The sequence below is a fragment of the Perognathus longimembris genome, chromosome 21, assembly GCF_023159225.1.
Source record: "Perognathus longimembris pacificus isolate PPM17 chromosome 21, ASM2315922v1, whole genome shotgun sequence".
NCBI lineage: Eukaryota > Metazoa > Chordata > Mammalia > Rodentia > Heteromyidae > Perognathus > Perognathus longimembris.
The window spans coordinates 4446226-4732506 of record NC_063181.1 but is presented as its reverse complement, the minus strand read 5'-3'; the positions used below and the strand labels follow the sequence as shown (position 1 = coordinate 4732506).

Sequence of the window (286281 nt, the reverse complement as noted above, 5' to 3'; positions counted from 1 at the left end):
CTTGTGCCATAGCTCCACTTTGGGCTTTTTGGTGGTTCATTGCAGACAAGGGCTTTCTTGCCTGGCTTCCAACTGCTCTTCTCAGATCTCCGCCTCCTGAGTAGCTAGGATTATAGCCACCAGTGCCCAACTTCCCTTCTATATTTTTCTATTCCAACTGCACAAACCTTGGCTCCATGGTAAATTTGCAGCCTGGGCCATTCTGCTCTTAAACATCTTTGTGTTTAAATGCCCAAGTACATCCACACTTGACAAAGATCAGGATTGAAATCAGACAGTAATTGGGAGCTTCTTCGGAGCTCGACAGTATTCATTTTGCTCTTTGTGTTTAAACTACTGAAGAAATTTAAGACTAGGCAGAGGTCAAAGGCTTGGTCCACCTGATGTGAAAATTACTGCTTTTAATTTTTTTGGGGGGGGAGGGGGAAACGGGGTTACTCGGGTTTGAAATTGGAGCGTCCACTGTTCCAGCCACACGGATAGGGGTGGGGCTTGGTAATTTGCATTTCTAATCAGTTCCAAGACGATGCTGCCGTGGGGACCACAAGACTAAAGAGACTTTCTAGTCCTAATTGGGTCTGAGATCCTGTCACTGTGGGCAGACATCAAGACAAAATACAACTCGGTTACTGCAGTTCTCAACCCTGCAGGGGCCCTTTGGCAGTGTCTGGAGCTGTCCGTGGCCTTTACAACATGGGGAACATGCTACTGGAAGCTGCAGGTGGAGGCCCAGGATGCTCTAGTGCACCAGCACAGGGCAGTCCTGAAACAGAGCCACGTGACTTAAAACAGCAGCGGTGAGGATGCCCCCTAAGAATATGGATTTGTTTTCTCCACCTACGCGTTTAAGGCAAACAGAGTAAGTTTATTTGAGAGTGGAAGGAAAGCCATGAAAGGAGAGTAGTGAGACTCTCCATCAGGAGAGGGCCCCGCGGAGGAGTCCGAAGGAGTCTTCTTGGAGAACGGCTATGACAGTACAGAGCTCCTCCTCTATCTTCCCTCCTGGGCTTTGTGCTGATTGCTGATGGCTTGTGCATTTGCCACCCCAGCTCCTCTTTCATTGGTGAGTGGGCGCCCAGAGCATTATGGGAGGAAGAAGCATCTGAGGAGCCCAAGGAACTATGGGAACAAGAAGCACCATGATGGGCCTCATGTCCTCTGCCATGTGTCATGTCTACACCTTATCTCCACCTAACAGTTCCCCTTTCTTCCCCTCAGTGGCAAGGTTGAGAGGCGATTGGATTCCTAGGCAGTAAAGTTGATGTTGAGTCTTTACTCCTTTTAAGGGAAGTGTCCACAAAAACTACCCAAGGTTCCTTTCCCCAGAATTCAGCAAGTTCAGGACTGTAGTCAAGGCAGGGTGATTTTGACTCCCGGGACGCTCGTGGCTCTCAGATCCCAGGGAGAGACTCTTGATGAAGCACCAGGGCTGGCTCCCAGCAGGACGGAGTCCCAAAGCAGCATCCCGCCAGCCCCCGGCAGGCCCTGCTCTGGATTAGGCAGGCATGGGGTGTTGATTGCATTGTGTTTCTTTTCTCTGCTTCCAAACCATGGGCTAGAAAATGTGGACAGGCTTTGCAGAGTCTGATCAGAAGCTTCATCTGTCAAATGTTCAGAATGTTGTAAGCCAGAAAGAGAGAGAGAGAGAGAGAGAGAGAGAGAAATATGGGGGAGAGAGAGAAAGGGAGAGGGATTGTGCACATGCACTGTGTGTGTGTCTGCGCGCGTGCACACACACACGGGTGCATGTTGAAAACCCTGCATTCAAACCATTCCCCGTTCCTGCACCTCATCCTGCCTGGTGGTGTGAAACTGACAGGCGGCAGCAGTGATGGAGACAGGAGGAGAGTGAGCGAGGGCTTTGTGCACCCACAGCTTTAGAGAGAATGTTCAGTGGGGCGGACAGGCATGTAACTGGCAGGTTTAGGAATCAGTAAAAACCAAGGACTGGAAGTCCTAATTTATGGTCTGTTTCAATACAAGGCTAGACACAGGCTATTTCACATAATGCATTGTTTACAAGATGAGGAGAGTGGAAGTTATTGATGCATTACAAATGCAGACGACTGCATCTCGTAAGCCAAGGGGTCGGGAGTAACAATTGTAGAAGACTAAATTTGACTTTAATCCCTCGAAGAATGGCATGCACACAGCTTAAAATGATAAAAGCTGGAGGGGTGGGGAGAGGAGGGAAGGAGGGAGGGGGGAGGAGGGAAGGGGATGAGGGAGGCGGAAGGAGGCAGAGGGGGGTTGGGGAGGAGACAGAAAGAGATGGAGGGAAATGGGAGCTGCTTTTCTCCCGGGATGATGCGTTTCTTGATTAGGAAATAGAGTGGAACTGGAAAGCCACGTTTTGGTAAACGGCACCATGGCTTGGCAGGGTGTTTTCTGGAGCGGGCCTGGTGTTGTGTGTGGTCAAGCAGCTTGGAGCCGTTCAGAGACCTGCCAATCCCATAGCTGAGCCTGCAGGCAGAAATGGGAGACAAGCTCCTGATTGAAGCTTGCATGTGGTCTGTTTCATGTCCTCCTCCCGGGGGCTTCGGGGACGCGGTCCGGCGAGGGAGTGTCCTCGAGCTGTCCCCGTCACGGAGCCGCTTGGCCTGCGACCTTCTAGAGGCGCAGGTGGCCCACGGACGTTTCAGAGGGAGCATGGCGGACGGACACAGCACTGGGAAGGATCAAGGTAGCCGTCTCATCTCAACCTGGAAAGTGGCTTTAGCGAGAGCAACATACAGTCCGCACAGTCCGCTCGGCGGGCACGCTGCCGCCCTCCTTCACGGCCATGGACAAAGGCGTCCCACACTGGAAATGAAGGTGGTGGGAGTCTCTGTGTTGAGACTGGCCTCGAGGTGACTTTCCCGTCACTGGTTGTGTCCAGCTTAAGAGGAGTTTATTGTATTTGCTTTGGAAGGATCTGGAAACTGAGGCGCAGAGAGGGTTCCCCGACGGTGGCTGGTGGAGGAAGGACTCGCACCCTGGCAGATGGTGCCTGTCAAGTGTGTTTAGCTGCCGAGGCCCCTTGGGCTGGGGTGGAGCGGAGCCCTGTCTCCCTTTCCCCCAGTGTCAGTGGACCCTAGTGATGGGCAGGGCCGGTGTGCGATTTCCATTATCAACACGATTCACATTTGCCTGGTTGAGGGGTGTGTTTGCCGTGTACCATCTGCCTTCTCTGGTGATCCAGTGGCAAACAGGGAGCGAGACGGTTGGCAGAGGGAGAACTTTCCATGGCAGCTCTGCCGCTGTGGAAGCCAAGAGCATCCAGCCCGGGTTCTGCACCAAATCCTTGGTCCTGAATGCGGGCGCCCCAGTCTTTGGACCACTCAGGAGAGGCAAATGAACTGGCTCCGGAGAGCAAACAGCCGTCTTCTTGACCCCAGCTGTTGCTTCAGCTGGCTGAACTCTAACAGAAGCCAGTAGTTTGACTTCTCCAGGCTCACCCCGCCATTGGAGGCCCTCAGTAAACATGTGCCGACGATCCGATCTGACAGCGCTCAGCCTCTTAGCGGGGCTGCCAGCCCTTGTCTTCAGAAGGTTGAGCCGACAGAGAGAAAGCATTTTCCATTTGGAAAAAAATGAACTTGACTGTTTGTCTATGACTTTGGGCTAAGTAGACCTCACCGCCTGAGGTCCTAGTCTCTTGTAATTCCTGTGTACTTTTGTGTTGTGTTTTCTGGGTGTTTGCCCGTGTGGCACGAGGTGGGGGTTATTGCTTGTTCCTAGTTTCTTAGGGGGACCTCTGGGAAGCCTAGGAATGGCAAGTGCTGGTTTTGCTTCCAAAGGAGAAGCAAAACTGGCCCAAACAAAACCAATGGCATGTCCCAAACCAAACAGACCATTTCCTTCTTTCTATGAGAGTCTTTTCTACCAATAGAAACTTGATTTTCTCCATCACACAAGCTTGAGAAACCGGAAGCACCTTGGTTCTCTCTCTTGACTCCCACATCCAGTCTGTCCTAGGCTAGCACCCTGAGGCTGGTGGAGGTTTTTGTCATTTTTGTTTGTGCAACTTCATGGAGTGCCTCACTGTTTTCTTTGTTCCCAGCTGACCATCCACTGTGGTAACCTGCAGACAGGCAATGAAAAAGCATTCCCACACACTGGAGGGGTTTTTTGTTGTTGTTATTTTATTTTATTTATTTATTTTTGGTGCTGGTCCTAGAGGTTGAACTTAGGGTCTAGACACTGTGTTCCTGAGCGTTTGTGCTCAAGGTCAGTGCTCTGCCACTTTGAGCCACAGCTCTACTTCCAGTTTTTGGTAGCTAATTGGAAACTCTCCCGGAGTTTCCCGCTTGGGTTGGCTCTGAACTGTGATCTTCAGATCTCCGCCTCCTGAGTGGCTAGGATTATAGGCACAAGCCACTGGTGCCTGGCTGATGAAATGGTTTTTACACTGGTTCCCCTAAGCCTTCTGTTTTCCCAGACCTGTGTTAAGACTTTGTCAACAAGCAGAGAACAAACTATCTATCTGGAGGAATCCTGTAGTTCCTCATTGCAACTCAACCAGTTCTGATTTATTATTTAAAATACTGGTAGAGATCTGAGATACACAAAAAAAAGTGACTTAAAAAGCCACAGAGAAACAGTTCTGCTGGTAGTCTACCACTTGAGTCACAGAGCTCCACTTCCAGCTTTTGATGGTTAATTGGAGATAGGAGTCTCACAGACTTTCCTGTCTGGGCTGGCTTTGAACTGTGATCCTCAGATCTCAGCCCCCCTGAGTAGCAAGGATTATGGGCATAAGCGACTGGAGCTTAGCCTGTTCTTAATCTTTAATGTTCATATATTGGTTCTACATGAAAAGAAAGGGAAGAATAGTAGAAAATGAGTAGGAGAAGAGCGTCATAGAAGCAAGGAAAAGAAATATCCAGCCATCTCCCGTTTTAGCCAAGAACAAACATTGCTTGTTGACTCATAGGCAACTTTCTTAAGTTTGCACGTAGGATCATCCTACGTTCTTGTAACAAGGCTGTTTTGTATATCCAGGATGCACATCTAGCTATAAACTAAACAAGGAAGGAAATAGTCTGTTGGTGTAGATTTGCTTTACTTCTCCTTAAAAAGGGAAAGGTGCACTAGGGCCAAATATGATTCACATTCTAGGATCATGTGCCCTTGAAACGTTGGTAGTCTTAATTCAGTCTTTGATGCAGTTATACTGTTTTACCAGAGTCGGAGGACAAGAAGGGCGTAGTAGGGTCAAGGGGAAGTTTGACAAGATTGTTCTCCCACAACAGAGGGTGCAAAATGGAAAATGACCAGACCCAGGGCTGTTGTGGGTAGGCATACGTGGCAGAGAGCACCCTGTCCATGTTTCCCCAGTGTGGGCTGGGGAAACAATTTCTATTTGGATTTGTGAATTGGTCTTCCTGTCAAAAAGAGCAAGCTTCTAAGTCCCCGATCCTCTTGTAGAATTCTTGGGCACACAACACAGCAGGCAGAGAAGAGAGAGAAGGGGAGGGGAAGGGGAGGAAGAGAGAAAGGGGAGAAGGCAAAAGAAGAGAATGAAACCAAAGGCCAGAAAAGCAAGTATTCTTCATCATTTACACTATACACAGATTCTTTAAAGTCAGAGACCCAGGACAAATGCATACTGAAATTAATAACAATGACAAAGATATCAGAAAGTAACCATTCTGGCACAGAATAGCGTGGAGCTGGAGCAGCCTAGGATGCAGAGATTGGTGGAGCCAAGATAATATAGAAGATGCCCCTGCACTTCCAGGACCAGATAAGGACTATATTCCATGGTATCTGATTAAGTTCTCAGCAGATCCTAACAAGCAGTTTACTATAACGAGGAAGTTACTATCAGGATCCTGCTATTTCTTTTATTTATTTACTTAGTCAGTTGTGGGGCGTGGGCCTCTATCCCTGGGCTCTTTTGCTCAAGGCGAGTACTTTACCACTTTGAGTCGCAGCTCCATTTCTGGTTTTCTGGTGGTTAACTGGAGATAAGAGCCTCACAGACTTACCTGCCCAGGCTGGCTTTGAAGTGTGATCTTCAGCTTCCTGAGTAGCTGGCTAGGATTATAGGCGTGAGCCAGGAGCGCCTCTAACAACGTCTGTTTACAGATCCTTGTGCAGAGTAGTTGCTTAGTTAAGCCAACATTTGCACAGGGAGTTTGCTTTTCTCCTCACGAACTTAAAAAAAAAAAAGAAAGAGAATGTGGGAAGGGGGAAAGGGAAGAGGAGTGTAAGTAAGCTGGTCTTCCATAGGTCCGAGTTCATTGTGTTTTGTTTTTAGTTCATTGCTCTGGGTCCTGGCTTCAGGGAGCAATATAGTTCATAAAGTTTTGACTCGCCACAGGCTTTTAGGATGACGTAAGAAGGGACCTTTTCTTTAGCTCCGTGTTGACATCTGTGAACTGGAAGATTCCAAGACACTTCCCTGTGTGTACTTCAGGGAGAACTGTGGTTTGGAGGAGTCCCTCAGAAGCCTGTGAGCAGAAGGCTTGGTTCTCAGCCTGGTTCTCAGTACTGTTAGGAAGTGGTGGAACCATTAGGAGATGCGTGGAATAAGTTGGAGGAAGTTCTGCCATTGGGGGCGTGTCCTGGGAAGGGGGGAGTAGAACTCAGCCCCTTCCTCTCTCTGCTTCCTTGCTGCCACGGAGTGAGCAGCTTTGCTCTATCGTGCACATCCTGCTGTGGCGTTCTGCCTCACCAAGGACCAGAAACAACAACGCCGACTGACCCTAGACCAAGCCCTCTGAAACGGAGAGTCAGCAAACCCCCTTTGTCCTTTAAGTTGTCTGCCTTAGGTATTTTGTCACAGTGAAGGAAAGCTGGCTGACTCATACTTCACCAATATAGCTATGCCCTAGAAAGTAAATATTTCTGAGAAAGGTGTCTAGACTCCATTTTCCATGACATTTTCACAGATAGAGAAGTAAGCTTGAGCACCTTGCCAGTTTGGCACTCTGGTATGTAGGATGGAGCTCCATATAGTCCAGAATCGTGTCCCCAATCATGCTCGCTCTTTCTCTGGGCCTTTGTTTAATGCATCTTGTCAAGTCTGAAGGCTTAGACCTTTAGGCTCCTGTGTGTACCACTCAGAAATGATTCTATGCAGATTTGACTATAATTAAACTTGCTTTTCCTGAACAATGTGGTGAGATTGACATTTTAGCAGCATAAGTCCTTTTTTGCCATCCCTGACAGATTTTTCTTTTTACATTCAGATAAAGACTGTGTTGTATTTTGAACACTGGAAGAAAGGAGAATTTCTTTTTTTCCATTTGGAGTTTGAGGCAATTAGAGCCACAAATTAATTTCTTACGTTAAGAGGAATGTTTTGTCTTCTGATCCGCACCTGCTCAGCTCCATTTCCAGTCACTTGGAGGCCGTTGTCCTAATGAGGAAGAGGAATCACTAATGGCTAATCAATAACCATGGTGCACTTCTGAGCTCTGAAGAAACACGGGACAGGGTTGAGAAGAACTGCTTAATTGTGCTTTTACTTACGCGGGGTTTCCGGAAAGGACCAGAACTAATCATTAACCATATCTACCTATGTGTCTTCTAGTCACTTCAAATCCCACATCGCCTCTTTGTGTGAAGCCCCAAACTTGCTTCCACTCTTGTATTCCTAATCATGGGAGCCAGATACATCATGGCTATTCTGGAATCTTCTTCTGTCTTTTCTCAGTTATGGACAAATGCTGTTCTGCTGCCCAATGTCCATCCCTTCCTTCTCCTGCTGTCCCCAGCACCCTGACTTTAGCTTAAGGATGCCAGTCTGTGCTTGGGGCAGGATTTAGTCTGCCCCTTATCCAACTGGCAGGCCCAGATTGGCTGGGGATTTGGGGATTTGGGGATTTGGGATGGAGATTTGGGGTGCGGCTCTGTCTTGGCCCCAAGGTTGGTCCTAACAGAGTCTGGTGGCTGGGGAAGGAAAACCTGCGTGCACTGAACGAAAGGGTCCGGACGTGGGAAGTCGGCACAGGCTGAGGTCATTTTGCTCTGCTGCTGGGCCCTTGATTACATGAGTGAACTGGTTTTTCCTTTATTGTTTATACCACGTGCTAAATGTTCTAGCGATGAGAACTATCCTTTGCTAAGGTCCCTGCCTCCAAGTCACTCACCACCTTCTGTTCAGAATGTGGCGCTAGTGGATCTCCAAGTTCCCTCTGCTCTCTGGGCAGTTCTTAGCTTACTAGATCGTCTTATTTGCTGGGGATTCAGCTTAGGTTCTAAGTGGCGTTTTAGTGCTAGAAAATTTCTAGGAAGACAGGAGGCTAGTAATTCAGAGATGAGGAAGCTGGATGACTTTAGCCATGTTTCATATCCCACAGAACGGTTTTGGATGAATAAGGCCTTCCCCCACTCTGGCTGTCCAAGCTTTGCCCTTCACACTTCTCAGCCACCGCATCACGCTTCTTATGCTTTTGCACCTTCCACACACTCTTTCGTGACTTGGTGCACTCTTAGAGGTCTCTTGGTACGTGCTAGTAATGTCTGTGTTTGGAAAGACGTCCCTCCCTTGCCCACAGGAAAGGCGGCTGCTCAACGGAGGTCTTGCTGAACTGAGGATGCCTCAGTCTGTCATACTGGCACAGATTTGGTCAGGACCAGGGATGAGAAGCATCTGACCCCGGGGTCTTGGGCCCTGTGCAGACGCTGACCCACAGAGGTACACGTGGCGATCTCAGATGCAGAGGCCAAGGGTCAAGGCCATGAGGTCCAGCACAGTCACGAGAGGCTGACCAACAGCGGTCCAGGGAATGACAATGCCTAACGGGAAACCTGAGAGAGAGGACAGATCCCAAACGTGCCACCCTGGGCCCACCCCTCTTCGTGCCGATCAGAAGGAAGCCAGGAGCTAGGAAGAGAATCGTGTCCTTAATTTAGTTCATTCTATTTTCGGTTCTCTCCCAGCCCCGAGTTAAGCTCCAGCTCCTTTTGTTACCATGCTCACTCGGTGTTCTGCTGCAGGAATCATGCGTTGTCTTCTTGTTTCACGGTGCCTGCCTCTCTGCCCTGCCCGAGGGGGACTCTGAGTGCTAGCACTCTGCATTTCCCATCTGTGGAGTGAAAAGCTATACTTGGCACATCATAGACTCAATACTACTTAAGTGTATTGTTTATGGGGAGACATGACTTAGAACGCATGACAAACCTGTAAGGCATTATTATCACTATTTAACACAGCCAAACAAAAGCTCCAAGGTCTCCACATTTTATCCACCCTTGAAGTAAGTGAAATCTGTCTTGATTTTTTTCCCCTCAGACAGAATCAATGGCTACTTTCTTGGAACTGCCTCAGTGTCTGTATTAGGCATTTTTTTCCCCAGGGTGTTTTATGCAAATCAACCAGTCCTGTCCCATGCACCTGTCTCCCTCACTAGACAGAAGACTCTGTTAGGAGAAGAATGGGGTGTATCCTGAGGGCCCCTTCTCGGAATCCATATCAGTGCTTTCAACACTGATAGCTGACTTCCTGCCCTTTACCCTCCCTGGAGCCGCTGTGGTAACCTGTTCCCATTCGCTTTCCCTGCCCGCCTCACGGGAGGCAGCTGTGTCCCTCTGGTCTCTTCTCCTGCACCCTTGCAATGGAAGATACGAGCGTATCCTAACCTCCGGCAGCTCATGTGTCCTTGCAATGGAAGATCGAAGGTCTCGGCTCCTTGAAGAGGGCTTCACACTCAGTTCTCTTAGTAGAAAGGACAAAGAATAACCAGGAACCAGTGCTGGGAGAAGTAGGAGAGCAAAGAGGAGCCAGAGGGGTGAGGGCTTCCTGAGTGCCCAAGGGGTCAAGTGGCTCACGCCTGTAATCCTAGCTACTCAGGAGGCTGACATCTGAGGATGGTGGTTCAAAGCCAATCTGAGCAGAAAAGTCCCCACGAGACTCTTATATCCAACTAACTATTTGGAAACTGTGGCTCAAAGTAGTAGAGTACTAGCCTTGAGCAAAAGAGCTCAGGGACAGCACCCAGGCCCTGAGTTCAAGTCCCCCAGCTGCTCAAAATTGAAAAGCCATAGAGACAGAACGTAGAAAGTAGTTGCCAGGGACTAGGAGGAGGAGAAAATGATAAGTTGTTATTTAATGGGTATAGTTTTCGTGTCAAAAGACAAAATGTGGAGATGGACATGATTATAATATCAAATGTGTATGTATGTATGCATGTATGTATGTATGTATTTGTGCCTGTCCTGGGACTTGAACTCTAGCTTCATAGCTCGGCTGCTATCCCTGAGCTTTTTTGCTCGAGGCTAGCCCTCTACCACTTGAGCCACAGTTCCACTTCTTTTGATGGTTAATCAGAGATAAGAGGCTCATAGCCTTTTCTTTCCAGGTTGCCTTTGAACTGTGGTTCTCAGATCTCAGCCTCCTAAGTAAGTAGGGATTAAAGGCAGGACTACTGGTGCCTGGTTTTAAATACATTTTAAAGCAATGAACTGTGCACGGGAAAAATGGTTAATTTAACGCAGGAAGGTTTTTCCATCTTGAAAGCAATCGAAAAAGAAAACCTCCCCTCATTTGGGGGGGGAGGTGGCGGGGGCAGCTGGTTGCAGCACTGTGGGAGGGGAGGGCTGGGGGTGGACGATCTTCACATTCAATGCACAAGTGCTCACGTGTTTACCACTTCGCACGCGTGTGTATGGACTCACCTGTTGTCTCAGAGAGCAGATACACTCTTTCCGGTCCTGAAGATCAGTTGTTATGTACCTTCCGTCCATCTGCTTTGTATCTTCCAGCCACTTGTTTAGACTTTCTACCTACTGTGCTTCCTCCCTCCATTCTCTTGACCTTTTGAATTCTTTCGGCCCTCTCTGTCATGGGACTTTGAGTGGAGGAAGATCCTCGTGTGTGCTCAGCACACCCCATGAACCGCCCAACTAGCATAGATGTTCATTTTGTGTGTGGAGAAGAGAATTATCTGGATTTTCAATGGATTATGAAAGCAGGGAGCTTTTGAGTTTACTTTAAACTCCTTTAGTTTAGATCAGAAAGGAACTTTAGACCTTAACAAATGAATGGCCATGACTTACTTCAGGGCTGGATAGAAATGTACCCTTCGGTAAGTTACACCTTTCACTTCTGTCATCTTGGCCCAATCAGAGAAGCACCACACACAGCTGTGAGAGGTGATTCAAAAGTCTTTCTGTGTCTTTGTGTTTGATGTCTGGGTTTAGATTCTGTAAGATGAGCCAGGCACAAGGCATGAGTGATTTCCATGAGGACAGACTGAGCCTGTGTTTGTTCTTGTTGCCTTTGACCTGGAAGTACAAGTGCCCCACAGAAGTCTTCATCACAGAGCAAAACACACACTGGTCTAGGACTTGGAGAAGATGAAGTTTGATAGGAAGGAAGGTCAGGCAAAGGCAGTCATGTGACCACAAGCACTGACACTTTGACATAAGAACAATGTGACTACAGCTTTACCTCCACGTTTGCCATCTGGGGACACATTCTCATGGAGCTTACAGGGAAAGGATTTTTAGCAACTAGTTCAGTCTGAGCAAACTGATGCAATACAAAGCTACTGCACTTCCAGAATAGAAACATTAGGCTCAGAGAGATGACATAAATTATGGAAATCTCAATAAGTCTTTTAGTGGCAGAACTTGGACTAGAAGCCAGGATTTTCAATTCAAGTTCTTTTCAAAAGTTTCCTCCTTTAATATAGATATAACATTCTCATTAAAGAAAACATGAACAACATAGTAAGTCAAGGTAAAAGATCATCTACACTTCTATCACTTACATTCAATCAACTTTAATATTTTACGTTTATTTCCTTTCATTCTCTTTTCTACATGTATCCATCTATGTTTCCATGATTATGCTAAATATGCATGCAAATATGTTTTATTTTGCATTAAAATCCTCATCAGCACCAGCTATACTTATTTAATCCTTTGTTAAGAACAGCTTTCTGACTATTAGCCATTTTTTTCTGTATTTCAGTAACACAAATAATAAGTATCCTTATGTATACCTTCTCATTTTATTCATACAATAGAATCTTGAACCTGAACTCAGGGCCTGGGTGCTGAAAATGTCTTTTAAATACTTTTTCAAAAAATCAGATTTTATTTTATTTTTCTTTCAATTGGTACTGCTCTGATCACTCCAGAGGGTGAAAATTTCTGCTGAGTCTGTTTATCATTTATATTTCATTTCAGTGAAGTTTGTTTATCTACTTATCCATTGAGCATGTTAATTTTAAACAATCTTTCACTGTTTTAAATATGCCAACTCCTTGTTATTTTGTTAGTTCTCTATATATGTGTAAATATGGATTAGTTTATTTCCTGAGCCATTCCACATTGAGTCATAGCCATGCCAGAACAATGGGCTTCTGGCAAGGAGAAACAATGGCCATGTGGAGGGCGAGGACAAGCTGACATTTAGAAACATTCTGGTCCAGAGCTCTGGTTGGTGTTTGCTCATTGGGGAAGCTGATGTGAAGCCCAGGTGAGTCATGGGGCTTCCTAGATCACTCCGGAGCCAGTGGGCAAAGCCAGAGGGTCACGGAGAGAAGACAAAGACGCTGGTGAAGGCGCAGGCCTGGGGCTCCTTAGAATCCAGAAAAGAGGCTAAAGGGGGTGTGCTGGGAATGGGGAGAGAAAGTGACCGTGGCCTCTTTGATTTTATAGGCAAGGACTGTCCTCAGACTTCTGGAGATCAGATCTATAAAAGCTCCCGACAGATGGATGCAGTTTCATTCCTTAAAATGAAGAGAGCTGCAGAGAAGCATAATTCTGACATACACATGTAAGAGGATTTGAAAGACTTAAACTGGGAGGAAGTAGGCAAATGTTTCACTTATAGGAAGTGATCCATATGGGGAAATATATTTGGATATGGGTATTATTCCTGAAGAACCGACAAGCTCAGGTCTTGAATTGGAATTTACATGCTGCACACTGTTATCGCTCTCGTGTGCCATGTATCGCCAATGGATTGCAAGCTAGGACATAACTTTATTTGTTCTGGAGAAAGAAGTTGAGGAGGGAGGTTCTGATCAGATTTAGATATGAGGAGAAAACATAGGAAATGAAAAGGGATTTTATTGTGGTGTAGTTGATTATGTAGATTGCCTTTAGTATCAAGGAGCATGAATAAGTAATGCTATCCTCTCTTATTTTCTACTGTCTGTTGGACTGTACCTTTTGGTACAGAGCCCCAAAACAGTGCCTCTGAGTTCCTACCAGTTGTGTTTTCTTCAAAATAGTTTAGATACGAATCTGAATTTGACCTTCAAATTTTGGTGTAGAGAAAAGCAAGATAGGATAGTCTACAGCTTTGAATTTTCAGATGCCTTTTGGTGTTGGTTTATTTGTGTCTTGTTTCATTCCACAAAGAAGTAGAGCTTCCCTGGCCTTGGTAAGCTTCCTTCTCTATTGGGTGTAATTCCCTTTTTAAGAAATCGTTCTCTCCATTTGATGAGCTTCTAGGTGAAGGCCAAGAGCCAACTTGATTATCGCCCATTCTATGAACAGGATAGCCAAGTTCACCGAGGTCACAAAGCTAAATAAAGTCCACTCTTCACTCAATGCCCGTATGCCCATTACATTGGTGGGTAATAGTTTCTATTAGATGGTGGGTACCCTGTTGTCTCACTCACCTCCATAGATAGTCTCAGCATGTAGCTCAGCGCCTACCAGCTGCACATAACGGAGTCACACCATGTCCTCCGTGGGGGTGGGTCTTCCATAAGGAGAGGCTCAGGGTAGCACTTCTGATTTTGGTCTGGTGCTCCTACAGGCCTCCAGAGGGAGGAAGAATCACTCCTTCGATGAGCAACAGCTCCTTTTCAGCCTGTCTCCAGCACGAACCCAATCACTTTGCCTGGGTGAATCAGTCTAACTCTCGGGCCAAGTATCAGGGAGTTCCTGTGCCTCACATCTAGGCCGGCTGTTACCTGCGGGAAATTGGCCTGTTTCACTCTGGCTGGCTTCCGAGTCTCTCCTCTCTCTCAATTGGTTCCTGACTCGAGGATGGAAGAAGTGCATTATCTACTGCTCTCCTGCCAAGCCCCCAACCCCTGACATTTATATAGTGCTGTTCAGTGTACAAAGCACTTCCACATCCGTTATTTCAAGGGCTGTCAATAAGGACACGCAGCACCATGGAGTGTTGGGAGTGAGTGATTAATTTCAGTGGGGCATGCCTCAGGAGGAACTGCCTCCTGGTGAGTCTGGTTTGGCACAAGGACTGGTGGAGGTGCTTTGGATTCCTCCCCTTCTAAGTCCTTAGGGAAGGAACAGAGCCAAAAGAGGATTCTATTTAATTTCTGGCATTTGTTTCATCCACCATCTAGCACAGCTAGCATGTCTTCCCTGGTGTTTGTTGGTTATGCACTGGTAGTGCTAATTCTTGCCCAGGAGGTCCTGGCTTTGTCAACCTGTGTGGCCATGTTAGGGTCACACGACCTGGCATCCTCTAGGGGCAGGATCTGAGTCATTGTCTAGGATCCTTTGCTGCTTTCTCCAGTCTTGCCACTATCAAATCAGTTGGCACAGATGACAGCTGTGAGTTTAATAGTCCATGATCATCGGCCTTCCTAACTTTAGAAAGAACTGAGTCTCCTTACCCAGTTTTAGCAAAGCCCTCAGGACATCAGAGTTATTGTTCGTTATACCTGGGACACAGACAAAGTAACTTTGTAGTCGATGTCAGGCTTCCTAGGATCTGAGTTCACTGAGGCACTAAATTAATGTAGATGGGGGGAAAAGTATTTCTGAACAAATACTTTCCACAAATGTGCCAAATTCTAATTGTTTTTCAAAGTGTTAGAACATACATTGAATTTCAAGGCAGAGGGGGAAAACATTAGAATTGGAAGTAAAGAAAGTGAATTGACAAGCAGAAATGAAACGAGTCAATCTAATTTCAAAGCTTGTCCTGAACCAAGGGTAAAATCACAAACTAGGTTTGTGAGAAAAGGAAATCTAATATTTATAAGGGGCTCAACATCTAAGGAATGATAAATTGCACTCGAGAGGAAATGCTACATTAGATAAATTTTATCTTGACATTGAAACCTTTAAAATATCTGTGGAGCCTGTCTTGTACATCTGTTGTAGCCCACGTACCAGTCTGTCTCTGGTAGTAACTGAAGGGTTATTTTGCTGAGAAAAATCTGTTTGACTTAGAAGCTGGAAGAAAGGAAAGGATAAGCTCAGAGATTGGAATCTAAATGAGTAATAGAAAAATTTCAAATGTCACATGGCAGGGGAAGGAGGAAGTCGAGTCTATGGTAATTGACACTTCTTATATTTAATTCTTCTGTGTGATCTCCAAAAACAATCCTAGTTTACTTTAACGGTATTTGCATCTGTTTGGAATCACAATAGAGAAGGTGACAAAGGAAACAGAATCAGTGAGGTGCATTGTTGGGTGAAATTACCTGTGGAGGCGTGCTTTTTTTTGGGTGGTCCTTCCTTCCTTCCTTCTGTGGACCTGTAGTCTCTGCTTACAGGTAGTGATGGGGTAGGAATAATATTCAAAGTTGCGAGTGTAGACGTTTTGGCAGGTAGGGACTGATGGTTGATTTAGGTGGTTCAATATTTCTGTGTACATCTATGGAGGTGTTTCTGGAATAGATCGGCTTTCGAATATCTAGACTAACTCAGGAAATCCATCCTGGACACCCATTCTATTGAGGGCTTTTAGGGGCGCACAGAGGCAGACAGAAGATGGATTGGCTTACTCCCCTGGAGCCTAGGTTTCCATCTTCTCTGGCTCTGAAACAATAGGTTCTCTTTGGATTCAGACTGGGATGTACTTCCTCAGTGTTCCTGGCTCTCAGCCTTAGGGTTTGGACTGAGATTTTATCACCGGCTTCCAGCATCCAGACAACAGGTGGTGGAAGGACTTGGCCTCCATAATCCTGTGAGCCAATCCCTTGGAACAAATCTCTTTGCATATATCCTACTGGTTTTCGTGTATCTAGAGAAGCCTAGAGAGGAACCAGGGAGTCCAGTACCTAGTGCAATCACAGCTATCCACACAAGTGTGCATGTATTTGTAATACAACGAAGAGAGCAATAAATGAACCAACTATGATTTCTGAGACATTCTGATGGCTTCTAATTCTACATGGCAAGAACTCTGGACTCATCAATTTAGATTTCCAATTTTCTGTAATAGACCCTGTGGTGGTTCATTTCCTCTGTCAGCTTGCCTAGGCTATGGGTGCCTGCATAACTGGTGAAATGTTGTTTCTATGTGTGTCTGTGAAGGTGCTTCCGGCAGAGATGACCTCTGCAATTGGTGGACTGAGTAAAGCATGTTGCCCTATCCAACAAGAGCGACTTCACTTGTTCTGCTGAAGGTCTGAAGAGAGCAAATTTAAATTTCCTCTTGGTTTGACTGCTTGAGCTAGAACACCCGTCTTTTCTTGTATTTGGCACTCTGAGTTCTCAGGCCTGTGGACTTGGCCTGGAATCTATAGCATTTGCTCCCTGGCTCTCAAGACTTCAAACACCACTGGCTTTGCGGAAGCTCCAGCTTACAGATGGCAGAGTTCTCAGCCTCCAAAATCAAGTGAGCCAAAATCATACAATGCCGCTCCACCCCCATCCGCCATTTTGTTAGTTTGATCTCTTTGGAAACGATGAGCAATGCACATTCTCACTCTAATTATTTATTCACTACCCTCTTTCTGGAGGTAGCAAGTTGAAGCTGCAAAAAAACATAAGCTGGTATAGGTGTGAATTTTAGTTTTAACCATTTGTTGTTTGGATGGTTTTTTATCTTTTTGGTGGTGGAGCTTGAACTCAGGGCCTGAGTGCTGTTCTTGAGCTCTTCCATTGAAGACGACTGCATTACAAATTTGAGCTACAGTGCCACTTGCAGTTTTCTGGGAGTTAATTGGAGGTAAGAATCTCCTGGACTTTCCTGCCCTGGCCAGCTTTGAACTGTGATCCTCAGATCTCAGCTTCCTGAATAGCTAGGATTATAGATGTGAACCACTGGAGCCCAGCTTCATAGCCTTTTACAAATTAACTTCTCCTAATACCTTGCAAATAAAATTGTAGTCATTGAATAAACAATTGTGGGATGGATAAATATTCCCAATTATGTGAGTGCATGCACGTGCTGGGCACGCAAGCAGGGCTTTAACAACTCTCCTGGATTCTTTGCCTTCTTTTTTGCTAGAGTCAGGTCATAAGTCTCCTTGGATCATCATTTTCATTCCCATCTCCTTGACTTTGCTTACAAGGCTCCACTCTCCCTCCCTCCCCCATCCTTTCCGTTTTTTACAGCCTACCCCCAAAGCTTGGATACTTGCTAAGATTTAGTTCTAGTTCTTTAGATTCACGAAACCCTCATTAATCCCATTACTCCCTCTACCTTCCACATTGCTACAATAAATGGATCCATCCAAGGCCTAGTAAGGACCGAATGAATGACATCCTAGAATACTAAAATCTGTGCCTCCAAGTACAAACCCTAGAACTAGAAGAGTTCTCACACAAAAGAGAGATGAGCACTAGTAGTTGATGGGTAGTTAACTGCTTTGTGTATGCCCTGTGCTTTACCCCATCATGTTAACTCCTTGACCAAGTTCTGTAGGTGACTTTCTTTAGCTACATTTGAAGATCAGAAACCGGAGGCACAAGGTCACAGAGCTATACCTGTAGAGCTGGCTTTAGAACCCAGGTTTGATTTTTTGTATTTCCTTTTATGTAAATTGCTACCCAAGCTAAAATTTATGCTTAGAAACGTTGCCTTTGACGTGCAGATAGCAGATAACTTTTAGAGGACGTAGAATGGTAGCAGGGCCGGGAACATACAACCTCCCGCTCAACCTACGTTCACATTTGTCCCTCTGCTGTGAGGTGGAGCGGATGAGCCTGCGGTTGACTCTGTGTGATTCAAAATGGCAGCCGTCTGTGCTTCTGAGCAAATCGGGCTGACTAATCGTTCGTTCAAAAACCTTTTACATCAAAGAGCTCAGTATTTCCCCATTTTTCAAGCGTCAGTTGTAGTTATCAGTTCACTACTGACCATGGTTGCTCAACAAATAGGCATTTATGACAAGTGCTTCTGTGTGAAGAGATGCACAAAATGACCACTCAGGACCTCCCTGGCACATTTAATCAGGCTAATCAAACCCCAGTCTGAGAGGAGCACTTACGTCCTGTTCTGAACCATTGTTTTGGGTGTGCACATCCTACTTTCCCATCTGGGAGAGTCTGAAAGGTCAGAGATGTTTAATACTTTTCATTTCGGTTGCCTAACAGCCCTGGGCACAAGGTAAAGCACACAGTAGGGACTCCTATATAAAACAGGGACTCCTAATGGATTGGACAATTCAAGATCTTGTAACTCTAGAATCTTACAATAATACAAGGACCCCTGAGCTCTAACTATGGGTCCCTGAAAGCACCATTGTAAAATGGGTCATGCTGACCTCCCAGGAAAACTCCATAGCCACCTGCCCCTGAAGCCTGCTTTGTTATTTATCGTTGGACTTCAGTGACTGAATAGGTTATTCTCTTTTCTCAAGTCTGAGGCTCAGGCCTCTCAGTGTGTGTGAGTAAAATGCACCTGTATTCATCCTTGATGGAGTTTTCTGGGTTAGAAACACTAATCAGTACCAGAATGGTCTAGGGATATGTGTCCTAGCATCAAAATTCTGATACTGAAATAATGGGAAAGAAATTAGTAAAGAGAGCATAATGAAACTGGATCACAGAATTGCCCTCCCAAAGTGCTAATGACGTGGACAGTATTAAAAATTAAGAATAAAGGCCTGGTGTTGGGGCTCATGCCCAGAACCCTAGCTATTCAGGACACTGAGACCTGACTGAGACCTGAAGAGCAAGGATCTAAGACAACCAGGGCAGACAAATCTGAATGACTTATATCTCTAGTTAACCAGCAAAAAGCTGGAAATAGATCTGTGGCTCAAGTTGTAGAATACCAATCTTGAGAAAAAAAAAAAAAATCAGGTCAAAGCCCTGAGTTCAAGCTAGAAAAAAAACATAAAACAAAAATAACAATGATCATTTAAATAAAAAAGAGCACCACCTGAAGTCACAAATCACAAAACATTGTAGCTAGGGTTTTGAGGTTCTGATGTTGTGCACAGCCCCGTGTTCTTTTTTTTTTTTTTTTTTTTTGCCAGTCCCGGAGCTTGGACTCAGGGTCTGAGCACTGTCCCTGGCTTCTTTTTGCTCAAGGCTAGCACTCTATCTCTTGAGCCACAATGCCATTTTCCGTATATGCGGTGCTGGGGAACTGAATCCAGGGCTTCATGTATTCGAGGCAAGCCCTCTACCACTAGGCCACTTCCCCAACCCAGCTCCGTGTTCTTGAATGCTGTGAACTGAAATAAGGTGGAGGCAATCTAATGGAAAGAATACCGTAGGATTAGGAAATAGGGCTGGAAAGCAGGTAGAGCTGTCTCTGTTGGAAGCGAGACCCTCACGGCTCTTTTATACCAAAGAAGGGACCGAGTTGAAGACTCATCTCTATTAGGCAGAGAAAGGATACACTCAAGGCTCTCTAGCATTGACTATATTTGGAATTTGCTGTGCCTTGCCCATTCATATCTCTCATTCTCAGAGTACAGAGATGTGGGTAAATTATAAATGTATAGCTCCCAGACTGTGGCTGGTAGGGAGAAATAGAAATATATACATACAGGAAGAGATACTTGGAATCAATACCTGTGCTCTGTGGAGAAAGTAGAAGGTTTGGAGATGTCAGTGGTAATCATGAGAAGAATAAGAAGTGGCATGTAGGCCGTGCAACAACCTAGGGAGGGAGAAAATGTCATGTAAGAGAACAGACTTCAGTTGAAACTGTTTTAAGAAGCAGAGAGGAGGGATAAGAAGAGTAACAGACGGGATGAATTTGGCCAGGTTCCATTTAGTGAATATACAGAAATAGCGCAGTGAAACCTCCTGTACAACAAATGTATGCTAATAAAAATATTAATAAATAGCACACTTCAGAAGGATGGATTCAAGCTTAACAAGAAGATTTTTTAAGCACTAATAAAAGTGGAGTAATTTGAAAGTATGTGCACATACAGAAAGAAAATAGAGTTGAGGAAAAGAGAATAAAAAAGCCCAAAGAACAGAAATGAGTTTGTGAAGAATGCTTCACCTTACAGAAGAATTTATGAATGTGGCTCCAGTTAAAGAAAGCTCAAAGTAAGATGAGCGACTAGTTGAAAAGAGGAATTACAGGAATTGAAGAAACAAGTGGAGGATGGATGGATCAGACCTTTTGTCACCATGACAACTACATGACTTAGAAGAGGAGAAGCTGATCTTGCCTCGTGGGTTCAGAGGTTTCAGTCCATTGCTATGGTGAGGAGAGCATTGTGGGTCAAGGGGGTGTGGTCACGGAAACTGCTTACCTCATGTCACCAGGAAGCAGAGTGAGACAGGAAGGGGCCAGGCAAGATATATCCTTCAAAGACATGGCCACCAGAGACCTCATTTCTCCAACCAGACCTCACCTTCCACCATTCCAACACCTTGCAACAGTTTATTCAAATGGTGAAACCATCGATTAGATCAAAGCTCTCATGGTAGAATTATCCCTGAAAACGCTCTTATAGACCCACCACTCACTCTCCTCGGTGTCTCTCAATCCAATCATGTCCTCAACCAAGATTACACATCAGGAAGGCAGAATCACACCAGAACTAACAAAATCAACAAACAGAACAGAGTAGTTGAAGTTAAGATAACTTGGTACAGACAGAAGATAATGTAAGGCAGAAATTGGACACAAATGCTGGGTGCCAGAGGCTCACACCTGTAAAACCTAGCGATTCAGGAGGCTGAGATCTGAGGAATGTGGTTCAAAGCCAGCCTGAGCAGGAAAGTCAGTGAGACTCGTATTTCTAATTAACCACCAGAAAACTAGAAGTGGCCAAGTTTAAGGTACCTTTCAATGGCAGAAAAGTTTGGGTATAAATGAAGAGAAGCAAGAATAATACTTGAGGGTAAAGGAATGAATCAGTGTGTTATGTAACAAATGAAGGAACTACAACATATTGACATGTTGAAAAAGGTAAACGATGATACGGTCGCTTAACTCAGCTGGGCCAAGTCAAAGCTGGCCGAGGTGAAGCTGTGTGTATACTGAGGACATTCCTGCTTTTGGAACCTGGTCAGGTCCCGGGGAAGCCTGCCAATCCAGGTGGTTTGGGTTCACTTTGGGAGAGTTAGCCTAGCCACGCGGTGAGATGGGACTCAGGGTGACTGTGCGTGACGGAATGGGATCCTGGCATCCTTTTTGATGTAGGTGAACTGTTTGGACACGTCGGTGGGTTGTGATGTCATCCTCAAATGTTGAGGATTGTCACATGATCAGGCCTCTGGGTGCTGGTGAGTTGTGGTTGCAGGGCGGGGTCTGATGCCCTTTACGGGATAAAGTCCTAAAGGATGAAGTTCAGGTGAGCTAGTTGACCGTGTGCAGAGTCCAGGAGGGTGGCCTGTGTGGCAAGGAAGTGGGGAAAAAAAAGATTCCTGACCATACACCCAAGGGTTTATTTCTGGACTTAGTGCTCTGTTCCATCGGCCCGTATGCTTGTCTTTGGGCCAAGACAATATTGTTTAATTACTGTAGCTTTGTAATATGCTTGGAATTGGGGAGTATGAGGCCTCTAATTTTGTCCTTTCTTAAGATTCTTCTGGCTGTTTTTGGGGTCGCCTGAGATTCCTTATGTCTTTTAAAATTGACTCGTTTTATTCCTGCAATCCATTGGGATTCTGATAGGAATGTAATGTTCTTTTTAATACCTCCCTCATCTGACAGATGCAAAGTCATGCCAGCCTTCGTAGAATCATTTGGAAACTTTCTCATTCTCAGTAGATATTATTAGTTTGGTTTTACCTCTGGGCTTATCAATGTATTTGCTCTCCTGTAAAAAAAAAAAATCTCCCTCCTTCCCTCCCTCCCTCCCTCCCTCCTAAAATACATGTCTGCTAAGGAAGTGCTCCAACACCAAGTCACATCTCATCCCTAGAAAGATTTTTTTTTTTTCTGGGCATATAGCTTTAAATTGACAGTCATTTTCCTGTACTTTGAAGCTATGAATAGTGTTCAGCTTTGAACCTGACATGGTTCTGATTTTGTCAACAAGCGTGTAGAAATATATTTGAAGAAGAAAACATGGCAGCAACTGTGAACCCAATGCAGAACGCGATTGGAGTGAGCTTCTATGGCTTCTTTCCCCATTGCCTCACGGCCTTAGCAGAGAGACACACCTGCTGGCTCATGTGGTTACCAGGCCCTAACTTCATGAAAAAGTTTTACTACTGTGTATGTTCCTCTGAAATATATATATATATGTGTATATACACATATATACTTCAATATAACATAAAGACCAAAGTGCAGTGTGGTGACTCATGCCTGTAATCACAGGAGAAAGTTCTCGAGACCCCCCCACTGAACCAATAAAAGTTGGATCCAATAAAAGTTGGATCTAGTGGTGTGTGCCTGTCATCCCAGCTGTGTAGGAAGCATAAATAAGAGCATTAGGATGACAGATCATATACCTGTAATGAAAAGAAGAACAAGAGGAGCTGGGGATATGGCCTAGTGGTAGAGTGCTTGCCTCGTATACCTGAAGCCCTAGGTTCGATTCTTCAGCACCGCATATATAGAAAAAGCTACAAGTGGTGCTGTGGCTCACGTGCTAACCTTGAGCAAAAAGAAGCCAGGGACAGTGCTCAGGCCCTGAGTCCAAGCACCAGGACTGGAAAAAGGAGGAGAAGGAGGAAGAGGAAGAAGAGGAGGAGGAGGAGGAGGAGGAGGAGGAGGAGGAGGAGGAGGAGGAGGAGGAGGAGGAGGAGGAGGAGGAGGAGGAGGAGGAGGAGGAGGAGGAGGACATAGCTTACCAAAACAAGAAGGCAAAGGGAAACCTAAGAGCCCTTGTTTCCGTAGCTTTCATTACACTCAGCATTGTTGTCCTCTAAAGTTAAAGTATGAACAGATCTTAAACTGAACAACCTCAACATCACTTTTCCTTAACCTTGGAGATGAAATGCTTTCTCTAGTGGTAAAAAAGATATTTATCTAGACTTCAACCATCTCCTCAGTTTCACTTTATTTCCTGTTCCTTCCATTAAATTAAGGCAAAATTAAGTGTAATACTTTTTAATAAAAAATAGAAGTCATATTATAATCCTATTTTTATAAAAGTATTTCTCTATGTGGTCTCTATCTGTATTTAGAGCTTCCTAGGATGACATGTACTTTAATATTAATAATGACTTTTTTTTCTTATGGTGGTGCTTTCCAGGACACATTTCAACTTTATTTTTTTATTTTCTATATTACCTGGATTCTTTAGTCTGCATATGTTTTGATTAAGGAACCAATCTATTTTTAAAATGCAGTATCAGCATTTATCCTTCCTTTCCATCTGCTCCTGTGGCCTCGGCCATTAGCTTCATGTCTAATCTTCCACTGAAGAAGTTCAGCAATATATATACACAGCTCAAGCAAGCTGTCGAATGTCTGTCTTTTATTTTTCCTTTGGTGCTAGTGATGGAACCCAGGGCCTTTCCAATGCAAGGCTAGTGTTCCACTATGGGGCTACAGTTCCAGCCCTGCCTAGGATATCTGGTCTTTCCTGAGGGACTTATGGACAATTTTTCCTAATGTTTCTGCCAATGGTGGCAATTTCAACCTGCTGCAATAGTTACTCTACATGAATCTGATCACAGATTGATTAATTTTGGGGGATAACTCTTTGTTTGGGAGGGGGCATCCCGGGGCTTGAACTCAGACCCTGGGTTCTGTCCCTGAACTTTGATGCTCAAGGCTAGCTAGCGCTCTACCACTTGAACCACAGCGCCACTTCTGCCTTTTTCTGAGTAGTTGATTGGCGATAAGAGTCTCACGGACCTTCCTGCCTGGGCTGGCTTTGAATCGTGATCCTCAAATCTCAGCCTCCTAAGCAGCGAGGATTACAGGTGTGAGCCACCAGTGCCTGGCTTAGGGATAATTCTTAAAAGTAGGGTCAAATTATATGGCTTTCTTTTGTGTACGTGTGCAGGTACCACGGCTTAAACTTAGAGCCTGGGTGCTCTTTGCTTTTCACTCAAGACTAGTGCTACATTACTTGAGCCACAGCCACACTTCAGGCTTCTTGCTAGTTAATTGTACTTAAGAGTCTCATGGACTTTGCTGACCAGGCTGGCTTTGAACTTCGATCCTTAGATCTCAGCCTCCTGAGTAGCTACCAGTGTAGGAGTGAGCCTAGCTGTGCCTGGCTGGCTTTTCTTTTGTGGGACCTGGAATTCGTTTTTAATAACTAGCATTTTACATGGTCAAATTGGTTTCTCCAAAAGGTACTACTTTGAATTGGTTCTTTCACTAGAGGTGCCTCTTTCCTAACTTTCTTCTCAGTGCTCATCTGGTTTGTTGTTGTTGTTGTTTTTCGCTTGTCTTTGTGTCCAGTTGATAAGCAACAATGATACTCAATGGCTGTTTTAATTAGCATTTTCATGATGAATAAGATTGCATGTTTTTCATATGTGTATTGAGTTTTAAAAACAACAACCCAATGAGTGGAACTTTGTAAGTAGGCAAATGACTGGATCCTATCGATTTAGTAAAGCTGTAACTCAGGTGAGACTGAAGGTGGGCGGCTGGAGAGAGGCGCCTCAGTGAGGGGCGGGAGAAGGCTGTGGCCGCAAGCCGTCTGGGCGATGGGTAAAGAGGGCCTGATCGGGGCCGGGGGCCGGGGGCCTGGGGCCTTGATCTGAGCGCCTTCCGTCAGCAGCTCTGACTGCCTCCCGGCTCCACACATCTCTCTATGCCACTTTGAAAAATTAGCATAGCAGGAACGTGCTACTCCAATTAATTGTGTGGCGTTCCTCATTTATTTAAACTTTGGGACTGTCTTACAATTCTCCTAAGGGGTCAGTTTCTATATTTCTCCTCTAGGGGATCAATAATTCAGGGAAGAATTATGAATTTTGTTCCCTCATGGCTCTTATGTGGGGGGAAGAAGAAATGGATTGAAGGCCCCTGAAGATGTGGAGGAAATGCATTAACTCGCTCCTCGCTTATGCTAGGATTCCTTCCTCTCATGGCTTTTACCTTAAACTCTTTGTATGTCCTATTTTTTTTTTTTAACACAGGAGAAATGAAACATACACAGTCAGGTTTTAGCCAAAGCAAATCCTGATGAAAACAACAACAAAAACAACCAACCCTGTGTAATTCTGGGTGGAATTGTAATTCTTTGTTCTCTGTAGCCTTCAGATAAAAGGATTCATGTGGGATGGTAGATAGGGCGGTTTTAATTTGGATCAACCGGACTTACTGCTGGATTTTTATACCAGCCCTGCTGTGAGGCTGCTTCTTTGTTTTCAGCAATTATCAAACTAAGCCTAATTAAACTTGCTTTGCTTTGATGTACTGTAATGTTTTCCATAATTTTATATTCTCAGCCATTTTCCTAAGCCCTGTTTGAAAATCAAGGATTGACTATAGAGTCATTTCACGTCTGTCAAGCCATGATTTAGTGTGCGTCTAATCAGGCTCCGAGCTGCCTGCTTTCAGTCTATAGAATATAACATCGTCATCATGATTGTTATTATAGTGATTTTATGACTGGAACCTGTGGAACTATTTTTAAATATAATATACTCTAGATGCATGAAAAAAGCTTCAACTCTAAGAATTATATATGGGTCTTAAAGTATAGAAGAAAATATGTTCCATAAAATGCAATTGCTTTTCCTTTTAGTTACCTTTCTCCCCGACCCCTCCCCCCACCTTGGGCCTTGGGCTCAGGGCCTGAGCACTGTCCCTGGCTTCTTTTTGCTCAAGGCTAGCACTCTTGAGCCACAGCGCCGCTTCTGGCTTTTTCTGTTTCTGTGGTGCTGAGGAATCGAACCTAGGGCTTTGTGCATGCTAGACAAGCACTCTACCACTAAGCCACATTCCCAGCCCCACCTTTTTTTTTTTTTTAAGTGACCTTTCCTTATGCGCTCATTTGGCATAATCTACTTGTGTATTTCCCTGGTGAGATGGGTTAAACAAGGTACTTTTTGTTTTCAATACTTGTTCATTCCCTACTGAGGGGTGCAGCTGTTAGCTCTCTCTTGCTTTATGGGTGCCAAGATAGAGATGAGTGGTTTTTACGGAGCATTTTTCTCCACTATCCAATAGGTAGGACTTAAAAACACAGTTCATTTGGCTATCACACCATTTTGAGCTCTTAGACAAATGCCCTTTGGTGCCTTTAAATATGAGCTTAACTATTTTTTGTTATTGTTGTTTTAAGAGCCTTATTCCTGTGGCTTTTGATCCACTTAATTTTATTTGGTTAATTTAATCAAACTTGATTTTTAGGTGCTTGCTCGCTGCCTTTTAATTTCCCATTTGGAATGGGTGCAGGATACTAATACAAATCAGTGATGTTGAGGATTTCCCCCTGAGCTTAGGCAGGAAGGAGGCTTGGTGAGGGAGAATTTGGCAAGCTTTGGAAAGAAGTAATGCCTCTCTTTAACATGGGTCATAAGAAGTAGTATGATCCGTTTCCATAAAAATCAGGAAAACTAGGAGTTCCCATGATCTTCAGTCTTAGAAAGATTTTGTACCTGTGGGTGCACTTGGACAGGGTTTAAGAAAACAGTGAGTATGGCTCAGTGATAGAACACTGGGCTGGCAAACGGAAGGCCCCGAGTTCAAACCACAGTGCCAGCAACGAAACCAAACACACCAGAAACCTGTGTGTGGAATGTCATAGATGTAGAGAGAGAAGCCTCTTTTGAGCTGCTCAGTAAATTTTCACACCATACCTGTTTAAACCGGTACTCAGGTGGACAAAGGCAGAGAAAGAGGAGACAGCCAGCATCCCGGGACCCCGTATGGCATCCTCGTTACTACTCCCGGTCCACCCTCCACTCCCCACTTTCCTGACTCAGCCCTGCAGCTTAGGTCTGCCTGCTTTTGTGCTCTGGGTGCATTATACATGAATTACACAGCAGGCACCCTTTCCTGTCTGGCTTCTTTAGCTCCACATTATGAGAGTGAGATGTATCCATTTTGTTGAGCTATCTGGTAGATTGCTCGTTCGTGTTCTTTCATGCTCTTCTGATGTATGAATATACCACAATTTATTTTTCCACCTCGTTGTTGAAAGCAAGCCTGTGATGGGGAGTAGGGGAAGGTCCCAAGAGCGAGGGAGTTAAATGACTTGACACTTTAAATTCTATATGAGGAGCAGGAATTGTAGACAAGGGAAAGAGATGGGGCCCTACCCTCTAAGGGCTTGGTCAGCCCCCTTGGCTTTATTTATCTTCCCCCTCGGCACGGGCTTGGAGCTTCCTACAAAATCATGCAAACAAATGTTGGTATGATTCAAAATAGCTTTTCCAAACAGAGAAACAATAAAATGCAATTAAGAAGATGCAAGGCAAGAGGCAAGAGAAAAAAAAAAAGCCAGGACCTTTCCATATGAAGAAGAGTCAGCAATAGGGCAGGGAAAGAAAAGGAAGAAAGAACACAAGGCAGTATGCAGTATGAGACAATACTTGTTTATCTGGCTATCATGTACACAAGTCTAATGAAATGGTAGGCTGCTACTAAATCCTCTGCTAAAACATAAAAATAGAACAGTGTTTTGGTTTGCTGCATTTTCCCTTACTTGGTACTTTCCTTCGCCTCCCATCTTTGATCATTTCAAATGTGTTTTGTTCATTTTTCATGGTTTGGTTTCAATACTCAAAGCATCAAATGAACCCAAGAAGCCAAAAAATCGTACAAGGTCAACACTCATTACAGCCATGTAAATGTTTGATATTTCAGCCAGTCTTGCTTTTCTGATTTGCTAGGATTTTTTTTGTTGTTGTTGTTGTTTTGGTATTAGGTCTGCCAGTGTATCCCATATATCCGATTTATTTATCTATCTATTTTTTTTGTGTGTGGAACATTTAACTTCTATTGTTTTCTTTTTTCATTTCTTTTATTGACTTGATTGAAGTTGCTCCACAATCTCAACAATCAGTGTACTAATATATTAATTGTCACGGGGTCCCAGCAAGTGGTAGTAAGATAATTGCAGAGCTAATACCAGTGTAACACATAAATTATTCATTAAAATATATAGTGCCTATTTAAATATGTTGCTCCATCCTGCGAGCAAAACATCTTATGCTTTATTGCAGACTCTGATTTTGATTAAAAGGAAAAAAAAAAACCCAACAACATAAAACAACAAAGAAGCTGCATTCATTTAGGTAGATTCGGAGAGTTAATAATTTGGCTGTTCTAAGAATTGACCTCCAGGGAATGTAGTAAGTAGGAGATGTGAAAATGAGTTAGGGTAGGAATTTCTGTCTCACCCACTCTGCATTTGTTCGCAGGGCCCCTGTCACAAAGTACCACGGATTGACTGGTTTGTTTGTTCGTTTATCTCCGCTTCTGGGGATTGAACCCGGAGCCTCGTGCGTGAGGGGCTGTACTGGCTGGGATGCTGTTTTAAACCATAGAAAGTTGTTTTCTCACAGTTCTGAATGGTGAGAAGTCGGAGAGAAGTAGTTACCAGGGCTTGCTTCTTGTGAGGCCTTTGTGTTTGGCTTATAGATGGCTGTCATGTCCCTGTGTCTTCCCATGGTCTCCATCTGTGTCAGGTCCTAAACCTCTTTTCTTAAAAGGTCGCTAGTGACATTGGATGAGAGGCAAATTGCTTCTTTAAAGGCTGTCTCCCAGTACCGTCATGTTTTGAGGTCTCAGGGTTAGAACTTCAAATGCCAGAATTTTGAGCTTCGTGCATTTTTAGAACGCAAACTCTGTCAAAAGCAGCACTGCAAGTGGTGGTGGAAACCGGGAGCTGGTGGCTCACACTTGTCATCCTAGCTACTCAGGAGGCTGAGATCTGAGGGGGGTGGCGGGGCAGGAAACTCCTTGAGACTCTTATCTCCAATGAACCACCCCTAAACAAGAAGCGGAGCTGTGGCTCAAGGTGGTGGAGTGCTAGCCTGGAGTAGGAATCTCAGGGACAGCGCCGAGGTCCTGACTTCAAGTCCCATGACTGACCAAAAAAAAAGAAAGAAAGAACGAAAGAGAGAGAAAGAAAATGGTGGAGAGCCAGCAGTCACTGGGGCCTGCTGGTGGTGCTGTTTCTGCGTCTTCCCACGCGGGACTTGAATGAAATTCTGTGATGTGGGAGTGTGGTACCCCGCATGTCCAGGGGCCGTCGTTCACAGAGGATGCCACCCTGAGTCTCTAGGTGGCAAACTCTGACCGGAGGGAAAGAAAGATAGAAGAGCTAGGTGGAGAAAATGCCACTCGGGTTTCCTCCCCTGGCCGGCCCCTAGCTGCCGCGTCTCTGCCTTGCCTGATGAGAGACCGGTGGCCCCGGGCGCATCTGCTGAATGGTATTTTTGTGTCTACACAGCTTGCAGGGATGCACTGCCACGGTTGTGGAATGCAGTATGTAGCGAGGCTGCCCACCCCTCCCGGCTTCATTTCCTGTTCTCGCTCCTGCTGCTCTGGGACTATGGTGTCAAGACTCAACCCTTGCCTCAGGCGCCCCTTTCTAGGGAATCCAGGCTACGATGACATCTTACTCATCACGGAGTTTGCACTAATTAGGGAGGTAGCAATGACTTTGAATAACAGCACACAGACAAGTACTATTTTCCAACACATTTTATAGAACATTTAATTACTTCTCTCAAGTTATTACTAGCAAAAGGGAGCAAGAAAGTCATGACACACTGCAGAAAACTTGGACTCTTGACTAGGTTGCATCTCTAGACAGCTAAGATTCAGCAATCTTCATGGCTAAATATATATTCTTTTTTGGCATTGGGGGTTGAACTCAAGGCCTCCTTTATGCTGGGCAATTACCGTGAATGACAACTACCTCCCCTAAATAATCTTTTATTTTACTTTTTATGAGCAAATATGTGTAGAAGTTAAGGTTACTTAGTGAACTATGGCCTTCCTCTATCACAAAGAATATTACTTAGTGAACTATGACCTTCCTCTATCAAAAAGAATGTGTCCTCTTCTAGCAAATTCTGTTTTACATGAGACCATCTCATAGTAAGGAAGGTCTATAAGTAAAACGTGGACTTTTAATAATTACTCATTAGCAAATGTTATCTTTGAAATCTCAGATGTTGACATACAATAGATGTTTTTATAAAATTAGTGAGCAGTATTAATATTGGACCCCTTCAAAGAATTTTCTGCAAATTCTAGTTTCCAGCAAGGAATTTCTCAGTCTCAGTGAATCCTTCAGATATGAATCCTTCAGGTAGGAATAGTGTCTATTCATTTGTCCATATGCAAATGAAGTACATCTGACTAATGGCTTAGACATTAGTGCAAGCTTTCTGATATATTCCATGACCCTAATAAATGGACATGAAAAAACATTTCCAAACTCATTATAGGATTCAAGAATGAGAAATTGGAATTTTGGAGAATCCCTAGGAATTTTCCAAATCATACTTTCTTCTACAATCTTATAATACTTTCAGCACTTAAAATACTGATGATAAGAGTTGGAGAAGTGTATTAAGGGGATGAGGCCCTGAATTCAATCCTTAGTACTACTAAAAAAAGTTATAATGAGTGATCATAAAAATAAGCAGAACACTTGATGGGGCTATTCAATGATTTTCTAGATAGGAAAAATTCTTAACAAGTGTCTCATTTAAGTTAATTGATACATTAGGTAAGGTTATATGTTTCAGTAACATGCAAAAATGGTTTACTTGGTAGAAGGAATCAGTAGCACCAAATAAACATCAAACAATAATCAATTTAAATGTGAAAAATGCTACAAATATTTGATATTTAGAATTCTCAATTGGGAAGTCTAGAGTACACTAACCATTCAGTGCACTGTCTAACAGTTCTTATGTCTGTTTCATGACACATACTTTGGCTGTAGAAGACTTTCTTTTATTTTGTGTTGGCATTGGTGGAATTATTAAGAATGCATACAAAATTATCTTCAAGTTGGATGTGAGGGTTCGCATTGCCCTACTTAAGCTCACTTTAAAAAAATGATAAAAGTTCTTAATTTGCTTTTTCCTACTTAGTTTTGCTATTGAAGTTAATTTTGTTTATGCTGACAATTTCTAATTTGTATTGAAGCATTTTTTTTGTATTGAAGCATTTTGTAACAAAATTTACATCTCATTTCTTCGCACTTTCTTTTTTCTGGGAAGCTATTTATAAGAAACTATATAGTATGTTGAGAATATCCACACAGTGGAAAATGCTAATAATCAGATACTGTTTGGGGCTCTTTTAAGTTTACCAGCACAACCTAAAATCAACTTAATGGCTTGTTTTGTTTCCAAAACTTGTTTCCTTTTGTGCGTATGCTGGTCATGGGGCTTGAACTCAGTGCTTGAGTTCTGTCCCTAAACTTTTGGATCAAAGCTAGGCCACTACCACTTGAACCACAGCTCCATTTCTAGCTTTTTTGGTAGTCAATTGGACACAAGAGTCTCATAGGCTTTCCTTCCTGGGCTAGCTTTGAGTAGGGCTCCTCAGATCTCAGCCTCCTGAGTAGCTAGGATCACAGATGTGGGTCACTGGCACCTAGCTTCAACACTTGTTTCTTAGATCACCACAAGCAGGAGGTTCCGTGGCCTCGGAAGCTCTTCAGCATTGTGTGGCCAGGAGCAGGGAGGAGGCTGGCATTTTCTTTTTTTTTTTTTTTTTTGGCCAGTCCTGGGCCTTGGACTCAGGGCCTGAGCACTGTCCCTGGCTTCTTCCCTCTCAAGGCTAGCACTCTGCCACCTGAGCCACAGCGCCCCTTCTGGCCGTTTTCCATGTATGTGGTGCTGGGGAATCAAACCGAGAGCTTCATGTGTAGGAGGCAAGCACTCTTGCCACTAGGCCATATTCCCAGCCCGGCATTTTCTGAACATTAGAAGAGAGAGCACACGGTTACTTGGGGGGCCTCTTCTCTGGGGTCTCTTTTCAAGGGCTCTGCCCTTCTGACCTAACCCCTTTCTTTCTAGGAGCTGTTTCTCTTAATACCATGACCTTAGGGTCCCAGCTAATGATTTGCGGGGAGGGGGTTGTGGGGGAAGGTCAGTAACATTCATATCATGGAACATTGTAAAGTTTTGTAGAAATGATAGAGGAAGTTTTGAGAGGCATGAGAGATCTTATAATAGAGGGTGAGAGAAAGAGGAAAAAAAATGACTGAATACGATCACTGATCGCCACTAATATAATTAAGCCACTTCGGTCATACATGACTCAGGAGGTGGAAAACGACACACACCAATAACACTTTCCACGAATGGAAGACTTAAGGAACAATTATTCACTTTGGGGGACCATGTCCACACCATCACATGTGCTGGGTATAAAAATGCTGGAAGATTCCATTTATACTTCTGCTGTGGCCTGAGGAAGATTTGATTCTTCTTTCGAACGTTTGAAATAAGATCAGCAGCAGCTTGAGTAATGACAAGTCTCTTTAAAGTCCTTCCATGGGAAGACTGCAAATTCCCTGGGGACCCTTGGGCACCAGAGAGGAAGCAGCTCATCCCCCATGGGCAACGCACGCTCCCGCGGAGGACGGAGGAGGGAGGGGGAAGTTTCATCGTGGGAGCTGGGGAAGAATGGCAGGAAAAGTGACTTCTGTCCCGTGGGGGCCGCTTTCATCTGGCATCCAGAATTAAAGGCCGTTGCTGAAAAGCATCTGCACCGGCTCAGCAGCGGTGTGGCGTGGGGGCTGGGGAGAAGGCTTCGGCCTTGGAAAGGAATTACCCTCCCCTCCCCCCGCCCCCAGCCTTGCCTGCTCGTCTTGATATCGTGAAAAGCCACCGGAGATAGAAGTCAACAGAGCAGGGGCTGGGGATATGGACTTAGTGGCAAGAGTGCTTGCCTCTTATACATGAAGCCCTGGGTTCGATTCCCCAGCACCGCATATATCGAAAACAGCCAGAAGTGGCGCTGTGGCTCAAGTGGTAGAGTGCTAGCCTTGAGCAAAAGGAAGCCAGGGACAGTGCCCAGGCCCTGAGTCCAAGGACTGGCCAAAAAAAGAAAAAAGAAAAAGAAAAAGAAAAATCAACAGAGCACTCAACACGGCTCTTGATTGTGAGCCACACAGCAGATAGAGTGGATTTTGAACCGTTGTAGATGGTGACTGGGTGTCTTTTGAAACCAGAAAGCAAATGAACTGGATGGATGGGTCACTTGGGGAAACCAGGCAGCAACATTAGTGCTCTAGGGAGTGTGGTCATGCTTGCCTGTAGTCCTGGCTACCTACTGAGGTGGAGAGAGGAGGCCTGTGCGGGCACGAAACTCCTTGGACACACAACTGGGGTTGGGAGTTGGGAATAGATAGATTCTGGAGGAAGGAGGAGGCTCTAGCATGCCATCCTGCCTCCGTGAGATTCTTGCAGCCTGCTGGTAGATTCACTGGGGTGTGGTGGATGACCCCCGTGTTTGTCAGCCCTTCCTCCTGGAATGGCTCTCTGTGCCCCCACAGCACTCTGGGAAATCTCCCAGCCTGGCCCTACCACGCTGTCATCTTCTTGCATCGTCTCCTGAGATCAAGGACCTGGTGGGGGTGGTCCTGCTTATTTCTGTGTCTTGTCAGTTTTGGTGTCCTCAATACCCAGGGCCTGTCTCCTAATAGGATTCGTGTGGAAAAGCCAAACCGGAAACAGCCCTGAATATCTTCAAATTTACCTCGGGTTCAAGAGCATCTCTGAATAATTCTTTGTCATCCGTCATCAGCCAGAGCAGCGCCGTGGCTCCAAGTGGTGTTTGTGTCTTCTGTGTTTTATGGCACCAGCTCTCGTAGAGAGGCTGGAAGGCTTGCCCTGCTCATTTCCTCACAGTTTATTACGCGGAAAAGCATAAGCTTTGTGTTTTCCTGGGTTGTTAACTTGGCATCTCATTTTACTTACATATAGAACTTGCATGAAAAGACACTATCTCTGTGAATTAATCAGCCATTTAGGACTCTGAGAGTTCATCTTCTGAGAAGAATGAGATTATAGGCCAGGTGCGCAGAGAGACTTCTGACTTAGGTACCCAACCATTTACCCCCCTTCCCCCCTCCCCCAATAAGCTGACGAAGTTGGTAGGAGTCCCACTTCAAAGATGATGATGACACTCAAAAGGTCAAATGACAAGTCCAAGGTCATACCACTGGCTGGAGGAAAAAAACACAATGTTGAACTCCAAGCAGACTTTCTCCCTAATTCATTCATTCATTCATTCATTTTACTCGCCAAATCATTATACTTACAATTTACAACATGATTTCAAAGCATCTATGAATTGTGGAGTTTCTAAATTAAGCCAATTGACATATGCATTCCCCTCGCATGCTTGTTTTTTGTGTGCGCTGAGAGTACATTCAGAGCTAATGGTTTTTAAAGAACTTCGTTTAGACTCACCAAAGGACTCGGGACTGTAGAAGTGGGGGGTGTTCTTTGCAGCCCGTCCATCCTGTGGGAGGCCAGTCGGCAGTCCTCATGTGACTGGTGGGTCCTCAAAGATGCAGGGCTGTGTGACCTGACTGGGGAGGAAGTGCTCTACGTTCTCTGTCCAGCAGGCTGGGAGACAGACAGGGAGGAGGGGAACTGAGCAAGGTTTTCTAGAAAGACCTTGAAGCGTCTTCTCCAAGCTTGCAGTCGATGGGCACGGATGATTTCCCAGGGCAACTGTAGCAAATTAGCACAGACAGAAAGGGATTCTTGCGTAAGTGCAGAGCCTAGAAGTCCAAAGTCACGGTGTCGGCAGGGCTGCGTTGCCTCTGAGGCTCTGGGAGGCCCTCCTCGCCTCTTCCTTGCACAAGGTGGTGGTGGCAGCGGTCAGCACTGCTTGGCTTCCTGCTGTACCACTCCAGTCCTCCTCCATGGCTGGCTGTCTTTGTTCTTGCGACGTTCTCACGGGGCCGTGTTGGTGAAAAGGTCTACCCCAGGCCAATCGGATGTCATCCTAAGCAATGACATCGGCGACAATTCTGTTCCCAAACAAGGCCACCTCGTGAAGCTCTGGGGCTTAGGATGGCCACATCCGCAACGCACGTCACAATGGCGTGCTTCTTCTCCAGCGGCGTCCTGCATGCGATGGCTCCCATAGGCTGTCTTTGCAGAGCCCCTGCCCGGGAGTTTGCATCCTATAGCTGGAAGAAGTGCTCAGGCTGGTGAATGGGGACCAGAGCCCTGCATTACAAAGGTGCTATGAGGAACAAAAGAGAAAAACCCCTATGTAGAGAGAGAGACCTTCTGGGCCGGAAGTCCATGTTCAACTAATGCTGTTCCTGTTTGAGTGTGTCTTCCATTGCTGAACCACATACCTGAAGCTAGGTAAGATAGTACGAAACGAGGTGTAACTAGCTCACAGTTCTGAAGGCTGGAAGTCTAGACTGGGTGTCCTCATTTGTCCAGTCTCTGGTGAGAGTCTCAGGGCGAGGGCCCCAGAACATCAGCATTTATGAGAGGGATCAGGTGACAGACGGGAAGCCAGGTGAGGTAGAAACCATGATGAATGTTTGAGTAGTAAGTGGTGAACTAAATGTATATCTTTACATGATGAATATCTATCTATCTATCTACAAATTTTACTTCAAGACATCTCAACTAGGAAAAATGAACGATGGCTAACTTCTTGTTGGACTGAAAATTTTTTCCCCCACCAGGGTCGATCGATACTATCCTGTGTGTGGACCTCAATCAGCCCTGTAGCATAGTTCTTACTAGTTCCTTCAAAACAGCATGGAGCTTTTAATGTTAATAGAAGGCTCAGTATCTTTCCATTAGTGCATTCCATATAATACTAAGGATGTTCAGACTGGTTCCAAGAGCAGATGGATACTGAGCGCATTTAAATGACAGAAAAATAACTGTATTATTGATACCCCGAGTAACAGACAGATTAAGTGAATCACCAGAACAGCTTCTGTAAAGCGTCCTTCGTAATTTCTGGCGGCTCATTTTCATATTAACTGGAATGAATCTCTTCTAAAATATAATCAGATGGAAGGTGGAGGGGGTGGGGGCAAGAATGGACTCACGGATGGAAGGGCAGACAATCCTTCTTCCTAAGGAATTAGGTTGCTTTTTAATTTAAAGTTCCAGCAGATGATAATGCTCGGATTTCCCCAGAGTGGCTATGGTTAGGGTTTCTGCAGTCTGAGCGAGCCGGGCAAAAGCAGAGGCACGACTGCCGGAGCTTTCCACCCGTCCCTCCGTCTAGGACTCCATACTCGCACCAAGGGCGCACGGAGATGAGGAGGTGCTCGTCATGCTTCCCTTTAGATTACTCTCAATCTTGCTTCCCAAGGTGATGATCTACCTAAACTGCGGGTGACTATGCCTTACTCTATTTAAACTCTCTCAGGGACCCATTATCAGCATGGTAGAAGTCTTATCCCCTGGACATGCCTTGCACACCCCCCCCTCCCCTTCCCCATTGGCAGCCGCCTCCCAACCTTTCTAGCTGTAACTTTTGCTCCTTTCCATTCACCCAGTCCTTTCTGACCATACTGCATTACCTTCAGGTCTTCAAGTGGGCCCAGCTGTTATATGCTGTGCGCTTTGCACTTGGTCCCCCTTACATGGAATGGCTTTGCTCCTGGTCTATGGAGGGCACTCCTGTTTACCCCCCACCCCGGCCACCTTCAGTTCAAACTTCATAACCCTTTCAGGGCAGATTTTTAAAAAAATTTGTCCATTAGCATGCTTGCCCAAGAGAGTGGTCAGAGTCCAAATGAGCACATGTGCGACCAGAGGAACCTGATTCCCTTTTCTGTCCTGCCTTCTCCAGGATCTGGGTGGGGGAGGCTAAGTCAGAGCTGCACCCAGCACCCAGTTCTGGGCCCCTGGTTCTCCACGGATGGTGTGTCAGTGCTCTTGACTACGAGGTTATTCATGACAGAAAGATAAGAATATTCTCGGCTTTCCCAGAAGGTATGATACCAACCTATGCAGCTCCATCTTCTTGGGAACTTGCTTTTTAAGAAGTGATGTTTGAGTTTCTTTTCAGATAGGGGTCGCCTATCCCAGGAGGAAATAGCAGGTGTTCCGTCTGGAGAAGGAGCGCTGTGACAGGTTTTCCCTTGCTTTGCCTCGGCATGTCTATTTTAACACTCAGCCGGCTGTATTGTCGGTTCACTTGTTTTCTCTTGAGAACACAACTTATCTCCCATTAGTTCTAATAGCATCATCCTCTAGGATGGTCCAAAAGGCTTGCCTTAGATTATGTAAATAAAATCACTTCATGTATTTTCTCTTATCCTACCATCCATAACCAGCTCTTGATAGTAAAGTGCTCTTGACTGCAGAATCATACAAATGTCTCTTGGATTTTTTTAAATAGCTACATATATCACTTAGACATCACTGCATCCTAACACACATTGTGGGAGAAATGGTGAGATCATTGTGCACGTCTGGAGACAATGGGCCGCTAGCGAATGAATGTTGTAGTTGCAAGTGGAAGCCACAAGATGGCTTAAGGAAATGAATTTGTTCTCAAGCGAGATTTGCAGCTTAGAATCTGGGACCAAATTCGGGGGGGGGGGGAAGGGGGGAAACAAGCACGATTGGAGAGGAATCAAAAGCCTGTCTTTAGTGAGCCCCAAAGAGCCAACAGAAGCGGCTTAGTATCGCTTGACTTCAGCCCATGGTTTCTAGAGGTTTCGTGAAAACACAAAACTGTACGTCATCTTTCCACTTGCTGTATCTACATGCTTTAAACACTAATTACTGAAACTCAATTCAATTCCACAAATATTTATTGAGTGCTTAAGTTTCAATTAAATCTTATGAGTGGCTTATCGAAACATATGCCACAGAAAAATCACAGCCTGCTAGCTATGGGGAAATGGATGGTAGACCCCAATGTAAAGATGAGCTTCCTTTTCCTTTGTGTGCATGAACACTAGTCACCATTTCAAGAAGTGCTGGTGGGAAAATGATTGTGACCTAGAAAATTTCTGCACATCATCTGTAGGTAGAATGGGTGAAACAGAGCAAAATAAAGCAAAATCTTGACAGGACTAGGTGATTTATAAATCAAGATGGAGTTTCATGTGGTATTTCCCTATCTAAACCAGAGTTTAAATCATCAGATTAAAAAGTTAATGAGGGGCTGGGGATATGGCCTAGTGGCAAGAGTGCCTGCCTCGGATACACGAGGCCCTAGGTTCGATTCCCCAGCACCACATATACAGAAAACGGCCGGAAGCGGCGCTGTGGCTCAAGCGGCAGAGTGCTAGCCTTGAGCGAGAAGAAGCCAGGGACAGTGCTCAGGCCCTGAATCCAAGGCCCAGGACTGGCACAAAAAAAAAAAAAAAAAAAAAAAAAAAAAGTTAATGAAACAACTTCGCATAAACCTATGGTGGACAAACATAGGAGACACACCACTGACAGAGATGTCCAAGAGATGTTCATTTTGACTTCAAATGATTGGTACCGGGGGCCATTGTTGGAAAGGCTCATGTTTGTTTATTGCTTTAGAATGTCATACACGCCTAGTTAAAGACATTACTATCCATTTAACAACTATGTCAAGGGGGAGGTGTTGGTGAGGGGAGCAAAGCCATGAATTTGAGGTCCTAATTTTCAATTCTATTAACATTGAGATAGTAAACTTTGCTAATCTGCTTAGACAATTAAAAAAATTAGGTCAGCTTTCAGTGACTGCTTTTTAAAATCCATATTAAAGAGACCCTTTGGAAATAGGCAATATCAGATTAATTTAAAATTAATCTGATCAAAAGCTGGAGTATATATAAAGAAAGTCAGAGAAGATTCCTCCATAATACTGGGGACAGAATGCATTTTTAAATTATGACATAGGATTATGCCAGGTAATGAAGATCCTTCTACTTGTGCTGTGTGTTGGAATTAGAGGAATTTGCCACCATACTTGGCTATATAACACATTTTATAACTATTGATTAGTAACTTAAAAAATAATGATGAGAATTTAGACAGGTGCTGGTGGCTCATGCCCATAATCCTATCTACTCAGGAGGCTGCGATCTGAGGATTGTGGTTCAAAGCCATCTGGGCAGGATAGTACGCAAGACTTCAATCTCCAATTAGCCACCAAAAATCCAGAAGTAGTTCTGTGGCTCAAGAGGTAGAGTGCTAGCTTTGAGCAGAAAAACTCAGGGACAGCACCTAGGCCCTGAGTTCAAACCCCAGGACACACACACACACACACACATACACACACACACACACACACCCCAAAATGAAAAAAAAAAGAAATAAAAAGAAGGAGTCAGGTTCTTTTCAAACATAAACAGAAATTAGGCAATTAACTATTAAAGGCATTAATTTCTCCTGAAGGTATGGAAAATTTTTACTTCATAAGGCAGGTATTTTATTCTTATGTTTAGGCTATGTGTTCACTTCGACAGTACATCTACTAGGCTATGAATAAAGTAAAAGAGATTAAAAAAATTAGGTAAACAACAGCATTTTTTATGAGAGTGAAAGATAAACTGAACTGGTGGAGATAGTTTATTTAGTTTGTGTTTTTTTATTAATCAGTAGATTGCTTTCACATGAATTTTTTTTTTTTTGCCAGTCCTGGGGCTTGAACTCAGGGCCTGAGCACTGTCCCTGGCTTCTTTTTGCTCAAGGCTAGCACTCTGCCACTTGAGCCACAGCGCCCCTTCTGGCCATTTTCTATATATGTGGTGCTGGGGTATCGAACCCAGGGCTTCATGTATACGAGGCGAGCACTCTTGCCACTAGGCCACACTCCCAGCCCCCACATGAATTATTTTAAAATTAAAAACATTTACTTCCTGATTAGAAACATGATACTCTTTTGCTTTAGAAAATTTCAAAGCAGAAAATTATAAGGGAAAATAAAAATGACACACAATCCCATTAGAAGCCACAACCTCACTAGCATTTTGCATTCCTTTTCTTTCATTCTTTAGCCAATAAATCTAATATGACATGTTACATAGTTGGATGTTAGAGGAAGCTCCATATCTTTTCTGGAGGTGTCCAGCAAGACCCAGAGCTTTGGGCAGAGAGAATCAAGTATTCCATAATCAAAGGAGTTGGGGTTCAACTGCTCATTCAGGGTGTCAAGAAGCAGCAGTTCCTTGAAAACCTAAAGTTAGAACTACCGAACGATCTTTATAGAGTGCTCTGGGCCATGTATCTGAAGGGACATAAATATGCATACAGATAATCTGCATATCTATATTTATAGAAACATGATTCACAATAGCCATGGTGTGGAATCGGCCTCAGTGGCCCCATGGGTGGTTTCATCTAGCAACAGATGAAGGAAGAAGGAAAATGCGGTCTAGAGACACCATGGAGTATTATTCACCCGTAAAGAAGAATGAGCGTAAGTCGTTTGCAGGAACCATGGATGGAACTACAGATCAAGTTGAGTGAAATGAGTCATGCAAGAAAGACGAAGTTTGCATGCAGGTCTCTCACAGGAGGAAGCTAGACCTCAAAAAACACACAGCAACAAATGGAATGTGGAGAACCTGGGTGGGGGTTGAGAACCAGTTGGAGGAGGGAAGGTGAAAGGAGAGAGTGAAGAGGGTTAGACATGCTTGAAATACTTCATGTCAATGTATGAAGTACAACAATAAAACCCATTAAAATGTTTTTTTTTTCCCAAAGGGAGGATAAAAAAGTAAGAAAGTAATATGTGGGACAAATTTGATCAAAGTTCAGTAGATGGATGGCATTTGTGGAAATAGTACATTGAAACGCGTTTGTACAATATATACTAAGAAAGAAAGAGGTAGAAGACAGACAGACAGACAGAATACTTAGTGTAGAGCAGCAAATGGGGAGGCCCATATAACCTTTTGCTCCCACGCTCTAAGACTTGCCCAGGGCAGAGCAGGTCTTCAAGAACAGGAAATCAGCACTTTGGCTGGGGAGAGGTTTGGCAATACCTGGCGTCTGAGCATGCGCTCTGTGTTCTTCCTAGCCGGGGTAAAGAAAATGGAAGGACATTGGGACAAGGTGGAGAACGGAGCTAGTCACTGCTGGGCGTGGTGAGCCTGTGTGACTGGACTAAGCAATGCTTTGAAGGAAGCTGAGCCGGTTGACTTGACTCTAGGACACTTCGGCTCAGTTCTCCTAGGGTTAGGGCTTCCTAGGAGCCTGAGGAGTCTTCTGGCCTGTGGAGTCTCACAGGAGGGGACCCCTGTCCTAGGGAGATGTGATGGGCAGTTATCCCCAGAGTTCTCGAGTGGCACCTGCCCCACAGAGGACTCCTGTGCCTGGAAAGCCTGCCGAGTAACCCACAGAGAGGCATGTGGTGGTCTAACCATGGAAGGCTTGTTTCGTCTTTGCTCCTCCCCATAGGGAATTCTGTAAGTGCTTGACCCTGGGGGAAGGAGAAGGAAGAAGGAAAAGCTCTTCCTTTTTCTGTGACTTCCAAGAAGCAGGGAGAGAGGAAGGAGTGGTTTCTTTGTAGAGATAAGAGGCGTACTAGATGAGTGACATCTCCACACAAGGACTGGAGTGGCTGTTAGGAGCTGGAGACAGTAGATGCTCACCTTACTCTCCAGGCATCTTCAGGGAGGGAAGGGGATCTGACTTACTGTCCTATTACTCAGCTTATGTTTTCTTTTCTCAACTTCAAAGTTTTTCAATGAATAGTATGGTGTTTATAACTACAAAGTGAGGTAAGTGTAATTGTGCTTATTATCTGTTCTGAGTTCAGACTATTTAATAAATGAGTTATTCAACAGTTCTGTAGTTTTCTGAATTGAAAAAAAAACATATACAGTCACTGTTAAAGAAAGAAGAGAAAGTGGAAATTATCTTTATTTCTGCTAGCTGGAGGTAAGGACCATTAACATCGGGCATATTCTTTTGGGTTTTTTTATACTCTTTCTTTTACATACATATATGCACGCACACACACACAGATATAAAAATAACTGCACCCGTTAAAGTAATACGTTGAATAAGAAAATGTTCACCGGATCAAAAATGTCCCCTAGGAAGACATGATCATTTATTGAGATCTCCTCATACAGGACTCAACTGAATTATCAGAGATAACTATGATAATGAGATAGCTATGATTATGACTAAGCTTGACAATAGTGCAGCTTTAATACCATCCCCGTCAGCATCTAATTCATTCACTGCACCGTTTCCTGAGGACCTACTTTGTGTTTGCAGAGAATGTCCTGTGCCCTGACCACCAGACAGCTGAAATGTCAGATGGATGACTTTGTACTTTGCCATCTTTAGACTCTGGGTGAGCTTGATGAACTACCTGCTAGCCAGCAGATGTGCTGAATGCCTTCCCAGCTGAAAACGTTTGCAAGTCAATGAGTAACAGAACTTGTGACATCTCCCTCAATATGAGGGAGATGGTAAAGAGCTTGTCAAAGGTCATAGGACTAGTTGATCCACGACAAGAATACCATCCAGATTCTCCTGTATGCTTGCCATTTGTTCATCGAATCAACAATTGTTTACGAAGCCCCTGCCATGTATTTAAGTCCCTGCCATGGCCGTGCTCTGGGCTTGTCATGTCTTTATACTAAAGACAATAATAACGGTCACAGCTGTCAGGCATTAGGCAGTCAATTAAGTGCGTTCATTTGGATTATCTTGTTTTGTGGTCCTACAATTTTAGTAAGCAGTTAGAGAAGAAAAAAATGTTGCCAAATTACAGTCTTGGAGAAATGAAAATCTACCTGCATCATTTGAGGTTGATGGATATGATAAGGTGCATGCGAGTCTCTTGCCCCGGCCTCCCGAGCTCTGGAGGAGTCCTGGTTGCATGCATGGAGCCCACTCACCGTCCTAGGGACCCTGCGGCACCCTGGAGACTTAGAGAGGGGTGCGGTTGGTCAGGAGATGCTGCGATTCAGTCAGTGTTGGCTGGGTGCTCACCCTGTGACACTGCAGTGGTGCTCGGGCTGCACCAAAAAGCAACTGGGAACACAGTCCCTGGATGCATGGAGCCTGCTGTGCAGTGGAGAAGACAGATTTCAAGTGATTGTCCAAATAGAGGTCTGCAATAGTAACTAATAGTCATCAAGGGCTTCCCACATGCCCAATGCTTTTCCTACTAACTTACTTCATCTGCAACAACAGAGAAAACAATGGGCTGGGAAGCACGCATGAAGCCCTGGGTTCGATTCTTCAGTACTGCATACACAGAAAAAGCCAGAAGTAGCTCTGTGGCTGAAGTGGTAGAGTGCTAGCCTTGAGCAAAAAGAAGCTCAGGAACAATGTCCAGGCCCTGAGTTCAAGCTTCAGGACTAGCAGAGAGAGAGAGAGAGAGAGAGAGAGAGAGAGAGAGAAATACAAAGAAAGAAACCATAATTTTGGTGCTACTGTTATTCTCCCCAGTTATATTTCCCCAATTGTATTTAAGTGCTACGTAAATAGCTGTTACCCTGGCGTCCTGGAATGTGTGCTCCAAGGAGACGACCATTGAAGGAGACCCATGAGCGCTCCGTTCCTTAGAGCTCAGTTCCTTCTAGGGATGCTTGATTCACTTTTCCTGTGGGAAAAAAACGTGGAATCTTTCCTAGGAAGGACAGGCTCACGGTGATATGAGATCATTTGGGGAGACCTACCTTAGCCTAGGGGGAGAGCAAGTGAGAGTTCCCCTCTAACAAGGAGCAGGAGAGGGTTGCCTAAGCTGCCGTCTTGCAGGCGGGGTGGGTGGTAGGCCGGGACCTGGAGAGCGGTGAGCAGTGCACGCGAGCTACTTCTCCCGTGCCTACGTCAGGGCTGGACAAATGCCGTCCTTGAGTTGTTCTTGGATCTGGTATGAGGACTCTGACCCTGACCCCTCTCAGGGCACCCACAGATCTTGCTACCCATGGAGGGGCTGAATGAAGCCAGGGAAGCCCAGAGCCCCAAGAGGTAGCTGCAAGCATGGGGTCAGCAGTGTGTCAGGTATTTTGACGGTGTTGGGCAACGCATGTGTGTGTGTGTGTGTGTGTGTGTGTGTGTGTGTGTGTGTGTGACACCTGTGGTGGCAGCGGGGGGGGGGGGGGTGAGGGACGGATGGGAATCACCACTGAGACTCGCTCAGGAGTTACCCAGGGGCTGCTGGGGAGAAAGGGCAGAGCGAGCTCTTCCTGAACACTTCTGAAGGGTTTGGGGAAGTGTGTGGCACCCGAGTTCCCCTTCCCACTCTCTTACCACACCTTGCACGTGTCCTGTGTGTCTAAATGTTCAGCTCGTCACCGCTGGTGTTGTTTCCTGAGCATTGCCGCCATTCAACATTTCGAGATTTCCTCTCGGGGGTTTCGCCTCCCCATTTTTCTCCATTCGGCCATGGCCTCCCATGCACAAACCCCTCTGCAGCTTCTGACATGGTTCGGTAATGTGCTGCATGTGGGAAGAGGAGCTTCTGAACATTAGTACTGTCACGTAACACGTACCAGACACATGGAGATCTCAACAGTGACAGCCACAGCTACCTGCTTTTAAAAGCTGCAGTTGTAGTTCCTGAAAAGGGCGGATCATCTAGGCTCTGTCACTGAAGCCTTGAGGGTCCCATAGATTCTGTCTGGGGCGGGCACACGCACACACACACACACCCCTCCAGTCCTCTGGGTCTGTGGGTTCCATATCTGTGGATTCAACCAACCTCATACTGAAAATATTTTTTAAGAAACCCTGATATGTGCTGAATATGAACAGCTTCCTCCCCCCGTCCTTATTCTCAAAGTAATAGGGTCAACCCAGCTTAAGCATGAATTTATTAAAAGTTTGACCAAATGTAGTAAAAAAAAAAAAAAAGAGAGATAAATTTTAGAAAATTAAAAGACATTTCAAAGCCAAGTACTTGAAATCCCCAGCCGGCGCGGCGCAGCTCGGCCTGTGCTCGGGTTCTTGGAGGTGCCCTGTGGGGAGTGGCTGCTTTTAGATCCTGGTGTGACCTGCTGCGTGTTTGCTTGCCCTTCATTTTGTGAACATGTGCCTCCTCCCAAAGCAAATGGTGTCCCCCTCGCTCCTGCCGAACGAGTGAAAAATTCATGTGTCTAAACCGAAAAATCTTAGGTCTGTTGGAAGGTAGCATGTCTTTAGCAGAAGCTGGACGGTTTATGGGGAAAATGAATTAAGCATCTGAAATACAGTACTGAACCCAATGCATCCTGAGTGTTCACAGGCTTCCTTCCACTGAAGTCTTCTTAAAACATATGCCCAGGGGTCCCAAGGGCCCACGGTAGGTAACAACTGTTACACAGTGCTTACAGGAGGCATGAAGTGTAACACTATGCCAGTTTACATAAGGGGCTTGAGCACCTGGGGTGTCTGTGGGGTGGTTCTGGAACCAATCCCCAAGAATAGCGAGGGACAACTACATTGTGTTTCCTAGCTCTAGACGAGGTTTCTGGACATTGCAAATCATTTTATATTCAGCAATGATAGCTGTAGGCAAATTATCCTGGGGTCTTTTTCTCTTTGGATCAGCTATGCAAGTGGGTAAAGCTGCAGTGGGTAAAGTCAGTTGAAGACTCACGGCTTCCGTTCTGGAGACCCCCTTGTCTGCTTACTGTGGGGTGGGATGGGTTCAGGTAGAACAGTTTATAAACAACAGAAATGTATTTCTCATAGTTTGCGAGTGTGGGAAGTCCGGCGTCTGGGTGCTGGACCTCTGATTTTTGTTAAGGGCTCAGCTCCTGCCTCGCGGATGGCCGTCTTCTTGTCCCTTGCATGTGGAGGAATGCGGGAGCTCTCTGGGGCCTCCTTCCAAGGATGCTAATCCAATCATGAGGGTGCCACCTTCACGACCAGGTCACCTCCCAATGGCCATACCTTCTAGTGCCAGTTCACCGAGGGGTAGGGTTTCAACATAATCAACTTTGAGGGGGCAGGGAACACAGATACTCAATCGACAGCCCTCGTATGTTAGAACATGCATAAGCAGCCCGGGAGTGAAATGGCTGCGTCTCCCTTGGAGGCATTTATCAAAGTTTTTTCATCTCTAAAACTGAAAGATCGTCAGAGTGAAGGTACATACATACATAACGTATGTAAAGTGAATAGGTGCTCAACCATGCTAATGATGGCTATTCTCCGTCACCCCACTCCCCATTTTCCTCTTAATATTCTGCAAAATAATCCACACAAGTAATTGTTTTAGACAGCTTTGTATCTTCTACAGATAGGCCATATATAAGGCCACTTGGTTTTAAGTATGCAAATGTAAAGTGTCACTTTAGCTTTGTATTTATTCATTTATAAGGGCATCGAACTACCTAGTAGAGTGTCTTTTTATGGAAAAAGTAAAAAAAAAGCCTCATCTCCATTTGAATGAGCTAAGGTATCCCTGCAGAATTTGTAGTTTAATAAAGAGATAACAGCTAAGTGCCTTTTGCACAGTTGGCTCTTGATGATCTACTCTGCGTTTTTGGCATTTCTCTTCGGCAGCCTTGGAAGCATGACCCTCCATGACCTGACATGTGACCCCCAGGGAAGACTGGGTTTTCTTCCTTCTCTGCTCCACAGGGGCCCTGGTCCAGGCTTCCTTGCGTGCCCCTGCTCAGTGGGCCGGAAGGCCTGCCTCCTCCATGCCCAGGCTTCCCTAGCTGCTCCCCTAGGGCACCAGGCAGTAACTACCTACTCACTAGAGGCTCTCAGCACAATTTATGCTTGGGGCAACACCAAAAGCACACAGTAAAATACTGTTTAATATTTGTGACCCAAATGCAACTACGTTCTCATCAGCTTACTTAAATGTTATATCCTTACTTCACAGAGCAATCCGTTTTCTCATTCCTACTAAATGGAAATGCCAGCATGTGTTGTTTGACTTCAAGTATAATGTTTTTACTTTCCTTTTTTATTTCTTCAGCAGTGGACGCGTAGTTTTATTCAAGAAACAGAAAGCAAGGTCTATGGGGACAAGGCATGACTAAAGGCAAACCTGTTTTAGTCTCTCCTGAAAACATCTCACCTATTTTCCTACTATTCTGGTGAACGCAATAGTTTTGTGACAACTTTGCGATAAATATGGGCATACTGTCTCTTTAAAAATGTAATTATGAAAGTAACCCACCCACTGGTAAACTGTTAACCATGTGCACATACAAGTGTAGAGAACCTTGGCAGTGGAATCCTGCTATGTCCAACAAGAAATTTGCCAGATTTACTTTCATTTTTTGTGTGTGTGTGTGTGTTTTTCCTCAGCGGGCAAGTGGGACTATTATGTGTTCTTCACTGTACCCATACACTAGGTACACATTCATACGGCGCCTTTTTATCTAACATTAAATTAGTAGTTCCCCTTAACACGGCCAATCATCCAGTTCTCAATGGAAGGGTATTTCTAGCATGTCACACTTCAACCACCAGACAATGATAAAGCAAACCATTATGTATTGAAAGGCAATAGTGTAAAAATACAAAATATCTCCTTTGACAGATGAAGATTTTTTTTTTTTTTCATTCTTTGAAACGTTCAACAGTGACCAGGCCTCGAGTCACCCCGGGGTGTGTGTGTGTGTGTGTGTGTGTGTGTGTGTGTGTGAATTTCTAGGAAAAGGCTTGTGGAACCAGTTTGGTATCATCTCACAGCAGAAACAAATCAAAAGAACCGGGCACGATCCGGTTACAATACCTAGACACCCCGACACACAGACAGGCGTGCAGACACACGCGCACACGCACACGCGCGCGCACACGTCTTGCTCCGTCGAGTGCTGTGCTGGGCGGGCGAGGGGCGGGCCTCCTCGCACTGCCGTCCCGCAGGACAAAGCGGTCCCGGGGCCCGGGCGGGGCTGGGCCCGCGCTCCGCTTTCTTTCCGTGGGTGCGGGGTGCAGGCTCCTTCCCGCCCCGGCCCACGCCGTGGCCCCGGGGACCGGTGCACGCGCAGGCCCGCCCGCCCGCCCGCCCGGCAGCCGCGGCCCCGGCTCGGCCCTCCGCGCCCCCCGCGGTGCGGGGCGTCTCCGCGCGGCCCGGGCGGGAAGGTCAAAGGCCGCCGCCGGGGAGCCGGGCGTGCGAGGCCCGCGACCGACCGTCCGCCGGGGGGGGGGGGGGGGCGTCACCCCGAGGCCGCGCCCGCCCGCCCGCCCCGCGCCCCGCCCGCCCGCCCCGTCCGGCCCGTCCGCCCCTCGCCCGCCACCCGCCGCCGCCCGCCCATGCTCTCGGCCACGGCCACCGGGACGGCCCGCCACCTCCTCCGCCGCCTCCTCCCGGCCCCCAGGATGGGCGACTCCGCCTCGAGGGTCGCGCTCGGCCCCCAGGAGGCCTTGCCGGGCCGGAAGCAGCCGACCGCGGTAGCAGGTGAGGAGCGGGCGCATGCGCGGCAGCCCCCTCCCCAGCCCAGAGCCCACCGCCCCCGGCGTCGGGAGGGGCGGCCGGCGCAGGCGCACTGAGGCCCGGGGGGCGGGGCCCGGGGCCCGGGGCCGGGCGGGGCCGGCGGCCTGCGCAGGCGCACTGAGGCGCAGGACCCCGTAGGGGGCCCGGGGGAGCTGGCGGAGTGCGCGGGCGCCCCGTGGCTCAGCCCGGTGCCGCGGGACCGGGTCCCGGCCAAGCTCTTCTCTTTGTGTAGCCTTGGCGCTCCTCAGGCGAGAACCGAGCCCTCGGGAGGAGTGTGGCGCGTGGGTCTGACTCGCCGGAGCAAAGCGCCGGGGCGTTGGGCGGGCACGGGGTGGGGGAGGGGGAGGGGGAGGGGGGAGGGGGCCCTGCCTCGACCTCCGGTCCTGACCGGGAGGCGGCCGAGATCTCGAGGTGCAGACTGCACTCTTGAAGTGCTCACGCCAGTGTTCCGGCTGCCAGGACGGCTCCCCCCTCCCCCTCCCCGCCCCCCCTCCCCCTCCCCGCCCCCCTCCCTCCCCCTCCCCGCCCCCCTCCCCCCCCCTCCCGGGGCGCAGTGTGCTAACCGGTCACCAAGTTTCCAAGAAGCGTTTTCTCGGTTCCCGTGTGTGTGGGGGGGGCGGGGGGTGGGGTGGGGTGGGGACAAAGGACCGGCCCACGGCTAGCCGGCCCCGTGAGTTCACATGCACCGTGACAGACACCAGGCTTGACTCTGACTCCGCCTACCTCTGTGCCAGGAGGATGCGTCCTCCTTGCGTTTCCCCACCTGGCCTCCTCCACCGTGCGTGTGTACACACGCGTGCACACACAGCCCTCTGAGCCTCCTCACCACCCCCGGCCTTCCTTCTTTGCCCCTTCCCCCTCTTGCTAGCCCCCTCCTAGACAGCGGTTCTCCTATATTCAAGCCACGACCAGTGTTTTGAGCAGTACAAGTTGGGGAATCCCTGAATCTGAACTCTGAAAGGCTCCCAAATCCGAGACCTTTGGAGCACGACGTCTTGACGTCAGACCCGACGGCCTACTGTGGGACACGGGCAAGGGGACATTGCATGAGATTACCTACAGGTTGTGTGTGTGTGTGTGTGTGTGTGTGTGGTAGATGAAATAGGGTTGAGTTTCATATTTAGACTTGGGATAATGCGCTCACTGTCTTGGGATATATGTATGGTAATATTCCAAAACCGAGAAACATCTGAAATCCGAAGGACTTCCCGTCCCAGTCATTTCCCCTGAGGATTCTCAGCCTAAATTCCCTTAATGCAGTTCCTGGTAAAGTAGGCTGGCCCCTCACCCCAACATCATCAGCATTAATTGGGGGGCTGCGGCTCATGCCTGGCTACTGAATCAGAGGACACGAGACAATCTGTCCTTGAAACAAGGCCTCCAGACAATTCTGGTGGCTGCTCTAGTTTGTAAACTACTGCCATAGAGTTATTGGAACACAAAGTGGCATTTAATCTTTTACCAATGGCTCCATGCCTAAGAGTCCTTCATTGGAGAATTTATTATTTTTTTTTACTGGAGAATTTCTCAAGAATTCTTCTATCCTTCTTACCTTTAAAGAGTTTTAAGTGTTGTATGTATGTGAAAATGGGCCCAAGGTAACTACAGGGGAAGGGGAGGTAGGGAGAGATGAGCAGAATGATGGAAGGGTAACATTGATTAAGATGCATTGTACTCATAAACTGACATGTTAACCTCTTTGTACCTACAACTGTTTACAGATAAAGAGAAGCGTTGAGTTTTAAAAAGATGCCGTTATGAGGGTTTGAGGTAAGAAAAGGTAGAGGCAGTTTGAAAAGGGTATGACCTTTTTCTTATTCGCAGCTACACATGTAACCGGCACATCAGGTATTTCCTGCAGCAAAGCTAGAGGTGGACTAACAGTATACGTGGCCTCCAAAATTAGTGATTTTTTTTTTAATTGGTTGGTTGTGGGTTTTGTACTCAGGGCCTGGGCTCTCTTCCTGAGCTCTTTTTGCTCAAGGCTAGCACTCTACCAGTTTGAGCCACAGTGTCGCTTCTAGTTTTCTGGTGGTTAATTGGAGGTAAGAGTCTCACGGACTCTCTCATGGCTTTGAACTGTGATCCTCAGATCTCACTCTACTGAGGAGGTAGGGTTACAGGTGTGAGTCACTGACATCTGTCTTCAAACTTTATAATCCCCCGCCCCCAATCAGTCAAAACACAAATAGATTAGCCTTGGTCATTAGTTACCATTTTACATTGAATTGTAGGTGCTAGCCAGTGTCCCCAGACAAGGTAAGACAATTAGAAATGACAAAAGCAGGAGGAAAAAAAAAAGATGAGGAATTCTTAAATACATACAGGAATATACTGAATGGCAAAGGTGATCATCTCAGTGCGGACAAGATGGGATATGAAGTAAATTGTGTTGGGATAATTGCAAAGTCATACGGGGACAAAGGAGTCGAGTCTCTGTATCTTAATTTCTAAACAGACCTTCACTGATAATAATAACTCTCACACATTGAGTGTACGGCATGAGAGACACTGTAATGCCACTTCCTATGTTTAATCTTCAGAGTAACCCAAGGAAGAAGGGACTGTGATGATCCCATGTGTGGATGTGGTCACGGAGGCCTGGGCAGCAGATGACGTAACCCACGCTCCCGTCTCTGCTAGGTAGCGGGGCCGGCTGGGCACCGAGGCGGGTCACCTCGGCTCTCCAGACTTTCACTATGTTCGTTTAGTCACATGTAAAAATTAAACAGCTAAGTGTATGAAAAGGAGAGTTCTTTTGACACACTTCACGTAAGAAAAGCCCTCATGTCAATAACTGGAAAAATTAGACAATGTAAAGGATTGATACATTATGCTGCATCAAAATTAAAGCTTTTTGCTTGTTTTAAAAATCACTTAAGCAAAGTCAAAAGCCAGCTTGGCTCACCCATGTCCACGAAAGGACCGACCTCCCTAATACATAAGAAGTCAGTGAGGACAAAGCCAGTGTCCACCAGAAACACAAGAAGAGGTTTTGCATACAGTTTGCAGAAGAGAGGGAACATTTGACTTATATAAAAAGATTCTCAATTTCCCTTACAATGAGGAGAATGCAAAGGCTCTTTTTCATTTTTTAGGTTGGCAAAAGTCCAGAACTTTGATGGTGCGCTCTTTGTTGGTGAACTCTCAGAGAGTGTCGGCCGGCCCCACTCTTAGGGAAGGCAACTTGGCAGTATCTGTTAAAGATTTAAATGCATACATCTTTGGACTCAGAAATTCAGTTTCTGGGAATTCGCCCTTCAGATGCACTTTGCATGCATGCCAAATGATGACGCTACCAGGTTATTCACTACAGCTCGGTGGGCAATAGCCAATGGCTGGAAATAGCCCAAGTGCCCATCAGCGGGGGCTAGTTAAGTAAGCGGTGATCTATCTTTACAATGGGCTGTGCTGCTGTAAAGAGGACGTGGAGCTGTTCTATATGGAGAGAGTGCCAAGGTAGAGTTTAGGGGACAGGCAAGGTCAGAAGAGCACAGATAGTTTGTGAGCGAGTGTGGGGGGGGCGGTGTAAAAATATGCACGCATCAAGAAACTTTGGAAGGGTAGCTCCGAGGCGAATGGCTGGGCTGGGTGTGTGGGTGTGTGGGGTGAGATTAGGGTGGTTTTACATCACACTTTGTAACTTTTAATTCTTCTAAACTGTCTGTGGTGAATTCAATAACTCCACATTAAAGATAATCTCTTCTGGCTAATTGACCACCTTTAAAAAAAAATCATCTTTTGTCATACTTATTCCGAGTTGTTTTAAAATTTTGCTCTCATTTTTTCTTGTCAAGCACATTTTCTTTTCTGTTCAACTTGCTTTTGTAATCAAAATCTACATTTTGGCGTGATTTAAGAATCTAAATTTAGAAGGTGAAATTGGAATAAGTTAACCCAAGTCATTTTACATTTCATAAATATTCATCTTTATTGAAGCATCAATTGTGGTAGCATCATTTATACAAAGAAAAGGTCTTTGGGGACCAGTTCCTTCCGCTATTATGTAGAAGGCATTGTGTGTGTTTCTTTTATGGTGAGTGATGTACATGGATTTTTTTAAAAAAGAAAATGATAGGAAATAGTTTGCCTTTAAAATGTTTTTTTTTTCCCCAATGTGTGAATTATTTCTAAATTGTAGGACACAAAACCGTTGTTTTTCCTTTTTGCCTCCTGCCCAGAGGTCTTAGATGCTTTTACTCTCTCTTCTAGAGTCTTCTGTTTCCCTGACATCTCTGGGAAGAGGCCCCTCCATGCCTCCAACCATCTGCTCCTCCCCTCCCCTCCAGCCTCATTTCTCCTGGTGCCTGGAGAGCCAGTCCTCTGCAGGGCACACGACTGTGCCCTGTATGGACTGCAGACGCTGATGATTTTACTTGTTCTTTCATTCAGTGTCTACAGGACATGGACTTTCCTGTGCCTTTTCTTTTTTTTTTTTTTAATTTATTTTTATTTATTTATTTAGGCCAGTCCTGGGCCTTGAACTCATGGCCTGAGCACTGTCCTTGGCTTCTTTTTGCTCAAAGCTAGCACTCTGCCACTTGAGCCACAGCGCCACTTCTGGCCATTTTCTGTATATGTGGTTCTGGGGAATCGAACCCAGGGCTTCATGTATATGAGTCAAGCACTCTTGCCACTAGGCCATGTTCCCAGCCCTCCTGTGCCTTTTCTTATCTTACTCGTTCCTCAAAACTTGCCTGGCTCGGGATGGGGATATGGCCTAGTGGCAAGAGAGCTTGCCTCGTATACATGAGGCCCTGGGTTCGATTCCCCAGCACCACATATACAGAAAACAGCCAGAAGTGGCGCTGTGGCTCAAGTGGCAGAGTGCTAGCCTTGAGCAAAAGGAAGCCAGGGACAGTGCTCAGGCCCTGAGTCCAAGGCCCAGGGCTGGCCAAAAAACCAGAAAAAACAAAACAAAAAACTTGCCTGGCTCGAATTCCATTTTCCCCATTGCATCCTTAGACATTATTAGCTAAGTCGAATTTCTGCAGCCTAAGGAAAATGTCCACAATAAGGAATGGATCGTGGTACTCATTCTCCCTTGCTATGATATGATAGTCTGTCTGTCTGCCGCCTCTCCTCTCAAGCCTAAGCCCTCCCTCCCTTCCTTCTCTGCTAGGCAGACTGCGGGCCACTCTTGACTCCTGTATTGCTGTGGCCATCTCTGCTCTAGCGCTGCTGCTTAGATGTCTTCATGTCCGACGGAGCAGCAGCCTGGTTGTGGATCCGCTCTGGCAGCTTGCACTGTCCACTCCTGCTGCCTGACGGGCGTCCTCCCCTCCCCCCTCCTCCCCCCCCTCCCCCCTCCCCCCCACTGGCCCAGCCTGGGATCCACCACCTATGGAACCTCTGGTGAGATCTGAAAGACTGAATTCTTGCAAGAGGAGGTTTCAGGTGGATGGTGAATGGATGACAAATGAAAACCATGAGACTTCTAGGTCCAATTCTTTCATTTTTCTCTTCATCATCGATTCCCAGTCGCTCTGAGGCATCTCCTCAGTCACAGCATAGCACACAGACAGCCCCGGGTCGCAAACTCCTTGAGGGCTGGTCTGTCTTATTTGTGCCTAGAGCACAGTAGGAGCTTGCTGAACGACTGCAGCCTATTTATCACCTTGGAAGGGAGGAGCCCCCACACCAGTGCCGTACCCCAGACGGACATGGGATGCAGATGGCATTAGAGAACGTGGGACCAGCAGGGACCCGGGGACACGGGCTGGCCATTTGCTGCTTCCCACGGTACTGATGTTTCATATCTGAAAACATTAAGTGGAAGTTGTGCAGCCGAGTAGAAATGTCCCTGCCACTCCTCCTGGTTCCCACCACAGCCCATTTGTCGGCCCCCTCTGGTCTTCTCTAGCTCAGAGATTCGCCACATGGGGCAGAGTTCTTGCCATGCCGTCCAGAAGTCTCGAGATCAGACTTCTAGTGAGTCCCTGGGTGGTGTCAACCTGCGTCCGTATCCGTGTTACATTTTTAAGCCACATGAGGGAGAGAGCTTGGGAGGGTGACGGTGGCCTTTTCTTTGTCATTTTGCCCTCTTCCGTGTTTTCCCCTTTCTCCTTCTCTTGCCCTTCATTATTTCTTCACCCTGGCTAGTTCCCTTCACGACTCTAGCGACTCTTGCCTGTGAATGGATCTTGATATCGACGTGTCTCATCTGGCGGAAGTTCTGTTTTCCATTTCCAAACGCCGACAGGAAGTGTAGGTACCGTCCGTCCTGCTGTAACCCTGAACTCAGCTCCAAAACCCAGCCTGCCGTTTCTCCTGCACACAGCCAGGGGCCCGTCTCAGCACCCTGGCCTCCGCGAGCAGAACTCTGCCCGGCCTCTCCCAGGGAGGAGGAGGCACACGTCCTGCCTGTGTAGGAGGCTCAGCGGCTGCCGTGTTTCCCCGTGTAGTGTCCGAGCTCCTAGCCTGGCTGTACCCTTGATTGCCTACCAAAACACCTTTCCCACCTGGTGAACTATTTGGTTACACTGACTCCCGCCAAATGCACCATGCCTGATTTTGGCTGGGCTGGCCCTTTATGAAAGGTGACAGGTTATTGTCTCTTAGGAGGAAAACATGCTTCCTGATCTTTCTGTAGGGCATGTATGTGGGTATATGTGATGGTTTCTGATCTACTGCCTTCTTCAATAAGTTTATTAAATTTGCACGATAAATTTTCATTATTTCCAGAAAAAAGACGGATATGAGTAAAACTGGAGGAAATGCAGTGATAATACATTTTAATGAATATATTCCCATTGCAGGCTAAAGTTTGAAGAATAAAATCTAAGAACATTGAATGTCTTCCCAGAGCATGTATGTAAAATGAATTTTTTTTTTTTTGGTGTTGGTCTTGGGGCTTGAACTGAGGGCCCAATACTGTCTCTGAGCTTTTTTGCTCAAAGCTAGTGCTCTACCACTTGAGCCACAAGCTCCACATTTACCTTTTCTGATTGTTAATTGGAGATTAGTGTCTCATGTACTTTCCTGCCTGGCCTGGCTTCAAACTACAATGCTCAGATCTTAGCCTCTTGAGTAGCAAGGACTACAGGCGTGAGCCACCAGTAGCTGGCTTTACTTTTGATTTAAAAATATTTATGTGCACTCTTTGGTAATTCATAGTTTGATTAGGTGAAAATCTAAGCAGCATTGGTCAGCTGAGGCTATAAATTGCTCTTTGTCTTACTGAAGAATTTGACTTTTGGCAGATTGTACCTTAAGGGAAGAGTCATAGAGAAGAAACACTTTGAGGGGGATTCATGGTTTTCCAGCTGTAGAAAATGAAATCTCAACTAAAGAATCTTGAATATACTGTAGGTAGCAGATGAAGGAAACTCACGTTAGAGTTTACCAAACAGTAGCTAGCTGTTAAATAGGAGCCCTAAACAAACACAGTTTTTTGGCTGCCTTTTATTGGTGCCTGCTTCTGCCTTATAACAGCAGAACTGAACAGCTGTGGTTGAGACCATTTGGCCCCCAAAGACTAGCTACTTATCTGGATCTTTACAAAAACAGTTTTCTGAACCCCTCTATAGCTTCCTAAACTATTTTTTCCCTGCATCCAAGTAGCTTGGATTACAGGTGTGATCCACTTGTACTCTGCTGGCTTAATGTTGTGCTAGTGATTTAACTTTCGCATATACATGTATTTTCTCTGTCATAGCAGCACAAGTTTATTTGGCCTCCTGCATGCCTATGCATGTTGGTGTTATTCAATAACTATTAGTTAAATGAATGAAAGAATAAGCTTATACTCCATGTAACATTATGTTTGGAAGTTGTCTGTTCAATAAAATCCTTTTAGGGTGGTTCAGGTCAATAGATATGAATATTAATGAACCTCAGTAAGTGGACATTATATTCTTAACTTACCTTCTAGTACAAACTGTCTATCTTTAGAAATTTGGTTATGATTGCTGGTGTGTACCCAGTGGCTGACTTTTTGAATAGTTACTAGAGGAGGTCTGAGCTCTTAGCCTCCATACTGCAGTGTGTTTAATATTTATGGAAGGGATGTCTTTCTATAAATATGTAAAAATATTGGTGCGTGGAGGAAAATGGCTCTCCGTTTAATAGAAGAAAAATATCTTAAAGAGAGCTGCAGTTATGTACAGTTCCCCCAAGGTTGTAGTAACATGAAAGAGACATTGTTTTACGACCTGGAATCAAGAGATGGTTTTATGATTTAACAAGTTCCGCAAGAACTTTTGGTAAGGTGATCAGCAGCACCATAACTGCTGTGGAGAGCGCAGAGCAATACTAGCGTCTGGATTTATTGAGTTTGCTGCGCTTCTTCAGTATTTCACTCAAGCTTCGCTCCCGTGGGCCCCACTTTCCTCTCTTGACTTTAATACTGCGATGCGGAAACTCATTTGTGCTGCGCATATGATGCTGGAAACGAGTGCTTGTTTACTATGTCTCTCCGTGGGACTTCTCCTGGCCCCGGGGTGGAGGTTGGCTGGCTCTGCGTTGAGGCGGTGTTCAGACGTGGCTTCTCTGCTGAAGGACTGGTTGGTTTGGTGGGGGCATTGGCATGCCACCCTTGGACCCTGGGTCTCGCGTGCCATCCACCTGCGCGACCTCGGTTGAATTTGTCTCCGTTTCGTCATGCAGCGGGTAGAGACCGTACCACAGTCCTCACATAGGTGTTTCAGGGGACAGGTGAAAAGGTGGGGAAAGCCTGGCGTGGTACCTGATCTTGGCGGGGCCCAGACCTTTCTCTTGCAGCAGGATGTGTCCAGGGCCATTTAGGGGACAGCTTGCTGGTGACTGGGTCCCATCCCCACGCTCACTGAGAGGGCGGTGGGGTGGGCTTGAGAGGCGGCCCAGAGGGACACTGCCCTTGACCGCAGCCTGGGTTCCAGCGTCCCAGCCTTCCTTCTAGAAGGACTAGCGGAGGGACCGGCCTGTGAGGTGACCACGCTCCCCTCTCACTTTTTTGGGAAAAAAAAAATAGTCCCTCCACGTGGCCAGTATGGGGGGGGGGCTTCCCAGAGATGATCTCCTTTCTGGTCACCCCAGAAAGTGAGTGACTTGGAGTTGGGGTGCATTGAGCACAGAGGGAGGAGAGTTCCTCCCGAGGCCCGCGCCCGTCTGTGCAGGCTGGAGGTGCCCGGCCGGCTCCCGCCCTCGGCTTGGTTTTCTCAGACCTGTGCCTTTTCCTGGAGCCTCTCCCTCTGCCCACCACACGCCACCTCCGGGGAAGAGAGAAGGGCTGCGTGCGGGCCGGAGGCCACGGACGGCTCACACCCAGGGGCCGGGAACAGAGGGCACCAGGACATACAGAGAAGGGAGCTAGCAAAGGAAAAGCAGCGCTCGCCACGCCCAGAGAGGAGAGGACCCGGACGAGGGGGCCACCCGGCTGCCGGGGAGGGGGGCAGCAGCGAGCGATCGGCGGAGTCCACGGGACGTTCAGAGGGCTAACCGGGTCTCACCACGTAGCCGGGTCTAGCCCGGAACTCACGATCCTCCTGCCCGCGCCATCCAAGGGCTGGGATTCCAGGTGTGCAGCACCACGCCTGGCTGAGCGCCATTTCTGAGACATGGGAGAGACTTGAATGTGTGTATTCTGAGGAGGAAAAACGGGAGGATGCTGAAGAAAACAAATGCCCTCGTGTTCACCGCTTTTAGTCATCATACGTGGGCTGCCTGACCAGCCCCCCCTTTGGCTACCAGTTCACCACTGTTTTCCTCATTCCTTAGCTCCTTCCCTCTCTGAGATTGCCGACAACTACTTTTTATTTATTTATTTATTTTTAATCTGTGTCCTGGAAATGTCACTGTGGCTCAAAGTGGTCGGGTGCCAGCCTTGAGTGAAAAAGCCCAGGCCCTGAGTTTAAGCCCCACGAGTGACAAAAACAGACTCCCCCCCCCAAAAAAAAATTAAAATCTGCACTGTTTGTGATACCACTGGTATATGTTAATCCTTCTGAATTACTGTAAAATTGATATTCTGTAATTTGTATGCGTCAAGACATACCTTGGGCCATTTTATTCACCTCATGTTGCCATTTTTACACATTTTAGGTTTAATTCTTTATAAGTTTTAGGTTACTAGCCCAAGCAAGTTCTTTCAAGATCAATAGCACAAGAAATGAAACACACAGAACACGGTTTTGACTTAGAGCTGATGTAAAGCAACATTGAGCAAGTTTGGTTACTGTTTTCTGGTAAGAAGCCTGTAATGTCTTTCGTAAGGGTGGGGATGGGTGCCGTGCAACTTCCTCCTTTACGTGCTCTCCCTCTCCTTCCCTCGCCGTTCTCTTCTTTTTCCATCCTCGTCTCGGGTTGGATTGAGAACGAGCTCCTAGCCACACTGGAGAGCAGGGAAGGCGGGCGCTGGAGGGAAGGCGTGAGGCTGGTTCACGCAGCAGCGTCCGCTCTCCGGCAGAGACAGCCCCTCTCCTCCCCGGCTCTCCGCTCCCTGTCCCTCCATCACCCGGAAGCTTGATGCACAGATGGTACCGGGCAAAGCAGGCCCAGGCACCAGCTCAATGCAGATCCAGTGAGAGCTTTTGCGAGGTCCAGGGCAAGGCCTTGGATGAGCATAGAGGCCTTCTTTTGGTGCCCAAGCCACGAGCCGTGGCAGACCCCAGTTCCCGAGGATGGCAATGCGAGGTTATCCATAGGTTGCTGTAGGGTCTGGGGCGCGTGTTCACACGTGACATGTAGGGGTTCTGGCGCTCAAAGACCCTAGGTCTTTTTTTATTTTTTGGTCAGTCATAAGGCTTGAACTCAGGGCCTGAGCACTGTCCCTGGCTTCTTTTTTCTCAAGGCGAGCACTCTGCCACTTGAGCCACAGAGCCACTTCTGGCCATTTTCTATATATGTGGTGCTGGGGAATCGAATCCAGGGCTTCATGTATACAAGTCAAGCACTCTTTCCATTAGGCCACATTCCCAGCCCCCCTCATCTGTCCTCCTACACAGCGGGTGGGCACCTCTTGGCTGGGGAATCTAGTTAATATCTGCGTTTTTTAGGGTTCACCTTCTTCAAAACCCGGCCAGGTTATTTTCTCAGGTGATGGCTGTGGACTCTGAATGGCACATTGATTGTTATCCGTGGAGCAAGGATTCCATTTGGTGATCCTCCCGCTTGAGCCAACGCCTACACAAGGAGCAAGATGGGAGGGGGCAGTGAGCCCCTCTGCCATCCCTCCTCCCCTCCCCCTTCGTGTTGCCATGTTCATACGCCTTATCCCCCCGCCCCCCCATCCTGCCCCACTAGACAGACTGTCTGCTTCACAATCTCATCTGTCCCTGGATGGGCTGTAAGGCGTCCTTGAGCACAGTGGGAATTCAATGACCATTGACTGAACAATAGGTGTACCCAGCACAGTCCAAACGGACGAGACAAAAGTGCCCTCCTCTCTTGGGAGTCTGTAGACTACTCAGAAAGACAGCAATACCACAGGTGAGAACTGTGGCGGGGTCTAGAAGACACACTTGCCGAGAATTTGGACGCACTTAACCATAGTCCCATTCTTTGTTGCCTATTTGGCACTTAAAGGAAAAGGTGCCTCCCGTCAGTCACTCGGATACGTTCTTTCTCGTATGGAAAACAAAACTAGAAAGCTGTATTTTACAGATTTTTACATGCACCAAAGATGATGAATTCTGTCTTAGCAAGAGTGAATCAACAAGGAGTCTTGACCAGTTACTTTGGATTTAGGAAAGTCGACAACTTAGGTTAGTTTTGTTTTCTGGCTGTTGTTCCAATGCAGACACATTTCTGAGGGGGGTATTAAGATAAAATATTGTTTTTGGATATGTGACACATTTTCATGTTTTTTTAAAAAAATCCCATGGGTATTCTAAGGGAAATTTAATCCAGCTGATCTTGATCCAAATATGATTTACAATAATGGAGAAATATTTGATATCCAGAGAAATCTATTCATGCTCTTAAAGATTTTCTCTTGGGAAATAAGAAATCACATTTTTTCCAAGAGTGAATCACACAGTCTAATTTTTCTGCTTGTTTAACAAAGCTGAGTTAAGTCTCAAATTGGGCAGTTCCAGATCAATTATTTTTGTTAGAATTTTTTTTTCTTTTTAACCATGGGTGGAGTTTTGAGAAGCACCCCATCTCTCTTTTCTCTTATTCTGACACCTTTATCTACTATACTTAAAAAAAAAAGAGATCCCAAACAATAATTTTGAAAGATTTCATGCAACAAAACAATTTTGATGTCTGTGGATTAATGGTGCCTGTATTTAAAATGTTTCAGACCTGTCAGAAGCTTGGAAGTAGCATTTAAACATATCAGTTAATTTTAATTTTAAAATACATTCTCTGAGAGTTAGATACCAGTATTTTGAATCTAAAAGACAGGGGTTTAGGCCAAAGTACGGATGAATTTTGTGCTCCCCAGAGACCTGAAACCCATTAACAAATGAAATACAGTTCTTCATGTCGATATCATAGCTTGGAAATGGGATGTGCAAGAACGTGGGCCTTGCGGGGTGCCCTGAGGATTCTGGGTGGCCGTTGGGAAATGGGGAGCAGCCCTGGCTGTCTGAGCTGCTGCTCCTGACCTCCCTCCAGTTCCCTCTGGGCTCACCCTCCTCCTCAGGTGCAGACTTGTGGACGGCCAAGGTGGTGCTCCCAGCTCTTCTTCCCCAGAGCAAAATCTGCATCTCTGCCTCATTCCTTAAGGACCCACCTTCTCTTACCACAAGCTGGCTGGCTGTCTTGAGTAGGGCCCAGCTTTTACCCCACAGTTCACTGCTGCCCTCTGCTGCCCATAGCAAATCACAGTGAACCCTCGACCCAGATGGGATCCCATTCCTGGGTCTGAAGTCTCTCCTGCCTTTACTTAGTGAACTAGTGAACCAGTCTTTTTTTTTTTTTTTTTTTTTTTTAACACTAGAGACTCATCTGTAGTGGTGTGGTACGCACACTGTGTCCCCCACCCGCCCTTATTAGCTCTATGACCTTGGGCAAATTACTTAAACTCTCTCAGTACTTGATTGTTAGCGAGTACAGAAAAGGCTTTTATGAGGTAGGCATTGTTGTTAAGAAACAAATGGAGTAAAAGAAGAGATGTCTGGAAAGGATGGGGAGCAGTACTGAAGAAATACCAGTGATCACTGCGCGTATTGTTCCGTAGCATTTCCCAGATGCTGGGACTCATGACACAAGATGATGTTAGATGGTGCAAGGGACTGACATTAAGTAACACTAGCTCACAGCGAGAAAATGACACACTTTTCAACTATCTTTCAGCTAGTCTGATTGTATCTATCACGGTGAAAATATCTGCCAGGTGCTAGGATGTGTATAAGGTCTCTCCCGCACTTACCAATCTGACTTTGTAACAGAGATTGACCTTGAGCTTAGAGACAGTTCTAGGCTTTGTGAATTTAATAACATCTTTTACAATTGTTATTGTTAAAATACTTTCTGTTGCTGACAAGTGATAGGGTAACATGAAGCTTCCTTTAAAATTAATATAGGTTAAAAAAAAGCAAATTTAAACAATAGTAAGTTGTCAATAAATTATGCTGTGATTTCAAGCACTGCAAACCCGAGCACGGTGTGTATAGGACTAAAGCCAAAGGACACTTTGGGAAAGAGAGGTACGTTGGTCCTGAGCTGCCCTGGGAGGCTTTCTTCTCTCTGTGGGCCTCTGTTATAGCTAGATCACCCCACTGCCAGCCATGTTCCTTTGGATTTTTTTTTTAATCAAATGCTCCCTCTTTGTATTACTTTCTGATTTTCTTTCATACTCAAGACTGCACTTAACACTAACACTGCCCATGCAGCCTGTGGGCCAACCCCAGGCCTTTGTCCTTCCTTTGGACCTTGGCTGCTCATCACGGTTCCGTGTATTGGGCATCACCTCCTGGTGTGTGGTACACAGCCCTTCCTGTGCCTGTCCCGTGTCTGCAGCTGGTGGGAGAGGACTGCAGCTCCTTTTGTGTACCCCTGTGGGGCCTGGTCCCTGCCGTGGAGGAAGTCAATGTTAGAGTCATTTGATCTAAGTTATTGTGTGTTGTCTGCCTTGACCTGTCATTTATACTCCACAAACCTCCCCTGCTCCCAGTGTGGCTTGGTGACTTCCCCTAAATTCCTGCAGCGTTTTGAAAAGCTGCTCGCTGGTGTTCCTCGTATTCCCAGCAGCAATGTGCAAACGTTCCAGTGCCTCCTTATAATCAATCCCTGGTAGTTTGACAGTTTTCCGGCTAGCCTTTCAAGTGGACCACTGGGGGGGCTAGGGAGGACCCTTAGGTATTATCCTTGAGCCGCTGGATATTTGATGCTACCACGAACAGGTGCGTGCTAAGTGCGTGCTCCACCACCAAGCTGCACCTCTGCCCTGCCCCATGAGCGATTTTGGGAGAAATCCAGAGTTGTGACTTGGCCAGGTTGAGTTAGAGATGTTAAATAGGTGGTAGGACCTACGCGGCCGCCTGTGTTCATTCCATCTTCTTATGATTACTACATAAGCACTTACCCCGAGGCCAGTGCTTTGCATTTCTATATTCCAGACATGTGTCTGAGGACGTGGACAAGTTACAGAACTCCCTCTGGTGCTCTTTCCTCATCTGTAAGGCACAACACCACCAGTAAGCCATTCTTCCCTCTGCCCGCCTCTGACAACCACTGAGTCACTTCGCTCTTGTTGGTGGTGGTGGTCCTGGAGTTAGAACTCTGGGCCTTGTGCTTGCTAGACAGGCCCTCTGACTGTTGAGCCGCACCTCCATCCCTTTTTCCCCCGCTGGTTATCTTTGTGGAAGGATCTTGCTTCCTGCCCAGGTATCCTCCTAGGATGACAGGTGAGCCCTACCGCATTCAGCCCTTGAATCATGATCCTCCCAATTTCAGCCTCTCAAATAGATTGGATTATAGTTGTGAGCCACTAATTCCCAGCCTAGCCATTTCCATGTCTGTGGCTGCACAAACCTGTAGATAGAGAAATCTACATTTATGTTTACATAAACTCATGTCAACAGAGTAATAAGATGTAAATTTTGGTATCTGACTTCATTTGTTCACTATCACTTTCAAAGTTTCATATGTGTTATAGCATGTATCAGTGCTTCATTTCTTTTTTTTATTGCTAAGTAATATTCCATTGAGTGCTTATATCACATTTTATTCATCAGTTGATACACACTTGATTATTTTCACTTTGTCTATTATAACCAATACTGCTACAAATATTTGTGTACATATTTTTGTGCTGGCATGTTTTTTTTTTTTTTTTTTGGCCAGTCCTGGGCCTTGGACTCAGGGCCTGAGCACTGTCCCTGGCTTCTTCCCGCTCAAGGCTAGCACTCTGCCACTTGAGCCACAGCGCCGCTTCTGGCCGTTTTCTGTATATGTGGTGCTGGGGAATCGAACCTAGGGCCTCGTGTATCTGAGGCAGGCACTCTTGCCACTAGGCTATATCCCCAGCCCATGTGCTGGCATGTTTTAAATTCTCTTGAGGTTATATATAGGCTTGGAACAGTTGAACCAGAGGTAAATTCATATTTAATTTTTTTGAGGAACAGTCAACAATTTTTCACAACTATGATACCACTTTATATTTCTTCAGCAATAGATGAATTCGTTTTGCTTGCATTTCCTCAATAACTGATGGTATTGATACTTTCTTTCTTGTACTGTGTGTGTGTGTGTGTGTGTGTGCTCTTTTTTTGTGCCAGTAATGGGGCTTGAACTCAGGGCCTGGCCTGGGCACTGTCTCCTTAAGTTTCTTTCTTTTTTTCTGGTCGGTTGTAGACTTGAACTCTGGGCCTCCATGAGCTCCCTGAGCTCTTCAGCTCAAGGCTAGCACGCTGTCACTTTTAGCCACAGTGCAACTTCCAGTTTTCTGTTGGTTAATTGGAAATAAGAGTCTCATGGATTTTCCTGCTCGGGCTGACTTTGAACTGCCATCCTCAGATCTCAGCCTCCTGAGTAGCTAAGATCACAGTCGTGCCCAGCCCTTAAGTTTCTTTTGCTGAAGGCTGGCACTTTACTACTTGAGCTACAGCTCCAAGAGTATGTTCTTTATTTAGAGAAATATCTATTCAAGTCATCTCATTTTACATTAGATTGTCTTCAATGTATGATTTTAAGAGTTCTCGGCCAGGGCCTGGTGGCTTAGGCCTGCGATAACAGCTACACAGGAGGCTGAGACACAGACGCTTGTGCTTTGAAGCCAGCCTGGGCAGAGACGTCTGGAAGACTCCGATCCAATTAACCAGCAAATAGCTGGGCTGGAGATTTGGTTCAAGTGGTAGAGCACCAGCCGTGAGCATGTGTGCTGTGTTTTCCTCAGGATTGACAGTACTTGTTACCGTCTTGGCAATAGCCCTTCTAACAGGTGTTGGTGAAAGAATGCATTCCTCATGTAACGTTTTTGTCTAGTTTTCTTTTCTGTTTTTCGATTCTCTTTCCTACCTATTTCTACTCTATTCCTTGATTATTTCTTCATTGTCTATTTGCTTCCTTCAAAATTCATACTGAAATGCAATCCTCATTGTTAAGGTCATGAAGAATGTACAAACTGAATCTTACTGTAGTATTTTCGAGTGGACTGATGGGAGATAATTAAGGTTAAATGAGGCCTTAAGTGAGGAGGCTTCATGCAGTGGGGTTGTGGCTTTGTCAGAAAATAGACACTTGAACCACCATGTTTCCCCTGGCAGTGCGATGCCCTTCGAGCCTTGGGACTCTGTGTGTGGGGGTTTCTCCTGGCAGGCAGGACATCATTAGATGTATTTCTTGTTCTTACAGCGACATAAAGTGGACTATGATAGTTATTTAGGAGTGTTATTTAATTGCCACATGTTGTGATTTTTCTAACTTTCTTTTGTTGATAATTCCTACTTTAACTCGGCATGTTCTATATGCTAGAACACTTCTCCATTTCTCGAGGCGTGTGTTCTAGCCTGGCACTCTGTGCTGGAGAACGCTTCACATGTGTTGGAGAAGAGTGCGCGTTCTGTGACGTTGAGGGGAAGGGCCGGTAGATGTATGTTGGGACAAGTTGCATTAAGTTGCTGGTCAAGTGTTCTATTTCCTTGTTGGTTTTAAGTCTGGATCTATCCATTATTAATGGTGGAGTGGGTGTTTAGTCTCCTCATGTTATTTTTGAATTATTTGCTCATCTTTTAAAATATTTTTATTTTTTGCTATGTGTGTTGGGGTTCTGTTGTTGTATATATGTGTATATATGTTGTTTGTATATATGTGTGTGTATATATATATATATATATATATACACACACACACACACATTGTATTTTTTTCTTTCAGTAGTGGTTATTGAATCCAGAGCCTTTGCTAGGCAAGTACTCTACAACTTGAGTTATGCTTCCAGCAGGTTCTATCTTCTTGATGAATTGACTGATTTATCATTGTAAAAGTCATCCTTTGGTTCTATTGAATTTTATGTTCAAGTCTATTTTGGCTACTATTAGTTTAAACATTCCAGCTCTTTCTTGTCTACTGCTTTGATGACATATATCTTTTGCATTCTTTTAGGCTTATTTGTATCTTTGACTCTAAAGTAAGTCACTTTTAGATAGCATGTACTGAGATTATGTTTGTTAGTACATTCTGCTAACCTCTGCCTTTCAATTGGAGTGCTTGGTTAACTTCAGTTATGTAATTGCTGATGAGGTAGGACTTAGTTCTACAATTTGGCTATTTTCTCTCTCTTACTGCCTTTTTGTTTTGATTTCTGAGGAACAAACCCAGAGCCTTGCTTTTTCGATGTCCTTCATATATTCCTGCTATGTATTAGGTATAACCACTGAGTTATACCTCTGGTCCCTGTTTTGCATTTTCCATATTTCTGTGTCTTTTATTTTGTTCTTCTATTACTGACTTCTTTGTGGTAAATAAATGTCTTCTGACATCTTAATTCATTTGTCATTTCTCCTGTTACATACATTTGAACTTAGTGACTGCTCTAGGGATCGGTTAACATTTTATTTATAACAAAATTATTCAGATTAATGCCAGCTTAATTCCAACAGTATGAAAAACTTTTGCTTCTGTGCATCTCTCTTCTAATCCTCCTTTACCTTCTTACTGTCACAATTACATCGTTATACATGATGTGACCATCAACATATATTTATAACAACAGCTTTACATTATTATAATTTAAGGCATGCAGAACAATTTATAAACAAAAAGTACATTTATATATCATGGTAGTATTTCCTTCTGTAATGACTTTTCCTTTTAGTTTATGTTTCTTCTGTAAATGTGAGTTGCTCTCTAGTGCCCTTTCTATTTCAGCACAAAGGAAAAGTTTATCCTTTCTTTTTATTAAACTATATATATATATATTAGGTATTATAACTAATTCTAGAGATTATTTGACGTATGTGGCAAGAATGTGTGTAGATTGCATTTAAATACTGTCCCGTTTTTGCTAAGGGACTTGTGTGTTAGTGATTTTGGTATCCACAGGGCTTCTCAGAACCAAACTCCCATGGTTACTGAGGGACAATCATATATCATTTGCAAATGTATTCTTAGTGTTTTCTCCTTTTTTTGTGATAACGCATTTTGATGCACAAAGCTTTAAGTTTTGGTGAATTCTAATTTATCTTCGTATGTTGTTGATGTTGCTCATGCTTTTGGTATCATATCTAATGATCTATTGTAAAAATCTAAGCTCATCTATATTTAACCCAATGTTGCCTCCAAAGAGTTTTAATAATTCATCTCTCATGTTTATTTTTTCTTGATTTGTGTGTGTGTGTGTGTGTGTGTGTGTGTGTGTGTGTGTGCATGTGCCAGTTCTGGAGCTTGAAATTGGGGCCTGGCCACTGTCCTTGACCTTTTGTGCTCAAGGTTAGTGTTCTATCACTTGAGCCACACCTTTACTTCTGGCTTTTTGGTGGTTAACTGGAGATAAGAGTCTAAGGGACTTTCTTGCCCAGGCTGGCTTTGAACTGCAGTCCTTAGTTCTCAGCCTCCTGAGTAGCTAGGATAACAGACATGAGCCACTGGTGCCTGGCTGTTTTTTTTTTTTTAAATTTGTTTGTTTTTTGTATATGGTATGAAGTAGATTTCCAAATTCGTGTGTGTGTGTGTGTGTGTGTGTGTGTGTGTATCCAATTGTCCCAGCACCACTTGTTGAAAAAACTAATCTTTCTCATTGAATAGCCTTAGCCCCTTTGTCAAAATTTAATTATCCGTAGACATGAGGGTTTACTTCTGTATTCTCAACTCACTTCCCTTCTCTATGGGTATATTTTGTGCCAGTACCATGTTGTTTTAACAACTTCAGCTTTGTAGTCAGAAAGTGCAAACATTTTGTTCTTGTGTTGGTAAGTGATGTGAGAAAGGAGTTCTTTTATTTCCATGAGAAAAAGATAGATCTCTATCCAGTTGCTCCATCATTTATTGAAGGACATGTTTTGGAGTTGACATGGTTTTGATTTGGCGCTGCCTTAGTCAGAACCCTTTAGTTCCTTCTAAAGAGAGTTCCTCCTGCACATGCTCATCACAATCCTCGGCCCGCTCTCTCCACTGCCCAGGAGAAGGTGGGCCTGGGACATGAAACACTGGGGAAAATCTCTCTACCATTTCTTACAGGGGAGGAATGCTGGTAATGAGTTCTGTTGTTGGTTTTAAAATTTATCTACGAATATCTTAACTCCTTCTTCATTTTATCAGGACAGTTTTCCTGAAAATGTAGACAGGTAGCTTTTTCCTTTTCTTTTATTTATTTGTCTGGTGTGGGGTTTGAACTCAGGGCCTTGTGCTCTTGCCTCGCTTTCTTGCTTACGGCTGAAGTAATACCATTTGTGTTGTAGCTCCAGCCTGGCATTTTTGCCAGGATTGCAGGTGTGAATCACCAGTGCAAAGCTAGTGGTCAGCGTGATTTCTCCTCAGTACTTTGTTTTACCCCGCTGCTTTCTGGCCTCACAGTTTCTAAACAGTAGTCAGTCACTGGCCTTACCGAGGCCTGGTGTCCATGTGAGCTACTTTTCCCGCTGCTTTTAAGATTTTTCTCTTTGTCTTTGCTGTTAACAATTGGATTATGAATTTAAAATCTACTGAGATCTTGCCATATTTTATCATCCTTATTTGGAAGGGTAGCATGGGACAATTTTCTGAGGACTTTTTAACCTTCATGATGTTCATGATGTATCTGTAGCATTTCCCTAATTTGTGAACTTTATAGTTTAGTAATATGTATAATTTCTTTTCACTATATTTCATACTTTTTAGAACTTCAGAGAGATATTTATATGATCAGTCCCCATAACACATTCACTTCATAGATGTATTGAACACCTGCATGTGAAAGGCTTTGTGTATGGCTTTCGGTTTCCTTAGATAAGTGACACATGGTCTTGTCTGTAGTGACTGTGACTTGTTTGGCAAGTAAGTACTGTGCAGTTAGGATGGAGACTTTGCATATAAACTGAATATTTTGGGACCACACAGGGGAGAAAGTCATTGATTTTACATTTGGGAAGTGAGCAAAGTGATGACTATATCGATTATGCAATTTGAGACCATAAAGTTACCTAAGTTAGAAAGTGACAGACCCAAGCCAGAACTCAACGCTGTGGCTTCTTTCTGTGAAACCAGTGACCCTAGTGTGTGAGACTATTTTCTATTTGGAAGCATCAGTGGTAAACAATGATTTCTTAAACCACGTAAACTTTTGAAACACACTGGCTACTTTGCTTTCAAAGGTGTATGCACTACAAATAAAAATAGTACTTTCTCACTGATATGAATTCAGCAAATGAATGACTATGTTGAAACCTCCCATATCAAAATAGGAGACTATTTTACCAAATCAACCCTGCGGTGTTTCTTTTTCTTTCCATTTTAATTGATATTTCTGTTCTGAAAAGAACTGCTCTCTTCTCTTCATCTCTAGTAAACTTTTCCACAGGTATAGTTTCCTTAAAAATAAGAGTGACTGCTTCATCAGAACTGTGTTCACTCCCCATAGGATAAAGCCTGACTTATTTTTAGGTATATAGTTTTAATTTTAATCTGCATGCTTCCTTTCTATTCTCCCATGATTCTTTGCAGCAGGACAAGGCAAGGCAAATCTTATAAAAAGAAATACAGTATGTGGTGCTTATTAAAGTTGCATACATCTCCTCTCACAGGAGCATTCTGATTTAGTGCAGGTTGTGCATATGTCGCATATGGACATTTCTGGGGAACAGATTTCTTATCGCTGAGCAGTGAATGGCTCCTGGTCCTCCATTATTGCTCCGGGAACACTTTAGTAACGATTATGAAAGGTAGGATACCATGAAATCTGTAAGGTAATTTGGCAGAAGTCAGTGCTGTTGGTGCCAGGATTTGGGTACCGTACCACAGTTTCCTGTTTTCAGATGTATTAATTGATCCGCAAAGGACATCTTTTGCAGACAAGAATTCAGACAGACTGGCAGAGCCTGGACCTCCGCCAAGACTGCTCGGAAGGTTGCCATACTGGGGGCAAAGGAGTGAGAGAGGGAAAGAGGGAGAGAGAGAGAGAGAGAGAGAGAGAGAGAGAGAGAGAGAGAGAGAGGGAGAGAGAGAGAGAGGCAGAGAGAGAGCTGAGGGAAGAAAAAAAGGCAAGCTTGGCACAGCTCAGTCAAATCAGCCTCTTTTGTCTGCTTTCTCGGCTTGAGCTTCAGGAAAGAAAACCGTCCTGGGGTACAGAAAAACTCAGAACTTTTTGGTTTTCAAACTTACAAGGCTTTTTAAGTCTCTGGGGCTATTTGAAAGTGTTGGTACATACAATGACGTTTAGTCACCAGTATTAAGGGAAATAAAAGCCTTTTTCAAAATGAAGCTTCCACAGTGTCTGTGCATTTGGGAAATACTATATTTGATTTTTTTGCATGTATGATTATACTATGAGAGACAGGCAAATTTCTATTTAGAGAGAATTTAAATTTTCTACAAAATAAAGTTTCCTCATCAATACAAACCTGCTTTCAAATCAAATCAGACATCCTTCGGAATGTGTTCAGAACGTAAGTTTTTAGACTTTATTTTATTTTGTTTCCCATCTGTAGATATTAAGTTTTCAAGGAGGCTTTCTAAGATTTTATGCAACCCAGCTAGGAAGTCAGAGTCAAAGTTGCTTCATCCATGTGTTTAAGGAAACGTTTTCTTAAAGCAACAGCTTTTCTGTCTGCTGGCTGCTTCTTACTGTCCTAAACTGCCTCCCCCAGCAATTAGTGACAGCACTGAAGACCAGAAAGGCAAGCCGAAGACACCAGACTTCGCTTGAAGGGCAAACAAGAAATGTGAGCTTGGTCATTATTTGTGTGTGTGTGTGTCTCTTTGCTCGGAACCATTTTTGGGAGGTGGGTGGGGAGGCGGGCTGGTAGGTGTCTGTGTCTAAAGATGTATTCGATTAGTGGATTCTCATTGTGAGAGGAAATGATCAAAGGTAATTTTTATGAGGTTGGCAGAAATGGCCGGGAGTGGTAGAGAATAGAAATTTAAATCTTTTGGAGAGGAAGTTATGAGCTATGTTTGAAATAGTTGGAGAAAAATTTTAATTATTTTGTAGTTGATTAGGTTTTGTAATTCAACGATTACGACAGCCTGGTTCTTTCAAAATGTTTTAAATAAAGGAACACCTAGAAAGTCAATCGATTTTTTAAAAATAATTCTCCCTAGTGTTTTGCTTAGCTCTATACTTTCTATCTAGCATCTTAACAGCAAACCCTTTCTCTTAGGCCTGGCTATGCTTGGATTGCCATAGTCATGATCTTAAAAAACAGCAGTATTGTAGAGAGGTTAACTGTAAGGCACGTATTTTCATGGACCACCCTCATTGTCAGTAAGTCCTCTTTTTCTAAGAGAGAGAGAGTTGTGAGAGCAGATGATGACTGTCACTATGTTCATTTTTACCTTATGTCCTGAGGACGCTGGAAATGGTGTAGATTCACCTCAGGACAAAAGACTGCTTCCGGACCTCTGCTTTTGTTTTGAGTTTATGATTATTGGTTTGTTAATCTTTTGACAAAAACAAATTGCCTATTGCTTTCTATTAATGCGCACCTCAAATGATCAATTGTCTCAGATGGTTTTTTTTTTAAAAAATGAAATTATAGTGACACACCAGCAATCCTGAAAATGGCATTTAGTGGACAAATATGATTTTACATATAGGAAAGCTAAAACAAGCGTTTGACTAGTTAAGCTGAAATATTTTCTCCCACTTTATTACCAATCAACATGTTATTCTTCAGTGAAACGAAATCATTAGGGTTGGCGTAGCTTGCCAAAAGGACAACCTTTGTTTTGTAAGCCCCTTTATCCACGACTACCTCGCTGACTCCTAAAATGGACGCCACGCCACGCCACGCCAAACAGGCTGATAGGCACGGGGAAGGGAAAGGATTACGTCCCCACTGTCGTCCGCGTGGGACGGATCGCAGACCGCCCCACCGACGTAGGAAACAAAGAGAAATTCCAGTAAAGAAGCCACCTTAGAGCTGTTTTCCTACTGACCATCTTGGTATCGTTTACATTTACTTCCTGAGCGTTTCACAGTCACTTTTGTCATTTAGGATGGAAACATCTGTAACTTATTTAGTTAATTTAAGGCCATTTTCCTTCAGACTCAAAGAAATGTCTGCTAGCTTATGTCTTAACTTCTGTGCAGCGAACTTAGTAAGAGCAAACTGGATCCAAATTACTTTATGTTCAGTTGATTTCTAATGGTATAATCAAAAGTAGGCAAATTAAAAAACACCTTAAGAAATACTGAATTTTTCCATACTGGTAAAACTGTATTTTTATAGCGTAATTACCTAAGATTTGATAAATACCAGCTTTTTAAACTAAGTTTCTTACCAATGCACTCTCGCTGGCCTACTTGTTACATATCTTAAACCAGAAAAAGTTGTCTGTTAAGATGAACGCTTTTAATGTCTGTAAGAGACACTTCTGTGTACAACTTGGTTTTTGAAAGATCTAATTAAGAAGTTGTGCTAGCTATATTTTTCAGAAACAACTAGCTTTAACAGGATGTATGCTTCTTTAGACCTTTTATGCTGAAAACATGTTGATGTTTATTATTCACTATTGCTATGGTAATATTACTATTTCAGTTCTTAAAGTACCCAAATACCAGTGCCTTGATTGTAAATGGACCCAGTAAATATGTACTGTAGTTTGACTTGTATAATATTTAAAACTCTTAAATTATCTTTTAGTAGTGGTACAAGGGGTTTCAGTTTAACGTGTCAGTTTATGAATATAATGCATCTTGATCAATGACTTATGTAAAATTTTGAAATAAAATTTAACTGCTACTTGATGCTTGTCTGTCGCTAAGTCCAACTTAGATGTAGGTTCCTGAACATAGACGCGTGTTATTTTATAAACGGGGCTTTTGTCCAGCATTTAATAATTATTTGCTCATTTATTCAACAAATATTTTTTTGAGCACACACTTAAGTATGCTATTTACTGATGAAGTTATTTTGTGTAACAGAGAAGAAAAGAAAGTCACCTATAGGGATGAAGAGAGAATAGATTAAAAATAAAGCGCAAAAAGCCCGGATAGCAGAGAACAGTGCGGTCATGAGGTTTGTTTCAACAGGTTAGAGGCTGTACACTTCTGTTGATGTTCTAGAGTGCATGCAAATCAGGAGTTAGCTGCAGTCCGCACGGCTGTAGAAATGTTGTCTTACCGCTATTTTAGGTTGCCCCATCTCATTGGCCAAAGCTCGTTGGTGGTTCAGCTCTTCTCTGGCAGCCTTATATTCAAATGCCGTGGGGAAGAAATTAAATAAGGAAGGTTGAAGCATTGCGTAATGGTGGAATTTACCATTATTAAAGCAGGTGCCATTGAGTTTTCAAGAAGGCAGCTGTACCATTAGAAAACCATGGCTGTTTATGAGATTTCATTTGTTTCCTTTCTTCTTCTTCTTTCTTTTTTTTTATTGTTAAAGGAAGATGAAGAGGCCAATCAGGCAGAGCCTCTCACAGTGAGCATGCTAGGGGCGTATGGGTGGAAAACCCAATCAGCTCACTGTTCACATTCTCCACGGACCTTCTCCTCCACTTCCGCCCTCCCTCCTTTCCTCCCAGCCTCCGCTTCCTCCTCTTCCTTCCTTTTTCATTTTTATTTTTATGTTGGCAGGGGTGTGCAGAGAGAATTAAACTTAGTAGCCAAAGTTTTTCACTCTCCTGTTTGAGAAACAAACAAACAAACAAAATCACTATGCTTGTGGCGTTTTGTTTTTTTTTTTTAATTGTTCTGCTGCCGACGCTTCAGCTCAGGCCTCTGCCCTTGCTCGGGTTGCTTGCTCATGCCTAGTACCCCACCACCCCGAGTCATGCTGGGTACTTGGCGACAGAAGCTTGTGGATCTTTCTGCCTGGACCGGTTGAACCTTGACCCTCCAGATTTCAGCATCCGAGTAGCTAGGCTTCCAGGCATGAGCCTCCAGCACCCAGTTTACTATGCTTATTTCTTATCTTGCGTTTGTGTGGCTGGTTAGGGGGCCGGAGGGGCGGAGCCCAGGGCCACATGCACCCGGACTCCTTTAGAGTCTCCAGAGGTGACCACTGGATACACAAGGACCCTGGCCGCCCGTCCCCTCTGCAGTTGGCCTCCCTTTGCCCCCCCATCCTCCCTGTCCACAGGGCCCAGCGATCGTCTCTCGGGACTGGGTGGCCCGGCCTAAGTAGGAAGAAGACCAACTGGATCAGCACATGAGTGTGAAGTGTTTGTTGAGAGTGTGCGGGGCTGCATGAGAACCGGGGAGAGGAAGGGGAGCACAGCAGACGGTGCTGCCAGACCCAGCTCGCTCAGGAGCGTCCGCGATGAGGGGCACGTCGAGGTGACCGGGGCCGGTTCCCGCCCATCGCCATCTAATTCCTTTCTTGGTCTTTCTCGGGGCTTCTGTGAGGCCTAGAAGAGGGAGAGGCAGTGTGGGGGCTGCCGAGTGCACCCGGGGGGCACCTGTGAAGTTGGAACTTCCCACCCGAGCCCCTGGCGTGCTCCTGAGAGGACCTCAGGGCCTGGGCGCTGTTGCTGAGCCATTTTGCTCAAGATTAGTGCTCTACCATGTGAGCCACGGCTCCACTTCTGGCTTTTTTTGGTGGTTAATTGGAAATAAAACTCGCCTAGACTTTACTGTCTGCACTGACTTTGAACCTCAGATCTCAGCCTCCTGGGTAGCTAGGATTACAGACGTGAGTCACCAGTACCCGGATGATGTGTGTGTGTGTGTGTGTGTGTGTGTGTGTGCTGGTCCCAGAGCTTGAATTTAGGGCCTAGGTTTAACTTTTTTTTGCTCTAGATTGGCTCTCTATCACTTGAACTTCAGCTCAACTTCAGACTTTTTAGCAGTTAGTTGGAGATAAAAGTCTCAGGGACCTTCCTGCCCAGGCTGTCTCAGAACCATGATCCTCAGATCTGAGCCTCCCAAGTAGCTAGGATTCCAGGTGTGAGCCACTCGTGCCCAGCTGAAATTTTACTTTTAAAAGTAGAGGAAAGCCTATTTGGAGAAGGTTTCAATTCTCACCCTTAACACTATTGATTTTATCAGATATTTATAACTTGTCTTAGAAGAAATCAATGTATTAGAAACACTAGCGGAAGAAATGAATTTGCTTGGGTGCTTTAAAAATCTCAGGGATGAAGTATTCTTTTTTTCTTGTTAACCTGTGATTTCAGGTGCTTCACATGAATCTTCAAGATGATGCATGTGTCTTGGACTCATAAGTTTTCAGGTTTTGTATCTGCCAGTATGGAATCCTAGAACTAGCTCCTTTACTTTCTGAGGGAAGCTCCCAAACTCTGATGATCGACTTTTCCTGTCAGTAAAATGGCTGCCATGATACCCATATCCAAGGGTTGTCAGGAATACCAAGTGAGATACCATGCCTAAAAGCAATTTAGCTGATAGACAGGACTCAAAAAACATGAGCCACAATTATCTAGTCTCGCTACCTCTAGCACATGCTGGTGATGGATGATGTGTCTAATTCTATAGGCCTTTCAGCTCTGCATCGCAATAGACTATGGGTTATACATGTATATATTTTTAAATGCTTACATTTTTCTTAATTCAGAGGACTTTGAAACACAGCGAAGTATTGAGTGAATGAATAATCATTTAACCATTTTCCAGAATTAACATATTGCCTTATGTATTTACCTTGGATCTTTTATATTTAAAAAAAAAAGTAGAGAAAGTGATCAACTTGATCAAGATGCATTGTACTCACAAACAGGTTGAATTGAAACCACTTTGTACAACTACTTAATGACCATTAACAAAACAAGAGGCAACAGAAATGCAACTAAAGCCCTATTTGCTCATCTCCAAAATGGATGAATATTTTGTAGTATTACCAGCTATGTACATTTTCTCGTTTTACATGGTCTCAATGTGGTCTTGAACTAGTGCTATCCTTTCTGTAAACTAGAATAGGTGCGGTTGAGATCTCTGTAGGTCGGTATCGAGGGTCAGGTGTTGTGGAGTGCTTACTTCGTTGTAGTCGCTCTGTGGACGGACATGGAGGTCTCTGTTTCTTGGGAGCGTTGTGGGGTCTCCTGGGGGAGGAAGGCCTGCTTATGATCGAGTCGCTGAAGAAGTCAGTCTTCCTCAGCCTTGCCAAGGCGTTCTGCAGGCATCTGACCAAACGGTTGCCAATCTGATGGGCAGGAAATATATTGTTATTATTTTAGCTGCATACCGATTACTTAGGAAGATAGAACATTTCTTTAAGATGGCAATTTACATTCCCTTCTCCGTATGTTTCCTATTCATTCCTTTTCTGCATCGGAAGGTGTTTTACTCTTCTTAGTTTATAGCATAGTTTATGTCATAATCCTTTATTCTATGAGCCGAACTGAAACGATCTTCTGAATCTCTGGTATTTTATGCCACTTTCCTGTGGTGGCTTTCGTTTTTTTTTTTTTTTTTTCATTTTCCACGACAACTTGGTAATACATACTTGCAGTCCATGCTTTCGATTGTGGCAGGGAGGGCTGCCGGGCCAAACATTTCTTGAAACGCATCAGATTGGTATTCCCTTAATTAATATCTAGGGGATGAGCTTCGGCTTCTCCCTGCAGGCTCTGGGGTGGAGTGATTGAAATGGTGGGCCGATTCTTTGTTCCCAGAAGCCAAGTGCCAGATCAACGACTGTTGTGATTCTGTTTTTTTTTTGCAGCGACTCCTGCAACACACCGATAACATGGGCGTCGTGGCATCAGCAGTATTACCGAATGTTCTTTTGATCTGATTACCATAATTTCTATACAGTGAATGTTCTCGGTGCAATAAGCACTTTCTCCCCTCTCTAACTGGGAGTCTTGCTAACAAAATAACTTAATTGAGAACCGCAAACTGTTGGGGCAAGTGGTACTGAGTTGTGGCTGAGGCTTGGGGCCTATCTTTTGTTGTGCAATCAAGTAGCACTTATTTACCAACGCTGTTGCCATCCTGCCCAAACAAAACCTACCTAATCTCCCAAATCACTGGGCAAAACAAAAGAACACACAGGACACAGACCGGGGGATGGGCTGGGGGCACAGTAACCCCCTCTCCTTTCCCTGTTTGTGACGGCAGTATTTACAGGGGGCTCCAGTCATAATTATGTCTGTTATAAAGTGTGAGTGGACAGGTACTCTTTGTTCTACTGCCAGGCATCTCGGGGTTCGGGCCTCTTAGCACCACAACCAGTCTGGAGATGGCTTGCTGCAGGCAGAAGTTCCAGGTAGAAATGGAAATCCAGGCTGACCAGCCGGATCCTGAAAGGAAGCCTCTCTGACTGAATGACCCCTGCCGCACCCCGGACACACGGACAGACAGCAACATAGGAACCAGCAAAGCGGGCCTCTCACTGGCGGAGCCATTTTCCTTCCTCTATTTGCTGAATTCTTCCTGGGACTCAGAGTCTCTGTACCATCCCTCCACATGGCACAGTGTGATGGGAAATCTCTCTAAAGAACGTGAGAGCAGTACTATGTTTAACTACAAACTGTTTTTCCCCATGTCATCTAACCTCCGGTAACTCTGTGAGACAGACACTACACGCGAGAAAATCGCAGCTCAGAAAACAAAGTGCCTGGCCTTGTTAGAGGACTCAGTCTTTGGCTTCCAAATCCCTTGCTCTTGCCATTCATTGTTTTATCCTTGTTTATTCTGTGAGGAGATCACCAGGAGAATTGTGAGGTGCTACGTTCTTAGCTAGCACTCCTAATGCACATAGGATGTGCATTAAGTAAATCCTAGGTCATCCATCCACCCATCCATCCTTCCTTCCAGCCATCCTTCCATCCCATTCTTTCATCCACCCACCCATTCAGTTCATTTCCCATCCAACTCTCTTAGGGCTAAGTGGCGGGGTACAGACCTGGACAGAACACCCAGCCCCTGACTTCATGCCGCTTAGCGGATTGAAGAGGAACCTCCACGCCTGACAGCCAAGGAGGAAGGGCCTAGGAGCAAGGGCTGCTCTGTCTCCCTTTTCTCCTCTGCACCCAGTGGGAATAAAGTCATGTGATTTAGAGAACATGGACTGTCAAAATGAGACTTTCTTGAATTTTTAGAAAATATACAACACTTTAATAGGGAGTTACAAAAAATAGAGTCTGGTATTTTAGAATCTTGGAGGTCATTTAGTTGGCTTCTTTGTAACAAAGCTAAGGGGCGAGTCTTCTTTCTCAGCCTCAGGGAAGGCAGGCACTGCCCCCCCCCTCCAAGCTCCCCCAGTAAACAATGCCAGGTGCCTCTGACTCACCGCGCTCTCTCTCTCTCCATCTTCCACCCACCTTCTCTTCGTGCTTTAGGGGTAACAGACCAGTGTGGGTGAGCCTAGGCCATTTCTGGAGGGGGAAAAAAAACACTTAAAAGGAACAAGGAGGAGGCGGAGGAACAGGGAAGGGAGAGGAGGGAAGGGGCGGGGAGGAGGAGGAGGGTAGGGAGAGGGGAGGAAGAGGGGAAGGAGGAAGAAAAAAAGACCCCAAATATGCTGTTAAAATAAAGACAAAAATGATCTTTACTTCTAGGAGAGCTTTTGCCATTTTCCTAATGCTGGTTCTCCTTCCGAGAGCTCATTATGGATTGAGTGTGACAGGCGTTTACCGCAGTGAGTGTGCGTGAGTGTATCTTGTCCCGGCCAGGGGATGAATTAGAGCCCCCCGATAAAGGCCAGAGCCCCGGGCAGAGCTGCACCTAAATTACCCCCAGGTGCTTGCTGAGCTAGTCTACTTTTTTTTTTTTTTAAAGACCTCCAGAGAGCACCCCTAATCTCTTCCAGCTTCCCTTTTCAGTGCTTAATGACCTTTGCTGTCAGGAAATTCTTCCTCATATTTAACCCAGTTTTCCCTTGCTGCACTTCAACCCCATTTCTCGTGGTGTCCTTGGCGGCGACCGGATAGTGGGTCATTATCTTCTTGATAATATTCTTAATGTCTTGACGGGGTGGGGTGGGGGGTCGGGCGGGCGGGCGGGGCCTCCCCTTGTGGGTGGCGAGATAAATACACCCCCGGCCTCCCTCCCTCCTTCTCTCCAGGGCCTCCCTGGATCTAATACTATATCAGGCCTGTCTTGAGAGAGCCATTGGTTCTATTTTTACTCAGCAAGCAGATCCTTTTATCCTTTCCCTTGCACTTGACATGTTCAACTTAACTGCACACCTAAGTGTGCGGGCCATTCTGTGAGGCCCACGGGCCACTGTCCTGTGACACCAGGACTGCAACTGCTGGTTCTTCTTTCCCATGGAATTGTTTCTTCCTGATTTACTTGTGCCCAGAGAATGTCTGTCCCTCCTTTCCTTGTGGAGCTATGCTTGCCCAGCATGTGAGAGGCCCCGTAACCTGAAAACAAGCAGAGACAGCCTGAGAGCCGCGTGAGCTCCTCCGTAGTTCATCTTATAGATGCCTCCGGGCGACCTGGCGCGCGTGCTTTGGGGTGGGTGAACCCCTTGTTTTCCCGTCCGATTGCCTGGTTCTCCCAAGGGCTGTGAGTTGGTCTTTGCGTCTCCCCGTCCCTGATCAGAATTGCCTGACTCATCCTCAACTCTGTGTCTGTGCGCTGTCGCGTGAGTCACGGGGAGATGGCTTCCTTTTTAAACATCAGTTTTATTTTATTTGTTATGTCTTCGCTCTCTGTCTCTCCGCTCCTTCTGCCTGAGCATCGAAGCCCGGAGCTTTCGCCTGGCTGGCGGCGTGGGCAGCCCTCCCACCTGGGCCGCCGCGCGCTCCGCAGATGAAATGGAAGTCTATTTATAACCAGTCTCTGATGGGTTTCCTCCCTACCTGTGCTTGGGCCCCAGCAGCAGGTGCTCGGAGCATATGGAGGAGGCTTGGCTTTTTTTTTTTTTTTTATTCCAGTTCAATTAGATCATCTCTTCAGGTTCAGACCAGTGCCTTTCCTTCCTTCCTCGCTTGGTTTCTTCCTCTTGGCATGGAATTCGTTGAGCACAGCAAAACCCAAATTAAGTCCAGGAGATAAAATGCATATAGCCTTTAAAAGAAACACTTTGGCAAGGACCCACACTTGACATCATAGGATAAATCAGTTTTAACCCTTTTCTTCTTTAGAGTAGAATCCGAATGGGATTGAAATGAATATTCAGAGCATTACGGTGCTAAGAACATAAATGCTTCTTTTGTTTCTTGTGATGCACTTTTGGCATTGGAACTTCTGCATTTTGAAACTGTTATATTGTCTTTGGAGAAATAGTTTGTCTGTAGTGGCTCCGTTTAGATGGTGAGGACTTTTTTTTTTTTTTTTTTTTTTTTGCCAGTCCTGGGGCTTGGACTCAGGGCCTGAGCACTGTCCCTGGCTTCTTTTTGCTCAAGGCTAGCACTCTGCCACTTGAGCCACAGCGCCCCTTCTGGCCATTTTCTGTATATGTGGTGCTGGGGAATTGAACCCAGGGCCTCATGTATATGAGGTAAGCACTCTTGCCACTAGGCCATATCCCCAGCCCCGAGGACTTTTTTTTTGTACTGGTCATGGAGCTTTGAACATTTGGGCTTTTGGGTTCCTTCAGCATTGTCAAATGATTGAGTTAATATCTATTTGAAGTTGGGTTTCAACAGGCAACATTTGGCCTATTTTACATATTGATGGTTTGAAATATAATGAGCAGCTTTTTATTTTCCCCCATTTTGCTCATTTCTCAATTGTTTCTGGATTTGTTTATTTGTGCTGGCTCTGGGGCTTGAACTGAAGGCCTGGGTGCCGTCCCTGAGGTTTTTTTGCTTGAGGCTACACTCTACCACTTGAGCCACAGCCCCACTCTGGCTGCTTTGTTGTTGTTGTTTAAGTAGTTTATTAGATCTACGCGTCTCACAAGCTTCCCTGCCAGGACCGGCTGCAAACTTTGGATCTCGGCCTCCTCAGTAACTCGGGTTGCAGGTGGGGACACTGCCCGGCTTCTGGATGGCTGATGTCGATTCGTGGCACGTTCTGCAGCCTCAGTCCGTCAGGACTCACGCAGGACGGTGTCTGAAGTCCGAGGCGTGTCCCGGCAGCCTCTGCTGGTAGAGGGGCGCCCGCCCACTGCCCACCGGGTCTGCCGCATGCTTTCTCTGGAGTGGGATTCTGGGCCTTCTTACACTGGTATTCAGAGGCTGGCTTAAGTGCTGTCTGGGAAGTCACCTCCTCCCTGCCCAGTCCTCCTGTCTCTCTACAACATCTGTGTCAACAGCTCTATCCATCATCTTAGTGAAGGTCGCACTTTGTCACAGGAGCCTGGCCTGGGCTATCTTTGGTGAGCTATTTTACGGAGCTCGGATGCTGTGATCTTGCTTCCTATTACTTTCATCTGCCAGTCTTCTTCTATTTACCTTTTGGGTCATCTGGCACGAAATGTAATTCCCACATGTGACAACCTTTCACATAGTTGAACAATGTCCCTCTGTAGCCAACCATTTCTGTGTGACACGGCCTAGTCCCGTAGCTTTTCCCTAGACCGACTCAGCTTAGCCAGCTTTTTGTTATGGAGAGGGGTGGGGTTTCGTCTCGTGCAGCCCAGCAAGCGCGGGACGCCCCTGCCCCGCTCCACCCGGTACCCCAGTGAGATGGACCACCTTGACCCATGACATCCACTTCAGCGGTTTCCTGGGGCTCTCTCCATGGCCGTGTGGCCGTGGCATGTGTGTGTTCGGAGGACGACGTCCAACGAGATGTCACCCAGAATGCAGATGTGGCCTGTGCACCCCAATCGTTCCCACCAAATAGGCCCCCGCCCCTCCTTCCTTCCCCCCCCCCCCCCATTGCTCCCTGCCGCGGCCACTGCGAGCCTCTCCCCTGGGGCCGCCTCGTCCTACCTCCTCTGTGGAAGTCAGGCAACTCCGTGGTGGGTTCTCCTCCCCATTCCCACGGCCGTCGCGCTGTCACAGGAGGGAGTGTTGGAAGGGCGTTAGAGACCGTCTCACAAAGCATGAACACAGCCCACCTTACCACCCAGAGGAAGGGCCTCCTGGGCGGGGTTGCTCACTCTTTAGAGGAGTGCTGGGCTCATGCCAGCGTCCAGGAGCGGGCTGTTCAAGGCAGAACTGCGTCCGAAGGATTTGTTCCACATTGCGGGCACAATTGTTTCAAAAGCCATCGTGCCGGAGAGTGACAGTTTCCCTTCTTAGAGCCTCCTCGTGGGTCCTCTCTGAACTACCTTGCTGGCTGCCGCTATCAGAGTGTCCTATTCCCGAGCTCTTCGAGTGCTCTCTCTCTCTCTCTCCCCTAGACAAGCAGTTGCCTTACGTAGATCCAATCATAATCATCTTTACCAAAATATTCATTTGATAGGTTTTGTGGGGCCAGGTCCTATGATCATAGCTGGTGATACAGTTGAGATTAAAACTATCCAGACCTCTGTTCTGAATGTGTGTAGAATCATTACAAATTGTAACGTTAGAGCGCACGGTACCATGAGAATGTATTCTTGAGCTACTAGCACGTGCCATGCACTTTGTTAAGTACAAGGATTGGATAGGAAGGATGTCTAGAAGGAAGAGAACTTAGGTGTAGTCCTATTATCAGAGCCCCCAAAAGCGAGGTGCACTGAGCTAGAAATAAACAATGATGGCGTACGGTCACCAATGCAGAGGTTCAGGGTGACGAATCTGACCTGCAAACACACGGACATTTGGACTGAATCGGGGAGGGACGAACAGAATTACGCCAGGTGTAGGAGGAACCTAAAGATGGAGCGGCAGAACCGTAAGCTAGTGGTGAGCTGGCCAGGTGGGGCTGGAACAGAGGCTGAGGCTCAGGGATGCTAGTTGGGTGGGTCAAGACTTGGCTGGAGGAAGGTGAGGCAGCAGGAAGAGACCTGGCGAAGACTCTGTAAACCTTGAGAGCCGGAGGAGCTGGGTGTGCTGGCCCAGGACTGGGCGCCCCTGCGTTGACCGGGCTGGAGAAAGAGACTGGGAAAGGCGTTTGGGAGGTGGGAGGTCAGGCCGCGGACGTTACGAATGAGTATTGTGGTGTGTTCATTTTCACTCTATTGGGTTGTTTTGCTCTTGTGGGCCAGTTAGGAATTTGTTGGGGGGCGGGGGATATCCAAATGTTCCCCCATGTTCAGCCATGAGAGAAGCTCTGACTACTGGGTGGGAGAAAGGCCCTTCGTCCAGGCTTCTTCATTTGAGGTCACACACATGTGCCATTCTGTCTCGACCGGGGGTGGCAGGTAACACCGGAAGCCCGGCACCACTCTGGGAAAGGCTTTGACTCCGTCGGTCGGAGCGGAGCCGAGGAGGCACCACGCCCAAGGTGTCTGCAGGATTGTCGCGAGTTTCTGGTGGATTTAGTTCCACTGGATTTCCACTGTGCCCTTGGGCCCGCCAGTGGCTGGCCAATCTTGGGCACGTGCAGTGCCTTCTCTGGGTCTGCATTCCTGCACTGCAGTGCTCTTGGTGCCCTCTTGCCCAGAGAGCAGCTGGGGGCCCGGTCACCAACCAGTGCGCACGCCTGACTGTGAGGCTTTAGCAGACTAAATGCTTTTGGCTAAGAGGCGGACTCTTTGTACACCCATTCACTTCTGTAATTTGTACACTTACCAGAGTCTATTGTATGTGTTCTCCAACCTTTTTATGTCAGTTGTAACAGTTACTAAATTTGCACAATTTAATTACACATTAGGCAAACCAGTGAGACAATGAAAGGGCACAAAAACTTATTTGCATCAAAATTATGCCCTGCATGTTGGAGAAAGAAAGCTTAATAAAGGGAATTCACTTGAAAATGCCATTGGGATAGGGTTGAGCACAATAGGCTCGAGTTGATAGCGGATGGTTTCTAGATTTTTTTTCTGTGAGACGGGTGTAAGAAATGAGATGAGGAGAAGGGAGCGTGAGGATGGTGAAGAAGGTCTGAGAGTGCTGAGTGCGGCGCTGCAGCCAGCGCGGGCCTGTTGGAGCAAGGACTCCTGGGTGGTACCCGCGTGGGCTGCGGGCTGGTGGCTCTCTGTGGTGTCATCTGATCACACTCACCGGGCTGTGGCGGAGGGGAGGAAGCAAGGCGTCCAGGGATGTGGGCCGGGTGCGGCAAAGCTTTACAGGGCGAGAGACTCACTCGGAGGTTGGGGAACGGTGATTCAGAAGCGACGCAAGCCTTTTGGCTGGAACAGCCATCTGCCCCCTGTAATTCACCAAAATGATAAACACGGAAGCAAGAGAGGCACCTGCTTTACATCCTCTAGGCTTTTAGAGATGTGGAGCTGTGCCTTTGGCCACCACAACCTATGGATTTGCCAGGAGTGTGGTATTGTGGAGACCAATAGGCACAGGCGTCATTCTAAAAGGAGTGCACCCACACGTTGCCATGGCAAAGCCGCAGAGCCAAAGGTTATTACCCAGCATGCCACAGGTGCTGTTAACAAACAAGTTATGGGCAGGATTCTTGCCAGGAAAATTGATGTGTGTATCGAGCAGACTAAGCTCGCCGAGGGCCAAGAAAGCATCCTGAAACTAGAAGAAAACGATGAGAGGAAGGAGGGAGCCAATGGGCAAGGTCCTGGATTCAGTGCAAGCCCCCACCAGATGTGTGAGAGCCCGTGGAAGGGGATAGAGCCACTGAAGCAGAGGTGAAGAACCACCCCCCCCCCGATCATGTGATCTGTCCCTGCCAAGGCCACTGCAGGGGGACCTGGAACGCCATAAACCAGGGACCTTGCATCACAGCAACACGGACATCCATGTCCTCTAACAGCACACGCCAAATAGCCTTTCCCGATCCCCAGAAGCTGGTCCCGTGAACTCATGACATGATAGATGTGGAGCAGAGGAGGGTTGAGCATCGTTGAAAAGGAAGTGCTTTAAATAATGAGCTGAGCTGTGCTTTTTTGTTTGTTCTGATCAGGAATGTGGGCAGGGAACAGAGTGGAAGCTTGATGAGGGCAGGGAGTGGTACTGCGGAAGGAAGGTCGCTGGTGGGGCTGTCGGAGGGTGGTTCACGGGCCTTGGGACTGTAGGGATCTTAGGAGCTTTGGTATGGAGCCCCCCTGGGGTCGTTCCCCCTCACCCCATGGGGTAAACAAAGTAGATGGGGAATTTCAAGACATTGTTGATCAAGATCAACTCGGAGGATGCCAGGATTAGGGACTGACACGTGGGAAACAAGTGGAAATCCACTGATGGATGTGTGGACATTTTCAAGGAGATCGGGGAGGGGAAGAGCTGAGAAGCTGAAGTTGATGGTGTGATATTGACCCCCAAAAGGCTTCTCGCTGAAGAGAGGGAGGAAATGATTTTCCCTTTTCTGATTTCTTTGGGATGATTCAGGTTTGTTTTTCCTCTTAAGTACAAAATGTTTGCCCTTGGTACTTTAGCTGAAGGAGCATCTGCCTGTTCTATGTGGAAATGTTCTGGAAAATCTAAAAGAGGCTTTGGTGCTGTAATTGGAATGAAGACAGCTCCTGTTCTAGTAATCCCACCTTGATATTAAATAAGTTTTCCTTTATGAGACACCAGTCCGTAAATAGAACAGGATGGCTGGTTAAATAGTTAAAATTTTTTGTCATTGTGATTCTAATATGTACTACCATTTCAAACCAAATATCCACTTATCATTCCTGAAATTTTGCAAGAAATCCATTATTCAAAGATACAGACATGTTTTTTTTTCTTTTGGAGGTAGAGTTAAACATTTTTATGGATTAGATATGAATTCAGCAAAATAATTGAATTAAATTGGACGACATGAATAATTCATGACATGTAATTTCCCATCAGTTCTCAGATAAAAGTAAATCTATTGGTTTATGTGCTGGGAAAATGTATTTTATTATTTAGAGAGGTAGTGAACATTTATTGTTTCGGAAGATAATTCACCTATGATTAAATAGAGATATTAAATTGTGAGATTGAAAGCATACAATTCAAACCAAGAGTCTTTGACCCATTCAGCCCTTCTGCTGTGGGCATGTGTCACCGTGTGCTCTTCACGGGTGACTTTAGAGGGGGTTTGGAGTCACCCTCCCCAGCTGGAGGGTAAATCCAGCAATTGTGCCAGGATGTTGTAGGCAGCGTGACGGCGGGCAGGTGCTTCTGGCAGAAGTGGAGAGCAGCTCTCTGCCTGGCTCTGAAGCTCTCCATTACCTGGGAGGTGTTCTCACCTCTGCCTGCTGCTTCCTGGTTGAGGCTGAATGCCACTCCTTTTATGGCTCAGTACTCAAGTCAGAGAGCTGGCCTGCCTTCCCCTCTTCCTGTGCTCCGAATGTGGAATTGGGTGCTTCTTAGCACAGACGGTGAGGAAACCCAATCCCGTGGGGGCTGCCAGTTCTCTTCATATGAGACTCATTAATTCAGTGACATCACTCCTTCTTCCAGAAGCCCGGGCTGCATGCTGACTCTGTGTAGCCCAGGGTATTAGACAGGACTTGGAAAGACCCCCATGAGCGTGTATGGAAGAGTAAACTCCAGGTAGTCAGTCTCGAATCCCAGCCCGGAGGAGGGGACCTGGGCTCTGCAGAGTGGGGCGGGAGTGGCGGGGGGGGGGGGGAAGGGGCCATGGGGGAGCGCGTGGTGAGGTGGGAGACGGGGCCGAGCACATCCGGGGCTCACCACCCCCTTCCTGAAGGCAGCGGGGAGCCGTGTGCAGCATGAAGCGGTAGAAACGTGCGTTCCTCCGTGGTTGTCATCTGGAAGTCCCCGGTGGAAGGTTTTCCTCTTGCACACTTAGGTTGCTCAGGGTATCAGTTGGTCCACAGGGATGATGTCGAAGAGACAACGCAGCGTTTTAGCTGCTGCTGCCATTTCTTGATCACCAGCAGGGCGAGGTTGATGCCAGTGCGTGATGCCAGCGTCACCGCGTCGTCAGTGTGTCGTCTTCGGTTAGGGCACTTGCTCATTTTATAATGAAGCAAAGCCAGCAGCTCCTTCAGGAGGCTTTGCTAAAAGCCAGTCAACATTAGTCACGGGCATGGAGGGTCAGCTTTCTGCAGAACCCAGCCAGATTTGGAGCCCGGCTCCATCTTTATCTATCTCTAACAAGAAACAACAGAAAATCTTGGAAGCCATGCTGCCTCTGTTTTACACCTCGAAGCCTGCAGTGTGTGTAGAGCCACCGAGCATGTGGGAGAGGAGAGACCATGACTAAGGGTTGTGACTGGCATTGCCGAGGCTGACAGACAGCTGGCGGGGTGTAGGGCAGCCCCTCCCTTTCCACGCAGAGAGCCATCCCCACCCCCCACCCCCGTCCAGGGAGAAACAACTGGTGAATTGGGGGCTGCTCAGAATTCTGTGGTCAGAGGTAACGCCCAGTCAGGGGACGTCGTCAGAGGGCCCCTGCCTTGGCTGACGATATTACCTGATGGAGAGACTGACTGGGCCCCCATCCCCACAGTAAATTTTAGATATGTCAACCCCAGCACGCATTAGAATGTTAGGTTTTTTTGAGATCTTAGGACACGGCTCTCGCTGCTCTCTTCCCATTAGCGTGGGTGAAATAAGGGTCGTTGCTGTTTGGATTGTTCTCCTTAGCTATTTCTTTCCCTCCCCACCCCCCTCCCCCCACCCCCCACCGGGATGCTATTAGAGAAAAATTGGCTTGGCTTTGTGGACAAGGCATTTCACCAGCAAAACAATCTTAGTGCCACTCGGCACACACACCGGGATGGCACACACAAAGAAACTTTGGAGGGGGTCTTTTGATATTACACAGGGAAACTGACAGTTCCTGTAATCGCACAAGGCTGGCTCTCGCAGTGCCTTTGAAGACAGAGAAAGCAAATGACAATTCCAGCAGTCGCTAAAATATACGTGTTTTTTTTTTTTCCCCCCCCAGTGGCTGGAAAGAAACCGGCATTCTTAGCAGAGTCCAGCAAATTGTCTTTGAGCCTTTGAAGGCACACAGAAAGCTAATGACACCTCAGAGGAATAGCCTTCTTAGGCTTTAGATGCCACAGATGCCAGCCGATGCTAGAGCCAGGATATAAAACCGATCTTATAGGGCCTTTAAGAATCCTCTGCGTGTGCGTTTATTAGCAGGCTGGGTGTGGGTATAGAAATGTTAATGGTCTGTGGAGCCAGCTCAGCTTGTTTTCACAAACTACAGAGCTATCAAAGCTACCAGAAAGGGCACACATTCTCTCCTCCCTTTGTCCCTTTGTTTCTTGTTTACTTCCTTCTGGTGGAATAACCAGCACCCACATGTGCTGAGTCCTGTGGACACCAGGGGAGCCGCTGTCCTGACGCTTTCCCACAACAGAGGAGAAACGCGTGCAACTCACAGCCAGTGCAAAGTGAAGGCCACGGCCGTTCGGAGGTGACCCAGATGCAATGGAAGTTTAACATGGAAGACATGACTTCTGGCTGATAGGTTCAGAGATCTACTCGGAGGGAGGTCGAGGGATGGTAGCTAACTCTCCAGGCGTGCCTTGCAGGGAGCCCCCCTCCCCCAATCCCAGACACACTTCTGTCCCCCAGGGCTGGAGTGTTGTCAGCACTGCTAGGCAGCCATCCACCCCGCTGCTCTGTGTGTTCCTGAGCTGGGACCAAGTGCTGAGACGCCCGGAACAGAAGGGAAATGGAGATGATTTTTCTAAGAAGTCTAACCCTCTTTTCCTCTTAAGTGACTACAATAACATCTTCCATTTTTATGTAATTTTCTTTTAATGGAAAATCCAGTCATACTAATGAAAGCAATGACTGGTAGAGAGATTTGAATGCTTCTTATAAACCTTTCCTACGATTCCCTCTTGAGGTTTTTTGTGTCTCCTAATTGCTCAATAAAGGGCAAGACAGGGAAGATTGATATATGTTGTCTTCTGTCATGGGTCACAGAGTGAAACAGTTCCTGACTTGACAATAAAATGGTCCAAGTGGATTGCTATTTTCCATCCATTTGAGTATGTTTTCAACCAAGTGCCACTGGTTCTGATGACTCTGGCATTGGGAGGGTGCAGCGGAGGGAGAGGAATCTACCCCTTCACAAGTACGTTTTCTGCTGGTTTCTCTGACATCGGTGGCGCCAGATCCTTCCTTGCTGCTGGCCACTCCCTCATGTGTTTGTGGATGAATCCCCAGTAGCATCATTGGTCCTGATTGGTCTTCTTGTCATTAGGCCCAGCTACAGTGCTTCTTGGTCAGTTTGGGCTCTTGTAGCAGAAGACAATAGAGTGGGAGGCTAATAGACACTTGTTTCGGAAGCATACCAGTTTCCTGAGTGTCACGGCATACCAGATACTAGGTGAGACTCAGAGAGGCTCCGTGATCCACAAGACGGAAAGTGTGATGAGGGAGGACACCTGGATAGGCCCTTGGGCTTTTCATCTGCAGCGTACTCCAGGGGAACAAGGTTTTGGCCACTGGCGTACAGACACTTGGGTAAGAAGTCTGGAAGGCTCTGCAGCAAGCCTGGCCTCCTAGCAATTGTGGTTCACTAACAATGAGTACTGCCCGGGGTCTGCCCTGCAGCGCCCGCTTAGAGCTTTACACAGGACAGGAAAGCCATTGGGCTTGGGTACCCTAGGAAGGGGATGATGGTCCAAACAGTCCCTGGATTCTTATTCTTATTGAGACAGGTCTTGCCATATAGCCTAGGCTGTTCTCTGGACTTTCTCTCTCTCTCTCTCGCACTCTCTCTCTCTCTCCAGTCCCAGGGCTTGAACTCAGCCTGGGCACTGACCCTGAGGTTCATTGTGCTCAAGGCTAGTGCTCTATCACTCGAGCCACAGTGCCACTTCTGGTTTTTCCTGAGTAGTAGTTTATTGGAGATAAGAGTCTCATGGACTTTCCTGCCCCGGCAGACCTGGAACTGTGATCCTCATATCTCAGCCTGCTGAGTCACTAGGATTACAGATAGGATATACCCGTGCCTGGCTTTTCTCTGAACTGTTGATCTCCTACTTCAGCCTCCCAAGTGATGGTATTACAGGCCTGTGCCAGCACACCTGGCTAAGGTGTACATTCTGAGTAGTTTTCCATGAACTATCTCAGAAACAGTGAGGAGGGTTAGAGATAAGTGGCACAGGAATCATTATTGTTGAGTGCTGTACATTCTCTGACCATTCTTTTAATATTCCTATTATTGACGTGAGTTAGAGAGAGGACAGCCCTAAGGGGGCAGCAGGGGTGTGTGTGGGGGGCTGGCTCCTGGGCTCCCTACTAGGCAGGTGCTGAGTCCAGAGCCAGGCCCCGCTCCTGCTTCAGGTCCTGACGAGGACATGCCTGGCTCCTAGACCTTCCCTTCGGGACGCTACTAGGAACAGCTTAGGTTGCGCTGCTCTGGGTTCAAACCTCCGCTCTGCTGCCTGCAGTCCATGACCCAACCAAGAAGCCCGAACTCATCCAAAGCTGAGCGTTTAGCATCTCGAAAGGTGGAAAGGGCACCTGTGTCACAGACGAGTGTTTGGCTTCAGAGTAGATGACAGCGGCAAAGGGCTAGGGAGGCCCAGGGCCTGGCCTCCGGCGAGCACGCGGGAAATGGGGCAGCTTTGAGGCTAAATCTTACCTGGATCCATTTCCTGACTTGCCAGTCCACCCCCGAGTTGGATCCCCGCTTCTGTCAGGGTCGGTGATAAAAGGCCTTTTCTGCACCATCTGGCTTTTCTGCACCCGCTCTTCCCCTTGCTCTGCCTTCGTATTGTTCTGCTGGGGGTCATTTCATGGGACAGGAGAGAAGGAAGAGCGCCACACATCTTGAGGTGGCCAGAGGAAGGGGATGGCACTTGGTTTACACTCTCAGGGTGGAGCTCATAAGCTTCTCGGGCCAACTCGTTGCCGTAGAGTGGGGTTTTGGCGGGGAGGTAGTAGTATGTGTAGGGGTGGCCGGCACCTCAGACTTGTTAGGCAGGCTCTCCATTTGAATCATGCCTTCGGCACTTTACGCTTTAGTTCTTTTTAGGGCAGGGTCTTTCATTTACAGCCAGGACCCAGCCTAGACTTGGATGGTGATTCCTCCGTGTACGCTGTGTGCTAGGGTGACAGGTGTGTTCCATTTTGCTCAGCTTCTCATTGACAGAGCTAAGATCGCGAGAACTTTTTGCTGGGCTGGACTTGAACCACGATCCCTTGGATCTCTTCCCCCTGAGTATCTAGGACGACAGGCAAGAGCCCTTGTAGCTGGCTCGGCGTGGTGATTTTAACTTCCACCGGTCAGTGTCATTCTTGGGCATGATGACAGTGTGTCCCTGTCCCTGTTGTCCGACAGTGAGGACTCTGGAGCCACAAGACTCGCTGTCCCGCATGGCTCCGGTCTCAATCTGTCCACAGGTTCAGGCCGGCGACATTTCCCGGTAGAGACGTGCCGGTGTGTTTGTGCTGCGCTCTGCAGCCTGGCTTGTGTGCCTGACCTGTGTAGAGATGGAAGAACAAGGTGTTCAGGAGGGAAAGTTTTTCCTCTGGCAGAAAATCGCAGCTAAAACAAATGCTTGGTTGAAAACTGTCTGCAATGAACAGACTCAAATTCTTTGTTTAAAAATGTCATTTTGTGTCTGTTTAAATGCTGTGTTCTGACTGTACTGTGGGCTTTCTAAGAAATTCGCCCCAGAGAACTCTTGCCAGAGTCTTCTGTATCCAGGGTAGGCTAAAGAAGGAACTGTTGCCAAGGGAACCAAGGGAGGATCTTCAATGTATAAATCTAGCAAATGCATTTAAATTTTATGGAACATCTGACCTCTGCTTTGCCTTAAGGTGGAGAAGAAAATAGAGTAGAAATTATAGCAGTCGAAGATTAATGAGATGGCACCCCTCCCCCCCCTTTTAGGATTTGATGCTTAACCTTCAGTGTTCGTATTTTACTCTTTCAATGCATGGTCCTCTCTCTTTTCAGTAGCTTTAGTTAAGCTCTACCTGTGCATTACAGGCCATGTCCTCGGTCACAGTAGTGTCCGTACTAGCGGTAGGGCTGTTTGCTTCAGAGAGAGACTGACAAGAGGAAATGATTCTGGATGTTTGTTTTTTTTTTAATTGGTATGGCACCTGGGGCTTGAACTCAGGGCCTGAGCACTATCCCTGAGCTTTTCTTGCTCAAGGCTGGTATTCTACCACTTGAACCACAGCTCTACGTTTGGCTTTTTGAGTAGTTTATTGGCGATAAGAGTTTCATGGATTTTCCTGCCCAGGCTAGCTTTGAACTATGGTCATCAGATCTCAGCTTCCTGAGTTCCTAGGATTATAGGTGTGAGCTGATTCTACATTTTATCAGTGGAATTCCATGTTTCTAAGATGACAAAAGAAATTCCAGTTTACTTGGCTTGACAGTGTTGTCTGTCCAGTTTTACTTAAAATGTATTTTTTCCCTCTCTGTGCTTATTAGGTAGGAAGAATTTCATTGTGCTGTAAAACAATAGAACATTCTATCAATGGGTAGTATTAACGAGTTCAGTTATATTGGGATATGACTAATAATACACTGGGCACTGCGTCAGGTGTTTATATACATTATCACGCTTACATTTATACTCTGGTGAGACAAAGGCATGCTCCGTCACTCCAGCATATGCACACACAGCAGCTCAGTGTAAACTGACAGCAAGAGCCAGTGTGTTTCCATGTCCCTGTGCTAACCTGCTTAGGTGGAGCTATATGAAATGACTCTTTTTTCTTTCATGTCTGTCAAGCAGGCCAGATTCTGATGGTTTCATGTGGTTCAACCCAACACATGTCTGGTCGGTGTAAAGTGGTAGACACCATTCTGGAATTTCACTCCTGACATATTTCACAGGCCGAAAGCCAGGTGAGATTTTTTCATGAAGACATAACTAACCATGCAGAAAGGTAAATCTTCAGGTGTTTTATCTGATAATCGCAGAAGGGAAGAGCCAAGTGGCTTTCCGGGGACTGTGTGGCTGTGCTGTCAGGTTTTACAGAAGCTAGGCCCCGGGAGATAAAGGCTAGGAAGCCAGCACTAACCCTGGCCCCCTGTTGCTTTTAGATTTTAGGCCATCAGAGCAACTTGAACAGCTTCTTGACACTCTTGTGGCTAGACAGACCCTGGGGCCCCAGCAGAGGAAATTCCTGCCACACGGTGACAGTCCTGGTACACTCTACCACTTACGCCATAGTACCTTTTCCAGGTGGTTGTAGTTAATTGGAGATAAGAGTCTCACAGACTTTCCCACCTGGTCGGGCTTTGAGCCGCAATCCTCAGCTCTCAGCCTCTTGAGTAGTTAGGATGACATGCGTGAACCACTGCCGCCCAGCCTGAGAGGCCTATTTTTAAAAAATGAGTTTTTTATGCTGGCGTGGTTACATAAAGGAGTTATTGATAGCTTCGCTTAATTTAGGACCCTGAGGTGCCTGCCTGGTTCATGGCAGGCTTGTGGAAGGCCCTTCTAGCCTGTGGAAAGTGTTTAATTGCCCTTTTTGACAGCAGAAGGGGCTACCTCGTATTTGCACTCAGACTCAGCATTTCCATTGTCTTTTAAGGATCGGGATCTACTGAGGAATGAGAGAAGGCGCTAGAGCAAACCCATTAGACAGATGCAGCCGTGGGCTCAGGAGTAATGAGTTCTATAATGATGGAGCCAGAGCAGCTCGCATCATCGTTTTTAAACTTTTCTAAGGTGGGGGGAACTCAGTGGGAAATTTCAGTGGAAATCTTACCTGAAATTTGTGTCGGTCAACCTTCTGTCACAATAATAACAGAATATCGGTGATAGTTCACGTATTAGGAGAAAAGATTTCTTTGGCTCAAAGTTTGGGGCGTTCCGGTGCAGGACTAGGAGCTTCATTGTTTTTTGATCTCTGGCGGGGGGTGATTGAGGGAAACAGCAGGGAGTGGGTGCAGAAGAGGAAGAAAAAGAGACCAGAGTCCCACAGTCTCCTTCACGGGCATGTTCCCAATGACCAAGGACTTCCCCTTACCTCCAGCTTCCAAAGGCTTGGCCACCTCCCAGCAGCACTGTCAGGAGACCCAGCCTTCCCCAGGGCCTGTGGGAGGCGTTTCCACGTCCGTCTCCCGCTGCTAGTGGAAGCACCGTCTGTGACTGGGGAGACGGAAGGCACCCTGAGCCGGGGGGGGGGGGGGGGGCGCTGCCTGCTCTGCCTTTTCCTTTTTAAAGAGAATTCCGTGCACAGAAATTTGAAACGTTTTCTGTTAGTACATTCACTACGTAGATAAATAATTCCTACATAAATGTCAAGCTTTATGATTTTAGAGCCCTGCATTTATTCATTGGAGGCATGTGGTTTATTTGAACCTGGAACGAGCAAAGATATTATTCTACCCCTCCCCCCCTCGTTTTTGTTGCAATCAATGGAACCAAGGATCGGAGAGATTGGTGACATGTCCAAGGCCGCCCCGCTAACCCGCAAGGCGGCGGGGAGCGCAGCGTGCGCCCGGCTCTCGGCTTGGCGTCGGCTCATGCGGCCACAGGGAGATAGGTAGAGGAAGCGGAAGCCTGCCTCTCGGACTGCCTGACGTTTCTGGAGTGCTTTGCTCAGCGGTGGGTAGAAACGGGAGAGATGCGCGGAGGGGAGCCACTCGTCCACATCCCTGGCGAGGTAAACAGAGGGACGGGATTTGAACACAGAGCTCTCTTTGAGAGTCAGTTCATGGGCGTGAGCCTGGCCTCCACGCTGGGACTGAAGATGATGAAGAAGTGGCCTGAGGTAGGAAGACTTGGGAGTCCGGGACGTTGCGTGGACGTCACGGTGAAGGAAGGAGCGGGGGAAGCCAGCCACGGGACAGGACCTTCCCACAGCACGAGGCGAGTGGTCTGTGGCCCCCCGGGATGCTGGGCCACCCACTCCCCAGTGCGGCCCGTGCCCCTCTTCAGGGTGAGAACTCAGAAGGCTCCTTTCACGTTGCTGCTTCTCCATTGTGTCACTTTTTTCCGGTGACATGCTTTTACTCAATACAGTAGGCAGTTGGAATTGTAGGAATATTATGTATTTTCCCATGGGGCTAAATTATGCTATTTGCATTTTGAATGTAATAAAAGACTCTGAAAACATTTTCCCCCTCCTGGGTCCTCCTTGAAAAAGAGGTTGCTCGCCGCCGATTTATTCCATAACTTTCTCTGGATAAAAGTCCGTTTCCCCCCCCTCCCCCCGCCATCTTAGTTCAGCCGTGCTAGTGGTGTTCAGCCAGGCATAGGGGAAAATCCCCCAGCAGAGCTTTAGGGTGACTTTAGCCAGACACCAGGAGCAGGTCGCCCGGAGTTCCCCCGGGCTCCTGGTGCTCAGACTGTGCGCGCTGAAGCTCGGCATCGCCCGTCCTTTCCACGAGGAATGGAATCCGATGTTGGTGGCCAAGCGTTTGCTTTCATTCTGACCACACGGGAGCAGGCCGCATGATTTCCCTGGAGACACGGTTTCTATCTTAGGAACTTCTCACCATTGGCATTTCTTCAGAAAGAACCTGAGAATGCTACGATGGTAATTGGGCGAGCTTCGCTAGTATGTCTTCAGAACATGTAATCGGTGAACCATAGAACCTTTTTGAACGGTGAAACTATTCTAAGGTGAGGAACCAGAGGAGCCACATTTTGAGAGGTCGAATCTTGGAGTCTTTCCTGGAGCGTTAGCAGTCCTGCTGGCAGCCAGTTGTTACAAAGGCCTGCAGCCCGAACATACACTTAACACTGTTAGGACATGGGCCAGAGAGGAAAGAAAGAACAAAAGCCATACCAACAAACCAATCCAGCTCCAATGGAGAGCTGACTTGGGACGCCATGGTGACCGGAGACGAGCCAGGAGACAGGACACAGGACAGGAACCTGGAGGCGTGTGGCATGGCGTAATGGCGTCTGAGATGGTCTGGGCCTGAATGGGGTCAGGTCAGGGGGCCGGGTCACAGGAAGCTCCCAGGCCCACGCATTGGACTGACAGGTTTGGCATCCTATCAGCCAAGTGCCAAGTGCCCGCCCCTGACTCCAGGGATTCAGGAACACTCATCAATGGGGGGGGGGGGGGCGGAGGAAGGGGCTCCACCTTCCCCCAGGGTGAACACAAGATGCCAGGCCCTACCATTCATCATGTGGCCAAGATGGCGCCAGCCAGACCTGACCCCCCTACTTCCAAACGGCATTCCGCAGACTTCATGGTTTGACTCTGGGAGAGACACAGGCCTTGATGTGTGTGTCCCTTGTATAAACCAGGGCTTCTGCTTTTTTCTTTCCACACGGCCAGGTGTGTCATAGCACGGCTTATGTCCTGGGAAGATGGATTTTCTAGAGCTGTAGCATTTCTAGAAGAGAGAAAAAAAAAAGAGAGAGAGAAGCTCTAATTTTTTTCTTCCCTCTCTACGAAGATGTCTGCAGCATTCCCTCCTTCAGAGGTTAGCTCCTTTTGCCAGCCACCAGGGTTAGACTTTTCTGCTTGTTTCTCGTGTCTCACATCTGCAGGACACAGGGTGTCGAGTCTGATATTTAAATGAAGTCGATTTTGCTAGGCTATTGGTAAGATCTGAGTTAGAAAGGTTCGTCTCCAAAGTTGACCACAATAATGGCTGTAATAGTTTTAAAGTACGACTTTCCAAGGCAGATTCTTTTTTTTTTTTTTTTTTTTGCCAGTCCTGGGCCTTGGACTCAGGGCCTGAGCACTGTCCCTGGCTTCTTCCCACTCAAGGCTAGCACTCTGCCACTTGAGCCACAGCACCGCTTCTGGCCGTTTTCTGTATATGTGGTGCTGGGGAATCGAACCTGGGGCCTTGTGTATCCGAGGCAGGCACTCTTGCCACTAGGCTATATCCCCAGCCCCGCAAGGCAGATTCTTTAATAGCAAAGTTTTAGATGACATTCTGAGCAAATTCTGGAAAACATTATTATTATTATTATTATTTAAACCATGCTCTTATTTTTAAAAAAATCTGAATTCCCAGTGAAACATCTCGGGGAACAAGGCAGCCCCTTGGCGGCCCTTTCCCGACCTGCCTTCTTGCTCTTCTTTCCGGAGAGTCTAGAGAACTTTGCCACATGGAGCAAGAAGAAGGGAACTATTTTGCCAGAAATACTTTGCTCTCTCATGTCGCCAGGCCTAGGAATTTAGCACGGTTCTTTCTAGAACAGTGATAGGAAAGGGAGATCCCTTCTCATAATTTTGTTTTGTCCTCTCTTTCCTGGGCAAAGAGGAGCTGTAATATGCTTACTTGTTTGCCATGTTTCCTTTGTGTATGTGTGTATCTAAGACCCACCGAAGAGGGAATATTTAGGAAAAAGAGGAAGGCTAAAGCCGGTTGCAAGCAAGATCCTTTGCACCTTAATTTGAAGACAACACCAAACCAAATGCTTTCGGCCAAGGGCCCCTTCCTGGAGTAATGGGCCTGGTGTGGCATCCCAGTTTGTTGTATAATTTCAGCCCTGTTACTATGGTAACATGCTTTCGTGTCGCAGTGATTGTTAATCAGGATTTGTCGTTATTCCCCTTTCATCACAAGGCTCTGTATCCTTATGGGTGGAATCACAGTTCTCATTGACAGTGGCATAGATCAAACATTATTGCCACACATAAAACCTGGCCCGCTCCCTCTTATTTCCCCCCTTATAAAAGCAGCCCAAGTCCCACGTTTACAAGGAACCAGAGCTCTGCGCTTCCCCTAATGGCTGCTCACGGCATCAGTGGGACAGAGGGCTACTTTACTAAAAATTTCCCCCACACCTGTCTCTGCCAAGCCCGACTCTGCAGATGCAAATCCAGCTAAGGAATTGTTCTACCGTAACTTGGAGTGTCTTCTTCTGTTCTTTCATCTCTGGCTTAATGCTAGGCATCAGCAGAACCCCGATTCTGTTGAAATGGGCAGCCCACCTTTCCTTCCTTCCCAGTGGATTTTCTGTGCCTTCCTGTCTGCTGCTTTTAGATAGGAAGACTGTCTGGAAGGGAGGCCAGGCTGCTACCCATTAACTAGGCAGTGAGGCTGCCCCCTGGTGAGCCTTGGGGGTGCTGCCCAGTGTGGATGGAAGTTCTAGGCCTGAGAAATCCCCAAGCCTCCCATTTAGTGACTGCATTTCAAGCTGAGCCACAGTGGCTGGCCATGTTTGGGAAGCAGCTGAAAAGAACCCAGGTCTGGAGGAGCTCTACTTCATGGCAGGACTTTAAAGCCCTTATGGCCAGCGTGGTGTCTTTGGCTTGTTCATTGCTTTGTCCGGAAGCAGGGTCCTTTCCGTGTCCGGCTCTGTCCCTTTCTCACTCTGTTTCAGTATGTGCAAGGGAAATTGACGAGAGCACCGCCCCAGTCATGGGATCAGAGGAGTTGGTATTTGTGAAGTGCTGAGCTAGTGGCTGGCACAGTGCACCTGGTGTATAGGAGGTGTTTGTAAATAGATGAGAAAGAAACAACATTGCGCGTCCATAGATTCAAAACAGCCTAGGATCAGATGATGCAGACGGGAGTAAGGTGTGGAGCCGGGCTCCCCTCCCCCCTGCCTCCCCCCTCCCCCGCCCCCTCCCCACTCCCCCACTCCCTGCTCTCTCTTCCTGATCTCTGCAATGTGCCCAACCCCCAAGTATCATTCTGATTGGCTAAATTAATTCTGCAGCATCCTGCTGTGAATAATTATGTTGATCCAGTGTGTATTCTGATGCCTCCCCCCCCCCTTTGCCTAAATTATAATGTGACAATTGCGGCTCACAGCTGGCTCATCAGAGGTGGGCAGTTGGGGAATTGGCGCGTCTGAATGTGCCCCTCTGTTAACTCTCTGTCTTGATTGCTTAAGACAAGACATATGTAAACCCCATGATTATTGCCTTTTTTTTTTTTTTTTTGGACTTTGCAAAGACTCTGCCTTCAACATAAAGCTGCTGGGTTTGCTTTGGGGGAGGGGGACATGTTGGAGTCCCCCTCTGTCTCCTCCCTCTACCCCCCCCCCAACTCTCCCTTTCAGACAATAAATAGCTGTCAGGCTTATGTCAAGGATGAAATTATAGGTGCACATGAGGCCTTGATTACATTGTTTTGGAGAGATTGCTATTAGCATACTGAAATGAAGTCTAATTTTTCACTGACAGAGCGGAGTCAAACTCAAGTGACAGCGGCAGGGCCGACAGCGTGAGCAGAGAGCCGTCCCAGGGCTGCGGGGCACCTGTTCCGCGTGGAGATCAGCTTTTCCATATTTAAAACAAACAATGGGAAGAAAGTAATCCGTGCAAGGAGCAGCTTTGTGCTGGGAAAGATAGAGGAGGGGCTCAGCGCAGGGTTACATAAGGCTCTCCGGGAAAGCGCTGTGTGATTTGCAGGCTTATGTACTCTGTCGGAAGGCAGCTTCTGGATTGCCCCGTGAGCCTGGGCTTTCGCTTGGCTTTTGCTGGCCCCGTCTCCGAGGCAGACGGCGATAACTCCATCCACGGGGCACGGGGCTTCTTGGGCCTCTCCTTGTGTGTTCTGAGGATGTGAACATGACTTTCAAAAGTCCTTCACCCGAAAAACATCCTTTACCCGTGGACTCCCCAGCAAGCCTCAAGGAATGAGGCTTTTCGTAGGGTGGGAGGTGCCATTGCGTTATCATAACTGTCCCTGCCACCATGATAGGAACTTAAAACCGCACACTTACATGACAAATGCACACGTACCACATTAGCGCGGACGCATTTGTGTATGTGTAAAAACATTGCATTTGTGACAGTACTGGGAATTGAACTCTGGGCCACGTGCTTAGCTAGGCAGGGGTGCTCTCACTTGAGTTATGCCTCCAGCCCTGTTTTTGCATAGTTTATTTTTATGGTAGAGTTTTACTTTATGCCCAGGCTTTGTTCCTCTTATTGGTGCATTCCTGTGTCACGGATGGTGACAAATGTGTGCCACTGTACCTAGCTATTAGTTGAGATGGAGTCTCTTGAGCTTTTATGGTCAGGTTCACTTTGATCCAATGTGCCTAGCTTGTAAAATTTTTAGTGTATCTTGAAAGGTTAAATACTGTTGTTTTATTTTTGTTGTGATTATCATCACTAAAGGAAAACATGGGAACTTAATGTAGTTAGGAGAAGAGAGCATTCTCCAATGTGAAATCTCCTACCAGTGGAGAAAATTCGTAGACCATTATTGTATTCGGAATGTTTGTTTTCAGTTTTCAGTTTGTTGCCCAGTCATGGTGAGGCAGAATCGGCTCTCTTGGTTGGGGAGTTTGTGGTTGGGTCTGGGGTAAGCTTGCTCTACAGCCCCAGTTTCCCCCAGCTGTTGGGACGATGGAGGGAGAGGGACAGCACTGTGGCCCTGGGGATACCCTAGGTGTTTAGGCGATGGAAGAGTGAGTTGAAGGAGCAGAGGGCTAGTCTAGGGTTGATGGGGGAGGCGCGTTGGAAGTGTGAGAGAATGGCAGGAAGACTTCCTGGCCCTTGAAACCCAGAAGCGTGGGTGAGGTGGGCCTGGTGGGCTAGAGACTCTCAGACTCAACACCTCGACTCACTGGAGAACCCGTACGGAGGGACTGAAGGCCGAGAGTCCTTAGGGGGTGGTGAACATGCTGTCAGCGGAACATGACACACCTTGTGCCACGCTGGGAATAGTCCCAAACCGTTGGATTACACTCTCTCAATGGGTCCATTATACGGCATGTCGGTTATATCTCAGTAAAGCTGGTATCAAGGAAAAAGAAGTACTGGGACCTATTTCTCACACAACACCCATGAAGTCGGACCGTGTGGGAGCTAGGCGTTTCGCAGCCAGTCCTTAGATGACTGTGCTGAGCCTGGGGCGCCACCCCGCACCCCTGCACTGCAGGGGTAGACACAGGCAAGCCCAAGGCTGGTGGATACATGGCCTGTATCTGAGCCCGGTCTGCTTTTGCTAGGTCCGCGTCTCTGGGCAAAGCCAGCCCCCCCGACAGCTTAAAGCTGGGGCTTGGCGTGTTCCATCCGCTCTTAGAAAAGCTGCTCACAGGGTGAGAAAATACATCCCGGCAGCTGGGTCCTGGTGGAGGCTATTTTGGGTTACCAGAGGGGAGGCCAAGTGGCTCTGCCCTGGCAAAGATAAAAGGTGACAGCAGTCAGTGGAAGGGAGGGGACAGAGGGAAGAGACACTGGAAAAGTGGGGCGCAAGTGTGAGATGGGGGCCTGCGGCTTCGGTCTCCAGCTGTGTGCCTGGGAGGACAGGGAGCCAACGTGTACTGGGACAGGAAGTAGAGAAACGACTTGCTGGGCTTTATGTGTGCTGGATTTCAGGGACCAGCAGTCTATCCAAGCACAAGTGATAGCAATGACACAGCTGTGTTCACGGATGCAGGTCTGACCCCAGGGGTGGGACTGGCCAAGAGAACAGGAGTGTGGAGGGGGTTTGTAGGTGGAACTGTGTCCTCCTAGCCGCGTACCTGGCCCAGCCTTCACCTCGCAGGCCTTGCCCGGGCTGCCCAGGCTCCTCATAGAAGGTTATCCGCTCCCATCGAAGGAAGGACACAAGGTGAGTGAAATTTAGTGGCTTGGTAACCTAGAATGGAAAGCGAGACCTCATCCGTTACGGCCGATGCTGTTGGCCACGCAGTCCAACCCTGATGCCGGACAGGAAGGGACCGCACCGCACAGGAAGTCTAGGCAAGAAGTTTTTGAGACCCCATCTCAAACAACTATAGCTGGGCCTTATGGCGTGCCCATGGCATCTCAGCTGTGTAGGAAGCGTTCGCGGAAGGACCCAGGTGCAGGCCAGCCTGGGCCGAAAGCAAGATCCTGTTCTAAAAAACGAGGCAAAGGGGCTGGGGATATGGCCTAGTGGCAAGAGTGCTTTTGCCTTGTATACATGAGGCCCTGGGTTCGATTCCCCAGCACCACATATACAGAAAACGGCCAGAAGTGGCGCTGTGGCTCAAGTGGCAGAGTGCTAGCCTTGAGCAAAAAGAAGCCAGGGACAGTGCTCAGGCCCTGAGTCCAAGGCCCACGACTGGCAAATAAATAAATAAATAAATAACGAGGCAAAAAAAAGTCTGGAGGGGGTTTTGACTCAGGTGGTAGGTAGGTAGGGCCTTGAGCGCAAACTCCAATACTATTAAAAAAACCCTGCCGTTCTCCCTCAGGACGGGCGTGAAGGCGGAATGCAGGACAGAGCAGCCCTGGATTGGCTGGGGGAGGGGGCACTGCCCCGCCCCCCCCCCCACGTGGCCCTCGCTGGACGCTACACACAGGAGGTGCTGATAGCGTCCAGGCCTCCGCCCGTGTTGGGCAGGCAGGCAGAACTGGAACACCGAAGCTCATAATCCTCGCGATGATTTGAGTCGGGGATATTTTCTGCGGGTTAAAAAGCACCAAGCAAGACAGTGCCCTTCAGTCCTGTCAGGGGAGGAACCCAAAGGTGAAGTGCTTCTGGACGTTTCAAATACTGTTTATCCAGATGGACTCCAGAAAATGGAAACGTGTTTTTTGTTGTGCTGCTGCTGGTGTTTGTTTTTATAATTTTATTTTTTTCTGTCTTTTTTGAGTGGAAGGGAGAGTGCAGAAGTGGAAGGAGAAAGGGTGAACAAATGAAGGAATGGTACGCAGTAGACATTATGTGGAAAGGGAACTATCCAACCGTGGGCGGTGATGGGAGGGGGAATTGGGAAAGGAGGGAGGGGTGACATTGTCCAAAAGGAGATTTACTCATTCCTTGACTTATGAAATGGTAATCCCTCTGTACACTACCTTAAAAATAATGACGTTTTACATAAATATATATATATATATTTAAAGCACTGAGGATTATTGCGCCTACTGAAGGGTGTGTTCAAGTAGTTGTTGCTGGAGCACGCAATGGCTTTCTACTGAATTTATGTCCACGGTGATGGGAGTGTAAGTCCCCGTGGTATGTTGATTACTCTGTGAGGCTGGGGACCTATGAACACTTTAATAAAAAGATTCAGTGGGAAAATGTCTTAGAACCGACAGAAATGTAGACAAGCTCTCCTAAGTCTGTATCTGTGCGGGCAAGTGTGGCGTACCAGGTGTCTTTAATGATGGCCTTGGTCCTAGGCTTCTCAGCCCCTTTCAAATCAAAGGAAATGGATGAGACAGTAATGTCGCTAATCGCATCTGTGAAGCAAGTCAACCAGCGTGTCTGTTCAGAGTAGGACCAAAGCGACTGGAGAAAGCCAGTTCATCTGTCATATTTGTACAAATATGTGCACTTCGATGATAATTACCAGTCATTGTTTACTATCGCTACACTATATTAATTATCTATTCAATGATAATTAAATACATAACTCTAAACAGCATCCCCAAACAAATTACCTTTTATCAATTGAAACAAACCAATTAAAAATTTCAAAATGCAACCATGTAATCAACAGCTTAATACATGATAATTATGACCAAAATTTCAATTAATGTGTTAATATATGACCTCAAATCTCCAGAAAACAAACAGCCACAAAAGCAGCCTCACATAGCAATTATGGCCTGCTTTGACTGACAAATATCTGTGAGTTGGTGTTTCTGTCTGACTTGGGATAATTTGACTTATATCAAAAAAAGCCGGCCCCCTCCATCCTGTTTTGGAGCCTCCACATAAAGAGCCCGTAGGGCTTGAAACGGCAGCCACTTGCTTTGTCCCCTGTTCTTCCTTCTTGACTCCTTGGCAGTGTCAGTGCTTTGTCCCATCTCTTGCTTGTGGGAGAAGAATGGATTCCATAGCTGTTGGAGCCCACCCTGGGGTGTGTGTGTGTGTGTGTATGTGTGTGTGTGTATTTGGAGCTGAAGGTGAGAGGAGCGAGACATGGTGAGAATTCACAGCATACTGGCTGTCCCGACTGCGGTGCTCTCCACAAGGAGGAGCAGGGCAGGGAGGAGTCACGGAGCGGTCACTGGGGGCTTCCTGCTCTAGGTTGGATGTGGAACATTCCAGCAGAGTGTTGGGCCAGGGCAGCAGAGAGTCGCCAAGGAAAAGCACAGGTGAGGTTGTTTAGGCCAGGAAGAAGAACCTGCCACCTTCATTGTCAGCCTGTGTGGGACACTCGCTGACACGACTGTCTCTCAGCCCTTAAGGCAAGGACGAGGTTATTCCAAGCTTTTCAGGTCCTGCCTTTGTTCGCTTTCCCTCCTTTCCCGTTCCCAGGGCTGAGGATCGAGCCCTGGGCCTCTCCGGTGCCAAGCAAGAGTTCTGCTGCCTAAGCGCCATTCCAGGCCTTCTGTTTATATTTTGCTTCTGAGACAGGGTTTCACAGCTTTTGCTTAGGCAGTCATTGGACTTTCCATCCTCCTGCCGACCGCCTGCAGACTAGCTGGGACTAGAGACGTGCGCGTCTGTGCCCGGCCTAAAGTTCCCCTGGTCTTTGAATCTGTCTTAAAATGTGTGGTACGATCTCCAAGCAGGGGTGTCTCATCACCCGAGCTTTATTTCCCTCATTCATGAAAGTCATCTTACTGTGAGATTAGGTTTTATTTGAATGAAAACCGAGGGCATATATAAAGTAGTTCTTTGTTTTAATTTGCACACACCTCTGCTCCGAAATGTGGTTCATTTCACTGTGGCAATTTTACCATGCATAGTTAAGCTATGGGCCTGCTCTCTCTCTCTCTTTCTCTCTCTCGCTCTCGCTCTCTCTCTCTCTCTCTCTCGCTCTTTCTCTCTCTGTGTGTGTTGAAGTGAAAATGCCTTGAAAATCTTGCAAGTTGGACTTAAGCTTGAAAATTATAAACTGTAAACTTAGGGATATGTGTACGTGTAAAACCGTGTACATAAATATGTAGCATGCGTATGAGTATGTAAGGCAAATAAAGACAGAAGTGAATGGAGTCATAGAACTCTCACCTCATCAAGCGAGAGGTCTCTTAGAGGAGGGCTTTGCTTGCATGATTCAGATGGGCTCTATCACAAGGAGGCATTTTAAAGCCTAAGACCATACCTCAAACACTTACTGTTTCTTTGCCACGCTAAGTAAAACATTTGAGCTCTTTTTTGGGCTCTTTTGTATAGAGTACTGCAGAGTTTATTCCTTCTGTCTCGCACTTCTCACCTAAGGAACAGACATGGCTCCCCTTCCCTGTCCCGTCCCCGCCCTGGCCGCCCCTGGCCCTCTCTCCATCTGTGATTCCGCTCTTCTCAGATTCTCCACAGAGCGAGCTCATCAGTGCTGGCCGTCTGTGCCTGGCTTGCTTCCGTAACAACAGCGTCCTCCAGGCCACCCAGATCCTCGCAGGTGACGGGACGTCACGGACCCCGCTGGGTGGATGGAGCACGCGATCAGCAACACGCAGGCGGACCCCCAGCTTTAGCTATATTGTTTACTCTAATGACCCTAACCTCCCCACCCATCTTCCAATCAGTATTTTCTGAGTTCTCCCCCTCCACGTCCTCACCTCGCCCCAGGGAGGTCTCCATGCAGATGCTCCCCCACAACACCTGTTTGTATCTCTGCCCAGGACCTGTGTTGCCTAGGTAACTGGCATACCTGGAGGCAGTTACTGTACCATTCATTCTCTGAGGTCCTGTCCGTCCAGTCCACCAGACCACACCTCCCTAGATAAGGCATGGCCCAGCCAGGGCCCCGTCCTTCTCCCACCATGTTTGATCTCGGCCACAGGCCAGCAGGTCAGGAACAAACTTGTCTTTCCTGCCCGAATACCGCTTGGTGTTCTCCTTCATCGGCTACCTACTTTAACAACTCTTACAACTAACAAGGGCTTTTTGGGCTTTTATTTTTTGCTTGTTTGTTTGTCTTCTGTGGAGTAATGAGGGTAAGGTAGTGTTCATTATAGTTACAGCTTGTAATGGTTGTTGATAATGAGCATTTTAACATGTCTTTTAGTCATTTTGTAACATGAGTATTCAAGTGTCCATTCAAGTGTTTATTTTGTCAGCTGTGGAGCTTGAACCTTGGGGCCCAGGGACGAGCCTTGAGCAAAAGAACCTAGTACACAATTTTTAGCAGGGCATGAACACAGTAGATTTTGTCTTCCTATTTCATGAGTGTAGCAGAGGTGTGGTATTTAGGTAGGCAACCCTCTATTTAGTCTTTTTCTTCTTCAGCGTTAGAGAGGATAGGCAAATAGATTTGATTTTTTTTTCTTTTTAAATAAGTAAATCCAAGAAGTCACTTAAATTTCAAATAAATAAATTTATAAATTCACTTATGTTCTGGAATAAATGGAAGCAATTAGGACTGCATTAGTGCAGCATTAATTAACATTGCTAATTCTCTGTATGCAATTATGCCAAATAATAATAACACTAATAAAATGTAAATATGAGTGAATAAAGAGAGCAGTTCCCCTTCTCTGTTTAAAGCCACCCCATCACCGGTTCAGATGATAACCAGCTTGCCGAGACCCACTTCCTAAACACGGGCTGTGTGAATTCTAATGAGAACATGGACCCCGCCAGGGGCTGCCCAGCAAGCCAATAACTCCACTCCTCAGAGCATTGCTGCGAATATTTATATAATTAAATATCATCTGTTTCCCCATCTAATTCCTGGTGGCTTCCTCCCCCTCCCCCGGATGTTTGTGCTATTTCCTTGGGCAGGAATGGCTCAATAAAGTTGCCGTGGTACTGATGGATCATCTTCATTAGGTACTGGGGTGATGGGTCCCCGAGTAACGCTGAAGTTGATTTACTGCCTTCAAACCCCAAACCTCACACAGCAGCCGTAAGTAGGGCAGGTTTTTATGCAGCTTTAAGCTGGTTTGTTTGAAGAAGAGTGAAAAATGTTACGTTTTTGGGGGGGAAACCATTTTGGGAAACACGTTGTCTTCTTAGGTGAGCGGCCTTCACACCATGCGAGCAAGCTGGCGATGCTGACAATCCTGCTGGGTAAAGAAGAGGTAGAGGAGGAACTCTGCAGACTGTAGCTCTGCGTGTGAGCTACCGCAGGAGTAAGGCAGACATCTCCGGGTCTCGGCTACGAGGGAGCAGGACATGAAGGCTCTCCAGGATGAGCACAGCAGCAGTGTGGCTGGACTTAGGGACGTGCTCTGGAGTAACCTGCCGTCCTTCCTCCAGCTCTGCGCTGTTTTGGAGAGGGCACTGCCGTCTGGGGTGTGCTGCAGGGTTGTGAGTGCGGCCACGGGCATCGGGGGCCTCTGCCCCCATGGAGGGCCCCGGGTGCTGCCCCTTTAGTGCCCGCATGTGTATCTGACTGGGGACTCTCCTGCCGAGCTGACAGTAGGGTGTGGTAGTGGGGGCACTGGAAACACAGTGGCTGGATACCATGGGGGCAGGAGACCTTGGCACACTTTGCCAGATATGTTGGTGCGCCTAAAGAACCAAAGGCATAGTGAAATAGTGCATTAGTGAAGTGCCTTTGCCATAATAAAGTGAGAGCTCAGTGAAGTATCATCTATTGTCATTCCTCCCGATGGTGACCTCCTCTTTTCTTAAAAGTGCTTATATACAGTTCATACCAATATGATGTGATGTGGTATGATATAATACAAAACACGCCTTAAAAGAAAAAGAATCAAGGGCAAACCAAGGCTGAGTGCTGAGTCTCCTTCCCTGGCTCCGGCCCTCTGAGCCTCCCCAGAGGGCTGGGGAGACAAGCTTTGAGTACAGTGGTTCCCAGCCCTGCATCTCTGTCGCACTCCTGGTGCTGTTGCCATTTCAACAAGTCCAAGCGTTCCCAGTCATCCTGTGGTTCTGCCCTTCCCTGCTCAGAGACATCAGGAAAGGGGAATGCAAGGCCACGGCCTGGGGGTGGGATTGAGGTTGGGCAAGACCTTCTGCGGAACAAAAGAACGGAATCTAACAGCCTCCTCCGTCAAGACCACTGGGATTCACTGACAGGAGTACAAGGGGCAGCAAAGGTCTCCAGAGCCTAGGTGAGCAGATGTGTGGGTGCCCCATGTGAACACGGTACACCCATGAGCCAGTGGCAGCCTCCGTGAGGATGGTGTGTGTCCTCCACAGCTCTCTCTGTTTTAGGCATTGTGCTAAGTACTCAATATACATCTCATTTAACTCCTCCTGCTTGCTGTGAGGTTGATACTAATAACCATTTGCCAATGGGGAGACCAAGGCTTGGGGAAATTTAGTGGTTCTTCCAAGGTTTTAGGTAGAGGAACATTCTGGAGTTTCACACTTAGTCACAGAGTTGTATGTAACGGTAGTTTCCTTAATACCATGGTGCTTACTCTGGATTGAATTTCATGCATTGAAATCTTCACCCCGCATGATGATAGCATTTGGTGATGAAGCACCGGGAAGTGATTGAGCCATAAGTATGGAGCCCTCACACATGAGACCAGGAACCTTACAGAAGGGAATCCAGAGGTCTCTCAGTCTCTCTGTGCCACGTGGTGACACAAGATATTGGCCATCTCCAACCTGGGACTGGATTCTCGCCAGAAACTGACCACGTGGACTTGCAGCATCCAGAACGATTAGAAATGAGTTTCAGTTGTTTGTAAGTCACATAGTCGATGGCAGTTTGTGACAATAGCCTGAATGGCCTAAGAGTATCTTAGAATCACAGGCCACATGTAAGAGCCTTGGATAGTACCTTGATTATGTCAACCAGCTTGCCTCTGTTGTCATTTCAGTTTCCCTTCATGAACAGCATGCATCTCACAGAACTGTGTTGAGAACCTGAGGCCAGCTCAGCAAAACTGTAACTGCTAGCTTGATTTCAGATGACTTGAGACCTGTGATTACTGATTTTTCTGTCTTTGACCTTGAAGGGTTGTGGATCATGACTGACTATATCATGGACAATTCCTATTCCAGTGGCATACCATGGAATCTGAAAACAAGGTGAAGGTTTTGAACCTGGAGGATGAATTGTAGTATCACTGTGATATTGGGTAAAGACAGAATTCCATTGCAGGGTAATGACTTTGAGATCCAAGGCAGGTCTATTTATCAATACGAAGGAAGCCTGATATAGGAGCCAAAGGCTCAAGAGAGAAGGCAAGGTCTGGGAGAGCATCTCCGAGGAGCCAGAGACCCTGCCCAAATGGACGCTGCCTGCTTGGGAGGGGTGAAAAGCTGGAAGGAGGACCACGAGGCCAGCTCGGAAGCTTGCACCACCGAATTGGTTAACCTTGGCAGCTGCCCCAGTCTACAGCCCAACACTCTGGGTGTGTAAAGAATTTTTCTTTCCGCCTTCTGTACTTTGAACCCACAATGAAGTCTGTGCTGCCAGTCTACTTCTGGAAATACAAAAAGCAAGCATTCTCTCCGTCTTCTCTTGTACTTGACTCTAGGTCCTTCCCTCAAGTTTTCATTCCTATTCTCTTCTTAAGAAAGCCTATGTTCCTCTCGAAGCCATAGACTCACCAAAGTTAGACTTTCATCACAGAACAGCGCTTTCAGTGGAATGTAAAGTGATGCTAAGGTGTTCTGAACTATTGTTATTCAGAGTTTAATAGGATCCCAGTCGGAGCTCTCTCACTGCTGTTGGTTAGAAAGCTGCTGTTCACGTTCCTGGGAATCCCTGCCAGGGGACTGGCCCCTCCGCAGACAGGAGGCACCCTTTATGTTGGCCCAAGCTCCCTTGCCTTCGTTGTGGGCTGGCTTCCTCTATGCCAGTGCTGTTTAACCACACCAGAGATGTCTAGCATTGGCTGACAAACTTTTTGCAAGTGTGTGTGTGTGTGTGTGTGTGTGTGTGTGTGTGTGTGTGTGTGTCCCTGAGGTTTTTTTTGCTCAAGGCTAGCACGCTACCACCTGATCCATAGCTCCACTTCTGGCTTTTTGAGGGTTAACTAGAGAGGAGTCTCACGGACTTTCCTGCCCAGGCTGGCTTCCAGCAGCATGATCCTCAGATCTGTCTTCCAAGTAGCTAGGATTACAGGTGTGAGCTACCAGTGCCTAACTACTTTTGGAACTTTATTTATAAGGTGCTAGTTTCAACCTCTCCCCCCACTAGACCGTTTAGCAATTCAGTATTTAATCAGCAACACAATACCATGGAAAATGGGAAAGCTCTGAAGATCATAAACTTGTACCCAAATTAATTAAATTGACTGTACAAAGGTGCTTCAATTGGGATAATTACGGCATGTATATAATGTGCTTTGATGAAATTCACCTTGTTTATATTATGATTTCTTTCTTTTTTATTTTTTTGTCTGTCGTGGGACTAGAACTCAGAGCCTGGGCACTGCCCCTGAGTTATTTGCTCGAGGCTGGTGCTTTATCGCTTTGACCCACAGCTCCACTTCTTGTTTTTAGGTAGTTAATTGGTCATAGAGTCTCACTCATGGTCTTTCCTGCCCGGTCTGGCTTCAAACAGTGATCCTCAGATCTCAGTCTCCTGAGCAGCTAGGATTGCAGGCATGAGCCACCGGCGCCCAGTGTTCGCATAAGATGTTAGCGCCTGGCTTCTGGCACACCCAGCCAGGACAGAAGGTTTGGCTAACCCCTACCAAAGGAGTAGGGCCGGGTGGATGGGGTGGGCAGGGAGCTCACATCTGGCCCACAGCAGGTCTTTACTGTCTGAGTCTGTGTTTGAAGCACTAAATTAGGACATAACGGTTGCTTCCTTTTTGTGCTTTGGGTTTGCATTCAAAGGCTTGCATGTGGTAGATAAATACCGTTTGAGCTGCACGTCAGCCCTTTTTGCTTTAGTTTATTTTTAGAAAGGGTTTTGTGCTTTTGCCTGGTAGCAGCTCAGTCGGTGATCGTCCTATCTCTATGTCCAGTGGCTAGGATTATATGTGTATACCACCATGCCCGGTAGGACACACCGTGTTGAAAGTCAGGCAGCGTATATGAGGGAGTTGCATCTGAGCCTCAATTTCCTCATCTGTAAATGGAAGGCAGAGTCCCTGATGGGGCTACAGAAAGGATGAAATTTGGATGGTTTTTAAACCAAATCCTATCCTAAATGGGAAAAAAAGAAGTATGGAAACACTGCAAATAGGTACCGTTGTTGTTTCCCTTCATCCTCAGGAGAAACCAGTGCGCAGAGAAGCTCAGCTGCTTGTCTGAGGCCCCAGGCGGTGCACAGTGTAGCTGGGATTCGATCTGGGCTATGGTCCTGGAGACTGAGGTGGAAACACCTGGCTCTGTGGCCCCGGACACACAGTGGAGCCTGAGAGGGTATGGGCATTGGGTGGAGCCTCGGGAAAGGAGCCAGCCCAAGATGTGTCTACATGGGTCTGCCTCCACGTGGAGGGAGGGGCAGTCACACGGTCACAGAGGTGGGTGGGGTGGTGGATGGCTTCCGGGGTGGTTGTGCACTTCTTTTAGGGCCCCCTGGGAGGTTCGGTTCCCCAACTTGGCACGGGGAATGAACTCAGAATGTTATTCACTAAGTGAACTGTCAAACCTCGAAAGGAACGAGAGGGACATTTTGGCCTCGTGGTGTGTGCCTGTGTTTGGGTGCATTGCATGGTTGTGTGTGTGCGTGTGCGCATGTGTCCGTGTGCCCGACAGCTACATAGCCGTCCACGCTGCCTTGTTTGTAAGCTTGGCGTCCATGGGTTAGAGATCTGCATTTCATCTCTGGCATCTTCTAGGGTCTCTGCCCAGACTCTCACTGGGTCATATTTCCGGGACCTGAAGAATTCTTACCACTCTGCCTCCCAGCTGGGGCCTGCCTGGCTTTCACAGGGCCTCTGGCCTTACCCCAAATCTCAGTCCCGGATGCCTGATGTCCAGGCAACTGCCGCTCTTCCCGGCCCTGTCTCCCATCTCCTGGCTCGAAGGTTCCCAGGACGTAGCGAGCCAGCCTTCGACTGAAGAAAGCAGGCAAGCCAAGTATCTTGTCTCTGGGAGAAGCATGCATTTTCCATTTCCCCCTTTCTTCCTGTCCTCCTCTCCATCTTCTTCCAGCTCCGCCTCCTCCCTCCTCCCAGCCAGGAGTTAAAATGGTTTGTCTGGAAATGAGTCCCTCGGACGGTGTGGCTGGGCTCCGTGGCAGGCGCGTTCAGGGGGTTGTGGACACAGTGTGCGCTTGGACGTGGAGGCTGGTGTGTGAAGGAGGCCAGGCCGCCCCGTCTGTGTCCCTGTGCTGGGCAGCTCTGGAGGAACCAGTCCCGTCACCCCGGGAAGGAAAGGGTCAATGGCCAATGCTATTAACATATAAAAGACGTGTCGGCAAATCACTTTACAGTACGACATGGTCTTGGCGTGGGAGGGAGTAGGGGAACCATTTTGGGGGGCTGTTTATCAGCAGCTCCAAGAGGGAGGCTTATTTCTCCCCTGTAAATCTGGTTGGATACGCACGTGTACGCTGCAGGGGAACGACAGCTACGCCAGCCGGGAGATTAGCCCGGCCTTTGCTCCAGTAATTTCAGCATGCAAATTCACAGCGATGAGGAAACAGGGGGCGGGGTGGGGAGGAGGGGGGGGGCGTATGCAGTGTGGGTGCTGCGGCCTGGTTTGCGTCCCCACAGTGGAACCTTTGTGCTATGACTCAGATGGGCACAGGCACCGCTAAGCAGCGAACCCCTCCCAGAGTTAAGAAGCCCGGGTAGTGGGGGAGAAGAGTGAATACAACTCAACCAGTAATCACAGATTCCACGCAACTGCTCCAAGGGAAAGCACTGCCAGTGCCCCGGAAGCCCCCCCCCCCCCCCCCCACCGCATGTTATCTAATAAGCACCCAGGACATATCAAAGGAAGTCTGTTGGGATGTAGAAATGGCACTTCTTGACCCCGTCTGATTGTCACGAAGCAGTAGAGATTCTGGTAACCAATGATCTGGGTTAGGATCTCATATTTGTTACTTATTAGCTTTGTGACCTTCAGCAAGTTTCTTACGTCTTCCTACCGACAGAAGGGAATAATGGAAGTACCTACCTCTTCACACTATCGTGAACGTAAGCACCTGACGCATGCGAAACGTTTAAAACAGCACCAAGCACGTTGTGTGTGCCACTGCTACTCCGCTGCCATTAGTAATCAAGTTTTTATGTGCGGCATTGTAATCTGGAAGTAATACTAACAAATGCTGATTTCTGGGAGATTCTGGTCCTTCCTCCACTGGGATGATGTTCCCGGTGGTCAGCTCAGCTGTCCCTGCATGGGTGTGGGTTTTCCTTTCCACTCCAGGCACGGTGTTGTAGTATTGTGTGTGTGCAGTTTGAACTCAGAGCCTTGCCCTTGCTGGGCTTGCTTTGCTGCTGTTGGGCTCTACCTCTTGAGCCACATCTTCAGTCTAGCCTTTTGTTGGTTATTTTGGAGATGGAGTCTTATGGGCTTTTCTGCCCAGACTGGCTTTGCACTGCCTCCCCCCAGCAATCACTGTAGAGTAACAGGGATTACGGGCTTGAGCCACCGCCATCTGGTTCACCACGTCATTTTTCTGAGGGTGGGTTGAGAGGTTGCATCTGTGTGTGTACATTCCAGTTTTTGTCCATGTGTCTGTTTCCTGTAGAATTAGAACTTTCATTTGTTACTGTTCACCTATTTTAGAATTACTTGTCTTTCAGTGATACAGAAAGAACTCAGAATGGATCATAAACCTAAATATAAGAACATGAAACCCTCAAATTTTTGAAGAAAATTTTGGAAAAAGTCTTCTTGAGAGACAAATAACTAGCATACAAAGTGAGAAAGGATGAAAAAGTGGATAGAATGGACTTCATAAAAGTAAAAAAAAAATCGTCAAAAATTAGGGAAATGAAAAGATTTTTTTTGATGTCTGTTAGGTCCACCGGGGAGGGCTCCATGCAGATGCCCCCCACCTGTTTAAGTCTGCACCCAGTACCTGTGTTACCTAGGTAACTGGCACACCCCGAGGCAGTTAACTTCTCTAGGTCATATCCATTTCACCTGGCCATACTCCCACCTTTTCCTATATAACGCAAGCTCAACACGGTCCCTGCTCTCTTTCCTTTTCTCTCTTGCTCTTTTTTTCTTTTTCCCTTCTTCCTTCCCCTCTGTCTCCCCACACCCCCATCTTGTGTGGGCTGGCAGTTTGCTTTCCCCGCAATAAACTCCTTTCTGCCTGAACCATGGGGTGGGTTTCCTTTCTGGCGAACCTTACAATGTCATTATAAATCATATCTTATTTTTCCCAATGCCTAACCACTCGTGACTAGCAACAAAGGTCATTTGGTTTTCTTGTATTGATCTCGTATCCTGAGACCTGTTAAACTTATTTATCCTAGTAACTTTTTTTGTTCGTCCTTTGGTATTTTGCAGACTGAATGTTGTTGGTTTTTTCCCTCCCAAATTCATGTGTTAAAAATCCGAGCCTCCGATGTGGTACTAGGGCTGGGATGTAGGGGAGCGCCCTCATGTGAAAGGCCCCAGAGTAATCCCTCCACCCTCCTGCCGCGTCAGGACACGGTTACGGGCAGGGAAGGGGGTCCTCACCTGCTACCAAACTGGGTGGTGCCTAGCCTGGGAACTTACCGTGAAAAACGAGGTTCCGGGGTTGATACGCCGCACAGCCCGTGGCAGTTTGCTACAGTACCGAGGGCCCGTGTTTTTCCTTTGCCGTCCAGATGCGCCCCATTTCCTTCCTGTTGCCGCGTGCTGGCTAGTGCCTCCAGCGTGGTACTTTCCAGGGATCCTAGGGGATAACTCTCAGATGTTCCCCATTAACAAAGATGCTCTCTACAGCTTTTTTGAGAGCTTCGCTGGTGCTGCTATTTTGGCGTGTGGAGGGGAAGAAGGTTAGAGTCTCCAGTGACCGCTCTGCAAGACTCTGGTGAAGGGTAGAGAGGAAAAAGCCAGAAGTCTCTAGACATTGCTGCTGGCGGGGCGTGCATTCCCCTGTGTTCTAGAAGGATTTGGTCTCCAGCTGTGAGCCAGCCCTCCTGCCTGTCCCTCTCCTTCCACCCCTGACCCTGAACAAACTGTGAGTGCCAACATTTTAAGAAAGTTACCCCGATTTAAACATTCTTTTTTGATAACAGAACTTTTAAGAAAAATGGGTAGCCTGCTACACGGCCTTGAATTTATGGTGGGTTTTTCTAACAAAATTTCCCACCTAGTTACTGCGACAGAACACATGGGTCTTCTGTCTTTGTTGATAAGACATCAAATAATGAACAAATTATTGTTAGTAAGTGAAACTGTAAGAAAATCCATTTTAATCTGTCAGCATCCCTCTTCCCCTGGTGGCCAAAGCGCCGCAGCCCCCCAGTACAGAATCACTTAGTTAATTACCCAAGACGATGTGGCTGCAAAAGGCTACATCATCAGCCCAACCACGGAGAACCCCTTGAAAAGCATCTTAAACGTGTCTCAGCAATTTGTTTGGCTGAGAGTGGAGTTTGTGCAAGGTATCAATCATTGCGATGGCCTTGTAGCTCTGTGAACGATTGCTTGAAATCAGAGTGTTCTCCCTATTGTTTCGATTTGCCAAAGCGTTGCTTGTGCTGCGCTAGGCTGTTCGCGTCTCCCTTATCAGATGAGATAAAGCTTATGGAAGTAGGCAGCGCCAGAAGAAGAATTGAGGTTGTAGGACAGGGTTAACTCCACCGGGCCATGTAACTAGATTGGAGGGGCCCTTTGGAAGGGCGTGGCTGCCGGACTTATTCCTGGGGCTGACTCTGGAGACGGGGGCGGGAGCCGAGCTGGGATTAACTGAGGGGATAAAGGCGCAGCACAGAGCAGGCCGCACGGTGACCTGTGGCCTGAGGAGCAGGGGTCAGGGGGTGTGCTCGTGAGGCAGCGGCATGGAGGATGGGCTCTGCGCAGTGCGCAGGGACCGAGGCAATGGCTCCATTTTGTGGTGGGGATGCAAGTTAGAGGGACTTCCTAGAGCCTGGTGAGGGCCCAAAGTCTGCCTCAGAGGAAGAGATGACTCATCAGAGGGGAAGGACACAAAGCTGGCCTCCAGCTTTGCTTGCGACCGGGTGTGGACGGCCCCAATGGGCCCCTCTCCTAGTGGAGACCCTGTTTCTGCACCAGGCCCTTCAGGTTTGCAGCCTGGAGATGTGGGCATGCGCGCTAGCGCGCGCACGTGCACACACACACACACACACACACACACACACACACACGAATGTGCCAGCCAGGCTGAGGTACTGTGCTACAAAGATGAGCCAGTATCCTGAGTGGCTGTGTTGGGCCGGGAACCAACAGAATGATCCCTGATGTGACTCAGCCACAACCAAGACAGGAGGAACGCGAGCCGGCCTTCCAGCTGAGCGGGTCTCTGGAGAATCTGGAAGGAGATGTGGGGAGAAGGGAAGAGTCAAGAAAATCACTTAAAACAGTGCCCTTTGTGGAGAGCTCCTCTTTTTCTTCATTCTTCTCATAGCCATCGCTGTCTCTCCCGGATCCTTTTCTGTTCACAATCTTCCCAGTACATTCAGTTTTATTTTAAATCATAGCAACATGTGGTGTGCAGCTCTTCAGAAAGAAGGCAGTTAAATGCCAGGGGGCCTCTGGGCAGAGCGCGCTCTGTTCTCTCTCTGCCTGGAGTCTTTTTTTCTCTGCCCTGTGTGGAGCTAAGATCTGCACTGGCGGTGTGACAACACCCAGACAAGAGATCACCGTGGTGAAGAGGCCGCGGCCGCGGCCTGGGCATGGCGACGTGGCTCAGGGTCAAGGACAAGTTTACCTCTGAGAAAGGGCCATTTTGAAACCTGGTCAGTTCACTTTGTGTCTCGAGGGGCCTGGACCTTGACAAAGCATCTATATCTCCCTTTGGCTGGCTCCCAAATTGGGGCTACTACCGCTCTCCAAGCATCTTCCTGGCACCCCAAGTATACACTGCATCCTCTTTGGGCCCCGTGCCCAAGAATCTTCCCGCTTGTCTCTTTCCTGGGCTTGCAGCCAGGCTCAACTTTTCACGATGTTGTCTTCCAGATCCCTCCTCGACTCCCTCAATCTGCAGTCCTTGTCACGGTTTTTCTCAGCACTCCTTTGGTTTTGCCTGCAGTCATCTGTGTTCCTGGTCTGTCCCGTTTTAGGCGTTTGCATTTGGAAAATGACTACATTTGCACTGAACTCCCTCCCACAAGGCAGCTTTTGTCTGCGCAGACCTGGGCTGGGCGTGAGGCTGGGCTGGACTGGTCACCCTGGGGCCTCTGGGCTTGGTTTCCAGGGCTCCGTGTGGCAGTTGGGGGCTCCAGCCCAGGCAGGTTTCTGAGAGACTTGGGACAAGACCTCGCAGCCACTTGGCTTTGCCCTCAGGAAAAAGGCACCCCTGTACTTGGCATAGGGTGCGCTGATGAGGGTGGGAAGTATGGCAGGAGACACAGGTGAAAAGAAGAAATGGGTTGAGTGCATGGCCATCCAGGGGTGCAGAGGGGTGGGGAGGGGTGGGCGGGCGGGCTGGGGGACACCCAGCAGAGTGCCCAGAGCTGTCGGTATGTTTGGTGCATGCGCTGTCCTGTTTTCCCCACTCCTTGTTCTCCTCTCACCCCCTAGCTGCCCCTTCTCCAAATTCCTTTCTAGCTCACTGCCTGCTTCCTTCTAGAAGCATCTAGAAGCACCTAACACTCAGAAGACATGCCTGGGGGCCCATCTACTTCCTCTCAAAAGCATTCCCAACCTGTGTGGCCCATTCTTGTCTTGTGTTGACTACACCAGTTAACATGTAACTATTTGTACATTTGTACTTGTGTCCTCTGCTTCAAGTGTATTCATCTTCTCACCCCAACTGGAACATACATTGTTACTAAATCACTATGATGATGATTATTCCCTTCCACAAATATCAAGAAGGCAATATGATGCTAACCGATGTTGGTTGATCAGTAACTGGGATTCTTTTTGTTTTTGTGCTTGCATTGGGACTTGAACTCAGGGGTCTTGCATGCTTGCTTGGCTTTTTTGCTCAAGGCTGGTGTTCTACCACTTGAGCCATACTGCTACATTTTGGTTTTTGCTGGTTAATTGGAGATAAAAGTCTTACAGACTTTTTTGCCCAGGCTGGCTTCAAACCTTGATCCTCAGTTCTCAGCCTCCTGAGTAGCTAGGATCACAAGTGTGAGTCACTGGTGCCTAGATAATAACTGGGATTCTTGATTAAAGAAAAATATTAGTTTAAAGATCTTAAAAGTAGTTCTACTGGGTGAAAAGACTCTCAGTTGGGGTATGTAAAAATGACCACTTTGAATCTCATAGGAAGAGGATAGTGTCTCCTTAACATGGGATTACCAGCACTTAGCAAGGAGCTGGACTTACTGGTTAGTTTGTTGAATGAATACCTGACTAATGTCTTTAAGCTTTTTACTTTGAAAATGTTTGGTACCACTCAGATATAGTACTTTGTATATGGGTATCTTGTATACAGCTAAACATCCTAAGTGATGACTGAAGTTTCTTCAAAATATAAGATGTATTCAAAGGCATTCTGTCTTCTGCTTTTATCTAGACAGCTCCAACTCTGTTTCCTACTTTGAATATTTGCTTTTGGATTTATCAGCCAAGTTGATTTACTTTTGATTCTTTCTTCCCAGTAGTTGGGAGTGGATGGGCCAAGGCAGTGGCATGTTCTTCCATTCCATTTCATCTTTTATCAGCACTTAGTTCTCACGGATGGCTTTTCCTGAGTCATCAGTACTGGGCTAATGGACTGGAACAGCCCAAGTTGAGAGGTAATTATTTACTCTGTTGCTGATAGCCCAGATGAGAATAGGACTTATTAGATCTGTAATAATGGAAATCTGTGTTTAATGCAGATCTCTTAAGCAGTTTGAAATGATCTCAAATTCATCTCTCTTTGCCATATGTTAAAATGTCACATTATGGTTATAAAATTCAGGATGAGAACGGAAGTTTTAGGAGAAGCCTGCTTGTGGAAAAGTTCTCAAATCTGTCCTTTTCAAATCAGAAGCATTTGTTCATCTCAAATCAGGCTTCCTCCCAGCCTGTGCCCGGCGGGCGCAGAGGATGGAGAGGAAACAAAATCTGCCGGTCCCTGGGCGTTGGCAGGAGGCTTTCCAGAGGCACAAGGGTGTTGGCTGCACCCAGCTCAAGACTTCTTTGCCTCAGTCTGCAAGGTGGATTCGAGAGTCAAGTGCTCTTACTCATGTGTCATCAGTCTAGCTCTGGTGTCCGCTGGGGCAGATGTCGGCTTCTCTGCAAATACTGATTTCTAGAAATGTAGCATCAAAGACTCACCGTCCATCCTCTTTCTACTCCGGTGTTGCTCCGTGACTGCGCAAGCTCACGTTGGTTAACGTCAGATCAAGCCAGGATAGAATACAGTTCCCATGCACGTTCAGAAGTGTGTTCCCACGGGGACTTCTGGTCGCACCAAAGCTGTGCTTTCAAGTGATTTTTTCCCTTACTCCACAGTCGGCTTTTTGCCCGGGAAGCGGTTCTAAATATTCTAACTTTGTCTCTCAGACAGAGTAATTGGAGACTTATTTTTTTTGGGGGGGGGGGGTGAAGGGGTAATACCGTGGAAGCACCCTACCAGCGGGCGACACCTTAAGCCCACTGGCGACTTCCTGAGGGTGGAGATCGGTTCTCCTACTTTATCCACGAAGCAATATCACCGTGGAACAGGAGCCCTTGCTTCGTCAAAGGGGCCCAAAGGGGAGAAATAATGCTGCAGACTGGGTCACTGTGCCCGGTGCTGCTTTGCTCTTGGGCTCCACAGCCTAAACCGTGTTTGCAGATGGTGGATTGTTTGTCTTACTCATAGGGTCCTCATTTCCTTGGCAGCAAGGAAATGCACGGTTTGGAAAACTCGTCACAAAATTCAAGACAAATGTCGGTACTGCTGCTGATGGTGGGAAGGGGCTGGTTGGTAGCCCGTAGCTCTGAAGATTCCCCTAGTCAACATGCATCTGGAAAGCCATCATTGGATCCTTTGAACTCGAGATGCTTATTTTATATTTATTGTCAATTGGTTTTTCAAAACTTCTGAGCTTTGATACTTGCATTGGTGTATTTTCACTATTTGTGTAGTGCTGCACAAATACGTTATCATCAATCTGTAGGGAGAAAATGGTGACATTTTAACAGCTGTAGACGAGATAGGGCGCGTTCAGGGCGGTATGGCCGTAGACTTAACGGCTATCGAAAAAGCTGCTCTATGGTCACCCACGTTGGTGTAAATGTTACTGTTAGGTATTTGCCATGTTTCGGTGGCACAATGTCTACCAGTAGGAAAATTTATGATTTTTTTTTGGGGGTGTGGAGCTAACAGTGCTAATTTGCATTTGATATTCGCTGATATTTTATTATTGATAAGCCTTTTTGGTACCGATACTAGAAATTTCTACGAGCAGTCCTGAAATTTCTTAAAAGCAATCTTGGAAAGAAAAGCGGTGAGGACCTTCAGATGCCAAGTTGAAAATTCATGTCACCCACACCGTGCCTGTCTCATTTGACTATAAGTCTATTGGCGGTTGCGGAAGAGCTCTCAGAGGCCCCCAGTTGAGAAAACAAACATAAACAGGGGCAGGTGACCTCTCTGAAATCTCTTAGTGCCGAGTCTCGGCTGAGCCGCTTGTAGGTCTGGACGCCAGGTACTTTGGAGTCTGACGCTGGCTACCCTTAGGTCTACATTCTGGTCGCCTCTAGTTTGCACCCAGCCACCTTGCCTGTAGGCTTTTGTCCTTCCCAGCATGTCACCCAGTTTTTCTGTTTCAGATTCATAAACACATTTTTACATCTGTTCACCTCCTAACAAGTATATCTGTTCTCAAGACTGGCAAACTTTGTGATCCTATCAGAGCAAGAAATCTTATTTATAAAGAAGCTGGCTAATTATCCGAGACATTTTAAATGTCTGTGTTGCCTTGGAGCTAGGGATGTGAAAATCAGAAGACTCAGGGGTATGTATACTTCCTGACAGATTTTTTGTTGTTGTTGTTTAGTTTCACATCCTCTGACAGTAAAAAGCAAATGAATCTTAGCTATTCAACCACAATAACATTCCAACGTAATTTTAAAGCCTGCCAGGTTGCTAATTTTGTATAAGAGAAAATACCACAAAATCCTGAGTGTAGTGATAAAGATATATGATAGACATTCTGTTGGCAAATGAATATTCACTTGAGTGGCTGGAAGCATGCTCTCGCTTTGCATAGGCGCTGAAGAGAGACACAGTCACATTCGTAACCATTGATATGCAGAGCCCCCCAGGTGGACAAGCAGGCTCTGGTGCTCAAAGATGGGAAGTCTGGATTCTTCAAGGTCGGGACCCAGTTGAGATGCTATGGGATCATCACCCAAAGAACCAGGAGAGACCATTGTTTTCTGTGTCTGGGAAGAGCATAAGGAGGCAGTACCTCGAGTTGCTTAGACCAGCTGCCCAGGAGCAGCGTAAATAAAGTGTTGGTTGGTTGGTGTGGCGAGTTTTTGTTTTCACTGGAGGAGCCTGGTTGCTGGTGCTTGAATGTTGTGTTGATTCAGAGGCATCCAATGGGGTGGCCACCCCACAAATCTGCCTTAGCTTTTAATAACGGAATTAGGTTTATCTGTAAAGTAATTTAGTCATAAGTTAGGATCATCTTTTCAAGAAATATAGCAAAGTTCTCCACTTTCTTCAAGGAGCTACAGTATCTGGATGTCTACCACAGATAAGAGGCCTCGATTCTCTCTCTGTAGTTGTGGGACTCTGGGCACTTCAGGAAGGTCAGGCAGTGGACCCCCTGGCATTAGATGGAGGTATCTCCCCCAGCGCATTAATTCTTTGAGACTTTGCCTCTGTGGTTAGCAGCCCTAGTACCTAGACCTTGATGGAGCACTGGTTATCCAGGGGTCTGGACTCAAGTAGCCTTAGGTTTGCTGTATTATCACTTGAGCCATGCATTCATCGTTTTCCTTTTTACTTGGTTTTTAGGTAGGGTCTCTCGCTTTTGCCCAGGCTAGCCTTAGGCTATGATCCTTCTACCTCTGCCTCCAGAGTAGCTGGGATTGCATGTACTGCCATGCTAAGTCCTGGTGTCCTATTTTACATCTAAGTGCTTCCATAACTCGTTCTTTTTAAAACAGGCATGCCATTTTTCAAGATGAAAACCTATTCAGAACAACAATAAGAGATGTTTTAGATTTGCCTAATGCTTGAAGCATATCAAGTCCATTTTTTCCCCCACCCGATCCTCATTCCCTGGCAGACGGGGACAGCAGGAAGCACCTAGTTTGATGGCTGGAGAGATCTCGATTCAGAAAAGTTGGGCAGTATGCCAAAGGACACACAGCTGTCAGCCATGTGACTAACAGTGGATGCTCTCCCCATACCTAGCTCTCCCCATTCCAAATCTAGTGCTCAGATTTGAACAGAAGATAGCCTGGCTTTTATCACCTATTCTGTGAAAGAAGAGGAAACAAGGGTGAGCAAATGGAAAGCAATAAATGGTGTTGAATAAAACATGAGAAGAAATAGTTTGCCACGTCTCCTTCTGATCTTTATTGCAGAACGGAGACCCAGTTCTGAACTGTTCTTTCCTCATGCCTTCTGTTTTGGGAAACATCCCCAACATTGACCACGAAGTCCTCCATCTTGAGGCCAAAGGGCTGCTGCTGTCTTCTGCGGAGCTCCTGCCGAGCCCGCCCCCAGAGTTGGCTGGGCCCATGGCGAGCGTGAGCCCCTCTGTGGACAGTGGGTGATGGAGGAACAGCTGGCCACAGGGGCAGGTCAGCGGGATGCGTCATGGCCCGGGCCTGGAGTCATTAGAATTCATTATAAATACCCCGAGTCCCAGGAAGCTCATTTAGTTCCCACTCAGCAGCTGGAAGCTGCTACCAGCTGCGGATGGAGGGCTCCCCCAAGATGTTACCTAAGCGTAGGGGGCAAAGGGGTCAAATGATCTAATGAGTAGATGGAGGTTGGGCAGAAAAGTCCATCTCTACCTCAGAATAGATACTCTGAAGATGCCATGGGGGAACTCATTAGGGCTGTGGACACAAGTTAAACCCTAATAACTGGCAGGCCAATGAACATTCTTAGACATGTGTCTTTGCAAGACACCAGGAGGAGAGATATAAATAGAAAGGAAAGAAAGAACCAAAGCGAGTATAAAGGAACGGAGAATTGTCTGTTAACGCGAGATGGGGCTCCTGATTCCCTTTCTGCAGGGAGAGAGACATGAATAGAACAGGAGGAGGGAACCAAAAAGAAGTCTAAAGGAACAGGGGATTGTCTGTTGACTCAGGATCTAGCCCCCCGCTTCCCTCTCTGCCGTGGCTACCTTCCCTCGATGTCAGACCATGGGCTGAAAGAGAGGCTTCCCCCAGCAGCCCGTTCTCGTCTTCTTCTCACGCCTGGTCGAGGCCAGGGGCTGGCAAGTCATTTCTACGAAGGTCCAGATGGTAAATATTTTAGACTTTACAGGCCATACGGTCTCTGTCACAGTTCCCCGAGTCTGCCATTGTAGAGAGAAGGCAGCCGTCGACGATATATAAATAAGCAAGTGTGGCTGTGTTCCAATAAAACTTTATTTAATGACATTTGAAGTGGAACCTCAGATTTGCATGTGTCATGGGATGTTTTCCTTCCTCTGATTGTTCTGAACCATTAAACCTTCTCCCCGCCTAACCCCCCCAAAAAAAATCAACCCAGAAAAAACATCTCTCTTAGCTCATGGACTGTGAGAACAGGAGTCAGGCTGGAGTTGGCGGCCTGGGCAGTTCTGCAAGTAATCTTTTTAATCTCTGGGTAAAATCGTTGCTGTGTTTGTTCTTCTGAAAGCCATAGGATTTAAAACTCTAACTGCAGGTGAAAGACTGGTCACCCCCCTAGAGGGATTGTGGGGGGCAGCTGGGGCTGAGGTGGGCGGGGCCGGGCAGGACACCAGGCAGATCTCGGCCACTGTGAGAAATAAGGTCAGTCCTGCGGTGTTGCTATTGTCTCTTCAGGGAAAATGTTAGATTTAAATCCTATATGTCATTTATCTTTGAGTTCTCTATAGAAAGAAAGGTCTTGCTTGGGTTTTAGATCTTTTGTGTGAGCTGTCGTCAGGCTTTCTGAGGGTCGATCCTGGAAATTCATGCTTTATTCGCCTTGGCGAAGGGGGGGGGGGTGGCTTTTGTCTCTGGACCATTTCCTAGGGCATTTCTTTCAGCTGGGACTTATGTCAAGTTTCAACTCCAGCTCTACGTTTCATCTTGACATTTTAAAGACATGGGCATCTGCCATTCTGCTGCTCGCCGTGCTTCAGAGTCCTTCTTGGCACGAGGGTTTCAGCCAAGGGGACGGCCAGCCCCTCGTTTGGCCATGGAGACCCCATGGCTGGGTCCCCTCAGCTTCTAGACTCCCAGTGGCTGGCCTGGGGCCTCGCTGGTGATGGCTGGAGTGTCGACTGGTGAATGCATCCTGGAGGAAAAGCTTCCATAAAATCCCATTCCTAGTGGTGGAATGTTGAAGGTGCAGGTAAGAAAGGAAGTGGAGTCTTGTCAGGAACTTTGTTTTCATGATTTCCCAGGTGGGTTTCTATACCCACAGCCTTGTTCTGGCCTATGCTCAGAACTTCACTAGAAGCTAGGATACTGTGTATAATACTGACCTATACAGACATCCTCTTAAAAAAAAAATTCCACAGCCCAAAGGAACATTGTTTCCTGTCCTTCCAGACAGTAGGGCCTGGTGATCTGAGAAGAAAAGAAAAATAGGCAGATAATCTGTTGTTGCAACAAGTAACAACTTCTTTGTATTTCTTCCTCAGAGGTTTCAGTCATTCTGAGTTTTGGTAGTAAAAGTTGGTGATTGCTATGATTGTTTCCAAATTAAGTGTAGCATGTCCTTTAATGTCATGCTAGGATTTCCACTCTGACTGAAGCAGTTCCATAGAGGCTCTGTTGTGCTACAAGAAAGAGCATGATCATTCGCAATGATTGAATTGCCTTTGGACTACAAACTCAATGTGTGTTAGTGCGGTGAAACTTTGAAAATTCCCCTGCAGGAAAGAAAATCCAATGTACAAGACTTGAAAGGCTTGTAAAAATTCACATTTTAAACAATTTTAGACAGTTGTTTAGTATTTCTCATAAGGTTTTAAAGAATACTTATTTTGAAATAGTAGAATCAGAAGTGATAAAAGTAGGTCAGTGTTCAGGTGTGCCTTTCTAGAAGCAGCCTCCTCCAGTGGTACCATCTTACGCCACCATGTACATAGTCAAAGCAGAAAACTCAGACGGAGCCGGGCACTAGTGGCTCACACCTGTAAATCTAACTACTCAGGGGGCTGAGATCTGAGAATCACTGTTCGAAGCCAGCCTGGGCAAGAAAGTCTGTGAGACTCTTATCTCCACTGAACTACAAAAAAATAAAAATAAAAAAAAATCCAGAAATGGAGCTGTGGCTTGAGTGCTCGTCTTGAGCAAAAATATCCTAAGGACAGTGCCCAGATCCTGAGTTCAAGCCCCAATATAGGCACAAAAAAGAAAAGGAAAGAAAAAAAAAAGAAAAGGGATTTAATATTCTTAGCTTGATTTTGTCAGTTACTGGATGCACTGTATTTTCAGCATATGGTTTGATGAAATTTTACCACATGTGTAGATTTATGTGACACTTGCAGCGTGGCACAGAGCTGTTCACTGTCCCAAGTGACTTGCTCACATGACCCTCTGTCACATGACTCTCATGAGGTACCATTCAGACTGTGTCGTTATGTTGTGAAAATAGCAGTGCAAAAAAAAAAAAAAGTGTCCACAATGGTCCATTTCCAGTTGGTTTTCTTTCTTTTTTCTTCTGTTGGTCATGGGACTTAAACTCAGGGCCTGGGCGCTACCCTTGAGCTCTGTTGCTCAAGGCCAGCGCCCTACCACTTTGAGCCACAGCACCACTTCCAGTTTTCTAGTGGTTAATTGGAGAGAAGAGTCTCATCGATTTTCCCGCCTGGGATGGCTTTCAACTGTGATTCTCAGATCCCAACTTGCTGAGTAGCTAGGATTATAGGTATGAGCTACCAGCACCTGGCTTCCAGTTGATTTTTATAATGCTATGTACCAGGGGAAAAGAGCCAAATCCAGCTTGTGAACATTTTCATATGTACCTCAAGTTCATTGTTTTTGTAAAATGTGAGGTAAGGGTTGACATTTGTTTTATTCAATTGAATATCTGTTGAAAAGACTGTCCTTTCTTGATTGAATTGTTGTAGGTTTGTTACAACTTAATTCAATATTGCTAAAGAATTTTTGTGTTTATGTTTATAAGAGAGATTTGTCCCCAGTTTGTGTCTTTTTCTGGTTTTTATATCAGGACAATGTCAGCCTCATAAGATGTGCTGGGGAAAAAAATTTTATTCTCTCTATTTTGAAGGAGTTTACATACATAGGATTGGTTTTTATCACTGCTTTCGATGAATTTAGAATTTCCCAGAGGGAATATATATCAGGGATTTTCAGTGTTACATTTTTTATTTCTTTTGTTACTTTTGTCACTCTCTCCTCTCATTCTTTATCTCTTACATTCTTTTCTCTGTCTCTTACACACACACACACACACACACTGATACACACATCTGCACCTTCTTGAGTTTTTGAGACAGGGTTTCAATACTTAGCTTCGAACTTGTGATCCTCCAACCTCAGCCTCCCACGGGCTGGGGTTCCAAATATTCACTGCCACACCTGGTCCAGTAAATTGTATCGCTTGAAGTGTAGGAATTATTGACTTGTTTGTGTTCACCTTCCAGTCCAGCCCTCTATGTAAGCTGAGATAAACAAAGGAGTTTCTTGAGCCAATCACGTTTTGTGTGATTCCAGCGTGGAATGTTTCAGTCGCGCGCACGTTGGTGCTGGAGGGTCTGTGCCGTGTCTGATGGAGTCAGGGTGGAGGTGTGAGCGTGAGGACCTCCGGCCTAGCCTTCTCCCGCCATGGACCCTGGGTGCAGTCTCTTGTCTTTACAGCCTCAGCCTGGTGATCGTTTTGTCTTTTTTACAGCCTTCTGGACAGGGGCCCGGAGCCCCTGGGCTGCCCAAGCTTGCGCTGCCGTGCCTGTGGCCAGTGCCCAGAGCCCTTGCAGGCATGTAGTCCTTCTGTCCCAGTCAGGACTGGGACCCCCCCCCCCCCCCGCCTGCATAGCACAGTGACGTCACTGCGGACCCCCTGCATCCTAGTAAGTGTCCTGCTGGCTCGGCATCTCCAGATGCGCGCTTGCTGGGCAGGGCGGGGCCCGCCTCTCCAGTAGGTATGATTCCTCCCAAACCTCTCATTCCACGGGTCCTCCTCTCAGCCCTGGGTGCCCTGGGGGGGGGGGTCCTGTAGATCACGCCGTGACTCCTACCCCTGTTTTGTCAACCTGGAGATGAGACTGGTCTTACTTAGCCCGCTGAGCGCTCTAGCTCCTAAGGGGACTTGGGCTGCTATGTGGGAATTTCTTGCAAGCACTGTTTTGAGGCTTTTGTCACCGGCTGTTTTTGTCCTCACTTTCGAGGTGGTGGATAACACCTCTTGAGTGAGTATTGGGCTGCATTCCCCCCTTTCCTGAGTGTGGGCTGTGGTCTTGGCTGAGAGGAAAGGGAGGAAGGGCAGTGCGTGGTGATGATGATGACGTCTGCAGCCGGCTGGCAGGGACACTGTTCCTAGCACCACTGAAGGGATCAGCTCCAGCGTTAGTCCCCGGGGCTTGTGGCAGTCAGCAGAGATGGTCAGAGTTCCCCGAGATGCAGAGAACCCAGGACATCATGGAATCTCACTACTTTGCTACGTAGGCGAGGGCGCTCTTAATTTCCTTACGGATCAAGTTTGTATCCAGGTCAGCTTACAGTTACAGTTATTATAAGTCTACCCTAATGCCAGCAATCATTAAAAATTTCAGATTTGATTTTTATTTCCACATACAGAGTGAAAACAAGACATAGTTCTTAAAGGTATCACTGTGATTATGAATAACCATAATCCAGCCATCTTTTTACTTTCACCCAATTAAAGAAAAAAACTTTCCAATTTCGACTAAACCACCCGTTAACCAAACAAAGCCCGACTGAAACACAGAAGCTTCTCTCCATTGTAGTTAGGCCTTTGGCATGAATTTAAATTTAGCTTCCCTGGGAATTTTGGAAAAACATTTTTCTTCATTGTTTTTGTAAGCCCTACAAAGCACAGATAAAACTTCCCCAAACAAAACAGCAGGAAAAGCAACTAACAATCCCCTGGATAACGCAAATGAATAAAAATTGCCAGAACTATTGCAAAAGTGCTAAGAGCCCTGCTTTGATATTTTATACGCCATCCCTAGACTTTGGTAGCTCAGAAACGCCAGTTTTCAGCAACGCCAGCACACCAGGGAACAAGTTGTCGAGAAAATAAATCACATGGAGATTGTCTTCAACTTAGAAATGGGTCATGTTGCAGGGGCTGATTTGTAAATCAGTTAGGCTGGAAATATATATATTTTTTCTTATGGAAATTAGCTTTATAAAAGATGATTTGCTTTCTTGGCTTTATGTCATTAGTAGTTCTCTTTGTGAAAAACTTGCATTTTTTTCCCTTTTTTGGAACACATTAGTATATCCATTTTATCCTGCGACATGATTGAGTGTTCTAAAACTTATAGCTTAAAATCACATTCACCTGTATTTCCGCTCGCGGTTTTCTTGGCTTAGGAATTTGGCCGTAGCCTCACTAGGTAATCCGAGTCAAGGGCCCCGGGAGGGGGCGGGAGGGGATCTGCGGTGCCTCATCTTCCGGGGCCTATAGATCTGGCGTGGCAGGCCTTAGCCATGGCACTGAGCCACTTAGGGAAGACCAAGAAACCACCTAAGATGAATGCCACAGACTATAACCTGCTCCCAGAACTGACCTCCGATCTCCCCTTCTGTGTTCTGTCCAGTAGCAGAGCCTCAGTAGGCTCAGCCCACGCCCAGGAGAGAAAGGCCTAAGTGCCACCTCGCGGGGTAGAACATCACTGAAGAGTTTGGGGCTATTGTTTAGACCCGGGGGAACAGGACCATACCGTATCCTGCTATGTGATTGGACCTTTGAGTTGGGCTCCTAATCAAGGGATTACCTCTTTAACTCGGGAGGGAGTATCTCTCCACAAGGTTGAGATTTCTTCTCTGCTCAGGTTAGTACCTGCAAGGCTTGAGAACGTAGGGAACGTTTTCTTCTCCTTTTTGACGGCTGACGGCCGACGCGACTGGGGTGAAGCAGGGTCTTCCTGATGCCGGAGGGGCGGAACGTAGGACGTATTTTCCTCACTTCAGCATGCGTTCACTCCTGGGGCCCAGAACCCCGGGACAGAGCTATGTTTGAGACTCACTGCAGGTGAGTAGACCTTTGGGGCGGCCACCACCATAGATTCCAGCATGTTCCTGTCCCAGATGTCCCTCTCATATACTTGCTTTTGAAACATGGCTAATTTTTAAGGTGAGGACTTTTCTGGCTTACAGCAGGTCCTCTCCGGAACCCCCCCCCCCCACCCCAGTAGTTTATGTTTTGAGCTATCAGGAAATAGGGATCACTATAACTCTTAGTACTAAGAGCCTGGCAGACCTATCAAGACATAACTTTACTCAGGATCGGGGGGGGGGGGGGGCTGCAGGGCGGGTGCTGAAGACCCTTGGCAGCGGAAGCATGACAGGTCACAGTTATCTTCTCCATTTCCAAGACTCTGGGGTCTTAATCAGGTGCTTCCAAAAGCACTTGGTCGGAGTTTGTACAGGAGAAACATTTTGGCCTTAGAACCCCTCCAGCTGTGTCTCTCTGGAAGTGGACGGTCCCCTCCAGAGACAGATACAGTGGTGGCGCCCCAGGGGCGCTGGTGGAAGGCTCTTACCTTTGCCTCTGCCGTGTATGGTATTTTCAGGTGTGGCTCTCATTTCATTCAGCAGTATTCCAGGAAGTCAGTAAGGGATTTGTCCAGGAAGCAGCTCATCACCTGGTGTCCCAGTGTTTGCTCACGCAGATATTTAAGGAAGGGAGCAGCCTCTCCTCCCCTCTGACCCCTTGTGAAGTCAATTGTCTGGAAGCATGTATGAGAGCCACCCTTGTCCACCAACTCCCCACATTTAGGTGCTTTGATCTGCACAGGAAGACAAGTACGAAGAATCCATACATATATTCTGTGTCATTTGTAGAACTGTTGTTGATTTTTCACTCATTACATTTCTTAATATGAGCATACACTGCATTATCCAATTTCCTTTAATTAGCCATCAAACCAATCTGCTATCTCACAAATCCAGCTCTGAAAAGACATTTTCAGGGTGGCTGATTTACATGGTGGTGTCTTGCTACTAAGAGTTGGATTTTGGGCTGGGGATATGGCCTAGTGGCAAGAGTGCTTGCCTCGAATACATGAGGCCCTGGGTTCAATTCCCCAGCACCACATATACAGAAAATGGCCAGAAGTGGCTCTGTGGCTCAAGTGGCAGAGTGCTAGCTTTGAGCAAAAAGAAGCCAGGGACAGTGCTCAGGCCCTGAGTCCAAGCCCCACGACTGGCAAAAACAAAAAAAAAAAAAAAAGAGTTGGATTTACAAAATACATTGACCCATTGGAAATTCAACCAAAGGCTTTATAGCAAAAACTTAATTCTAAGGGAAATATATGAAGTCTAAATTACTAAGGCTAGTAATGTTGAGCATCTAGAACAGATTTTAACATACTCTTATCTTGTGATATAGATGAAACAGAAATAGAAATGATGAGAGAGAAGGAAAAGAGAAATAACACAAATCAGCACCCATTTTCCTTCTTATCTTTTCTAAAATTAAGAAAAGGGGGAAATCTGAAGATCACTTAGTTTTGCTTTTAATAATCTTATAACTCTTTTTTTTTTTTTTTTTTTTGGTCAGTCCTGGGGCTTGGACTCAGGGCCTGAGCACTGTCCCTGGCTTCTTTTTTTTTTGCTCAAGGCTAGCACTCTGCCACTTGAGCCACAGCACCACTTCTGGCCATTTTCTGTATATGTGGTGCTGGGGAATCGAACCCAGGGCCTCATGTATATGAGGCAGGCACTCTTGCCACTAGGCCATATCCCCAGCCCGATCTTATAACTCTTATCTAAAATCTGGAGTGATTGTTTCTCTGGGGTCTCTCCGCTAGAGCCGCAGGCCAGATTTCCAGAGGAAAGCGCCTCTGTTTGAGGTCTCTCGGGATGCTCTGCATCTTCCCACAGTTTAAGTCAGGTTGTCGCTTTGCTGTCTCGTGATCCAGTGAGATCATTCCGGGCTGCTGTCCCGGGGCTGAGTGCGTGGGAGTGTCTGGCTGCTTCTCCCAGCGCGGTGGTTGCTTCTCCCAGCCTCCAGCTGCTCGGGAGTCTCAGTGCCGCCCTCAGCCCGGGACAGGCCTCGTTTGCCCAGTACTCACCAGAATAGCGGAGACTGGGGACATTTAAGATACTTGTCATTTCCATTTCTTCAAAGGCCACACGTCACATGGAACAGAGCTGAAAAGTGACAAGAGTTGTGTTGTGTGTTTGTTTTTTTTTTTTTTAACACACTAAGTGGTAGTATGTTAGACATATTCTGCTTTTTCCCCCAACATAGAATTGCCTCACTCAGTCTAAGGCTGCATGTTGTCCCAGGGCTTCGGTAGAAGCCTCGTACCAACCTTTCTGCACACAATCCTGTGTTGTATCTTTGTACACAAGGAAGAGATGGCGTTTTGTACTATAGAAGCTGCTCTGTGATGAACCCTGTCAAGGTTACATTTTCCAGTCCACATTTTACAATATTTTTCTGTCCTCCTGATGCCAACAGTAGACAGTAACTTAAAGAATTGCAAGCCTGTTTTTATTTTCTTTTTTGAGATATGTCATCCTGAGAAAAGCTAACATCAGGTGCATATCTAGAAAAATTTCCCTTTATTTGGAAAGTCACGCGGTTAGCGGTACTTGCTTCGTTTCTAGTTTCAGAGAGAACGGAGACAAGTTTGCTACGAGGTTTGTAATAACAGATTCCATATTCCAATTTTAATTAGGAGCTTCCATGAAGAAATAAGGCCAGAATCCCTTTCCTTCATTAGCACATAGCAGCTGGAAAGCCAGTGGGGCTGACCCGAGCCCCGAGCAGGCCCGTGGTTAATGCTGACAGGGACAGGGTGGCGTCGGAAGGTGCTGGCCTGGAACGGATTGCCTGGGGAGAACTGGGGCCGTCAGGCTCAGCCAAGCACCGAGCCGGTCATTTATCACTGTCAGAGGGGTGGGGGTGGGGGGGAGCGGGGGCAAGCCCTCTGGACCAGCCCTGTGCAGGTGCTGACTGATAACTGACATCACTGAGCTACGACCTCCAGCGCGGTAGAGGAAAGTTCTGCCGTATGCTGGGATCCTTGCTGAAACCACACGCGGCCTTCCAGTCCTGGATTGTCTGGAGGTGTTCGTAGAAGCCAGGTCAGGGTGTGCACCCCATGGTCAGGCTCCAAGGAGACTGGGAGGAGGAGCAAATGCCAGGGTGGGCCCTGCACCCTAATTACCTTCCTAGGACTTGAGAAGGTAGATAACCTCCCTTTATCTGAGTGTCAGGGTGCAAAGGCAACCCAAGCCAGCAGAGTTACCTCCTCCCTCATTTTTCTCCCGCCTCCCCCCCCCGCAGTTGTACAGTTATTTATAGCATATAGTTTTGTAAGTATTGCTATTGCATTTGCTTGCCTTTTACCCTTTGTCTCTCCATTTTGATGTTCCCCTTCCCTTCCCTACTTCCAATAAACATATATACAATATCCAGGGTACCAAAATCAGTTACAGTGACATCAGGGGCAAGAAAGACACAAGAAAAATGGCATAATTTTACAAGGTATGTTGAACATAACAACAACAATAAACCACTGATTTCCATAACTTGGAGTTCATTTCCCTTAGCATCATCTTATGTGTTCATCTAGCGATTGAGCTGTTGTGATCTTCTGCTAGGACTATCCTAGACTTGTGCTAATTATTACCAATGAGGGAAACCATAGAGTCTATGTTTCTTTGGGTCTGGCACACTTCACTTAGTATGATTGTATGCCTCTATCCGAAAGAATGGCATTGCTCCATCCGCAAGGAAATGGGCCTGTTTTTTCTTTTTTTTAAAGGAACGAAATCAGGAAGCAAGGCATATGTGTAGACCAAAAAATCTTAGTCTGATCAAGTCTTAGTCTGTGATCTGGTTGGTCATTTTCTCAGGTATGTTCCTGCAAGTTGTTTCCAAGGCATGCACTGCTGCCTGAGTGAAGTGATTCTGTTTCTGCTAAGGGAGCAGCCCAGTTCCTGTCATGGAATAATTGTTCGCATGGGATGGGTGGGGGCCTACGTCAGGGAATGATCATTGGTCCTGGAATCTTGAAGTCACCTGAGTTACTCTTATCTTGGCCAGTCTTCAAGTGAGGGAAAAGAGAGGTTAGGCAAGTTTAAGGCTAATCAACCTATCACCAGTCTATAGATAGTCTGTTTAAATAATGTATATATGTACAGAATTAAGCAGGAAATGGACTCACAGTTTAAAGCAGTATGGAGAATTTTTTTTTTAAATGGAGGCAGAGTTGCCAAACTTACATTCTATTTTTAGATGTCTTCAGGCCCAAGTGAAAAGCTGGTACTTTGTAGGAAAGCAAGCCCTAAGTCTTTATTCCAGGCTTGGTCTGATTCAGAGCGCTTCAGTTCTGGGATACGTCTGTGTCCAGTGGCTAGTGGGAACTCCCGACAGCAGCTGCCCTTCCTGAAAGCTTCAGGAGTGTTCCCGTGGCCACCCAGTGCAGAGGAGCTTGGATCTCTAGAAGGAGATCGAGGTCCCCCACGTAGAAGCTGCCCTAACATCTAGAAGACAAAAATTTAATAATCATGGTTTGAGCACCAGACCGGAAGATTATAGCTAGTTTATGCCTAAATCTAAATTATTGCAGGTATATTATTGATTAGTTTTGCTGTAACTTTTTTTTTTTTTCCTATCGGTACTAGGTCTTGTACTCAGGGCCTGGGTACTGTCTCTTAGCTTTTTCACTCAAGACTGGTGCTCTGTCAGTTGAACCACAGCTCCACTCCCAGCTTTCTGGGAGTTAATGGGAGATAAGGGTTTCATGGGCTCTCTCCTGCCTGGGCTGGCTTTGAACCACAATCCTCAGATCTGAGCCTCCTGGGCAGCGAGGATTTCAGGCCATTGGTACCTGGCTACTGTAACTATTTTAAGGAAGGAAAGGGATAAAATTTGAAGCGATTAGGCAATTGCAATATCAGTGTCACCTTCTAAAGCTTTTCAACATACCCCCAAATCCCCTTCAAAATCTCCAGGAAAGTTTACTTTGACCTGGTCTTGCTCTAACTAACCTTTCTGTTGCTCAGGCTCTCGGCTTTCAAGATAGATGTAAATCTATTCTCATATACCCTTGATGGAGGGCAAGTCATCTCTATCAGTCGAGTGACTGTCTCGGAGTGTGTAGATTTGAGCACACCCCACTGAGCAGAGAGCAGGGCCGGGGATGTGTGGGCTTCCCCCCCCTCCCCCCGCCAGATTGGAGGCACTCACCCTGCTGTGACAGGGCCACACATCCCCGCCTGTCAGACCTTCCTGTCTCCATTGCAGACCTTGCTGGTAATCAGTAGTTAGGATCCAATTAGTGAATGGCTATTCTGTTTACTAAGTTGAGTTCGTGTCTGTGACGAAACACGCCACTGATGGTGAAACCAAAATTTGCAAGTTCTGACAATCTTCTGTGTCATGCATTTAAAGGAACTTCATGCTTTGACCCCCTAAATACTTGCCTTAGCACGGTTTCAATGGGTAGTCCCTTAGTCCCTTTAGAAACTTGGCCCTGGTTTCCAGAAATAGACCTACTATTGCTGATTTAAAAGACACACAACAAACTCATCCTGCCTTCATGGTTCCTAGACAGAGCGCACTTGAGTGTTCTACTGCTTGGGGGAGGGGCTTACTGAGAACAAGTTAGCACCGGAAAGCCTACCCTGGTCGCTTTTTATTTCTAAATCAGTCCTCCGAGGGAGGAGCACAGTTGTCAGAGGGGCCCTGGGGGCTGGGGGCATCCATCTGGTCCTTCGATGCTGAGTGTCTTTGGTGCTTGGAAGCAGTGCTTGAATTGCAGAGGAGTGACACGTTCGGCTATTGGTTCTGTAGAAACCAGTCCCAGTGTTACCCTGCTCTTTTCCCTTCTTGCATACTGACTACAGCAGCATGTTTATTTGGGACTTGTCAGAGTTTAGCCTGGAAGGTGGGGCGTCTTTTAGCTCCAAGGGGTGGCCGGCCAGACGTAACGGAAACCCTTTGACCAGGGGCCGACATTCTGGTGCCAACGTTCCACTTGTTCAGGCCTGCAGGCGGGTGGGCCTCAGCATGGCCGCTTACCTGAGCTGGCTGGCGTCGCCATGTCTGTGCTCTTCTGTAATGGCAATCAAAAACCAGATACATGGAACTTTGTTTTGAGGGTGGGCTTCGGTGCATTTCTACCTCCAAACAAGAAGTCGCTCATTGACACATTTAATGACATGTGTTAGTATGTACGTAGAACTTTACACTTAAACTTGCATTTCTTTCTTTCTTTCTCTAGCCAGACATCATGTCAATGGCAACAGAACGGTTGAACCTTTCCCAGAGGGAACACAGATGGCTGTATTTGGTAAGATATCAACTCGGAACGAAAACCCAAATTCTGAACAAAGCTTGCTGCCAACTTTTTTAGCTTTAGCAAGTGTCCTCGGGGCTTCAAAATCTGGGCTCTTCTAGATATTTACAAGTCGTTACAGCCAAGAAAACTCTTGAGTTCTTAGTAATTCCTGGGGCTGGGAACACTTACTCTGTAGAATCTCGTGTACTTTTTTTTTTTTTTTCTCTTCTCACTTTGAGAGCACAAATATCAAACTGTGTATTTGCTATTTCTTTCGTCCACACTGTGAATTAACCTGCTAACTTGGGGGTTGAGGGTATATTTTTTTTATTGGCTAAGAGGAATTTTTTTTCTCTCCCCATGGGGACATATAACTTTATCAAAGGCTGGGATGGGAGTAGTTTGGAGTTGTTATTCCGCAAAAATCAACCTCATCAGATGATCTCTTTTTTCTCCATTAATAGGGCACATTTCTTAGGAGAAAACAGTCATTTAACACATCTCAAGCAGAGTCCAGCTCTTGATTGCATACTTCTAACACAATTACAAGGTTGAGCAGAAGAATTTTTCTTTATCGAAACGCTTTGGTGGAAAAGCCCACGCCATTCTGCATTTCCCACTTCCACAGCAAGTGGCATCTAAACGTCCTTCAGAATGTCTCTGCACCTGGCATGGCCTTTGACTGCCTGCATTCCTCTCTCCTGCCCTGCTCTCTTCCCTTCCTTTCTTCCAGCAGCGTCTCATTTGCCCTTGCCGTGCTTCTTGTCTCCTCTCCTTCTCTTCTACAATGTTCCTGGACTGCCTTAGGCATTACCACCTCTGTCATCCAGAATTCCCACCTCTGCATTCCGGAATTCCGGTTGGAGATAAAACCATCTGGTCTGGTTCATTTCCTTCAGCCTCTTGGCAAGCATGGCGATCTCTCCCTTCCTCCTATTTGCACCTCCAGTTTCCATTTAACTCTGGCCTTGCCGATAATCTGCGGAAGAGCATCCAAGTGCTTTGAGGCCTTGAAGTGGGTTTGACCTGGAGCATCTTGGTCCCTAAATGCATCCACTGGGACAGAACATTCTCTCTATCTGAGAGATGGAGGAAGAGCTAGCAACCCTTGTGAATGGTGGAGCTGGGCTGTCTTCCACTCCGCCATGCCAGTCAGCACTCAAAGGCCCTATCATCGATTAGAAATCGCCAGCGATTTAAATAGAGAGATTTGATTTTGCAGCATCTGTAATGGCTGCATGTGTGATAGAATACCTGAACTGTGAGCCTTCCTGTCCTGGCAGTAGCTGCCACCATGAGACCTTGAGACGTGAGATCACGTCTGCTGACGTACCAAGTTTCTTTTGTGTGTGTGTGTGCGCGCGTGCGTGCGTGTGTGTGTGTGTGTGTGTGTGATTTCTAAAAGTTTCTCGGATCTGACAACTCCATGTTAGAAATGAGGTCCCATGTTGTGATATTTTCCAGCTGGGATGTGCCACGAGAGCTGGTGTGTGGTGGTACTGTCGGTGGTGGTGGAGCCCATGGGAGGTAGGGCCTACTTGGGAGGAAGTGAGGTCACTGGGGCATGTCCTCGAAAGGGATGCTGGGTCTTTGTCCCCTCCTCACTCTCTGCTTTACTGACCGCCATCAGATGATTAGCTTTATCCCTACCATCTGCCCCAGTCACCAGGCTCTGCCTCTCCACAGGCCCCAAGGGACAGGACTTAAGAAAGGGTGGGCTAAAACCTCTGAAATCGTGAGCCCAAATGGGCTGATGACAGGGTTTGACTTCAGATTTGGAAAAGTCAGGGGGTAAAGGTCTGGGCCAGGGCTTTCTCCTTCTTTCTTTTAGGTCTCCAGTACTAAAAATCCTAATCCAGATTGCATGGTTTGACTGTAGCCAGTAATGTCCTGCCTCCTAGCCTCAGGTTTCTGATGCAAGGCTTCCAGTGAGCAATGGGCCTTTTCAACTCTGAGAGGCCCCGGTGACTAGCCAACATAGGTAGTGTAATGAGATGACTCCCGTGCAGAATTCCCACAGTCTAGCCATACATAGAGAACAAAATCACACACATCATAAAGTAGGCTAGTTGGCACCCAAGACTTCTTTCTTTAAAACTATACTTTGGCTCTTCCAGATGCTTCAATCAAGGCACAATTTGGTTAAGTACAAGCTACAGGAAATTCCAGTTCATGTTTCCAAAATGGTTCTCCTTTCAGATCACTGTCCACCTGGCTTACAGGAGGGGGTAGGAGGCTTTGGGGGAGGGTTTGGTCATTCTGGGCTGGTCACCCTGAGACAGCACGGGATACTTGGACATACATGGGGCACTTCATCCTGCCAGCACCTTGCAAGGCTGACAGGCTATGAAACCCTCTTCTCAGGGAGCTCACGGGACGTATCCAGGGCCGCTTGGCTAGGGGAGCTGGAGTTGGAGCCCGAGTTTAAATTGGCCCAGAGTCCACCTTCTTTTTATGTCAGCCCCCTCTCTGGATGGGTGAAGGAGCCCGAGTTGGGGCTGACAGATTCAGAAATGCTATTCAGTCGGATCCACACACAAAAGCATGATTTCCAGACAAGCCAGTTTAGTACATTGACTTGTAGACTCGTGTGCGCTCCTGGAGTGCTCTGAAGGACTCTTGGGGTGCAGCTTTTGCTGGGAAAATGCTGGTGGGGTGACATCTCCCACAAGGACTGTTTCCTCGACGTGGTTCTGTTGGAAGACTGGTGGCACAAGCCGGGCTCCCGTCTACTCAACGGTGAGTTAGCCGGAGCAATGGTGGCTCTTTTTCACTCGTCTGAACTCGTTCTTCAGCCTCAGAGGTCTTTAGTTTAGGCCCAAATAGTATCAGCAAGCACAAATTTCATTACCGCGTTGTTATTCGAATGGGCCTTCTTGAATGCTGTCTACATAGGAACTTTTAAGTTTAATCCACTCAGCAGGTGATCGCTGAGCTCTTAGATTGGTGTGCACAATGTAAGGATGGAAATGTGAAGGGATCAAGGCACAGTCCGGTATGAAAAATGTACCAATGTGCTATTATATCCAGTGATCAGAGAATATACACAGGCTCCTTAAAAACGGCTTTCTGGCATACAATCCTTGCAGATTATTTTTAACTCAAGACACCATTTTTTTTTTCCTTTCTAAGACTGTCTTTTGTAGTCCAGCGTTGAGCTTTTTGTTCCAGCTCTTGTTTTTTCTGCCACCCGAGTTCTTGACTCCTTTGTTGCTTTTCCCATCAGCTGCACTTGGACAATGCTAATGAAGGCAGTGGGCCCTGTCCACCGGGGGGGGGGCCCTCCTGGGTACCCGGGGTGCCCCCTTTCAAGCCAGTGGGAGTCCGCTCCTCACACACTGCCGAAGCAAGACGGAACATTTTGCAATTACTTACTGTCTTTGTTCCTGGTAGCTGAGAGTGCCCCGTGGCCACCATCCCTTTAATCCTTGCTTCCATCAGCCCTGTGAAGTGGGCATTATTATGTTCTTTTATAGGCAGAGAAACTGAGGCACCCAGAGATGAAAGAAATACGGTCAAGTAGAGGGAAGGCAGTCGTGGGCACAAGAACATCTTTCGCCACCACGCTGTGCCTGTCTGTTTTAGGAAGGTCCTCTGCGGCTCTGGATATCTTAATGAAAGTGACATCAATTGGCCATGGGCCACTCCGTCCCGCAGAGAGCCAGGCTTCAGGCTCCCTGCGCAGGGGCCGCGGCGGCCTGGAACTGCTCATTGTGTCAAGGAGAGAGATCGCTTAAAAATAGAGCAGGAATGTAGTGGGAAGGACAGAAAGCGAAGGGCAGGAGATTCCAGGATACGCTGTGGACCTTGTGGGCACCATTTACAAAATAAAATAGTTTGAAACATGTAAAGTAAGAGTTCTTGCATACTTTTGAGAGGGAAAAGCATGGCAAAGGAAAGAAAGTCTTGAAACGCTGGGGTCTAGACTTGGAGGATATCAGGCGGCTGTGAGATAATGTCACCTGCTCGTGAAGGGAATGGGGAAAGATGGCAGCGCGGTTGACCCTGATTACATCAACGCTGGCTTGTGCTGGCTTGGAAGGCTTTACTCGTGAACAGTGCCGGGCTCTTTCAGAAAGACCTCAGACCCGAGGCTAATTCGTATTTATAAAACCTGGCTCGGGGCGCTTCAGGAGAAGAGCGGCGTGGGAGCCGACCGCATGCTTGGACTCTTCACGTGGCGCTGTTCTGTGAGGTCACGGGCTCCCCGGCACCTCAGGTAGTCACGCACCAGTCCGTGTGTGCACCAGTCCGTGTGTGCACCAGTCCGTGTGTGCACCAGTCCGTGTGTAGGTCGCGCTCGCTGGCTCTTGAGATCCTTTACTCCCAGTGAATGAGATTTTACTGTGTTTTGGAATTTTGAGCCTGTCTTCCCTGTGTGTAAGTATGTGTGTGTGAGAGGGAGTGTGTGCGTGTGTGCGCACGTGCATGTGTGTACATGCCAGTACACTGAGGCTTGAAACCAGGACCTTGCACTCTCACTTGGCTTTGTTGATTAAGGTTCTACTGCTCCAGCCACAGCTCCGCTCCCATTACGCCTGTTTTTCTGATGGTGACTTCCGACTGCCCTGCTGGTACGCGGTCACTTGGAGATTCCCTTCCAGGCTGTGTGGCGGGAAGTGAGACGGGAGGGCAGAACGGGGGCCTTGGGGAACGGGGCGGGAGGCACGCGGATGGTCTCACCGTGCGTGGCTGCCCCCCGTGGCCCGGCCGAGCCTCGCGGGGTGGGGCTGGGCGGTGGCCTGCGAGGCCCAGGCACACACCCCGCACGGTGGGTCTCCCTGTCGCCTCCAGGGGGGGGATGAGATCACTGCGCCAGAGGAGCCGGCCACAAGAAGAGTCCCTCCTCGGACTTGAACTGGGGGCGGTTTTTGAAACGCCCCAGTTATCTGTCAGCCGGCCAGGAAAGCAGGCTCAGAAGCAGTAGGAGGCAATATGTCAGACTTCAGAAGAAACGGTGTTGGTGTCGCCTTGGCTGGCAGCCAGCGCGAGGGTAAATGATGGAACCCCAGGGTGGCCTATCTGTCCCTGAACCTTGACTGGAAATCACTGAAGCCCGTCCCGTGAAGCGAGGTGCGGCCGCCGCGCATTCCAGGACAGAGGCCAGCGAGAGTGACTTTGGAATGTGTCTGTAATTAACCGGGCCGTCCACGTTGGCGGCGTGGCGAGATGGCGGGTGCAGGGTTCCTAGCTGAAGAGGCCCCGCGGGCGACAGAACAGGCCTCCGCACCGGGAGGGAGGGAGGTCCCCACCCACACAGGCCCTGGAGAGTGACTGGAGCGCCAGCCCGTCCCACGGAGTCCCGCACTGCTCCTTTCCCCGGGGGCACTGGGGGTGACAGCCCAATTAAGTTGAAAATGAAACAGGACCCGTGTCCCTCTCTTCCCGGCCACCATTATCAGCCAGGTGCTTCCTGGCTGGCACACACACACACACACACACACACACACACACACACACAGTATTCTGCATATCTCACATGTATACAGGTAGCTACTTGTCAGATTTATGAGCCAATACTTTGAGCTGTTTGAATCAGGATCCAAATAGAGTCCACACATTGCAATTAGTCGATGTACATATTTAGTCTCTTTTAATGTATAAGCTCACCTCTTCCTCCCTCTGTGTGTTTCTTGGTCTCTCGTTCCTCACCGTTTATTTGATCAAGGAATTGGACAATCAGTCTGAGTTGAATGCCCATGTCCTCTGTCCTCTGCATTTTCTACGATTGGGAGTTGTAGCCTGAACAGAGCCCGTACATGGCGGTATGCAAGTCGTCGGGGAGGCTTTTCAGGCCACTCTTTCTCTGCTTGTGAGGTTAGCTGTCCCAACAATCACTGCCTAGAGGCTGTAAGATGTGGCCAGCCCTCTGTGTCTGGGTTCCACATCCGTAGATTCAACCAACTGTGGGAAGGAATACTTTTAAAAAATTGCATCTTTATTGAACATGTAGACTTTTGTCTGAACAATACATTATGTCCCTTAGTTGTGTAGTATTTACACAGAGTTGTAGTTTATAAGACCTAGTATTGCACTAGGCATGCACTAGGTATTATGGGTAACCTGGAGTGACACACGCAGGGTTCTATGCAACTGCATGCCATTTTGTGTCCGTGACTTGAGCATCTGTAGGTGTTGAGCAGGCCTGAGATCAATTCCTTATGGGCACGTAGGGGTGACAGTATTCTGCTTGTAGCATTTCCCTTTACTTATGAACCGGAATATTTCTGTTAAAAAATACTTCCATGAACTCTTTGGTTACCACGAGATCCAGGTTGATCAGGACAGTGGAGCGGCTGCTTCGTTTTTCTGTGGCTGCCGTTTTGTTCCATCAGTCTGAACATTGCTTCTACGACTATTCACGAGTCGGGTGCATATATGTGTACGTGGGTGTGTCTGTCTGTCTGTATATGTATATGTGTATGTGTGTATGTGCATATGGAGAGTTGTTTGTGTCAAGAGCGTTTGACAAGTGATCGAAGCCTTTTTAATCTGACTAAATGATCACGTTTCCCTCAGACATGACCCAATTGTTGAGCCTTAGAACCTTCTGATGGACAGGGGAAGCCGGTCACGGCAGGCGGTCCGCCCCGCCCAGCGGGCAGGGCAGAGCGTCGGCGCCACGTCGGTGTCCGAAGCAGTTGCTCAGGTGGCCCTGGGTCCCCCGAACGTCCCTTCAGCTCGTCGCCCTCATCTTCTGCCCCGCAGGAGGCGCCCCGGCCTGCGCCGAGCGTGGGGTTCGGCTTTCCCACGGGCCGGCGATGCGAGCCCGGCTCCGAGCCCGTGGCCTGGCCTTTGGCCCGGGGCTGAGGTGAAGGGCTGCAGTGATACGTGACAGACAGCTGGGCAGTTGCGCCGGCGGAGTGACGGGTGCCTTTCAGTGCCTCTGAATGCTTCCGTGTCTCTATTGAAGTTTATGTCCCCGGGCTTTTCTCCCATGTAGGCCGTTTGTAACCGGCCTGGCAGTGAACAGGCTATAAAGCCCTAACGCAGCCTCCAGCCAGCTGCCCTACTGTGTGTGATATCCACCTTGTAAAGCATCTTCTTGATATAATTTCATCTGTCCTTGCTGTCAACTCTGAGATGCGTGAACTGAGATCAGACAGAGACTCAATGACTGTGTTAGGTTCAGGCATGACGTAATGGAAAAACTAGGCCTAATGCCTATATTATTTATTTGTTCATCAAAATTTTATTTTTTCGGGCTGGGGATATAGCCTAGTGGCAAGAGTGCCTGCCTCGGATACACGAGGCCCTGGGTTCTATTCCCCAGCACCACATATACAGAAAAAATGGCCAGAAGCGGCGCTGTGGCTCAAGTGGCAGAGTGCTAGCCTTGAGCGGGAAGAAGCCAGGGACAGTGCTCAGGCCCTGAGTCCAAGGCCCAGGACTGGCCAAAAAAAAAAAAAAAATTTATTTTTTCCCTCAGCAGACGATTATAAAAAAAACAAACACAAAACCCTCTTCCTTGAGGAGCTTACACGCCACCAGTGTAGGACAGAAATTCAGACAGACGTGTGAAGCACCTGGCATGTCAGATTGTAATAAGTATTGGTTAAAATAAAGCAGGAGAGGAGACTAGGAAATGCCAGGCTACAATCGGGGACAGTTGCGGGGTTGGGGGGGGGGGAGGGTTGCTATTTGGAATTGCATAGTCAGGGAAAGCACCCATGGCCTGGTCATTGAACCGGTCATCTTTAAGCAAAAACCTAAAAGAGATGCGTGGTCGCCCAGGGGGCTGAGGGCAAATATCCTAGGCAGAAAGAAAGGGAGGCAAGGTGTCTGTGGCCGGAGCCGGCCGGGCGGGGGTGCGGGCCGCCAGGGAGCGGGAGGAATGGAGGGAGGCCGAGCGAGGCCGAGCATGGGGGCCGGGCGGTTCATTCTGGGAGCGCTGGCCTTTGTCTCATGCGTTACAGGGATTTTGGCAGAGGAGTGGCTTTCTGCGGTGTATTTTAACAGCGTCGCGGAGTTGCCACGCGGGGACAGGAGGTTCGTGGAGGAGGGAGGAGCCGCGGGAAGAGCTCTTAGGAAGGGGGCTGCCACTCGGCTTTAACTGTATACCTGTGTGTCCTTTGCTTTAAGAGGTCTTTATCCCTCTGTGTTAAGGACTTAAGTGGGCCTGTAAAATAACACACTAGCTTAGCTATTATGAAAAAGTCAGAAGATAACAATTGTTGATGAGAATTCCTACCGTTGGGAGCAACAGGAATTAGCACAGCCATTATGGAAAACAGTATGGAGGTACGTTCCTCAAAAAAGAAAAGAAAAGAAAAGAAAAGTAGACGAACGTTTTACCCAGCAATTCTACTTCTGGGTAATAGCCCAAAGAAATGAAATCACTGTCTCCAAGAGCCCCCCCCTGCATGCCCACGCCCGCGCCCCCTGCGGGACTGCTCAACGCAGCCAGGAGGCAACTCCACCCAGTCACGCATCAGCAGAGGAGAGGTTAATGTGTGCCACGGAATGCTATTTAGCTTAAAACGGAAGGAAGCCCCGCATGCACGGGTCGGAAGCACAGGACGTCCAGTTGGAGAAGCCGGACAATGAAAGCCAAATGCCACCGTGATCTCGCTCACCTGTGGAATCTAAAACGTCGACACGTAGAGAGTAGGCTGGGACTCCTAGGAGCCGGGACCCAGGTGCGAAAGGCGAGGGGGGAGATAGTGGTGAAAGAGACCAAGCTTCAGTCAGGCGGGAGGAGTACATCCTGGTGGTCTACTGCACAGGAGGGTGACTGTCCACCGTATATTGCTTACTTCAGAGTCACCACAGAAAAGACAAGTATGCAAGATGGTGGTCATGTTAGTTAGCTTGACTTGGTCATTCTGCAGTGTAAGTGTTAAACACATTGTCTACCATGAATATATGCATTCAAAGAAACTTCAGTTAAAAATAACTACAGAGGATGAATACAACGTTAGAAAATAAATGCGCCTCTCGTAGAGCATTTGGGAACTGTCAGTGTCCTATGTAGAGATCAGTGTCACTTATACATTTAGACAGAGCGGACCGAGACAAGCTCAAGGTGACTGGCAACTTCAAGGAAGGCTGGGAAGTGAGTTAAAGTAGAAGTCAGTGAGGCAAATGGTCGTGCAGGTACATACATCCTTTCACTCCTCTGCCCACCAAGCCAACGTTCAGCACCTTCACCAGCCCTGTCAGCTCTCTGGCTTGGGCCTTAGTTTCACACCCTTGTATATGGTCTGGTAGCCTTGTGGCTTTCTCTTCACCGCTGGGGAAGTGGGTGACCCAGGCTGAACCTAGTTTTACTCCTGCGATTTTACTGCTTCGAGAGAGAGCTAAGAAGAGGAGCCCATCAGGTGGGCTGATCGCTTTGGGAACCTTTCAGGATAATTCTCCACCTGGGGCCCCTTTCCCTACGCATTGCCTTTCATGGAGGAGTTGGAACTGAAAGCATTCCAGGGCTGGACAACGCCACAGCCGCTGTGTGGAAGCCACTAGACAAGACACAGCTTCCAGAACTCCCAAGAAACGTGGACCTGGATTACACACCAGATCCCAGGTGTTACTCCAGATAGATGCGCGTGATGCCCGGAGGCCTTTGCCCAGCCGGAGCCTGGTCACGCTCCCTCCAGCAGGGGCCACGTGTGTCCCTAGTAAGCATTAAAAGGGAATGAACTACTCTTCTACTTGTAGGTGATGTTTAACCTACAAGGGGAACATTCTGAGTTTTGAAAGTCCATATAGTAGTACCCCTTGGGGAATATGTTCCAAGACCCGCCCCCCCCCCCCCAGTGAATGCCTCAGAAATGGGTAGAATGGAGCGATGTCTGCAGACCTTAGAGTTCCCCTTGGTCATTTCCGGCCTGCCAGCTCACCGCCCTTGGGCTCTATTGCTGCTGTGAAGGGAACTGAGGTTCCCTGAGCACCAGCACTGAGCGCTGCCGTGGGGACTCCGGGAGCTGGGACAGCGCAAAGTGCTCAACGGGAAGGCAGTGAATTCAGGGCCGAGGCGCTGGACGCAGCGACCACTCAGCCCCCTGCCAGAACGGAAGTCACGCGACTCAGAGTGACGGGCAGCTTGAAACTCAAGAATTGCTTGTTTGTGGAATTTTCCAGTTAAGAGTTTCTGACCATGATTTCTTTATTTTTTGAGTGTGTGTGTGTGGGGGGGGGGTGGGGCTTGAACTCGGGGCCTGGGCTCAGTCTCTGACCTCTTTTTGCTCAAGGATAAGCGCTTTACCACTTTGAGGCACGGTGCCATTTCTGGCTTTCTGGTGGTTAACTGGAGGTAAGAGACTCACAGACGTTCCTGCCCGGGTTGGCTTTGAACGATGATCCTCAGATCTCAGCCTCCTGGGAAGCTAGGATGACAGGCTTGAGCTACCAGGGCCGGCTCTGGCCATGGTTTTGATAAGGAACTGCAAGCCCAGCAAGTGCAACTTTAGATGAGTGGCCGAATGTAGAGGGAAGCACATTGTGCGGAGGGCAAGGGCCTGAGTCAGCGGCGGTCGTCTGTCTGAGACTGAGGCAGGGCGGACTGGCTGCCCAAAGAGCCTGCCACGGACTGTTATGCCTAGATTTCCGGTCCCCCAAAGACCACCAAGGAGCTGCTACCGATGCAGACGCACCAGAGTCTTTATCGCAGGCTCAAGCCTGGACTCCCAACGGTCACCGAAGCAGCAGATCTGGATTGAGAGCCCCAACCCTCAGACAGGCAGGGTTTTCATTGTGATGACAACAGGGGCAGGGTATTTCCAACTTGGCAGATACTTGATTGGATGGCATTTAGCAAGCAAGTCTTGTCCTATTTCCATCGGCTGTCTACCCTTTGAGTTATCTATTATGGCTTTGATATGGGGAACTGGCCTCGATATCAGGAATTGACAACAGGTGGTCACGTAGCACTGACGCAGGGGGTTAGTGCCGGGGGTAGAGCAAGTCACAAATGGGTTAAGCAAGCCGTGTACAGAAGCAGAACATTGCGGTCAGGCAGACCTAGTACCAACTTTATTTGAACAATTGCGACCATGTTTTCCCATTACCACTAAGCACGCTTGAACGGGCTAAAACAACCCAGTACTCAATCATAAGCAAACCAACCCAACAGTTACCATGGCATTTCTACTACTAACATGGTTATTTCTATAGTCTATGACGATGATCATTTTTTACTGTCCGTTACCATGGTTGTTACCCAGGTATAGAGGTGAACAAGTGCTCCTTACATTTTTAAATGTCACACTGTAAGAAACTAGTCTCGCGGGTGGGGTTGCAGCCCTCTAGCATGGAGTCATCACCAGGGTTTAGAAGGTGTTATCATTTTAACACTAAAACTTATATTTAGTTACTCCGGTTTTCAGGTCAGCCCTAACAGGACCTTGTGTGTGGCGCCCTCAGAGTGCGGCACTGTAAGTCGTGGTGCACAAAGGAAATGCTTCCTTCCGGGAGCCCCGGAGACTTCTGGGCTTTGGAGGGCTGGGGTGGGCTTCGAGCCTGGCAGGTGCTCAGCTCCCAGCGCCATCCTGGCTGCTCACATCCAGTCTTGCTGCGCTGCCTTTTGATTGTCTTTCCTTCATTCTAAGGGAATGCAACTAAGTAAAATCAACAGCAGATCTGTTTTGTGTTTTTTTTTGCCAGAAATATGGGATACTCCATTTTTATAGATTACTCAATAAATGCATTTATGAGCAACAAGCAATTCACTTCTAAACAGAGAAAATGACATAGCAAGGTTCAACTCAAGTAAGATATATGCTTATGTTGTTTTTGGAATTTTTTTTTCTTTGCTTACAAATGTACATTATTTCTGGTTAAAAGGAATAGGAATCTATTACAGAAATGTTTGCAAAATGAAACAGTATTCTAGCCACTGATACAACTATGCTTAGAACTTTAATGTATTTTCTTCTCATCTATTTTGATGTGAGTATTTCTTTGTAGTTATATTAACCATTGTATGTCTGTATTTTTCCCTTTTAATTTAGTCTTGGATCATTATGATGTAATCACATACATGTTCCAGGTTACCATGTTAACGTAATAGTTGTGCTTGTATTGCACGGATCCCACTTTGCTGTTTGTATTTTTAAATTGTGAACCTGTAAGGTCTACCCCAGGAGGGCTCCATGCAGATGCCCCCCACCTGTTTAAGTTAGCGCCTAGTACCTGCGTTACCTAGGTAACTGGCACACCTGGAGGTACTTACCTCCCCCCTTCCCTGAGGTCACATCCAATCTACCTGGCCACACCTCCCGCCTTTCCCTATATAATTCAGCTCCACACGAGTCCCCATCTCCCCTTTCTCTTTCTCGCTCTTTCCTTTTCTGTCTTACTCCCTCTCACTCCCTTTCTCTCTCTTTCCTTTTCTCTCTCGCTCTCTTTTGCTGTTTTTCTCTTCTTCCTTCTCCTCTGTCTCCCTATGCCCCCATCTTGTGTGGGCTGGCAGTTTGCTCCCCCCCCCCCATAAACTCCTTTCTGCCTGAACCATGTGGCGAGTTTCCTCTCCGACAAACTTTACAGAACCTAGTTTTGGTAAGCATATTTTCCCTTATACTTGATTAAATAGAATTTTCCTGTGTAATGGTTAACTTCATATACATCGTTTTTGGTTGTGGTTATTACTATGAATTTTTGAAGTAGAATAGAAACAAGCATCAAGAATGTCAACAAAGTGAATCTTCATGCAGCTTTGTGATTAAGGGTCAGTACATTTATTGGCCATAGGAAGGAGGAGGCCTAGTTATACGTGGCCTGGTAAAGTCATATAAAACTTGATTGTGGCAGTGATCTTATCTATTGAAATGGCCACAGGATAGCAGGTTTTCCGACAGGCTATGAACTCATCATGGTAGAAGATGGACATCCTTTATTTGGAGACTGAAATGCAACAGACATTTTCAGTGTGTATATGTGTGCTCATGGAAGGTAGGTCTTGATGTTCATCAAATAGTCAAAGGGATCCAGTTACTAGTACACTTAACATGATGTGTCCAAATTCGATGGAATACACTTTTGTAAGTTTTCTGTTATTCCCTGTTTCCCCTTCCTTCCCTCCCTACATGCATTTCATTTATTATATTCAGTATTCAGAAGAACATACTTTAGGGTGGGAAGTGATAGCGATCTAGGTCATTCAGATGCAAAGGACTGAACTAAAACTTTTGAAGCTGAATCTGTATGGGAAATGTCCACTGGAAATACAGCATCAATTTGTATAATTTTGGAAGTCTCTCCATTCAGCTCGGAAAAAGCTTAGAAAGCTTATCATTAGATGCATTTCTCTTCACTGAAGTTATGAATTGAGTGTGAAAATATCCATGAAATTGTGTTACTGGGAAAGCTGGGATTTGTTAGTTCCACTGAAGTCTGGGGCTATCAATGTTTGCGTATAGTGAATACAAAATCCTGGGTAAATGATCTTCAAGTTATTTCTTAATGTGGAAAGCTCTCCTTTTCCAGAAAATAACAGTCACTTGTTATTTCTGTAGGAACACCTCTGATGTCTAGCGAGTGGGGAATGTCAGCGCCACGTCCACTTTGTCTTAGATAACTGGCTTTCCTTTATCTGCAGGAATGGGCTGCTTCTGGGGAGCGGAAAGGAAGTTCTGGACCTTGAAAGGCGTGTATTCAACCCAAGTGGGCTTTGCAGGAGGCTACACCCCCAATCCTACTTACAAAGAAGTCTGCTCAGGTAGGAGGGACCTATTCTGTCCTATCACTGTGGGAAGCAAGGCGTGGCATGTGCTGTTGTTGGGTGACAGGATCTTTAAAACAGAAATACATTCTTCAAGCACATTTCTCTGTCTTCTCTTTGCCATTTCTGAAAATACATGTGTTTGCTTGCTTGCTTATTGATTGATTGATTGTGCCAGTTCTGGTGCTTGAGCTCAGGGACTAGGTGCTGAGGCTTGAACTCCGGACCTGGGCACTTGTCCTTTAGCTTTTTCATTCAAGGCTAGCGTTCTTGAGCTATGGCTCAGGAATGTGGCTCAAGCCCACTTCTGACTTTCTCATGGTTATTTTGAGGTAAGAGTCCCATGGACTTTCCTCCCTGAGCTGGCTTTGAACTGTGATCCTTAGATGTCAGCCTCCAGAGTAGCTACGATTACAAGTGTGAGCCACTGGTGCCCAGCTCTCGCTTTGTATTTTTAGAAATAATGAATATGGATTATATCAGTTAGCTCTTGTTGTGGAACAACCAACCCAAAACTTAGCAGCTTAAAACAGTCTTAATTTTGGCTTCGTTGACAAGGTAGGCGGGGCTTAGCTCGGCGTTCTTCTGCTGGTCCTGCAGAGCCCCGTCGTGTGGCTACGGGCACTCGGTGAAATGCCCAGGGGCCGCCCATCACAGATGTCTCACTTTCCTCCCATGTCTGTTAATTGGTGTTGGGTGGTGGTTAGTGTTCCCTGGCTTCTGGGGATGGGGATAATGGACGTACTGACCTGGGCCAATGGCGGTGCATCCAAGAAGCCAGGAACAGCAAGAAACAGCTTGTGCCATCTTTACTGTTGTCCCATTGGCCAAAACAAGTCACATGGTCTTGCCCGGAGACAGAGTGGGAGCCACCCCTCCCTCCGCAGTGACAAAGAGATATGAAGACCCCGTGGTCCAAGCATCTCATGTTCCGTTAGAGGGGAAAATGACAAGCCGTGCTACGATGCGTATTGGCCAGTGCCCACCCATAGGCCACACCTGTTCTCCTAGCCCTATGAATTAAGTTTTATTGCACTGCAGCTGTGCCCATTTGGTTTTGTTCTTACTCATTGCTTACCAATACCTTCATGCCCCAACAACCAGGCTATGAGCTTGTAACAGAGGCTAAATGGGCCAGAAATACGGCCTATTATAGAAAATTAAGCAGTCTGTTGCTATGGACAGGGGCAAGTCAGAGCTCCCCTGGGGCAAATTCTAGCTCCAATGTCCAGATTCCTGTCTTAGGAATTCTCTCACTTTCCTGCCGCTCAGGCCTATTTAAGACTCATATCCTGGTCTTTCTGTTTTATTTTGGTTTTGGATGGTATGGGGTTTGAACTCAGGACCTTGTACTTGCTAGGCTGGTACTGTTCCGCTTGAGCCATGCCTCCCAGCTCTCCCTTTAATTCTGGAGATGGAGTCTAGCAAACTTGTCTGCTTGAGCTGGCCTTGAACCTCAGTCCTTCGGGTATCAACAACCTTCTGAGTAGCTAGGACTACAGGTGCGATCTGCTAGTGTCTGCCAGGCCTCACTTCTTAATAGAATATTTTGTTTACCATCTTCAGAGGTCTTCAAGACCAGTGAGGGAGGTCTACTGAGACCTTCACCCTACTACATTGACACTAATGTAAATACGTAAACAGTCAATAAAGATTTGAAGGCCGGGCATGGTAGTGTATACCTCTATTTCCTGCACTTGAAGGCTGAAATAGGATTGTGAATTTGAGGCCAGACTGGGCTAAACGGTGAGTTCTAATCCACACTGGGGTACATAGCAAGATCCTATCACAAAATGAAGGAACAAAAAACCAGAACAAAACAAAAATCTCAAAAAGGCACTGGGGAGTGTACAATCGGGGAAGATCCTTTCAGCTCTCCGAGGCCACTGGGAACGCCGGGGTGGGGTGGGGGAGTGACCAGCATTTGCTATCATACGAATTCTGATTTGAAGTAAAGCATCACTGTGGAGCCATGAAAAAAATAGGTGCCCTCTTGCTTTCCTTGTCTCCAGAGAAGAATTGAAACACTCTGATATTGAGAACGAGAAACATGGAATAAATATTTTAGTGATTAATCCATAATTTTTGCTCTGTCTCGTAATTAAACAAATGCCGTGTAGAGCTATAAATAGACTCAGTTGAGCCCTAGAGATTGCCCAGGTGTATGCTCTCCAGTCTTAGGACTAGAAATGAATAGATTGTCTATCTGTAACTGCAGACGTGGCTTAGTGTGGACTACGAGAAAAGGTTTCTAAGAAAACCTCCAGCCTGGGAAGAATTATGAGAAGTGAAGCAAGTCGGGCTCTCAGAGACAAAGGATGCAGGTTTCTTTCTCATATGCGGATCTTAGATCTAAAATTCTACAATGGGTGTAAACATACACAGGACCGAAGTGTGGTATACAAAGAGGAGGATGTGAGTGGAAGAATTCCTTTGAGCAGTTAACTTACAGTTTAACAGAACGAATGCCACGAAGCTGGTACTTGTGTTGTCGGGAGAGGGGTGAGGTCAAGGGTCGGGGCAGACACAGGGAGAGAGGAAGGGGGATGGTGGTGAACGTGGTCATGATATTCAATGGACATCTGTGAGAAATGGAACCGGATAAATTGAGGGGATGGGTGGGGTTGGGGAGAATGGGGGAAGAAATACGAAATTTCTGACGTTGACCAGGATGCATTGTATTCACAATGTGGGGTATTCCCATGGGGAATCGGAATGCCTCTGTGCAACTAATTCACGATAATAATAATAATCCTCCGGCTACAAAAATGCTCCCGACTAAATGTGTTTGCTCAGAATCCTTCCCCTTCATCCTCGCCCTTGCAGGCCGTGTCTTTCCTTCTCCCCCGCCGTCCCGGGAGGCAGTTGAGCTTCTCTCCCATAGGGGCGCGGAGGGCCCCTGGAGTGTAAGTCACTCATCCTGGAATTCGGGTGCAGGCACATTCTGCACAAAGCTGAATCCCTGCGTACCCGCCTCTACGGCCGGCTCTCCTCCCCGTCCATTCCCACTTCCTCACTCTAAGGAAAGAGCAGAGGAATTTTTTTTCCATTGGTCTGATGTCTAGAGGGAAAGAGAACCAAACCATCCAAGATGCAGTTTGTGCAGTGTATGTCAGAGATTTCCAGCAAGGGTCGAACACGGAAACCACAGGGGTTGTTAAGGAACTCTCTGTGGAGTCCCAGCACTCCTGCTATCTCGGTGGTCCTCAGGAAAGCATGGTTGTCATGGAAACTGGTTCCTGATTGGAAAGAGATAGTCACTGCGTCTAATCTGGACTTAGAAAAAGAAGTGATTTCTTTACCTAGGCATTTGTTGTTGTTGTTGTTGTTCTGATTGTAAGAAGGGAAAACAAAGAGGCAGAGGTGCTGGGGTAAGAAGGTCCTCCGTCACAGGAGTGGTAGAGCCCTCAGATACTTGGGAAGAGCAGGGAGGGAACAAACAAGTCCCCTAGCTGGCGTTGTCATGGTAACTGGTCGCTGGTGGACCTCTCCAAAGACTGCCCCCTCCCCCATCCCTCTCCCTTCCCCCCACCTCACACATTGCCACAGAAGGGTCTGACGGGAGAGAAAACCAAAACGAATCATCAAGCTCTGCCAAAAGGAATAGTAAGTGGTTTGGTATGATAGAAATATTAGTCTGTATTTCACTATTTGCATTGATTTTACAATTCCTACATTTGATTTTTTAGCCAACAGGCCAAGAAGCAGTCAGTTTCAAAATTTCTTACTTGTTTGCAGCTAAGTTTAGTAAACTGTGATGACAACCTGTGAGTTTTTGTTTGCTTGTTTGTTTGGTCAGTCCTGGGGCTTGCACCAAGGGCCTGGGTGCTGTCCCTGAGCTCATTTTGCTCAAGGCTAGCTCTCTACCACTTTGAACCACAGCACCACTGTTGGTGGTTAATTGGAGATACGAGTCTCATTCCTGCCTAGGCTGGCTTTGAACTGTGATCCTCAGATTTCAGCTTCCTGAGTAGCTAAGATTACAGGCGTGAGCCACTGGTGCCCAGCTGAGTATTCTGGACAGGTGTTGAAGAAGCTTCTTCTACACGAGGGCCTACATGGTATTCAGAGTCCCCTCACCCCCCTGTAGCAGTGCGCTTGAGCCTAAGGGACTGGTAGATTCTTGGAGCAGAGAACATTCAGATCCAAAACCCTCAGGCTCACCCGTTGCTCACTCCCCGCGGCAGCCCCTCCGCCAGCCCCAGTGCCTCCGTCTGTGCCACAAGCCCAGGAGCCCTCAGCTCCAGTTTATCATGCGGCCCTGTTAGTGGGGACACACAGCCGTGACAAATGTGTGTGTGTGGGGGGGAGTGTGGAAGTAGGGTATATCCAGAGAAGCTGTGTCTATTCATGTCTCATGGTGCTTGGGTGGAGGTTGATGGCCAGTGACTAAAAATCCACACCACCGCCATGTGATCAGACACGTAGGAAAGACGCACAGCCGCTAGCGACAGCGGGGGTTGGGGGGGGGAGGTGACCTTAGCGCTGGGCGTGGCATCCAGGCAGGCCACTCGGGAAAGGGCTCCCTGGTGAGTCTCCGCTGGTCCAGACCGTGCCCGGCCCCCTGCGGGGCTTGGGCCTGGCGACGCGGAGGGAAAGCGTCGGGAGAGAGCGTGAGAAGGGCGCCGGCGCAGGGGCCCACGGGCGCCTGGGAGGGAAGCGGGCCCAGACCCACGGGCCGCAGGGGGCCGGTGCCGAGCGCCAGCTTCCAGAGGACGGAGGAGCGGTCACCGCAGCCGGAGTGCTCAGTCGGAGCGCTCGGGAGCAGGCGGGGTGGGCACGCCGTCGGGTCCGCCCCTGGGCTGGGGGGGGGGGCTCCGTGCAGATGCCCCCCCACCAACCTGGTTAGGTTGAGAATAAACCTCTCTCTCCCGCCTGAGTATCGCGGGGTGCTCCCTCTCTGCTGCAGGAAGCCGCACGTAGGGTGCCTCAGGACGGGCAGAATCCCCTGCTGCTGCTCTTCTCCATTTTTCTGGGAGCGTCCCCAGTCCCGATGGCCCTTCTTCCACCAACTGAACTGCTGCGAGACGCCACGCGAGACTTTTCACCCATGCCACTGCTGGCCCCCACGCCCACACCCACGCCCACACCACTTCTCTACCCTGGGGAGGGGAAACCGCTGCTCAGCGTCTCTGCCGCTTGGTGCCAAGCCAGGGAACTCCCCAGGCCCAGGGCCCCGTCGCCTCCGGGCCCCAGGGCGCCTGGCTCTGGGGGCTTGGCCCTCTCTCTCCTCTCTCTCTCTCTCTCTGCGGAGGGCGCCGGGGAAGTCGCCCGGTCCGCGCCCACTCACTCCGCAGGCCGCCTCCCTCCCGCGCTGTCGTGGGTCCCTGCGTCACAGTCACACCCGAGCTCACTGCCAGTGCCGTGAGGCCTGCTCAAAGTACTCGCACCGATACCGCTTTTGCCACCACGATGGTGAATGGTCAGAAGTTGTTTATATTCAGGCTCTCCTTGCTGGCTCTCTCTCTCTCCCACTTTCTCTGTTCCTCTCTTCTGCACCCTTTCTCTCCCCCCTCTTTCTGCCTGCTTGCTTACTTTATAAAACTCCAAGTCCTGCCACCCTGATAATGTGCTTTGCCAACAAAGCCGCCTCTTTTCACAGGCCTTCCAAACTGAGGCTCGGCCACCAGTGTGCTTTGTCAGCAGAGATATCTAAGTTGCCTATTTTCTCTAGCACTGGCCACGTGGTGGATATTGGGCGTAACAGGCACCGTCACGGCGCCATTATGCCACGCCACGCCTTCTCTGTTGGTGTGTTTGTGTCCTGGCCCCGCCCCCTCCGGTCACCGTGGCATCCCACTTGAGCTGAGTTGGTTTATCAAAGTATGGTTTCTCCATTTTACAATCTGAAAATTTTTGTTTGCTAGGAAGTTTTTGTTTTTCAGACTCACCATGTGGTTCCAAAATATTGGGCAAAATGGCATTTACTGCTGGCATTCCAAAAGGGTCTAGGCCAAAATTCACTTTTGCGTGCTGTAAAACCTATGTGCACAATGTATATGTGTCTGTGTGAACGTCATTTGTTAGTGAAGAAACCCTTGGAAAGGGGAATTGAAGAGACAGAGGGTAGGGAGAAGATAGTATGAGTATTTCTTAAATTCTTACAAGATAAAGCTTATTAAATTGGTATGTAATTAAGTTAGCTGTGATTTAAACACTGATGTAAAACCAGCATGTCATTCTTTATATGTCCATGTAGCTATAAATCTGTGCTAAAACTCATCACAGCTACTGAGTTTTGTCATTGCAAAAATTCTGACATGTATTTGCTGGTCAATTCTTGACAAAGTGCAGGTAAGCTCTCATCCTCTTGGTCTCCTGGTTGCTTTAATTGGGAATAAAAAAGGGCTTTTGTGGCAAAGACTCCTTTGATTGCAGTTCAAAGCCAGCCCGGGCAGAAAAAAATCCCTCTAATAAAACTCCCATCTCTCAACTAACGAGCCAAGAGCCAGGCTGGAAGCATGGCTCAAGAGACATATCTCTAATTAACCAGCCAAACGCTGGACGTGGTACCGTGGCTCAAGTGGTAGATCGCTAGCCTCAAGCAGAAGTGCTCAGGGACAGAGCCCAGGCCTTGAGTTCAAACCCCCGTGAATGCCAACTGGGGCGAGCCATCCCAGCAACAAGCACCTAGACCCCTGGGACTCAGCCAGCTCAGGGAACAAGGATCATGGAGAGAAGAGAATGATGTCACACCCTAAATGGAGTCACTTTGTCTCGCCCTTTCAAAATAATCAGAGCCGGGGGATCAAGAGATAGTAGCTTGTCCATCTAATGTCCATGCCTGAGTATAAACTAGCTGAACTAGCCAAGTCATCCAATTTTTAATTTTCTGCCCTACATCCTTGCTTTTGCCTTAATTTTTTTTTGTCCAGCCCCTGCCTCAGGAGACTTCTTCCAGGCTTCATTCAAGGACTGATCTCTACCACCACGGGACCCTCTCGCCTTCTCCCGGTGGGGCCGCATTTCTGCCTTTACCCCTAATGTCAACCCCCCTTGCCAGCAGGAAGCAGCCAGGTGTCTTCCTCCTTTAAAAGGCTGGAATGTAAGGTCAACCCCCAGGGAGCTCCATGCTGATGCCCCCACCTGGTTAAGTCTCCAACCAGCAGACCTGGAGGCAGTTACCTCCCCCTTCCCTGAGGTCACATCCTAGTCCACCTGGCCACTCCCCACCTCCTCCCCCCTCCCCCCCCCCCCCCCCCCCGCCCTAGATAAGCCAGGGCTGGGCCATGCATCACCTTGGCCACAGGTCAGCAGTTCAGGAATAAACTTTTCTCTCCTGCTTGAATGCCGCGTGGCATTCTCCTGTAATGGCTACCTACTTTAATAACCCTTACACATACTGCACCCCATACCATGACAGATTAACATATCACAACCTGTTCCAATCCATATTCTGTGGAACCTTCTTTTGTCCTCCTGTGGAGAGTGTGTACTAGGAGAGAATGCAGTGAGACTTGTCTGTTGGGCGGGCAGTCATAATTCTCACTCAAACCCAATAAAATGCTACTGGAGATGTATATCTCAGTCTATTGTGAGTTTAGTCTGCCTGGGTCATCCTCTCCAAATTGGATTAACCTGGGATAGAATTAAATGACGGAAATGGAGTTTGGGCCTTCAGACCTGGCTGCCAGAAGCCAGACCTTCTCTGTGATTTTCCAAAGATGGTGATTGTCTCTGTGCATTCCCTGGAGGTTCCTGTCACTCACATTCCCCATCCCTAGCCATAATTTCATTTAAACCCAATTATCTATCTCCTTAACTGCAAACCTGTGTTAAAAATGACGCTCTTCAGCTGTGTTCTGGTGGCTCATACCTGTAATCCTAGTGACTCAGAACTTTGAGATCTGAGGATGGCCATTTGAAGTCAGGCTGGGCAGGAAAGTCCATGAGACTCTTCAGTTAGTCAACAAAACGCCAATAGAGTTCAAGTGGTAAAACACTAGCCTTGAGCACAAAAGCCCAGAGACAGAACTCAGGCCCTGAGTTTAAGCCTCAGGAACTGGCACACAAGGAAGGAAGGGGAGAAGGAAGGAAGGAACAAAGAGAGAGGAAGGAAGGAAGGAAGGAAGGAAGGAAGGAAGGAAGGAAGGAAGGAAGGAAGGGAACAAAGAAACAAACAAAGAAAGAAAGGTTCGCTGGAATGGAAACCCCCCACACGGTCCAGGCAGAAATGAGTTTATTGAGGGGAGAGCAAACTGCTGGCCCACACGTACAGGATGGAGGTGTGGGGAGACAGAGGGGAAGGAAGAAGAGAGAAAGAGAGCAAGAGAGAGAGAAAAGGAAAGAGAGAAAGGAAATAGAAAGAGCAGGAGAGAGTAAGAGAAAAGGAAAGAGAGCAGGGACCGTGTTGAGCCGGATTCTATAGGAAAAGGCGGGAGATCTGGCCAGGCGGTTTGGATGTGACCTCAGAGAAGGAGGAGGTAGCTGCTTCCAGATGTGCCAGTTACACAGGTAACTCAGGGTGCAGACTTAAACAGATGGGGGCGGGGCATCTGCATGGAGCCCTCCCAGGGGTGGGCCTTACAGAAAGAGAGAGAGAGAGAGAGAGAGAAGAAAGGAGGGAGGGAGGGAGGGAAAGAAGAGAAGGAAGGAAACAAGGAAGGAAGGAAGGGAAGAAGGAAGACAGACAGACTGCCTTCAGCCATGTGCTGTTGGCTCGTGCCTGTAATCCTAGGAGATCCCAGGAGTCTGAGACCTGAGGATTGAAGTTCAAAGTCAGACCAAGCAGCCAGGCAGTTAAACCTGAGAGACTCTTACCTCCAATTAGAAAAAAGCTGGAAGTGGAAGTATGGCTCCATGAAAAAGCACTAGCTTTGAGTGACAAAACCAAGCAAGCGTGTGAAGCCCTGACTTCAGCCTCCAGTATTGGCACGTGTGTGCAAACACACACACACACACACACCCCTATCTTGCAGTAGCAGGCACTTTGGCTTCCTTTCCTCAGGCCCACCAAGCACAGACTATGCCGTGCACAGGCTCCGGAGTTCGCGTTCTCATGGGCGGCTCGGGCCTGGATCCTGACCCTTATGAAAGTCGCTCACGCCCTCCCCTGCGCCAGGCGGGGCTTGGGGCGGGCGTTGAGCGGCATTGCTCATCCAGCAGACTTCCGCTGGGTGCTGCGGGCGTCGGGTTCTGGTCTGCCTTTAACAAGTGCAGGGAAGTCATCGAGTCCCAACGGCCACTGCCCTGTTCCTAAACCCACCAATTAGCTGGTGCATGTTCCCGTGGGGGCAGCACCTGCCTGGGCCCGGAGACCCCAGCCTCGCAGCGGGCTGGCTGTGAGGACCCTAGCTCCACGCAGCACTCGCCAACCAATGACACGGGCCCCTCGCTGGCAGTGACCCACATACGAGACATGGCACGCGGTACCAGGAGAACGCAGTCCTTCCAGAATTCTTCCTCTATAGTCAATGAAAGCCTGGTTTCTCACATTGGTTTTATGGAACTGGGGTGGCCCTTGTTTTCTCTTTATATATCTTGGTACACACACATACACTCACACATATACATGCACACGCACACACACACTCCCTCAAACCGTTATGCAAACCAACTGATTAACTGGCATGCTATTGCTTTACTATAGCGATTCGAGAAGTAATTGAGCTATTCAGATTCCTGAATGCCCTGATAGGGACTTATTCTTACACTTTATAATAATGACTGCACAGATGAAAATATGAAAAGACATTCTGCAGTGGAAAAGCAGTCTGGGTTAATTTCAGTGCATTAGCCTAATGTACAAATACCCCATTGCTGGCGGGAACACCCAGGATGTTCATTCACTGGGTAATATCTTTCCATATTTTTTTTTTTTGCTTACAGATGTTCAGAACAATTTCGTTTATTATTCTATTCAGAATCTTTTAGAAATCTGCACAGCCAAGTGGCATCAAAGCCAGAAGTGTGAAAGGGACCACCCAACTTTTCCCCCTTGCGACACTCCCGTAGTCAGCCAGACGACGTGACACCCCCTTTCTTCGTTGGCAGAGCGCAGCGGTCCCCCCTCTGAGCACGAGAGTCCTGGTGTGACCTCCCTACTACGGAGAGGCCCAAGACCTTCCCTGAGTGTCGCGTCAGGTTCCTTGCCTAGAAAACAGGAAGCCAGCGATAGTTGTGGCTGGATTCTTACTTGAAAACAAAACCATTTCAGACTGGGAGCGTTCTAGAGAATCTGGGACGTGCATGATGTCCACCACTCCTTGGGGAACGTGGAAGGCCAGACGGACAGTGATGGTGGTGGGTTGTCAGGCCAGGGGGAGCCCCGGACTCTGCGTGGTGTGACGCCCGGGGGCCCCATTCTTCCTTCTGTCTTCTTCTGGGTTCTGCCCAGGTTATTCCCACCCCTTCCCCAAGTTCATGTTGTTTCTTCCCTGGTGTGTAAGTGCTCCAACTAAACATGGAATAACCTCTCCCCGGCGGCGGGCGGCGGCGTGGCGGGCCTTTTTGGCTGGTGTGATGGGTGAAGTGTTTGGGTGAAGAGCGTGTGTGCGCGTGCGTCTTCTGTGAGGTTAATGCTTGCATTTGTCTTCAGAGGAGGGATGTGCTCTGCCATTAGCGGATTTTATCAAGCTGCGGAGAACTTCTCAATTCCTTGCAGACTGCATTACCTCTCCTTTCAGTGCACAGCCAGTCTTACTGTACGCATTTCAATATCAGTCAAGGCAAATTACCGAGTTATTGACATATTCGCCACAATGCAAAAATCCTCGTGTTCAGTTCTTGCTACAAGCAACTTGATCACTTTTTGTTCTTCTTATGCAAGACATAAAAGTTGAGCCTTGAACTTGTAGCAGACAGAATAAGAACGATTATCTCTCCTAATCCAATAGGCAGGAAGCAGACTCTGAGGCCAGAGGCCCTCAACTCATTGTTACGAACGCAGCTCCCCAAGTCCTCCCTCCATACTGCACAACTATCCAGACGTGTTAGTTCCGGGAGTGGAGGCCAAGCATAGTAATGGGAAAGCTCCTTGGCTGCTTTTGTTTTTGTTTCCTGTAGCAAGTTAACCCCAACTACAAGGCTGGGCTTTTGGCTATGAAAAGAGGGGTTCAGAGTCCCCAACGTTAAAATGAAATGAACCCATTTGACCTGCACACTTTTCCGGAGAATATCTAGAGTTTGCACACTTATTGAGAGAGATACAGCTTAGATATCAGAAAGAGAAAATATTTTTCCTATAGCTTCAAAGAATTGGAGGCCGCCAAGCAGCAAACACCAAGTAGCAGGCCACCCCTTCCTCCGACGGCATCAGTGTCTTTCCCTCTTGGCCGGGCCCAGCAGCCAATTATGCCCGTGTCTGGTCTTTGTCAGTTAAGGATTAGGGATTCTCTGCTGTTCTCCATATGACCTTGATATTTTAAAATTATTTAGTTTATGTGACTGGCCAACCTGCCTCTCTCTCCTGGAGCAACTTAAATCACTGGGGGACAGGTGCAGTGGTCAAAGGTCAAGAGACTGACAGACTCTAAGGAGTTAACTATGTCAGTATTTCACTGTCTCTGAAGGTAAAATTCAAATAGGCCATTTCAATGGGAAGCAAACCAAAGGGAAAGAAACAGTCAAAGCATCCTTTATACCCTTCCAATGCCAGAAATAGGTTATGCTTTTATTGTCTCAGGATTATATTTTCAAAGTCTTAGAAGGGAGATTAAGAGGAATTTGCTATGGCGAGCAGTTCTCACACCATAATTGCGAGAGCAGTTGATGGATGTGCCTACACTGATGTTTCCACATCACATATAATGGAACCATAATGTAATACAAGAATAAAAAAGCCTTGTGGGGGAGGGGAGGGTGAGCTTCTCCAGGAATTTTATATGATACGCTGGGTCTTAATTACTTCCTAATGACTAACAATTTTTACAGCTCTAGATTAGGCTCTCTCCCCCCCCCCCCCCCCGCCAACCCCACCAAAGTTACATTAAAAAATAAATATCTGGGTCAATGACTATCCCATCTGCCACGTGAAAACCACAAGAGGGACTTAGGCAAATGCCGGCCGCACACCGTGTAAGCGAGGCAGCCAGGCAGGAGGCGCGGCCTGCCCTGCGCGGGCTGCAGCCATTGATCAGGGCTGGCCCGGGGTCCCGCAGACCAGCCCCGGCCCTCAGCCCCCAGAGAAGCCCGCCTGGGACGTGCCCGCCTCCGGTCATGAGGCCGTTTACTTATTTTAAGAATAAAGTGCTCTGTCACACATGGTGACTTGGTCTGGGAGCAAGTCGGGTGAGCACGGTCCCCAGGCGGGGGATTTCTTGTTCCTGGCTTGGGTGGGCCTTCGCGCCGGTGTGTCTGGGTGAGATTTCAAACTCTCACTGAGCGTTTGCTGGGGAAGAAAATTCACATCGAAGTCTCGTCAGAAGTTCCCAGGGTGCTCCATGTCCTTATTGTGTGACTTCAAGGTGCCTCACGGGGACCCCGAGGGAGCCCAGGGGAGTCGCTGGGACCCAGGGACTCGTGCGCACCCGGGGTGACGTCCTCACGCTGCAATGCCCAGTGGAAGCCGCTCAGCAGACCCTGTCGGACACCCAGAGGACCCATGCAGGGAGCAAGCGCTGGGAGAAGGTCTTCCGCGAGCGACGCCCGGTCACGAGCGACATCCCGGAGGGGGGCCGTTCTACACGAGCTCCTGGTGCTCGTGGCGCGTGCCCCAGGCCTGCAGATCGCCAGCGACGTGTGTGTGCCCTGCCCGGGTTTCGCCTCATCCCTGAACCTTGAACCATCTGCCCGCTTTTGAGATAGGATATGAAAATGGCAAAGCCACAAAATGGAGGTGAGGTTGTAGGGTGGAGGAACATTAGAGTCTTGGTTTCCTTCCCTCCCTTCCCCCCAATAATTTAACATTTTAACCTGAGTACAATGGCTTATACCTGTAATCCTAACTAGTCAGGAGGCAGAGATCAGAAGGATTGTGGTCTGAGGCTGGCCCTGGTTATTAAGTGTGAGACCGCTAAGTCCCTGCATGAGAAATAACTAAACAAAAGGCTGAGGACTCGGCTAAAGATGTAGAGTACCTGCCTAGCAAGTGTGAGATACTTAGTTTAAACCCCAGTACTTCCAACAAATAAAGATTTATTTATTTATTTATTTATTTATTTTATTTTATTTTTTTTTGCCAGTCCTGGGCCTTGGACTCAGGGCCTGAGCACTGTCCCTGGCTTCTTCCCGCTCAAGGCTAGCACTCTGCCACCTGAGCCACAGCGCCCCTGCTGGCCATTTTCCATATATGTGGTGCTGGGGAATCGAACCGAGAGCTTCATGTGTAGGAGGCAAGCGCTCTTGCCACTAGGCCATATTCCCAGCCCGCCCTTAATTGGAGTTTTTTTTTTTTTATTTTTTTTTTGGCCAGTCCTGGGCCTTGGACTCAGGGCCTGAGCACTGTCCCTGGCTTCTTTTTGCTCAAGGCTAGCACTCTGCCACTTGGGCCACAGCGCCACTTCTGGCCATTTTCTGTATATGTGGTGCTGGGGAATCGAACCCAGGGCTTCATGTATACGAGGCAAGCTCTCTTGCTACTAGGCCACATCCCCAGCCCCCATTTTTAACTAATATTTAAAAAAATTTTAGAGCACTTGTAGGTTCACAGCAAGATGACACACAATACGAGTTTCTGTGTACACCCTACCCATACAACTACAAGCACCCATTCTCCACGTTACCATGGATACCTCTAGCTGACATCGGGCTCAGTCTTGGTGCTGTGTATTCTGCCGCTCTGGGTGGATGTGTAGCAGCCTGTTTCTGCTAGTGTGCATTGCCAAGTGGTGTCACTGCCCTGAGGTCTCTGCTCTGCCTCTTCACTTTCCTCCCCCAACCCTTGGCAACTACCAGGCGTGTCACGGTGCCATGATTTTTTTTTCCTTTTCCAAATGTCATATAGTTGGAATCCTATAGCCTTTTCAGATTGACACTTCAACTTGCTCGTGTCTCCTTATGGCTTGAGATGATTTCTTTTTAGTCCTGAATAGTATTCCAATGTTTGTTTCTCCGTCCCTCTACTGAAGGGCATCTTGGCCGCAGCTATGAATTAAAACCACTATAAACATAGGAAGCTGGTTTTCACGAGAGAGATGAACGCAGGAACTAACTTGGGGTTGGGGGGGGGGGGCCTCTACAGCAGCCTGGTCAAAGCAAAGTTCTTCCAGAGAGAATTCCATTTGACTAATTGCTTGGAGGCTTAATATCAAACACACTTTATATTAAACTCTCCAGTTGAGTGTTTTGGGGGTTGAATCACACAGTTAACAAGAACATAGAGAGCATGTCTGTGCAGGGTCCAGTGGTGAGGAATTCTGGGAATGATCCCGTTCTCTCTCTCCACAGAGCAGTAGATGGCACCTGCGGGGTGACAGGGACTTGAAGGGTCCTTGGGCAGCCTGGAGGGGAGGAGATGACAGTGGCTCGGCCCTGTGTAGAACGATATGATTAAGTATGGAGTGCTATTTCCTAGGAATTCATCACCACTGCACACTGCAACAGACATGCTATCTGTGTTCTTGTTAACTGTGCACAAGGAGACTCAGGGACAGGGCAAAGCCCTGAGTTCGAGTCTCAGAACCATCAAAAACAGCAACAACAACAACAAGTGGCATAAAACTCAGACAAAAGCCATTCTCTGTGTCCAGGTCACTGTGCTCCTGCGTCTGTGGTACCGAGGGCCTTTTAATTTTATGGCAAAATGGATAAATTGTCAAGCCTTTACGTTTGCTACTTCTTTAACATTTTATGCATAGTTCTATCCTCATATTAGGCATCCTCTTTTTTTCCCTTTATTGTTAAAGTGAAGCAAGGCGGTGAGTACATTTCTTGTTCATACGCATCCTCTTTTTTAAAAATTATTCACTTAATATTTGAAAATCACAGTTAAGAGCCGGCTGTGGTGCTGGGTGCACCGCCTTGTTTCTGCCTTCCAGAGGTGTCCTCTATAGAGCACTGTCCAGAGGCTTCCTCCTGCAGGGCCATGCCAAGAGCTTCGCCCTGTGCTTAGAAACCCCGTGTGCCCCTCATCGCTCAAGTAAGGAAGAATTCACCACATCTTCCTTTATATAAAAGATATTCCGTCACACACTTTAGGTATGTGTCGTTGCTTGCCATAGATAGTGTGCCAGACTTTAATGATGTGTCGCAACAGATCAGGGTTTGTTACAATAGATGAAACAAAACCCTCCGCCTTCGTCCTGGGGGATACCTTCAAAGATTTGACCCCAGAGCCGCTCTTTGAAGGCTACTCTTTTGGGACCCAGCAGTGAATCTGAGATCACCTTCTCCACCTATGCCTGTGAAGCATCAGGCAGCTGCTAAAACTGTCTGCTTTCCAGCTGTTAGCACGCAGCTCTGCCCTCACACGCCGCGAGGCCACGTCCTTGCCTGTCCATGGCGTTCTTGGCGAGAGGAAGGCAGGTCGAGTCTCCCTTCCCCGGTGCTTGGTCACGCGACACACACGATGAGATATTTGAGCAGTGTGACCCAGGTCTAAACACAGAACTCAATTATGTTTCTTATGTACCTCTACACATAGCCTACAGCTACTTTTATGTAACATTTTACATCATCGTGTGCATGAAACAAAGATTCAGGATGTGGCATTTTCCACTGGTGATGTCATGTGAGGTTTCCAAAAGCTTCAAGTTTGGATCACTGAGTTAGGAATGTGTTCACAATGATGCATTTACAGTTTAAAATAATTGCAAGACATATTTGATCCGGCATACATTCCAACATTTTTTCTTCTGCCTTCTTTTCCAGACGGGTTTCCACCTGTTTGTTAGAACCGTGACGGGCTGGGCTGGCTTGGCTCCTGAGGGGAGATGGGGTGGGTAGAGTGGCGTCTGCTTTCCAGCGCACACCAGTGCTAGGGTTAGGTGAGCAGGTAGTGAGAAACCTTCCGTCTTGATGGGTGGGCTGGAGACATGGCTCTGCATATCAAGTTCAAGGAAGTAGCTTGGGCGTAAACTGAGAGGTCCATGTTAGGGCCCTGCGGAGTCCCTTACCTCGATGGGCAGGCTGTCTCCACAGCGCTTGGTGGAGCAAGGATCTGTGTGTCCCGCACAGGAGCGGAAGGTTGTGTGGTTTTTTTGTTTTGTCTTGTTTTTGCCAGTCCTGGGGCTTGGACTCAGGGCCTGAGCACTGTCCCTGGCTTCCTTTTTGCTCAAGGCTGGCACTCTGCCACTTGGAGCCACAGCGCCACTTCTGGCCGTTTTCTGTATATGTGGTGCTGAGGCATTGAACCCAGGGCTTCATGTATATGAGGCGAGCGCTCTTGCCACTAGGCCATATCCCCAGCCCCACGTCAGCGCTTCTTATAGGCCTTGTAATCCCTCGTCACCTGCCAGCTCCGGAGCCAGGCAACCTCTGACCTGCTCTCTGTCGCTATCGATAAACTTGGATGTTGTGGACTCATACAGTGTGTTTCTTACACACACACACACACACACACACACACACACACACACACACACACGACTGGCTTCTCTCATTCAACTTGTTTTGAGGATTAACTGTATTCTTATATGTATTAATACCCATCCATTCATCCACCAATGGGCATTTGGGTTATTTTCAGTTTCCAGCTACTGCAAGTAATGCTCTCTTAAACACCCATGTGTTTGGGTGAACATGTGCTTTCATTTTAGTTCGAAATACAGTGACTGTTGGATCGTCTGAGAGGTGTATGTTTAACCTCTTAAAAAAACCGTTCAGTTACATGCGAAAGGGCGGTGCCATTCTGCATCCCCATCAGCACTGCCAGTGCTCCAGGCCCCAGGCTGTCCACACCCTCTCCAGCACTGGTGTGTTCTGCCCTTTTAGCTTTACCCAGTCTACTGGGCGTTCAGTGACGTCACACGGGTTTCACTTGTGTTTTTCCCTGTTTTTAATGGATTGATTTAAAAAAAAAAAAGAATTTACAGAGTATATATTCTGGATGCAAGTCTTATATCAGATACTGATTTGCAAAAATATTCCTTAACTCTTTACATCCTTTTACCAGTGATTTTTGAAGAAGAGAACTCATAGGTTTTTATGAAGCCCAATTTAACCATTTATTCTTTTGTGGACCATACTTTGTGTCATATTTAACCCTTAACCCTTTTTCTTGTGCATTTTATAGTTTAAGATACACACGTATACCTGTGCACTATTTGGAACTACTTTTTGAATGTGGTACAAGTCTTTTGCTATGTGTAATGTAATAAAAGGCCTGTGTTTTCCTTATCCACAGACGGGGCAGGGAGTCTTCTAAAAACACCAGCATCTTTAAATACAAAGATCAGACATACATTGTATATGTATACCACTTAGAAAACCACAAAATGCACTGCCCAGTTTTCATAATACATGTAATGAAAGCATAATAAGGTCATTAAGGGCAATCAGGGTTTTGTTACATTCTTGATTATATTCTTGATTGTAGTTTGTTCTATTTCTTTATATGAACCTGAAATAAGAAATGTATCTCTTCCCTCCTTAATGGAGACCAACCCAGTCCTGGACTGCAGCATGAAGCCCTGTCAACAGCCGTGATTGTACATTGTTTACCCCCACCCCCTCCCGGGTGGGGTAATTATGGCACTTTAGATTTCCTGGAGAGGACGCAGAGTTTAATCATGTAATTATGTCTGTGGACGGCCATCCCAAACAATGTGGAGTGCTCTCTCTGCCATTCATGAGACCAACCAAAAGAGAAGTTTCTTTGGGTTTTTATTGTGCAGACCCAGTGGGGAGGCAGGCAGGCTGTAGTGCCCTGAGGACACAGCTCATGGACAGGGAAGGAGTCCATTTTGGGGAGATACAATGGAGTTGTGTAGGCATACCTATTTTCTTCCTTCCTTGGGGCTTGTCCTTGCAGTGATAAGAGCAGGAGGAATTCTGGGTACCGCCACATTGACTGTCGTATATAACGCAGGATCCAGGAAGCACCCACCTGGGGTTGGCGCTAGTCCACCATGCCTTTCTGGCAATTCCTGATGGGTCTTGGCTCCCGAGCCACCGCCATGCTTCCGGCCCCAGGTCTGTGCTTGCTTTCTGTGACCGCAGTAGAGATGTGTGGAACCTGAGGTGAACCTGGCAGATTCGATGGGCATCTCCCATCACGGTTTCCTTACCTTCCACGTGAGGAGAGAAGGGTGGCCTCAGGAGAGTGTGCCGCATTCACGACTCACGTACAGTGCTCCCATGACGGACCCTGGGCATGCCTTTTCTCATCCTTCCATAGAGAAGAACGAGCTCACACATACTCTGCCGCACCAAGGGCGCTGGGCTGCTCCTCTGCAGGGACATTCCCAACTCCGAGGCTGAGGACGCCTCTCCTCCCTGTCTCTTGCCCCTGGCACATCTCCCTGGTGGCTCTTTCCCTCCCTGGTGGAATAGAAGTTTCCTCCATCTTTGTAATCCTGGTCCCTTTTAATAACATGTGATGAGTAAACAGCGTCGCCGTGAAGATGAGTGCCAGCCCTCGTGTCAAGAGAGTTCCGAGGCTGGGAGTGACTGTGTAGTTGCAGCCTAGGGTGCAGTTGTAACAAGCATTTCATGTACTCATTTTTAAAAAGAACGATAGCACACTGTTCTCACATAGTAAGGTTGCTTCTATATTGATATTCCGTATTTGGGGGTAGAAGGTATATTGCTGGAAAAATGACTGGTGACATGCGCAGAAGTGATCGGAGCCACTTCATTGCTTCACTGGGTCACAACCATCTCTAAGTCCTCGCTGCCCAGTCGCCCCACCCTCCGCTCTCTGAACTAGGAACACGACTCGTTACACACGCCCATGGCACCGGCCTTCTCTTTTCTGATGTGAATTGTTGGTTGGACGTCTGTCTCTTCCTTCCCCATCCCGGCGGAGGCAGGTTAGGAAGGGCTCAGCAACCCGCTGCTGGACGGTAAATTGATGCGCAAACAAGTCTGACATAAGCAGAATTCCAAAGCCATAACCCCATTTCCAAACTGTCAAAGTGACAAGTCCTTTCTCTATTATGGGGTCCTATGGCTCTATGGTCCAGTATTTCATTTTTTCCTCCTTGCATCAGTACTGGGCTTACACTCAGAGTCTAGGAGCTGCCTCTTAGCTTTTTCAATCAAGGCTGGTTCTCTGTTACTTGAGCCACAGCACCACTTCTGGGTTTTTCCTTTTTAATCGGGGATTATGAACGTTCCTGCCTGAGCTAGCCTTTAACTGTGATCCTCAGATCTCAGCCTCTTGAGTATCTAAGGTTATAGACACGAGTCTCTGGTACCAGCTCGGTATTCCTATTGAGGAAGACTACAGGCTAATTTTCTTAATAGGCCACATAGACCTGTACATCCAGCTGAGCTAACAAATAGAAAAGAATCGTGTCACGTTCGCCCCTTAGAATTCACGTATAATGTAACTTCTTGCCATTGAAACATAGCTTGATAACAGGAAGCTTCCTTCACCCCCCCTGGGAACCTTGGTTTTAGTTTTCTGGAAAAGACTCAGATGGGAACATAATGGCTACACACAGACCATCCCACAAACTCATGCGCAGGTGCTCTCTCCATCCCCTCGCTCCGTCATTTGTCTCCAGGTCTGAATGTGTCTCCAGTGCCCGTATTGGCAGTTGAAAACAGAGTTCTAGCCAGTGTAGATGCATTGTTAGCACCGAATGCAATTGGCTGCTGCTCGTTGTGTTCAGATAATGGGCAAGAGGAGAATTCATCCCAACAATTGTGTTCAAACAATAGATCTTGAAGAGACACCACCGCAGAGCCATGCTCAGGTTCTGAGTCATTTGAATGGCTTCCTTGTGAGATATCCCTTTTGTCACTTAGTCTTCAGTGGGAAAAGAAAGGCTTAAAGGAATTTCTTAAAGAAACAGAACCAAGAACTAACTCTGTCATGATGTATAGACCTGTATTTAAAAAAAAAATGTTACCACTGATTACTGGTTCACTTTTGTAGGGCTGGAAGAGCACTTTAATTTTCTGGTTTGTAAGGTGTGTGTGCATATACGTCTATGTATGCATATGTATATACATGTATATATGTGTGCATGTTTATGTATGTATTTGGAAATTGGTATCTTGCCCCGTTTTTCTTTATGTTTTATTGGTGTTGTAATTGTATGAAGGGGTTTTTTTTTTTTTTGGCCAGTCCTGGGCCTTGGACTCAGGGCCTGAGCACTGTCCCTGGCTTCTTCCCGCTCAAGGCTAGCACTCTGCCACTTGAGCCACAGCACCGCTTCTGGCCGTTTTCTGTATATGTGGTGCTGGGGAATCGAACCTAGGGCCTCGTGTATCCGAGGCAGGCACTCTTGCCACTAGGCTATATCCCCAGCCCCGTATGAAGGGGTTTTAATGCAACATAGTTTACTGGTGCGGACAGCAGGGGCATGCCACCCATGGGGAGCCAGCAGGGCAGTGATGGGCAGGACAATTTGAAGGCAGAGAAGTTGTATCTTGCTGCCACCACCTGCTCTATGTGTAAGAGGGTGGAATGATCTCGTCACCTATCTCGTGACTTTGCCGCAAGTGTCCGAGAGCTTGATGTAGACAGAGTGTTTACACAGAAACGGAAAAAGATTCAGTTCTTACAGAATGAGTTCATTCTTGTATGAACTGAAGGTTGTACATTGGTCTTTGGTCTTAGCCATATTCTTGGCATTTTTTGTTCTGTGTCTGAAAGTTTTACTTCCATACTGGAATCTATTACAAGTAATCAAACCGTTCTGACTATGAATTGCTATTTTTGCTATTTTGCTTTAAGAATGGCAGCGTTCTCTGTGAAGATGGTATCCATTAGTAGGATACCATCTTTTCTATGTATGTAGGCTACCACAGTTCTATTCATTTTCCATGGAAATTAGGTCTTCTTTTGAAGGAAGAAACAGAAAAATGAATCCAAGTTTAATTATAGAAAGAAATAAAAAGATATTTGTAGATTGGCAGCTTAATCCTGATCACATGTGCGGTTGTCATATGAACTGCTAGGGGAGGAGGGGTGGCCACATTTATGTCCGAGCAGCTGTAGCCATACCTTTGTCTGGGTTGCCAGAGAAGGGGTTGACATAGCCTATGGACAAGCACATCTGGCGTCTGAGCATGTTTGTGAAGTGTGGATATCAGTGTATGTGTCATTCACACCTATGTAGCTCATTCATAGATGAAGAAGTGGGCGGTGGGTTGATGCCAGGATCTTTGGGGTTTTCTTCAAAAGGCTGAAGGGTGCAATGTGGGAATCTGTGCAGCAGGCCCCGGGCATCGAGTGCAGGGAGGAGCCTGGCGTGTTCCCACCGCCGGGCCGTGCCGCACACAAGTACGGCGTTGGCAGGGATCTCACTCCTTTCTTTCAAACCCCCAGCTGCCTGGAACACATTTTTGTTCTGGCAGGGAATCATTTTAAGCTCAATTATGAGTTCTCACTCTCAAATATTCCATAGAAGAATAACAGTTTTTATGAAGAACTTTCAAAAGTTCATAAGGAAACAAATAACTTTTTGTTTTAAGTAGGCAAAAGGTTTGGATAGACAGGTCACCAAAGAAGATACCCAAGTGGCATAGATGGACTTTGAAATGTTCAGCATCATTCGCACCATAGGAACGCAAATCAAAACCACATGGACAGACCACTGCAACCTGTTAGAGTGGCCGAGTTAGAAATGCCGTCAGTGTCAAATGCTAATGAGAATACAGCCACTGGGGCTCTAATGCAGCCGGCACAGAATGGCATGGCCGCTTGAGAGAACCACTTGGGAAGTTCTTGTCAAGTGTAATATATGTTTCACATGACCTACTCCTGGGCGTTTGTCAGAGAGATGAAAGCTTATGCTAATATAAAAACCCGTACGGGAATAATGACAGCCGCTTGCTTCATCATAGCAGCCCCAAACTAGCAACAACCTAAATGCCCACCAAGAGATGAATATGTGAATAAATTGTGGTATATCCATTCAGTGGAACGCTGCTTGGTAAGAGAAAGAAAATATAAGGAATAAGCCATAGGTACAATCAAATGGATGAACATCAAAATAATGGCGTTCAAAGCAATGTTTATGTAGAAAGAAGACAAAACACCTGCTGTATGACTCAATTGATACAACCCCCCGCCAAACACACAAAATGCAAAGTAATAGAGAACGATAGCTATTTTTGCAAGGGTATGGGTATAGGAGCAAGGAAAGGATTGCGAAGGAAAACCTCTGAGAACGACGGACCTCCACAGTCCTCCTGTAGGTTTTGTGAAGACGTCAAGGACGAGCACAGCTGTTAAATCATCTCACCTGTTCATTTAAAATATGTGCAGTTTGCTGTATGTCAATTGTATGTCACTCCTAGTGCATGTTTTGAATTCCCCATTTAGCTATTAGTGTAGAACTAATTGTAGAACTAGAACAACCGCCATTTGGCAAGCTCTAATGACTTAGTTTCCTCAGGCAGCGCTCACCTTGCTCGAGTCACGAGGGGCCACGCGAGATGAGGGCGGGTGGATGACTGGCACCCCCCGGAGTCTGCCGAGGAAGCGCAGCCGCAGGCCGGGGTGCGGGGGACCAGATGTCCAGCCGGCACCACCACGGGGCAGACGCGTCCCTTGTGAAGAATTAGTGCTAACGTAGTCCCAGCATCGGATCCGGCATCACGTTTGCGGGACGCGATGGAGAGAGAGGAGCTCCTCACCCCACCGGGCGAGGCTGCGGCTGCGCTTAGGCAGGTGGCCTGGCTTCCTAGGCAGGTGAGAGCATTTGTGAAGGTAGCATTCTCCATTGCGTGACATTTAAGAGACATTAACCACCAACTCTCACTTGGGGACCATGGGATGGAAATTGGGAAAAGCAAAACACCTCCGAAAAGGCTTTTGGCTGGCAGGGAAATCTTAATATGGACTAGGAATTTGATGTGCTAAGAGGTCATTGTTAGTCTTGTTGAGTGAGATCGCGGTACATGTGAGAATGTCCTTATTTTAAATCATGTGAAACACTTCCATGCCTAATTTTCAGTGATACGTGGGGGCAGATTTGTGTAAGAGGTTTGCTTGTTACGGAACAGGGGAAAGAGGAAGCCGGTAGGAGAAAGTTGGTGAGTCGGCCCTGAGGCGCTGACGCTCGCTGTCTCGGGCGTGGGGGTGGGGGTGGGGGCTGGGCTCATTTTGCATTTGTGTATGTTTGAAAATTTAGAGCGAAACTATCTTTATAACCACCTTTCTAGGAATTATGCAAGTTATAAAACATAAGTAAATAGACACACAATTTTAGGCCTAGTTTATTGTACATTTCACGTGTAAGTAACACCTGCCCATAAATTCAATTAGAAGTGTTTTGTCTCTACTAAAAATTTAGATTTATCAAGCAGTCGATTTGCATTACAAAGAGGACTGTTTCTTTGTACAAACTAGTTCACAGTGAATTCCATGAAATGACTTATTTCATTCCTATGAAGATACTTTTTCCTAAGTCCTCTAGTTTAGCCTTTTTCCTTCTTTAGTCTCTTTTGCCCCCTAATTCAAGGGTGTTGAGTTTCTTGGTGCCTCCAAAACTTTGGGTTTTTTTTTCTATACAGAATTTTTTCCTTCACTATTTGCAAAAGCTTATTAGCGTATGTATTTTATGTTTTGTTTTTCTCCAGAGACACAGAACCAATAGGCTCTGCTGGGGACCCAACAGAAATGCTGATGTGTTTTCAGTCCAAATGCTAGCAGATTCTAGATTCCAGTAGAACTGATGTTTAGAGTTCAAAGGCAGGAAGGAAAAAAAAAAATCAGTGTCCTAACTCAGGCCGCCGAGAGGAACTCCCCCTTCCTTCGCATTTTTGTTCCCTTTGGATCTTCAGCTAGATGAGGCCCAGCCACAATCAACCCGCTTTACTCAGTCTTCCGACTCCAACCTTTATCATATCCCCAAACACTTTCACGTACACACAGGATAATTTTTGACCAAAATGTCTGAGTAACCTGTGTCCTACTTAAGTTGATACATAAAATTACCCTAGCATCCTTACTCATGTTTTAAGACCAACTTGAAATAGACACTCTTCACTAAAGCCTCCCAACGGTCTGTTCCACATAGATGTACCCGTCTAGTTCTCGTTCTAAACTATCCCGTACAGAGGGCTGCCTCATTCATTGTTATTTGGAGCACGGAAGTCTAAACTAGGGCTGGCACGCAACAGTGTAAGTAAATAATTGTTGGGGGAGTGAGTGAATGGCTGGACAGTAGCCTCCAGAAAGATTTAGGAGGAACTCTGCAGTTGGAAACTGTGTGCCTTCAAGCTCTGTAATTAAGTGTGACTTTGGTACATGGGCTTCAGGACTGAGAAAAGAAGAAGGATGCTGAATTCAAGAAGAAAGGGAATGAAAAAGTAAAATAAAATTAGCAGGTTTATCCTTAAGATAAAGACAATTCACATGCAGACTTGAGATTATAGGTATGATTAAATTATCACTCGGTGGAATGTGTTTGAATTTTGCTTTAGTGGAAGTCACGATGAATTATTTTATCAAATTTCGTATGCATTGGGTTAAAAATTAATCAGCCGTTAAAATGAAAACAGCATTTCTCTTCCTAATTTTACTCTACCTTAAAATCAGCTCCCAGAATTTGATCTTATTTTCTTAAGATGGTATTTCTAGTGACTTCCATATCTTTAAATAATACATTTATACTGCTACTTCTTAATTTACCCAGTAGTTGTACAGGTTGAGACAAATTATTTGATTCTGCTATGATTCCATTTCATCTTTTGTAACATGAGGAAAATGATACACTATTTCATGACATTCTTCTAGGATTAAATGAGTTACTGCATAAAAATGCTGGCGATATATATATATATACATATATATATGGTGGTGTTTTATGATAACAATAATTACAATCAGTTGTAGAAACTTAGCATTCTTTTGCCACCTGTCAGTCTTCTACCATCTCATTTTGGGGTTTGAGCTCTTCCTATCTGGGGGTGAGGTGGCTGTTACTCCATAGAGCTGCCGGATTCTCAGAAGAAGAAGCTGCTTTGTAAGAGCTGAAGAGCCCCGGACTGGCCAGGGGTCTGTGGATGGAAGGCCTGGGAACCAGGGGGAACTTTCTCCTCGTGTGTCTCTCTAGTGCCCTCTACTGACAAGCCTTCCCATAGGGCCATCTAGAAGAGACTACAAGCAAGGCCCAGCTCCATTATCATAGAGCAGTGGAGAAGGGTGTATCTGGAGTTGAGGGGCTGTTGGTTCCTACCTGGAACTCCTGTTAATCCCCAAAGCCTCCTGATCTACTATCATAGTTAAATTCCAAATGCTAAGTCAAAGACTTGGGCACGTGTGGTGGGAGGCATGTAGGTTGTTTCCAAATACTTGACGAAGGAAATCATTCCCTTACTCAGAGGGAGAAACACATGGGGAAGGACAGGAGGGCACTTCTTGGCATCCCAGCGGGAGTTTTGATGCTTATGCAAAAATATTTTCTTTACCTGAGTAAAGAATGATAAAGCAGAAGCTAGAGTGATTCTTTGTGGAGTGGTGGGACTTTTCACAGGCCAGGAGAGTAAATTGGATAATCTCCAACATCCACCCACCCCAACCTGGAGAAGCCATGAGCTTTGTTTTCTGTGTGAGGTGTACCAATAAGGTACCCATATTTTTATATGCATCCCCATGTCCATCTGTCCATCCATCTACCCACCCATCCACCCATCCACCCACCCATCCACCCACCCATCCATCCATCCATCAGTACACCCATTCATCCTCTTGTGAGTTGCTCTAAAACTCAATACAAATATTTTACTCAATTGAAATTCATATTATTTGTACTTGTGTTTATTGGCCTCCATGGGCGGCAACACAAATGCGTTATTTATGATCCAGGTATCCTTTATCTAAACTTTTCTCAAATGTCAAACATACAGAAACAGAAAAAGAACACAGACTGAATAAAGCCACCTAGAACCAGAGCATTCCGATGAGAAGACGCATTACATGCAAAAATAACTACATGGTAATTCTACTATCAAGTCTGAAATTTCAGAAAGAAAGCCTACAACTGTCTAAGCCAAGGAGCTGAGATGAGTATCTGGGTCTCCTGTACTCCACCTCCAAACTCAGTTCCTTGGTTCAAGCCTTATTTGAGGTTAATGGTTTGATCTCACCGTATGAAAAGGGACGTGCTTTCTCTTCGGCCACGTGGGAATTTGTAAGACTTTCTCTGAAGGGCCTCTTCGTTGTGTGGTGGTGAAAACAAGTAGTGAAACCACTAATAGTAACAGGGAGCTGTAAGAGATGGAACCCAGGCAAGCTGAGTCTGGAGTCTTTGTTCTTCATCACTGTGCAATGGGACCCCCTAGTAGGTCAGGAAATGTGTTTGCCCATGGGGTGCTATGGGAAATTTGGAGATGATCCACTTTCATTTACCAGCTCCCTTCACAAACCTGGGAACCATGGTTCCATTCATGAGGAAAGTGGAAACCGTGGTCCCATTCATGAGCTACATGGGATCTGTGGTTGTACCGTGAGGAAAGCGGAAACTGCGTCTAGTTCATTAAGAAAGTAAGCCCAGAGAACCCAGCGAATGGCCCAGTGCCACACAGCCGGAGTTGAGCAGATCTAGGATTAGAATTAGATCTCCGGATTCACAGTTTGGAGCGCGATTTTCTTTTGTACATGTTTCACGCAGACACAAAGAAAGAACAGATAATTGCTCATGAAAACCCACGTGCTACCGCTGAGACCCAGTCCCCTGGCTTTACGCGTCTGAGTCTGGTGCTGCTCAGACCTCACCCGCCGTCACCACCTGGGGCCCGGGGCCGGCTCGCCAGGCAGCGTCAGCAAGAGCCGCCTGTCCTCAGTGAGCTGCAGCGTCTGGGGGGGGGGGGGGGGGACCCGGGAGCACTGCCTCATGGTGGCAGCTGTCGCTGCACTGTTGCCTGACAAGCCTTTCTCTGGTGGGTGACCAGAGTCGCGGCTTCCTGACTGTGCATCCTGTAGCAGCTGCGGGGACGGAAGGGGGGAAGGGAAGCGCGTGTGAGCGTGTGCCTCCCATCCTGCAGCGAGTGCGGGTAATCACACACCATCCACCCGGCAGAGGGCCGCCTTGTCATTGTTCCAGGGCCCTTTCAATGTCTTGCAATTTCCTTTGTCTCAGCACTTCTGCTTGCGTCCTGAAAACTGTCAGGCTTCCGTGTTTCTGTAAGGACCTGACAATTCTGGCCTCACAATGCAGCTCAAATTGGACCAGCTGCTGCCTCAATGGAGCAGGCTGTCCATCTCCAAGGCAGTAAGCCCAAAATTATTTCGAAAATTGAAGCCTTTGACTTGCTCTGGATTAATGTGATTAAGCAGGGCTTGCTTTAATTTGTAGCCATCTCTTCCTTTATTAATATCATCTCATCCATTGGAGCAGCACGCGTGTGCCGGAGACAACAGAAAGTTAGGTTGATTGCGGTGTGTCTGCAGGAAAAGTCTTTCATGTTTCAGTGGCAATGGAGACAAGGCTAAAGTTGGGGCAGATTGAGATCTGCTTGTTATTCTTATTTTTTTTAATGGAAATCTAATAAGCAAATGAATCCTTCCTCTCTCCTTCTTTGTTTCTCCCCCCGCCCATCTATATTTGGTTTACAGTTCCTTTTAAGTAATAAAGGATCTTTCTCCCCCCCCCCCCCCCACCCCATCCGAATTGTATCAGCTGGTGAGATCTGGGGGAAAATATCCTTCAGGGTTCAGAAAGGTAGAATTAAAAGGGATTTGATTTTTTTTCCCCTCTGTGTAATTGAAAGTGTATCACCATTATGATAATTACAAATAATCTGTTAGCTTTTCTCCATAAGAAAGTATTACCTCATTACTTGAGACCTTGTGTGTTTTTTTTTCTCCAATAAAAGCAATGAATTGTAGTAGGAGAAATTAGGGCAGTGTTTAAAAAATATCTTTGACAATTTTTTAAGCTCCATGAAATTGTTCTTCTGAAATGTATCCTGCTAAACTTACGATGGCATTAATTCTAAGTCTTATGTCATTTGCATCTTAGCATAGTTGAGGTAGTGCAAGTATTTTGTCTAGGTATTTCCCTGAGGTGGTTTGATCTTCCTTTTATAGTATCAGAGCCAAAGATCACAGGCCTGGAAGTCAGCATCCCACATTTTGTCACCGGAGAAATGTGAGACGGTGACTTTGGGAAGGTCACACGATCTCTTTGTGCTGTTTCTTTTTCTCTAAAATTAGGAAATGGAGAAGACTGTCTAAATTTTTTTTTCCTAATGCTATTATTCTGTAGTTCAAACTCCTATGTCTTATCAGATTTACAAAGGATGATTTGCTGGGTCAAATTCTAGTACTTTCTTCTTGCTTTCTGTCTTCAGAAAGTGCATGTAAATGCGTTGATATTTGGGTCATTTCTAGAAGCCAGAGAACCTTGAATAACTTAGTACAGTTGTATATACTTGGAGTTAGTCATCTCTTTTTTCCTGTGGCAATGGAGATTGAACACAAGGCCTTGCACTTGCTAGACAGGCACTTGGCCTTTTGAGTCATGCCTCTAGCCTTTCGTATGTTGGTTGTTTGCAAGGGAGAGTCTTGCTTTATGCCCAGGCCAACTGAGGCTGTGCTCCTCCTACCTGTGCTTCCTCAAGCCTGTGGGGACGGTGGGTTCAAACCACAGCAACCAGATGTTCTTTGAGATAGAATCTCCCCCATTTCGTGTCACTTGGATGGTCTTGAGCTGCTCTGATCTCTACCTCCCACGCTGTTTGGGAGGACTACACGTTCGAGTCACTGCACCCAGACAGTTGCTCATCTTTTGGTCAGTCCACAGCATACACACACATCTCAAAACAAGCATAACTTTAGTGTGTCAATACAATAAATTTAAGAGGAAAAAAATGTCCATGTTCTTAGTAAGGCTCAGATATCCAATCACCTGGCCACATACCTTCCCAGGAAGCCAGGATGTGTGGCGAAACTGGGTCCTGAATATGAGCATGTGGATTTGCCGGGAGAGCTAGCCCAATGCGCCAGATCTCCAAGTCCTTCCCAGCCTCCCCTCCCTGCTTACTCTTGGAAGATGGGGCCAAGATGGCTGTTCCTTGTGAGAGCCACTTTTTGTGGGGCTGTCAGACTTTCAGATTGGCCTCTCCAAGGACCGAAACATCTCCAAGCTGCCATGTGACTTCTGGCTTGGTCCGTGAGGTTCTGGGAGCTGCCAGTCTCATGGGTACCATGTGGGAAGCAACCCAACAGGTGGTGCAAGCAGTCTCCCCAGACATACTTAGCCACCAGAAGAGGTTTTTGCCTTCAGTGGCATTAAACTCCCCCCCCACCCCACCCTTTGGAGGTTATATACTTTGCCAAAGGGAAAGGCCATTGATTAGTTGAGGATCCCTCTTCTGTTTTCTCTTTCCTGCTGTAACTTTTTCCAGATTCTACTACTCAGCCGCCATCTTGGGTATCTCTCCCAGGGTTCTCACCTGGATGGATGGGGTGATGGAGAACGTCTGCTCCGCATGTCTCCATGTAGCTCGTCAGTTGGGTGAATTAATGAGCACAGGAGAGCCAGCCTTCCAGACATGCGCAATGGCGAAGATAGGCGAAGTGTGAGGGTGGTTTACAAGTCATGTTCCCAGGTGTTTAAGCAATCAGGAGTGCCAAAGCTGATACCTAGTGAGATTGGCTTAGTGGGAAGCTCTCAGGTAGGCATCCTGACTTTGGGGGTGAACATTCTTGACTCCAGATGTTTGGGTTCATCTTCCCTTCCATCTGCACAGGTTTCTGCTATCTGAGCACCCTTCTTCTACAGTATTATGACTCGTTTCTGCCTCTCACTAGATCAAATACTTTTACTCCCTGCTTGCTTGGTACCCTCGACTTACCAAAGTGAGTTGTATAAAATTGCCATTTTTGTAATAAAAGGGCTATTAACACTATCAATAGTTGGGTATAATACCTAGAAGGCATGAGATATTTGGTTGGCTACTAAGTGATGTTTAACACTTTGTGTTTAGTGGCTGTGACACCATCACTGACATCATGCATGTGAATGGGTGACGTGGTCCTCAGTGTGTTTTGTTGGTGATTTTTAAGTGCTGATGGCTCAGATTCTCAAGGGAACAGATGACTTACAAAGCGGCTCTTGTTTGGCCTGCAATATTACCTCCCACAATGCCAAAGGCTGGCACACAAGTGGGAGGCACTTAATATTTTCAGATGCATGTCTTAAATTCTCTTGCTTTAAATTACAGACAAGGACCATGCGTCTCATAATTAGGAAATGTTAAATGATTGGATCTTAATCACAGAGTCTTTGACAGAACTAGCACTTGCACTCGACGGCTTGTCTTTCCCCCTGATGGCTTGGTTGCCTTTGACTTGTTAAGGATGTCAGTGTGATTTGAAAGCAGGTTTTCTTGCTCTAGGCTTTTTGCATGTGTGTCATCCGGTTTCATTGGAAGAAACACCAAATTTGGAATGGGACCCGATTTTGAATTCAGCTATGCCATTCACAGGCATGTGACCTTGGCACAGCAATTTAACTTTTTGTTATTTTATTTGCTTCTTTTTTACATTTAAAAAAAAAAAAACTTGCTTCACGTCTCTGACATGAGAATTTAATGAGATCCAGTATGTAGTTATTTAGGATACTTTTGGCTGCATGCAACAGAAATCTTAACTAACAGTGGTTTATATAATTAGACAGCAAGAAGTTCCAAGTTATTTAATGCAGTATCTCAAAAAAAAACCAAACCCTTAGAATTCAGTGCCCCTCTTTGCACTGCCCCAACCCCAGCTTTGCCAGTGACCTTCTGGGCCCCTGCCATCCTTCTCCGTATCAGTATCCGCTGACGAGAAAAGGGGGTTCAGGTGCCATGTTTCACATTCCCATATTTCAAATGATCTCCAAAGAAAGGAATGAACCGACCAGTAAGAAAACAAGCAAGACAACCGGACGCACTGGAGTGGGGGAGGGCGGCCTGCCTGAGGTCCCCACCCACTGCTAAGATGAATTGGTATTCTACAAGCAAGGAAAATGTGGGGGGCGGGTGGGCAGCTGCTGGATGTCAGCCAACGGCGTGGGCCAAGTCATGTACCCGTGCTTGGCTGGCCACCCGGCACGGTGCTGTAAGTCTGTTTTTAGATGACCGCATTCAAGTGGGTGGTCACGGGCTTGTGTCCAGAGGCCCAGATGTGCAACCTCCCTGTGGCTCTCACTGTGTCCACACCCAGGCCCATGTTCCTGTGCCTCGTTCTGGGTCACTTGAAGGCGTATGACTAAAGAAGTCTCCATTAAAAAAGTAGAAGTTTAAAAATAGGATGGGATTTTGATACTTAAAATATCAGGTTAGTTAAAATGTATCTCTTTGAGATTCTGCAGGAAGAATAGTTAGCTGTCTAGCTCTTTAGACATTCCATCCAATGACGCTGTAAGAGTTAAAATAAGAACAAACCACAACAAGACCTTTGTCATACTCGACACTGGCTTACGAGGATACTGCTGCCTTGTCGTGGTTTAATTTATCTCACTCACGGTGGACTTGATTGAAAGATACGGTTTGCTCTGGGAACTCACAAACTTTAGAAAATGGATTCTAGGCATATTTTCAAGTCGCGTTCAAAACTCATGACTTTGTCTTGCTATCAAATGGCTGGGAAATCAACTCCACAAATCAAGTTAATCCTTCTTTGTCCATTGTTCATCTCACTGAGGAATAAATTATGTGTACTGGCAACACACGCACGCACGCGCGCGGATATTCTTTCCTCATCACTTGGAAGTCGTGCTGCACCCCCTGTCCCAGGGGTGTCAGGAGGGGACAGAGGTTTGAGACATGCAACTGTGTTGTGACTCAAGCAGCTGGTCCTCCAGAAGAGCCGAGGTAGGGCGTGTGTGGGGGCCTCCAGGCAGATCGGGTGGCGAGGATTTGTAGGACTGCCCGGTGATTGGTGGCTGGAGGCAGGAGCTAGGCAGATGGGCGCTGTGAGGGATGGGGCGGGGCCGTGAGGGATGGGGCGGGGCCGGCCCAACCCTCATGCGTGGGGGAGGAAGTGCTGCCCACGAGGAGAAGCGATGGGAAGGACCCGCAGGCAGGACAGGAAGCTCGGGCTGAATCAGGCACCCCCACGGCGCACCTGGAATCTCGGGGTACGGAATCACCCCTTCCTAGACACAGGTGTATTTAAAAATAGTTCAAAAAGGCAATAGAAACGCATCCGTTGCCTTCTCCCAAGTCCCGCCATGAACCCCAGTGGGGTCTCAGACGCTGTGACCAACACATTGAGAATTCAGCATTTGGTATTGGGTCACTACAGAAACCTCAGCTCTTAGATGCTTAGGGTTCAAAGGCAGAATGCAACCCAGCAAGAGCCCTTAAGACGCCCCCCCCCCCCCAACCAGGCTCTCCTGCCAGCTAGCCCAGGTGGACGGAGCCTTCTGCTTGGGAAATGGGAGTCTCTGTGGGTCAGATCCCTCCAGCTGAACTGAAGGAACTGAGGACGCAGAGGGTCTGCAGAGACAGACAAGCAGACCCCCTTATGGAATTTCTGTCTGTCCTCGTCTCCCCCACCTCTGCCAGTAGCTGCTTCCCTCCTCTCTTCTGCGGTGGGGGGGGGGGCGGGTAGGCAGCAGGAAAGCTAAAATACTAGATGATCTGTGCACCAAACTTGGCAGATCCTTGAGCCAGAACAACGGAGGAAACACCGGGCTTCCTGCCTGTGGGGAGGTTCTAGAACTCTTGTGTGGGGAGGGCATCTCTCTTCTCGAGCTGAGCCCTCGGTGGAGGGCCACCCGGGGAGATTGTTTAACGTTTCTGCCCCCACATGCCCACTTGGAGGCCCTCGGAGCGGCCAGTGTGGAGGACTGCCGGCTGCCAGAGGCTGGGGGGCAGCGGGGAGGCTTGAGCAGCCAGGAGAAGCCAAGGGCTGCGAGGAAGCCAAGCACATTCCTCCACTCGGGAGCTTCTGGGCCTCAGCAGCCACCAGCAGCGCGAGGCCTGTGTCAGGCAGGGTCTGACCTGCAGCCCTCGCACCAAGGCCTGGCGCTGCTGCGTTGGAAGGTCTGCTTCCGAAGGCCATCCTGCCCCAGCTTCCTGGAGAACGCCTTCAGGAAACTGCACCACCTCCAAGGCTGTGTTACGTTTCGTTATTTACAAAGCTTCTGAAGGGCAAACTTTAAAATCATGGCCTTTGTGACCTCTAAAATTGTGTGTGTGTGTGTGTGTGTGTGTGTGTGTGCGAGCGAACGGGTGTACACACTGTATTGGATTTGAACTCAGGGCCCTAAGATTGTCAGGAAAGAACCTTACCACCTGGGTTTCTACCCACTCCCCCCCCGCGCCTGCCTGCCCCCATCTCTTTCTTCTTTACTTTTTAGGTATGGACTTAATTTTGCCCGAGACCAGCCTTGGACTGTAGTTCTCTTACCTTTGCCTCTTCAATAGCTGGGATTACAGGTGGGAGCCCCCTCACCTGCTCCCCTGGTAATGAGATTGATAGCTTTCAGTTCTAGGTAGGTCTGGTAAGACTGAAGGAAGACTGGCTTGTAACTGTATATTTGTGTGTACAATTAATGCCCAGATGAGGACTTAGGAATAACTTATTCTTTAAATGAAAAATATCGATTAATGTTAGAATAGAGTGTTTTGGTAAGGCTAGATAGAAGATAGTCCAGTGATAGCACAGGTGTTTGGTTTTATAGGAAGGTTAGTTATTGGATCCATCAAATTATGAAAGGGATGATAGCAAGTGTATTTAAGTCACTTGGGAGCTAGAACTTCACCCACAGTGGCGAAGCCTTTGGTGTGTTCCTCTCTTGTGGAGTCCTCTTGTCTTAGTCCCCAAGGTAGCCACTACCTGAAGGTGACATTTCTTCTCCTTTTGCTTTCTGTTTTAGTTTTTCCACATTTATGTTATCCCAAAACAACATATTGCAGTTAGTTCTGCTGTGGACCATTTGATAAGTGGTACCATGCTACATTTACCTTGCGTGAATTATTTGTTTTCACTTAACATTTTGTTCCTGGCCTCGTGGTAGAGCAGTGGCTCTTGCCCCTGCTGACGGCTGTCTGGCGTTGTTTCTCTTGCCTGTAGGGCAACACTGGGTTTCTTCCATTTAAGCATCCTTGTCTGTGGCTGGTACCCATGGGCAAGTGTATTTCTAGGTGCATGGATTGCTAAGTTGTAGAATATCTTCAGCTTTTGATTTCTTAGGTAGAACGTTCCCACTAGGAGATATCATTTGTTTTGCTGATTGTGTGGTTTCAAATGCCATTTCATTGCAGTTTTAATTTGCATTCTGTTGATTAGTAATAATTTTCATGAATTTGTTGGCCATTTGTATTTTATTGCTGTGAGATTCCTATTTATATCTGTCCCTAATTATTCAATCGAGATCTTCCTATTCTCTTTGATTTTAAAATATTCTTTATGTATTCTGGATGCTAATTCTTTGACAACTTTATGTGTAAGATGTGTTTTTCTTCTCTTCAGTGGTTTTCCTTTAATGTTTTCATTTTTGTGTCCTTCAATGAGCAGAAGTTCTTAATGTTAAATGGTTGAATTTATAAATTTTTTACTTTATGATTTATACATTTTGTGTCTTACCTAAAAGTATTTCTCTGAGTATCATAATATATTCCCTTCTGTTGTCTACTAAAAGACAAAAGGAATTTTGCCTTTTATGTAAGTGTGTGTGTGTGTGTGTGTGCGCGCGCGCACGCACACCAGAATTGGGGCTTGGACTCACAGCATTGCACTCACTTTACTTCTTCAGTCAAGTCTGGTACTCTACCACTTGAGCCACACCTCCACTTCTGGTCTCTTGCTGGTTAACTGGAGAAAAAAGTCTCTGGTTTATCTGGCCAGGCTGGCTTCACGCCAGGAGCCTCAGATCTCAATCTTCCCAGCAGCGAGGATTATAGGCCCAACCACCAGTGCCTGACTACATGAACATCTTTAGTATCAATAAAATGTTTGAGCTGGGCACTAGTGTCTCATGCCTGTAATGCTAACTACTTAGGAGGCTGAGGTCTGAGGATCATAGTGCAAAGCCAGTCTGGGAAGTATAGTTTGTGACTTATCTCCAATAAACTACACACACACAAAAAAAAGCCAGAAGTGGAGCTGTGGCTCAAGTGGTAGAGCTGGCCTTGAGCAAAAGAAGCTCAGGCCCTGAATTCAAGCCCTAGTTACCAACATAAACAAACAGTCAAAAATGTTTGTTGTGTGGAGATATAACTTTGTTTTTGTCTTAATGATTAATGAAAATTTCCAGGAATTTACCATATAACTTCTACTGAGTTTCTCTCTGGGTTCCTTGTTTTGTCTCATAGCTTATTGTATCCATCCATCCATCCACCCCTCCATCCACCCCTCCATCCATCCAACCCTCTAGCCACCCATCCATCCATCCATCCACCCATCCACCCATCCATCCATCCATCCATCCACCCCTCCATCCACCCATCCATCCACCCCTCCATCTACCCATCCATCCATCCACCCCTCCATCCATCCAACCCTCTATCCACCCATCCATCCATCCATCCACCCATCCATCCACCCATCCACCCATCCATCCATCCATCCACCCCTCCATCCACCCATCCATCCACCCCTCCATCTACCCATCCATCCATCCACCCCTCCATCCACCCATCCACCCATCCATCCATCCATCCACCCATCCATCCACCCATCTACCCATCCATCCATCCACCCATCCATCCATCCATCCATCCATCCATCCATCCATCCACCTATCATCTGTGCACTGAAGCACCATCTTAACTATTAGCTGTTAACTGCCTGATTGGTAAGGGAAATCTTTTCAGTGAGATTTTTCAGAGAAGTCTGGGATATTCCTTGCTCTTTCCTACACATTTTAGAGTCTGCTTTTGGGAAACATTCATGGTCAGGATTTTGATTACATTTGGAGAAGAAACCTGAACTGCATGAAGCTTTAGCTTTTCAATCATTGATGGATTTAGTTTGCTATGAATTTGCTTTATAGCTTGCAGCTTGGCTCATTCATGAAATTGGCCTATAATTTTCCTTTTTACACTGCCCTTGTCTGATTTTCATATTAAATGATACCAGTCTTGTAGAATGATTTGGAAGTGTTACTTCTTTCTATCATTTTTGAAGCGTTTGTGGGGTGGTGAGACTGTTTTAAAATTGAGCGTGGTGAAGTTGCCCAACTCTGAATATACTACAAACCATTAACCGGTGCACTTTCCATCGATGAACTACACGGCATGTGAAATTCATCTCAATAAACTTGCTATTCCAATGGAGAAGGGGATATTTCATATTGAAATCACCAGTAGATTAAAATAACTACACCCTGCTTTCTGTAAATTTGTCTATGTCCATTCTTATTCCCTCCCCCCTCTCCTATGACTACTCCCATTCCCGCCTCCCACGTTGAAAATGGTGAATCCAAGTTTAACCCTTTTAATTTCATTTTTAAAAAGTGTTGATTTCACGACACTGAATGGAGAAGGCTGACGCCCCCACCTTCCGGGGGGCGCGGGGTGGGGGGGGGGCTCCCGGACAGTGTGACAGCTCTTGAAGCTGGATAAAACCCACCTTCGCCGAGTGCTAGGGATCAGACATGGTCTCTAAGTGACGACTTCTAGCGCGAGCTGGAGGGAGAATGGCATCAAAGCGACACAATGACGGGGCTCTGGAGTGGCCCCTCTGTGGGAATCCTACTTTATTCTCTGCGCCCGAGACCTTGACCCACGCTGCCTGTGAAGTGGGAGCCTGTGTTGTGGAGGGGCGCCGATGGGGACGGTGGCCATTATTGAGCTGGGATCCACACATCTGAAGCTCATCACCAAGCACAATGTGAAGGTTTCTTAACCACGTTTCTAATTATATTTTCCCTGCTTTTTAGATAAAGGGACAAAGAAATATGAGACTCAGGCTTCAGGTTTTTCAGGCTGCTGTGAAGTGCTCTGGGTGAGGAAAGGATGGAGATTTGCTGTGTCTCCGTGCTTGGGGCGCCGTGGGCTCCCCACCATTCTTCTGTGTACAATAGTGTGTGGGTGTCAGAGGGGCCCTGGGGGCTGCAATCATTCATTTGTCCTTTCTAATGAATAGCAATAATTTATAATTTGTACTAATCAAAAACCTTTCATCCACACAAACCAACAAGCTTTGCAAACATTATCCTCTCGCCAACCTCTGCCACAAGTATCCGAGAAAGAATGCTTGCCCTGTAATTTACAGAAAGGCCAAGATAGAGAATAGAGCACATAAATTGTTACGGGTCTGTCTGCAGCTGGAAATCCATATTTTGAAAGTCACTTTGAGCTGATTTTCACGAGCTATTTTGGTACTTGAGGAATGTAATTTTTACCGACCCCTGTAATGGATATTTGATAAGACAGAAACAAAACAAAACAAAACAAAAAAAACCCTCCATTCACTTATCCAGATGTTCCTAGTATTCGCAAACCTAGCGGAGCTCACAAACATGAACCAGCAGAATTGTCGTTTTGAGGACAGGTGTCCGTCCCCTGCTCCCTCTGTCTTCAGTCTCACTGCGTGTGCGGTCCTAAAACAGAGAAGTCAGGGCGCCGCTAGGTTGGATAGAAATCTGCCGCCGCCTCTGACCAGAGCGTAAGGGGTTGCCTTTGTAATCCATGCCCTGTCCATTGAGGAGACATCGAGCCTTTTATCAACTTACTTTCTAGCCTCTGAGTCTCCGTTACTTGTCCTGGCATTCAGGATGAATTCAGCAAAAGCCCAGAGAGGCATGCTGACGAATCTCTTCCAGTAGAGCCCAGTACCGCTCGTGAGGAAACGCAACTGGGCTTGCAGACTTCACTCAAAGATCATGGAAAGAACGTCATGTTCTTGTTTCCAGGAGCTTCCTCAAACCTCATAGCCCAGCAGACTGAGAGTCTGGCCAGTCTAGATGCTAGGTGCAGACGTATCATCTACACACATCTGCACACACAGACACAGACTTAGACACACACCACAACACTTTCCTACACGGTTCTACTAAACCACCAAGACATTCTCTGAGATCCCAGCGACGTTCAATGAATCTTACACTCTGTCACAGGAAGGCGTGTCTTGTCCTTGGCTGACCTCACAGTCGTCTTCCCTTCTGTAAGGCACGCCATGCCCACGCCGATCACCAAGGAGGGCCATTGTCACTGAATGCCCACAGTGCCACGCCAAGCTCTAACACGTGGTAGATGGCTTTTATTGACACTTTTCTTGTATGGTAACTGGCTGATTAGGAAAGGCAAATTAAGACAGAATGAATCATTTAAATATATTTGTGGAAACCTGGAGAATTTTTTAGCTGCTCCCCCGTTCCTTTCTCCCCCAGCTTCTATAAAGCACCACGCTCCGTCATTTGTAGTCATCTTGTCCAAACCTAATTTGGCAGTGTTCCTAAAGTAATATCATGTTTGTTAGTTTGTTCGTTTATTCATTTATTTAGTCCGTTGTAAGGTTTGAACTCAGGGCCTGGGCACTAGCCCTGAGCTCTTTTCCTCGAGGCTAGTGCTCTACCACTAGCCACTTCCAGGTTTTGAGTGGTTAACTGGAGATACAAGTCTCATGGCGTTTTCCTGCCCGGGCTGGCTTTGAACTGCAATCCTCAGGTCTCAACCTTCTGAGGAGCTAGGATTATAGGCGTGAGCCACCCGAGTCTGGATCATTTTATTGAATTTTGTTGGATGATACTGACTGGTCTCAAACCGTGATCCTCCTGACCCCTGCTTTCTGAGTAGCTAGGATTAGAGACATGAGCCATTGAGCCCTGTTGAAGTCGTGAATTTTGAGTAGAAACCAAGGTTTATTATTTATTTCTTCTATGTGTAATATGCGATTGGGTACTTGAATTTTTAAAATAAAGTACACGAAACCAGTTTGGAAACAGACGTGCTTAACTTTGCAGATGCACCCTCAGCTAGGGGTCTGCTGGTGCTGGCACCGGACAGAGCCGTGGTGCCGTGGACATCTGAGACCTGGTTGCAGATGGGAGCGTACGGACCAGCCCCGGAGCCGCTGTTTCCAGTCTGCGGGTCTCCTTCTCTGTGTCCGAGACCGTTGTTTTCATCTCTGAAACACCAGACTCCCAGCTCTGAGTGCATACAGCCTTCTCATTTTCAGTGCCCACTTAGTGCCTTCCTGGGTTCTTCTTTTCCAAGCTTCTGCCCCTCTCTCCTGGGGCCTGGGACTTTCTGGCACTCACTGTTGGTGTTTGCGAGAGCTCTCCGGGAGCATGGCTCTCACCGTCGCCCGTCTTTGGCCTTATGCTGTGCTTGGAGACAAGACTCGAGGCTCACTTTTATTAACTTCTTGCCTTGTCAAGCAGGGACAGAAAGAAAGAGGAAATATCAAGCACTTTGTAGTTAACACAGCCTCTGTGTGTGTGTGAGTGTGTGTGTGTGTGTGTGTGTGTCTGTGTGTGTGTGTGTATGTGATTCAATCCTGACGGTGTGCCTTTCTGGCATTTTTTATTATAACTGCTATGTGGATAAGGGAGCTAAGGCTCTGAGAAGTTGAGTGATCTATTTGAGTCAAATGTCTGACTCCAGTGCCAATGCTCTTGGCACCATTTCCCAGCCTACCATTGTTGAAACCACTTGCTCTGTTCCTCAGGGCATGTCTTTGGGCTACTAAATTAATTACTGGCTGTCATCAAAGACCTACTAATTGGGAAAAAAAAAATCCCAATATCAACCTAATTACAACTGTTTTGGGTATCTATAAGAAGCTATTTGATGACAATAACTTGAATGTTTATAGGGAGAAGACCTGAGATTCTAGAATCAAAGGCCCAGCTGATGCTTGTTGGGCTCTGCCTGAGTTTCCTTGGTAGAAGAAGAAACTCCTACCCTGCTGACATGTCCCCAGAGTAGATATACACAGGGTAGATATGCTGATGGTATTTTTTCCTACATCTCAATCAATGGGATGCTTTTTTAAGCTTACATTTCCTGTTGGACACTTTAAGTGACAGATAAGACAAAAGAAAAAAAAAACCAAGATAAAATGACAATATAGACACTCCTCAAATCCTGTAATGAACTCTGCAGGGCATCCAATTTTGATGTATTAGGATTTTTTTTTAATATAATGAGTACATTGTTGGAAATCACATTTTGTATCGGCAGGCGCTGGAGATGAAACTGAGCTGACACCTTACCTCTTTGTAGTTAATTAGCAAGAGAAAAGTAGTGTTTTGAATCTCTATGGAAAAGGGATATTAGCCTCCCACCCTCTTCCACTGTCTGCCTTCAGACACCTGGATCTTTCTGTGGGCTTTTGATTTGGCGTGGTGGTTTAGACAAATCTGGCTGACAGGGAAAGAATGGGTGAGGGCATTGAAGAATTATTATTTAATGGAATGAAAACCAGGGCAGCTCACTTCCCCTCTCCACATGGCTTGTAGGATAAATAAATCAGAGGGTCCGATAGTTGTACGTTAAAGAGAAAGATCCTTACATGGAGCCAGTCCTTAGGGAGAGTGTGTGGGGCCGCTTAGTTGTTCTCATTGTATTGATATTTGCCACCATCGAACCCCCAATATTTAGTAGTAGGTGAGACTTAGTAAACATTGCAAGTCAATGGAAAATACCGTGGCAACCTATGCAGTCAACTATTATCATTGGCTTAGCTTGTCTAGTAGCTCTCCCTGGGTAGCATCTGAGGTTAGTTAGTGAGGATCGCATAGGACTCAGAGGTTAAGGGAAGAGAAAGCAGAGAGAGAGAGAGAGAGAGAGAGAGAGAGAGAGAGAGAGAGAGAGAGAGAGTGTGTGTGTGTGTGTGTATTGTATGTATATGCATGTGTATGCATGCGTGTGTGTATGTGCGTGTGTGCGTGTGTGTATGCATGCACATGTGTATGCGTGCGTGCGTGCGTGTGTGTGTGTGTGTGTGCACGCGTGTGTTTCTACTGAGGAACTGGGAGCCGTCTGCAGTTTGCCTGGCCCGCTGTGTGTGTGGAGGCACAGAGGAGGGAAAGGCAGTGCAGGGCATCCTCTGACTCACGTGGACTTCCTTATGTCCTGTTGCACCCCCAGTGCTGGGGAGCTGCAGAGAAGAGCCATCATTGGGGTTCCCTTTCTCTAGGACCTTACTGGGCGTGTGAGAGACTAAGCCAGGGCTTGAAAACAGTGGGCACTGGTGGGCACCCTGGAGGGAGCTGACTCTAGGTGAGAGGAAATGGAAGCTGCCGCTCGCCTCCCCTCTCCTCTTCCCACCCCCTCCCGGGTGAAGGCAGGGAACCCGTGGGGTCCCCTTCTGGGTGAGGACCCCTCGCTGGCCTGAGCGGAGCCCCACCCATCAGATCCCATGGGCTGCCCTGCCCCGCTGAGAGCGGCTCTGCTGGACACCCCGGACTCAGCCGCTTTCCTGGAGGGGGCGGGGCCTCTGAGGGCCTTGGGAGCAGGGCAAGGGGGGCCTTGAGTGCACACGATAGGAGGGAGACATTGTAGGCTGGGACGGAAGGTTCTGGAACCAGGAGGAGTCTGGATCCAGGCGGGCTGGGGAAGCCACATTGGAACTATGCCCATGATGGAGGGCTCTGGGGCCAGGCCCAAATCCTGGGGACCCCAGGCGAAAGCTGGGGGGGGGGGGCGCATGGTGCCCTGTTATAGGAGTCCTGTCCGTCCCTGTTCCTGGCAGCTTAGCTAGCCTTGAGTTGCATCTCCCTCACTTCCATTTGGATAAATCCCCTTTCTTCTGTTTCTCTGTTTTCTCCTAAAGTGACAACAGTGATGTCACCCTCTCCAGGTGTTTCTGAGGGTCAGCAGCTTGGAGCAGCGTCTGGTGTTTAGTGGCTGTAGGGAGCTGAGTGCTGTCATTGTCCATCCTCCCCGAGGTCACGAGGCCTCTTCCGCGTCCCCTTCCTCACACTTCCTCCTCTCTCCTACCACGCGGGCCACGCTGTGCCCTGGCCTCATATTCTTCCTAGTTTCCTCTTTTCTCCTCCCACTCCATTCGATTACCCGTCATCTGTGTCTTCCTTCCTGCCCTTCCCCCTCCCCGAAGGCCTTGGGGTTCCCTAAACCTCCTGATGGCAGGTGCTGCATGATATTTGCGACAGCCTGGGTATCAATCACCACACAGGAAAGAGGAGCGCAAGCTGAGACTCGTTAGGGAGTCCACGGACTCACTCGAAAGTCCTGGATTTCAGACTTTTGTGATGAATCACTTTGGGCTGCGTACCTGTGGCTCGTGGGTCCCGATTCGATGCCAGCCCGGGGAAGGAAAGACTGGGAGACAGCCAGGTTTCGATCAGAGACGCAGCTTGTGCCCAGTGTGCGGCCCCGGCCAAGGCATTGGTATGGAAGAACGTGAAGCCACCAAATAGGAGCAAATGTCACAGCCAGTCCCCAGATGAGAAATCACAGCTGTGTGGCCACAGATACTCAGGCTGCCCCAGATAGTTCACAGGATTTGGCTCTTCTTTGGTGACAGCAATATGGGGTCCAGAAAAGGCCATTCAGCGGCAAACCCTCCCCAACATTATCACCCGGACACTATTTGCTGAGAGGTTTCAAGAAGCCTGGATGTTCAAGAGCAACTGCTATCAGGCAAGTTCAAGCTCCATTTGCATTCACAAACAGTGCAGAGATGCCCTTGTCAGACTCACCTTTCCATTTCTTTACTTTATTTCTCTAAAGTAAAAGAACCTGTGTAAAAATACACAGTGCAAATGATCAAAAGGATTAAGGGGCTGAGAAGCACTTATGGAAATGCCGACGCTTTGCCGGAGCGGGCCAACGTGCCGGGCTAATTTCATTCCAGAGGCCAATCTGCAAACAGTGTCTTGTGCTTCTGGAGATAAAGCGCTGTATCTTAAAAATATTTCGGGCCGCGTCTTCACATTATGTCGTGCAAATAGCATGGTAGATGTGATGTGCAAGCGTGCTTGTTAACAATTCACATTACAGGTGCTCGACACTGCTGTACGAAAACATCTTGAGAGGAAAAAGGGAAAGGACGCGGTCCTCCCTGAGCACCTTGCTTTGCGGCCTGGATTCACCAACCCAGGGGAAGGCGGACAGGGGTCAGCGGGGAGGGGGGGCGGCCAATCCTCCTGAGACAAAGCAATTGAGAAAAAATACCGTCCATGTTCTTGGCCCAGATCAGTGGGGGCCAGCTAGTGTGAAGGAATGCTTAGGAGCTCGGCTGGGGAGCCCGGGGGCCCAAACGATCATCCTGGCCACCTAGAAGTTGTGTAGCCTTTTCTGCGGTGGCGTTGGCTTTCTTATCTGCCACAGGGGGACATTACTACTATTGATCACAGGGGACTGTTTGGCTGGTTAGCTCAATAACGGCAGGCGAAGCGACTAGTTGGACACATCACACAGAAAAGAACACATTCAACATCAGTTTTATTAGTAGTATAACTAGCATTGCTGTGGTTAATACCATTGCTGTTCTTTCATAAATCTGTATTCTTACAAGAGGCCCAAAGTGATTTATTTGTGTGTGTGTGTGTGTGCGCGCGTGTGTGCACGCACACACGTGCGCCGGTCTCAAGGCTTAAATTCAGGGCCTGGAGGATGTCCTTGAGCCCTTTTTTTGCAGAAGGCTGGCACTTTACCACTTGAGCTACAGCTCCACGTCCAGTTTTTTAGTGGTTAATTGGAGATAATTTTATGCACGCATGCACAGACTCCCTCAGGAAATCCTGATTACACTGCAACGTGGGGGTGAAAACCACTACTCAGAGGAATATATGCACTGTGTGGATGCACTTACATGAGATCCCTAGCACAGACAAGTTCCTGGAGACAGGAAGGGGTGTGGGATTGCCAGACACGGAGGAGAGAAGGTGGGAGTTGGTGTTCATTGAGCACAGAGCCTCCGTTTTCCAACATGAGGAGTTCTGGAAAGGCTTGTGGTGATGTTGCACCCCAACGGATGAGCTTAACACCCCTGAACTGTACACTTCAACGGCTTAACATGCAAGCAGTACACTTTATGTTATGTGTACGTTGTCAGGATAGGAGAGAATTAGAAAACGTTTCAGTGGGCCGGAAACGGCAAGAAGATAAAGCAGCTACCATCTTTTTGATGTTCAATAAATAGTGGCAGCGTTCTCCGCAGTGAGGATGTGAGACACAGGGTATTTCGGCATGTGGTGATCCTCTAGTTCACTTCTTCTGTGGGATGTGGTGCTTCTTCCAGCACTCCACCCCTGGAATAACGATGGGATGGATTTTTGTGCATTTATCGTATCTCCATAATTTGGGGTTGTGACCGTGAGAGGTATCTCCAGGTCCAGGCCGTCAAGGTGATTGGGTCTCTCTGTCTTTTGATGTGTGTGCCAGTACTGGGGCTTGAACTCGGGGCTTTGCACTTGCTTGGCTGGTTTGCTAAGCTGCAAAGCTCAGCACTTGCACCATGCTTTCAGCCTTGCTTTTTTTTCCCCCCTAAAGCTATTTTTTTTCTTTTAATTGTTTAATTTATTATTTGTTTATGTGGTACTGAGGAATCAAACCCAGGGCCTCATGCATGCTAGGCAAGCGTCTACCACGAGGCTACATTCCCAGCCCCATTTTTGCTCATGATTTTGGAAATAAAAATGTCAGCCTGGACTGGCTTTGAAGCATGCTACTCTGGGTCTCTGCCTCTAAGTAGCTAGGGTTATATGCTTGACTCACAAACTACCTTAAAAAATTCAGAGTCTCTTGGGGCTGGGGATATAGCCTAGTGGCAAGAGTGCCTGCCTCGGATACACGAGGCCCTAGGTTCGATTCCCCAGCACCACATATACAGAAAACGGCCAGAAGTGGCGCTGTGGCTCAAGTGGCAGAGTGCTAGCCTTGAGCGGGAAGAAGCCAGGGACAGTGCTCAGGCCCTGAGTCCAAGGCCCAGGACTGGCAAAAAAACAAACAAACAAACAAAAAATTCAGAGTCTCTGAATGCTTTCTCAACTAACTCATTCATTTAAGCATTTCACACAGCCAAATGAGAATTATAGTGGACCAGGCGGGGTTTTATCACAGGATAGTTCTTCCTAGCCTGCTGTCATTCCTTTCAAATCTGTTACCCAAGAGCATGCTTATATGTAGCTTAAATGACTATGATATCTGAATTAAAATTATATTAATCGACCAATTAATAGTAATAAACTACTAATATAACCCATTGATGCTCAATATATAAAAGACATTATGAAAGTTAGAATAAATAAAATAAGTTCAATATAAGCATTAAAGTTGCTTCACTAATAATTAAACTCATTCTAATAAATGAAACATTTGAATTGCATCCACCTATAAATTAACAAGGAGTAAAAACAATGGGACAGTGATCTGTGATGGGGAGAGAAAAAATTAAATTGACTTTACTGAATATAAGTTTGCCAGTAGGCACCAAGAAATTTTAAAATGGTTATAAATGTTGATTTAGAAATTCCATTTGTACAACTATGTCTTGAGGCAGCCTCAGAAGTGTGGGAAAATATTTACATCCAGGGATAAAAATAAGATTCAGTCAAAATGCCCAATGATAGAGAATTGAATATGTAATTGGAAAACCATGTGATGGAATGTTACGTGGTTATTATAAGTAAGATTCCCTAGAAATTTCAGTGGTGTGGTGAAATACCATATACTGTTTAGCAGGAAAAGCAGGCTGTACTAGTTCTGACTGAACAATTGCAATTAAGTGTGGATACACATTTATGCCTCTGTTATGCACCTGGAGAAATGCATAAAAATATTTGCAGTGTATACATGCCAGGAGTATAGGTGAATCTTATTTTCTCTTTTTTATACTTTTTTAATACCCTCATCTTCCACATTCTTTAAGTGTCCTATTGCTTGAAAATATTGCTTCTACAACCGGAAAGAAACGTATACATTAAAAAAAGATAGTGAGTAGATTTCTTTCCTTCCCCGAGACATGTTCTTGATCTCGTCTCTTTCTTTCTTTGCTGTATTGAGTAGAACCCAGGACCAAAAAAAAACCAGAGGGTATTTTTCCCCTCAAAGCCTATGTGACGTAGGAAAATCTAACTTAGTAGCATCGTAGCCTTCTGGTCTGTAAAATGGATTTCTGTCTTCACTCCCTATAGAACTGGGCAGTTGTGAAAACAAAAACGAGCTCAACGTACAGGAAAACATTCCTACAAAGTAAAGTGCAGGCTCAGGGCTTTCTCCGCATTCTATTTGTGTGTTCTCGTTCTCTGGAAGGACGACGGGAGCTCCCTGTACACCGGTTCGAGCACACGGGAGCTCCCTGTACACCGGTTTGTGCACAGTTGCTGGTCACAGGAAAGGCTACGGCTCGCCATCAGCTAGTGGGGCCTGCCCCACCTGGCCAGCCCCAGATCAAGACTGTTGGGGCTTACCTAGACCCCCACCCTAAAATCCATGACCAGCTTATATTCCTGTCTGGTGTCTCGCAGGAGCCAAAGGAAAGGCTAGCCAACCTGTGATCAAGACGAAATTCTTTACTACACACAAGATGACTGGCACGAGATACAAAACAAATTGAAGTCGAGAGAGGATGTTAGCTAGCATCAAGGGGGCTGCTCTCTACCAGGTTGCGAAACAGTGTGATAAGGAAGGTCATGCATGCCATAGTTGCAAGTGGAGCTACAAGCACCCACTTCCCCAGTCGCTGGAGGCTTCGGCACCACCTCCCAGAGTTAAGTCCTCTCACGGGGGCTCCTGCGGAGACATTTTCTGCACTGGATGCTTACCAGAGAGGAGTTAGACCCAGCAAACACTTGGCTCCCGACTGGGCATCTGACTCACCCTGGCCTCAGTGTTTCCAGCACAGTAAATGCCATTTCGGCGCGGGTTGATTTATCGAATGCAAATGGGCGGTGAGGCTGTTTTCACAGGCTTCTGTCTCTGGCACCCCCTCACTGTGCCTCACTGGGGCAGAGTCTGCTCTGTATAGCATGGGGCGATGGTAAAAAACAAATTGGCTCTATCCCCTTTGCAGTTCCCAGTCTCCAGTGCGATCACAGGCTGGGTCTAGGAGGTTTTACAAGAGTGAGTTAGAAAAAAAGAAAATACCAATTTGTTTCTCGTGCAGTTAGAGAAACATGAGAGCATGAATAAGTCGTCCCACGAGGTCTGTGAGAGGATCACTGAATGTGTTTGTGGAGAAAGTCAGCCACAGGAGCCGAGGCTGAGCCTGTTAGCTGAGGTCCAATTATGTCTCTGCTCTTCCTTCAGAGGGGAGAATTTCAGTTTTTGTCTGTTGGGTATTTTTTTTCCCCCTGTCAGAACAGATAATTTGCAATAAATCCGTGTTGTCAGTAAATTGTGCTTGTACGTTTTGTGTCTTTCAAGAAAAAACTGGCCATGCAGAAGTCGTGCGGGTTGTGTACCAGCCAGAACACATCAGCTTTGAGGAGCTGCTCAAGGTCTTCTGGGAGAATCACGACCCGACCCAAGGTAGAGTGATGAGTGAGCCGGTATTTAATTATCTTCCTAATTACAGCTGGGATAATTAGTGTTTGAGCTGTATGGAAGAGATGAACCTTGAAATCACACAGGAGCTCAAGAATATGATTGCAGACATTTATTGACGGAGAAGTGGGGGGCTGGGGAGGAAAAGGGGTGAGGGGATAAAGGCACAGCCACGTTCGGCGCCCCTCCCCCCGTACAGCTGCCAGGGGTGGGAAAATTCCCACAGAGAAAGACTCCAGACAATGGAGCTCTGCTCACCTTTGATTATTGCATTATTCCTCCTTAATGCAGTCTTTGTCTATAAAATTAAAGTGTCTCTCCAGCAGCTCTAAAGGTTTTTTTTTTATTTTATAGTTCCTTTATTTCCTTTTTCATCTTTTGACGTTATCAGAGAGTTTTTTTTTTAATGTCTCGGGTGATATTTATACAATACTTAGGTTATTTCAATATTTCATTTGTCTTCTTTAGAATTTGCTATGTGGAAATATTAGTATATTTGGACTATAAACAATGATGGCCAGAAATCTTATTTAAATGCATCTACAAGCAAAAAAATGATCTCATGTTGGCAAATATTGTAATAGTCAATAATGAAGCTGTTTCTAGATTCCGTCCTAACAGCCTTGCAAGTACTGCTTTGTCAACATGACGATCTAGTCCTACGAAGCTTAGGAATGGAAAAACTGTCCTTCTGTGTGGTTCTTCACAAACCCTTCCTTTAGCCTCTGTCTACCTTTTCCCTTCGGAGCCCAGTCCTCGTGTCATGGCTTCACCGGGTTAACTGTATCTTGATGAGTAGGTATGTCTTCCCAAATGTGTGTTGTGCTTGTGGTGGATTCTTAACATGGCCCCCATCGGTACAAGTGGACAGGTCCTGAGAAGCAGCCAGCGCAGGGAGAGGTCAGAACAGCTAGCTGGAGTTAGCCTCTGACTGGTCTAGGATACAGGCAGGTCCATGTGGATGGTGGAAGGCAGGGGTGTGGGCTAGGGAGGGGCTGAGACGGTTGTCATGACAACAGCGTTGGGCCAGCGATCGATCACAGTGTGCTCCTGGCAGGAGACGGAGCAGGTGTAGGGCGAGGACCCTCTGTGCCAAGGCGCTCTGCTAGGTACTGCTGGGTGACCAAGCAGTCTGGACTAGGCTGAGCTCATAGGGACCTACAGATAGATGTGCATAAGACTGAAGACCAAAAGTGTTAACAGGAAAACACCAAGGCCAGTGTGTGCTAATATCGGAACACAAGAAGCGAAATCACAAGTCCAAAAGAACTCTACGATCAGCGACTTTCATCTTCCCGGGGGACCCTGCTGGTCTGAAACGTGTAGCCATGCGTCATTTCTCGGAGGTCAGCAGTCGGAGCTGCCCCAGGCAGCGCCAGGGGGCCGTGCTATCAGTGCCACCTTGTGTCCCCTTTCCCAGTACAAGGGAGCTATGAAGTGAGGGGGGACCAGAGGAGAGGACATGGTGACGGTGACAAGATGGCTGCTCTGTGTGGAGATGGACCTTCCAGAAGAAAGCAGCATGTTGGGTTCTGGCAACTCTGATCAGTGAGGTCGTAACCTGCCCGCTTTCTTGCTCGAAACCTGAATAAGTAATTTATAAAACCACTTGAGGAATGCTCATCAGCAGAAGGACAAGACTGGCGTAAAAGTTGAGAAGACTTGACCTTGCACATGTGCCCAGGAAACACGTGGTTCTCCCCCAACTCCAGGGGAATGTGTAAATTAGCATATCAGAAGACTTTGGTACCTTATTGACAAACTCACTCGGGATTTGAAGGGGCCACTCATAGTTTTGAATAGTAATTTTCATTACATTTTTGAGGGAGAAGCTGTATCCTGGAATGATATTTGCAATTGCAGGAATTCTTGCTAATGTCAAGGACCTTACAAAGAATCTCCTCCTTTCAATTGAAGCAGAGCTTCCTGGCACAAAGAGAAAACCCCGCACGCTCTCCCCCACTTCAGGGTACAAAGCAGCTCTCCGAATGTTTGTTCTCCAGACCAGGACAAAAATCACAGGTGTTGCCTGGTATTTGAAGGGAGCAAAGCTGATCAGAGAGATTGGAACGCGAAGTGGTTTTCAGACCAGAGACCGGGCATTCCATAGCAGTATGGATGGTGAGATAGTTGGACTCGAACGTCAGCTCCAGATGAGCCAGCAATCCCAATACCATCAGGTACATGGCTTATTAGAAAAAAAAAATCATCTTTTATCTGAATCCACCAATTACCACAGAGCCTTCACTGTTGCCACAACACCCGGTTACCACTGTTTAAGCCAGCACATCTGGTATGGACCTTCTGTCTGATTTGTAGGACAAATACAGCTCCCCAAGGCTTCGGATGGAGCGTGCTCATTTCTGACACAGGTGGTCCCCCCCCCCCGGCCCCAGCAACATGGCAGAGCCCAAGAAAGAGAATATTTGTGTTACGGCCCAAGTTTGGCGCCCTCTTAACTTTGAGATGTTGGCCAAGACGCTTATCCGATCTGAAGTTCTGTCTTTCTCACTTGTAAAGATATAATCTCTGTACTGTCTGCCTCATAACCTGTCATAGAAAGTTAATCGAATAATACAGCTGAGAAGGTGCAGGGTTCCAAGTGCCAGGACAGTTTGTTTGTCTAGTCATATTTTCCATGGGAAAATACTGAGCCCTCCAGCTACGGAAGTTTGACTTTTCTCCAGTCCGGGAGAGTCTCTTGTCCGCCATGTTCATTTGAAAGTGTTCAGCGTTGTTGGCCTGTGGCTCTGCGGTGTTGGTGCTCAGAAGGGCTGCGAGCTCCTGAAGTTTGCTGCTGACACAGGAGCTAGGTCAGATCTCAGCCTCCCCCACCTAGTTTCTACCCTTGTAGCCAGCATGATCTGGGCGTGGATGACACCGTTCAGCCAGGGTGCAGTTTATGGACTTCAGGACCTGCCTTCGGCTTCGTGTAGCTTCAGCCCACAAATCCAACATCTCAACTACAATCCATTTTTTTTTTTTTTTTTTTGGCCAGTCCTGGGGCGTGGACTCAGGGCCTGAGCACTGTCCCTGGCTTCTTTTTTGCTCAAGGCTAGCACTCTGCCACTTGAGCCACAGCGCCACTTCTGGCCATTTTCTGTATATGTGGTGCTGGGGAATCGAACCCAGGGCCTCATGTGTATGAGGCAGGCACTCTTGCCACTAGGCCATATTCCCAGCCCGACTACAATCCATTTTATTCTCTTCCATCCTAGGGCCAGGAACAGTGACATTTATTAGACACGGCTGTGGGGCTCACCTTACTGATGAATACTTTCTAATTTCACATAATCTTAATTGCAATCTTACTGAGCTCTTTGTCCCCGTATTGCAGAAGAGAAGAAACGAGGTCCCAAAGCATGCCAGCTTGCTTGAGGTTTATGATGGTGTTTGTACCCTGGAGCGGAACCTCGAGGCTCTTTTCTTTCCCCAGCACTAGAGGGGAACAGGCTTCTTGATCAAGATAAGCATGCTGATGGATCCCTCGCCGTAATAGCTGTGTCCTTAGTATCTTCCTAGAAGCAAATGTAGTCAGGTTACTGGTGGCTCACTCCTACAGCCCTAGCTACTCAGGAGGCTAAGGTCTGAGGTCGGGCGCTAGCATAGGCAGACGAATTCAAGAGACCTTTATTTCTAAATGGCCATCAAAAAGATGGAAGCTGAGGTGTGGCTCAAGTGGTAGAGCACACTAGTATTGAACAGAAAAGCTGAGTGAGAGTGCAAAGCCCTGGAGGCTGAGTACAGCGCGACAGGGAAGCGAATTCTACTTTCCACTGAAGCCCGCTTCATTACCCACATCCCACAGGCTCGCACACCCTGGGAAGTGTGATCGTTCATACGGGTGGTTTATCCTGGTCTGAAGGCCACGCCAGCTCACACTGGGCTCCCGGCCTCTCCGGCCCTCCAGGGAGCAACGTCCTGTCCCAGAGGCTCCTGGCCAAGACTTCTAGCTAGCCTAATACCCATTTCCCCATTGAATGGTTTTGGAATTGTAGCTAGACCTGTAGCCAATAATAATGACCTACGTGTCCATATACCTTAGGGCTAAGATTGTTGAATGTTGGGGTGTTTGTGGAAGTGATGGGTTGCTTGTTCTTGGTTCTTCCGCGTCCTTCTAAGAAGGATACCTTCTCCCTCCCCCTGCCCCCCCCCCATGACTGGCTACGTGGATGCACTAGGACACCATTTTGAACCAAAGGGGTAGTGAAGATGCAAGACATGGGACCAAGTAACCCCCTCCCCCCCCCCCCCCCCCCCGGCCAGAGTCCTTCCACACATCCCTCTTGTTTAAAATACTGTCCTATCTGGTTCACGTTAGGCCTTTCTACAGTAACTCAGCCGCCTCTGTTCTAACTAGCACAGCCTTCGTAGACAGATAGTAGACCCCAGTCACCCTTCTGAAAACCTTCATTAAAATGTTCTCCTCACTAGCGTGTCTTGAATCAGAACCCCGGGGTTGGTGATACTGAGGCTCTGCGTCAATCCAGCCACACCCCAGCTGAGGACCCCGGAGCTCCAGCCGCCTCCGGACGGGTCTGAACGGCCTTGCCCCGCCCGTGGCCCGCCGCGGCCGGCCAAAGACACAAGTCAGAGGTCGGCGGCTGCCCCTTGGCTGCTCGGCCATTTTCTCTGCGGTGACCTGCAGGTTCTCTTCAGTGGCAGTGCGGCCTGGAATTCACGGAGAGGCACCGCTCTCTCGAAGCATGGTCTCACCCTCCCCTTGCTCGCTGTAGTTTAGTGGCTACGTCCCTTCCTTTGTTTCTGGAAGACACTAGTGCTTTCTTGCCTTGGAGTCTGGACTACTACTTCTTGTTGTTTAGGGTTCTGCTAAGAGCTCCTCCTGAGCCGGTCCACACAGGACTCCTGCCCTCACCCCTTTGTGGCCCTCCGTCACCCCACCCTCCGTTCTTCCCAGACTCGACACACACAGAAGTATTGGCCCGGAGCTAGGAATATGGCCTAGTGGCAAGAGTGCTTAACTCGTATACAGGAAGCCCTGGGTTCGATTCCTCAGCAGCACATATATATAGGAAATGGCCAGAAGTGGCGCTGTGGCTCAAGAAGTATTGGCCCATTTCCGTGCGTCCTCTCTGCCCCCTCCTGGGGGGAGGGGTGCGCTCCTGATGAAATGCATCCTCATTGAGGTGGCGTCTGCATCTGCCGGCGGCCCCTGCAGCTTACGTGAGGGACAGGAAAGCCACCAGGACTTCTCTTAGTCTAGGCCCTTGACCTTTATGACCCTGTCACTCACCAAGAAGCATTGCTCTAGCACTTTGCTCTCAGGACTCTGGATGGGATTGGGTCCCTCCGTCTACCTTGCCCCTCGGCCTCTCACCAGGTGCGTGCTAGGCAGCGTGGGCCTGTGCAGGGAGAAAATTCCCATTCTCCTTCTGTTTCCTGTCAGGTGGGCAGTGAAGTGCTGGCGTTCAGATATTTGAACTTGCCAAATTAATATTTGAACCTCATTGTGCTGACCCTTTCAAGTTAGTTTAAAAAAAAATAAGTCAGTTTTGAAGGACGATCCCTTTTTTTAGACTGTGTACAAGGAATCTATCATCTGCAAATAATTAGACAGTGGGAATGATATTGTATTGCTAATGAGCAGATGTGCGTGTGTGGAGGAGAGGAACAGCTGCACACATATCAAATGCAAAAATGGCCCGAACCCAGCATTATGAGTTCTGCAAGGGATTTTATTCTTTCAAGAATGTCAGAAACAGAGAAAAATTGAAACAAAGAATTTAACTGTTTATTTCTTTATTAGCCGTTCTTTCAGCCACACTTTGCCTTACATAGACATATCATACACGCTCATGGTATTTTTGATATTCATACTTTTTACATCTCAGTCTCTCTCTCTCTCTCTCTCTCTCTCTGAACATGATAGAACTTATATCTAACAGTTCCCCTTTGTCTTTCTGGTGTTCTATAGGTTATGTGGCTCCCAGCGGAACAGAGGACTTAATGTTATTTGGGGGCTGGGCATGATCTTTAGGTGCTTATATATGCTCAATGTCACGTGACCCTTAAAGTCACTCATGAAATCCAGATCCGTGTTTCCAGATAAACGAACTGACCCGGAGAGGTGACACGATGCTGCAGAAGCCAGTTGGTCCCGTCCGCGGAAGAGCTGGGCTTGGATCCTCAGGGCTGACTTCCCAGGCTTCTGTTTTCTTCCTTACGTGGCTCACGGCTCCACATCATTAAGAATGCTTTCGGAGAACAGAAAGCGTGGCCCACCATAACTGGAAACAGTAGCACATTATCCAAAAGCTGTGAAGTCCTGTGGTGTCCATTACAACTTTATGAATCCTGTGCAGGATTAGCAAGCTGAAGAAGTTGAGATAATCAGGCTTTTGAAAACCTTCAGCCAGGAACAATTTTACATCATTCAGATCCTAATGGTTAGGTCATTTAGAGTTGGAAACATTTGCACCTCGGCAATAAAAAAATGAAGTCAGAAGAATTACTATACTTCACATAAAATAGTCCTAAATTAAAAATCGGAGCTGTTCACATAAGAACTAGAATTTCTAGACTCTAGGAATGGCAGTCTGGGTCATTTGGGCTAGCTTGCTGCTGAAAGCAACTGAAAATGTTGGTAGAATATTTAAAACACATTGAAATAATCACATCAAAGAGCTGATGAAATGATGAGGGATTAGCTAGCTTAATGGAAGGGAACATGGAAACTGAGCATGCGTGAAGAGGACTGGAGACCCTGTGTTCTGAGGGAACATGGGTAATTAGAGCTTTATGAGCCTTACTAAGGATATGGAAGGTGTGACCAAGGATAGCTCTGGACCTAATGGAGATAGATAGATACAGATACGGATATGGATACAGATACAGATGCAGATACAGATATATGACTAGCTGTATGTCCCACCTGAAGTGGCCTGTTTTCTCAACTGTGCATAGAATGTACAGTAGTCTAGAAAAGGTTTAGTATATTTCAAAGAAATCATATGCACTCTATGTCTTTTGCCGTTGTGCAGTTATCCTGGAAATCAGTAGCAAAGAGATACCTAGACACCCAACAGATTAGAAAAAATTCAGATTTCTAAGCATCCCAGTTTATTTAAGGATAAGCCATGAATGAAATGAAAAAAATGTTTTGACTTAAAAGATCATTGAAATACTACATATCAGAGTTCTTAGAGCACAGGCAAAGCCGTTGTTGGAGGAAAGCAAGTAGAGGAAGGCCAGAGGTGGGCATCCATCTCCAGAACTTAAAGCCAACCACAGACTGAACCCCAGCAGGGAAAAGGAATCATGAGCAGAAATCAAATAGTCAACAGGTTTGTTTGAAAGTCTTTGTAAAACTGTAACAAGTTGGTGATGAAAAAGTAGGAAGTCACAATAGCCATCATCAGGAATAAAAAATGGAACATCTCTACATGCGTTGGAGACTTGACAGAGGCCAGGAGGAATCCTTAAGTAACTTTAAGTCAATACATTTGAAAAGTTATGAGATGAGATAAATTCCTTAAAAATACAGCTTAACAAAATGGAATAAACCTGCGATCACTTAAGAAATTAAATCTGGATTTGAACAGTTTGTGGTAAGGAAATGAATTCAGTGAGCTCCACCGACATTGAAGAAAACACAAACTGCAGTCTCCTGCCACGTTTTCTAGAGATGAAAGAGAAATACAATCCACCTTGGGACTCCTGAATAATCTTTATACCCAAACCTGAAGGTATAAGAATAGAAAATTAGAGAGCTATCTCACAAACATATATACAGAAGTCCTAAACAGACAGCAAACTGAATTGAGTAATACATAAGAAGAGAATACATGATGGGCGATTGATCTCAATTTAAGTCAAGTACATTTTGGCATTTCAGTATTAGCCCATGTAATGAACCACGTGAACCTACTGCAAGAATCAAGCTTGAGAAAGTACAACAGCATCATGACAACGTCTCGTCTTCACTGTAGAGGATGTGTGGCCTAGTGCGTATAGTAAGCCAAGAAGGTTGCAAACCGGGTCGCAACTGGAAAGAAGCTATCTACCCATCTTTCCAAGCTACGGGCCGAGCAATGGAAGCAGAAATGTCCAATGGAATGAGGCAGCAATGCGCCTCTGCTCCTTCCAGACCCAGCTCATAAAACCAAACCCCCTCGAGGGCCTCTGAGCTGCGAATCCAGGTGCCCGGGAAAGCAGGCTGACGCCTTGCGGCTGTGTACGTCTCCATCCGCCTGGGTCTCTGAAAAGTCCATGGGGCAGAGGAGTAGCAGCTACTTTTTTACCAACCAAACTGTGCGTAGTCAAGACGGAAACGGCTATGACGTTCAGCAAAAGGATTGCAGCATTTATTTATTTACCAGGAATAAATCTGGAAAATTATTATTTACTTGCAGAATCGGGTAGATCGCGTCACACCCAGCGTCTGACACCTAGGGAGGGTCTAGGATTGTGAGCTCTCTTGGTGACTGACCTTCTTTCTCCCCCAGCTCCTTCCCTTTCTCCTTCCCTCCCTTACTTTTTATGGCATGAATACAGTGCTTTACATTTAAAATGAGCTGTCAGTTAAAGTTGACAGAATTAATTTTTCAGTCAGGTAAAGTGAGAGTGTTCCATATTCATAGTGCTTGCTTCCCACACCTGTGCTGAAGGCCAGGTGTGCGGGAAGCCACGTGGGTGGTCAGCAGAAGCGTGGCGTGGACTGTGACGGGGGGAGGGGGCGCGCTACCCGCTGGGGCCTTGGGGGGCCCCGTGGCCCTCCTGGGCCCTGTGTGCCAACAGCAGGCCGCGGCTCATGCGGAAGCAGGTGCGAGAGCTGCCCACTGATGCCACCGTCCCCAAATGAGAGCAAAACTGATGGACTGAGCAGCTTGGAGTTTACGTCAGCTTCCCGCGGCCTTGAGGCCTGTGACTTGCTTAGGAAGTGCTCTTAGGGAAAAATAAAAACAGACAAACAAACAAAACTCTCTGAGGGCGAGGAAAGCTGAGCAGGGAAGGAGGAGAAGCTGAGCAAGAATGTAAGCTTAGACTTTGGCCTGATTCATGATTTGAAGGAGGGAATTCTGAGGATATGGTCGTGTGACCAGGTCTGGGCCAATGACACCTATGTGACAGTGCTGTTACCAATCATCTGTGTGGATTGGAGTCATGAGTAAGAGAAGAGAAACTCTTCTCCTGCTGGCAAACCTGGGCCCCTGAGGGCCCAAGGCCTAAGAAATGGACTGGCAAACCCAGAGGCTTCCAGAAGAGCGAGGGGCTAGGGTTCCGGAGGCTCAAGGCTCTGGGCAACCTAAGTTGGAAGCTTATTGCCCTGTGCCTTAACCGCTAGTATCCTTGGCCCTTGCAGCTGTGTAATCCCAGCGGGAGAGGTGGAGGCAGACAGCATCAAGCAGCCTTCCAGTGTTTGTAGGTCTCACATAGACCCCCAGTGCTGGGACCCTCAGCCCCACAGAGACGTCAGCCTAGACCTTGGGCCCTGGCAGCCCCCGGGATTACTACCTGAGGACCCGCTCCCAGTAGTGGATGGCAGATAGCATTCAGGTCCAAAGTGGCTGGAGACTGTTGGCCCTTAAGTCTGCAGCCACCTTCTGGAACCCTTCCATGAAACAGGGCCCCCAGCGATCATCTTCATTCAGCTCTTGCCAGCGCGTGCCTTCCTTAACCCTGTCACGTCCCCCCTGACTGCCCCCTGGAGCTCTTCGGCTGAGTTGCCTCTGGTAGCGTTGGCCACGGTCCCTGCTCCTGCTCGCTGCCACCATGCAGTCACCGCTTCTGCCATTTTCCTTCCCAGCTACTTCGGCTTCACTAATGACAGCGATCAAAGGCAAGCAAGGAAAGACCACTGAGGAGGGGAGGCAGCAGAGAGAGTGTCTTCAGACCAGCTCATAGTCAGAAACGAGACAAACAGCCTATGTGTGTAGCTAGAAGGGGGATGTGGAACACGTGTAGGTTCTAATCGTGGCAGTCCATGCGAACGAAGCACTGTGTTGGCACCAACCATGGCAGAACCCTTTGTGCAAATGAAGGACCACGCGTGCGCCAATCATAGCAGTCCCTCGTGCAGATGATGCCTTCGCTCCAGTCCCTGGCCTTCTGCCGGCCACCTGGGGGAAGTGTCCCCCCCATCCCCCTGGCTTGGGTGGAAATGGCCACAGCATCTTCTAGAGTTCCCTGAAGCCTGAGGTAGGGGAAAGTCCGGCGTGTGCTGCTTGGAACGCTCGGCTGGTGTGCGGCCTTCGGGAGCCCGAGTTGCGCTTTGTCAGCAAGCGGCCGTGGAGACCGTGTGGCTTCCTCTGGGTGCTGGCGTAGGGGCACTGAGGGAGGGTAGTTCGTCTGGCTGGTTGGCTGATTGGCCAGGACACCGGGGAAGGGTCTGAAAGCTGTCAAGGGAGTCCAATCACCCCTCGTCCTCACGCCCAACGTCTTAGCTTATTTAAAGAAAAAAATGGTTCCTAAAAACGTTGTTGGCTTTGTTAGTGTTTAACGGTGCTTTCACAAAGCTTAACTTTCCCCAGGGAAAGGTAGGTCCCGCTTCCCTGTCTCAGTGTGACGTGAAACTTCTAGAAAGCCCGTGTAAGCCGGGGGAGAGGGAGGTTTTGTCCTCTCCTTCCTCCTCTTCCTCCTTTCTTCCGTCTGCACTTTGGATGTGATGACTGTGTTCCCTGAGAAGAGTGAGGGCCATGCACTGAGGACCGTCCAGTAAAAGAAGAAATTCGAGTCCCCGAGGACCGCGGAGTTACCCCGCTTTCCCCCACACGTTCCACTTTAACAGTCTTCCGCCTTAGTGACAAAAAGAGGAAAGGAGACACAATTCTGTTATTTGAGTCGCCGTGGTTTTCGTCTTTGTGACACTGGAAGCCATTCCTAATTGCTTCCGTGGGTGAGGACGGCAGGCACGGTAGCGGTTTTCCCAGCAGTCTGGTCGCCTGCTGGGGGCACCCGGGAAGACCGTGTGCGGTCGTGTTTCTAACGGATAGAATAAGAAGCAAGGAGGACGCTTTCCTTTCCTCCCCCATGCAGCTCGGAACCCTGTCGCTGAACTGGATATATCTGATTGCAACTTGTGCTTTCTCATTCTATTCGTGGAGACGTAAATATGTCTCTTCCAAATGCCATTTCACCAGAAAAGAAAAGATCTTGTATACCATGATACAAATCTCCATTCTTTCCAAGTTAGGGAGAAATGAAAGAAACACCCTGGTGACCCCCAGAATTAGTGGATGCAAACAAAAATATGAACACTGAAGACCTCTGAGACTCTTTTTGGAACTATGGGTCTCCCCCCGCCCCCCATCCAGAAGCTTTTCCTTTCTTCACGTTACCTCGCTTAGTGGAGACTGTATAAGTAATAACATCGAAAGTTGTCCATTAGGCTGGGAAGGTGGCTTAGCGGTAGAGTGCTCGCCTTGCATGCATGAAGCCCTGGGTTCGATTCCTCAGCGCCACATACACAGAAAAAACCAGAAGTTGTGCTGTGGCTCAAGTGGCAGAGTGCTAACCTTGAGCAAAAGCAGCTCAGGGACAGTGCTCAGGCCCTGAGTCCAAGCCCCAGGACTGGCAAAAAAAAAAAAAAAAAAGTGTCCATTAACGTAGAGTTGTGGGTCCTTACCCAGGGGCGATTTTGCTTCTCTGTGGGCCATGTAGCAGGGGAGAGGGAGAATTTTGCCTATCACAGCTGGATAGATGCAGCTGGGTGGAACCCAGGGAGGTGGATGCTCTGTATCCCAGCATGCATAGGACGAGGACACCTAACGTGTCAGCAGAGCCAAGGTTAAAGACACCTTGGTTCAGAGAGAATCCTTGGCAGTCAACTTGTGTATGACAGCAGTGTCACTAAAAGACTTACATTCTATTATGAGGATATGAATTGATTTCCTGGCTTTCCCTCCATCTTAAAATGGCCCCGTGTGCATCTCCGCCCAGATGACCTATCTGCCACTTTGCTTTCTTGATAGCTTGCCACTTCCTAGTAGGCAAAAGGTGACGGAAGGCTGATGCCTCACGAAACTCACGGGGAGACCTGTGGTTTCCTGGAGGGCGGGGATCCACAACTAGGAACTGAGTACAAATTTAGAATACAGTTAGAGTATTCTTCTTTTAATTCACTGCCTTCATTTGACATATCCAAGGCATCTTACTTTGATGTATAATAATGTAGAAGATAACTTGTCGGTGTGCTCGTTGTCATAAAATTTAAAGGAGTGATCAGTAAGCTAAAGCTGTAAGCCTAGCATAAACATTATGGACGTGCAGGGGTTTTAATGGGAAAGATTTCAGGACCGTCATTCTCTGCATCTCTGCTTAGCTCTGAGAATAGAAGATGTGCTCTGCTCCGGGAGGAGGTGTGAACCACAGGTGTTGGGTTCTGTGGGTGGAAATAGGCCCATGTGGTAAGATGACCTACAATTGCAAACATTGACCACATGTTCAGGCCGTACCACGGAAACAGGCGGGGACTCTGATCAACACCAAGCCCAGGACAGGGAGGGCTTGGGGAGGGGGCTGTGGCACAGGGAGCAGGGCGTGACTGAAGGACCAGCAGGAACCAGAAGGCTAAGCCGGAGGCCTGCCTGGCTCAGAAAGGAAGGCGGCTTGGGGAAAGCACGGGTCACTGGGAGAGAGGCCATGCCCAATGACAAAGATGAGGAAGCTGGGGGACCGTGACAGAAGGCAGGGAGGTTACGAGGAACCAGGGAGCCTCGATGGATGCTGGAATGTCCAGGGACCACAAATGTCACTGGCTGAGGCCTGGGAAAGCCATCCTGGGATGGGCGCCACCACGGACGCGCGCATGCTCAGAGTAGAAGCCAGTGGTCCCGCTGCGGGGCTCCTGGCGGTGAAGAAGGGCCGGGTCCTAGTGAGAGAGACCTGGCGAGTGCAGCGCTGTTGGGGGCGGGGAAGGGCGAGGAGAGGGGAGGGAGCGGGTAGGAGGTCCAGGGAGGAAGCACAGCTCCACTCCAGTGTAACAGAGACATCAGGAAGCACGGGGCACGGAGGGTGATACAACAGACCTAAGAGGACTTGGCAGCCGAAGACAAGAATTTCCAAACAGTGATCAGCATCCAGATGCCATCTATATACATTTTTAACCTACTTATTTTATTGAAATAAATTTAGAGTCCACTTTGTTTAAGAAACAGAATGGGAGGAAAGCAAAACAATGCGCGAGCCTTCGGTAACCTATGGAAGCACACTTCCGGAAGCCTGTGTCCTCAGATGCACTGTCTTTACTGACACCTTGAACGCATTGGGGGTGGAAGGTCTTTTTCTCAAAGATGTCTGCTGATTGTATAAGGAGGAGCCGTGAGATTAAAAACAAGAAAACCCTGGAAGCCTGAGTTAGGTTCTCAAGACTTTGGACATCAGGCAGCCGTGCCCCCAATTACACTGTTCTATCTCCGGAGCCAAGTTTCTAGCCTGCTGAGCAAGGAGGAGGGAGAAGCCCAGACCAAGTCTAAGGTACCCCTGAGCTGCATTCCCACCCAGCATCCACCTTTGCTATGGAAGCGAGGGGTGCGGGTTGGTCTCTGTGCGCATGACCTGCTAAGGGAGGTTTCCTGCCATGGAGATGCGTCTTCAGATATTCAGCCCCTTGGGAACTTGTCTCCGCCTGCCATGATGATAACCGTCCCGAGATAACTCCTGGGACCTTGAGAAGTGGCCCAGCTCGGAGCAGGAGCTTGCGTCGAGATTGCTCTGCTCACATGTTTCCTGCATCTCCCTCAAAGTGTGTAACGACAAGTCTGGTCCCCAAACGTGTGGAGGTTTACAAGGCCCTTTGAGCAGGCGTGAGCTCATCCATCCTGGTGCTTCTGTGTAAATTACGCATTCCTGCCTTCCGGGGCCTTGTCCTAGTTTCTCCAGAGAGTCAGGGGGGTCTTAGAGCAGCGTCAGAATGGTTTGCTCCCTTAAGTCATCTCTAGAGAAGGTGGATGGAGAAATCTCAGGCAATTAGTAGATGCTGCCAATCAGTCCTCATCGAGATCACCCCAAATCCAGTCCTCATTAACCAGCTCAGCGTTCAGGAAGAACCTTAGACATAACCTCGGAACCTGGGATTTTCTTTTTTTTTTTCTTTCTTTTTTAACCCCTTCTCCCCCTCCACAGTAAACAACAAGTAGTGTGAATAATTTATCTGCCTCCTCCTTCCAAAGCCAGTTCGTGAAGGGCACGTGGACTTGGCATTGCTTGTCAAGTCTGGGTGCAAACATGGTCGCTGAGGGTCGTCGCCACGCCGGGGGTTCCGGCTCTCTGGAGACACATTAGGTCACGCGCCCCCGGTCCCTGGTGGGCGATGTCAGGATAGCCACGTGGCTTCACATTCAGCTGACCTGTCACACCGGCTGCCAGGCCTCGTGTCAAGAGCAGTCCCGGTCTTATTTCTGTGCCCTGGGCTGTGATGTTTCTCTCTCGGCCTGAGTCACCCTATACTTTCCTCACTAGCTTTGATTATTATTTTTTTTAAAGCTAGAACATCTTGTGCATTGGTTTCATAAAGAGAAAGGGCTTTGGTGCCCGACACATTAAAGTTTAAATCGTAGGACAGCCGTTTACCTGGTGTGCGACCTCAGGCAGGTTCGGTGAGCCCGGTGTTGTCAAAGGCCGGACGCAGAGGGGGAGGGAGTGAAGCTCAGCTCCGTTCCTCCCTCCCCCCCCCTTCACCCAGGTATTCCCTGGGATCAAGGATTATAAGCAGATCTTCAGAGCAGACAGCACCTTCCGAACACTTTTTGTTGGATTGAACATGGTTGTTTAGGGCAGCGGGAAAGACCACAGGGGGATGTTTCATCCCTCAGTAGCAGTTGTCTTACCTTTTCTCAAAAGAAATTTCCATTAATTTTGATCTCCCAAGGCTCGCGTTATCGAAGCTGTGTAGACCCGTTGACGGCAGTCAGCCTGTCATTTGTTGTGATTCAGTGGGCAGGCCGGATCCGGTCTCCCGGGAACAATGCTGGTTCTCGGGCCTACAGCCCTCCTGCAGCAGAGCCGGCTTCCCGGCTAGCTCTGCGCGTGCGTTCACGTTCCTCACTGTTCCTCACGGGGGACGGGCCCTCTGCCGGAGGTGTTTGCTGAAGCTAAGTCCCCATGTTTCCTTTGGCCAGTCATATGACCTTCATCGTGGGGAGGTGTCTGTGATAAGTCCTTCTCCCGAGAGCCCCCCACCGGGCCAGGTGCCCCCCAACACCCCATTCCCTTATCTCTGCGGTGAAGAGCATGCTTATTCGTGGAGTAGCTAATAGGATCCAAGACCTATCATAAATTTTCCTAAGCCCACAGATACTGGTGATAATTGAAACTGACAAATCAAAGCGGATGCATTTCATGCTTGTTTCAAGAAAGTGATAGCAAGGTAAAATTAAGACAAGCACCGGGGGACACATGGGGGCGGGGCGTCGGGTGAACATTGCGCGTGCCCTCTTTGGCGCGTGCCCAGGGGAATGCCAGCACGGTGACCCGCCCCCGGCCTGACGGCCTGTGTTCTCCATCCCCAGGCATGCGCCAAGGCAACGACCGCGGCACCCAGTACCGCTCAGCGATCTACGTGACCTCCGCCACGCAGATGGAGGCGGCCCTGAGGTCCAAGGAGGACTACCAGAAGGTAGGGGTCCCCCGCCTCCTGGGCCTGCCTGGCCGCGGGGACGTCAGAGGGGAGCGTAATCCTTGTCACCCAGAACTGTATCCGTTTACTTTGATGTGTATGTGTGTGTGCACGCGCATGTGCACATGCGTCTGTGCCTGTGTGTGCATAAGCACACCCCAGAACCGGGACTTGAACGCGGGGCCTCCCATTCTCATTCGGCTTTCCCGCGTGTACTGGTCCCCGACCACTTGAGCCAGGCCTCCAGATGAGCGTTTTTGCAGGCTGTTTGGAAGTGGCGTCACGGGGCGTTCTCTGCCTGAGCCAGCTTGGAACTGTGATGCCCCGCATCTCAGCCTCCCGAGTCGCTAGACTTAGAAAGACATTAACAAACAACCGCTTACGCCTTCTAGAGGAACGTCTACCGGCTCTGGGAGCACAGCCTTCCCGCCGCGAAGGCTGCGATGAGACTCTGAGGCCTTGTGCGCAGCTCTTGGAAATCCGCTCGTCTAGGTGCATTCGTGCCTTGATGAAAATCTCTGTTTTTGTGTCTTTGCCTGGACCCCTCTTTAACTGGCGGCTGCGCGTTGCCTCACAGTTCTGGAGACGAGAGTGTAAAATCTCAGTGTCCGCAGAAGAGGACGCGGGTTTCCAGGGAAGCCAGCGCCATGGCTCCACACTGCACTTGTGGGCCGGGCATGTGGGGCTGCGGAAGGAGGTGGGAGGAGAGGGACTGTGGGTGTGCGGGGCTGTGGGGAACGACTGTGCAGAACGGGGCTGCGGCCGGAGCCAGAGGCGGGTTAGAGCCACCGGGGGCCACCGGTAACCTGCTATATACAGGATATCCAGGTGGGCCTCGAACCCACAACAGTAGTCTCCAGTGCTCAGTCATCCGGGCTAGGAGTCTTTCTCTAGCTGTGCACAGCATCTGCTCACTGCCACAGGGCAAGTATCACAGGTACCGCTCGCAGCTGGACATGGGGTAAGAATCACATTCACCGCACGCAGGTGGTCTGGCAAGTGAGGCCAAGCAAGCGGGCAGACATACAGAAGCAGAACTGCCGTTAGTGATCACAATTCCAGGACGCTCCGGCACACAAAGCCACCAGAGCAATACAATTCCTGGTCTTGGCCCCGGGTGTGGCTGGGCTTATCCTTAAATCTTCCTCTTCCTAGGACTTCCCCTGAACTGAGTGGCCTTCCTCACTCCTTTCTTTTGCCTAGGCCCAGCTGCTCTGGGCTCCCGTTATTTGGCTTAGGTTTGCCCCTCCCCGGGCCCACTACTTTGTCTAAGCCAGCTGTTTCTAGGGACCCGAAAAAGGGGGTTCCCCTACGCCTTTCACTTGGTTTCCACATAGCCACCAGGGCGGGAGAGGCGTCCGAGGTGAAGTGTGTGTGAGGGAATCGGAAGCCGCCATCTTCCTCCTGGCTCCGTCCCAGGACAGGGAAGGGCTGACTGCACGGGCTCAAGGCTGATCCTCGGTGCCGGCACAGCACAAGGAGAAAAGGCCAAAGGGACCCCTCAGCAGGGCCTCCTGCTCCAGTCCCGTAGCCACACTTTAGACAGCTTCAGCACTGAGTTTACAGGTCCTAGTAACAGAGGCTGGGAATACGGCCTCGTGGCAAGAGTGCTCACCTCGTATACATGAAGCCCTGGGTTCCATTCCCCAGCACCACACATGTAGAAAAAGGCCAGAAGTGGCGCTGCGGCTCAAGTGGCAGAGTGCTAGCCTTGAGCAAAAAGAAGCCGGGGACAGTGCTCAGGCCCTGAGTCCAAGCTCCAGGACTGGCCAAAAACAAACCAACAAAAAAAAGTGAAGAACCTAGTAACAGAGTGACAAATCATACACGTGGCTGTACACTAGTGAGGGAATAGCACCCCAGAAACAACCAAGTGTTCACTGGACACTACTTATTGTTTTAAGCATGTTATAAATCTTTGACTATACGTATCTACATTTACATCTATAAAGACAGATATAATATATAAGATTAGGTGTGTATCTTCCCCTAGTTTTCTATAAAATTGTATTTTATCTAGCTATCTATGAAATTGTATTCATGTACTTCTCAATTCTTGTTTCTATTTTTGAAATTTGTATGACTTATTGCCTATTCCGTTGGTATAACTGATAACACAAATAAAAAGAAATCAGTAATCTGCCTGTAAAGAAAGGGCAAAAGAAGTCAATAAAGAAGCCAATCCTTTCACATTTACCTTTGAAAGTCAAGTGGTATCTAATGGTCTCAAAACACCGGGACAGTATTACATCTCTCCAGGTGGCTTTCCTGAACTCTACGTCTTGGGTGGTGTTGGCCCATCTCAGGAGACAACAAAGGCATTTCGTCTTAGAGCAGTTGCTTCTTAACCCTGAGAAGTGGGAGTCTAGAACTTGATCATCTCGTCAAACGCGTGGAGATTTCATTCTGAGAGCACAAGCATTCTGCGGATGACTTGTTCCATCCGTTTCCCATTTCCTGCCTTCCCCTGTGAGTGGTTGGCACGCTTGGCCCTGTCCCTCCGTTGTGGGCACACTTCAGTCTGGTGGGGCCCCTGGGTACTAACGGGAACACTGACTTAGGTTCCTAATTGGAGAATCTTGGCTAGTTTGCCCCCGGCGACCCCAGGTACCCAGCCTCTCCAGCAGCCTCCTCGGGTGTAGAGTCTGGAGTGACAGCCCTGCTTACCACAGAGCAGCCATTTGGACATAAAATTAGCTGATTTTTATCACAGGGACCAATTGTTGAGCTAATTAGATAGGCAGTAGTGCTGAGGAGCCAGAAACCCAGAGTGATTTTCCATCCAAACTGTGGTTTTGTGCAGAGTTGGCTGGGCTGTAGGTCCCAAGCTCACCAGCAGCCTGACGGGAAGAAAAATGGCTGACGGTGTTCGCTCGTCTCCCATCCTAAGGAGGAAGGAGCTCGGGAGCGAAGCCGGGCTTCAGCCTGGCTTTGCTGCCCCTGGAGGTGCTGGGTTCCGCACCTCCCAAGAGCTCAGCGGCTGCCCTTGACGCCCGCCGACTTTGATGTCTGGGAACTTGGCAGCGGTGGGGTGCGGTGCTGGTGGTGGCTTATCTTTTGATGGTGGGATTGCTTGCTATGCAACTAATTAGAAGAGATAAGCAAACGTAGTTTTGTGCTGAGATGATCAAACGTGGTCCAGTTACCACCAAAGTGAACGTGGCATGGCCAGCCTCTAGTACCGTGGACGAAATTGTGTGGCCGCTGGCAAGTGGGGGAGCCCGTGGGGGGTTCTTTCATCCTGAAACTGTGGCTCTTACTTAGGAATTCGATCTTTCAAATACTGATAGATCACAGGCCTTCACGTTTGAAAGGCAATCAACAGCTAGAAGGGTTTTCTAGACACCTGACCTAACAACCTCCCAACTCGTTAAGATGCATGAACAGAAAACAAGTTTCCTGTGATGACGTATTTTATTAGGAGAAGAAAAGAAGTGTTTTCCTTGGTGTGCATCTTATAACATATTAAGTCTTAAGAATAAAATCTTTCCAGAATGCATGTTAGTTACTAGACTTCAAATATAAGCCAGTACTTCAAAATGGGTCTCAACCCGGGTGCCGGGGGCTCACGTCTGCAATCCCCCGTGCTCAGGAGGCTGAGATCCGAGGATCGTGGTTCGAAGCCAGCCGGAGCAGCGAAGTCTGCGAGACTCTTATTTCCAATTAACCACCAGAAAACTAGAAGTGGGGCTGTAGCTCCAAGTGTTAAAGAGTGCTAATCTTGAGCAGAAATTATCAGGTATAGTGCCCACGCCCTGAGTTCAAACCCCATGACCAACAATTAAAAAAAAAAGTCTCTCAATCTTTCTGTGTATTTACCTATCGGCCCCTCTGCCCATTCTTCCACCCACTTTTCCACCTGTGTGTTCACCCATACCTACGTGTAGCCATTTATCCATTTATCTGTCTAACCATCCATCTTCCCACCCATCCACCTGTTCACCTATAACCTCAGTATGTCTATAATACCAGAATATTTGCCATAATTTTATCTTAATCATATAGCAAGTCATCATATATTTGTATACACTCAATACAATACTTAAATGAAAAAAATATAAATGGTATGTAGTGATTGCTAGAAAATGACCAGTGGGTTTTTTAGAGTAAAGTTTTCATTGGATTATTTATTTTTTCCCCACTTCAACTGCAGCCAGATCGTCACAGGGACTCCACGTGCTCGCCAGCTCTCCCTGACGAGATGTGATTTGGCTGGTGTGTGTGTGTGTGTGTGTGTGTGTGTGAGAGAGAGAGAGAGAGAGAGAGAGAGAGAGAGAGAGAGAGACGGAGAGAGAGAGAGAGAGCTGGGCCCTGGTAGCTTATTCCTCCCATCCTAGCTCCTTGAGAGCAAAAGGGTGATCCTGGTTTGAGGCTAGTTTGGCCAGAAAAGTTCAAAAGCTCCTATCTCAAAAATAACCGGAGCTGGAGGAGTAGCTCAAGTGATAGTCACAGGAGTGCATGCATGCCCAGCCACCTACAGGCCCGGAGAAGGGGCCTCAGAACAGAAGCACCTCGCCAGCACCTTGACCTTGGACTTTCCAGAGCCAACAACTGTTGTTGAAGTCTTTGCAGCGTTCTGTCACGGTGGCCAAAGCGGACTACGCATTGTTTTGTGTGCTTAGCTCCATGCATGGGTGGGAACACCAAAGCCCCGGATGAGAACACCCAGCTTTGACCCCGGCTCTGTATTCACCTACCAGGACCTTCAGTGGTTTTTAATTTAGGTCTCTTCAACCCTAGCTCCTTGTTTGTAAAATGGAGAGAATACAGCAACATTTTTCACAAAACTTAACAGCTCAGCACGGTCTCCTGTATTTTATCAATGACCTTCGTGCATACATACAAGGTCATACAACAGGACCTGTTCTACATGCCTACAAAGACATCAAGGCTTAGGGGGGTTTATTCACATTCCCGAGATGACCCCCCCACCACGGTAAATTTAGAGTTACAGTCAATTGTGAATTCCATGTGTTTGTCACCCAAGGTGTTCGGGGTACTTGGTAATCCATGCAGCACTTTATGGATATCAGGGTATGACCGGTGACTTCAGAGACAAGGCTGTCTGTCGTGAGTGACCCCCCTCAAATTTCTGAGCATAGCTAGAGTGAAGGATCTGGAGATTTGCTGCTCTGCAGTGAAAACCGCAGGGCCCTTTCTGCTTCTTTGTTCCCAGGGAAATGGGCGGCTACGGGATGGAAGGATTCTCCTCGCTCTGCCGTGCTCACCGCCCGGTGATGCTTCAAACCCCTCGGAGAGCAAGCGAGCGCCTGCTCTTGCCAGCCCTGCAAACCAGTTTATTTGCATTAGAAGAGCCTGCACAGATGAGGGTAAATGCCAGTTGACATTTCATGGCGTGAAGATGAGACTGTTCTTCTGCACCTTTTCACTTTTTAGAAATTTATTTGTGCTGTTGTTTAAGGCATGAAGTTATGATTTCAAATGTCCATGGAAATGTACTGAATAATTCATTTTCCGTAGTCAGAGAGAAAAATCCTTATTTTGATACCCAGCAACCCAGACAGAATTCCTTTTGGACCCCTCTTGGAGGTTTGAGGTTGTAATTAAGGGTATTGTTATAGACTCTAAATAAGAACTTGTGAAATAAATATTTTTAAGTGCCATTTCCAAGGGGCAGACGTCTCTGTTTCTATGTGTGCAGCCGTGTAGCGTGCTGCATCTTCAGCCTTAACGGTTTACTTGCATCTAGGTGATCATTTTCATTTCTACTTATTACTGTGTATTAGACTCACTGTGTACGAGTACAGATTGCCCTTTCTTGCACTGTATTTAGAAATCTCTGCATTACCCCCGGGGGCATTTGTTCATTAATAGGGGGTGGGGAGAGGAAAAGCTTGTAATAATGGGCTTTCCATATTAAACTGTGCATCCACATTCCATCCCAAATGGAATATCTGGCTTGTGTGACTGCCCTCTGGTGGTGGTAGGCCTTCATCGCGGTGCCAAGGAGTCCTCTCTCCCTCTCTCCCTCCCTCCCTGCTCCCCTCCCCCCTCCCCCCCCACCCCCCCCCCCCGCCTCACCAGGAGAATTAGGGCTGCAGGGCCAGCATACTAGACTGGAGCAGACATGGCCATCATTGATTGCATTGCTGGCTAGTCTTTTATTCCTGTTCACCGTCTTCTATTCAAGTGCCTCGCAAACACCCTAGGATTCCAGGACAGTAGGGTAATTAGAACATTTCATTTCAGTGGAGACACAGAACACTGCATTTGATCAGATAAATACAGGGACCTGCGGCCTGAACTCATGCTCACCTTTCAAGGACAGCATGGAAAGGCCCGGTGAATCCGGAGCGCGGTGTATGAGCAGGAGGTGATTTTAGGGTTTGCTCAGATGAATCTTCTCCACTGTCATTGTCACCTGGCTATTTTGGCACGGATTAGCCGTGTTGGGAGCCCACGGTGTCACCGCCCAGGTGGAGTCTGGTGCGCACGCAGCCGCACTTACTTTGCAGGGATGTGGCCTTCGGGAGGAACACACGTGACTGGGCTCGACTTACCCCCAAAAGGTCGTGCGACCTTCGTCTGTGACCCCGCTAAGCTTGGGCCTCACGATTTCCTGAGCAGAGCAAGGCTGGTGGACGTTCGGGGTGCGCAGTGAGAGTCTACCGTGGCGCGGATCACGGGGCACCCCGAGGGCCCCCCCCCCCGTCCACCCCGGCCTCCCACGGGGGGCCCGGGAGTGTGCGCCCCCCGAGCCAACGCCGGCGCACGGCACCGGCACCGGGGAGCAGCGCCTGGGCCTCCGCCGCCCCGCAGCGCCCCGCAGCGCCCCGCAGCCGGGCTGGGCTGCCGGCCGGGCCGGGGGCGGCCGCCATCGGCCGTGGGCGCCCGGCTCGCCCGCCCCCGCCAAGCTGGAGGCCGGCTGTGCGCGCGGGCGCGGGCTCGCTCATTCCGGCGGAATCGGGGGCCGGGGACACGTCGCAGGCCCCGCGTTTCGGCTGACGCGGGAGCCGTTTCAGAGGCGACCCCGGGGCCTTTGTGGTTCGGGCGGGGAGATGGGTGGGGGCGCGGGGGCGCATGGAGCCCCCCCTCCCCGCGCGCCCCTCACGCCCTCCCGGGCTCGCCCCGGCGCCCCGGCCGGTCCCCGCGCGCAGTGCGCCCCCGCGGAGGCGAGGCGCGGGCCGGGGCCGGGGAGATGGGCGCGCGCGGGGAGGGCAGGCCGCGTGCGCTCCCGCGTGGGCTCGGAGCGCCAGGCCCGGGAGACGCCGGAGCACGCCCGCCCGCCCTCCTCCGGGGGCCCATTTACCGCCGGAGGTGCCGCCCGCCCCCCTCCCCACCCCGCCCCCACCACCCCACCGCCCACGTGACACCTGTTCCCGGGCGGCCGCCGTCTTCCCGTTGCCATGGCAGCCGGCAGAGCCAGCCCGCTGATTGGCTGGGAGCCGGGGCCAAGGAGGCCGGCGCGGTGGGGTGGGGAGGCCGCGCTCCGCCCTGGTCTTGGGGCGGCGCAGGGGCCTTGGGGTGCTCCGGGGACCCCACCCCGGGGTGGGGCCGGGCCGAGGTGCAGGCCTCAAGCCTGCTCGTGCAGGGCGGAGTGGGCTGCCCTCTCCTTCCCCTTGAGCTCCTCCGGGAGCGGGCAGTGACCCTCTCCACGGGCCGCCCTCCGCGGGGAGGGCGCAGCCCCCATCCGTGCGCCTCGGCCCTCACCCGGCTGCTGTGAATGCAAGGAGGGCAGGCCGCCCTCCCCCGCGGATACCCTGGGCTCACCGTGGGGGGCTCTGGGCCACCGGCTACGCCCAGTCCAGACCCGCGCGGCCACGTGGATTCCCCCCTCCCCCCCCCCCCCCCCCCCCGGGAACCGAGCTGCCTCCAGGTCCCCTGCTGGAACCCACAGGCCGGTTCTGAGCGCAGGGTCACTGCGTTGGAGGTGGAGAGTCCCACAGCCTTCTGCCGTCTAATCTGCTTCAAGGTAGGCCTGAGCCGGGGCCCGGGTACTTCCGGCGCTCTGCGCCCAAGGCCACGCCCTGCGCCTGCCGATTCCACCTGCTCATCGGCCTGGTCGAGTCTTCCGACACTGCACATCCATGCCGACCAACCCATGGAGAAAGCTCCCACCTCCTCTCACGCCTAATTGTGTCTATTTTACATCTCCTAAGAGCACCCAATTAGTGTTGAAGCTGTCATATTTGGGGGTCTACCGGCTGAGGGATGTATATAGCAGAAGCACATTTACATATGCAAAAAGCTTACAAAATAGCAACATACTGTAGTCAAGAACAATAGTGTGAGAAGCAAAAAGGACCCCGTTTGGGATCGTCCTTGTGCCAAAGGGACTTGGTTGAACTCAACACTATTATTTTTACACATAGGCACAAATGGTTCTGGGTGGTTTGAGGAATCTGCAAGAGTTTAAACACCCAAGCACTTGTGATAGGAAAAGCTATGCATTAAAACACTGTTCATTCTTATTTGTTCTTTCTCATGAAATCATCATGAAACTTAGCACCGAGGAGTTTTTGCCCTTTTGTGCTGCAGACCAAGCTTGTCTAGGCCAGCCGTCCTTGGGGAGTTCAGCCTTTTGCTGTAGGTTCAAGCATTGTACCTTGTGTGACACATTAGAAATCTGTGTTTAGTCTTCCATTTGGCACAGTTGTGTGTGTGTGTGTGTGTGTGTGTGTGTGTATTCTTTGCTTTAAAAAAATCTGTGAGGGGCTGGGGATATAGCCTAGTGGCAAGAGTGCCTGCCTCGGATACACGAGGCCCTAGGTTCGATTCCCCAGCACCACGTATACAGAAAACGGCCAGAAGCGGCGCTGTGGCTCAAGTGGCAGAGTGCTAGCCTTGAGCGGGAAGAAGCCAGGGACAGTGCTCAGGCCCTGAGTCCAAGCCCCAGGACTGGCCAAAAAAAAAAAAAAAAAAAAATCTGTGAATTTCCTAGAAGGTCGAGGTAACTGAAAGATCTTTCCAAATAGTTATAGACTCAAGCAAAATGGGAATTAACATCTTTGTAAAGAAAGGCTGAGCAATTCTGTTCCAGTCATTTATTTTCCTTCTCTGGTAGCAGGGCTGAGTCAGACCTTGGTCACCATTCACAGGCATTGCCTAGGAGACAGGGTACAGACCACCCAAACACAACCAGCCTGCCCTCGCTGTGTTGTGGGTACAGGCTTCACAGTTGAAATCACCTGTGTTTTGACATCAACTTGCACACTCTTGAGACATCTGTGCACTACTGACTGGGATTGCTGACACTGGTGAGCTGCAGCTCCGAGAACTGAGGTCGCATTTGAGTTGCAAGCAAAAACTCTGTGTACTGTTCAGAGAGAAAGCAGCATCCGGTTTAGTGTGGGCTCTGATTAATTTTCCTGGTTGTAATACCAAGCATTGCTAGGCGTTGTGTGGGAACATCATCTGGCTGACGATTCTCCTCCAGCGTGAGCCTTAGACTCCCTTCTCCTTGCCGTCTTCCCGGGGCTTAGTGAAACCTCTCCTCAGCCTGCCAAGCACAGCCATCTTGGGGAATGTGTTATTAAAGCATTATTAGTATGCAGTGAGGTGCCTTTCAGCTAAATCGGTTTGTAACGTGGTCCTCACAAATGCACACATCCTTTGTTATGACAGCGGGCTGCATGTTTCTGGTGCAAGACCAAGAAGACTTAGAAAGAGAGAGGGGGAATTCGACGGCCCCACCAAGCGGAGTTAGAGAAACTCGTAAAAGATAAATGAATGAAAGGGTCAATCAAAGAGCAGCGGAAGAAAAGCCTGCCCTTCGGTGTGAGAGAAAGCAGACAGGGTGTGTGGCATGTTTTTTTTTTTTTGGTTTTTTTTTTGCCAGTCCTGGGGCTTGGACTCAGGGCCTGAGTACTGTCCCTGGCTTCTTTTTGCTCAAGGCTAGCACTCTGCCACTTGAGCCCAGCGCCATTTCTGGCCGTTTTCTGTATATGTGGTGCTGGGGAATTGAACCCAGGGCCTCATGTATGCGAGGCAAGCACTCTTGCCACTAGGCCATATGCCCAGCCCCAGACAGGGTGTGTGAGAGATCAGACCGGACCAAGAGGAAGCGTGAGCACCTCATGTGCAGAGAGGAAGAATGTGAAGGAAGTGAGCCCGGAGGAAGGAACCGTAACAGGAAACAAAGTGGTCAGGAAGAACTGTGTTCCGACAGGAAACGACACAGCCTTGGAGGACTGAGAGAAAGACTGGGGAGAAACCGGAGAAACCTTGTATCTGAAAACCTCTGAAGACGCCAGCAAGGGGGTGGTGGGAGGTGCTTCCTGCTGTTTTCGTGACTCCCACAACTTTTAAAATATTTATAATAACCAGTGAACTGGAGCTCGTGACTCTTGCCCTGCGGGCTTGCACTGTGGGCTGCGGCGAGGATCGGGAGATTACTAGCGTGAGGGGATTGGATTGGAATCTAGAAAACGCCCTGCCAATGCGAGGCTTTAGCAGAATTGAGGTGATGGGGGAGCAAATGGTAAGCAAGGGTCCAATTCTTGCTCGAGTGCATTTTCTAGTGAGTGAAAGCTCCAATACTTTATTCTTTTCCACTTATTACTTACTTCTGTTTATTTGCTTCTTCTTTTCTGTTCACTGGGGTATCTGATACTTGGTTGTGATGAACTGAGGTGACTTACAGCAGAAATGCAATTGAGGGGGGCCGGCTATGAAGATGTACTTGCTACCTTCTGTATCAGCAGTTGCCCAGGGTCCCTGTTTCTCCTGCCCCTTAGCTGAAGTGAAAATCAGAAGTCATGGACACTCACTGAAGGTGGCGTTGGAGCCGTCGAGCATGGAGACAGGTCCTTTTGTGTAATGTTGCAGCTCAACTGGGAATTAAGTTTGTAGCAGAGTAGCTGTAACCAATGATTCGGCATCACACTGGCCACTTTTGCGTTGGGTTTGTGTTTAAGTCAACACGTACAGACCAGCCAGTGGACCAGTGTCTGTCCTGTTCCTCGTGTCCAGGATTTGTGCTTCCATGGAAAAGTTAGGCGTTCACGGCAGGTTTCTGAGGGACTAGAAAGGACCGCGCAGACACCGTGGCTGGTCCTCTGTGGTCTTCGCCCATGCTCCCACCCCAAGCCTCCACTCTTCCTTGCCTTCAAATCCAGATAGAGCCTAAAGAAAGCTGAGCAGGCAGAGCTGGCACTTTTCCACTTCTTCACCACACCTTCACTTCCCAGCTTTTTACTACTGAACTGGAGATACGAGTATCTTGGATTTGTCTGCCTGGGATGGTTTCGAACTGGGATCTCAGATCTCAGCCTTTTGAGTAACTGGGGTTACAGGTGGGAGCCACCAGTGCGTGGCTAAGAGAACCCATCTTGTGTGGCGTGGGTGTCGTTGTGGTAGTCAGGAATGTTGCAAAGGGGACAGAAGGGGAGATGAAGTACCCCAGTGGCCTGTGTTAGCAGAGCCCTGGGCAATCCTCAGCTCTCCTGAGCCAATGCCAGATGTCTCGACTCTTCTAGGTCAACGGCACCAGGTCGTTGAGGTAGACTTCCATGATCAGCAAGCCTGCGAGCCATCAAGTTAGGGATTTCTCTGTCTGCCCTACAGCACCATGAGGAGAGAGCGTGTTCAGTTCGGCTCACCTGGGATGTTGCGGAGTGGGTTGGCACAGAAACCCGCAGGCAAAGTCAACATCTGCAAACACAACAAGCGTGGCCACTGGAGCTTGGAGGAGCATATTTCTTCAAGAAAAATATGGCCCTGGAAAGAAATCCAGCAGTTCATATGGTGTAGGCAAAGCCTCCCCTGTGCCTAGCAAGGCATTTCAGGCTGATTTCAAACGGGAAGCTGCCATTTGTAGGGTTCTGTAGCTTCCAGGGCCTTCACCTAAACCTACTGAATTAGAATCTTTAGGGACGAGGCCAAGGTATGAAATTTTTAGCACTCCCAAGAGGATTTTGATACTGAGTTCAGTTTGGGAACCTCAAACTGGTACTTAGTGTCGGGTTTCAGGCCTAATTACCTATTTGAGCCTGAATCAGTTTCTTAATCTTAACCTCAGTTTCTTAATCTCTAAAATGAGTCTGCTCCCGTGTAACTCAGGATAATCGTGGAGACCCGGTGAGCTTGGCGAGCTTGCGCGGGCCACGTCCGGCTGTGTGTGCGAGCTGTCTGGACCGATGCTGGCTGCCTCCTCTCCCCGAACGTTCTTCCATCCCATCCCGCTATTCTCCACTGACATGGAAAGTTTCAGGAATCAGCAGTTGGCACAAAGAAGCGAATGATTTGCCCAAAGAATTCAACCTTCAAACTCAACTGATGGTGAATAAAACATGAGTCAGGACAGCGCTCACTACAGAGAAGTTCTGACTCTCTTTCCCAGCACTCCTTCCTTCCCCCTAGTGGAAAATCAGCCCCAGCTGGCCGACCGCTGCTTGAGGCCGAGGGAGACTAGACTAGCAGTGCAGCCGGGGCCGGGACCGGGCTGCTGCTCGCCTGAACCAAGGAAGCAGCAGGCCTTTATTGCTGCTCCGGGGTGAGCGTCACAAGATGCTTTCCTTCTCATGTGTAAGCATCTGCTCTTGAGGCGTGTAGACCGATGGGCAGTGACCCCCCCCCCCCCCACCAGAACCTGGCGTTCTCCTTCCACTTATGTCCTCAGGCCTCGGTCTGGGCCTTGCGCTCCACTGGACGGTAGGCCAGGTTCCATTATTATACTCTTGGGGAAAAAAAACGTGTCAAATGATCACCACGTCTCCGTGCAAAGCTTGAGCAGATGCTGACTCGAAGACTGAGGCAAGCAGAAGGGACAGACGCGGGATGAAGACAGATGACCAGCCTGTTGTTCCATTTTCATCTGGTGAAAAGCTTCCCTGTTTTAATTTTAGCAGAAATGGCCCTCAGGCTTCTTCAAAGTAACCTAGGCAGCTGTTATCATAACCACGTGCCAGAGGTGTCAGCGGCCATGAAGCCAGCGGGATTGAGCGCTGCGTGGTTTAGCTGTGTCACCTCACGGTTAGAGACTTCCAAGTTAACGCAGAGCGGCGCTGTGAATTCGTGCTGACAGCGTGTTTGATATCTGGGTTGATTCTAGGGTCTTGTGGAGGGCAGTGCATGGGCTGAAGGTTTTTCTTAGTAACAGTCGTCGCCCTCCCCCCCACCCCCCCCCCCCCGTCTTTGTCATATGCGTAGCCACCTCGAGCCCCACTGGTTTTAGCTTGTTTTAGTCACTGGGGACTCCTAGTCTGTAAACATTCAGGCCTTGTCATCTGATCTGTTCTCTCGGATAAAGCCGTTGAAAGCGCACTTGGAACAGTAGTAGGTTAAGGGCCCAGAGTGCGTCTTTTGTCCCCTTGCAGTGGTCCCTAAAGCCTTAGCTGTGAAGACTGGTCATTGAGTCCTCCGCGGGCGTAGAGCAGAGAAAGATGTGTAGAGATCTCAGGATGCCCCGCCGCGCTCTCTGGCCTTACAGGTGGGGAAACCCAGCCTGGAGAGGCAAAGCGATGTTACAGCTCACACAGCCTGGGTGCCAAGCCACAGATACAACTCAGAGACTCAGCCTGCTGGACCTGCACCCGTGTCTCAAGTTAGTGTCTCAGGACACAAACTAGTGAAGGATACAGTTCAGTCATCGTCCCAGCTCTGCTACCATGCAGCCTCCAATCAAGCTTCTTAACTTCTATGGCTTCACCTCCCTCACGTATTAAAGGATAATGATAAAGACCTGCCCCGTGGCACTGATGAGAAAATTAAATGAGATAAAGTATGGAAGCGGTCTGACATCTTACCTAACACCCTTCCCCTCTCCCCCCACCCCCTTTAACTTGCCAGCTAACTCTTAGAGGAGTTCATTGGCAGTTTTACATATTACAGCAATCACTACTTCTAGAAATGGTTACCCGCTTTTCTCCATCTTGTAGCCTCAACCGTTCCCCTCCTCCCTCCCCCCCCCCACCCACTTTGCAATACCCTTCGGCACGGCCAAGGAGTTCGCAGGGTTGCTGGAGAACGCTCCTCTCTCTGCCTTCCCAACAGGCCGAGGGCAGCACTAACACGGGACATAATCATTCACACGTCAGCCGCGGCACTCCGTTCTGTGTGTCCCGCTGGAGTGCTCCACGTTTTCACGGGGGTACAAAACCTCCGAACGAGCCAACGCAGAGGATTATCACAGTCGAGTAAACCGAAGCCTGATCTATGATGATTAAGATTTGTTTCCGGCATGTGTTTTTCCTTTCCTTTTTGTTGTTTTTCCCCCCCCTGAGTGGAATGTGTGCATCGGTTGTACCATCCATTTGCAAATTCCTCTCCCAAACCACTCTTTACTTGTGTGCTAATCAGTTCCTGGGAGGGCTTAGGGATGAGAGGTGACCCGGTTCTCCTTGCTCCGCAGACAGCAGCGTAGCTCTTGCTTCTCCGGGGGAAGGCCGGCTCCGGAGGCCTTGCAAACAGGCCAACAGGTTTCTGGTGCAACATCTTTAATATTGTCTAAACAGCATACTGTGAATTTGAAGACTTCACAAGCAAGCAATCAAATAACAACAAAAGACAGAATTTTTTTTTTAAGTCCTATAAATAAACCTAGTCCTCTGTATCCGGCAGAATGAGGTAATCTGCGCTCTATGGGCCCTGCTATCTCAGATCCTGCTCAGACATATGTGGTATCAATAATGAATGAATAAATTGATTCATCCTCCCTCTTGCTGAGTGTGTCTCGGGAGAGACCGCTCGTGGCTCTTGTTTACCCAAAGATCACTTTGAAGACAGAACACTCTGTGGTCCCTAGCAGCGTCGCACCGAACACTGAAATGTGATCCTCAATCTGGAGCGCCCCCCCTCCCCCTCCAAGGTCTGGGCTCTACTGCTCTCCCTTCGACTCACAGGAATGCACTAGAGGACTAGAGGCAACGACGCTCACCTCTTCCGCCATTTCTCAGCCGCCGCCCATTTGTACTGTCGCTTGCTTCTCTTCGTCCCGAGGCCCTCGAGGCCCACCATGTCCAGCTGTTCTGCTCAATGAGAGTCACTAAGTTGGGAGCTGAGGCAAGACGTTGGGAAGTGGTTAGATGTGAAGTAATTTGATATTGGGGGACGGCAGTTTCGGAGCTGTGCGGCCTCTACTGGTGGGAGATGGCCTTCCCACGTGTGGACGGGGGGTTGGGCCTGGGCTGGTCACTGTGGGTGGTAGGGTGGCCCCCTGGGCTGGTGGTCCCTGAGCACCACAGAGTGGTTTCTGGGCTGGCTGTACAGGTTTTGATTTTGCCCAGGGTCAGGCCCTCAGCAGCCCTCCTTCTTTTTCCTGACGTTGCAGTTTCCCTTTCCAGACTCTTCTGAGTGTTTTCTGGGGGACCTACACTTTTGTCAGGACCCTGGTATGCCCCTTTAGTTGAGTCTCACTGGCTGTGTCCCCCCATGCACATCTTCCCTGAGGTCAGAGATTCGGTCTTATCCATATTGACTTCCCCACTTCCTGTCACGGGGTGGGCCCTCTGTCAGCCTGTAGTTACTGTTGGTTAAACAAATGATTGACAAGTACAAACCCCACCCCCACTTACCTCTCCCTTTTCACCTCTGGTCCTCACTTGTCCCTGCTCCGTGGACAGGACACTTGACATTCTGCGTGCATTCTCTTAGGCCAATTTCTTCTTCTTGTAACGTCTAAATTTTCTAACATTTATTTTCAAGCATTCTCCCACATCCTCTCCAGCTACTTGGTCCCCAGTGGGTCTCCTCCCTCTCTCCTTTTTTCCCCCTTCTCTCTCCCTCTTTCACCCTCTTCTCCTTCTTCTCCTTCTCCCTCTCCTTGGCTCTCCCTCTTTCCCTCTTTTCTTCCTCCCTCCCTCTCCTTTTCTCTCTCTCTCCCTCACTCCCCCACTGTATCTTTCCCCCCTTGCTCTGGCTAGGATTCTGTTCTCAGTCCTGCCTGATCACTTGTGAATCACAGGATCATATGGACAGATTAGCTGGGCAGTCATGTCTAGACTATCCGTGTTTACTTGATTCTTCCCTTTGTCATTCTGGTACCTTGCTTCATGACTGCGTAAGTACCAGGACCTTCTTCTGTGCCTGTACCAGCAACATGGCTAAATACCTGTTTCCAGAGGTCTTAAATTCTCGCTAGTAGAAACCCTGTTCATACTACCAACATATGAAAATAGCTCGTTCCTTCCTTATTGACAGCAGGCAGTCTGTCCCACACTGGAAAGCGGGTGAGTGGGCAGGCCTGGACTTGGGTAGCTGGATCTTCAAGGTGTTGGGGAAGCGAAGGCCCCTTGCGGGCAAGGCAGGTGGGCTTGTGTGGGCCTGGGCACAGCACAGAGACCAGGGTAGTAACCAAGAGGTCAGTGGCTCCCGGTGGCTCCATCTGTGTGAACCATTTTGGTTCTCGGTTTTCCTAACCAATGAAGATAAACATGGAGGGAATGTTAGCACCATGGACAGCGTCCGCCTGGGGGTGGAGGGGAACGGAGTGGGGGAAAAAAAATGCCAGCAGAATCTGAACAATCAATCATAGGCGCTATGTCTCTCCACTTCACGATTAAGTAATGAAAATTACACACACTAACCATGAAATAAGTCCACTACACGTAAAGCAGAATACATGTGTTGTTTAAGTGGCCGACGTTCCCGTGTAGCAATGGCACTGGGCGGCGTGAGCCCTTCCGCCACTCACCTTGGCCACGACGAGTTGCTGGGCCGCCCTTTCAGGGGTCTGCGGATGACATGTGCTCCCGTCCTTGCAGGTTTCCTGCCCCGTCACTCCTTTCTGCCTGCGGTTTCGTCACCGTCCCTGGCCTTCGCTCATGCTGCCTCCCTGTCTACAGTACCGCCCGCCCTTCTCTCTCTGTTCTTTATTCTTTAGGGTTTAGTTCAAACCCCGACCCCTGTACGATGCCACCTCCAGCTGGCGCCGGGCAAGTCTGCTCTGCAGCCGCGGGGCGTCCTGCGCGTTTGCTGAGGACCCCGTTATGCGCCTGTGGGACTCCCCTTGCTGACTCCTCGGTCACCGGAGGACCCAGCCTGACGGCTCTCAGACCTCCCCCCGGCCCTGAGGTCCCCGCAGGGCCGGGCTGGAGATAGTTCATAAAGACAGATAAATAGAGCACTGAGACTTGAACAGCTTAGCTGCGAGAGTTTCATTACTATGATAAATCCCCTGAGGCATGTACTTTATAAATAAATGAGGTTTACTTTGGCTCATGGTCGTGGAGGTTGGAAGTCCAATCGACACACAACCAGCTTTGGCAGCCTCTCCCGCCGATCCCATCACAGGACAGGATTCAATCATGGGGTCTCCACTCCAGAGCCCCTATCTAATCGGATCCCTTCCCGAAGACCCCATTCTTTTTTTTTTAATTTGTTTTTTAATTGAACACAATTTTTTTTTACAAGGTGTTGTGCAAAAAGGGTACAGTTACATAGTAGGGCAGTGTGTACATTTCTTGTGATATCTTACGACCTGTTTTTCTATCCCTTCTCTAGGTCAGGTAGACCCATATGCAATATACAATGTATCAAGCACATATACAGTATTCACAGACTTGGTCTCTACTGTCTCTCCGCCTCCCTTTGTTAACAGTCATATATCAGGGAGATCATGCCCCTTTGTTTTCTGTGTTCTAGGCTTGTCTCGCTCAACATTATTTGTTCGAGTTCTGACCATTTCCCTGCGAATAACAATATTTCACCATTCCTAATCGCTATGTAGTATTCCATTGTGTATAAGTACCATATTTTTGGGATCCATTCGTCTGTGGAGGGGCATCTGGGTTGTTTCCATATTTTGGCTATTGTGAATTGTGCCGCGATAAACATGGAAGTACAAATGTCTTTTTTTTTTTTTTTTTTTTTTGGCCAGTCCTGGGGCTTGGACTCAGGGCCTGAGCACTGTCCCTGGCTTCTTTTTGCTCAAGGCTAGCACTCTGCCACTTGAGCCACAGCGCCACTTCTGGCCATTTTCTGTATATGTGGTGCTGGGGAATCAAACCTAGGGCCTCATGTATACGAGGCAAGCACTCTAGCCACTAGGCCATATCCCCAGCCCCTACAAATGTCTTTTTGATATCTTGGGTTTTGCTGTTTAGGATAGATGCCTAGAAGTGGTATGGCTAGGTCATAGGGTAGGTCTATATTGAGCTTTTTGAGAAACCTCCATACTGTTCTCCAAAGTGGTTGTACTAATTTGCACTCCCACCAACAATGGAGAAGGGTTCCTCTTTCCCCGCACCTCCTCCAGCATTTGTTGTTGCCTGAGTTCAGAGTATAGGCCATTCTAACTGGGGTGAGGTGGTATCTCAGGGTTGTTTTTATTTGCATTTCATTGCATCCTACCAGGGATGTTGAGCATTTCCTCATGTGTTTCTTTGCCATTTTTATATCTTCTCTTGTGAAGTCTCTCTTTAGCTCTTTTGCCCATTTCCTAATAGGTTTATTGGGCTTGGAGGGGCTTAGTTTTTTGAGTTCTCTGTAGATGACAGATATCAGGCCTTTGTCTGTTGCTGTGCTGGTAAATATCCTTTCCCATATCGTTGGCTGTCTTTCTATTTTGGTGGCTATGACCTTAGCTGTGCAGAAACTTTTTAATTTGTAGTAGTCCCATTTGTCGAGTCTTTCCCCTATTTGTTGTGCCCCTGGGACTCTATTCAGGAAGTTCCTTCCTGTGCCTATAAGTTCTAGCGTCTTTCCTACTCTGTCCTTCAGTAGTTTCAAGGATTCAGGTCTGATATTGAGGTCCTTGATCCATTTTGAGTTGATCTTGGTGCATGGTGATAGGCTTGGGTCTACTTTGAGTTTTCTGCATATGGCTGCCCAGTTCTCCCAGTTCTCCCAGCACCAATAGTTGTCTTTAGCACCATTGTATGTCTTTAGCTCCTTTGTCGAATATCAGTTGGCTGTAAGAGTGCGGTTTTATTTCTGGATCTTCAATTCTAATCCATTGGTCTTCTGATCTGTTTTTATACCAATACCATGCTGTTTTTGTTATGATGGCCTTGTAGTAGAGCTTGAAGTCTGCGAAGACCCCATTCTTATCACCACAGTTAGATAGATGCCTTCATGCCCTAACAGAGCACGGTATTTAAACCCCAGCAGCCCTCCTGCATGGTGTCGGAGAAAGATCTCCTAGGTCCTGGACTGTCAGGGCCTGGGGGGCCTGGGAGCCTTTCCACTTAGAGAATTCCAGAGAGATGACGCCCCAGGTGTGGGTCAGGCTCCCCTCCGCTGCCCTGGAAACCTTGAACTTGCGGGAGATTCTGGGGCCCTGAGGGTGGGGGTCAGGGCAGGGGCCTGCATTTGTGTTTCAGACCTTCCCTCTACTTGGTAGGCCACTTTGGTGGGCAAAACCGTGAGTCACAAATGGGTGGCCTGACCTGCGAGCACCTGGGACCTGCTGTCTCTTCTTTTCCCAAAGCTGGAATTGCATGCCTGTCCGTTAAGTCTGTGTACGTTTAGCTCTCTTCCCCACCCTCTCCCACGCACAGGGGGACATGTGGGAAATGTGTGTTCTTTACTGTCAAGACGTCTCTTGAGCTAGCTGCAGTTCTCTCAAAGCAGCAGAGTTGGGCCTTCTCCTTCCCTCCTTCCCTGCTCATGCCGGGGGAGAAGGCTGGGGGAAGTCCTTACTGACCTGTGTCTAGCAAGTACCCGGGTCTGTTCGGGTGAACTTCTGAGTTAAATGGGAGCAGAACCATCAGTGTTGGCTCACCAACTCAGAACCCACTTATTGGTAGCAGTGATGTTTGCACTAAAATGGGGAAGTGACGTAGAAATGTCTTTCAGGCTGAGTGGACTCAGGGTGAGCTCACGTTTGTCGCTTGCCTAGTGACAGGGGCTTTGCCCAGTGAACCAGAGGCCCCAGCTCTTCCACTGCCGAGGGTCAACCCTCCCTGCTCTCTACCCCTCCTGCCCCGCTGCTTCTCTCTAGCTGCCCCAGCGTCGCTGGGAAGAACAGCTGATGTTACCTAAGCCAGAGAAGCTGTCGTGCCAGAGAGCACATGGAGCTTCACGGGAAGCTTTTCCTGTGGTGACACCTGTGTCTGAGCATGAAGCCGTGTGATTGTCTTCCCTGCGCTTCTCTTTACCAAAAGACATTATGTCATTACCAGTGGTGCTTTTTCCTTCTAGAAGTGACCTTTCCATGGATACGTAATCACAACAAAAACCCTGTGCTTATGTGTTTATGGGGAAATCACTCGCACCGGGGTTTCAGGCCACAGGAGCACTGAGGTATGTATGCATCCAGAGATTGCTGTCCACAGTCAGATGGCCTCACGGCCGTGCCCCCCTCCCACAAGACATGGAAATTGGGTTCAAGTGCAGATTTGGATTCTGGGGGGGACTGTGCTGGGCTGGGGCTGGTGTTTCTAACAAGCTCCCGGGAGACCCTCAGGCTTCAAGGCAACAAGGAACTCAGACCCAAGCTGTCCACTGTCACACTTAATGAGACCACAACCGGACTGGGCCGTTGTTGACTTGATTGAAAGCAAGCAGAGAACTCAGCTGACTTACCAAGCTGTGACTCTCCTGTGCATGAGCCAAATTGCGAAGATTTCTAAATAAAACAGCAGCAAGTGTGGGAGTTCGGAGGAGGGGAAGAGCAAGCTGTGCAGAACAGCTCCCCGTTCCTGATTCATCGTCGGGCGTCAACAACTTGTGTGATGACCCGGAAGACCGTCAGCCCACAGTTTCCCCCGGCAGGATGAGGTGGAGTCCAGTTGGGGAACTCTCCATGCATCCTACAATGGCTATGATATGTAAATCAGATGAAAGACTGCGCACAGGCAAGTGCGTTGTGTACCCTGGAAGGAGAGTGTTTGCTAGTATGTCCGCAGCTGACCTGCTGGTGACCGCATCGTGTTTGGAATGAATCCCTCACTGTGCGCTGGGATGACCTGTTCATCATTGCCCAGGGCAGCAGATTGCAGACTAAAAAGAGGAGAGGGCTAAGAGAGGGCAGAACGAGGCCGTCACGGGTGTTTGTCAGATCGTAGGGCACATCACTTTAATTTGGGTGCAAGCGTGATCTCAAGAGCTGGCTCACCAACATGTACAAGATTGTGGTTGCAATTTGCTGGTTAGTCTCAGTTCTTTGAATGCTTTCCTGAAGTGCCATTTTGTCTCAGTAAAATGCTCCCTAAAAATACTCAAATATTTTTAGTTGTGGCGTACAAATCAGATTGAGCTGCACATTTCCCTGGTGAGCAAAAGTGATGAGTTTGTGTTCATTAACTTGGGGCCATCTGCTGCAGACATGCTGCAGTCTGTGAATCAAACGTGCATCAAACTCCGGGGATCAGAACGCGCGCCAGGCCCAGTGTTAGGGAGAGTCAACAACCAGAGGGAGGAAGCGACCGCAGCTATCTTTTTCTTTTATTTTTTCAAAAAACCAGTTCTGCCTTGCAGTAGATCAGAGCTTTCCACCCCGCTCAGCTGGCAGACCACATTGCCCGCTCTTCATGGCCCATCTGAGCTGTCTTTGGGGTGTGCTTCTGCCGGGGAAGTCATTTCACCCGTTTCCACTCCACGTGGGCGGAGGGAGGAGGGGAGCGCCTGATGACTCTTTTTCTGTAACTATAGAACCAGTGTGTGCGTGCATGCACGCGTGCGCCTGTGTGTGTGTGTGTACTCACACCCGTTCTTTGAGGCAAAGAATTTTGGTGCAAACCCATGCTCACAGGAGCTGGTACACAGGAGAATGTTCTCGGGAGAACCGACTGCCTCTGCCACTTCCTGCAGAGAGTGCTTCTTGTGGCCTTGTGAAGGAAAAGCCACTCAGCAGCAGTGAGCTTTCTGATTAGTGCCTTCCCCCAAATGTCCCCTTCCTAAAGTATTTGGAGAGAGAACAGAGATCTTCCAGGAGTGGCTTCCTGCTTCAGAGCTCTGAGTTTGAAATCGCGAGGGGGCTTGAGTTTGAGGTCCGTGATCAGCACTGTCATGCAGGTGGACGACTTTTCCGTGACTCCATGCGAGTTCCTGTCGGTCAGCAGTCCTCTGTGTTGCCCCCCTCCCCGTCCCCATGTCTAGTGGAAGAGCTGGCGTCCTCAGGGCTGCAGAGGAAGGGACGGACGAGGGGAGTCAGGACAAGACACCGCCTCCTCTCCTGCCTCCCCCTGCCATTTTCTGGGCTCTGAAATGCCAAGTGGATGACAGCATTCTACTGGGAAAATTCTTTTGAACCCCACACAGGACAACAATACACATAAATAACGATAAACAGTAAACAGTTTTTCTACGATATATAAAATGCTATAGGAAATTTTGTACTTTAAAAACATATCGATAAGACAACAATAAAAGACTTGAGGATGCAAACACTTTTATCATTTTATCATGAAAGGAACACAGGCTGGCTAGAAGGTAGGAAAAGTTGCCCAGGCTGTAGGAAGGCAGCTGAATACATTCTGGTTCTTTGTTTTGATGTGTTAGACTCTTCGTGTGTGTGTGTGTGTGTGTGTGTGTGTGTGTGTGTGTGTGTGTGTGTGTGTGTGCTGGTCCTTGGAGCCTTTTTGTTCACAGGTTAGCACTGAGACCACTTGAGCCACTTCCTGCTTTTTCATATTTAGTTGGAGAAAAGAGTCTCATAGATTTCCCTGCCCCGGATGGCTTCAAACCTGGTTCCTTAGATCTCAGCCTCCTGAGTAGCTAGGGTTACAGCCGTGAGCCACCCGATGGTTTAGCCTTTGAAAGGACATGTTCTTCAATGTGCTGCACTGCCTCCCTAGCCATGGCTAGTGTTTGCTAAAGTATGTTACGCAGGCAGAACACTCGCTGACTTTGTTTTAGTTATCCCCCAGGGTTTGGATGTTGGTTACTATTGTTTTTGTTTTTCCGGACTTTGAATTGAATTTCTTTCCTCAGGCTGGCACTCTACTGTACCCTAGTCTTCTCCGGTCTTTAAAAAAATTTTTTTTTAGTTTGTTTTTCAGATAGAATCCTGTTAACTTTGCTGGAGCCAGCCTTAGGCCACATTCTTCTACCTGCACCTCCCGAGTTGCCGAGATTACAGCTGTGCTTCACCGTGCCCAGCCCACTTTATTTTTAAGCACTGAATGCAGAGTTTCTTGTTTTTTAAGAAAGTCTTATCTTCCAGTGTGCAAAGAAGTTAGCTCACTGAAGTCTTGCTAAGTCATTCATCACTTTCTAAGGTGTTTGTTTTGTACTTTATCTCAGAGTCGATGGAGTTCATATTGTCTGCAGAATCCAAGGGAAACACACACTGAGCGCACAAAAGGGAGACCCAGCAAGAACGAGCATCAAGAGTAGCAGACATTGACCAGGATTTCATTGTAATTTTTTAGTGTGCAATTAATATGGGGGAAAAACATAAGCAAAAAGAAGATAGTGAAAAGTACCCTAGCCAATCATATTTTTAAACGTTTTGGTATTCATTTCCTGTGCCATAGAGAATTGATACCCTACACGATAGAATCATACTATCTAGACGTTTTATACTGTACCTTTTACTGATAATAACGCATGCATCTCTTTTCATGCCTTTGTTCTTTTCATTGTTACTGGCGTCTGTTGAATGGATATACCATACTGGATGTCACTGATCCAGTGTTGTTTGACGTTTGGGTTGCTTGGGACCTTTCCCTGTTAGAAGCGCCCTTGCGGTCAGCGTGCTGACAGCTGGATATCCCCATGCATCGCCCGTTGGTTTCCTAGCGCGCCCGTGCTGCGTATGCGCGCGCACAGACTCCCGGCTTTTGACACAACTGTACTGATAGCTTCGAGTACTTTCTTCACTGCAGCATTTACGTGTTGTGCCTTAACTCTGTACCTATTGTCATCCTCGCACATCTTTTCGTCAGGGCCGGGCCCTGGGCACCCCCTTCATCAGCCTGCCACGTCACAACACCCCCACCCCCTTCAGGGCCCCCTCCCTGCCCGGCAGAGCTCCTGGCACGGAGTTCAGAGCAGCTTGCGTGGAAGTGCTGAAGACGAACGCGTGCTTGGAAGGAGTCGGCGGCCGCGGGGGGATGGAGGGGGCCCCGGGAGGGATGGAGGGGGCGCGGGGGGGGGGGAACCACGGGCAGAGGTTTCACGGGCTGCGCCTTCACTCAGGGCTCGCCGCTGGTGGGGGCCGCACGTACCACGCACGCCGAAACGCCACGGGTTTTCAGTTTCCGAATCCGAGCAAATGAAGTAATGAAAAAGGATGATCTGTGTTAGGACGCTGCTGGATCCGGGAGTGACGGGGTCTTTGATTCCGAATCACGTGGTGTCAGGGACACAGAAGGCTGTCTTGGGTGGCATGTTGTGACAGGGACAAAGGAAGTGTGGGGAGGCTGAGGCGCGGCTTACCCGAAGCTTGCCGGCTCTTGGGCACTGGCAGAAGCGGCGGATCCCAGAAGGCAGATGCCTGGCGGGGTTGGGGGGGGGGGTTCCAGAGCAGGCAACAGGCAGGCGTCTAGCAAGGTTGACGAGGCCCAGCCATGAGGCGAGGGCTCACAGGAGACCCTGGAGATCCCTTAGCATGTAGCAGTAGCAAGGTACGAGCTGATTCCCGAGGAACTGGGCCCTGGTGTCTCGGCCACGGGAAGGGCTTTGAAGCCAGGTCCCGTCCACGTGGGAGCTCACAGAGGGCCATCCTGGAGACCTGAAGCTCCTTCGCTTGCCCGGGGAAGGGAAGGCACAGAGTCAGGAGGCCCACACCCCGCCACGGCTAACCCTTCGTTGGGCAGTTCAACACGTTTCTCCTGTCATAGAGTTCCTGCTCCCCGGTGGCTGCGGCCAGAAACATGACCAGACACAGGTCATCCACGTAACAGCCACATCACAAACCACGTAATGCGTGGCGTTCGCTCCTCCTGTCAGCAGCCAGGGTCGTTCAGCGGCCCGGCCCTTCCACCGGGCCGCGGTGCTGTTCCCACTCGGTTGTTTTCTCCCCCCCCCCCCCCCCCGCGCCATTTGGTGACCCGGTAGACAAGCTCCAACAGCAGCGCGGGAATGTGTAATGCATTGCCTTCAGATGCCTCCTTTTCAGGATGGTGGGGTGGGGGGGACTGGTTCCTTGGGCCTCTGCTGTCCTCTACAGTTTCTGCTGTGGCTCCTGTCAGCTCGGTTTAGATCCACAGTTGACATGGGCCGGCTGTTTCCCGCCTCAGTGGGGCTTGCCAGCGACCGCTGGCCGGGGTGTGTGCCCGGGAACTCCTACCTCCACAGCCACCACGCACACCCCTGACCAGCAGGGTCTTCCTCCTTTTGGCTTATGGTATGGGGTAGGGGTGGCTTGTCACCACTCATGACTTTGGCAGTGAGTTTCTCCCTATGCTTTTTCTACGGGGCATTGGGAAGGTGTCACTGTTGCTGCCATTTTCCCAAAACACCTTTCCCCCCGCCTCGTGGGATGTTCAGCTGATTGGGGGGGCAGGGATTGTTGTGAATGTCCAGGAGCAATTCATGCTTGTTTGGTGCAGGACGTGGGCTCTGTCAGTGTTTGTGGAATGACATGGAACCATGAACTCTAGATTAAGGCCCCAGTCCCTAAACAGGCCCAACTCTGTGCCTTTCGGAGGGTTTCCCAGTAGAAGGACTGCTCATTCCGGGTCAGGACACCCTCTGGGTCTGGTCCAGACGGAGCCACCGCTCGCCTCTGGCAGGGGACTCCTGCCGCCCGGTGGGGGGAGATAATGAGTTGCACATGGTCGATCTGGCTTTTCCGCCCGTACCCTGCCGTTCTGAACCTCACCCGGGAAAGGGCACTTGGGGAAGCCTCCCGGCCTGGGACTGGCCGTTACAGAGCAGCAGCCTATCTTGTTTCTTCGCTTAGGTCCCTCATTAAAGTGGTTTTCAAACAATAAGCGGACTCACTCCAGCTACTGGAGTTGGTCAGCTCCTTTGGTGGCCTCTTCCTTGTCCTCCCAGGCTCAGCGCTGTGGGTTCAGTGCCAGCCGCCCCCCACAGGGCCACCCACTGCAACGTGTAATGAGCAGAAGGGATGTAAGATAAGCAGCCTTTTGAAATGCAGCGTGGGGAGGAAGACGGGGCCACACTCGGCCACTGTCTCCCTGTCCCTGTCACCCGTCACATTAGTAGCGCCCGAGCCCTGTCTGTACCCAAAGACTCGGGAATCAGCGTCTCACGTCCATTGGACTCCTGCGGGAGGCACGGGTTCTAGTTTTCTCTCACACGTTCTCTGTCACCACGCTCGCGGTGGTGACTTTGGACGAGATGGCGGCCCGGGCCCTTCCCTGGGGGGTCTCCTGCCCCTGGGGGCTGTCGCCTTCGCCTGTCCTCAAGGATCACTGGGGTTGGGGACAGTTCAGATGCAAACAGGATGTGAGACACCCCCTCTACCTTGCCTGGGACGCCAAGCCAGGCTTTCCCTGGAACTTCTGGGGACCATTTCCATTTGGCTCTCAGCTTACAGGCTCCCAGGGACCGGGCTGTGTTCGTTAAGTGAACGTGACTTTCACCATGTGGGAAAAGTCTCCCTCCTGGGGGGGCTTTCAAAATGTCACCCTTGGCGTTTTTGCCTTTCTCCCCACTGTCTTCCCCTCCAGTTTCTGGAAGGAGATGCCGCTTCCTACGCACAAGCTCGGTGATTTTTCGCCTTGGTCTCTTGTATCGTTTCATTTGGTCTGACCCTTACCTGATGGAAGCGGGAGAAGAATGCCGAGAAGCCCAGGGTCCCATTCCAGCTTGGCCGGACTTGCTGTGACACTTTGGGAAGTTTGTTAGCCCCTCTGAGCTTCAGTTTTCTTACCAATAAAATGGGTATAAAAATCCTCCTACCACTTTGTCACGGCAGGGATGCTGGAATAATAAATATATGTGTACACACATCTTAGAGCTTGGCCCAGTGTAAACGTTGGAAAACTCACTGCCATTAACTGGGCAATGATTCTGGCCACTGACAATGTGATCTACTGCATAGGTCGATGCTCTAAGGTGCTTTTCTCCCGTGAGCTCCGTCCTTTCTCCTCTGTGCTCCTGATGTTTTTCAATACAGATGTGTCTATAGCCACTAACACGACCCGGAAATAGCACTCACAGGCTTACCTCCCACCTGGGAGGACGGGGATCTCAGCATGGCCATTTTGCACAGTGCTGTTGGGGTCACTCAGGAAACCCAGCCAGGAGCCTGCTCCAGACTCCCCTCCTGCCCTTCTTGTCAACATTTAACCAGAGCTCCCCCTTCTTCCAGCCCCCCAACTCTTGTGTGCTTGGTCCCCTCCCCAGTACACTTAAACGTCCCTAGGGACACAGCGGAAGGGCGTGCGGTGTTGCAGCCTCCTTGCTCCGCTTGGTGCGAGGAAGGTTCTCAGCAGGGCTTCCAGGCCCCTTGCCAGCTTCGTCACGTGGGTAGCCAGGGATTAAAGCAGCAACGCGTTTCCCTCAGGAATGTCGGTCTCCTCTGGCTCCTCCCTGCCTCGCTACTTTTCCTTTGGGGAGTCACCTTGGCTGGGCTCTCCTGGGGACCCCAGGCCAGCTTCCGGGGAACCTGTCAGGGGGCCTGGCTGGGTCTGCCATTCCGCTCCAAGCCATCAATGAAGGGAAGGCTGCCGACACTCCGTCCAGTAACCACAGAGCCAGTGAAGACAGATGGAGCAAATGGGTCACAGCCCTCCCCGAGAGGAAGGAGGAGCTTAGTGTTAGGAAAATGGAGAAGAAAGCACAGGCCAGACTCATCCCCACAGGCAGGGACCGTTGATTGAGGCACAGCAACAAGGCACGGGGACCTTCCGTGAGAATGGAGGTTGTACAAAGAGCAGGGTTGGAGTTAGGCTGTAATGGGGTCTGAGAAGGAGACAGAGTTTATCTAAAAGGCTACTAGGGAGGTGGGGGCTTTGGGTGAGGCCCACAGGGGAGGTAGAATGTCAGGCACATCCGTGCACACCTAGGGGGTTGCCTGACGTCCATATGCACCTGAGATGGTAGGGCGGAGGTCAGTCCTTCATATTCCATCTCTAGATACATGAGAGGATGGGGCCGAGAGAGGAGAGGCCGGCCCTTCATATTGGGTCTTTGGATGGATAAAAAGATTAGGCTGGAAGAGGAGCCCAGGGAAGAGGTCAGACTCTCCTTCGGACTTCCTTTATCCTTTCGGGGACTTATTGTCCAAATGGCCGTGTTTGGGATCTGTGGTGCGAAGTGTCCCGTGTGGGGTTTGTTGGCCGCGGTACGGTCCTGATGCCGGTCGTCCTGCCTTTCAGATAAGGCCGGGGTGAAGATTTCCTGAGAACCAGGAGGGTCCCGGGGATGGGGGAGGAGGTGGTCAGTGGGCCATGGGAGCAACGTGGAGTTGTGAGGACAAAGCAGATTCCAATCATCTCAAACCCTGGAGGAGCATAACAGGTTCGGGGACATCGTGGGCTTTTCTGGCTACTTCCTGCTGACATGGGTATCCAGCCGTCACCGGGGCTGGGGTCTTCAGGGTCCAAGTCTGTGCTGGGCAGGGCAGGGCAGCGTAGCGTAAGCGAAGCCTCCAGTTGCCTGGAGTAATAGGGTGGCTTTGACTTGCGCCCGGGTAGTGGCCTGAGAGAATTTTGAAAAAGGTCGAGAAAACAGGGTCCAAGAAGGAGGAGTAAGAGGATGGCTGTTAAAGGTCCAGGGACATCCCCACAAGAGGGATCCCCACGAGGACATGCCCTGGAGGCGGAGGGGTCCCATCATCCGCTGAGATGCCCTTGCGCTTGAGTTGCGATCGTGCAAAAGGGTGGCAAGGTCTCAGGACCGGCCGATGTGGATGACTGGAGAGAGCACACCTTCCTCACAAGCAGAAGTGTGGCCCGTTACAGGGAAGGAGGAATTTCCATACGACTGGACCGGGGCACAGGAAGCGGGTGTCTAGGGTTTCTAGCAACTGGGTAGGGAACAGCTTGGTGGACTGGTTAAGAATAACCAAGCAGACGCTAGGGCTGGACCGGAGTGGCTAAGGGACCTGTGGGAAGCCTTGAACGTTTCTTGTAGCTTGATTGTAGATGGCTAGATTCTAGAGTATGCATGGGAGACCCACTGTGAATAGAAGTAGCAGGTAATGGATATAAGTTCCTGTCTAGTTAGAAGGTAGAGGGATGTGAACATTGGGCAGGCGTGCTCATCAACGATTGTCTTTTGATCTCCCCATTCTGGTTAGTTTTGAAAGGGCAGGCACAGAGGCACTGCACGTAGGGTCTGACACCATCCCCTCTTACTTGCAGTTCTTCCAGCTGCCTCTGGATGGACTGTCGTTGCCAGGACAAGCTTGGTCCCACGGGGGTCACCTCCCAGTTGGCTTCTGTCAGTCACTGCCTGAACTCAGGGCCTGACCACTGCCCCTTGGCTCTTTAGCTCAAGGCTTGCACTCTACAACTTTGAGCCACAGCACCACTTCCAGCATTCTGCTGGTTAATTAGGGATAAGAGTCTCACAGGAACTTTCCTGCCCAGGCTGACTTCGAACCGTGATCCTCAGATCCAATAAGAATCGATGTTAGGTTTGACCAATAAATACCTGTAAGATTGATTTGTCCCTCAGTGGGTCTGGCTAAATGTTGCAGAGGATAAAATCTGTAATGACAAAACTCAATAGTAGCTAATTTGAAGACATGATGAGAGTTTCAAAACAGCAAAACTGATTAAACAATCTAGTTAACTTTTAGCTGAAGATAGCACTTTAGGATACTACTTGAAACCATTGTTAATAAGTCAAACCTTTGTGATTACAACTAAGAATGCTGGATAAAGGCTCTGTATCCAAGGTAGCTCACATCCTTGGGAAACACATATTAGACAGAAAAATAGCATCTGAGTTAAAAGATGTTCATTTAAAAGACCTTGACATAAACACTTAAGTAAACTTACCACTTAATTTTATGTCATTAAAACTTGACAAACTTAATAGTGCATAGACAATTACTTTTATAGATGGACATAAAGAATTAGATGCTGGGTTTACACCAGTGCATTAGTCTTGACCTTACTTAAATCACAGCCAACTTTACTAAGTTTACTAATAAGATCTATCTTATAAATTCAAGACATACTTATACCATCTGCTACTTACTCGAACCTTCTGGGGTTTGTCTTAATTTCTCCCTTTTTCCATTTTGGAACAAACATTTAAGACAATTCTGACTTTCCAAATCCTTTACTATCCAAAGGAAACAATGTTTTGTTTCCTCAATTCCTTTCTCAATGCTTTAAAAAAAAAAGCAACTAACTTTCCTTTTTATGTTTCCTAGTCTCCTTAATGGTTTTTCTTTCATTTGTGTTTTGGATTAACTCTTCTACCCATTTGTTCACGCCCAAATCTGATGAGCTTCTTGGTGCTTGAGTTTCAAACTGCCCATTGTGGGTTCCAACTGCCCATTGCGGGTTCCAACTGCCCATTGTGGGTTCCAACTGCCCATTGCGGGTTCCTTTGACCTCACCAGGCTCACATTCTGAGTATAATTGATTACCAAGGTTAGGAAGTAGGCTACTTCCCTAAAAAGGTTTACAGTTTTCTCCATCACAGCTGGCTAGGAGCAGGGCTGGGTCTCATCCCTTTGACTAGTTCCATTGATAACGATTTACCCTTCTACCAAGCAGCACGCTTGATAATTGACTCTTTCAATACAAGATTCATATTCCTGACATGATGGCTGGTCACAAGCAGCACAGATAATAGTTACAATTGAAGTCAAAAAGCAAAGAATTTGTGGGGCTGGGAATGTGGCTTAGTGGTAGAATGTTTCAAGCCCCAGGTTTGATTCCTCCAATACCACATAAACAGAAAAGGCCTGGAAGTAGTGCTGGGGCTCAAGTGGTAGAGTGCTAGCCTTGAGCAAAAGAAGCTCAGGAACAGTGTCCAGGCCCCAGGACTGGCAAAAAAAAACAAATAATTTTAGGAAATATCAATACCAAAAATACCAATATTCAAGGCAGAAACATGTTAGTTTGATAGAAAAGGCTTTCTCACACCACGATGACAGCTTTTATGCATTAAAATGAAGTTATTTTGAGCATGTTCCCATACACACTTGTGCACAAAAGTTTTAAGGCATGTTTAGGTTTTTAAAGAAATGAAAGTCAGCCATAAGTTTTCTGGAACTCCAGTGGCAAAAGACATTTTTGCCCACTGAATGATAGAGCCATGTGGTCATTGCTAGAAAAACAGGCAACACCACACAAAACACAAGACAACGCTCAAAACACAAAACTTTTGCCAACGACAAGCAGAGTTCCACAGAGTCTCCACGCTTAAGCAAACATTGATGAACCGAAACAGAAAACGTTTAAGACAGTTTGGTAAAGCTGGGCGGAAGAGAGGGGGCTGCGCGAGAACGCAGGTGGCCTTCTTGGTCTCTTCCTAGGTGGCTGTCGGTCGCCAGGGCCTGCAGAGAGAACTGGGGACAGGAGAGTGGCCAAACAGATTTCCAAGGGGAGGAGGCACCTCTCCTCAATTCCTGTCGCCTGACATTTTTAAGGGGAGGAGACAGCAAGATGGAAACGGGCAAGGCCTAGGGTGTGGGCTCAGTGTGTGGGCCGTTGGATGGTGCTCTGGGATAGGGAAGAGGTGAGGGGTTTCTCCAGGGAGCTTCTCGCAGCCTTCTAGAGGAGCTTGCCTTAAAGAGGAAATTAAGAATCCAGATTCTGAAGTGAGTAGACTCAGGAAGGAGAAAAGGAATGGATTACTGTCTGAGTCCCAAAGACAAAAAACAAAAAAAAAAGGGAGCGAGTTTGTTTTGGGTATGCTCTCTGTCTGACTGCTCCCTTCATGGGGCTTGGGCTTGGGAACAAGGGCCAGACCGTTGAAGGACGAGAGGGAAAGGGCCCGGGGTGTTTGCTGGCCAGCCTCTGTCGTGATAGACTAGCACAGGAACCAGAGCAGAGGCCTGGCTTGGCGCTGGTCAGGAACAGGGTCGCCCATTTTGGAGCCCCTTGGCTGTAGCCAAGAGTTGGTATCTGTCTTTGGGAAGTCTCTCCTCTTCCTCTTTGGCTTCTTCCTCCTGATAAAGATGTTAAAAGATGTTCACGGCCTCATTAAGTAGCTCTGGCTGGGAAGTTTGGGCGTCCTGCTTTAGCAGGGTTGTTAGATGGTTGTTCTGACATAGACATGGGAAACATAGACGGTCTCTTCACCTTTAAGGGCATATAGCCAACCCCACCAGTGTCAGCCAAACAGCCCTCGCAGGCACGGGGCAAAGGTCGACAAAGGGAGTTTGCATAGAGAGGACAGTCTTCACTTAGAAAATCCGACCTGGCTGCAAAGAGGAAGAATGTAGTTGCAAGAGCAAGGACGGAGAAGAGGCTTGGGCGTAGGGAACCTCTGACCCAGTATGGCTTTAAGAGGGAACCTGGAAGGGAGGCCCTGGGACCCAGCCTGCCGCTGACTCTCAAGGGCACAAGTCAAAGGGCTGTCAACGCTAATGGAGATGATCCAAGAGCAAATGATCTCTCGTCTGGAAGCTGTCAGAGAGAGAGAGAGAGAGAGAGAGAGAGAGAGAGAGAGAGGAGGAGATGGCTGGGAGGCTTATGGCAGAGAAGGACTTGGTTCGCAGGGCAGGACAGGTGGGGCGGGAGGGGGGGAGTCTGGAGCAGAGGTGTAAGAAGGCTTAGGTGTAGGGGACCCTCAGACCCCTCACCATTTCGCTTTAAGTTAGTAATGTCAAAATTGAAGATACTAAACTCGAGCTTGAGTTTGTGCTGAGGCTGGATCTGGATATGTAAGCAGATTAATTTGGGGGAGGGTGCTGCAATTGAAGACCCACTTTGGAAAAATTGGTAGGATTACAGAGTGACCTGTCCCCCCACTTCAGGGGTCCCTGTGGCCTTGGGAAGGCAGATGAATGGGCCCCCATAGTTAGGAGAGGGCGTCCCCAAGGTCCTTCTTAAAGGGTGTCAGGGGGGTCAGTCAAACGTGAGATACTCCTGAACGGACAGGAAGTGAGAGACTCCTGGAGCCCCCCCTCCATGTTGGGGTGCCTCCGCCACAGTCCATGGCCGTTGCCTTGTCCTGCAGGCTTTGGGTGGTGGATGGAGTTGGTCAAACGGTGCAGGGGCTTCTGTCTGGAGATCAAGAGTCCAGGGATGGAAGAGGGGATAGTTAGCATCGCAGGCTCTGAAACGGTCCCATGAGAGGCGGCCAGGAGGTAGGCGGCCAGTTACTCCTGGCGCTTTTCCTCTCCCGGGTTTCGATACCATATGTTAGGAACATGGAGGAGAAAGAGCAGGCCGGACTCGTCTCAACAGGCGAGGACTGTTGATTGGGGCACAGCACCCTTCCCCCCGGGAATGGAGGTTGTGCAGGAGGTGGGCTTGGAGTTGGGCCTCTACGGGGTCTGAGCGAGGAGACGGAGGTTGTGGCAAAGGCGATGGGGGGTGGGGAAGGTGAGGGGGTCCACTCGCACCCGGGACGGTCGCGTGGGGGGCCGGTCCCTCCCTTGGAGTTCCCACAGCTCTCCAGAGGCCTCCGTCTCCAGGCCGTAGCGACCCGGGCCTCGTGTCCGAGGCACCCCCCCCCCCCCGGAGTGAGTCCCTCAGCGGGGTTGGACTTGTGACTCCCCGGGGGGGGGGGGTCTCGCTACGTCTCTGTGTCATCCAAGCAGGCACGCGCACGCGCGGGGGTCTCCGCGGGGCAGCGTGGGAGAGACACAGGTGTGCCTCGGGAGCAGGGCGGGCCTTAGACGTCAGACGTCCAGTCCAAAGCACCCAGACTTTCCGAGTTCTTCTGCCATGCCCGTTGACAAGCTGCTGACAGCCACGGCCGGGGGTGGGCCAGCGGCCTCCCTTCTTTAAGCGTTCAGTGTCCGCGCTGACCTTGCAAGGACCTTAGTGGACGGGTGGGCCGGGGCAGGTGGTAGGGCTCGGGCCCTCCCCCGAGGGGGCAGCTCTGAGCACACAGAGGTCGCCCGCACCGTGCTGACTCCGCGGTGAGGGTTGACGGGTGCCGAGACAAGGGTGGGGTGAATGTCACTTGCGCACCTCTTTCCTAGGTACAAGTCCTTCCTCGCCAGCTAGCCTGAAGAACGAGTGGGGGAGACGGGCTCTTTATTTTAACACCGCTGCTTGCATCTCTCTCTGGAACGACACGTTTGAGACTCTCTTTATCTGTTCCTTCCTCACCTTTGAATTTCTTAGGGAGGCCGGGCTTTGCCAAACAGATAGATCCGAAGCTAAATTAGAAGCGCTTCCCTGTGCTGACTTCTATGGGTTTTTCAAAACACGATGAAAAAGAGAGAGAGAGAGAGAAAGAGAGAGAGAGAGAGAGAGAAGTGGAGATGGAGAGAAGCAAACTTTCAGCTAATTATCATCTCTTTCCCCCTCCGAGCTCCATCCGAGTACTGTTCTTAATTTCCTGACCAGCTTGCGCCCCCCCCCCGCACCCTCCTAGCATCTGCGGTAGTTTCAAATTGAGCTGTGTACCTGCTGCTCCGAATTTCCAACATACCATACCAGTTGGTTTGCCAAACAGCGAACTGCCAGCCATCTGCCACCCAAAGTCAGAATTTACATTGTTTCATCTTAAAATAACGCCTCCGGAATAGCAAGCCACTCTATGCATCAGGTCTGAAAATTGACAATCAGCCAGGATTAAAAACAAATACCAACTGGGCATAAAAAAAGAACACGGCGAAGGGGGGGGCGGGGTGTGGCATTTGAGGGAGAGTTTATTTTTCAGCAATTTTTTTACCTGATTTTTTCCCCCTACCAAAATAACCGTGCCATTTTAATTTTATCTGCAACAGCAGGAACTACTTATAGATGGAGAGCATCCGCTTCTTGCCTGGCTCTGGACGGAAGAGGGTGCAGTTGTCCGGGTATGGGTAGGACACGTCCCCCCCGACCCAGGGTTGGGAGCCGGTGACACTGTCTCAAACCCCTTCTGTCCCCGGACTCTCTGCTCCCAAGTCATCTGAGACGGGAGACGGAGTGCCTCGTCTAAGGTCCCGTCCCGGGACACGGTGACGGACGGTAGCTTGAACCCGGGACTCGGCGGCCCGGCCTCACCGACCTTGGGCCGCTCCAGTGCTCCCCAGGGGGCCTTTGACCCCCCCCCCCGAGTCCCTGACGTAGAAGCATGGCACCCCAGGACGCACAGCTGAGAATGGGCAGGGGAGGCTTGGGGTCACACGGAGACCCACAGAGCTGGTCTGCGGCCCCAGGGGAAGAGCCCCGTCGAATCTGGAAGGCATTCCACAGCAGATGGTGATTGTGTGTGACTGTGAGCGTGTGTGTGCGCGTGTGTGTGCGTGTGTGTGTGTGTGGAAGGGAGAAGAGGCTCCACGTTCCTTTTAGGGAAGTTGGTCCAGGCAAAAGCAGCGTGGGGGAAAGTGTGAAGTTTGAGTGGGTGGAGGAAGCCAAGGGCTCTAAATTTACACCGCGACACCTGCCCGCAGCTTGGTACGCAGCGCCGTGGGCAACGCCAGGCTGAGCCACGAGGTTGCGGGACCCCGGCTGGGCAGAGCCCAGGATGGTGTCCGCGCCAGGCCTCGGGCAGCCTTTCTGGAATTCTCCGTGATCTGGCAGTGAGGAGAGTGACGAGCTTCACCCCATATGTCCCCCGACCTTCTGGAGCGCCGGCAGGCCGTCTGCAGTGGGCGCTGCGGTTGTTGGAGGCTCAGTGTGCTTTCTGGCTGGGCTGTGTCGTGAACTCTCCAATCCCGCAGGCCTCCCTCCTGGTTTGGGTCAGGGGTCCTCTTCCCCACCCCCCCCCCCCCCCCGCTCCCCCGTCCACTCCCCTGCCCTGGCGAGCTGCTTTGACAGAGCCTGCTGTTCCAGGCCCACAGTCTTAGGGCGTCGGTCCCTTGTGAGCCCCTTGTGGTCAGCGACCGCCGCCTTTCTCCTGCGGGTCGTGGGTACTGTGTGTGCTCGGTCAGCTGGTACTGGGTGCCGAGTGCTTGGATTCATGAGCTCTTCCCGGGCCGCAGGGCGGAGGTGTTGGTGTAGCTAGCGTCCCTGGGAAGCTGCCTCTGCTTCCCTGAGCTTGTCTGACATGGCCGCTACCTTATTCCTGGCTACAGAGTAGCAATGGCGAGAAGAGCGCACACGCCCGCCGTAGCACTCGGTGTGTTCATCCGCTGTATTCTAATACAGTTTAACTCCGTTTGTAAAAACAATCCTGTGAAGGGTTGAGTCGACGGCACAGGGGACCGGGCAAGAAGCAGCGGGGGGTGGGGTTCGCCCCGTTCTGGGGACCGTGGGCAGTGCCCAGTGCCGGTGGTAGGAGGGAGGAGGGCGACCGAGAAGGCTGCTCGGCCCAGCTGGAAAAGAAAACCCAGGCCAAGAGTGGGGGCCGCAGTCCCAGCCCGCTGGCCTTCCCTGGGAGAGGGGTGGCATGGCCCTCATCCGAGGGGCCACGGAGGCCAACGAAGGAAGGCAGCTCTGTCCTCTGCCCCCCATGAGTGAGAGGCCTGCGTGGCTTGTCACAAAACCATCTGCAAAGTCAGAGCCCAGCGTCCTTCTGTGTTGTCAGAACGTTCTAGAAAGCCATGGTGACAGTGAGGAAGCCTCCTGCCTAGCCTTGAAACCCTGATCCAAAGGTGCAAGCTCAAACAAAGCAGAGGAAAATACAGATCAAATCCACACGCAAGATGGAGTCCTTCCCTTTCATTTGAGTTGTAATCTTTTTTCTTTTTGCAAAGTTGGGACAGGAGAAAAAGTCTGATTTCTCCCAGAGACCACGGGGGTTGATGTGCCGGAATCTGGGGGCTGAAAAGCAGCCCCTGCGCCGGTGGCTAAAGCCGTTGTGGCGCAGCCTGCCTCCGGTTGCTTCTGGTGGTGGGAGCCTCCAAATCCTGCCTGGCTCTCGGTGCAAATACTGCTTTGAGAGCTGCACCGCTCTGTAATAGAAACCAAGGTGTCTTTATAACGCCGTTGCTTGGGTCCGGAGTTCATGTTACTGAGGGGATGGGAGACAGAGTGACCCTGTTTAAGCGTGTCTTCATGTCTCCCCGCCTGAGTCCACGTGGCTCTCCCGTGTCTGCATGCATCGTGGCGCCTGCTGCCTGCACCCCTTATCCTTCTGCTGCCCAGGGTGGAGCAGGAAGCCTTACCTGTCCAACAGCCTGAACATCAAAGCAGGTCTGCCCCTCCAGTTGCCTGTAAGAACTCAGCAAGCAAATAGCTTGCTGCCGTAGCTCTAGGGCACAGACTGGCCGCGCAGGGAACAGCATCTGCTAGGAGTATAGAAAACAGCCGGCACCAGGCCCCAAAAGTAAAAGCAAGTGTCAGGATCCTGAGTTTGAAATAAATTCTGCATTCAGATCAGGGAGAAACAGTTATGTTTAGTAGTGACCAAGTACTTAAAAATGATTTCTTCTTATTTTTTAATTTATTATTATTATGTTGTTGTTGTTATTTTCCAGTCCTGGGGCTTGAAGTCAGGGCCTGGGCACTGTCCCTGAGCTGCTTTTGCTCAAGGCTAGCACTCTACTACTTGAGCCACAGCACCACTTCTGGCTTTTTCTATGTATGTGGTACAGAGGACTTGAACCCAGAGCTTCATGCATGCAAGGCGAGCACTCTACCACTAAGCCACATTCCACTTAATTTATTTTTTGTACCAGTCCTGGGCCTGGGTGCTGTTTCTTAGCCTTTCTGCTCAGCATTAGCACTGTACCACTTGAGTCATTGGTCCACTTCCTGCTTATTGGTAGTTAATTGGAGATAAGAGTCTCTTGGACTTTTCTGCCAAGGCTGGCTTTGAACCATGATCCTTGGGTCTCAGCCTTCTGAGTAGCTAGGATGAGCCACTGGTATCCAGTTTAACAATAAATCATTAGGTTCACAACTGTAGAATAGTATGAAGTCTCATACTAACAATTAAAAACATGAACAACTTTTTAAAATACTGTTGAATGTGTCTATTTTTGCCAAAAATTATTTTTTAGCAAGAGAAATACAGATTTCTATCTTTGCTAGAGATCTAAATAGCAATTTATTTGGCTACAACATGATAGTGACACTACTGCCACCTAATGGCAGAGATCCTTAATTGCAGATAAAGTTCTAGAAGGAAAGATGGAACACAGACATTTCAAAACTGAATATAATCACAGCAAATGAAACACCACCTGCAGAAATTGCTTTTGTACATTGCTACCACACCAAGTAAAGGGATTTTACCTTTGACTTTCTTTTTGGCTTGTGTGTTACTCATTAAAAGACCATCCAAAATTTTAAAAGGCAATGTAAAAGAATTGCAGAAAAAAAATTACAGGCATCTACAGTTAACATTTTTTTTATTAATATGTGACATCTAAGGATCACCAGCCATTGTCACTTTGTGCATTGTTGGTAGCTGAATAATTTATTGAATTAGGACTTACTAATCATATGAACATTTTAAGAATAGTTATAGAGACTATCTGTGTCTGTTTTTATTATATCTACATGCACACGTGTATTATATGCATATACATATAATACAAGTATGTTAGATTAATCATAGCATTGAAAGAAAAATAATCATTATTGGTTATGAAACCAAGAATTCGTAATTGAAGTGTCCACACAGGCAGAGTCCCACATCTCATTTTTGTTGGACACTTGGCACAGATGTTCTGTTCTCAAAGAAGAAACTTCTATTTCTGTGAAAAGTGACTTTGATGGGAATTGGATTGGATTTGTAGATTACTGTCAGGAGAATGGCCATTTTAAACAATATTTTTTCTTTGACAACTGAGATTATATCAAATTTAAAGGCTTCTGCAAGGTGAAAGACATGATCAAAAAAGTGAAGAGACAGCCTAAAGAACAGGAGGCAGTCTTTGCCAGATACTATTCTAATAATGGATTCATATCCAGAATGCATGAAAAACTCAAAAATTAAACAGCAGAGAAATCGAGTAACCCCACCAATAAATGGTCAATGGAACTGAACGGTTTTTAAATGAAGAGGTACAAATGGCCAGTGAATACATTAAAAATGTCCAACCCTCTTAAGCAGTTAGGGAAATGCAAACCAGGACTGCCTAGAGATTCTTCCTTACCCAGTCAGAATGGCTGTCACCAAGAACATGGACAACTATGGTGAGGATGTGGAGGGCAGAGGAATTCTGACTGACTGCTGGTGGAAATGTGCATTAGCTCAGCCACGATGGAAGCCAGTACGGAGATTCCTCAAAAAATTAAAAATGGAACTTGCACAAGGTTCCGCGGTACTGCTTCTGGGCTATGTCCAAATGAGTCAGAGTTGGCCCAGGCAGAGAGTACATCCTCAGGTGTATGGAGGCCCCGCCCACAACTAGGCAGAGAGTACATCCTCAGGTGTATGGAGGCCCTGCCCACAACTAGGCAGAGAGTACATCCTCAGGTGCATGGAGGCCCCGCCCACGACTAGGCAGAGTACATCTTCATGTGTATGGAGGCCCCGCCCACAACTAGGCAGAGAGTACATCCTCAGGTGTATGGAGGCCCCGCCCACAACTAGGTAGAGAGTACATCCTCAGGTGTATGGAGGCCCCGCCCACAACTAGGTAGAGAGTACATCCTCAGGTGTATGGAGGCCCCGCCCACAACTAGGCAGAGAGTACATCCTCAGGTGCATGGAGGCCTCGCCTACAATACTCAAGATGCCTGTCAGCTGAGGAATGGATAAAGAAAATGCTATACACCTACACAATGGAATCTTACTAAGCCATTAAGAAGAATAATGAAGTTACTTGTAGGAAAGTAGATGGAACTGGGGATCGTGGTGTTGAGTGAAATAAGCCAGACCCCAGACAGATTTCACATGTTTTCTCTCATTTGTGAAAGCCAGGGGGAATACAGAGTAAAATAAAAACCAAGCTCTTGAAAGGAAAAGGGACTACCAGGGAGGTGGAAGAGGAGCTGGGGGGGTGGGGGAGGAAGAGGAAACGTCGTAGCCCCAATAACAGACTAAGTCACCTTTCTAAAATTGGGTTTTGTTGTTATTATTTTTGCTTTTTACTTTCTAGCAACCAGTGTTTGTATCCTGTTTGGCAGCTGTAAGGTGTTCTCACTAGGTCTACGATGCTTTTGCTTTATAGACGTGGGACCTGTTCTGCTCAAGGACACAGAATCGCTTTCCAGAGGTCACCACGATGGAGGTCACCACGATGGCCGCAGCAGAGAGTCAGTGTAGATTTTCCTGGCTCCGAATCTCATGCTTCTCCTCACCAGAGCGCCCCGCTTCTCAAGGGAACGGCGGGGAGCTGGAGGCCTTCGTCACACGTGGTGGCTGAGCAGACCTGGGGGGGCCGGGGGGGCCCTGTGGCCGCCCCCCCAGGTGGCCGGCACCCCGCTTTCCCTCAGCACCGCCGGGCTTTCCCATCCGTGTCACAGGCCGCCCGGCAGCTGCTGTCACTGGAGCCCGAGGGGTCCAATTAGGAATTAAGAAACAGCCGATTACAATCCCAGGCCTCATTGAACTGAAAATGTCGGGAGTCATTTTCCGAGTGAACTCTGGGGAGATTGGCTTGCTCTGTGCTTGCAAATAAGATAAGCGGGCGCCCGGTGCCTGCGTGGGGGCTGCGGCGGTCACATGACCGCGCGCCTCGTCCCTGCAGCGGCTTCCAGAGGCAGATTCCCCCTTCCCAAGCCAAACCCCGGAGAACCAGACTCCCCGAGATGCCCAGGGACCCGCCAAAATAAACCGATCCTCCCTCCCTCCCTCTCTCTCCTTCTCCCTCCCTTCCTCCTTCCCTCCCTCCCTCTCTCTCCCTCTCTCTCTCTCCCCCCCTTCCTTTCTCTCTGCCCCCCTCTTTTTCTCTAGGCACGAACAAAGGAGAAAAGCCCCGGCAACTAGAGAAAAGCTGCACCCCACCGTGAGTGCCGGCGAGCCGTGGGGTGCAGCGGGCTGGGATCGCTGTGGGAATTTGCAGGAAGGGCTTGGAGTGGTCAGGAGGTCACACTGGAGATAACAGCTGCCCGTCTTCAGGGTTTTACAGTTGAGACGGGGGCTGTGGACAGCGATCGCTCAGCGGTAGAGTACTTGCCTAGCTAGCTGCAAGGCCTGGATTTCAATTTCCAAGCACTGAGAACTAAAAAGAAAGCATTAAGGTAGATAACGAATAGCACAGCCCTAATCAGACTTGTTGCACAGGGCCGGCCCTTCCTGGGGGTGGGGGGGGGGGCGTGGGGGGGTGGCTTGGACTCCATGGCCAGCCTGGGCCAGCCCCGGGGCAGATGCGGGGTTCGCCCACTGCCGCTTGGCCCCGTCTCTCGGCCCCGTCTCTCCCCGGCGCCCCTGCTGATGGATGGAGAAGTCACACTGGCGTGTGCGCAGCTGAGAGCTGAGCGGCCTCTGCTCTGCCGGCCCAATTCCTAGGATCCTTCTGCTCCCAGGACACTTTGCCTGTGGAGTGTCACGGGAAGGAAGTCCCGGAGTGAACTTCCTGGGCAGGACTTGGGGGCTGTAGACAGAGACAGGGAAACGTGATGCCCCTGAAGGTCAAGGCCTGGCCGCTTTGCCAGTTTGCACTCGCCGGCTTGTTCACATGGGAACTGGGGGGGGGGGGGAGGAGAACAGAAAACATATACACCAAGTACCAAAATACCTATCTTCTCAGTGTTTTTGAAATGTGTTGCTAATGAGCATCTGTTCTGATTTGTAACTCTTTATGAGCCAATGGATCATGTATGCATTTATTACGTGCGTCATATAAATGATAATGTGCTTACGTATTTGTAACACAGTTAGGGAATGCATTCAAATGTGAACGCATTCATTCTGAAAACAAAGTACCTCTCAAGGCCTTGAGGCGTCTGACTGCTGAGGGTCCCTGGCGCAGGGGACCCCCCCCGCCCCCCCCCGGGTCTGAGTTACCCATCGGATAAGGAGAGCCGTGGATTTGGCACACAGTCTGCCAGGCCGCAGCGAGGGGCTTCGTGTCCGGGCCCTGCAGGGGCTTGGTGCGGCATGGTACGAGGGTCTGATTTCACAGATCAGCCAAGCAAGTCTTAGAAACAGTGAAGAAGCTACCAAGGTCTCACTGCTGGTAAATGACCCGCACTGTGCCTTCCCAGGCCTTTCTGTGTCCTTCCCACTGTGTAGCACCGCCGAATAGCGGAAGGGAGCTGGCCAGGTCGAGGTCACTGCTAAGAACACGCAGTCCCGCCCCTTCATTTGCATTTCCCCCTTGATTTGCCTTTGAACTCGCCCTTGTATTTGCATAGACAAGCAGCCTGGACCTGACTTGCAGACAAATGGCTGCTCCTTTCTACGCTTCCCCTCGTCACTTTTTCCTTCCTGTCTCCTATTAAATGTAGGACCACCAGGCTAATGGGTGCCCCTTGGCCTCCCCCGACAGTAGGACTGTCAGGAGCCGCTGGCGTCCGACCCCTCCTAGGGATGGCCAGGGAGTCACGGACCCTCCAGGCACATGAAGGACCTCTGGAGGACTTCCCCCGTGCTGTTCTACTTGCTGTGTTGCCAGAACCAAATGTCACGCTGCTTCCGCCGTTCTGTCGTGTTGCGGAGTTGAGTGCGGCTTTGTGAGGGGGCGCTGCTTGCTGGGCCTCCTCGGGAAGAGCGAAGAGTTAGCGATCTGAGGTCCCCGTTAACCAGTGCCGAGCTCCCAGGAGAACCGGGGAAAGGCCCGGGCGCACCCGCACGTGTTTGCAACACCTTCCCCGACACCTTGCTGCGTGCGTGCGTGCGTGCGTGCCACGGCTGAGGGGTTAGGACTTGACCCGGACGCCTGGCATGCCCAGCCCTATTCTGCGGCGTGGCTGCCCCAGCTCGGCCTCGGGGTAGAGAATTCCCCTCTCGTTCTTGGCTCTGGAGAGAAACTGCATTCTAGGCCAGCAACATCGCGACACCAGGCAGGTGTCTGAATCCCCCGACGGGGGTGGCCGGACTCCTGGTGACTTCCTCCAGGGGCGATCCGTCTTCCTGGAGTGTGACTTGATTCTGTGCAGGGTTTTCTGCGGGTCGCAGTCTAGCCGGCTGAGCGGTTTGTCCTGTGGAGAGGACAGACAGACGCCGTGCACCCATGGGTGGTTCACTTGGCAGACCTCGGTGCCATTGGGCGTGGGAGACCACGGAGCATCAGCTTCCTGTCACTGTAACAAAAGGCCTGGGAGAGCTGACTTTCAGACGAGGAAAGGCTCGTTTCCGCCTCCGTGGTGGAAGCTCCGGGCCGCGGCTGGGCGGCCCCCGGCTTTGGGTCCTCTGGTGAGGCGGAGAGTCATGTCGCCCCACCGCAAGCTGCCCACCTCAGGGTAGACAGCTGAAAAGAGAAGGGAGGGACCGGCACCTCACACCCTCCCTCCAGGACTTGCTCCTAATGTCTTAAGACTGCTTACTGGCCCTCCCTCCCTCCCTGCTGCCTCCCAGCCGTGCCCCTCGGTAGTGCATCCCGTCAGGCCTAGGCTGGTCCCACCAGCTCCCACCCCGACTCCACATTCCAGCCAGGGGCCACCAGGGCCGCCCGGGGCCCGCGATTGGCACGGCGAGGAAGACACCTGAGCAGAAGCAGGGTCGGTCAAAGTCAAGGCCACAGGGGGACTCGAACCTCAGCTCTCATACCTTCTCCTGGGCGTGCCACTTGGCGGCCCTGCCTGGCCTCAGTTTCCCAATCTGTAAAAGGATCAAGATAGGACCTGCCTCCTGTGGGGTTTGACAGATGAGGAATGTGATTCCGTGTAAAGCTCTTAGAATAGTACTGGACTGACGGCGGTTGATAAATATTATCCTTTTATTAAGTGACTCAAAACCTAAAGAATTCTTAAGGGTTTCAATTTATTAGAGGTGTTTTGTTTTTTTAAAACTGGCTCTGATGGTTTGATTCAACTCACAACTCCAAACGTTCAGTGGCCACAGAGAGTGAACATACACTAAGTGCTGAACATAGAAAGAGAACTAGGCTAAAGTCCTGTTCCTTCAAGGGATACTCATCTAACAGAAGCGGGAATTCCTGGGAATAGCCATGGATAGGAGGAAGATGCATTCTTTACCATATCGAAGCACTTAAGCCAGGAAAAAAAAAAAAAGAAATCTGGCCTAAAACTGTGTGTGTGTGTGTGTGTGTGTGTGTGTGTGTCTGTGTCCCAGTCCTAGTGTTGTGCCAATGTTGTGCCAAGTCGCGAAACCACCACCGAGAAGACCACCGAGACCCAGACATTCCGAAATGCAAAAGCAAGGCAAGGCTTTATTTATGCGAGTTGCAACTCGGGCCTCGTCCTACCCACCGACACAGCGGAGGTTAGGAGGGAGCCCCGAGCTGCGATTGCACAGGGCTTATAAAGGCAAAGAACAAGGTTACAAGAATCAGGTGTGCAAGCAAGCAAGATTAGGACACAGGTACAAATCTGATTGGCTCAGGGTTCGATTCTAAAATGGGGTTCACGTGGTAAAATGGGGCCTGGCTTCAAAGTCTGGCACTTCACTAGGGCTTGAACTCAGGGCCTAGGAGCTGTCCCTGAGCTTTTGTGCTCAAACATAGTGCTCTACCATTTGAACCACAGCGCCACGTTCAGTACTTTTGGTGGTTAATTAGAGAGGAGTCTCACAGACCTTCCTGGCCTGAGTGGCTTCAAACCGCAATCCTCAGAGCTGAGCCTCCTTAGTAGCTAGGATTACAGGCGTGAGGCACCAGCGCCCAGCTCTGAAACCGTTTTTTAAGTGTGTGGGGAGGAGGCTTGAGAACTGAGTCTCCGCGTAGATGTGTCTATTGTGTGAGTTTGGGTAGAGCGCTCAAGCTTCCTGGGGTGACTCAGGCTCTGCCTCAAAAGGGCCACAGAGACATGCCTGAAGTTATGACGGCCAGACACCACCTGCTTCCCAGGACAAGGTCGGCAACAGAGAAGAGGTTCTGTGGCGGGTCATCCTACCAAACGACGGCACATCTCTTTCGGGATGGTTCCCCTGCTGGACGGGAGGGCCCAGACAGAGGGGAAGAAGCGGGCTGGCGTGTCTTCCTGACTTGACATTGATTACGCTTGACACTCTTGGCTGGCAGCCTTCCCACCCGGAACCTGGCCTGAATCCCTGTGCACGTGTCTGCCAGCATCCTTGTGGGTCCTCTGATGTGAAGCTCCTCGTGCCCGGAGAAGCACCACGCCCTTTGCTGTCACTCCCAGAAGTCCTTTTCCATTTCCAAATCGCGATTCTCTCTCGCCGGTGCCGTGGTGGGTGGTGGCAGCAGTGGGTTGCTCTTGTATGCATGCCTGTGCAGGTGGGTGAGAAAAGGACACCCAGAAGCAGGTGCGGAGATGTTCACCACAAAGGGACTCTTGTACTTCTAGCTTTTTTTGCCTCGCCCTGGCAAAACCCACCCACGGGGTTCGATGGCTCACGACTGTAATACCAGCCACCGAGGAGGCTGAAATCGGAGGATCATGATTCAAAGCCAGCCCGGGCAGAAAAGCCCATTAGATGAGGCTCTCTATCTCCAGTTGATCACCGAAATGCGTGATGTAGAACTGGGGCTCGAGTGGTAGAGTCCCCGACTTGAGCAGAAAAGCCAACTGAGAGCATGAGGCCCAAAGCTTAAACAGGCACCAAAAACAAGGGAGGGAGGGAGAGAGGGAGGGAGGGAGGGAAGGAGGGAAGGAGGGAGGGAAGAAAAGAAAGAGAAGAGAGAGAGAGGTTAGCATGGCAGTGGAGCCCCAGAAGCCTGCAGGAAGCTGGGAGACTCGGGGTCTCCAGACACCGGAACTGCCGCTCGCAGGCTCAGGTCAGCCTGGAGCCTCTGCCGGGTCTCTGGGTGGCTTCATTGTGGCGCATTCCCAGGAGAATGCTGCCCAGCAAACAGTCCAAGGAAGGGCTGAACCGCTGAGCCGGGGGAGCCCAGCCAGCGGGGAGCCACCCCCGCCGTCCCCCGCCTCCCCAAGGGGGTTTCCTGTTGGTGCCGAGGCTCGCGGTTCCGGAGGGTCTCGGTTCGAGCGCCGCGGTGATGGCCGTTTGGGGGCCCACCCCGACTTGGGGAACTCTGGCCCGGCACGGAAGCTTCCAGTCAGTGGCCCCTGCCCAGGGCCCAGGGCCCCAGGAGGCCAGGCCGGCAGGCAGCGCGGGGAGAAGCGGGGAGAAAGGGCGGTGGGTGCGGTCGGGTGTCCTGGGACCCCAGTCTCGGCTCCGCCGCTGCCGGCTAGACGGCCTTGTCGTGAGAAAGATGGGGGCCGGGTGAGCTGGGCCCACGTGTTCCTTCGGACTCTACGGGACCCCAGGGAAGGGCGATCGCCCAGTGGGAAGGTCACTGAGCGGCAGCGGTCCCAGAGCACCTGGGTGGCAGACATCGTGGGCCCCCGGGGGACAGAAGGGCCGTCCGTCCCGATCTCAGAGTCGCCCAGGAGTTTCCCGTCGGGGTGGCGTCTCCAGTGACCTTGACCGTGACCGGGAGGGAGGAGCCGGCGCCCCTGTGACCGCGGCCCGCACCCTGGCTGGCTGTTGACCCGCCCTCCGTGACGTGGCCTCGCCGACCACCCTCCCTCCCTCCCCAGGGGCCACTGCGGCTCTGTGCCTGGTCCTCGTGTCGTGCACCCCAGACCTTCTGACTTAGAAACCCTGGTCTGGGCCCCAGAAATCTGTCCAGAAACCGGTCCATGGTCTGTGACGCCGCTGCAGTGAGAGTTCCAGGACAGACCCCCCCCCCCCCACACACACACTTGCTAAGGGCCGAGTCTCACTGACACCCACGGCTTAGTGAGTGTGTGTGTGTGTGTGTGTGTGTCTGTGTGTGTGTGTGTGTGTGTCTGTGTGTCTGTGTGTCTGTGTGATGTATACCCTGGCTTCCCCAGCAATGTCACTTGAAGCACACATCTTCCTGCCATCCTTTCCGGTCCCATCAGGGGCCCATCCTCTGCTTCCCACGCGCACGGGCTGCGGGTCCCTCCGTCGCGGAGCCCGTTTCACATCTCCACTGCCTTGCTTGCCTGGCCGCCCAGGGGGGCGAGGTCCGCTTCCGCCACGTTCCACAGGACTTGCCGTCTGTCAGCCCCACGTCGAGCCCTGGAGGCTGGGGGCAGGGCGGGGGCGGGGGGAGAGATGACCCCGGGAAGGGGAGGGCGAGACGCTGAGGAGAGCCGACCCCGCCTGGGCAGCCGTGCCCGCTGCCCCCGGGGCCCTGCGTCGCCCTCCATTTCACTCCCACCTGGCCTCAGCCTCGGGAGCCGGGGCTGGGGAGGGGCTGGGCCGGGGGCCTCCCCTCCTCCCCTCCCCTCCTCCCGCCAGGCCGGCCTTCTGGCCATTTCCTGAGCATCCTGGTCCCCCTGCAGGAAGGCGCCTCCTTTCCCTCCCCCTCCTCCCTCTCTCCCACCCCACTCTGGCCGCTTGACGCGTCCTAGGGGGAGCCCCTTTGTTCCCGCCACCCCAAAGCCATAAACACGGCCTTATCTTTTAGAAACATTTTGTTAGGATAAATCCCTAGGTGCTGGCATGCCCGCTCTGGCTGCTCCGTCCTGCCTCGGTCTGCTGTCAGAGCAGTCTGCCTCCCTGCCCTGTTCAGTGCCCCCCCCACCCCCCCACCCCCCCACCCCCCCCGATCGCTTCCGAGGTGAAATCCAAACTTCATGACCTGACAAATCAGGTTCTCGGTTGCCTGGCGAATGGGTTACAAACTCAGCCACAGTGCCTGGAAGGGTCAGGCCAGTCACAGAAATATTGACTGGGCTAGCGAAAACAAGGAAAGCTGGGCCTGTAATGGACAATGCGAATCCCACTGCCTTCAGTGGCAAAGCAAATTACAAGGAGCGACGGTGGAGAGGGATTCTTTTCCAGGCCTCAGGACGTCATACTTCCCAGCAGACACGCTACGGCTTGAGTCACCACAGCCCTCTTTGCTCTGGTTATTTTCACCTAAGCTGACCTGAGCCGCACACCTCTTATTTGCCCTTCCTGTGTGGAAGGGATGTGAGGAACCTGCCACAAGCCCTGGCCTTTCTGTTGGGGTGGCGGGCAACCCCACAGACTTGTAGCCCAGACTGCCTCGAACCCCTGCCTTCCTCATCTCAGCCTCCTGAGTCGCGTGCGTGGGAACACACACGCGCCCCCTCCCAGCCTTCATGCTTGGGGTTCGAGGATCCTGCGTTCTCCCTGGAGCTGCTGGATTGAACCACAGAGTAGGGCGCTTCCCCTCCTCCTGCCTGAGCTGTGGGGCCATAGATTCCGCTCCACCCACAGTGCTCCAGCGCTGGCAGGCTCGACGCTCAGGGAGCCACTGAGGCCCTGTGCTAGCTAGCTAGGAGCTGTGGCGGGCATCCGTGGAGTCCCAGCCATTCCAGAGGCCTGGAAGTCACCCTGGGCCTCTCCCGGGCCCCTGCCACTGTGCCCATCCTGTGCACTCAGCCACGGGGCCAGGCCCGCCTTCAGGAAAGGGATGCGAGCGGAAGCAGAAGGCCATCGGAGAACAGGAGGCGCAAGCCACGTCACCACAGGTGACGTGGGGTCCTTGTACTTACTCAGGAAGGCAAACTGAGGCCTGGGGAGCTTAAGAGGCGTCCCCGGCATTGTACTGCCCCCCCACCCCCGCCCCCAGCGCTGGGTGAGGTCGGGCTACCGTGCGGCCTTGCTGGGCCTGTCTGCTCCCCTCTTCTAGATGCCGCTTGAGCCCTGGAACAGGGCCAAGCATTCAGGAGGCTTTGGTCTTGGAGATGGCCCTGCCCCTCCTCCTGGTCCCCTTCCCCAGCACCGTGGTTCTTCCTGGTCCTGAGGCGGACGCGGAGTCCGCTTCTCGAGCTCCATCACGCAGGTCTGAGGAGCTACTGCTGGCCAGGGCCTCCCGCGCACCGCCCCGGCGGTCCAGAGCTGCCGCCGTGGCTGGCTTCAGTGCCCTCTCTGCAGAGCGGCCAGAGCTGCCATGGCACACCTGCCTCTCGTTTGGAACTCCAATCTCGAGTCATAAAGGTAGCGCCGAGAGCGAGGTCTGCCAGAGTGTGTCCCGAAAACCAGGCTGGGAGCGCCTGGCCTCCGCTTTCGGATTTGCAGGTGGCAGGGAGCTGCAATGGGCTCGAGACCATGGGGGGGCACGCGGGGTGTCTGGACGCCCGGAGATCGCCCCGCCCCTAGCTGGCTAGCCGCGGGTGCGCACTTCAGCCTACGCCGTGTCTGCCCCTCCACCATGCACCTCTCCCGCCCGGCCCCGGTCCGCTTCTCCACCTTCCCCACCCTCTCCCGTCCAGGTCTGTAGAAAGGGCCTGTGTGAGGATGGCCTCCGGGCCCTGTCCCTGTGCCAGGACGCGGTGCTCCGGAAGCATCTGCGAGGGGCCCTCGTTCACCCAGGCGATGCCCTGGGGGTAGCACTGGGGGCGTGGTGATGGCGGCGTGGGAGTGTGGGAAGGTCCCACGCCACGGCAGGTGGTGGGTGTGAGGAGCACCACAGGGCGGGCGTGAGGAGCATCACAGAGCAGGTGGTGGGTGTGAGGAGCACCACAGAGCAGGTGGTGGGCGTGAGGAGCACCACGGAGCAGGTGGTGGGTGTGAGGAGCACCATGGAGCGGGCATGAGGAGCACCACAGAGCAGGTGGTGGGCGTGAGGAGCACCACAGGGTGGGCGTGAGGAGCACCACGGAGCAGGTGGTGGGCGTGAGGAGCACCACGGAGCAGGTGGTGGGCGTGAGGAGCACCACGGAGCAGGTGGTGGGCGTGAGGAGCACCACGGAGCAGGTGGTGGGCGTGAGGAGCACCACGGAGCAGGTGGTGGGCGTGAGGAGCACCACGGAGCAGGTGGTGGGCGTGAGGAGCACCACGGAGCAGGTGGTGGGCGTGAGGAGCACCACGGAGCAGGTGGTGGGCGTGAGGAGCACCACGGAGCAGGTGGTGGGTGTGAGGAGCGCCACGGAGCGGGCGCGAGGACCCGGATGGGGCCCAGCGCCCTTCCCGAGGTGCGTGAGCGGGGCCGGGGGCAGCGTCCCGAGGCCCGCTGTGGCGCGGGCTGCTCCGAGCCGCTGGAGCCCCCCCCCCCCGCGCCGGGGCGGCAGGGGTCCTGGGAACCTCGGCAGGCGCGTGGCCCTTCACTCAGCTGCCGTCGCCCCCTCTGCTCCAGGCGGCCCAGGCTGACTGCGAGCCCCACGCTCGTGAACAGTGCTTTGGAAGCCGCATCCGGCACACGGAAATGAAAAGGAACGTGAGGGTGTCCCTTCCGGGAGGAGCCCTGGCCCCCGGGGCCCCTCCCCCGTCCCCCCCCCCCGCCCGCGCGTGGCCCTCTTCCCCCCCCCCCGTCCCCCCGCCTCACGGGCCCGCGGGGGGATCCGTTAGTTTGCGGTGGGAGCCGAGGTGGAGCAATGCCGCGTGCTCCTCATCCCGCCCCAGGGGCGTGGGGGGCTCGAGTCCCACCCCGTTCGCCTGGCCGATGCCTGCGTGGCTGTGGGGGGCGTCTGTCCCCCCCCCCCGGAACGCCGTCCCACGGGGCCACACGCTAACGGGCCGTGACATTCACGTAGGACCCGCGGGTACCCGGAGCCAGAACCTTCCACTAGAAGTGCCCGGCATTGACGTAACCGAGCCGGGCCACACTGCCACGGACCGCGGACGAGCCGTGTGCCAGTACCCGACACGAGGCGGGGGGGGCGCAGGGCAGCACCCCCATCCTCGGAGGGGTTCCTCCCCCACCCCCCCGTGAGGAGAGCTTGAGAGCCCCTTCCTCTTGGCAAGTGTAAGGCCGAGCGGGGGTGGGGGGCACGCTTTTACCCCCCACCGGCCTCTTGGGGGCTGCTGTGTGCGTTGGCTGGCGCCCCGCAGCGACCCTGTGGCCACGCAGCCTCTGCCTTCCACCCTCGGGGAAGCGGGGGGGGGGGGGGGGCCGGGCGCCTCCGGGGCCGACGCCAGCCCTGGCGCTCTGTAGCAGCGCTGTCACTGTCCCCGCCATGCGCGCGGTTGAAGTAGAAAGAGCTAGAGGCACAGCTTGCTGTCCCCCCACCCCCCAGCCCCGGGGCCCGGGGGTGGACCAGGAGGTCAGCACGGTGCGGGGTACGGGGAGCACCCCGGAGGCCCCGCGCCCTGCCTCGCTTTTGGTTTCGGGGCGCATGAGGATGGGTTTGCGGGCGCGGGGCTGTCCGCGCTGAATGTCAGCTCCCTCTGAAGGGCGTTGTGGGGTTCGTGTCTCGTTTTGGTCTCGGTGTTTAGGACTTCTTCTTCTTCTTGTTCTGAATGACTGAGAGAAGCAGCCGAGCTCACCGGCGGGCAGCGGGCGGAGGCCTCTGAAAAGCCTTGGGCGTCGTGAGAGTGGGGGGGCTGGGGGGGGCTCAGCGCGGGGTGGAGGAGCCATTCTGCTGTGCCCTGAACTGGCGCGTTTCCGCCCGCTCTACGGATGGGCTTTGACTTCTGCTGCCCGGGCGGCGTCCGGCATGGACTCCTCCATGCCCCCCCCGCCCCGCGTGAGGGGGTGCGGGTCCCTCCCACCTCGCTACACACCAAGAGTGTGCGGGTCACGTTCTTCTCGATGCTGCTGTCCTCTGGGCCCGGTCTCCCGCCCCTCCCTCTGGGCGATCTCAGCGTCCTTTCCTCGCCCGTGCTCCCCTCCGGGGCTTTGACCTCTAGGACTCCTTCACCCCAGCTGGCCTCGTGTGTCAGTCCCCCGGCAAGGAAGTGGGGGCGCCCACCTCGGGCAGGGAGGGGTGTTCTGCCCAGCCCGCGTTTGTGCCCCTGCCCTCGGTGCGGGGGAGACGCCGCCGGCGCCTCCTCCGGCAGCTGTGCAGCCCAAAATAAGCCCTCAGCTGCGCGGGGGGCGGATCTCCCCGCTGCCCTTCTCCTCGGAGGCGGCGCCCGGCTGCTGCCAGCTGGACCCGGGAGACGGGTGACAATCTCCATCCCGCGGGGAGCAAACGCACGAGGAGGCTTTGCGTTCCTGTTTTAACCTTATTATGTCAGAGGAGTTGTCTTGTTCTTAAGGGCAAAAAAAAACATCCCCATGGCCTCTGTGTTTGCTTTGAAAATAGCCTTGGAGGCGGGGGGGGGGGGCGGGGGCCTCTGGGGGGCCCTGGCCGGCGCCGCTATCGGGCGCGGCAGATGCAGCCCCACGCGCGGAGGGATGGCTCTGGGAAGGAGCCCGAGGCCCGAGCCGGGCTCAGCAGATCCCCTGCCAGCCTTGGACGGGCGAGCCGCCTGTGTGCACAGAGGACGGGAGCAGCTGCCTCGACTCTGGAATTTTCCAAGGGCTGCGAAACTTTCCAAACGGGAGCGTGAAGTCATCCGTTCCTCCATTTAGCAACTATTTCTGGACACCTGCTGTATCCCAGGTTCTGGGCTAGGGCTGCAGAGGTACACAGAGGACAGTCCCTGTCCTCAGCCGCCTCACGCTTCGTGGGAAGGAACGGGAGAAGAGTCACGTGGCCTGGGTGCTGGGCCGTACGTGGGGGGGGGTCCCCTGAGGATGGAGCATTCGAGGCGGGCCCAGGTGCCAGTGGGCTGGGTCTGACTCACCCTCCCACCCGTGTCGGTGTTGTAACCATGAGCTGGAGGAGTACACAGCCCTCGGGGGGCCACTCAGAGCTGTCGCCAAGGTGGGGGTCACCTGAGCTGCTTGCAGGCCAGGGTGGAGCCAGGGGGCGAGGACTTCAATGATGGGAGGAGACTCAAGAATGAAACCATCACCTCAGCTGCACCGGTGTCTCCCAGTATCGCCATAGCCGTGTGTGTGTGTGTGTGTGTGTGTGTGTGTGTGTGTGTGTGTGTGTATGGGGTTTGTCCTAGGAGCAGAGTCTTGGAAGGTAGTTGGGTTAAGGGAAATGATGACAGTGTCCCGTGTCCCTGGAGAAGAAAGTAGGAGAGGAGACAGAGACAGAGAGGGGAGGACTCCATGACTGTGGCTTGTCTAGCTTCTGTGTGTGTGTGTGTATGTGTGTGTGTGTGTAAGGGAGGGGGAGGACACACGGATGTGTGACAGTGAGTGAGGCTGGAGTCTCTGGAGAGATGCATACGAATGGCGCACCTGCTTTGGCGGCTGCCCGCTGGGCCGGGGGCCGTGTCAGTGAGACCTCTGTCCTGGTCAGATGTTTTGTTTAAAAAAAAAAAAAAAAGGTGCCAGGCCCCTCCCATGGGAAAAGGGAAGTATTTTCAACCAATCACGATAAGCGAGGTGGCTAAGCAGATCTGAAGGTAGGTACCTTGCACTCTACACCAGACAACTCAAAATGAATCAAAGACCTAACAGCTTAAGGGCTGGAACCATCGGCCCCAGTGGAGAAAACATAGAAGGAAATCGTCACAGGTTGTGAAGGATTTAATTCAGATCTATGTTGGATTTGGCAAAAAAGCTTGGATGTGATATCTGAAACACAGGCAATGCAAGATAAATAAAATTAAAAACGTGCGTCAAAGGACTTTCAAGAGAGTGAAGAGACAACCCACAGAACAGGCGATGCGGAATCAGGCTCCAGGATCTACAAACAACAGCAAAAATGTGAACAGCTCATTTCAAAAACCGGCTGCAGGCAGGGTGTAGCTCTGTGGCGGAGTGCTTGTCTAGCCTCGCCAAGGTCCTGGGCTTGATCCCCAGCTCTGTAAAAGATGACAAGACGTTAACGTAGACATTTTACCCAAGAAGTTAAACCAATGCCCAGCCTGCGTGTGAAAGAATGCTTGAAATCATTAGACGTCTGGAAGTACAAATCAGAACCACACCGAGATTCTCCTCTGCCCTTTAAGACAGACACACTGAAACCCGGGAGACAGAGAATGACCCGTGGTTAAGAGGACGGGGGGAATCGGAACCCTGCGCTTGCTCTGGGATGGGGAGATGGGGTTGCTCTCTGAAAAGCAGCCGAGCGGTTCCGTCAAAGGTTAAATGCAGAGCCGCTCGTGTGCCCATGCGCCTAAATCACTGATAGGCGACACCCAGGGTGTGCAGTAGCATTGCTCAACGTAGGCAAAAGACAGAAGCTACCCAGGCATCTGTCAGTAGGGAATGGGCGAATAGAAAAGTGTGGTTTCTATGGGTGGTGGAATACTATTTGGCCTGAAAAAGGAGTTAAATTCTAATGCGTGCTATAAAATGAGGGACCCTTGAAGACACGATCAGACATAATCCGCCACCCCCCCCCCCGCCCCCTGCTCCCCCGAGAGCCCTGCAAGCCCAGCCCGGGACCGGAACCCGTGGCCAGGCGGGCCGGGAGGCGACATTCCCTGGCCGTCCCTTGGAAGGCGCGGGGGGGTGGGGGGGTGGGGGGGGATCTGTCGCCCTCGGTGGCACGGGCTTGCACGTGGACAGGTGGCATTCCTGAGGGGACAGGCAGTGCCCCCCCCCCACGCTGGGCCATCGGGGCGGCGAGCCCCTCCCCCCCCACCTACGATCTGCCACGAGCAGCTGCTTCCGACAGGTGCCCGGGCTCACCGCGGCAGATGGCGACCAAAATGGGCCGGTTGGCAGGCTCTGCCCCGCTGCTGCGCGCCGCTCCGCCCCAGGGGGTCACCCAGGCCCCTCCCGGAAGCACGTGGGGTTCTTCAGGGCCCCCCACCCCAGCCTGGCGCCCTGGGGCCTCGTTCAGTGTGCGTCTCTCGCTGCTGTGATTCGCTGTCCCGTGGTCAGCGCCGGGTGGCCGGGGAGGAAGGAGCCGGAACGCGCCTTGGCCTTCTCCCAGTTCAGAGCCTCGCAGGGAGCTGCCCTGGCCGGCCCGCCCCGGGGCTGGGGCTCGACCGCACCCCCCACCCCAGCCCGCAGGGCGCCGCCACCCCCAGCCCCGCACGCCTGCCCGCACCACCGCCGCCGCCGCGTTCCGGCTGCTCATTCCAAACAAGCAGGCAGCCAAGGCAGCCAGATGAGGGTGACATCTGGCCGAGGCCCGCGCCAAGTCTCTGCCTGCTCCGTCCCTGGCAGGGAGGAGAGCGGCTCCCGGAGCCAGGCTCTTAAAGAGGGAGCGGGGGCGGGGGGGGGGCAACCGCGCGCCCCACGCCCCGCACTTCTTCTCCTTTCCACTCCGGCGCCTCAGCCGTCGCCTCCCCCGGCCTGGACCCCGGGCGCCCAGGGAGCCCACATGCCGCCCTGCCTCCCGGCCAGCTGGCGCGTGCGGGAAGGGGCACCGGAGGGGCTCAGGGTGACTCGCAGGGACAACACCCACACGTGCTGAACACACACACGCGCACGCGCACGCACACGCACACGCACGCACAAGGGACCACGGCGCGCCGAGTGGGGACAGGGAACCCAGAACCGCGTCCTCACGTCCCAGGAAGACTAGCTCTCGTGTCCGTGTCACTGTGAAATCGTCTCGAAGCAGCTGCGTGAAGGCGTTCCGCCTCGACGCGCGGGTGCAGCGCGTCTCCACGGGCGTCCCCGGCTCCCTGCCCCCCGGCCAGCGCAGGGAGGGGTGATCCTGTCCTCCGGGCTCTGTGTGGGTCTGGGGGGGGGGGGTGGCCTGGTGCCCGGGGACGGGGACACGCGGCCTGCGTGGGTGTCCTTGGGGGATCCCGGGACCGATCACGGGCCAGCTGTCTGTTGCCACACCGTGGGAACGGGATACTTTCTGCTAAGAAGGCGAGCGTGGTGCGTGGCCCTGATAGACACCAGGCCTCCAGCCCTGCCTCCCCCTCCTCTGGACTGTGCTCCCCCTGCCAGAATGGGGTGCTCACACGACCCCCATCAAAGGGCCGTGACGCGGGTCTCCTAAGACTCCGTAGAGCAGCACAGGCAGTGTGTGTGTGTGTGTGTGTGTGTGTGACACAGAGCCACGGCGGGAGCCACACGAGAGCCACAGCGGGCTCTTAGTCCCCCCCTCCCACCCCACAACCTATTCACGAGGCTGGCTTCAGAGGGCCACGCAGCTGCGTGGCAGGTAAAAACCAGGTCCCTTATTTGGGCTGGCTGGTGACACACAGCCCAGGGTGGGAAGGCCTCGGCGCGCCAGGCTCTGCGTGTTTCCGCCTGGGCTCCGCCCTCCTCCCTGCGGTTCTCGCGGCGTGACGGTCCCTGGGCTCAGAAAGATCACCGCGCCACAGAAGCCACCGGAGCGGCGCCACCGCCGCCGCGTCCACGGGAGATGGTATTCCCAGTGCACGGTCTCGTCGAGTCCTCAGCCCGGCCTGAGGGGCGGGGGGGGGGGGGCGGCTCCGGTCACAGGCGCGGGCTGCGTGGTGAGGCTGGTGGGCTTCGCCCCTCTGGCCACCAACCTCAGCACCAACAGGGCCGTCGAGGGGCCCCGGGAGACGTGAGGACAGCACGGTACCATGGCGCTCATGCCAGCGCGCACCGTTCTATGGTCTTAGCCAGAAAGCGCGCCCCGGGCGCGCACGTGGAAATGGCGTGACTAGCTGATGTTCCCGCGCGCCTCCCCCGCTGCGTCTGAACCTCACAGAACACGAACGTGATGCCGTCACCAAGAACACTCGGGGCCCGTTTCCGACCCCCAACCCCCAGATGGCTTCTTTCCCTCCTACCCTTTTCCTTTTGAAAAACAAAAAACTCGGAGACGCTCGGGCAGCCTGCAAGGGGAGCCCTCAGCCCTCCGTCCACTGAGGCTCTGTTCTCACCAGAAGAGCCCACGGGGCCACAGTTCTCCTAGGAGGCTGTGGAGAGGGGGAGACCGCGAACGCGGGGTGACTAGCACCAGCAGCAGCGGTGCAGGGGCATGGCCGTGCATGGAACCCCACAGGAACGCCTGCCCTCGGCTGTGTAGCTGCTGGACGAGATGCCACAGAGCTGCTTCTCTCTCTCTCTCTGTCTCTCCGTGTGTCTCTCTCCTCCCTCACCGCATGGTGGATTCTTTTCCATGAGAGGTGGGGAGATAAATCCTAACAGCAGCCTCTCTCTTGGGCTCGTTTTTTGGTTACTGCTCACAGTCTTATTTTTAGCTTCCTTGGATACTAATTTTTAAGAACGAATCATTTTCCTCCTAGCCCTAGCCAGTTTGGTGTGAGATGATCTGTGCTGCCACACACGAGAGGGGTTCACGTTCACAAGCTGGACCGTGGGTTTGCAGTTGACAGATGTCACCGAGCCCAGGGCAGCTGAGTCTCGAGGGAAGCTTTCGTTCCGTATGGAAATGAGCAGAGCTTTAATTGTCTTAATCAGTGAATAAAAGCAGTTGCGAGGTGTCATTATTATAAGTCGTTGTAAAAGAATTTTAAGAAATTGTTGCTTTTTAAGTTGCTGTGGAAAGTTGATTTTCTGCAGCCTAGAATATTCTGCCAGCAGTTCTGTGCAGTTAAATGAAACTTCCACATCAGTCCTAGACAGGAGAAGGGTGTGAACTGAGTGATTTTACTTTGTCTTTCACTTAGATTTCATCACATTTGCTAAGCTCAGAACATAGGAACATCCACTTCAAATTACACAAGAAACCTTCTAATTCTTTCAGAATCTTAAGCGAGGGCTGTATTGAGAAATATTTTTAACTCTTATGAAAGCATTGACCAATGAATGGTCTTTATAAAGGCACAAGGGGAAAAATGGTTCATTCATTTATTTGAAGAATTGGCATACTCAAAAAGCTGATGTTGTAGCCATTCTCATGTATGTCTTAAGAATTTAAGAAATACACTTAAATCACATCTTTAAAACCAGCAGTTCTTCCATTTCTGGGGCCAAAGTTTCCTGGTACCTCATATAATACCTGTAGAGGACCATAGCAAATGTTCCTGAACTAAACATAAAAACCAAGATGGCTTAAAAAGTGTGTATGTGTGGATGGACGGACTGACGGATGGATGGATGGATGGATGGATGGATTACAGGTAACACATCACACTGTTAGTCTAGAATGAAGGAGTTTAACGGAAACACAGTCTTGGGCAGGAGTCATGAATTTGGTCCAAATACACTTTTAGAATGTATGGAGCTCTCAAAATTCAACAATGAAAGGAAAGCAGCCAATTGAAAAATTGATTAATTACTTGAACAAATACTTTACCAGAGGCGCAAAAGACGAAAGAAGAGCATTCAGAGGTATCGGGCATTAGGTCGTTGGTCGTTGGGGAAAGGCGGGTGAGAAGCATTGTGAGCAGCTACGCTGAAAGCCCACGGCCCTGCCGTTCCCGGCGCTGGCTGCCGTGGGAGCCCGGAGAACGCGTCCGCACGGCTGGTGGGACGCGCGGCAGCTCCGCCATCTTGGAAAACCATTTGGTTCCATCCATCCGTTCACATTGACTTCCCACGGCCCGGCAGTCCCACTCCTGGCTCTTTACCTGGGGGAAATAAGACTTGTGATCATGCACACTCGTCTCCCAAAGGTTTACAGTAGCTTTAAAAAAAAATAGTAACCAAAAACTAGATGTAGACAGTTATCCTCGCACCAGGAAAGGGGTAAGCGAGCCAAGGGACAAGCAGCCTGCGGAGGGCCACGAAATGATCCCCGAAGTCGGGTGTGTCGGCATGCTGAGCCCTTTCGAATGAAAGGAGCTGGAAGGGGCCAAGGCTGCCTCGGGACCAAGGGCTTCCCAACGCCCTCCGTCCCCGGCCCTGGCATGGGAAGGGCTCTCTCTGAAGCTGTCTTGTCGGAAGCACCTGCCTAGGAATCTCATCAAAGCACCAGAGAAGATTAGCCGGTGGAGAAGAGACTAAAGGTCTCCAGCCCAGACAGACTTTGATCTGTTCTTCTGAGAGATGTTCCGAGATGCAGCCCGGGAGATTGTCTGGGAGACATTGTTCACAGTCCAGTTCTGCCCCTGGCCTGTCTGTCACCTGTGGCTAGCCTCACTTCCCCATGGCTGAGACAAAAAAACCGCCTGGGAGGACTGGAGATTGGCAGTCCAAGGAGAAGGAAAAAAAGGAACAGATGCCAATGGTGGTGGTTGGATAACTATGAGACGATGTCCAGCTTGGAATAGATGGTATTCTTCTTGCTGGTGTTTTATTTGAAAGCCATGCCAGTTGTATTGTAGCCTTTCTTATACGTGTGTGTATGCAGGGGCACGCATGCATGTGCCAGTGTTGGGGCTAGAACTCAGGACCTTGAACTCTGGCTTGGCTTTCTTTTTTTCTTTTTGCTCGAGTCTGATGCTCTATCACGTGAACCACACCTCCATTTCCATTCTTTTTTAAGGTTAATTAGAGCTGTCTCTTTATTTCTCTGCCCAGGCTGGCTTTGAACTGCGATCCTCAGATCTCAGCCTCCTGAGCAGCCAGGACTACAGGCCTGACCAGCACTGCTGGACATCTCCACGTGTATTTGCAGATGGCGTTCTGGTCAGCCAGAATCTGCCCGTGGATGAGCACCGTGGGCTTGAACACTGGCACTGGCGGAGCTTACTAAATCTGCCATGGGGTGTTTGTGCAGGGCAGAAGCCCAGCGGAAGTTTACCCAGGAGGAACGGAAGTTGAAGTGGTCTCCCAGTTCCGAAGGGAAAGGTAGAAGGTGGATGGTCTACCTGGTACCAGCTCCGCGTGGCCACTAGAGGGCAGAGTGAGGCGCCGCTTCCACGCCCTCCTTCCTGTCTGGCTTTGTTTATTAAATTGTGTTTTTATTATCTTTAAGCAGTTAGACAAAGGCGTTACCATCCAACAAGTCAATTTACAGGGTACAGTGCAGCTGCATCCGTGTCACCCCTTAAATCGTTGTCCCCCATTCTGCCCTCCGTGTTCTTAGGTTCATCGGATAAGCATTAAATCTTGTGACTGCATTTCCCCCCCCCCCCACTTCCTCTAGCCTGGATTCCTGACCCCAAAGGCAAGCCGGGCTGGCTCTTAGAAGCCCGCCCCCAGTCTCCTGTGGGCTCAGTATCATAAATCTGGAATTCCAAGGAACTAATTTCATATCATTGAAAGAAAGCATCATACATAAAATGAAATGCATACATGTGTTTTATAAACAGTGATTCCCCTCTCTTCCCCCCGCCCCCCCGCCCCGCAAGCCCCAACACGTAAGCCCCGGCTCTCTTGGTGGTCAGAGGGCCAAGAGTTTGCTTGGATTGTGCTTCAGGAGGGTTTCAAAGTCGGGGGCTGTTGGAAGCTGGCACTGTGGGTTTGCTCTTCCTTGCTGCCGACTCCCGCTCGCTGGCACGGCCGTTTGTCCTTGCCTCAAGGACTTTCAAACTGTGATAATGACCAGGGTGGCTTGTCGTCACCAGGCTCACCTAGGATTGGCTGGGAAGTGCACCTCCCCTGCCTGGGGGGGGTGGGCGCTGCCCAGGTGACTCCGGGACTCGATGGCCCCATCTGGTGGCCGTAACTGGCCTCCAGAGGGCCCTAGAAATGATGAGGAAACGCTTGGCTGTGAGTTTCCACGGAGAGCACCACCGCGGCCATCGCGGGACTTGTGCTCGAACCCTCGCCCTCTAGGTGTCCGTCGGCCATGTAGACGAGGGCCCTGGAGTGTTCCGTATGGTGTGGATTGAGAGTAGAAGGGGCCCCTGGGGGTGGGGGCGAATGGGGGATGAATGGGGACAGAGCTTCTGTCTAACGGAGTGGATTCTGGAATTATGTAATTGCGGATTGTGAATCTCGCAGGGACTAAGTTCGTGGATACCCTAACAGGATATGTTTTGGCAGTACTGGCATTTGAACCCGGGGCTCACCCTTGCCAGGCAGTGGCTCTCCACGGAGCTACAGCTCCAGGCCTGCCCTCAGTGGTTCATTTTGGGTTCTCAATCCCTTCCCGTAGTGGCTTCCAGTGGTAGCTAGGGCCTCAGTAAGGAACGCGCGAGCGAAGCACCTGTGAGAAAGGAGCCCTGATCACTTCCGTTAGGTGACCTTCCAGAAGTTTCCTGAACCAGGTGCCAGTCCACCAAGAGTTATTTAAGTGAGGTGCCGTTTGGACCAGCCCCCCTGCGGCAGTGGTGAGGGCAGGCAACGAGAGGACGCAGAGCAGCAGGTTGGGCCAGCTGGCCAGCTGTGGAACGTGAACCTGGGGGTCCCCAGGCCCTGGGGCAGTCTGGGGGGAGTTGCACCCCGGCCTTTGATCTGCAAGGAAGCCTTGGTCCTGCTTGGTTCCTGTCCCCAGGACAAGGGGTGGCTCTGGGGCCGTTTCTGGAGTGGAGTGCCTGCCATCTTGTGGCGGAGCTTGGTATTGCCTGCGTCCCGGTCCAGCCCTGTTCCGGGCCCCGGGGCTGCTCTGTCCCAGGTGGCCTCTGGCTGTGAGGCTGGCTGGTGAGGGCAGGAGGTGAAGCTTGGGGGGGGGCCCCCATCCTTGCCTGGAGGAGGTTCTGGAGGCTTCCTGAGCACGGACGGCCATCCTCACCGGCACAGGGCAGCCATTTTGTGAAGCAGAAGGAGTGTGGGCAGGGTTTGAACCCTTCGTCCGGGACGGAAGTGGACGCTGCCAAGGGTGGGTGGGTCGGGTGGGTCCCTCCCCGGGGGTCGGGCCGGTCACCCCATATCCGCAGGAGCTCCGGAATCGCGGAGATGATCTTCGCTCCGCTCGCTTTGGGCTGCAGATACCAAGGCCTGACCTCGGCCTTCTTTGTTAGAAGCAGCTAGCACAGCGCCACCTCATGCTGATCCACGTGCTCCTCCTCCCTGGGTGTCCCAGCCCCCCGCTGCCCTGCGTCCCCCCGGGGGCACCCCTTCCGGGCTGATGCTGGGTGGTGATCTTAATCTGCGTGGCTGGGAGAGGGACCTGGCCCGCCACTCCCAATGCGGTCTCTCCGACTCCGACCCTCGCTGTGCCTGGCAGAGCCCCCCAGATCCTTACCCACACATGAAGGCACATGTTCCACCTCCAGTCCCAGGGGCCAAGTTCTGCCATGGAAACACAAAGTGCTGGAAGGATGGATTTCACCGAGATTTCAGGGTTCACAGAATCATTCACAGGTGGGGGGATCCGCCTGAGGTTTCGGTGTATCGAGAGGTTGCACACCTCACCAGAACTGGGTGCAGAAAGGCTTTCCTCACCCGCGGCCTGGAGGCCAGTGAGCGTGGCCCCACCCCACCCCGTCCCCTGTGGGGGCCTCGCTGGTGGGAGGTCTGGGAAGGGTAGCGGCCAGACTGGAGCCTCTGCAGCCCCCAGGCAAGCTGAGGAAGGCAGGGTCAAGGTCACTAGCGGCCACTCCCCTCTACACACGGAAGATGAGAACAGCACTTCCTCCCTGTGGCTGCGGGGAGCTAAAATTAACACGCATGAGGTGTTCTCACACAGACTGGCCTATGGTGAGCCCCGGATAATTACTAGTTGACCCCAAAGAAAGTTAAAATGGATGCTAGCATGGCCCTCGCTCTTATTTCTAATCCTCGAGAGCAATGTGGCCGCCTGTGGTCCTCTCCCGCCCTTGGGGACGGTGGTCCCGGCTGTCCCTGCCCCGCTCGGCTGGAGGGTCCCGGATCTGCCTCCCTCCGGCTCCGGGGGCACAGGCGGATGCAGGGGAGAGGGCCCCGCGCGACGCGAGCCGAATCCGAGCGTTGGCTTGGCTGCCTGCATGCAGACAGGAGCTCCTCCCCTCCGAGGCTGCTGCGGGCATGGCGGCTGCCCCTCCGACAGCAGCGGGGCCGCGTCTCGGTCACCAGCATCCACGGGCCCCAGTAGTCTGCAGTAAGGAAGAACAGGGGCATTGCAGAAACCCAGCCGGGACCAGAGACAGCCAAGCCCGAGGGGAGCAAGTCTATTTCCTAACCCATCTCCCACCCCACAAACCCCCGCGCTGCGCCCCCAGCCCCCACCCAGGCGCTTCCTGCCCCGGCAGCCGGTGCCACCGGGACTCAACTGGGTCACAGATGGGGTGAGGGCAGCAAGGGCTGGACAGGCCCTCCGGCCACGTCCTCCCTTGACCTGGCTCTCCAGGGCCTTGGCCTAGAGCTCAGGGCACAGACCCCAGCTCCCGGGCCAAGGAGCAGGGTCTGGAGGAACCGGCTGTCGCCTGAGGGCCGGGGGAGGGGGCGAGGGAGGGCCTGCAGCTCCCTGCCCGTCTGCCGAAGCCCTGTTGGAGCAGGTTTGCACTCAGACCCACTGTGCCCTGTGGAGCCTCAGGGCGCCGTGCTGGGGCCCCAACACCAGCGTGGGGGGGGGGGGGGAGGAGGGGGCAGGAGCTGTGAAAGAAGCAACAGGTGTCAACCCTAACCCACCTCGACGGTGGAGATGCGTCCTCGCTGAGCACGCAGGACCCCTGCTTGTCACCCGCCTGCCACGCCTCCCCGGGGAGCCAGCCAGGTCCTGCACTCAGCCTCTCCCTCCTTCTCTCCTGGCAGGTTCTCTCGGAGCACAGCTTTGGGCCCATCACCACGGACATCCGGGAGGGGCAGGCCTTCTACTACGCCGAGGACTACCATCAGCAGTACCTGAGCAAGAACCCCGACGGCTACTGCGGCCTGGGCGGCACCGGCCTCTCCTGCCCACTGGGTATCAAACAGTAACCTCGCTGCCTGGTGGGTCCCGGGGGTGTCAGCAGAAAGGCTTCCGGTTCCGGGCACCACCTCCGCGGCCCTCGACGTTCGCGTGCAATCACGAAGACAATCATAAAAGCCCAGCTGGTGTGGAGGTTTAATTCGCGGCAAGTGCAATGGCAGGCTGATCCCATGTCATCTGTCTTCTAGTTGGGGTGGGGTTAGTTTTCTGGACAGTCTGGGGTCGAGCAGCCCGGCTCGGGGGGGCCGCCTCACCTCCCGCCCTCCGGTGCCTTACAGTCTGCAGGCGTTTACCGTTCCGACGGGGCGAGCCGGCCCTTCCCGGCCCTCCAGGTGCAGAGGAAAGATGCGGTGACCTCCATGAACTCAGTGTTCCGCCCTCGGCTGTGAGGAGTGATTGTTCCAATAAAAAACAAGCAGACCACTGTTACAGTGCAGCAGCACCGGCGGCGTGGCGTCTCTGTCCTGCGGGGTGGGGAGGGAGAAGCGCCCTGGGGGGCGCGGGGCTGGGAAGCGGGGCGTGGGGATGGGGAAGCGGGGCGCGGGGATGGGACTCGGGGCGCGGGGCTGGGAAGCGGGGCGCGGGGATGGGAAGCGGGGCGCGGGGATGGGAAGCGGGGCGCGGGGCTTTGGGAAGCGGGGCGCGGGGATGGGAAGCGGGGCGCGGGGCTGGGACTCGGGGCGCGGGGATGGGAAGCGGGGCGCGGGGATGGGGAAGCGGGGCGCGGGAATGGGGAAGCGGGGCGCGGGGATGGGAAGCGGGGCGCGGGGCTGGGGAAGCGGGGCGCGGGAATGGGGAAGCGGGGCGCGGGGATGGGAAGCGGGGCGCGGGGATGGGGAAGTGGGGCGCGGGAATGGGGAAGCGGGGCGCGGGGATGGGAAGCGGGGCGCGGGGATGGGAAGCGGGGCGCGGGGATGGGGAAGCAGCGGGGCGCGGGGCTGGGAAGCGGGGCGCGGGGATGGGAAGCGGGGCGCGGGGATGGGGAAGCGGGGCGCGGGGCTGGGAAGTGGGGCGCGGGGATGGGAAGCGGGGCGCGGGGCTGGGAAGCGGGGCGCGGGGATGGGAAGCGGGGCGCGGGGCTGGGGAAGCGGGGCGCGGGGGGCTGGGAAGCGGGGCGCGAGGCTGGGAACCCCCCCCCCCCCCCGTGGGAGATGCCGCGGTGGGACGCGGCCGGAAGCCCGCCGTGCCGGTGGCTTGCTCCGCAGGCCGGCCACAGCAGGTGCGTCCCAGGCGCCCCTCACGCCCACGGCCGAGGGGGCACCCGGGCTCGGCGCACACACCTCTGTCTCTGCCCCGCACGCCCTCCTATTCCAGACCGAGAGTCGGGCCGTACACGCGCAAACAAATGGACCAACAAGCCGGCTCTGTGTCCTGATGGAGGCCGGGGGCTGACGACGCATGCGCAGGGAGACAGACCCGCCTGCTGGGGACGCATGCGCAGGGAGACAGCCCGCCACCAGGGGGCAGAGGACGCATGCTCAGGGAGACAGGCCGCCACCAGGGAGCCGAGGCCGCATGCGCAGGAAGACAGGCCGCCACCAGGGAGCCGAGGCCGCATGCGCAGGAAGACAGGCCGCCACCAGGGGGCAGAGGATGCATGCTCAGGGAGACAGGCCGCCACCAGGGGGCAGAGGATGCATGCTCAGGGAAACAGGCCGCCACCAGGGGGCAGAGGACACGTGTGCAGGGAGACAGGCTGCCACCAGGGGGCTGAGGACGCGTGCGCAGGGAAACAGGCCTCCACGAGGGGGCTGAGGACGCATGCGCAGGGAGACACTGCCACCAAGGGGCTGAGGACGCGTGTGTAGGGAGACAGGCTGCCACCAGGGGGCTGAGGACGCATGCGCAGGGAGACAGGCCGCCACCAGGGGACTGAGGACGCCTGCGCACGGAGACAGGCCGCCACCAGGGGGCTGAGGACGCATGCGCAGGGAGACACTGCCACCAAGGGGCTGAGGACGCGTGTGCAGGGAGACAGGCCGCCACCAGGGGGCTGAGGACGCATGCGCGGGGAGACAGGCCGCCACCAGGGGACTGAGGACGCATGCGCACGGAGACAGACCGCCACCAGGGGACTGAGGACGCATGCGCGGGGAGACAGGCCGCCACCAGGCGCAGCCCAGGCCCTGGCTGGGGAAGGCGGAGCCGCCCTGGCCGACCCTGCGGAGGGCCGAGCTTCCCGGCGCTGCTCTCCGGGCCAGAAGCTCGCCTCCCGCGTGAGTGTTTGGCGCGCACTGGGAAGCAGGGCGCCTTTTGCCCCTGCGGGTGAGCGCTTTACGAACGCCAGTGGGCCCGGCCGGCGCATGCTGCCTGTAGGCCCTGGTGGGCCTCGCGGTAGGGCGGGACGGTTCGAGACTCCCTTCCTCCCGCGTGGCTGGCTGTACGGGCACGCAGCCGCCGGGAGGCCGAGGTCGGAAGGGTGTCCCCTCCCCCCCCCCCATCCCCAGGTCAGCGCGGGCCGCCCCGGGGCCGGGTGCCTGCCACCCCAAGCTCCGGAGAGACCGAGACCCCGAGGACGGCGGGAAGCCGGATGCCGGGCGCATGCGCGGAAGCAGGGCCCTCCCTCTCCCGGAGCCCGCACACAGCAGGGTTGCGGGCGTGGCCCGGGGGTGGAGAACCTCCCCAAGAGACAGGCGGCCCGGAGTCCAGCCCGGGACCCCCGAGAGCCGACGAGGAAGCTCAGCGCTCCGCCACGCGGCCCGCCGGCCTGCCTCGCTTCCGGCGCTTGGACATCCTGCTCCCCCCGGCCCCCCCGGGCACCCGGCCGTCGAGCATCTCCGGGACCCTTCCGGGAATGCACCGGTTCCTGCAGAGCCCCGAGGGCGCCCTTCGTTCCGGGCCCCCCACCGCCCGAGAGGAATGCGTTTGGCCCTCGTGCGGCAGGCAGGTGGCTGCCGGACGGGGCGCGCTCTCTGTGGACCACGTGTTTTTCTTTCAGTAATTAAAATCTTTGGTGCCATTCCTGTTTCTTTCCCTTTTGGCGACATGGCTTCTGATGAGAAATCCACTGTTATCCTGATCTTTGTTCCTCTGTACGCGCGAACACAGAATTTTATTTTTCTTTTGCCCATCTGCCTGCTTTTACAATTCTCTCCTAATGAAGTAAGTTGATTACTCTGGGTAAAATTGCGCTGCCACAAAATAATACAGATGAATCCTAGCCCCCCGATGCCTGCAAGGGTGGGATGACGTTATACTAGAGAAGAATGGCATGGAATCCAAGGATGGGTGCCCTTAAAAAAAGAGACACGTGCACACGCACACACGCACGCACACACACCGGGTGTGTAAGTCAAGGCCACAGGGAAAGAAGGCCATCTGAAGGTTGAGGAAGAGATTAGAGTAATGTGACTTCAAGCCAGGGAACACCAAGGGTTTCTGGGACAATCTGGAATTCTGCTGCCATCGACTCCAGAGTCTGTGCAAGGCGAGGAAGGACCCTTCCCGTGGAGTCTTCAGAAGAGCGCGGCTCTGCCGACACCCTGGTTCTACCCCCGGTGTCTATAAACGGTGAGGGAAGCCGCCCTTTAGGGTGGTTGGTTGCAATGACCTTGGGAAGTTGACCTAAACTTGCTTATCTCCTGAGCGTCCACCAGGACCCGTAACTGACAAAGTATTCATTTGTCTATATGTTTATGGGTCTTGATCTGCACACGTGTCCTCATTACCTGGTTTCAAGGCTTTCATGTCCATTGGCCCAACTCAGAGGGTGGATAGGGGTTCACAGTTCCGTGGGAGTGCTCTGAAGCTGGCACTCATGGAGGGAGGTCGGTGTGGGGACTAGCACTGATGTTCTTAGAAGGCCTCGCTCTGTGCTCTAAACGGAGTCAGCAAGGGTCTTACCAGCTCCGCGTTGAAGACATGAGTCCACGACCTAGCCTTAGCTCTCTGTCCCAGGTGGAATTGGTGAAATTGGAGTTGAGTCTTTGTCATCTTGTGCTCAGATACCCTGGCTGACTTGTAACGAGGCAGAATTAGGGCACTGCTCAAATAAAGAAGTGGAAAAAGAAATCGGCTAAAATCCATAGGGAGAACTTCCTGTTTCTTTATCAGTCTCCTGTCCCAAATAGCTCCACTCTCCCCCTCAGTTTGTGTTTATGTGTTACATTTCTCTCTCTGGCGGCAAATGCCACAGGCTGATGTCCTAAAGTAGGTCACGTAGCTGGTGATGAATTGAAACAGCCCCTCCAGCTACCTCGCTCCTCCCCCGCTCCCTGACCTGCTTTCTGCAGCATCTCAGGGTGCTCCCTCGTCACCCAAACCAGAAGGTCTCGGGCATTTCGCCCTTCAGCTCCCAAATTCTCAGCCTTCGAGCTGGAAGGGGACTAGCGAGTCGTCCTGTCGTCCTTGACTGTCTTCAGCCTTTTCTGCCCCTCCCCGAGTCCTCTTGTTCTTGCTCCTCAATAGCACTCATGAAATACCTTCAGAAGATAATTTGGCCCAGCATCCAGAAAGACCATTTCTTCTAAAATGCGCTGAAGCCTGCTTCAAACGGACAAGATCCAGGCCAGGGCTCTGCAGGCAATCATGGTAGCATTGCTGTACTGCATAGAGGATGGGTCTTGGGGTCAAACCTTATTTCAAATTCCAAGAGACAAAGAGGAATTAGTGTCAGACGTAAAGAGGCAGGAAGGAGTCCCGTGTGGGCAGGACCTGAGGAGGAAATGCCTGCTGAAGATGGGCAGCGCCCTCCGATATGCTGGAGTCTGGATGGAATAAAACTAGAAGAGAAGCAGGGCACTGGTGGCTCACACCTGTAATCCTAGCTACTCAGAAGGCTGAGATCTGAGGATTGTGGTTCAAAGCCAGCCTGGGCAGGAAGCTCATGAGACTCACATCTCCAATTAACCACTAAGGAGACCGGAAGTGGAGCTGGGGCTCAAGTTGTAGAGCAGTAGCATTGACATTAAAAGCTCAGGGTCAGTGCCCAGACCCTGACCTTAAGCCCCAGGACTGGTGAAATTAAAAAAAAAAAAAAACAACTAGAAGGGAAAAGCATTTTGTGCGTGCAAGTGCTGCTTTTCCCAAGCGAGCGTGGCTGCTGCTGCCGTGGGGCACAGGCATCAGACTCCAGCTTCCACTCCAGCCTTTCAACAAGGACTCGCAACAGCAATTCTCCAGGCCTGGCTTCCTGGTTTCCTTCTTCGGAGGCTTCCAGCCTCTTGGACTGAGTGGCTCCTAGATCCTTGGCTCCCTAGCATTACAGACAGCCTGTGTGTAAGAGAGGAACGGATGGACCTCCATCCCACAGCCCCTGGCCAGCTCCTCCCGCCACCCTTGGGAAAGACTAGACAGGCTTCCGAGTTCCAAGCAAGTGACAGGCCACACGGCAGGGCTCCGCTCTGCCTTACGTCTCCTGGTTGCTAAGTGATTCAGAGTTCAGGTGCAACCCATGGTCGAGAATCCCACCTTATACTCTGCCCCCACTCTATCTTTATTTCACAAACTCGAGAAGGTCACTTGGTTTCAGAGATGACACAGCGTTTAATCACCCAGGCCAAAAAACACCACAGAATAGAGGACTAAGATGGCCCAAGGTGAGAGAAGCAAGCAGCACCCAGAGTCTGGCTCGTGTGCGTAAGGCTTTCCCGCCTGTGTCGTCTGCTGGTTAATCCACAGCAGATAATTGGACACCTTGGTGTAGACGCCCATGGTACCTTTCTTGCCGCAGCCTATACCCCAGCTGACGATGCCCATCTGGTACCACCTGGCTCTGTTCTTCTTTTTGTGACAGACTAGAGGCCCTCCGCTATCACCCTAGGAGAGACAACTTGTTTGAGCGTGGAAAGGAAGTCACAAGTGACTCCTAGCCTTTACAGGCTTGGTCCTATTGAGTGGCTTTTGGCTCAGGGCTTTAGGCACATGCCACTGGCTGTTGGAAGGACAGCAAGCAATTGGCACGGAGCGCTGTGATGAGCGACGATTATACCGACACAAATCTCCACCGTCACCATCAGCGCTTGCCCACCGGTTTTGCCATCCTGGGGAACGGTTTTCACCGCTGCTTTTAAGCACTTTGGTTGTTAGAGTCCTTAGGCGTTGCCCCTGCCTTTTCACCTCAAATCCCTTTCTGCCAGCTCATTTTTTTCCTCTTTCATAATTGTTCACAATAGTAAGATAGTAAAAAAAATAAACAAAGGTGAAAATCGGTTCTTCCCCATGATAGGTCACGGGTTTCATACTCAAAGCACACGAATGATCTGTATCAAATGAAACAAAAGAGTAATAATGCATTGTGGTTTAAAACACTGAATTTTAAACAACTCACACATGTTAAGATAGCACGTAAAACATTGCCAGATTAGCCCAGGTAAGGCGAGAGGACACGATTGGCATGAAAATGGGAAGAGGAGAGTCTGTCGCCTCACCTTCCAAATTTGGACACTTGTTCTCACTGGAAGAAGATAGTGTGTCTGTGTTCTAATTCTGGCTCTGTAACTTACTGTGCTAGTACGCTCTTAGCAAGGCCTCCAGCTTCTCTGAGCCTCAGCTCCCCCGTCTGAAATGGTCCATCTTACGGAGCAAACTCACAATGCTTTTGGGAATCCACTGTGAATGTTTGTGGAGACAGCCTGCCTGCTATTAGGGATTGCAAAGGCCTAAGAACTGACCCAGAAAACAGCACAGGTGACATTTTTCTTTTCTCTAACATAGGGCTTCTTGTGCATGAAGTCAGAGCTCATGGTGGCCCTGGAAAACAGAAACCCTTCGAGGTCCTGTTGTATGGCCAGGGGGATTGGAAAAGGCACAGGTGTACGTCACCCAGCGGTAAGCAGAGGAGCTGAATGAAGCGCTTACGTCTCTAACAACCTACCCTCCGCGCTAGTTAGCAAACATCTGTTCCTATAAGATCTTACGGAACATCTGCACCGAATTGAACAACATCCTCCCCAAATCCATGTCTACTTGGAGCCTCGGAACGTGACCTAATTTGGAATTAGGGTCTTTGCAGATGTCATTAGTGCAATTAAGATGTAGCCGTCCTGAATAAGAATGGGCGCTCACCTAATAGCTATAGTCATTATTATTAGAAAACATGTAAGGCCGAAGGCAGAGACAAGTGAGGCAGCTACAAGCCAGGGAGCACCAAGGCTCGCAGGCTACTGCTGGGAGCTAGGAGAGGTAGGGAACCCCCCACCCCAAGCCTGGAGAAAGGACACGGCCTTGCTCATATCTCAGTTTCTGGCTCAAGGCTCCAGAACTGTGTGAGAGTCCTTTCCATTGTTTGAAGCCACTCCATCTGTGGCCATCGGTTCCAGCAGCCCAGGGACCTGCCGTGGCATCTTGCTCCGGGGAGAGAGAGGGCCCAGCCCCCTCCCCACGCCGAGCACCGCACGCAGTACCTGGCAGGCGTCCTTCCCGCCGTGCCGGCTCCCCGCACACAGCATGTTCTTGGTGACCAGAGGCATGGTGCGGAAGCACGCCTCCCATTCCACCAGCTGGAGGTTGACCTTGTGCAGCCTTGGAGATGTGATGCCCACGGAATCTGACCCGGAGAAGTGGGTGGAGACATGGCTGAGCCCGAGGTGTCCTGTCAGGGTGAGCTCCAGCACCCCTTTCCCCATTAGCTCTCTAACAGGGGCTTCCCTATGGCCCAGAGAACAATCAACGTTTGGACTGAGTCGGGAGAGGGGAATCTAGAAGACTTAAGTCTCCCGGGCATCCGGGGCTCCTGAGGACTCGGCCCTTGGTCATCTCGGTGGAGCTGACTGCCTTCCCCCGCCAAGGACCAGGCTTTAGCTGGTCCTGATAGGTGTTTTGTTCAAACTCATTAGAATGTCAGGAGTCGCCGGGACGCAGATGGGCTTGAGCATCTCCCTGAGGTGCTCGCTGGGGAGGGGAGGGATCCGGCATCTAGAGGATCACCCGCCCTGCAAGACCCAGAGGCGCCCGCAGGCATCGCTGTATTCAGTGTCTAGGACACTTCCCGGGGCGCGCAAGAGGCTGGGGGAATGTGTGGCGGATGGAGCTGGAGGAGCTCTAAGCGAAGGCGGGTTTCTTCTTTCTTCAGAGCTCATGCAAAGTTCCCAAGCCCTGACTACACAAGCCCTGGTTTCATCTTCTGGGAGGTGGACGGGCCCCCTGCAATGTACTTTTTCTGTTTTCGATAAAAATTATGAGCAAGACACACTTACTAAGAACAAAAATGGAAGGGATTACTCTGTAGGCTGGGGAGGGGATCTGGGAGCAGATTGAAGGTCAGTTCCGCAGGGAAAAGCTTATATTCAGGTCAGCTCTGCTCCTTGACCTGGACCTGTGGCTTGCCAATACAGGAGTTTCACCACAGGAGAGCGGAGCTGGCCCAGTGGATTGGGAATGGCTGCTGCCTGTAGCGCTAGGCCTGCCTGGTGGCTACGCCCCAGCACCGCCTAGTCCATGTCCCTCAGAATTCCTCCGAGTCACCCCTCAGGTTGGATGACATCTGCCTAGGTTGGCCCCTGTCTACAGTTCTGTCTCTGCAGTGTGGAGCCACCACTTGCTATGGGAGCCCCAGCTTTCTCAGTCCCCCTGGGTCCCTGGGAGCCTGAGTCTGGGGCTTGTCAAGGACCTTCAGTGAGAAGTCCCCAGATCTTCCAGCCAGAATTCCCAGGGCCAGGAAAGCGTCTAGAATTCGCTTCCCATCCCCCACACCAGCCGGGGGGCCAACCCTTCCCCCCACCGGCTGACCCCAGGTAACTCACTGGTAGCACCCCATCCGGTCACCCAGCATCTGCTCCACTTCTTCAAGTCGGTGACTTCTGTGAGGCAGATGGGGGCCCTGTTGACGCCCAGGCGTAACGGAGACTTGAGCAAGAGCAGAGCGATGTCATTATCTATGAGCCAGTCATTATAAAAAGGGTGCATAATTAGCTTGTCCACTTTCTCCTTCTTCAAATTCACTGTGTTTAGGTTGTCGATGCCGTGTATGATCTCCAAGTTAGAGCTTATTTCAAAGTACAAGGAGAAAAAAAGGGGTAAGTGGTGGAAGGGCAGAAGGTGACAGTGAACTGGGGGCGTGGGGATGGAGGTTTCGGGCTGTGCATCGGAGCTGAGTTCTCTACTCAGCAGCTCCCGGCTTGGTGGTCTCCACTGGTCAGCCCAGTGTCTGCAAAGCAGTCCCATGCCCAAGTCGCCAGGTGCTGCCCTCGATTAGCAAGAAGGGCGGGCTGCCTGGAGAATGCCCGGCCCCCCGAGGGGCGGCTCCCGCCTAGGAACTTCCTTTCTAGAAGTCTGCACGGACTCGGGGCCCTTTGTTCTGCAGTTAACGTCACCCGGGAGGAGGGAGATGGCCTCCCGCCGGCTCCGCGCAGTCCTCAGCCACGCGGGCCTGCGGTGAGCCGCCCGACTAGGAGCCCCACCGCCGGGAAACGCCGCGGAGCTCCCGGGACGCCGGGAGAGGCTCTCCCCACGCGGGGTGAACGGAAGGTACTCACACGGCCACTCTTTGGAAGCAGTGGGATGCGCTTAGGATCCACCACTCGTCGAGAATAGCTCCTCCGCACAGGGGGCTCCCTTTATGCAGAATGCCCACCTGCCACGGAAAATCCGCAATGTGCGCAAGTTCCCCACCCACGATCCTGTCCGCCACGACGGTCTCCGACCTGGCGTTCCTCATTTGGCCACATTTTACTGAAAGCAAACAGGAAGAGGAAGGAAAATGCTCGAGCCCGCCAGTCATGGGTGGCTGGCTTGGGAGACACTGAGATAGAAATTCCTCCTTCTCACCCTCCCGCGCACACAGCAGACAGCGGGGCTTAGCAAGCAGATACGGGGCGGGGGGGGCACCAGACACATCAGTTCCCATCACTCCCCCCAAGACGGGCCATGGAGGGTCTGTGTGCAGATGGGAAGAAGTGGTGCCCACAGCCTTCGCCATTGCTTGCTCCTGGGAAGACTTGGAGGAGGGAGTCCCAGCCCCGGTCCTGGGCCACGTCCTGCTTTCGCTTGTAAGTCAGCGAATCAAGGGCGAGGGGACTTCCTGTAGTTCAACAGTGGCCAGGTGTCTTGGCATGGACCATGAAATTCCGTATCACCCAGCGTAAAGGCTAGCACGCGGGAGGAATGCTTACTGAATAAATGGGTAGGTGGAAGGATGGACAGATGGACAATAAAGATCTTAACATCACTGGTTAAAAAAAGAAAGAAAGAAAGAAATCCTTGACCCACACCTATTCAGGCCGTCAGGGAATTGACGCGCCTCCGTTCAAAGGCATTTGTGCTTCGAGTTCCTAAGTGAGGATCCCCGGGTAGGGAAGGTACGTGGCCTCCCACAGGACGGTGTAGAAGCCCACGCATAGCGAGCCTGCAGCCTGGAGGGCCTGCGCTTTCCCAGAGAAACTTGGAATTACTAGACAGCGAAGCAATGGCGGTCTCGGAGGAAGTTTTCAAATACTTAATTAACATGATAATTGGCGAATGTTTAAACAAAAATCACCAATAATGGGTTTCATAATTAGCGAGCCCCGTGGTATTAGCCCCCATTTTTCTCTTGACATGGAAGAGCAGCGGCAACCTCTGGGAGACCCTGTGGCCGCTCCGAACCGCTCGGCTCCTAGGAGGTGGAGGAGGACTTTGCGGCCAGGCGTGGTGCGGGGAAAGCAAATGCGCTCCCCTTGCTTGCCGCTGCCATCGCCCGTCTGAATTTCAACAGGGCGTCCACTCAGCCTTTGCTGATCTCATCTGCCTGAAACGATGACACGTGCTTTGAATGAGTGAGGGCGCGTCAGTGAGCTCCACGCGGCTGAGGACATTGGTTGGGGCTGTGTCCACGTAGAAGGGGATTGGTTGGGTCTGTGTCCACGTAGAAGGGGATTGGTTGGGCCTGTGCCCACGTAGAAGGGGATTGGTTGGGTCTGTGTCCACGTAGAAGGGGATTGGTTGGGCCTGTGCCCACGTAGAAGGGGATTGGTTGGGTCTGTGTCCACGTAGAAGGGGATTGGTTGGGTCTGTGTCCACGTAGAAGGGGATTGGTTGGGCCTGTGTCCACGTAGAAGGGGATTGGTTGGGCCTGTGTCCACGTAGAAGGGGATTGGTTGGGCCTGTGTCCACGTAGAAGGGGATTGGTTGGGCCTGTGTCCACGTAGAAGGGGATTGGTTGGGCCTGTGTCCACGTAGAAGGGGATTGGTTGGGTCTGTGTCCACGTAGAAGGGGATTGGTTGGGTCTGTGTCCACGTAGAAGGGGAATGCTCCCGAGGGGCAAGGCGGGGGAGGAGGACTCCCCTCCAAGGCCATGTCTGATCAGAGATGGTGGTGAGGTCAAGTCTGGAGCACACGTGAGCTGGCAGATCTGCCCGCAGTTCCTTCTGCAGGTTGAGTTGCTGCCTTTCTGTTGGGATGGCGTTGGGGTGACCAAGGCACGGGCGCTCCGGGAGAAGCCTGTTGGGTGTACGTGTCAAAGGTCACCTGCAGTCTTTGGAGGAAAGCGGCTGTGCGCGCCTGTTCAGAACTGAGGAGCCGCACTGCACACTGCAAACCCGGACCTGCCGTGTCCGTGTCACCACGGAGAAGGGGTGGGCGGGAAGGCCGGCTGCGAGTGCGAGGCGGGGGCCAGCTCTGCTCTGCTCGCAGGACTTTCCTGACGACAAGGGACAAGGGACAGGCATTGCAGAGCCAGCATCCGGGGTTAGAAACCACAGGCAAGAAAGCCTGACTGAAGTCGAGAATCCCCGCTGCATTGTGAGAACTCACCTTGTTGGTAATGACACATAACTGAGCCGACTCGGGGTGACATAACTTTGAAAATTCAGGGACCCTTCCGGAACCCAAAGACTGTGTCTATTCTTCACTATCAAATGAACTTTGGGGTGCATCCCAACGGTGGGCCCAGCTACCCTAGGCCCTTGTTTTATCACCCGTAAAATGAGGTTCAGTCGAGTCGTCTCCGAGCCTCTTTGCGGGTGGCACACTCTGCTCTCAAGCTTCAAAAATGCTGAGGGGAAATATTGTTTCTTAAATCACATTATTACACGGCACGGCTATATGCACTGATGTTCTTGTGTACAGACATGGAAGCAGATTTTACTTTCCTACTCGTAATTTTCTCACGAGGTGTGTGGTTTCTATTATGATGCATTAGGTCTCCGGTGGGTGTTGATAACAGGCTGCCAGTGGCCACATCATTTGTGTGTGAAT

The 286281-nt window shown here is 49.5% G+C and overlaps 2 protein-coding genes and 1 long non-coding RNA gene across 3 annotated transcripts in view; 2 read left to right on the top strand and 1 right to left on the bottom strand.

Annotated features, from left to right (window-relative positions):
* The first annotated feature begins 47984 nt into the window (after nt 1–47984).
* Nucleotides 47985–274209, top strand: Msra (methionine sulfoxide reductase A). Its single transcript, XM_048330739.1, has 6 exons — nt 47985–48166; nt 134618–134686; nt 148209–148328; nt 195549–195653; nt 211136–211242; nt 274013–274209. Exons 1-6 carry the CDS (start codon nt 48022–48024, stop codon nt 274175–274177), a joined length of 711 nt encoding a protein of 236 aa, XP_048186696.1. The 5' UTR covers nt 47985–48021; the 3' UTR covers nt 274178–274209.
* On the top strand, nt 235398–242388 carry LOC125339548. Its single transcript, XR_007208557.1, has 3 exons — nt 235398–235409; nt 241861–241873; nt 242157–242388. It is a non-coding gene; the product is annotated as an uncharacterized LOC125339548 (long non-coding RNA).
* Nucleotides 274210–279527: 5318 nt separating the features above from the next.
* The window catches only part of LOC125339719 (serine protease 52-like), an 8274-nt gene continuing 1520 nt past the window's right edge, over nt 279528–286281 (bottom strand). The window contains exons 2-6 of the mRNA XM_048330979.1: nt 284852–285525; nt 283583–283778; nt 282851–283092; nt 281513–281655; nt 279528–279926 (exon numbers count right to left, since the gene is read on the bottom strand). Coding sequence (XP_048186936.1) covers nt 279654–279926; nt 281513–281655; nt 282851–283092; nt 283583–283778; nt 284852–285525 — 1528 coding nt within the window. The 3' untranslated portion in view covers nt 279528–279653. The remainder of the gene's footprint in view (nt 279927–281512; nt 281656–282850; nt 283093–283582; nt 283779–284851; nt 285526–286281) is intronic.

Excerpts from the sequence above, each read along its gene's own strand:
- Msra (XM_048330739.1), top strand. The coding sequence starts at position 48,022 with ATGCTCTCGGCCACGGCCACCGGGACGGCCCGCCACCTCCTCCGCCGC. Across the intron at positions 48,167-134,617 it reads GCAGCCGACCGCGGTAGCAG|CCAGACATCATGTCAATGGC; the intron begins GTGAGGAGCGGG and ends TTCTTTCTCTAG. Across the intron at positions 148,329-195,548 it reads TTACAAAGAAGTCTGCTCAG|AAAAAACTGGCCATGCAGAA; the intron begins GTAGGAGGGACC and ends GTGTCTTTCAAG.